Source organism: Dasypus novemcinctus, chromosome 1 (genome assembly GCF_030445035.2).
Source record: "Dasypus novemcinctus isolate mDasNov1 chromosome 1, mDasNov1.1.hap2, whole genome shotgun sequence".
Taxonomy (NCBI): Eukaryota; Metazoa; Chordata; class Mammalia; order Cingulata; family Dasypodidae; genus Dasypus; species Dasypus novemcinctus.
Window position 1 is genome coordinate 156987322 of NC_080673.1, and position 288358 is coordinate 157275679.

The 288358-nt window shown below is 38.6% G+C and overlaps 4 protein-coding genes and 1 non-coding gene across 7 annotated transcripts in view; 3 read left to right on the forward strand and 2 right to left on the reverse strand.

Moving 5' to 3' along the window:
• The first annotated feature begins 16558 nt into the window (after positions 1-16558).
• Positions 16559-134996, forward strand: TEC (tec protein tyrosine kinase). 2 transcript variants are annotated; one of them, XM_012529526.4, is made up of 19 exons: positions 16559-16632; positions 35005-35044; positions 61343-61528; positions 99220-99324; positions 104356-104437; positions 105085-105213; positions 106913-106953; positions 107754-107929; positions 113167-113232; positions 117036-117090; positions 119231-119310; positions 119956-120089; positions 123018-123092; positions 124197-124368; positions 124484-124700; positions 129478-129542; positions 132832-132950; positions 133033-133190; positions 134328-134996. In XM_012529526.4, the coding sequence occupies exons 2-19, from the start codon at positions 35036-35038 to the stop codon at positions 134409-134411; spliced, it is 1953 nt and encodes a 650-aa protein (XP_012384980.1). In that variant the 5' UTR covers positions 16559-16632; positions 35005-35035; the 3' UTR covers positions 134412-134996. The 2 variants fall into 2 exon arrangements, with proteins under 2 accessions (XP_012384980.1, XP_004469819.1); XM_004469762.3 differs by lacking the exon at positions 35005-35044 and having other exon boundaries at positions 16562-16632.
• LOC111766880 (U6 spliceosomal RNA) lies at positions 23408-23509 on the reverse strand. Its single transcript, XR_002798816.1, has one exon. It is a non-coding gene; the product is annotated as a U6 spliceosomal RNA (small nuclear RNA).
• A 2754-nt stretch (positions 134997-137750) lies between the features above and the next one.
• TXK (TXK tyrosine kinase) lies at positions 137751-210705 on the forward strand. 2 transcript variants are annotated; one of them, XM_004469761.3, is made up of 15 exons: positions 137751-137822; positions 152675-152729; positions 153859-153961; positions 154626-154831; positions 165172-165237; positions 169677-169731; positions 176949-177028; positions 177926-178053; positions 183923-183997; positions 186634-186805; positions 193582-193798; positions 195990-196054; positions 200985-201103; positions 203123-203280; positions 209367-210705. In XM_004469761.3, exons 1-15 carry the CDS (start codon positions 137807-137809, stop codon positions 209433-209435), a joined length of 1584 nt encoding a protein of 527 aa, XP_004469818.1. In that variant the 5' UTR covers positions 137751-137806; the 3' UTR covers positions 209436-210705. The 2 variants fall into 2 exon arrangements, with proteins under 2 accessions (XP_004469818.1, XP_004469817.1); XM_004469760.3 differs by having other exon boundaries at positions 137753-137822; positions 152585-152729.
• A 17665-nt stretch (positions 210706-228370) lies between these two features.
• NIPAL1 (NIPA like domain containing 1) lies at positions 228371-248602 on the reverse strand. Its single transcript, XM_004469759.5, has 6 exons — positions 248458-248602; positions 239190-239456; positions 236273-236329; positions 232050-232140; positions 230067-230227; positions 228371-229094 (listed from the first exon to the last, which is right to left on the reverse strand). Exons 1-6 carry the CDS (start codon positions 248501-248503, stop codon positions 228487-228489), a joined length of 1230 nt encoding a protein of 409 aa, XP_004469816.1. The 5' UTR covers positions 248504-248602; the 3' UTR covers positions 228371-228486.
• A 38012-nt stretch (positions 248603-286614) lies between these two features.
• CNGA1 (cyclic nucleotide gated channel subunit alpha 1) overlaps positions 286615-288358 on the forward strand; it is a 16572-nt gene continuing 14828 nt past the window's right edge. Inside the window, exon 1 of the mRNA XM_004469758.3 lies at positions 286615-286724. Within this exon, the coding sequence (XP_004469815.2) occupies positions 286618-286724 (107 nt within the window). The 5' untranslated portion in view covers positions 286615-286617. The remainder of the gene's footprint in view (positions 286725-288358) is intronic.

The window sequence follows — 288358 nt, forward strand, 5'->3', positions numbered from 1 at the left end:
GCTGGAAATCAATGGAACTTCCTAATGAGAAAGGAAAAGATGCTGCTGTACGTGTTGCCATGTGCTGGAAAAGCCAAGGACCCTCAAAGTTTGCCAGACAGTGGGAAAAAATCTCAGGAGGAGGCAAGCCTTCTAGCCTCTGAAACTGTGAGCCAATAGATCCCCATCATTAAGCCAACCCATCATATAGTATTTTTTTAGCAGCTGGGAAACTAAAACACCAGGTGTGTGGATGCTGAGCACTTAAAAGCGGCAAGTCCAAATTGAGATGACTGTAAGCATAAAATATACGCAGGATTTTGAAAGCTTACCACACACACAAAAAGAAGAAAAACGTAAAAGGTCTCAATAATAATTTCTTATATTGCTCACATGTTGAAAAGGTAATATTTTGGAAAAATTGGGTTAAATAAGAAAAATTATTAAAATTCATTTTGCCTGTTTCTTTTTACTTTTAAAATATGGCTACAAGAAAATTTAGGAAGTGGATGTGGCTTAACTGATAGAGCTTCCGCCTACCATATAGGAGGTCCAGGGTTCAAAACCCAGGGCCTCCTAGGCCATGTGGTAAGCTGGCCCACAAGCAGAGCTGCCACTCACAAGCAGTGCGTGCCATGCAGGGGTGCTCCCTGCATAGGGGTGCCCTATGTGAAAGGAGTGCGCCCTGAAAGGAAAGTTGCCCTGTGCGAAAAGTGCAGCCTGCCCAGGAGTGGTGTGACACACAGGGAGAGCTGACGCATCAAGATGATGCAACAAAAAGTGGCACGGATTCCTGGTGCTGCCTGACAAGAATACAAGTGGACACAGAAGAACACACAGTGAATCGATACAGACAGAGACAAGGGGGCGGGGAAGGGGGGAGAAATAAATCTTTGAAAAAAAAGGAAAAAATTTAAACTAGGTAGGTGCATTTGTGCCTGACATATTTCTATCGGACAATACTGCTCTACACAGGCACCAGTGGGAAGAGTTGCCTGTTCCTAGCAGCATGCTGGGAGATGTGACTGGGACCACTGGCAAAGGCTCTAGCATAAACAGCATATGGGGTACATATGTGATGGCCAAGGGCAGGGGGCTGGGTGTTGGGTGCTAGGTGCTAGGAGTTGGAGCTGAAGCTGATACTGAGAGCTGATGAGTAGAGGGAAGATAAAAGAGATTTTGGCCTTTTTTCCTGAATTTTAAGTGGGAAAAAAGTGAGTTAATTAAAAAGTATGTTAGTACAAGTAGATCTGTGGATCTATAAATAGGCCAACGGAAGTGTTACACATCAAGGAGACTTTGTTTACTTAAGATTTTTAAAACAAAACCATTGACATGTGCTTTACAATATTATGTGTTGGTTTTATTGTGAGTCCCTATCATTTCAATTTCATAATACAGGGCTTATCTTCTCCATCACTTCGGGTGATTGCTAGTTTGGGGCCATTGCAGGAAGGAGAGACGCTAACTCCTCGGTCCCACACTGTTCTTTTTCTGACTTTACCTATACGTGTGACCTCAGTCTCACACTACATTGGAATTGACAATCAGAGCACCTATACTTAGGAGAGGAGTTGGCAGTATGCCGAACTGTCCTTTTGAATGTTTTTTATCAGCCCCTGGGAATTCAAGGTGCATTATTATGGAAGGATGTTCAAGAATTTCTGTTTAAAAGGAATACAAGAATTGTTCTTGACTTTGACAAAGAGTTAACAATGTAAGGAGTTATACAGAATAGAAAAACAGCCTCATCCATCTAGGATAAAGGTGATCTTGGAAAAAGAACTGAGTTCATTAAGTCATCTACTTCCACAAAAAGATGTATACATTTATTCAGTCATTTAACAGTTTAATGAGAGTCAGCCATATGCAAGATGAAACTATATGGTAAGTGCTAATTTTATGAAATCTTGAAGCAAATAAAAAGATTTCTTATATCTAAAAACTTCAAAATAGAGAAATTAAAAATTGGTTAATCAATAATATCTGTGTTCCCTTCTCAGCCCAAAACAGTCAGATTGGACTGTCTTCAAGATTAAGGAATGTCTTTTCTGTCCTTTTGCGGTGTTCAAGATGCCGAAGCCAGCTCATGGTCGAACCTCTGGTGTAAAATTCTGGATTTCCCTGGGTCTTCCGGTAGGATTCGTGATCTACTGTGCTGACAACACAGGTTCCAAAAATCTATACATTATCTCTGTAAAGGGGATCAAGGGATGGCTGAATAGACTTCCTGCTGCTGGTGTGGATGACGGGATGACGGCCACAGAAAGAAGGTCCATCCCAGCTGTGGTCATTCGACATTAAAGTAATACCAGAGAAAAGACACTGTGCTCCTTTATTTTGAAGATAACGCAGGGATCCATAGTAAACAATAAAGAAGAAATGAAAGGTTCAGCTAACACAGGACCAGTAGGAAAGGAGTATGCAGACTTATGGCCCAGGATTGCAGTCAATGGATGGTAGCATTGCATGATTCTCCAAAATATTTGTGTAAAAAAACAAAACAAAACATTAAAAATTATTTGCTTCCAAAAAAACTATTAAGGAATGTAACTGCTGACTAAACTGGGTGATTAGGTCTAAAAAAATAATAAACAAACTGGCATATATAATTAACTGTAAGTCCAAAAATGCCACATATACAGTTGTACAATTTCATTTTACTCTCATGTCAGAATTATTGCTATAGCATTTAATCCCAAGGGTAGCATATGCTCTAAATTTTACTAATAAATTATGTGCATTAAAAATCTGAAAATATAACTTTTATCCTCCAAAACAAATTATTTTTGAATTATGAAAAAAATGCTTAATAAGAAAACATTCCTTTTAAAGGAGTAAGATGTTAATTTTTATCTCTTAAAAAAAATGGGAGGACTGCCACCAATTCTTCTAGTGGATTTCCTAATAACGTAATAACAATGTGTTCAGCAGTCTCAAAGGACTGGAGGCAGAAAATGTATGCTATATATACATCAGCTATTGATCCCCATTTGGTGACATTTGCTCTTGGGGGAGTTAACAAGAATCCCAGTGCAGAAAGCAAAGTCGTCTGTGAAAACTGACTGACAGTTCTAGACTCAGATAAATTCAAATTGAGAAGGACTGGATCTGAGCTGGGCATCAGTTGTTCCAGCTTTCACCTTCCCTCTTCTCCACTCAGAGTTGGACCTTTTGTCTTCCTATCTAGAAACACCCAGATTAATCCTTTCAAAGGTTAGAAACACAGCCAATGTTTACTTTCCTCCAGAGAGAGGGTGTATTTTTAGACACAGAGGCATGGACAGCAGCTGTTACTGTGGAAGTAGGGTGGGGAGAGAAGAGTTAACATCATTTGGACTGAAAAAGGAATGGACTAAGTAACAATAGGAGCATAACTCTTCCATAAGGAAAAAAATTATTTTACTTTAAAAAATAAACATGCTGCACCACTAGCATTATCTATTTGCATTTGCTTAATTATAGTTACTTTTAAAACATTCTACAATTCAGATTTTATGTTAATTCTATGATTCTTTCGTTTGTTAGGTTTAAGGAAATGTAGACTTAATGTTCTTTTTCTGTCTTTGGCTTTTTCATTTTGCAGACACAAGTTAATGTCAATGGTATACATTCTTGTATACATTTGTATACATTCTTGGAGAAATGCCTATTCATATCCTTTGCCTGTTTAATAAATTTGTCTTTTTTTTTTAAATTTTTTTTTAAGATTTATTTATTTATTTGAATTCCCCCACCCCCCGGCTGTCTGTTCTCTGTGTCTATTTGCTGCGTCTTGTTTCTTTTGTCTGCTTCTGTTGTCGTCAGCGGCATGGGAAGTGTGGGCGGCGCCATTCCTGGGCAGGCTGCACCCTCTTTTGCGCTGGGCAGCTCTCCCTACGGGTGCACTCCTTGCGCGTGGGGCTCCCCTACGCGGGGGACACCCCTGCATGGCAGGGCACTCCTTGCGCGCATCAGCACTGCGCATGGGCCAGCTCCACACGGGTCAAGGAGACCTGGGGTTTGAACCACGGACCTCCCATGTGGTAGACAGACGCCCTAACCACTGGGCCAAGTCCGCTTCCCAAATTTGTCTTTTTATTGTTGGGTTTTAAGGCTTCTTTTTTATTCTCAATTCTGGATAAATATACCTTTTACAGATAAATGATTTGCAATTTTTTTTTTTTAGCGTTTTATGGGTAGTCTTTTCATTTTCTTGATAGTATCTTTTAATGTAGAAAAGTGTTTAATTTTGATGAAGTTCAATTTATCAGTGTTTCTTCTTATGGATCATACTTTTGGTATCAAGTCTAAGAACGCTTTGACTAGCTTTAGAGCCAGCAGATTTTCTCTTATAAACTTTTTCTTAAAGTTTTGTAGCTTTATGTTATATTTATGATCCATTTTGCATTAATTTTTGTATAAGATATGAGACTTATGTCAAGCTTCATATTTTTGCCTATGGAAAACCAATTGCTCCAGCACCATTACTGAAAACGTTGTCTTTACTCCACTGAATTGCTTTTGGACTCTTGTCAAATATTGTTGGGCATGTCTGTGTGTGTCTATTTCTGATTCCTCTTTCCTATTCCATTCATCTGTGTGTCTGTCCTTTTGTCAATTTGACACAGTCTTGATACTCTAAAAAGTATTGATTAATAATTTTAGTTACACAAGCCATTTCAGTTTAAGTTGCCTTTTTGTATATTGCATTCTTCTTCTCAAGTCTGATCTTTGTCATGTGTGAATTTTTCTAACACTGAATCTTTGCTGTAAAAATATATGATGTGCTACAAACACATATCATAATAAATTGTTATTGCCTTATGCACACTATGAAACATTTATTGCAAATTGCCTAATTTATTTTTCACTTATGTACAGTTTCTTATGTACATTTTTAAGATACTTGTGGCCTGTTCTATAAACATTCCTATACTCTTCCTTAATACTTATTTGCATGAAAGAAGCTTGGATTTTATTTGCTTGTGTGTATAATATGGCCACTAAGTCAACTTCAGTATTTGGCTTTCTTTTCTGTAGTTCAGATTTTTCCTAGTTTTGTTTATATTCTAAAGCAATGTTAAAATCTTGCTTTTGTTTCCTACTTTCCAAATAAATTCTCTAAATTATTTTTTAAAAGTATCGCTATAAAGTCTTGAAACTAGATAGACATATTCCTTCTTTCATTCTTCTTTTTCAAAATTGTTTTAGTTATTCTAGTTCTTTAGCCTTTCCATATAAGTTTTAGAATAATCTTTATATGTACGAAACTCTTGCTAGGATTTTGATAGGAATTGTGTAAAACCTGTTTATCAATTTGGGGAGAACTGACATATTTAGTATGCTGAGTATTTCAATCTGTGAAAACAGTATGTCTTTTCATTTGTTTAAGTCTTTGATTTCTTTTATCAGCAGCCTGTAGTTTTCAGCATAAAATCCTGTACATATTTTGTTGGATATACACTTATTCAATTTTTAAAACAACGTGAAAGTATTTTCTTTGTATTATATTTTTAAATTTTGGTGTCCACATGGTCATTACTAGTATACAGATTTTCATATTTTTATCTTCAGTCCTGCAACCTTCCTGAACTCACTTATTAGTTCTAGGAGTTTTTGTATAACTTCTTGGGAATTTTTTTAATGTAGACAATGATGTCATCTGCAAATCATTTCTTCCTTTCTAGTCGTATTAGTCAGCCAAAGGGGTGCTGATGCAAAATACCAGAAATTGGTTAGTTTTTATAAAGGGTATTTATTTGGGATAGGAGTTTACAGATACCAGGCCATAGAGCATAAGTTACTTCCCTCACCAAAGTCTATTTTCACGTGTTGGAGCAAGATGGCTGCTGATAATCTGTGAGGGTTCAGGCTTCCTGGGTTCCTTGGGCTCAGCGCCTCTGTTTTCTCCACAAGGACCGTTGTAGACTATGAGGCACTCTAGACTTTGCCTCTCTCCACAAGGTCAGTAGTAGACTATCAGTTGAAAGGCTCTGTCTCTCTCCCTGGGGTTTCTGCCATGTCTAAGGAGCCATCTCTATTCCTCTGTGTTCTTCTCCTGGCTCAGGTCCTCTCTTCCCTCGGCTTGCTTCTGTTTCCTCTGCATGCTGACTTCCTGGGGCTCCAGCTTAAGACTTCAGCATCAAACTCCAACATCAAAACTCCAATACCAGAAAACCCTCAGCATCAAAAAGCTTCAACTCTGTCCTTTGCCACGCCTCTTATCTGTGGCCCAATCAAAGCCCTAATCATAATTTAATCATGCCCAGGTACAGACCAGATTACAAATATAATCCAATATCTATTTTTGGAATTCATAATTATATCAAACTGCTACACTAGTCTATATACCTTTTATTTCCTTCGCTTGCCTGATTATTCTGGCTACAACTTTCAGCATTATGTTGACTAAGAATGGTGAGAGCAGATACCTTGCCTCATTCTTGATCTTAGGGAGAAAGTATTCAGTGCTTCGTTATTAAGTATGTTAGTTGTAGATTGGTTGTAGATGCTTTTTAACAAGTTGAGGAAATTCTCCATTATTCTTATTTTTCTGAAAAATTTTATCACATGTTGAATTTTGTCAAATGCTTTATCTGCATTGATTGATATGATTGTGTGGCTTCTTTAGCCTGTTTAGACATGGATTATATTGATTACTTTTCAAATATTGAATCAGTCTTGTATCTTTGGAATAAACTCATTTGGTAATGGAGTATAATTCTTTATATGTATTGCTGAATTCTATTTACTAATTTTTGTTAAGGAATTTTTTTTTAATGTCATGCTATATTTCCCATCATCCATTATCAAAAATTTTTTCTTATCTCAAACAAACTCTTTCCTCTTTCCAACATATGCATTTTATGTTATAAATTTCTCTCTCAGTACTGTTCAACAGTTTCCCTCAAATTTTGATATATTTTCATTTTCATTTAGTTCAAGTATTTTTTTTTGTCCCTTAAAACTTCCCCTCTGACCCATGGATTATTTATAAATATATTGTTTAGTTTCCAAGTGTCGGGAGATTTTCCTACTATCTTTCTTTTATTGATTTCTAGTTTGAATCCATTGTGGTCAGAGAACATATCCTGTATATTTCAATTATTTTAAATTTGTTGAGGTTTGCTTTATGGCCAAGAATTTGGTCCATCTTGATATGTGTTCCATGGGCACTTGAAAAAAATATATACTTAACTTTGTTATTGGGTGGAGTATTCCATAAGTTCCTATTAGATTCTATTGTTTGATGGCATCGTTAAGCTCTTTAATATCCTTATTGAATTTTTGTCTACTTGCTTTATTAGTTGTTGAGAGGGGAATATTTTTAGAAATCTGTCTTGATTTCTCTATGGTGTTTTCAGGTGTTTTTCTTTGTATACAATTTTTCGTGGTTGTATTAGGTTTAATATTACATACATAACATATCAAGGGCTACTGGTGTCATCATTTTACCAGTTTGAGGTAAGTGGAGAAACTTTAGCTTCCTTTATGTCCCTTTACTCTCCCCAATTTATAATTGTCCTGAATATTTCCTTATGTAATTTTACAACTATGGCAGACTGCATTATAATTTTTGCTTTATCTGAGACTATCTTGATTTCCTCTTCATTCTTGAAGGATATTCTCACAGGATCTAGTATTCTGGGTTGATAGTTATTTTCTTTCAGCACTTGCAAAATATTCCTTCTCAATGGTTCCTGATGGGAAATCTGCTATTATTAAATTTGTTACCCTCCTAGGGTAAGGTGTCATTCTCTCTCATTGCTTTCAAATTTTCCTTTGTTTTTAGTTTTAAGAAGTTCAGCTATAATGTGTCTTGGTGGGGATTCATTTATACTTATCCTCTTAAGGTTTGTTCAATTTATTGATTTTCAGGTTTATGCCTTTTGCTAAAATTTCTGGGAAGTTTTCAGCCATTACTTCTTTGAGCACTTTTTCAGCCTTACCCTCTTTCTCCTTTCTTTCTCTGAGACCCCGATGACACAAATGTCAGTTCTTTTGTTAGAGTCCCATAGGCCTGTTTGTATTTTTTGTGGTTGTTGTTTTTGTTTTGTTTGTTTTTGTTTTTTGTCTTTTTGTCTCTGTTGTTGAGCTTGGGTAATTTTTTATTGTTCTGTCTTCAATAGCAATAATTCTTCCTTTGTCCGTTCCATTCATTTGTCGACCCCATCCATTGGGTTTTCACTTTTGGTTATTATGTTTTTTGGTTCTAAAATTTCCATTTGTTGCCTATTTTATATCTTCCTTTTCTTTTCTGAGATTTTCCTTCTTTTCACTTGTTTCAAGTGTGTTTGTAATTGCTCATTGAAACAGTTTTATGATGGCTATTTTAAACACTTTGCTAATTCTAACATCTCTGTCATCTCAGTGCTGGCATCTATTGATTGCCTTTTTTTCATTCAATTTGACATCTTCCTGGTTCTTGATATAACGAGTTAATTTATATTTATATATATTTAAGTGAATTGAAATTAAAATATGTCTAAATGGTTTTTATACTTTACTCAAGTTTGAGAAACATGACATGGGTGACCACATGGCTCAAGGCCTGTATCATGAATCCCTAAAGATATTCATGTTTCACTCCAGGTTGTCTCATGTATATGAAAAGATTAAGGAGCTGGGGCCTTGACTCTATGGAACAACATGCAAGACACAAACTCCTATTTAAGCCACTAATGAAGGGTGTATTTGTTTCCCATTGCTACTGTAACAAATTACCACAAACTTAGAGACTTAAAATAACATAAATTTATTATCTTACAGTTCTGGAGGTCAGAAGTCCAAAATCAGTCTCAGTAGGCTAAAATAAAGGTATTGACAGGGCTGCTTCCTTCTTAAGGCTCTAGGAGAGGATCCATTTTCTCACCTTTTCTAGCTTCTAGATGATGCCTGTATTTCTCAGCCTTGGTCCCTTACTCTATCTTCAAGGCCTTCAGTGTAGTATTTTCAAATCTTCCACTTTCTCTTTCTCTACCCTCTGCTTCTGTATGCACATCTCCTTTGTTGACTGACACTCTGGCCTACCTCTTATAAGAAACCTTGAGATTATGTTGGGCCCACCTGGATAATTTCCCCATCTGAAGATCCTTAATCCTATCTACAAAGTCCTTTTTTTCATGTAAGTTAAGATATTCAATTTCCAGGGATTTGGGCATCTTTGGAGGCTGGTATTAAGCCTACCACAAGGGTCTGTGGTACTTGCACCTAAATAATTGACCTTTTCACTAGAACATAAACTTCACCAAAACAGGGAGGTTTGTCTGGTTCATTCACCAATATTTTCTCAGAACCTAGAACAGTGTCTGGTACATGGGATCCACTTAATAAAATGTGTCCAATGAATGAATGCATATCTTTATGTATTAGTTAGGGTTCTCTAGGGAAACAGAACCTATAGGAAATATCTGTAAATAACATGAGATTTTATGAAGTTGTCTCACATGACTGTGGGGATACACAGGCCTAAATTCTGTAGGGCAGGCCACAAACCAGGGGTTCCGATGAAGGTCCTTGATGGGTTCCCCAGGAGATAATGGCTCTCTGAAGTAGAGATGGGAATTCTTTCTCTGAAATCACTTCTCCTTTTAAGGCCTTCATTTGATTGAATGAGAAGTCACTCATTGCTGATGGCAATCTCCTCAGTTGATTGTAGATATAACCAGCCATCAATCAACTCACTGATGATTAAAGTCCATGAAACGTCCTTGTATTACAATTAACCCAGTGCTTGCTTGACCAGATAACTGGGCACCATCACCTGGCTGAGTTGACACATTAGCCTAACCATCACACTCTAATTAGGGAATTTTAAATTTTGTTATAGAAATGAAATCTCTGACGTTAATATATGTATCCTGAGTTTAATTCATTGCCATTTTTTGAAGTTTTTGCTCAGTCTTATGAATGAACTCTACATTCATTCATTTTACTCAGCAGACACTTGTAGAGAGCCAATGTTTATTAAAAAGAGTATAGAGATGTGGCTTTTGCACTTCAGGGGCTTAAGACAAAGTATGGGAGGCATATGCAAGCAAATCACTATTCCAGTGTGAGAAGGACAAACACAAACAAAGTGAATGCTCAAAGGTAGTTGAGAGGTGATGGAATCCAATTCTGGGGATGCCAAGGAAGGCCTCATAATAGGAGATGGTTGAGATGAATCTTGAAGCATGGGAAGGAGTTAACCAGGTTTGAAAGAGAAATGGCATATACCACAAGTGTTATGGATTGGATTGCATCCCCCACAAAGACATGCTCAAGTCCTAAACCTGGGTCCTGTGGATGTGACCTCCTTTGTAAATAAGACCTTGAAGATGATATTATATTAGCTAAAATGAGGCAAAACTGAATCATGATGGGCCTTAATCCAACAAGACCTTATATGCAGAGGAAAATGAACACAGGAGTGAGTACAGCCATGTGACAGAGGCAGAGATTGAGATATGAACTGCCAGCAAACCATCACCAGAACTCTACAGACTTCAGAGAATGCATAACCTGTCCATATCTTCATTTTGGACTTTGATGCTCCCAAACTGTGAGACAATAAATTACTGTTGTTTAAGCCAATCTCTCTGTAGTGTTTATTACAGTAGCCCTGACAAACTAAGACCGTATGGATAGAGGGGTGAACTAAGTAAGGCATGTTTGAGAAACTGTGTTTATGGTGATTCAAGTAAATTATTGGGTATGCTGGGTGACTGAAAAAAATAAGGGAAAGTAAACAATTTTTAAGGTTGGGTCTTATATACCACATATTTTAAAAATACATTTATTACTTCTAAAAATTTTGCATGATCTTCTAAGTATACATAATCATGAGAGTTACAAAGAGTGATATTTTTCTTTCTTTCTGTAATATTTTATGCTTTTTAATTTATTTCTCTTCTCTAATATCTATTAGCTGTATATCTAAGGTAGTCAGAACTCGAAATATAATGTAAAGAGAGCTAAAGAGTTAGAGGAAATATCAGGAAAAAAATCACTATTTAAAATTGAAAATAACCAATTTCCTTTATTAACCATCTGCAGAAGAGACAGTTTGTGAAATTGTTGCTGAGATTTTGGAAAACATCATTTTTTGGGGGTCAAGGATATCAAAGTATCCATTGACCAGGAGGCGCAGTGGTGCTCAGAGATGTATTCACCAAATGCAATGAATGTCTCATGATGACTGAGGAGGTTATTGTTATGGGGGGAGGAGTGGGGTGAGGGGGGTAGGGGGTATATGGGGACCTCATATTTTTTGAATGTAACATTAAAAAAATAAAGACAAAAAAACCCTTAAAAAATAAAGAAATTAGCAAAAATGAACTACACTGCTGTCTAGAAAGGATTGTTAACAAAAATATTGTTTCATGGCTTCTAAAAGGACGTCTGTGAGTAAGAATTTGTCCATGTTGATCTGGTATAGTATGATCTACCAGCCCTTGTTTTAAGCTGATTCCATCAGGGAGGTCTCACCAAGAAGAGGGGAAGGTGGTTCCCCCAAAATTAAAATCAAAGTGCTATTTCCAGAAGTCGTGGGAAGAGATGATAATCAAACGAAAACAACAAACACCTGCTGAACTCTGGATCAGCAGGTGCAAGTAGATTCTAGAGCTGCAAAGTTGAGGACAATCCTCTCAACTGGTGTCTTCAGAAAGGAATTGTCACATCGAGTGTCCTTCACTAGTTAGTTAGATAACTTCTAGAACTTTAACCCTAACTTTAGATATAATTAGTACTATCTTAAACAGGAGTGATAATAAAGGAAATTGTTGTTTGTTCCTGTTTTTAAGGGAATATCACTGCTGTTTCTCAATTAAATATGACTTTGGCTCCTGTATCAAATATATTTTTTACTAAGATAAGGATAAAATCAATAATAAATTGAACTTAATCATATCAAATGCCTTTGTCTGGGGGTTTTGTCTGAATTTTCCTTTCCCTTTAATATTGCAATATTTTTTATTGCCTTCATTATTATTTTAGTTTCCTCTTTGTTTTTAAAACTTCTTACTGTGGGAAACAAAGGCATATTGTTTCCATTAAGCAAGTTACTTCCTTGACCACTGAGACGTGGCTTTACGTGCAGGTCACAAGGCCAGCAAGGAGATATGTGTGTTCAGGTGGAACAAGGCAAAGTGAGCAACAAGATTTATAGGCTTGTTTATAGAATAGTGTTAAAGAACACAGTGATTTTGTACCTAGAGGTGTAATCATGTAGGTTCTGTACATTAGATGTGTATCTACTTTTACTGGAATGGGTTGATGTAATGGTAATAACTAACTAGGAATAATTGCCTGCTTTCATGCTCTGAAGGGGTATAAAAGGAAGCCCCTGAAATTAATAAACTTGTCTGATGAGCTTGAGGATTCAATGCTCTCAGATCCCCTGATCCCAATCTCTCTTTGTTTTTCATTCCCGATACCCTTCGGGTCAATGATTCCAACATCTTACCAATTACTATTATTATTATTTTAGGAAGTACCAGGGATTGACCCTGGTACCTTGTACATGGGAAGCAGGTGCTCAAACCACTGAGCTACACCTGCTCCCTAATTATTTTTTTTTCTCATGATTCACAAGCCTTCCTATTGCTGTGAAATGTCACCCTACACTCTTGGTGTGTTGTTCATTTAGCAAATATTTATTGAGTACTCTTTGTGTGACTAACATGGTTCCAGGTCTGGGACTGAGCAGTAAATAAGACAGTCAAGTGCTCATGGAACTTCTGTAAAAAGGAAGCATATGGCTATTTAAAAAGTGCCACAAAGAGGTTGCCTGGGAGTGGGTGGGGTAGGAGAGCAGGCCACAAAAAATAGGGTAATCTGTGAAGGTCTCTCTAAGGAGGTAACATTTGAGCTGAGACCTGAATGTTGATATGCTAATCTGGGTCCTCCAAGATGCCCAGAAGGGATTACCCGTGCCAGAGATTTCTTAGGGAAATTAGGCAGGAAGCCCGAGGAGGTGGGGGAACCTTCGGATGGCAAGGCAAGTCTGATCCTAGGTGAGGGAGAGAGGGAAAGAAGGAAAGTTGGGAGGAAACCTCTTAAATTGTAGTGCAATTCCAAGAGAGTTTGTCTAGGTTGTCGGAGAATTCTGTAGCCTGTCAGAGAAGTCCCATTCCTCCCAGGGTAGGTCTACTTCAGTATCCTTGCCTGCTCAGTCTGTTGTGGAGAACCACCTGTGAGAAGTGTGGTCAATTGCCAATGCAGTGAAAGTCACATTTTCACGCCTGCCACAGTTGAGGAGCCAGCCTTGAAAAGATTTAAGGGGAGAGAATTCTAGGTAGAATAAACAGCAAGTACAACCAACACCTTAGGCCAGAATATGCTAAAAACAATTTGAGCTAAAATTCACATGACATAAAATTAACCATTTTAAAGTGTACAGCTCAGTGGCATTTAGTACATTCAAAATGTTGTGCAACCCAACGGTGTGGTGTGTTGGTGAAGGGTTGTTGTATGGAAATTCTACAAGTGGGCATGATTGTTTTGTAAGTTCACAACTTCTGTAATAAAAAAAATATTTTAAAAAAATGTTGTGTAATCATCATCTCTATCTACTTCCAGAACATTTGCGTCCCGCAAAAGGAAACCCCATATTCATTCATTCCCTATTTAGAGTGCACTTTTTATTCACACTAATAATACTGAAAATTATGTGACATCGTGGCTCATTTTAGCTAAACATCATACGCTATTAATTTGGCGATATAATGGACTCCCTTGAAGTTCTATTTAGATTCTAATCCAAAACATATACTGGCCAGACCAAGGCGGTTTCACACAACGTGTTTCTCATCTTTACCTCTGACTCTTCTTCTAGGCATATTTTGTCACTGCTTCTATAACTTCTCTTTTGGCTTCTGTACTTTAAAAAGTATGTACTTACTCTTAAATCAACATATAAATATTATAAAGGGAAATATTTTTCGAAAATACCACATGATCCACCATTCAAAGATTATTTTCTCTGGCAGCTTTGCTTGGCTAAAGTGCAAACTCCGGAGTCATACTGCTTATGTATGTTCAAATCCTGATGCTGCCACTCACTAGTTGTGTGACTTTGGGCAAATTACTCGAACTTTCTGTTTCTCAGCTTCCTTATCTGTAAAATGAAACTAATAAAAATACCTATTTCACACAGTGATGCTAGATGAATTAATCTAATACAGTTAGACCAGAGCCTGGTATCTAGGAACCCCCTCAATAACTGCTAACCATAGTTCTTATTTTCAATCCTAAAATGTTTTTAAGTTGCAATCATAGGGCACATAAAAGTTGTATTGTTTCTTTCATTTAATGTTTTTTTTATAAGCCTTCCTTTGCATTTCTTTATTAACTGACTATTTTTATTGACAGCCTGACAGCCAATACTATTTATATATTTTGCCTAAACATTTTCTCATTATTGGGCATTTAATTATTTTATTATTATAAATGATCTTATAAACATATTTTGTATAACTTTTTCTCTTTTTTTTGAATTATTTATTTAGCAGCTATTCCCAAGACTATGATTATTGATTTTGTGCCCTACATTTAAAAATCTTTCCTTCATTCTGTGTAGGTCCAAAGAAGTAACTAGTTTCAGTACTTCACGGAGAGGCAGACTTATCACACCATCAACAATGAAGTCATCTTCGTGTAGAAATGATTGATAGTGAGATGAATACCTCTTTCAGGAAACACTATAATGCTATGGAAATTACCCCAATTGTCACTGATGGGTTATGTTGATCTAGGTGTTTTGCTTACAGAGCAAGCCTCTCTGGTTTTCTTGAGAAGTAGAGGGACAATAAAGACATTTTCCTCTTTTAATTTTAAACGTTTAAAAGGGATTAAACAGGCATCTGAGTTTGCTGCCCTTTCATCAAACTTCTATTAAGTCAAGAATATGAGCCCACCAGAGTTACCCAGCTAGCACCGAGCTAGCACAGGCTAAGTGAATTGGAAATTAGTTCTTCTAATCACCTAATATCAGTTAACTCTTAATTCAGTGGTTTTTTCCTTTTTGGGATTAGTCAAATCTAATGAAAGCTCTAAATTCTCCCACATATACATATATGGATAAGAGCATTTTTTTGGAAGAAGATTTTTAAACTTTATTACTTTAATGATATAACTCTCTACATACACAAACACATGCTTGTTTTCTTTTTTTTGCATACAATTTCAGAAGGGTGTGCCTCCTGCCCCCTTCCTGCCAAAGAACTCTGCTCTGGGGAAATGGTGTTAACCAGTCAAAACAAGTGTCTAAATAGGACAGGAGGGCAGGGAAGGTTGGGGTAGGGACAGGAGATCATTAAAGCGAAATTTTAACCAATTCATTCTGAGTACAAATCGTGAGGCCCTCATGGGAGTGAAAGAGGAATCCGAAGGCCTTGTTTCAAGTCTGTGCTCCCTTCCCATCCCCCTTTTCTTAACTAATTCTGTGACTTCGGACAAGTCACTACACCTCTCTGACCCATGGAATTTTGTTAGACTTCTTTCTGGCATTATTGTACTCATTAGAGGAGATATAGTACCAACTCCCAAAGGAGCATGCAGTATAGTAATTATTACTTGCACTTACCATTCCCAGGTTCCCATGCATCTTCAAGTTGACTGGCCTCCACGTCCACCATATCTAAAGTGGCTGGGGGCTTTCAATTCCATCACCCTGCTTTATTTCGGTCAAGACACTTCTCATGTTTGAAATGATTTTTTTTTTCTTGTTTATTTCCTGTACTTCTCCCCACCGTATAATAAAAGTTCCTTGGTGGGCAGAGCCCTTGACCTCTATTTCCCAGACCTGTAACAGTTCTTCTTGGTGGACACTCAAAAGTTTTGGTGAGTCAAGTAGCAATGGTTAAAAGCGTAGACTGCAGAAGAGGACCACTGTGTTGAATTTCAGCTTCTCAAGTTACTGGTTGGGTGACCCTGGGCAAGTTATTTAACTTCTCTATGCCTTAGTTTCCTCACACGTACAATGAGAGATTCTAAATACCTCTTTCCTAGTATTATTAATACATGTGAAGAATTTAGAACAGTGCCTGTCTTCTGTAAGTGTTGGTTCCTACTCTTCAATGAGTGAATGAAGTGTTAACATGTTAATAATGAGTGCAACTGACCTTCTCCGAGGTCCTAAGTGTGACAGTAAAATGACTTGTTCTTTTTGTAAAACTCGTTGCTGCGCTCCACTGCACCGCGTCACGCGCCCAGCCCGCCACCCCATTGCGGAAGGGGAGGTGCGTTCTCCGACGACAGGGTCCCCAGTCCCCCACAGGTGTTCTCCGGGGCCGGGGCCGGGGACCTACGAGCCCTCGCGGACCGTTCCCCTGGGAGAGGAAGCCCGGACGTGGGGGGCTCCAGCGCCGCGCTCGGTAACACTAGGGACGCCCCCGTGGCTTCCCCGAGAACCCAGCCGGGACGCGGGATCCGTGACTAGCGCGTCCCACCCATTCAAGCCGCACTCGCCTTTCGGGATCCGACGGGGTGGCGTGGAGAGGGCAGTGGAGCTTGGAAACCGCCTGGGGGCGGTGGCCTCCCGACGCCACAGGCCGCAGCGAGCCGGGGCGGGGCGGGTGGCGCGACCGGGGCGGAGACGGCGAGCGCCGCTCGGCACTCTCAGCCGCGGCGGCGCTGGCGAGTCTTCACACCCCGCGGAGCTCGGCGCAGCCCGCGCGCTACAGCCAGGTAAGGGCGCCGCGGGCCGGCGGGGGCGGCCGGGGCCCGCGGGACTGCGGGCGGACAGGTCAGGACCGGGATGTGCGCAGCGAGAGTTCGTTCTCCCATCCCCAGAGGCGGACCCTGGCGGATTCGGGAGATTTTCACCCCTCCGGGCCCCTTTGAGCCCCCTCCCCCCTCGGTCCAGGAAAAAGGGACCGACAGGTGCGCGCCCTGGTGTGCCGCGCCTTCCCGACTCCCGGACTCCGAGGCGGGGCTCTCCCGAGGAGCAGCTGCCCCCTTTCCTCTCGGGTCTCTAGCCGAGGTCGTCCCACCGTCAAGTTCAGCGTTGGGTTCAGTGCCCAATTGCGCCCGCAGAGTTGATTCCTCCTCTTCTGGGCTGCAGTGTAGTCTTGATTGAAAGTCGGCAAATTCGACAGAGACTTTCCGCAATTGCGCGTGCCTGAGTGCCTCACCATACCAGACTCCTGTGTGTGTATATATATACATGTATGTATATGGAGAGAGACGAGAGAGCGCCAGCCCTTTGTGTTTGAGTCTTGAGAACAGATGTGTTGGAAAAAGGAGGGCCTTGACCCGGACGTGTGCACTTTTCCTCTGGTCCTGAATTCCCTTAGGATTTAATTTTTTCATGGAAGAATAACACGTTGCTGTGTACCAGTTTCGGACGCAGTCTGATCTGTTGCCATTCTTCGGAAACGTAGTATTTGATTAGAAGGGTTGATCTCAGTGTAAACTTGGAATAACAGGATAGCCGGTGGTTAAGTGGGTCTGAAGCTTGTCCAACATAAAGTGCTTTGTTCACGTGCTCTGTATTTTTCCAGTGAATGCCCATTTTCCTCTTAGGAAATTCTGAGAATTTACTCCCTCCTGGAAGTTTCTCCCCTAAAGATCTTGGGGGGGCGGGGGGGGGGGAAACCCCAGCAGATATCCCAAGTAAGCTTTGGGTTTTAACAGGTTAGTTTGTGACAACGGTAGCTCCTTAGTCCGCAAGAATCACACGTTGTATGGAATGCCGTGACTTATATGGGGAAAAGGAAGTGTGTGTCTAATTTTCTCATTTATTTTAAAGTATTTTAATATTTAGTTACAATTTCAGCTTTTAAGAAAGACCCATACTTTCCCTCAGACTCCAATTAATCTGTTGATCTATTTTACTACTCTTGTCAACTCAAGATGCTTATTACAGAGTGTGTTAATGATCTCGATTCTTCCCACAAGGGTGTGTACATTCTGGTTTGTGGGACTGTATAGAGCAAGTGTTGTAAACATATGCAAATCAGTGCTTTGCTCCAGTTGGCAATACCTTTGCCCCACATTGTCTTTATACTAAAATTTTCACATCTTTACAAGTAGGAGGGAATATTAATGTATATACTCCAGATTTTCAACCTGCTTACCTATGTATACTGTGTCTAGACAGTCATCATGTTTCCTTAGTAGCTAAACTCAAGGACAGGTCTGTGTTTTATCAAACCATAGTAAAGCCCAGAGAATGGCAATCTTTGCTCTGTGAAGCTGACCCTTGAGAGGGTAGCTGGAGGGGTTATGGGCAGTGTCTGGCTCACTTAAAAAAAATTTTTTTTTATAGAGGGTATTTATTTGGAGTAGAAGCTTACAATTACCAGGCCATAAAGCATAAGTTACTTCCCTTACCAAAGTCTTTTGCCATGTGTTGGAGCAAGATGGCTGCCCACATCTTCCAGGGTTCAGGCTTCTTTGGTTCCTCTTTTTCTGGGGCTTGCTTCTCTTTCCACACAACTAAGCTTTTCTTTGTGTTTACTTCCCGGGGCTCCAACTCAAGACTCCAACGTTAAAACTCCAAATCAAAACCCCTGCCTCACTTTTATGCTTGGAGAAGAATTGCCAGCCTCTCTGCTAACTACTACTTTTTCCCCAACATGTTTGGGTATCCAGAGTGCTGGGAGTCTCCAGCCACTCCTCTGCCACAGGTTCCTCCTGGTTGACCAGTGTGGTGCTTCCTCCCCACCCCTGCTCTTCCATCTCCCTGACTTCCATCTGACCCCACCTCTCTGATTCTCACCCACAAGGAGAATCACCTTATTGCCCAGGGCAATGAGACTTCTCCCACGGGTCAGCAGGAGTGCTGTTCTGGATGCTTGGTAAATGTCTGTTGAAGACAGTACCCATCATTTTAGAGAACTTTCAGTGCTTTCTTGCTCAGGTAACATGGAGTAACTGAAGTTGAACTCAGATCAGCCACCTTGGGGACCAACTGCCTTGGTTGGACTAGTGTCATAAATGGGGTAGTCTGTTAGGAAGGAGTGAAATTAGCCCATAGTCACTGGTAATTGTAAAAATTCTCTGTACTATGTGATTATGCCATGAGAATAGCTTTGTTGAAAAAATCAGAGGAAAGAGGCATAGCTGTTGCCTCTGCTTCTAATCCTCTCTTCCACCTGGGCTTGCCTTTTGTCTCTGTCAATCAACCAGTTCTTCCTTGGACTGGGTTATAACTACTGATTTCCTCACCAAGTTTGACTGCTCAGATGATCACATTCTTCCTAGCTATTGTGGTCTAGATGTAGAAAATTATATTTTCTTTTGTTTAGAGGAAACAAGATGAATTTTTCAAAATGAATTGTCATTAGGGAACCAAAGAAAAAGTAAAAAAATGTAAAAATACAAGAGCATAGAGCCAATGTCTTTTATTTTGTTTTGTCTTTTAAGCTTTGATTCAAGTTACATAGGCATGTAGTTTAAAGAATTAAATCATTCTATAAAGTTTGCTATGAAAAACAGCAAAGAAACAACTACTTACAACTCCTTGAGCTGGTCATTTTGGTATTTATCGCTTGTAGTTGATAATTTTTTATTTTTTTTCCAGCTTTCGGCATTATCCGTTGACTTCTCAATGTGAAAGATGATGACTTGGGTCTCTTTTTTCCTCCAACCCCCAACACAAACACAGGTCCCTGTCAATAAGCAATGATTTTGGTTAGATCAATATTTTTAGCTAAGCCAAGCACAACTTTGGTTTTCCCTGGAGTTAATCATTGCTTTCTTTGTTCATTTGCTTAGTTTTCTAAATATCTGTCAGTAATTCAACCCAAAGTTCTTGACGATTTTCTAAATCTTCCTTAAAATGCATCAGGTGTTCTATCAATTTCATTTTCCTGAAGAAGCCTCTCTTGATCCGTCTGGCTTGCTCTAATCTAGACTGGTTTCCTACTGTGCATGGGACACAGCTGTCACCCTGAGACTACATCTTCATAGTAGGGATCCTGCCATCTCTTTTCTATGTTGGGTCTCCTGTTATCTGTAACCCTCATCTTCCTCTGTCTCTGTAGACTTTCTTACGTGGTAGAGCACATCTTCCAGGGGCTTCCTGGAAAACGATGCGTGCGAGTTCTATTTTTTTTGAGACTGTGAATGTCTGAAATATAGAATTTTAGGACTGAAGTGCTCCATTGCCTTCTAACTTGTGGTGTTGCTGTTAGAATTTCAAAGCTCTTCTGACTTACTTGTCAACTCAATTTTTATTTGTAATCTGTCTAACCCCTCGTGTTCCCCCCGAAAGTTTATAGAATTTTTTCTTTACTTCCACAATCCTGAAATTTCATGATGCTCTGACTTGGAATGGGTCTGTTTTCATCCATTATGCTGGGCATTTGGTGGTCTCTTTGAATCTGGAACTGTATCTTTCAGTTTTGGAGATTTTATTGAATTATCTTGTTGGTAATTTTCTATTTTCTGTAATGTTTCTTTTACAACTTCTTATTGTTCAGATATTGAATATCTTGGACTGGGCCTCTAATTTACTTACCCTCCCCCCTCTCCCCTAATTTGCATCTATTTTTTGGTTCTTAAAGAAGATTTTTTCAGTATTACATTTAAATCTTACATTGAGTTTTTTCAAGACTATAATCTTTTTATTTTTATTTTTGGGAGGTAGCTGGGCTTGAACCTGGGGCCTCATACATGGGAAGCAGGCTTTCAACACTTGAGCTACATCTGCTCCCATGTAACCATATTTTTAATATTTTAAATTAAAAAGCTCTTTTTTGTTATTCTCTGAATATACATACACATATATTTGGGGGTATGTGTATTTCCTTCTTGTTTTTCTTTTGTGGATTAGTGTCTTCCATTTTTTCCCTGAAATGCTTACTGATAATTTTTTAGGAAATTTTCTCTTTTCTGTGCAAACTCAGTTTCCCCCAAGTTGCTTTTTTTTTCTCTTTCTTTATTTGTTTAGGTCTCTATATATCCTGTTAGAGACCTTCCTTATATTTCTGTTACCCCTGATTTTTTACTCACATTTTATGGGGCATCAAAGAGCTGAAGGTGTGGATGGACTAGTTAACAAGGAACTTCACTGTAGGGAGATCTAGCAGGGCTTTTTATCTGGGGGAACTTCTGATGTCATAAAGCTTAGTTGTTTCTTTTGGGTGGTGAGAGTTCTCAGAGAAGGTTCTTGCAATTATTTCCTGGAACAAAGGTTGGGGAAAACTGGAAATTTCAGCCTCCAATAAGCAGATATTCATATAACCCCTCCCTGCTGTTTTCAGTAAAATACTCCCACCCTACCCAATTGCTTAGGGTAGCTATAGGGATCTGAGGGATCCAGCTGCTTTTATTTATTTATTTATTTATTTATTTATTAGATTTATTTTTTATTTACTACCCCCCCACCCCATTGTCTGCTTTCTGTGTCCATTCACTGTGTGTGTTCTTCTGCATCCGCTTGGATTCTTATCAGTGGCACTGGGAATCTGTGTTTCTTTTTGTTGCGTCATCTTGCTATATCAGCTCTCTGTGTATGGCAACACTCCTGGGCAGGCTGTGCTTTTTTCACGTGGGGCGCCTCTCCTTTTGGGTGCACTCCTTGCACATGGGGTTCCCCTATGTGGGGGACACCTCTGCATGGTATCGCACTCCTTGTGCTCATCAGCACTGCACGTGGGCCAGCTCATCACATGGGTCAGGAGGCCCTGGGTTTTAACCTTGGACCTCCCATGTGGTAGGCGGATGATCAGGTAGGTACAGAGTCATTGAGCCAAATCTACTTCCCCCAGCTGCTTTTAAAAGAGACCTTCAGTCAATACTTTTGATGTTTTTCTGTGATATACATCTTGATTATCCCTCATCCCACTAAAATGGATCTATTGTTTATTCTCTCACTCTATCCGTCCTTGTGGATTTGTACTTTAAATAAAAACAATCTACTGTCATTTTAATGGGCTCTCAGGAGGGTGAAAAAGTAGAGGTTTTTGTTCAATCTGCCATTAATGCCTGGGATACAGATTTCCTAACCAACCTTTACCTAGACATGTGTGTGTTCGGCTGTGGCAGCGTGCTGCTCTTTTCCCTGCCTTTACCCACAGTAAACATTTTCTAATCATTCCTGGCAGTTTCTTTCATGGAGCCTGACTTGGACCTCAGATTCCTTGTAACATTCTAAGCATCCACTGCCAATTCATCATGGTTGTCAAGGGAGGCAAAACCTGTCTCTGTCCTAGCTTGGGTGGTACATAATTTATTGGTCACAGTCTTTGTTCCTATTTCTGTAATCCATTTTATCTGGGAGAACTCATTCTGCCACCTTGGCCTCTGAAATTCTTACCTTTTGGGGAAGCTCAGCATCCACAAGTCTAAAATTATTTTAATCTGAAAAATGGGCCAAGTGTTGTTGGTGACCATATGGCCTCAAAGGAAGTTGCCATTATTTCCTTCTGGAGGCCAGTTTAGCACGTGATTGCTTTACCAGCAGCAGCGTTCTCTCTTCCTGTTTCCAAGCTTGTACCATACTTGGAATGTGCACCAAGTTCCTGTTTCTGGCTGGGCTGAGCAGAGACACTGGCCTGCCTTCCTCCTCTCCATGATCACAACTTTCCCAGGCCCATTTACCTGTTGAGTCACTCCTCATGCTCCCTTACGGTAGTATGACCTTCTAGCTGTCTATCCTAATACTAACATTTATGATGCCAGCATTACTTTATGCTTATGCACAGAGCAATGGTAGAGTCAGCTCCCACTCAAGTAGGAAGAGCATTGTTTCAAATCATCTTCTATGTACAGAAGAAGCAAAGCTGTAAACTCCCATGAGAGTGACTATTCATTGGGAATACAGAAAGCACGAATGCTGGAAATTGCTACAGTGGTGCAGATGCAGTAGGGACTTGTTCTCCGGAGGTTGACATGGAAATATACGGCAGTTAGAAAAGGCTTATTCAGTGGACCCGACTAGGTAGCATGATGAACCAAAGCTTGGCCATGGCAGCACCTGCAGCATTCATTCCCCCTGCTGTGCTTCTGCAGACATCCTTCCCTTTTCTAAGTGGAACCTTTGAAGTCATTACAAGTACTTCAGGTTAGTTCTTTTTATCTTCCCAAGTGGATTGTAAACTCACCCTGGAGAACACATTATCTAATAAATACTTGATCACTGTACTAATTGAATTTTCCAGATAATTTTAGATACCTTGCAGTTAAGGAAAAAAAAAGTTATTTGATCTTAATTATCCAATTTGTTCCCAATAGCCTAAATTAATTTTTTTTTTTTTTAGGTACTGGGGGCTGGGGATTGAACCCTGGACCTCATATGTGGGAAGCTGGTGCTCAACCACTAAGCCACATTGACTTTCTTAAGTTGTTTTTTTCGCTTGTTTCGCATGTTGTTTGTTTTTGTTTTTTTCAGGAGGCGCTGGCAACCGAACCTGGGACCTCCCATGTGGGAGACAGGAGTTCAACCGCTTGAGCCACACCTCCTCCCAAACTTCATTAATCCTTTTTTTTTTTTTTTTTGCACCTAATTAAAAAAAAAACAACGGAATGCCTCACCAATTTGTGTGTCATCCTGCGCAGGGGCCATGCTAATCTTCCCTGTATTCTTCCAATTTTAGTATATGTGCTGCCAAAGCACAAATTGATTCTTGATTAGACTTTCAGTTCACTTTGGCAATATAGACTGAAGTTACAGCATTCAGTTTATTTTTTCCCAAGTGTTTTGTTTCTTATATTTTAAAGAAAATATTCTTTGCTGAAAACATTCTTGAAAGGACAACATATATTATTATTATTTCCCACCCAAATATTTCTTCTCAGTATAGCATGATTGTCTTGGTTTTTGTGGCTAAGAATGGCATTTGGAGGAGGGAGGTATGTGAGGATTAGGTCATCTAGTCTGGTGAGTTTTAAGTTTCTGAAGGAGGAAGCCCTCTGTTTGGATTTCAGCCATATATATATATTTTCCTTTTGTAACTGAATGACTCTTTTTCAAGGTGAAAAGCTTGTGAAACGCTTAGCTATGGAACATCGAAATGACAGACTTCAAATAGTTATATACTTTATGAATTATTTATACTGCAAAGCTCTGTTATTCTACTCTCCTTATCTTTCATTTTTGTGATGTTTTAACCTGATTTAATAGGAATAAGTTTTATTTTTTTGTCTTTGCCCTACAAAGAGTTCCTGCAATGTCTTTTCTGTTACTGTTTCCTTAGAGACTTTGATGTCCTTATGTAAACCCAATATTATATTTCAACCACAATTAGTGGGATCTCCACACTATCACCCAGAAAATAAAACTATGCCTTTTTTTTTCCCTACAAAAGAGTAATTTCAAGGTTTATTTTTCTGTAAGTAAGATTTAAGTATGTTGTAAAGTTAGTTTTTATTATTGGGCTTATTTTGTTTTATAGAAGGTGGTTGGCTTACTTGAAAATTTTTCTGCTTAGAGGGTGATAAAATGCTTCATTCATTAGTCGTGCAGAAAAAAATTGGATTTATGAATGCTGTCAGATATATACATTTAGATATAATGCATTTTAACTTTTAAAAAGGATTTTCAGTTTCTCTGTCACTAATATTTAAACCAGTTATAGAAGCATCACATTAAAGAACTGTTTTACACAGCATCTGAAGTCTAAACCAGAAGATGGCTTTGGGCTTAGAACTTAGAACTTAGACAAATCCTCCTGCCTCCCCTAGGCTAAGGATAAATTTCTGGGATATGACTAAAGGTTTTTAGACTCTTATACTCCTTGGACCCTTCCTGCCATCATTAGAAAAAAAATGTTTTGTAGAGTTTTATATATTGATTGTTAAAAAAAATTTAAACAATACTTACAAAGAAGAAACTAAAAATAGTCCTGAACCATTCCTGAGAGAATCTTTGTAGAAACCCTCTCAGTCATTTCTATCATGCTGTGATTTTTAAACAAACCTTTAGCAACTTCCTGGAAATAATTAACCTTAAGAGCATTTTGTGCAACTGCTTAAGTAATTCCAAATTCTATAATCTTAGTTTATATACATGCCATTATTTTATGAGGTTACCAGTTAGTTCATGCGTCATGTTTGGGTAACATTTTTTTCGAGGCATTTTCTTGTAGAAATGATTACTAATTTTAATAATTAGGATATTCTGTCATGTTAATATGTAATTGTGGTAACATACATATTCTATAAAATACTTTTTTCCCCTTTTGGAGATTATTTCCTTGGGGAATATGTCTCAAAACACTATTGTGGGATTAAGGATTTGTAGCATCTATTAATCATTGTCAGAGGGACTCAAACTGATAATTTTAAAAAGCTCAGCAGCTATATAAAGTTACATGCATCTTCTATTATCCTGTTTCTTGACCTTTGAGATCAACAGCATCTCCTTAGTGTGAGGACAGAAAGTGTAGTTCAGATAAAGGTGGGAAGAACCAAGCCCCGTTGCAGGGGCTGTTTACTTGTTGCTAATGCCTATAGCCTTATTTCTTTTCATTTGATGTCTGGTAAGAAAAGTTTCCAGGAATCAGTAACAAAAGTTGCAGAGGTTGTTATGGCTATCTGTGAAATTACATTTAACCGCTGTGCCTGGTCCAGGGTTCATCAACCATCCTGTAAGCCAGGAAGTCATCGTTCAGTCCTTTCGTTCTTAGGGAACGCCAACACACACCCATTTCCCCGTTCCTGGACTGCATGAGTAAGCAGGGTTTAGCAGGAGGGCAGGGCAACCAGCAATACTCCGTAATGGGTGAATTCCTAATTAGAGTTTTCCTTTGACTTCTTTCTGGATATTATGTTTTAATGTTTACAGTCTAGACTAAATTTCTAAGTCAACTATTAACTGGAATTATGCTCTCATGCTTCAGATTTCCTTCTATTAAACAAAGCATAATGACATAATTAACAGTCTACTTCAGAAAGATTCGTGGCCTAATGCTTGTAAAGGACTTCGAGCTTTTTTTCTCAGAGGGTTTTATACACGTTCGTGATTAATGAGATGGCTTGCTCTATTTGGCAAAAGGCATAACTATTATGCCTATTTTGTAGATGAGAAAAGTGAGCCTCATAGAGGACAATGGCTTGTTGAAAATCAGGGTAAATTTAACTTAGTGTTTATGGAGTTTTCCTTGAACTTTGTGGAACAAGTGGAATATAAAATAAATTCTGCATAATGTGTGTGTGTAGGGAAAGTGGATGTTACATTTTTAAGTAACCATTAACTTTTGCTGGGATTTAAGCAACCACAACCTTCTTTGTCAGGGCATTTAGGTAAAAATGAATCCATCTGAACTTGCAGAATATTGAGTTTCCAGTTTTTGACTCAAGAAAGGGATTCGGGTACTATTGTCAACTCTTGCCCAAAGATATGCAGTAAGTGTATGACTTGGAACAAAAGTGCTAACTAAATCTTGGCTGTTGTCATAAATAATTAAGAGATGCCATCTCACCTGTTTTTACAATACCTTAGCATCTAAGATAGTTTCTATGGTGTTCATTGTACCTTAAAGTCATAATGGTCATAAAGAAAAGCAAATAAATTTATCAATGGGATGGAAGGTTATGTATAACACCCCCAACAAACTCCTCAGTTTAGAAAGATAACTGCGATGGAAATATATGGACAGATTGCCCCATTTTTGCACCATGACATTCATTCTGAGCTATATAATACATGGAAAACTTTTCATTTCCACATTCTTTATTCTTAAATAATGAACCCTCCTCCCTCCCTCCCCAACCCCATTAGATGTGCTAGGCTCCATGCTCAGCACTTTCTGTGGATTTCCACATTTAATTCTCCTGACAGTCCTGTGAGGTGGACAAGATAATTTTTAGCTTTTTATAGCTGAAAAGACTGAAGCTCCAGAAGGTTCTCTACTGCTTGATAAGTGGTAAGTGGTAGAGCCAGAGTGTGGAACAATGCAGTCTGACTCCAGAGTTATACTCACTGAGCTCTGCTCTTCTCTTCTTCCTGTTTTATTTTCCCTTCTGGTAAACAGAGTTGGGCAACCAAGAAGGTCTGTTTCAAAGAAAAGCAAAGCAACCTGTTCCTCTGGGTATCACCCCAAACCCCTTAATTCTATAGATCTTAAAATGACTTTCATAGCAGATTTGTAGAACAGAAATTTTCTATGGGGCATGCATGTAATTTAAAATTTTCTAGCAGTCACATTAAAAAAGAAAAAAAAACAAGTGAAATTAATTTTAATAATACAGTTTATCTAAATATATAAAATATAATTGTAACATGTATAATCATAATCAACATAATGAAAATTATTTAGAGAAATTATGTATGTACTTGATAAGTGTGCTATAATATGATATCTTATGCAGTGCAATGAATAAAGTGAAATACATTCCTACCAAAACAATAAAGTTGTGGTTAACAGAAAAATATATTGCTTCAGTTAAAAATGAAATTAATTAAAATTAAATGAAATGAAAAATATAGTTCTTCAGTTGCAGTAGTCACATTTCAAGTGCTCAGTTGCAAATATATGGCAAGTGACTACCATTTTGGATAGTGCAGCTCTACTGTAAAAGATACTCTATGTCTCCAAAGATTCAGGGATTCCCAGATATTCCACTCCCTCACCCCTCTCAGCCAGCTTTATACAGTATACAACCTGTACCAGTTGTACAGGTTGTATACTGCAAAACTGGCTTGTCATTTACATTGTATTCATAGTAGATTTGTTTATTTAGTGCCACAGTTTGTTTTGGAAGATGAAAGTAAATTCTCTAAAGGCAGAAACACTTTTTCCTAATTCATGCAAAGATATTTTGGGTGAGGATGGTGGTGGTCCCCCTGTGCCTTGCTAACATTTTAATAGTTGGGCCTATTCATTATTCTCGTGTATGCTCATCACTGCCCACAGCCTGAAAATACCACAGCAGCCTCTATCAACCTTCCCTTTCCCCTAAACAGTGTCATTTGGCTGTAGTCACTCTTTGTTTTTCTTTTTTTAGATTTTTTTTGAGGTACCGGGAACTGGAGATTGAACCCGGGACCTTGTACGTGGGAAGCTGGTATTTCAACCATTCAGCTCCCCTGAGTTGGTTTTTTTCAATGGTTTCACTTGTTGTTGTTGTTGTTTTTAGGAGCTACCAGGAATCAAACCTGGGACCGCCCATGTGGGAAGCGGGTGCTCAACTGCTTGAGCCACATTGCTCCCCTGTAGTCACTCTTTATGGCAGTTTGCCTTGGAGCTGTTTGTGTCTCTTCATAACTTTATCCCATTGTCTGGCATACAGTAGATGCTCAGCACATTTATTGATTGGATTGCTTATCTCCGTGTTGACTTGCGGGCCCGTATATTGTGTCCTGAGTTGCTCTTAATGATACTTGACCCAGGACTGATTTATCCAAGTGCTGACAGGGCTCGTTCTTTCACTGAATTTTCATTCACCTTTCATGTTCTAATAATAACATTGCTATTATTCTAATAATATTAGAATATTCTAATTCTTATTCTAATAATAATAGCATTGCCATTATTGCTATTATTACTAGTAAGTAATAATAGTTATCATCGTTTGAGCACTCACTTTGTATCAGTCGCTGGGCTTAGCAATTTATATGCATTATTTCATTGAATCCTTGCAGTAGTCTTTTGAAGGTACATACTATTATTACCCTCATTTTACAATGAGGAAACTGAGGCGTTGAGAAATTAATTAATTTATCTGGGGTCACATTGCTGGTGAGTGTCTAAGCTGAAATTTAAAACCAGTTCTGTCTGACTTCAAAGCCCTTCTGTGCTTTAAATACCAGGACTGGGCTTCCCCTTTTGGTATCTGGGCCCTCGCTGTAGTGGACATTTATTATTTGCATGACCTCTTTCTTTTGGGGAACCACTGTGTACTAATTCATGTGGTTTGGGTGGGGTCGGCCTTAATGATAGGGGTGGCGGTGTGACTCAGGTTCGGCCGTTCTGAGAGGCCCCTCCACTTGGCCAAGTGATTGTCTCAGGGCTTAATACACGATACAGGCTGGCTCCGTCAGGACCCTTTTCTGCTGGAGTTGAGGGAAGGGGGTACCTTTTCCTCTGGGATAGTTTTGCTGGTAGGGTGATGTAACCTGGAGCTGCTGATGGCCACCTTGCCCTGCTATCTGGAGGAAGCTGTTTGCAACAGGAGAGAATGAGGCTGTCAGACAGAGAGAGAGAGCCCTGAGCTGTGACAGAGCATAGACAACATCATTTGAACTGCAGGATTTAGCTGTGCCTGAAGCGTCCTGAGACTTCTTGGGTATATGAGCCACCACATTCTTTTTGTTGTTTTTTCTCCTTAAATCTAGTTATTTGCATTTGCAAGAGCCCAACCTAACTAATATACAAATTTTCAGAAGTTGAACGTTTTTTTTGTCCTGAATTCCGCATTGCCATTTTCTGTCTACCCTTTGGATGAGCCCCCTACTTTTTCGGGCCTGCGCTGTGACTGGAGACCTTTGATGCCTGCAGACTCTGTTCAGCTTGAGCTTTTCCTTTCAGGTCTCCAAGCCCTGCCTTTGTGAAAGGAGGTACTGCACTCACCACCCCTCCCCAATAACTCCCTCCACCCCTATTGGCACAGCCCACACACATGGGTCTGGGTGGGATAAGGATTGTGCCATGAGTGGAGTAGTAGAGACATCAGAAAAACTACTCATCCACCTACTCTTTAAATGCTGATCAAAGACTGTTGAACACTTAACTTGTTGGGACTCTGACACCACCTGGGATCTCAGCCAGCTTAGGGCTCTAGGCCTTGCCTCTTATCCCCAGTTTCCTTGGCTCCCAGCCTTTCTGATCGGCTGTCTTCTAATATACTTTCAACCCCCCATGATTGTGAACTTCCATTTTTCTGCTCGCTTCCTTCCCACATCTTTCCGGTGGCCCTCTGAGAGTATTGTTCCATTGTGAATCAACTCTCCCCCACCCCAGCCTCCTCACAGAATGAGAAAACTCCTTTGCCTGCAGCTCTCTCTGCCAGAACCTTCTCTTGGCTTCCCTTGCTGCTTTCAGGGCATCACACTTCATGAGTGAGCCCTTTATCCTTTGAAGTTCAAGCCATTCATGCAAATACTCTCTCAGTCTCCTTTTGCCACCAACCTCTTGGCCTTTCTAATGGGTTCGCCTGGTTGAAAGCCTTTGTCCCTTCTCTCTGGTAGGTTCACACCTTGTCTTCCAACTCTGCCTTCTCTTCATTCATGTATACCGTCAACTTTTTATGTCTGACTTCAGTGAGTTGCGCAGTGGCCTTTGGGATGGTAAAAGGGACAAAATGGAAAACAAGGGAGACTTCATAAAGGAGAGAAGTTGTGATCAAGACCTTGAAAAATGAGTAGGATCTCAACAGGTAGTTAAAGAGGGAAGAGCCTTCTTAGCCAGCTCGAGCAGATGTGTGAAAAAAGACCTGGTGTGTTTCTGGGCTTGACCACTTGCAAAGAAGTAGCAAGAAATGAAGAGGGTGCCCAGATTGGATTAGGCATGAATATATTTGCTTAAGATTAAAAAATTGGGAGTGGGGAGCAGACGTGGCTCAAGCAGTGGAGTGCCTGCTTCCCACATGGGAGGACCTGGGTCTGGTTCCTTGTGTCTCCTAAAAACAAAAAAAACAAGCAAACAAACAAAAAAAAACCAAGTCAGGGATCTGATGTGGCTCAGTGGTTGAGCACTGGCTTCCCACATGTGAGGCCTCAGGTTCAATCCCTGGGCCCAGTACCTCAAAAAAAAAAAAAAAAAAAAAAAAAGGGAACTGCTTCTCACATGGGAGGCACTGGGTTCTGTTCCCAGTGTCTCCTAAAAAAAACCATAAATAAAACAAGAGTGGCAGTTTGATATTATTTATGAATCCCCAAAGAAGAGAAAAATTAAGTTTATAAACTGATCTGTACCTCTGAGTGTAATACCCTTTGATTGTTTTAAATTCGAGGGTTTTAAGTTTACTTGATAAAAGGGTAGGGCTTTGATTTGACCATGTCAATAGGGCATGACTCATGGTTGAGTCCCTGCCTCCTTGGTGGGCTGATATAAATGGACACTCACTCTAGAAAACTCAAGAGGGAGAGAGAGAGCTCCATAGACACTGAAGAAGAGAGAACTTTGATCCTGAGGCCCTGGGAAGAGAGATGAACCATTTACCTGATGGTTTGCAGCTGAGCAGCTGATAAAGCCTGGAAAGAATGAGCCCTTTGCCAGACTGATGTCGGATGCCTTGAGAGATGAGCCCTGTGCCAGCCTACAGCTGAGACCAGGAAGAAGCTGGACCCATGGAGCCTTAAGAGAAAGAGGAAGGAGAGACCAGGCAGTGGTCGCCTGCCCTCTTGCTTCAACACATGGCAACTGACTTGGGTGAGAAAACAATCTTGAGTTAGACTCTTTAGGGCCTTGTAATTGTAAGCTTTTACCCCAAATAAATACCCTTTTTAAAAGCCAACACATTACTTTGCATCAGCATCCCTTTAGCTGACTAATAAGTGAACAAACAAACAAACAAAAATCAACTCAGGGGAGTCGATGTGGCTCGGTGGTTGAGCACCGGCTTCCCACATACAAGATCCTGGGTTCAGTCCCGGGCACCATACCTCAAAAAAAAAAAAAAAAAAATTACAGGCATTGTGGCAATTTGATATTATTTATGAATTCCAAAAAGAGATATTGACTATGCTTGTAAACTCGTCGGTTCCCCTGGACATGATACTCGTTAATTGTATAAATTCAAAGGTTATGTTTACTTGATTAAATTAAGATTAGGGTGTTGAGTCCCAGCCCCCTTGCTTGGTGAAAAAGACATGGCAGAGGAAGAGAGACAGTTCGTTAGACACGGCAAAGGCCTGGGGAAGAGAGATGAGCCTGATAGCCTACTGCTAACCTTGTGCAGAGACCAGAGCAGCTGAGCCAGGAAGGAGGTGATCCCCAGGGAGAGAGACAAGCCTTATGCCAACCTACAGCTGAGAGCAGAAGAAGCTGGGACCATGGAGCCTTAAGAGGAAGAAGGAAGGCTGGACCCTCGCAGATATCACCCGCCACCTTGCTTCAACATGTGACCAATAACTGGGTGAGAAAGTACCTCTTACAGTACCTTGGGTTGGACTCTTTAGGGCCTTGTGACTGTAAGCTTCTACCCCAAATAAAGAGCCTTTATAAAAGCCAAAAGATTTCTGGTACTTTGCGTCAGCATCCCCTTGGGGGGCATACGTCATTTTATTGCACTTTGCAGATAATTTGATTTTTACAGGTTGAAGGCTTATGACAACCCTGCATCAAGGAAGTTTATTGGTGCCATTTTCCCAACAGTACATACCTACTTTGTGTCTCTGTGTCGTATTTTAATTCTAGCACACTATTTCAAACATTTTCGTTATAGTTATATCTGTCATGGTGATCTGTGATCTTTGATGTTACTCTTATATAATTGTTTTGGGGTGCCATGAACCACGCCCACCTAAGATGGTGAACGTAATTGAAAAATGTCGTGTGTTCTAACTGTTCCACTGCCCAGCCGTTCCCCTCTCTCTCCCCATTTCCTTCAGGCCTCCCTGTTCCCTGAGACACATCAATATTGAAGTGAGGCCAATTAATAACCCTTCAGTGGCCTCTAAGTATTCAAGTGAAAGAAGGAGTTGAACGTCTCATGTTTTAAATCAGATGATAGAAATGATTATGCTTAATGAAGAAGGCATGTATGCTGAAAGCTAGACCTCTTGCACCAAACAGATAGCCAAGTTGGGAATACAGAGGAAAAGTTCTTTTTTTTTTTAAGATTTATTTTTTATTTATTTCTCTCCCCTTCCCCCCACCCCCCTCCCAGTTGTCTGTTCTCTGTGTCCATTCGCTGTGTATTCTTCTGTGTCTGCTTGTATTCTTGTCAGTGGCACCGGAAATCTGCATCTCTTTTTGTTGCATTGTCTTGCTGCGTCAGCTCTCTGTGTGTGCGGTGCCACTCCTGGGTAGGCTGCACTTTTTCGCGCTGGGCAGCTCTCTTTGGGGCACACTCCTTGCGCATGGGGCTCCCCTACGTGGGGGGACACACCTGTGTGGCACAGCACTCCGTGCGTGCATCAGCACTGCGTGTGGGCCAGCTCACCACTTGGGTCAGGAGGCCCTGGGTTTGAACCCTGGACCTCCCGTATGGTAGGCAGACGCTCTATCAGTTGAACCAAATCTGCTTCCCCAGAGGGGAAAGTTCTTGAAGGAAATGAAAAGTCCTATTCCAGTGAACACATAAATGATTGAAAGAGAAACAGTGTTACTGCTGATGTGGAGAAAGTTTACTGGTTGAATAGAAGATCAAAGCAGCCACAGCATTCCTACACTCTGTGTGGTGGGTAAGGGTAATGGTGTGAAGAAATGCAGGACCCTCGCTCAGAGTATCTTAACTGCCATGAGGATTTCGGTCAAATTGCCTCAAATCTATTTCACAAATTTCAAATGTTAGCATCTACTTGTGTAATTCATGTCACACCTGTTGCCACTCTACCTCTTAAAGCTTTGTGACTTGGCAGAAATAATACTGAAAAGGACACCTACCAGAGTCATCTTAATTCTTATAGCTAGCAATCTGAGGAATGTTAGCGGAGTTTTAGCAGAAATATCATAAAGTCAAGACACAGGCCTTAAATAAGATGAATTTGGAGTCTCAAAATATAAATGCTTCCAGTATAAAGCTCTTGATCTTTGAGACCATTACAATACTTGCCCTATCAAGGAAGGTCCATATTGGCCTTTCTCTTATTTTTTAATAAACATGCCATTTTTTACATTACTTTATGTTATTATTAAAATAGTATTTACATTTCTGCCACATAATGGAGTGTTAAATCTTAAACTGAATTTCATTCAAGTTTTACCAAAAGTGAGCCTGACCTAATATTTAACAGATATAAACCAGGGATCATATAACCTGTCTAATCTTCTATATTTTATTCCTTTTTCCTCAGCTAATCAGAAATTAACCTTTTGAGCTCTGCTTCCATAGAAACCTAGGCTTTATTAATTAAACCATTATCAAATGTTAATATAAGAAATAACCAGCCAAGGAATATTTTTGTAATTTCTCTCTGAACTTTTATTGAAGGTATCATATAATATCTCTCATTTTTCCTTAGGATCCCATAAACTAGTTTCACTTTGGAATTTAATAATGGAAAGTTTTTCTTTTGGTTAATTGGTGTGTATCTTATTAAAAAATTAGAATTCTATGAGGCATTATGTTTATCCTGTGTTCCCTGGATTTTGAGAATATATTCTCAAAATATATTCTCAAAATATATTAAATTTAATACGCAATTACAATATATATTCTCTTTATCAATGGCTACTGGAATTGTAGCACGTTTAAATCTGACAGAAGGGAATTCAATTCTATGGGTCAGTTAGGGAAAGAGAAAGAGAGAAAAATAATTTAAGGCGTGTCAGTGATTCTGTGCACCATTCCACTTGGTGAGTATTTGCCTCAGAGGGTGTATGCACTGGAAGATGTGTGAACCTGCTTTTTGCTCAGTCTGCCCACGCAGTCTGTCATGGAAATGTTTTTCACGAGCAGCTCACTGTGCTGAATATAATTTTTGTGTTTAAATATTTTTTCTAACAAACTCATCTTGAAGCTCAAGCCAGTGACTTTAGGCAATGCTAACCCAAAAACCAAAAACCTGGTTTTCTCTGTGCATAATTTGCAAAATGGCCTCGTAATTCTCCTTCCCATATCCACACCTTGAGTTATCCCCTCCCGTACAGACTGGGCTTGACCATGTGTCTTGGCCAATGAGACGATAGCAAATGTGAAGCATTCAGAGATGTGAAATGTGTACTGGGACTTGCTCTGTAACTGCTCTTGGAACCCTGGGAACTCTATGACCAAGCCTAGGTTGTCTTGCTGCACAGGCAGCACATGGAAAGAAACTGAAGTACCCTGGCTGATAGCCTACAATACCAGAAGTGTGAGCAAGGCCATCTTAGGCCATTCAGCTCCATCTAGGCCCACACAGACCAGAACCAACCTGCAGAATAAGGAGACATAATATATTTTGAATATTTTAAGCTCCTAATTATGGACTGCCTTTTGTTTTGTTTTTAAGATTTATTTTATTTCTCCCCACCCCCTCATTTGCATTTGCTGTGTCTGTTCATTGTGTGCTCATCTTCTTTTTAGGAGGCACCAGGAACCAAACCCAGGAAGTCCCATGTGGGAGGTAGGCACCTAATTGTTTGAGCTACCTCCACTCTCTGGTTTGTTGTGTCTCACTATGTTTTCCTCCTTGTGTCTCTTGTTGCATCATCTTTTTGCGTAAGCTTGCTGCAGCCCATCACATCAACTCACTGACTTGCTTATCTTCTTTAGGAGGCACTGGGTATGGAACCTGTGACCTTCCATGTGGTAGGTGGGAGCTCAATTTCTTGAGCCACATCCACTTCCTGCCATTTATTTTTACTCTCATCAACACCTAGGTGATAAAAGCTCCAATACTGCTGGACATTTCCTCTGATGCTTTGTTGGACTTACCCAGAGTCAGTCTGTCAGTCTTCAGTGTGGCCTTTGTTTCCTGTGAGTTATTCAAGGCTAATTTGGACTATATTCAGTCTTTACCATATGTGTTGACTTTAGAACCATCCCCTACATAAGATTTGGCTCCACTCTGTCTTCTTCCTGCCTTTTGGTTCTTGATTTCTCCTTTTACTTTTTTTTTGGCTTTTATCTATATAATGTTTACATGTTTCATGTGTATTCTTCTAAAAATTTTATTTTATTGAGATATAGTTCACATAATATAAGATTCACCATTTTAACCATTTTAAAGAGTGTATACAAATCAATGGTTTTTAGTATATTTACAATGGTGTGCAATCACCACTGCTATCTAATTCCAGAATGTTTCTGTTACCCTGAAAAGAAATCCCATGCCTTTCAGTTTTCCCCTTACCCCATTCCTTGGCAACCTGTCCTAGAACCATTTGTTGAAAAGATGCTTTCCCCATTGAATGGATTTGGTTGGTACCTTGTTGAAAATCAATTGACCCTGGATATATGGGCTTAATTCTGGACTCTCATTTCTGTTTTCTGATCTATCCTTATTCAGTACCAGTTTTGATTACTTATTCAGTACAGTTTTGATTACTCTAGCTTTGTAGTTAGTCTTGAAATTGGGAAGCGTGTGTCCTCTAACTTTGTTCTTTTTTTTTTTTTCCCTCAAGATTGTTTTGGCTATTTGAAATCCTTCACATTTCTGTATGAATTTTAGCATCACTTTGTCCATTTCTGCAAAAAAGGCAATTGTAATTTGATAGGGATTGCATTGAATCTGTAGATCAATTTGGAAAGTATTACCATTTTTAATAATATTAAGTCTACCAATCCATGAACCTGGGATGTTATCTTAGTTTCCTAGCTCCTTAATCAAATACCATACAGTGGTTTGGTTTAAACAACAGGAACTCATTGCCCTTGGGTTTGAGGCCAGAAGTTCAAAATCAGGGAATCATTAAGGAGATACTTTCTCCCAGAAGACTGGGCCATTCTGGGAGTAGCTGCTCGTGATCCTTGGTCCTTGCCTTTTCTGTCAGTGGAATGCTCTTCTGGCTTATCTCTTTGCTTCTGAGTTCGCTTGGCATTTATCTTCTGGCTATTCCCTCTGTGGCTTCTGATCTCTCTTGTGATTTTCCCTATAAGATCTTCAGTAATAGGATTAAGACCCATCCTGATTCAGCTGAGCCACACCTTCACTGAAGTAACTTCATCAAAAGGTCCTATTGGCAAGGGTTCACATCCACGGGAATGAATTAAGTACTAGGACATGTTTTTCCAAGATATATAGCTCCAAGCCACAACAGATGTCTTTTCATTTATTTTGTCTTTTTTCATTTCTTTCTGTAATGTTTTGTCGTTTTTAGTGTATATTTCTTATACTTTCTTGGTTTAATTTTGTACATGTATTTTTATTGTAAGGTATCTCAGTTACTCTTTGGATGTAGACAGGGAATACATTATAAATCAATCAAAATAAATGTTTTTTTTTTTTTTTTTAAAGATTTATTATTTTATTTAATTCCCCCCCCCCCCCCCCCGGTTGTCTGTTCCCGGTGTCTATTTGCTGCGTCTTGTTTCTCCGTCCGCTTCTGTTGTCGCCAGCGGCACGGGAAGCGTGGGCAGCGCCATTCCTGGGCAGGCTGCTCTTTCCTTTCACGCTGGGCGGCTCTCCTCACGGGGCGCACTCCTTGCGCGTGGGGCTCTCACGCGGGGGACACCCCCGCGTGGCACGGCACTCCCTGCGCGCATCAGCACTGCGCATGGCCAGCTCCACACGGGTCAAGGAGGCCCGGGGTTTGAACCGCCGACCTCCCACATGGTAGACGGACGCCCCAACCACTGGGCCAAAGTCCGCCTCCCAAAATAAATGTTTCTGATATAGCTCTTCAGCTATTTAATGTAGCCAGATTTTTATTCTAGTAGTCTGGGAGTAAGGACACTAAATTTTTTGTGTCAAAGGTATTATTTTTGTTATTATGGTTATACTCTCTTTGCTTTTATTTATTCATTTATAAAATGGACCCTGACAAGGTGCCATCTACTCCTACACATCTTAATTTCTCAGTAATTAACTAATAGTAATGCTATGAAAATTGAATTAAAACAATAGTATTGATGGCAAAATCTTATATGGTACTATGTACCAGGTACTGGTCTTACTGTTTTACTTGTATTAAATTCTTTAATGAAATTAAATACTATATGGAGTGAAGCCATAAAAGTTGAAGGACTGCAAAGTGGGTGTAGCTCAATGATTGAGCACCTGTCTTGCATATATAAGGTCCTGGGTTCAATCCCTTGTACCTCCTAAGGAAAAAAATATGGTAAAGAACTGTCTCTGTGTGTAGGGTCAGGCTTACCTTTTGAGTGACATTTGAAAAAATACATCATTTTAACCTAGTGTTTAAAAAAAATAGTTTTGGTGAAGATGGCTAATTTTAAAAAATAAAGATTGATAGTATTGCTCAAGGAAGATAATATTTGTCAGCTTCCTTAGCTTTTTGGAATTTGATTTTTAATTTTTTTCATGTCTAAATTGAGAGACTTGGATCCAAAGATCTCTAATCCTTAGAGTACCTAGCTCTTATTGTCTGTAATCTAATGACCTGGTGTCTCTCTGTCCTATGTGTGGTAGCTGAGAAGAAGGATATTGCAGGGGGAGGCTCTTTAAGGCATTAGATCAAAATCCCACTGGACTGTAAGCTCCAAGAAGGCAGGGCCCATGTTTCCTGCGTGCTCTGTTGTGTCCCTACCATAGTGCCTGCCACACAGTAAGTGCTTAATAAACATTGTTTGACTGAAGCAGTGTTTGATTGGATGTTCAAATGAACAGATACAAGGCTGGAAATGAATCATTTTGGGTTTTGACTTTTTTTTTTTGAGTTACTAGGAATTGGACCTGGGGACCTTATGCCTGGGAAGCAGGTGCTCAATCACTGAGGTATACCCGCTCCCTTTGGCTTCTTTTTATTTATTTATTTATTTATTTATTTATTTATTTATTTATTTATTTAAAGGTTTATTTATTTATTTATTTCTCTACCCTTTCCCCCCCCACCCCGGTTGTCTGTTCTCTGTGTCTATTTGCTGCGTCTTCTTTGTCTGCTTCTGTTGTTGTCAGCGGGACGGGAATCTGTGTTTCTTTTTGTTGTGTCATCTTGTTGTGTCAGTTCTCTGTGTGGGCGGCGCCATTCCTGGGCAGGCTGTACTTTCTTTCGAGCTGGGCAGCTCTCCTTACGGAGCGCACTCCTTGCGCGTGGGGCTCCCCTACACGGGGGACACCCCTGCGTGGCAGGGCACTCCTTGCTGCGCATCAGCACTGTGCGTGGGTTTGGCTTCTTTTTAATAGTGAAAGTAGCACAATAAAGAGAGGACAAGCATGAGAGCTTGTTTGAAGGATGGTCATTTCACACATCAAAGACAAAGTAGACTTCTGTATGAGTAAACTTTGAGCTCCTATCCCTTAGAAAAAAGAAACTTCTACATAGGACAGAATTGATTGTCACGGCCCTCTCAGAAAAAAAAAAAAAAGGATCCTGTTAGCTTGTTAATTTATGATTCCAAGACCCTAATGATTCAAAATGCAGATGGATATACTTTTGAAGGAGGTGTCTGTCCAGTGACAAGAGAAACTAAAAATGATGAAGGGTCTGAAGTAGATGGTTCCATTATCTTTGCAATTTGGCTTCTAAAGTAAATACTTTGAAGGCTTAAATAAAGTGGAATCTTTAAGTCATGCAATAAATACTTTCTGAATACATATTATGTTTCAGACCGTGGCCTGGGTGCTGGATCATGCCAAACTGTGTACTTTCTTTTGCTTGATTTGAATAAGATACTACTCAGAAAAAAGACTTGAAAATATTTCTTTGAGAACAGAATCCTGTGTGGAACAGAATGTAGATTTATATGTATGTAGTATCTAGGTGTATTCATAACACACATGTCTCTATTAACTAATTTATTAGGGCTATCTAAATATCACTATCACTTTTTAAAATTTTATTTTAAGGTACTGGGGCTAGGAATTGAACCCAGGACCTTGTATGTGGGAAGCCGGCATTTAACCACTGAGCCACATCGGCTTCCCTGAGTTGTTTTTTTCATTTGTTTGTTTGCTTGTTGTTTGTTTTTTTGTTTTCTTTTGTTTTTAGGAGGTACCGGGAATTGAACCCTGGTACCACCCATGTGGGAAGCAGGTGCTCAACTGCTTGACCCACTCTGCTCCCTTATCACTTTTTAAATTAATGTGCAGTATTTCAAACTTACAGCACTAGAAAATATTGACACATTTATTTTATAGAACATGGTATTTCAAATAATAGAATTTTTAGGCTAAATTGGCAAAGCCTGGTAATGATATCTAGTGCTGAGATATCACCTGAAAAGGAAGAGCATTTAACTTGAAATCTTTATGTAATCCGGGGATGTATATGAATGAGAAAAATTGATTTGGCTTGGGGAAGGGAGTAAAGAGCAGTAGGGTAATGGCAAAGGTGATGGTTCTAGAATATACTGAATTTCTGTTCAAACCTTAAAAATTCCTGAAGTTCTGTGAAAACATTCTACAGTTCTCTAATATCCAGGATGACTCAGATCCCAACGTCTTTTACCTTGTTTCTTTCTAAAGCTTTGTGCCATGTGTACTAAACAGATTCCACCCGCACCCCCACCATGGGAATTTGTTTTTGATTCTTTAATTGAGTCTACATAGAAAAATTGTTCTAATTAAAATTTATTTTAATTTCTGCTAGGTACAAGGAATGTATCTGGTCTGTAAAGTGAGCAATTTACCTAAAAAGAAAGTCATTCTTCTTTATAACTATGGCTGTTGCCTATCTAATTTCTTTCCTAAGCTAATACAGTACTCAGAATTAAAACTTATGGTGGCAAACTGCTCTAAAACTTTTAAAAAGGAACATAGTGAACACATGGACATATTTTACTTTTATTTCCAGACTCCTTATCTACTTTTCTGAATACAATGAAATAACTTACAAAAATTTTTTCATATGCATTCTATGAGGAATGCTGATATGCATTCTATCAGCGTCTACTTTCATTCATGTATTGGTATATCTCTAATCGTCTTTTGAGATTCTGTTCAAATATCATTTCTGCATTGCAACTGTTGCCAGTACTTCAATGAGAGATAATTTTTTCCTCTTTAGAGATCATATATTTGATCAATGGGGGATATTACTTATTCCAAAAACACTTTTCTCTTACCACTTTCATAGCTCTTTATTATATTGTATTCTAACTCATTGTTTTTAAGTCACTCTTTTCCAATCTCTCTAGTGCTAGGATCATGTCTCGTTCATCTTTGTAATCATCTCAGGGGCTCATGCATAATACATCATGGTTATCCAGTAAATGTCAGAATGAATGATTACATGAATGCCTGAAATGATTCTTTTTGATAAAATGGCCTGTGAAACTGAAAGTGGTGAAAAGACAAGTGAAGAAGAGGAAGAATTTGAGGGTGTGAGGAAGATTGACAGGGATTGAGATGAACGAAATAAAAGTGGAAGTAGGGAAGGATAATATAGCATATGTTGCAATTATCTATTGCTATGTAACAAACCACCCTAAACAACCATTTTATCATGCTCATGGATGCTGTAGAACAAAAATTATAGACAGTGTGTGTGAGGATGTCTTGTCTTTGCTCCACAATATCTGAAGTCTTATCTGGGAACTTGAATGGTTGGGTGTGACTCGAATGAGTGGAGGCTAGAATCATCTGCATGTACTTTCCCTTACCTGGTTGGCTCCTGGGCTGGGATGACTGCAGGTGTAGATAGCTACACATGGCTTCTCTGTTTCACATGGATTTTTCTCACTATGGTGGCTGGTTTCCAAGAGGGAGTGCCACGAGTGAGCAAGCCAAAAGAATCAGGAGGAAGTAACATGGCCTTGAATCCCTAGCCTCAGAGGTCTCGTACTGTCCTTGACGCTGTACTTTCTTGGTCAAAGGAGTCAGAAGCCACTCAGATTCAAGGAGAGGGACAAAGACCCAAAGACTCTTGATGGGAGGAATACTGATGAATTTGCAGCTATTTTTTTAAACAGCAACATTATACTATAAATGTATCAGATAATGATAGTAGATCAAAGAACAGGCAAAGCCCATCAGAGATCCAAGATATGGAAATGTCACTGAAAGTTTTCCAAACAGTAGTTAGAATCAAGGCTTATATCCATGATACTTTCTGAGTATAGTTTATAATTTTTATTTATTGCAGTGATGTAGGAGACTAATTTTTGTGGAGGTAGTATTTGGATGTGATTTTTTTTTTCTTTTAGAGATTAGGATATAAGAATAGGTGTTTCAGTTTTAGAATTCTTCATGAACCGATCCCCACAAACCTTAGAAGTAAGAGTAAAGTTTTTTTTTTCTGGTCAAATTTTCCTTCTTGCTTAAAACTGTGCTCTGTAGCTTTAGTTATGGTATTGACCTTTGGTGATCTTTCTAATGATTATTTTATAAATAGGCTGCAATTTGGATATACCCACTTTGCCTGACTGTCCACTGTGTTTTTACACCTTGTTAGTCTATACAGAATTGTCCTTTTACCATGTTATAAAGTTGAAAAGCAAATTGCCATGCTTCTCTGAAATTTGAACAGGGGAAAGATAAGGAAAGGAAATAGAGGGAAGAGAGGAGTGACAACTAGGACAAATGTTACACTAGACTGGTTTTATCTTTGGCTGCTAGAAACCACATATTCTCATTTGTAGGAGAAGAGGAAGTGTCACATTACATTGTCATGAGCCTTGACTGATCCACAGGGACATTTGTGCATTGACAGAAGGTTAGAGATGAGGTAGGGTAATAACAATCCTCGAGGAAGGAGAGCCCGCAGAAATTTCTACCTGTGTTTGTCTGTCTTGAATTTTTTTCTCCTTCCTTTCCTTCTCTTTCTCTCATCTTTTTCTATTCTCTTTTTTACCAAATCCAAAGTGTTAGATGACTGGGAAATTGGTAAACCATACTATTCATTTAAATGTATTTTTAAAACTTTTATTAAGGAAAACTTCAAATAGATACAGAAATGTAATTGTGTAGTGAACCTCTTGTGTCCACATAGCTTCAAAAGTTATCAACTCGTGGACATCATTTTACTTGAAGATATTTCAGTATATATCTCTAGAAGATAAGTATAATCACAATACTATACACACGCAAAACCAAAACAACTCCCCAAAACCTTCCCAAACAACCTTACACTGTCTTAATAGCATCAACCCTTAATATCATCAAACAAGTCTTATTAATAAACTTAATATTATTAATATCCAGTTAATATTCAAATTGCCACAATTGTCTTATACATTTCAACTGGTTGAGATGTCTCTTAGGACTTTAAAAATCTGTAGGATCCTTTTCCATCTCTCTGGGTTTTTTTTTTGAAAGTTTTTGTTAAAGAAACTTTGTCCTTTCTGTTTAAAAAAAAACCAAATGCAATAATGATTTGGATTCTTCATTCCTATTTTAAAAATAATGAGAAAAGAATATGTAGACATAGATGATGTTTTTTACTAAAGGCTGTTTATACCCTGAATTGCACACTTAAAAATGGTTAAAATGGCAAATTTTATGTTTTATATATATTTACCACAATAATATTTTTTAAAAATTAGAATACTGTAGCCAAGGAACACAGAGTGGTATTAGATTATTTTATTTATAAATTTCAAATTACTTTTCTTTATTCTCAAAGGGGAAGCTTATTATTTGTTTGAGTAGTCCCCTCCCAGGTTGCATTTTTACTTCTGTACACATCCCTTTGGCTTTAGTTTGGTCACATGGCCATGCTTCACTGTAAAGGAAGCTGGGAAATAGAATCTCTAGCTAAGTGCCTTATGCCCAGGAAGAGAGAATGGATTCTTTTTGGCAGGAGGGAGGGATGAGGATAGGAGGGGAGGGCAAGGCCACAGTGTGTCTTAATACTTTAGTTGCCAATCATCCTGTTTGGAAGTCCGTATTGTGTTATCTCCCCCCTTTTTTTACTAGTTAACTAACTGCAAGATTCTCATTTGTTGGTGGCATTGAATGTGATGGGACAATTCTCCAGTATCACTCTCATACTCTTGAAAATCCTCATCTTTTGAAGTTTTGGCATTTCATTTGCAATGTATTATTGACTGTTGCATCTCTCATTCAGTGATAGCAAAATGACCTGCAAAGAAGCAGAGCCAAATAATGTGGGAGGCTATTTGTTTGGGGATGAAGTAGTCAGTTTGTCAGTAAGTATTTTTATGTTATGGTTGTTTTGCTGAGTGGAGATACTATGACTCTCCTGTGTAGTAAAATATTTGTGAGATTCCTGGAGGTACTGCAAATGGTTTCTTTTCTAGAACTTCTTTTTCCATCCATTATTCTCTTTATTGACTTTTCTTTCCCCTTGCTTTTTGTCAGAGGGGAGGCCCCTATGCCTAAACAAAGGCAAACACCACAGGGAGGACCCTCAAAGAGAGCACATTTTAAATAAATGCAGATACTGGTATTACATGGACAGTCAGCAACAGCCATTCTTAGTGCAGCACCACTCAGTCTTTTCAGGCTCACCTGCCTCCCTGCAGAATGCCATAACCACACATCATATAACAGTGGGCAGGGTGCCAAGTGTGTCATCAGGATAAAAGAGTAAGTCAGCCGGTTACTCTAACCTGTGCCTTTTTTTTTTTTAATATATTTTTAATTTTTTAAAAAAGATACTTAGATTACACAGAATGTTACACAAAAAAATATAAGGGATTCCCGTATGCCCCACTCCCCAACCTACCACCCTTCTCCACATTAACAACTTCTTTTGTGTGGAACATTCATTGCAAATGATGAACACATTTGGAGCATTGCTACTAAGTGTGGATTATAGTTTACATTGTAGTTTACACTCCCTCCCACTCGTTCTGTAGGTTATGGCCGGACATATAATGGCCTGTATCTGTCATTACAATGTCTTTCAGGACAATTCCCAAGTCCCGAAAATGCTCCCGATTATACCTGTTTTTCCCTCTCCCTACGTATAGAACCTCCAGTGACCACTCCACTGATGTAATTTCTTCCATTGTTAGAATCACAATAAGTCTATAGTAGAATACCAATAAGTCCACTCTAGTCCTTATTTTATTCTCCAATCCTGAGGATTCTGGGATGGTGATGCCCACTCCACCTCTAATTGAGAGGGGACCTTGATCCCATATGGCTGATGGATGGAACTCTCTTGCTTGCAGTTGTAGACTCTCTTGGTTCCTTGGTATGGTGGCTGTTCATCCTCACCTTCTTGTAGGTTGTCCTGGGTGAGTCCAGTCCAATGAACTGGAGAGTAGGTGTTCCAACTCTGCTCAGGCTCGGGGCCCAGATGGCACATGGACAGCCCAAAGATTCAAGTCTCTTGGACGTACACCTACCAACTCCAGCACCAATTATAGGTTCAAATGGAAGGGATGGAAGAGGCACGTGTAGAGAAGTCAAAATGAGTCCAACTCTGTCACACTCAGAAGCCCAAACTCCAAAGTAGGGTCCACTGGCAAGGCACCAAACTCCGAAGCCAACTGTCATGATGGTAGGACCTGGGGTTCTCCAAATCCCTCAGGAGCCCCACTATTTGGAGTATCTACTTTGGCAGTCTATGAGATCCTGCTGAGACGTGCTTAAGCATTACCTCTGGGCTGACCTCCTGACTCACTTTGAAGTATCTTAGCCATATAAACTCATTTATCTTTACCTTTTCCCCATTTTATTCAAGGTCTTTTTCCAGTTGCGCTGCTAGTTGGTGCTTGGTAGTAATCCCTCAGTGCCAGGGAGGCTCCTCCCCAGGAGTCATGTCCCACACTGGGGGGAAGGTAATGCATTTATATGCTGAGTTTGGCTTAGACAGAGGCCCCATTTGAGCAACATGGAGGCTCTCAGAAGGTAAGTCTTAGGTACCCTGAAACACTAGGCTAAGTTGCAATTTCAAGAGCAAAGGCTCCTAAACGTAGTCATCAGTAGGAAGGGCCCATCAATGGACCATCCTTCTTCACTAGTCATTGCCCCTGCACTTGAAAGATTGGTGCTGTTCAATTAGAGAATGTGGTAGAGCTCCCCAGGATGGGAATTCAATATTCTTTTGGTTATTGTGTGAATCTCCACCCACTGTTACAATGCCCCATGAGCATTTGAACACATTTGTATACCTTATATGTATGCCCAGGTGAACTTTCTTCTATGTATCCCTCATCTCTGACACCCCACACCAAGGATCCTCCCCTGCCACAGTTGTAATCCTTCTGTGATCCAAAATTTCTTAAAAAATGAAGGCAAGAATATTGCCAAATACAATTAATAAGAAAATGAAATAATAACAATAGGTTTAGACATAAGAAATAAAGTACATATTAATTTAGAAAAACCTTAAAATAAAAAATTGGGGTATTAAAAAATGAAAAATATTAAAATTTTTTGACATTTTTACCTTTCATCACTATAATATGTGTTGTTCTATGTGTACAGTGACGTTTTCTTCCATTTGTTCCCCAATGTCTTATTTTTTTTCATTTTGTCTTCAAAGAAGTTTTAGGCCTAACCTGTGCCTTTTGTGCCCAACTGGTCTTCTCTTCTCTTCTCCCTAAGAGCTGTTGGTACTGAATGATTAGATATGGTCCATGGATTCCTCACCATGTCCAGGTTTAGTAGGTCAGCAGACAAATACTTAAAACTTTGTAGTAGCACAATATTGTGAATGTTAACACCATGAAATTATGTATTTGAATGTGGTTAAGAAAGGAAATTTTAGGTTGTATATATATGTTGCTAGAATAAAAATTAAAAATAACTTTGTAGCTAACTACATATCAACTGGCAGAAAGGAGAAATATTTTAAGACATTAAAAAATACGTTTATCTCAGGCTGCCTTTGTTTAATACATAGGGAAGACAGAGGACTACAGTATTATTTTGTTCTGAGAGCTAATCCTGGAATACTTCCAATTCATGATGTTAAATGGGGAGCCTAGAATGTACTCTTTATTCTGACTGATGTCATCCCAGCTTTGTTCTTTTGCCTGTGTTTCTGTTATTTAATCCTCCTTTTACAAAAGGAAATAGGGGCTTAAAATGAAAATAGACATTGCCAAAGAAAGCATGATAAGATCTGTTCTTATATAATACTCATTTTAGGTACTTTTGAACCGAAATATAACCTGCAGATACTATTGGCAGGCATACAGATGTTTATTCATGTTTGAGTTCTTAAAATGGCAAACAAACACTACATTTGTCCTAAACCTATGATGGGGTGTGTAATAAGGCAACGTGTTGTAAATGTAGAAGTTCTTACACCGAGGGCTTTAACTAAATTCTACTGATCTTTGGGCATTATTAAGTATTAGATTAAATTATATATTATTTATTTTGTTGTTAAAATATTGCTATTGTTAAAAGAAAATCTTTTCATGCATTTTAGGATTGTGTAGCTTTATTGAGTGATTCATAAATTGGGCAGTAGCCCTTTCAGAAACTAGAAGGGAACTTACCCAAGGTGGGGGAAAGTGGAAACTGATAAAGGGCAAACTCAGAACTAAGTGAGGAAGTGCTCTCATTGGCTGACGTTAAGTTTCCATTTTATACAGAAGGTCTAACAAAGTGGGGAGCAGATATACATTGATCAGTATGGTATGCTTGTTCCTTCTGATAAGCTGTCTCTACTGGACAGGACCTTATCTGCACCCTGAACAGTATGTTCCATTTTCTCAGAAAGCCCTGGCAGATCTGTTGTTTTTGTCTTCTGGAAAATCCCTTCTTAGAAATGAGTCCCTCTGGGCAATGCCCTGTGCAGGCTGCCATTGTATTTTACTTAACTCTGGATCTTGGCAATTTCATATGGCTTAACCTAGTAAAATGAGAATTTCAGCACCTCACATCACTGTTTATTCCTCTAAGGAAATCATCCTTACCTGGCCCTCTGCTTGCTGTTTACTACATCCCTCTCCATCTTATCATTTGGTAACTCATGATCACCTTTGTTTTAATCTGCCCCTGACTACCTTTCCTGGTTAGCACCTCTGTTCTCTTGGTTGAAAATATATGGAAGGTCAGGCTGGGCTGCTCTAGGGAACTCCTATTAAATTTATTTTCCCTGGGAAACATGGCAAAAAAAGGACAAATTCTGAGATCTGTTAGATAAACTTTCTGGACCATGAAACTGAGAACCATTGTTCTGGTATCAGAGACTGACAACACTGGACAGCAGATATAACTTCTTGGTTGTTTGGGTTTCTCATTGGTACAATGGTGACCATTTTCATTATCCACTAGTTTCTGCCTCAGGCCTTTTCATGGCTTTCTCCTGCTTGGGGCTCTCCCCCCCTCCAGACTTTGTTCATCTCTGACTATAGCTGTAGAGATGGAGGAGTGATCAGATTTGGGATGCCCTGTGGACACTTCACTGTGCTAAGTGCTTTCTAGCATATCCAAATAACCTTAGCAAAAAGGTGAGATCATAACAGCCAATATTCAGGATGCTTACTATGTGTCAGGCGTGGTGTTAAGTCATGAGTTATTTCATTTAATTCTCTCAATAACTGCAAGGTAAGCATGAGTATCCCTGTTTTATAGATGAAGAAGCTGGGCCATAGAGAGGTTAGGTTACTTAATCAAGTTTTCACAGATCCGCTTATCGTAATTAGATCTGTCTTCCAAAATAGTAAGACACTGGAGACAGTTCTGCTTACACTATACTGTGCTTCCTGTATAAAAACCTTATTGATCTATTTTGACTTTCCCTCCACTCTAAAATGTCTTATATGGCGAAACTTCAAAATTCACCTTTGTTTTCTGTGTTCTAAAAGAAATTCTCAGTTGGCAAGCTAATAAGTGGATTGAGTAATCTTAAACTCTGTGATTGTTCTGATGATGTATAGAAATATATAACTATCATAGTAATGCTGTGTCAACGAGTACTGTCTGAGTGACCACTGACTGCTGCGATGCTGAAAATAAGACTGATTCTAATTTGGATGCCACTTGTGATAGATCCTTGGTATTACTAGTTCCACAGATCTGGAGGTTGTCATGCTTTTAGTAAGGACATTTTCACATTGGTTGGGGAAAATTAGGGAAAGGAGAGTGTATATTACATGAAAATGTGTCCTGGTGAACGTGTAACTGTAGATTGATTTTGTGGAAATCTCTTCATGCCTACTTGCAGGACTTCCTCCAAGAAAAGCTTACTATAATTGCTAATCCAGGACAAGCCAAGATTAAAGTTAGCCTCTTGTATGCATCATTTGACTATAAACTGCTCTACCAAACTGTAAATGCCTCAAGCCAGGCTCCCTGTCAGTTTCATATTTGTATATTCCCCAGCATCTAGCGTAGTGCCTGGTGCCTTAGTACATATCCAGTGAATGAATTAAATTATGGGGGGAGGGATATGGAGAGTTCCTTCAAGATTTTTCTTCCTTCCTTCCATCCATCTCCTTCCTAGTCTGAGATGAACCCACTCCCCCAGTTTGTGCCAAATTTTTTCCTGTTTTCGTGTGCCTATACTTCTTCAAGACAGTCTCTAGTCCTTGGAAACCAGTTTCCTGCTAAGTGTATTTTTCTTCCATATATGACCTCCTGGGCTTCTGTCTCCTTATGAGCCTTTGTATCCTACCTCATTTCTTGTGGGGTTCAGCCAGAGTAGCAGATAAAGTGATAGCCAACATCTGAATAACTGTGAATATTTTAAGGATTATATTTCTTAAGTTTTGACTATATTACAGAAAGAGACCAAAGTGACCCAGGGAAGTGGCATTGAAAATAGCTTTAAACCACCACCCCCTTTTTTTTTTTTGAGGTACTGGGCCAGGGATTGAACCTAGAACCTCATGTGTGAGAAGCTGGTGCTCAACCCCTGAGCTACCCCAGCTCCCTGCTTTTTAAACTCTTTACCTTTTTAAAAAAAGACTTTTGATTCTTATTATTCAAAAAAGCTTCATTTTTATATTTAGCTTTCTGACTCAGTGCTTGTGCCTCCGATACTTTTGCAGTGATTTTCTGCTCCTCAACTGGGAAAGCATGCACGTGTGATCCTGTTACAGACACAGACACATTTAGCACACAGGAACCACCATGGGCTCTGCTGGCATGTTTTTATTTATTTATTTTTAGTTACCTTCATATAAATTTTAGGCCTTATAGCACAAACCCCTCAAAGTTAGCCTGGGCACACACTACGTGTGGATTTTGGTGCTTTCCCAGCCTTCCTGGTACAGGTAAACGGTTTTGTTACCAGGGGTCTGGGGCAGCCCTGTTTTGTTCAAAGCTGCATTGTAGGATAGCCTACAATGGCATGTCAAATGCTGGACCATTTTGCATGTCTCTAGGCACTGTCCCTGGAAGAGGGAAAAAAGAAGTAACTCTACTTGTAAGTATTATTTAATCACAGTAGAACTTATTGTGTCTTTTTAAAAAATAGTATTTTGTTGTTTTTGTAAAAATTATGCCTAATCATTGTTTAAAAATTCAAACAATTCAAAAAAGTATGAAGAATAGAAAAAAAAACAACAAAATTCTAAACCCAGAAATAGCCATCTTTATCAAGTGATGAACATTATTTCTGACATCTTCATGTGTAAATATGTAGTTGTCAGGCTCTACAGAAATGCAAATCAAAAGGGGGTCATAGAAAAAGGAAGCTCGTAGTGTACACTATTTTAAAATAAAAATACTTAATTTTATTTAAATTTAACAGAATTTCTTGTCATATATTAAGATGGTGTTTAAAGAAACCTTAAATAACTTTCTCAATCACAGCAGTGTCTTAAAAAAAAACTCTGTAAAATGAAAAAAGAGCTTGTCAGACGTTAAAATGTTTGTCTTTTTTTTTTTTTTTTTTGAGGTACTGGGGCCAGGGATTGAACCCAGGACCTTGTATGTGGGAAGCTGGTGCTCAACCACTGAGCCACATTGACTTTCCTGAGTTGTTTTTTTTGTCATTTGTTTGCTTGTTGCTTGCTTTTTTTGTTTTTGGGAGGCTCCCAGGACCCAAACCTGGGACCTCCCATGTGGAAAGCAGGCATTCAACCTCTTGAGCCACATCCGCTCCCCTAGAGTCATTTTTAAAAGAATGTTTCAATCATAGACGATATTTATTGCTACTTTGAAGTGAGCGCTAAGGACACTAGTACAAATATTTCCTCCCAAATGTTTTTCTTTGTTCCTGGATTTTCTTTATATTATTATTGTTGGATTAATAATTTTTTTTTTCTGTAACAACAATTCTACCATTGTTTTGTTTTAATTATGTATTTAAATATATTCAGAGATCACCACTATTTGATTTACCATGGCTTCTGCATTTTTAAATTCTTCATATTAATTCATGTATGTGTTGGCTAGATTTCATCAAGAACATGAGTTTCTGAGTTTTAGGATGCTTAAGCATGTATGACTTTGTATAAGGATGGCTATTTCTGGGTTTAGAGGAAGTTATGGGAAGACACCAAAGGTCAGTAGAACCCAGAGAAGCCAGGAGAGGCCACCATGTGCATTGCTGTGTGATAGAGAAGCCAAGAACCAAGGTTCACCAGCAGCCAGCCCCAGAACACCTGTCTTTTGGAAGAAGGCATTGCTTTGATGACATCTCAGTTTTGTATTTCTCCTAGCCACAAACCATGAGCTAATAAATGCCCATTGTTTAAGCTAAGCCACTGTACGGTATTTGTGTTGACAGCCAGGAAACTAAAACAACCACCAATATACAATAACCAGCTCAAAGATACACAACATATTTGAAGGTGGAGGATAGCAGTCTCTAAAGTCCATTGGCCCAAAGATTGACACAGGGAGGTGGATACCTTTAATGAGGGGTCTCAGGAGTTGCTCCAGCATAGCATCAGCACAAGGTCTGAGGCTCTCAGTGGTAGACACTGGCTGTGGTGTGGCAAGCGGTGGTGTAGCACAGCCTGGGCATTTGACCTAGGATCTGAGCAACTGGGTGTCAGTCTGCCTGGACCTGCTGCTCACCAAAGTGGCACCTGCACTGGGCTTTCACATCTCAGAGGTCTTTTATGCCTTGATAAATGTGTTTATCAAGGGCATGTCTCCCTGACAGGCATCAAGTGAGTCCACATCATTCTTTGCTTGAAAGTCTAGTTTTCACTTGTTACACAAACATGGTTTTCTAAATTGGTTTACATTCTAATTGTGGTCAACATGCCTGCAATATTTTTGGGATTTTTGATCATTAATATCTTTTCAGTATACAACAGGTATCATCCAGAGGCTCCTCCTTCTCTTCTGTGGATCCCTTGTTTCCTGGATTCCAGTTATATCTTTGGTTACTAGTTTATTTTGGTAAATTATATCCTTAAATGGATTTTTAAGAAAGGATGTATAGGAGGTAAAATTTGAAAGCCTTCTGTAATTTAAAAATGTCTTTATTCTGCTCTATCACTTTGTCGATAATTTGGCTGACTGTAGAATTCTAGGGTAGTGTTTTAGTTTGCCAAAGGCTGCCAAACCAACATACCAGAAATGGGTTGGCTTTTAAAATGGGGATTTATTAACTTAAAACCTTACAGTACTGAGGCTATGAAAGTGTCCAAATCAAGGCATCATCAGGAGATGCTTTCTCCCTGGACTGTAGCTGTGGGCGATCAGACATATGGCAATGTCTGCTGGTCTCTGCCTTCTCCTCTGGGCTCTGTTGCTTTCAGCTTCTGGCTGCTTCTTCTGTAGTTTTCTGTCTCCCAGGTTCTGTTGATTTCAGCTTCTTGCTCTTGTGGCTTTCCCTCTCAGCTTCTTTGGGTTCTTCTCTGAGCTTCTGGGTCTTTTCCCTTGTCCCTGTGTCATTTTCTCTGCTCTTGTGGCTTTCTCTCACCTCAGTTCTATTGATTTCAGCTTCTGGCTTCCAGGACTTTCTCAGTTTCTGGGGGTTTCTCTTTTGTCTTTGTGTGTTTCTCCCATTTATATAGGACTCCAGTAAGAGGATTAAGACATACCCTGGACCATGCCTTACTGAAGTAACCTAATCAAATGGCTCTTAATTGAATCTAATCAAAATGTCCCACCTATAATAGGTTCACACCCAGAGGAATAGATTAGCCCTAAGGACATGATTTTCTAGGGTCCAGCCAGTTTCAGACTGTCACAGATAGAAATCAATTTCTTTTAGAATTTTTCTCCTTTGTTTTCTAGCTTTCAGTATTGCCATTGAGTCTGATGCCAAACTGATTTTTTTACATGCATAGTTCTGTTATCTCTTATTTTTTTTAATTAGAGAATTTCTGAGCTTATAAAACAATCTTGCATAATGCGCAGAATTCTCATACATCACTCCTCCACCAACACCTTACATTATTCTGGAACATTCGTTACAGATTATGAAAGAACATGATCAGACTATTACCAGTAACTATGGTCTGTAGTGTACCCTTGGTATATTTTCCCATATTCCTCCTATTGTTAAGACTATGTGTTAGTATTATACATTTGTTATAGTTCATAAGAGAACACCTTCATATTTATACTATTAACCACATTCCATCTGTCACTACATGGCTCACTGTGTTACACAGTCCCATGCCTTATACATTCTATCTAAAGTGCACACTAATTGGCTCTCACTTTCATCACAGGATTGTGCAGTCCTTGTCCTAGGAAACCCTTGAATGTTTTCCTTAGTCCAAATGAAAAAAAAAATCCCATACCCCCCTTTTATTGTCCCTTAGTGCTGACCTTCTTTGACATTCATGCAAGACTATTACAATATTGCTTTTAACTTTTTCCCACGCATCACTATATTCTTACCACCTTGCAATAGTGACATACATTTGTTTTAGTTCATAGAAAAACATTTTTGTATTTATAGTATTAAAAACAATCCTGGGAAGTGGACCTGGCCCAGTGGTTAGGGCGTCTGTCTACCACATGGGAGGTCCGTGGTTCAAACCCCAGGGCTCCTTGACCTGTGTGGAGCTGGCCCATGCGCAGTGGTTGATGGCGCGCAAGGGGTGCCGTGCCACGCAGGGGTGCCCCCCGTGTAGGGGAGCCCCATGTGCAAGGAGTGTGCCCCATAAAGAGAGCCACCCAGCGCGAAAGAAAGTGCAGCCTACCCAGGAATGGCGCCGCCCACACAGAGAGCTGATGCAGCAGGATGACGCAACAAAAAGAAACACAGATTTCCGTGCCGCTGACAACAACAGAAGTGGACAAAAAGAATATGCAGCAAATGGACACAGAGAACAGACTACTGGGGTGGGGAGTGGGGGGGGGATGGGGAGAGATAAATAAAATAAATCTTAAAAAAAAACAAACAAAAACCCCCCAACAATCCTCTGGGTTCACTATGTTATTCAGTCCCTAGATTATTCTCTAGCTTTCTTTTAATTGACATTTATATCCCTAGACTACTCTTATCAGTCATAATCGCATTTATAAACCAGCTGTGTTAGTTATACTCAGTGTAATGTATTACCATCTCTCTATCCATTTTCACACTTTTACAGTTAAGCTAATTAAAACATATATACATTAAACATCAGTACCCCTTCTCAGCCTTCATCCTATCTCCTGTACTCTAGGTTTTAACTCCGTGTCTTTATTCTTCATATTTAGTTCACATAAGTGGGACCATATAATATTTGTACTTTTGTGTCTGGTTTATTTCACTCAACATATGTCTTCAGGTTCATCTATATTAACATATGTGGCCCAATTTCATTTCTTCTTTCAGCAGCATAGTATTCGTTGTATATATATACCACATTTTGTTTATCCATTCATAAATAAACACATAAATGGACACTTGGGTGGTTTCCATCTTCTGACAATTGTGAGTAATGCTGCTGTGAATATCGGTGGCCAGATGTCTGTTCATGTCACTGTTTTCATTTCTTCTGGGTACATTCCTAGTTGAACATATAGGATTGCTGGATCATATGGCAGTTCTGTATATAGCTTCCTGAGGAACCACCAAAAGGTCTTCCACAGAGGCTGCATCATTCTACATTCCCACCAGCAGTGGAGGAGTGTTCCTATTTCTCCACATCCTCGCCAGCTCGTGTTGTTTTCTGGATTTTTTTTGAGGTACTGGGGCTGGGGATTGAACTGAAGCCTTGTATGTGGGAAGCTGGATTCCCTGAGTTGGTTTTTTCATTCATTTGCTTGTTTGTTTTTTTTGTTTTTAGGAGGCACTGGGGACCAAATCTGGGGCCTCCCATGTGGGAAGCAGGCACTCAGCCACTTAAGCCACATCCATTTCCCTATGTTTTTAGAAGAATGGCCATTCTATGAAGTGTGAGATGATATCTCATTGTAGTTTATTTTTATTTTATTTTTAAAAAATTTTTATAGTGAGTCAAATTAAACGTTATTTGTGCTTCACCACTGAAATCTAAGACACACTGACAACTTTGTAGATAATTCACTTGGTCAAAGGTTTTTCCAGGTGGAACATTTGTTCCCTCTTAGATGTCCCCCAAAAGTGCACAGGCATGTCACTCGATCTCAGTTTACAATCACTGCGGTCCTGCCTGAACCGGAGATTGCCCTCAGATCACCTAGTATGGGATTTTCTTAATTATACCCTTACAACTGCCAAAGATTTTCACAATCAATCCTTGGCTACTTCTGAAAATGAAGCACAAAGGAGCTCATAAATGATTCTCCATTTTTAAAAACTGTTATTAGCAATTGGCAGCAGAGGTAGAGCTGTGCCGGTCTTGTTTGGCATCACTGGGAGACGGTCTCAGGCAAAGCAGTTCACAGTTTTGTCTTGCACACTGCAGGCAAGGCACGTTTACAGACATTTCATCGTGAACATCCTTACACTCAACATAAGATGATGGTTTTCATGTGAAAAGTCCACAATCGGCACCTTTCATTTTAGGGCTCCAGCCCTTACTCTTTGCTTCAACCTGCAGCTCTTGTTTCTCCCAGTCTCTTCAGCTGCCAAAGAAAGGTCCCTGCGAAACGCCAGAGCCTGCTCGCCACACTCAGCACTGACACAGACCTCCATGACTTAGAGCCCCAGGGCTGACTTCCGAAAGCTCATTGTAGTTTTGATTTGCATTTTTACCTAAAAGCTAGTGATATTGAATGTTTTTTTCATGTGCTTTTTCGCTATTTGTATTTCCTTTTGGGAGAAATGTCTATTTAAATCTGTTGCCTATTTTTAAAAATTGGCTAGCTTATTTATTATTGTGTTTATGATCTCATTCTATAGTGTGGAAATCAAACCCTTATTGGATATGTGGTTTCCAAATATTTTTTTCCCATTGAGTGGGCTGCCTTTTCACATTCTTGACAGAGTCCTTTGAATCACAAAAGTGTTTAAGTTTAAGAAGGTCTTATTTATTCATTTTTTCTTTCATTGCTTGTGCTTTTGGTGTAAGGCTAAAGAATCTACAACCTAACACCAGGTCTTGAAGATGTTTCCCTACATTTTCTTCTAGGAGTTCTATGGCTCTCATTTTTATATTTAGGTCTTTGATCCATTTGGGGTAATTTTTTGTATAGGATGTGAGGTAGGGATCCTCTTTCTTTCTTTTGAATATTGTTGGCCAGTTCTCCCAGCACCCTTTGTTGAATAGACTATTCTGCCTCAGCTGGGTAGACTTGACAACCTTGTCAAAAATCACTTGACCATAAATATTTCTGAGCCATTAGTTTGGTTCCATTTGTCTTCATGTCTGTCTGATGCCAGTACCAGGATGTTTTTACCACTATAGCTAGGTATTATGATTTAAATTTGGAAGTAAGAGTCTTTCAACTTCGTTCTTCCTTTTTAAGATATTTCTGGCTATTTGGGGCCCCTTACTCTTTGAAATAAATTTGCTAATTGGGCTTTCCATTTCTTTAAAAAATGTTATTGGAATTTTAATAGGGATTGCATTGGATTTGTATATCAATTGGGTAGAATTGACATCTTAACAATATTTAGTCTTCCCATCTGTGAACATGGAATGTTTTTCCATTTATTTATATCTTCTTTGATTTCTTTTAACAATGCATTGTAGTTTTCTGAATACCATGCTTTACGTCCTTGGTTAAATTTATTCCTAAATGTTTGATTTTTTTTTTTTTTGTAAATGGAATATTCCCCCTAACTTCCTCCTCAAATTGTGCATTACCAGCGTATAGAAACACTACTGATTTCCAAACTGATTTTTGAAACTTTCTATGACACCTATTTTTTTTTCCTCTGGAAACTTGGCAGTCATCTGCTTGTCCCATAATTTTGAAATTTTATGAGAGATTTGATTTGATTTGTTTTTCTTTCCATTTGGAAAAAGCCTTCTGTTTAGGAAATTTTTTTTCAATTTTTCTTTGATTGTTTTTTCATTCTTTCTGCTTCTGGAACTCCAGGTTTTCAGATGCTGAACTTTATGGGTAAGTCTTCCAATTTTATTATATTTTCTGTGCTATATTTAAATTTTAAAATTTTTGATTTATATCTTGGAAGATTCCCTGAAATTTATATTTTAATTCTTCTATTTGTTTTTTTATTTCTGCTATTTTGTTTTTAATTTCCAATAGGTCTCTGTTTTGGTTCTCTGTTCTTTATTTTGGCTCTCTCTTGACCTTGTTTCATGTGTACAGTATCTTAACTCTGATTTTATTGATTTTTTTCTTTAATATTATCTTTTTTCTGCCCTGTCTTTGTTTCCTCCAAGTTTTTTTTTTTTTCCCTCATTTGTTTGTTTGATCTTGGAATCATATTAGAACATTTTCTCAATTGTCTGGTGATACTTGGCTTTCTTATTTATAAAAGTAGGACTCTAAAACATCAGTTGGAAGCTTTGTGCTTGTAGTGGGACTTGCTGACTGAGGACCTCACTGTAGAGTAATCTGGCTGGGCCATTTTTCTTGGGTAAAGGCATATGTCAATATCTTCAGGTCTTTGCTCTTATGCTGGTCCCTGTCCAGGGTTCTGGAGCCAAGTGGGAGAAGGGGCTGAGTTATCTCAATACTCAGTATGTAAACTTTGACTTAAGCTCCCCTTTTCAGTATGGTGCCCCTACTAAAACAGAGACCCTCTATTTTATCCTTTTTAGAAAATACTCCTCAAAATTTCTCCCAGAGTTGATGAGGGCTAGCCACCTGTCTGTATGGCATAGGAGAGGTGATGTGGGCAATCTCTTTCTTAAACAGACCTGCAGACTGTTTTTTTTCCCCCCCAGGCGTTCAACATGAAATGTCTTTTCTTGTCATTAATGTTGAGAGCTTCTTCTGTAAGAACTGCAAATGATTCATGCCCTGCTTATCCTACTGGAACTTTCAAACATCTGCCTTCCCTTTGATAACGGTATTATTGCTCACTGGGTTGGGAAGTACACTTCTTTATTTGGCCTGTTTGCCAGGGAATAGCTAGTCTTTCCCTGATAGGCATTTTTTGCAAATGGTCATTTTTACCCTGCACTGAAAATATTTTGCACAAAGATGAAAAGATAATTCCCCAATAAGTGGTTTCACACATTGGCAGTGTCTCAGAAAAATGAAATAGCATACCGGTTTTGTTTTTTTCCCCAAGAGTACCAAAATTTTAACATAGTATAAAAGGACTAATTCAGATACAAAAGATGACCTTTTCTCTGACTTCTCAGTTTAGGATGGTAAATGGGTTAATTGGATCCTTGATTCGGGTATTTATTGAGAGGCTACCATAAGCACCAAAAGTGGAGTAAAGAGACTAAGTTCTTTCTTTTTAGATAGTGGTTCTCTGTCCCACCAGTATATTAAATTGTGATGCCCATGGAATCAGAATATTTGGGGTGGTGCCTGGACATCTGCATTTAAAAAAACCAACTTCATAGATTATTCTAATGTTTGCTTGAGATTGAAACTGTTTCTTTGGGTGCTTAAAAATCTAGGTGAAAAGGCAAATTTTATACATTAATTGCTACAGAACATGAAAGAATATCATGAGTTCTGTGATGAGTGAGTGATGCAGAGATCATAGATACAAGAATTGAAAGTTTTTTTAATGATTATTTTAAATAACAATGTTACAAATTACTCAGTTAACACAAGATAATAACTACAATAATAATGAATTCACTTTAGTCAGTAGTTACACTCCCCTCTTATTTTTATTTTTGTTCATTCTTCAATCTTGAGAGGTTTGGGATGATGTCCACTCTGCTTCAGGCTGAGAAGGGACATAGATGTTATGGGGCAGAGAAATGGAATTGTTTTGTTTGCAGTTGAAGGTGCTCTTTGCTTTTGGGGTTAATTGGAATCATCAGGAAAGGCTTCAATTGGGAGGTGAGTTTTAAAGCTGGTAGAGTTTTCTAGGTGAGGAGAAGGAAGAGAGGACAGCTTTAGGTCAGAGAGTGAATGCTGTGAGGGGACATTCAGTAAGACTCAGTATACTGGGAAGTGAATGTGGCTCAACTGATAGAGCATCCGCCTCCCATATAGGAGGTCTAGGTTTCGAACCCAGGGCCTCCCGGCTTGTGTGGAGAGCTGGCCCACATGCAGTGCTGCTGCACGCAAGGAGTGCCATGCCACACAGGGTTGCTCCTGTGTAGGGAAGCCCCATGCACAAAGAGTGCACCCCACAAGGAGAACTGCCCCATGTGAAAAAAATGCAGCACGCCCAGGAGTGGCGCCGTACACATAGAGAGCTGATGCAGCAAGATGACACAACAAAAAGAGACAGATTCCCAGTGCCGCCGAGAATACAAACGGACACAGAAGAACACACAGTGAATGAACACAGAGAGCAGACAACTGGGGGGGAAGGAATAAATTAAAATAAATCTTTAAAAAAAGAGACTCAGTATGCTATTTTGAATGGAGTGTGGAGTGTTTGGGGAATAATGGAATTAAAGATATATTTTAGGTTATGGCAGATTGTGGACAGTTTCCAGTCTTTTGACTTGATTTTGCAGGTGTGGGGAGACATTGGGTTTTCTGATGAATGAAATGACATGATGAAAGTAGAATTTTTGAAGATTACTGTAGTGGGGGTGAGGACTGTTTCATTTGAATAAAACAAGGAAAGAGTCTGGGGAGAGGAACTCCACGTAGAAAGTCACTATCAGTCCAGATATGAGGTCTTTTTTTAAAAAGATTTATTTAATTTATTTCTCTCCCCTTCCCCCCTGCCCAGTTGTCTGTTCTCTGTGTCTATTTGCCGTGTGTTCTTCTTTGTCCACTTCTGTTGTTGTCAGTGGCATGGGAATCTGTGTTTCTTTTTGTTGCATCATCTTGTTGTGTCAGCTCTCCGTGTGTGCAGCGCCATTCCTGGGCAGGCTGCACTTTCTTTTGCACTGTGTAGCTCTCCTTACGGGGCACACTCCTTGGGTGTGGGGTTCCCCTACACGGGGGTACCCCTGCATGGCATGGCACTCCTTGCGCGCATCAGCACTGCGCATGGGCCAGCTCCACATGGGTCAAGGAGGCCCGGGGTTTGAACTGTGGACTCCCATGTGGTAGACAGACACCCTAACCACTGGGCCAAGTCCTCTTTCCAGATGCGAGGTCTTAATACTGGATACTAGGAAAACGGCAGGGGAATTAAAAATAATAATAGGAAAGTAGACATGGCTCAAGCGTTTGAGCTCCCGCCTACCACATGGGAGGTCCCAGGTTTGGTTCCCAGGGCCTCTTGGAGAAGACAGCAATGGTGTGATGGGCAGGCGTGGCAAGCTGGCACAACAAGATGATGCAACAAAGAGACACAAAGAGGAAAGACAATGAGAGACACAACAAACCAGGGAGCTGAGATGGCTCAAGTGATTAAGCGCCTCTCTCCCACATGTGAGATCCGAGGTTAGGTGCCCAGTGCCTCCTAAAGAATAGACGAGTAGACAGCAAGCTCAAACAGTGAAGGGGGAGGGGGAATAAATAAATAAAATAAATCTTTAATAATAATAATAAAAAACATTTGTGTAAGATTTTCGTAATTACCAAAGTCCTTTCCCGCGTCTCATTTAAGCCTCACAATGACCTTGTGGTATTTACCTTCATACTTTATAGATGAAGGAACTGATACTCAGAGGTTAAACTGTTATAAACTGACTTTACAAAAACAGAAGGGCCTGACTAGATGGCGACAGGTCAGAAATAGGGAATTACAAGGGCCCTTTGGAGGTATTAAGCTGGGTGCAAAGAGGATAGAATTCCTCTGTGTCTAAGTCAGGTCAAGTCCCTGGCTATACTGTCAGGTAACCACTCTTCATGTGACTCTTACTGCCCTATGATGATTTGATATGCAATTACTACTTATGAGGATCTGATGGAGGGAAAGGAAGAAAAGGTTGTTGTTAATTCAACTTGTCTCAAATAAGAATCTTCAGACCTTTTCTGAGTGTCTTCGAGTTTTCAGATTGTTAAATTTTGTTGAATTTTAAAAGTCTTAGTCTACATGCTTAGGAAGCTTGGGCCCCAAATATAGGGTCAGCTGTGTCTTTGTGGGTTTTCTTCTCTCTTGTGGTTGAGACAGGAACTGTAGGTAAGAGAACTGTGGAGTGTAGATATCAGAGTGTCCTCGTGGCTCTGGTGACTGGGATGTTTCATCAAGATGACATTTTTATCAGAGCTGTAGTTTGCATTATATCCACCACTGTGGTAATTAATTTTGTTCACAAGTCTACCACGTCTATATTATCTTCCATTTGGTATGAATGAGTCAATATCCTGATGTATTTTGAATACCAGCCTAAACCACCCATGCATGTGATGAAATTTACTTTTCCATCTAAGATATTTGTTTTTTCTGCAATTGAATAGTAGAAGCTGAAGGTGTCAGATAGAGAGGTACAAAGGCAGACATCATCATGGTAAATCTTGATTGGATTTTCTTATGAAATGATAATATATGGAGGAAAGGAAGTTGAGCTTCTGTGTCCTGGGCATACTCAGTAACATTCATCTGCTTCAGCAGATGAATAGGTAGATAGGTAAATCCTATTTTGGTAATTTGAAAATTTGGAAAATTAAAATGCTACATCTTACTTAAGTTTTTTATTTTCTCTTTAGAATACCAGGATTTTCAATGGCAGGAGAAGGAGTGACCAGAAGACCGAGATGAATCTTAACATTATTCTAGAAGAGATTCTTATTAAAAGGTCACAGCAGAAAAAGAAGACATCACCCTTAAACTACAAAGAGAGGCTTTTTGTACTTACAAATTCAATGTTAACCTACTACGAGGGTCGAGCAGAGGTAGGAAATAATCAAAATTTCCTTTGCTGCATCGTATGTTGACACTGTTTTATAATATGGTACCCGGACTCCCTGCCCCCCTCGCCTTCATCTTATGGAATAAACTTTGGGTTAATGAAGTTAAGGTAATGATTTGTTATCATTTGTACTTAGAATGAAGTTTAGGGTATTCACAGGTTTGTTGATTATAGGTTTAGTACATATAGGTATACATTTCATGTCAATCTACGAGTTAGTGTATTAAAGAAAAGAAATTCTTACATCCGTTTTAGATCCTTAAGGAATTCATTAAGATATTGTACATATAACTCTTATCCATAAACTACCATATTATGTATTAAATCTTCTTTAGGAAATATAAACTGTGCTTGTGTTCATCGCTTTATACAAATATTCTTCACTATTGAATTAAATTCACTTCAAACTGGTTAGTGAATGATGGACTCAACGCACTGTTGAAGTTGACTTAAAGAAGACTTCTTCACCTTTTTTTGTGATGAGCAGCTGCTGCAATGTTCCTTTGATGGGAGCAGGGAGAAGCTCACTAATAAACTTCGTCGGTGAGCGTGTGAAGTAGGGAGGGTGTGTCATCAGCTAACTCCTGGTGGAACCCTGTGGCTCTGGTTCCACCACAAGATGAGCTTTGTGAATGTGACTGTCTAGTCACCTCTGGCCCCAGGGCCCCACGGCCCCACCTTTGTTCTCTGACATATTGGGTGTGGTGCTTCTCGCACTGCAGGTTCCAGCCATGCTTCTCCTTGCTGGGAGAGAGCGTGGGGTTCCAGGACTCCTTGATGACTGGGTTGCCCTTGGCTGGCCATTGATTGTTGATATTTAAGGGGTTTGTATTGATCAGGAATGACATAGCCAGCTAGGAAAGTTATGTCGTCTCTCTGGAGGTTGGAGCCATCGTGTGACAGAGAGTGGGTGGTAAATGTGATCTAGGACAAGTTAGTGACTGGATGGGTTCCTTCACCAGGTAAAGGGAGCAGGGTAGCAGGGTTAAGGTTTGACAGAGGTGAATTGCAATGTGCTAGTGGGGGGAGGGGGTAACAATATTGCATAAGTGGTGAATTTAGAGGCTGAAAAGTGTTTTCAGTAACTAGTAAAATTTCAAAGAATGGTGGGTGTAGACCTTGAGTGTGTGACCTAGAACTAAGTAAGAGGTGGTTTGAGCCAACTTGGCAGTAGCAGCTACTGGTCACAGGCAAGGAGGACAGTTTCTTAGATGCCTGATTCCGGGTTAAGCTCTCATATCCCGGTGGCATCTGGTGTCCATTTTGCTTGTAGGACCCAGGGCATGTCCTTCTTGTTCATGTCCATCAGAGAGTAGGTAGATTGTCATTTGGAAGTCCAAGGGTGGGGGTGATAAAGGTGAGCCCCAAATTAAAGGTTCAGGAACCAATGCTTTAGTCATTGCATAGCAGGGGAAGCAATCATTGAAAAATTGAGTATCCACTTCTTGGAATCCTGTGAGGCCTAAGACAGCTCTTAGCTGCTGTTTTCTTTTGGGAGGGGAAAAAGTAAATGGCAGCTCTTCAATGTGAGGAGAGTCTGCCCTTAAGCTGAAACATCATGGCCTTAACAGACATGCAAATCACATTGGAATTGTTCCTTAGCTACCTTATGACCCTTTGGAGCCAGTACCTTGAGGAGGTACTGTGTTTCTAGAAGAGAGGATCTTAGGAAGGGGCATGGATAAGTCTATTTCTACCCATCCATGTCCAATTTTAGTGGGATTTTTGCCCACAAAGAAGTGGGAATCCTGCATAATGGGCTGTTTAGTTCTCACTTAAGTGATTTGTAGGCTGGTGAGGCCCAAAAGAACAGAGGAATTCTGGGAAATCAGATAAAGTTGTTGAAGAGAACATGTGTGATGGAGATGAGATGGGGACTTGTAAAATGAGTCTTTTGGGGGCACAGTTGATCTTGATAGCCCAAGTCACGACAAGGGTGTCCCTAATAAATGTTCCCATGTAGTAGGACTGGGAAGGAAGGTAATGTTGGCCTAAGAGGACCCAGGGAAATGTCAAGCAGTTTAGACAGTAAATAATGGGGTAAATCATCAAAGGTATGGTTTGATGACTCCCAGGAAGCTGGTCAGGAATGGACTGGTATTCAGCATGGAACAAGTTGTCCCAAGGTCCATGTGAAATGTAGAGGATGCTCTTACACTTGTAATTTCTCTCTAGGCTTTGAGCAGTAACTGAGGGCACTGGATAACATCTTCCTCAGGTGGGACTCAAAACTCTTCTCTAGAGAGGGATGAGTCCTTTTTTTTCCTTTTGGCTGTGCAGTCTTGGGCCCAGTGGCCTCTTTGTAAACGGACATGTGCCCCAACTGATGAGGGCCTCCTGTCAGGGGCTTGTCTTATTTAAAATATTCAGCCTTTCCTATGTAAGGCCATGGGTTTTGTTGTGTATTTCTTAGTTTTTTGGAGATGCTATCTTCATAATTTTTTCCTTCAGTTTGAAGTTATATTTGAATAGAGAAATTTACTTGCCTTCCAACATGAATTCCTTTTTTCTTGCCTAATGGCTGTGGCTTCAACTTCCACTACAATGTTGAAGAGGAGGGTGAAAGTTTTGTTTCTGATCTTAGGGAAAAATCCTATCAGTCTCTCACCATTGAGTCTAATTTTAGCTGTGGGTTTCTCATAAACACCCTTTATTATTTGAGAAAGTTCCCTTGTATAGCTAACTTTGTGAATGTTTTGTTATGAAACCATGTTGGAATTTTTCAAATGCTTTTTCCATGTCAGTTGAGATGATCACATCATCTCTTCCCTACATTCTATTAATATGTTTATTGATTGATTATTGTAATCTCTTCCCTTGAAGGGTATCCTGTATTGAGCTGAGTAGTTTACCAGATTGTTTCCATTATGTAGATACTTGGGAGTTGAGTCTTTCATGTTGTCAGGCGGTGAGTCCCTAGAGGATGTGGTGGGGTCATACATGACTTATCATATTGCCTAAATGCTGTTACCTGCCATGCTGGAGGTACTTTCTGGGGGAGGATATCCCAGACCCCTTTCAGGGTCATTTTGTGACTTGAGGGCATATGCTGCATTGCAAAATACTTTAATGTTCACTTTGGCTGATGGAAACCACTGTAATCTGATTTGGAGGCCTAGCAAAGGCATCATGGGTCTGGCCTGGGTACTGACTGGTGCTCCTTGGTTGTATGAACATCCTGAAAAATTTTCAAGTCTCGCTCTAGTGAGGAATCAGGTACTTTTTTTTTTTTTTTTTAAAGATTAATTTTTTTTATTTATTTAATTCCCCTCCCCTCCCCCGGTTGTCTGTTTTCTGTGTCTTTTTGCTGCGTGTTGTTTCTTTGTCCGCTTCTGTTGTCGTCAGCGGCACGGGAAGTGTGGGCGGCGCCATTCCTCGGCAGGCTGCTCCCTCCTTTGCGCTGGGCGGCTCTCCTTACGGGGTGCACTCCTTGCGCGTGGGACTCCCCTACGCGGGGGACACCCCTGTGTGGCAGGGCACTCCTTGCGCGCATCAGCACTGCTGCTTGGGCCAGCTCCATACGGGTCAAGGAGGCCCGGGGCTTGAACCGCGGACCTCCCATGTGGTAGACGGACGCCCTAACCACTGGGCCAAAGTCCGTTTCCCCAGGTACTTTTGATGACTGGACTGTGGTAATACCAGTTTGGTTGGTTTGTTGTCTGTAATACTGTCTCAGTATGGAAACTGGCAAACAGGTTGGTCACAAAGTCAAAGAAGTAGAAGACTAGTTCAAAGCCACCTCCAGGTTCAGTGGCTCATTAGGAGGATTCACGCAACTCAGTGCACTTTATTCCAGCAAAAAGGATATAAAACCAACAAAGGGAAAAGGCACATATAGTCTGGAGGAAACTAGATGCAAGCTTCCTAGTGTCCTGTCCTAGTGGAGTCACAAAAGAGACACCTAATTCCTGCAGTGTAGAATTGTGACAATTGTGAAATGTCTACCAGGGAACCCAGAAACTCTGTGCCCAAGATTTTTACTGGGAGCTGGTCACATAGGCACCCTCTGCATAACAACTACCAAAGTTCCAGGTCCCAGAAAGAAAGCAGGTGTGTAGCATAAACAATATTGTTTGTACAAACAGTTTAGGCACAGTAAGCCTCTTTTATCAGAGAGTGATGGAAACCTTCCTGAAATCCAGCCTTGCTAGCAGGCATTTCTGAGCATGTCATCTACTTACAGCTGCTCTTTTACGTTGTGCCTTTGATAACATTGTCCCCTCTCTCTGGAATCATGCTTCTCTGCCTGCCTGCCAGGAGTCATCCATCCATCCACCTTCTATTTTATTATCAATTTGTCCAGTGCTTGGTAAACACATGCTTTTTTTTTCTGACTCAACTTAAGTCCCACTTTTTCTCTGAAGCCTTTACAGAGGTAGAGTCTGTCTTCCATTTTATGTTTACATTGATCATAAATTCATATAAGCATATTTTATCATGGTGTCTGGTTTTACCTGACTTTATTTGCATATCTGTATCTCCCATTAGGCTTTCAGCTCCTTGAGGGCAGGGTTCGTTGTTTATCCATCTTTGTATTCCTGAGGGCCTAGTGCAGAGTGGGTACTTAGTATGAATTAGAGGATTGAACAGATGGCAGGACAGATGGGGAGACCTCATCCTTTAAAATCAGGCAGGGCAGCCTTATTGTAAATGTATAACATGAACCATGCCAACCAGAAAGATTGTCACATTGCTAACTTCTGTATTCAGTGCTTTTCCCATCATGGGTGCCTCCCTTAAAAGTTTTATTTTGGTTGTACTGAAACTGAACCCTCATTCTTGAAATGCTTGAAATTTCAATACTTCACACAGGTTTACGATGGTGGAGGCAATCAGTTACAAGTTTGATGACACAAGTCTCTTAAACCCTCTGGGCAACCTTTTATATTGTTATAGAGTCTCTGGGTCATATAGGGTCATCTTCCTTTCCAGCCTTGGGAACCTGGGGGCTTGTAGTGATGCAGAAATAAAAGCTTATAAAAGTTCTGAGATGCTGTGATACTTCTCCCTCAGGTGTACATTGAGATTAGGTTTGACTCTTCTAAGCAACAACTGAAGGTTTGTGCCTTCTGGCACTTTCTCGGATCCTGGGGAGTGGGTGTGGAGTGGGAAAAATGGTTCTTTTCACCACAGGGCAACTGGAAGCATTTACATTAGGCTTTTTCAGCTGGTGAAAAGTTAGAAGGCCCTAAATACTTAGAGACAGTTCAGTGGTTAGTGTATGGGGAGTGGTGGGGGGATTTTTCTGGGTCAGAATATTCTCAACTTTATTATTCAGTGAAAATTCACTTTCTTATTGGCAATTAAGTTTCCTTGTTCTTGAAATAAGGCAGTATCAGTTTCCTTTCTTGTGTCTCAATTTCCTTTCTTGTTTCTCTTCAACTTCTGGTTCATATCTGTCTTCGTATTTTACTGTCCTGGGCCTCTTCCTCTTCAGTGAAGTCCTAGAGTCTGATTCACCCTCTTAATTTACCAAATTATCCATCCTCATTCAATAATATTTACTGTTTTTTTCTCTAGAAAGCTCAAAACTATTTAAGATAGACTAGCAAGAGAATACCATTCCCTTCACTTGTATCCCTAAAATTATTAAAAAACTGTTTATTTTGCTCTAATTTCAAACTTACAGGAAAGTTGTAACAACAGTACAAAGAACTCTTAAATACTGTTTACCCAGATTCACAAATTGCTTATGGTTTTGCTCATTTGTTCTATCATTTTCTTGGTCTCCCATCTTTCCATGCATGTTTTTCTCTCACCATTTAAGAGTTAGTTGTAGGCATCAGTCCCTTTAGTACCTCCTAGGTCATTGTATATTGTCTAGGACAAGGATGTTCTATTATTTTTTAAAAAATGTTACTGAAATCTATTAATAAACTATACAGTTAATCTGAAGTGTACAATCAGTGGCATTTGGTATAATCACAGAGTTGTGTATTCATCCCTTCAAAGGATGTTCTCTTTTATAACCACAGTACAGTCATCAAAATCAAGATATTTAATATTGATACTCTATTATTATCAAATCAGTCCATATGCAAATTTCATCCCTCATTCCACTAATGTCTTTATAGCTATTTTCCTACTCCCCCCCAAGTCCAGGATCCAATCCAGAATCACACATTGCATTTTGTTGATCAAGACATAAAGTTTATAAATGTCCTTAGAGAGAGGAATAGAATTGTACAGGAAACAGGTTCTCCTTTGTATATGCTGTAAAACACCAACTATATCATGAATACTCAGTGATGGCATACAGAAGTCCACAAACATGAAGTCAGATTTAAAAGTCATTATAATCTGTTCTACCTCTCTTTCATTCTTATAGTCTTCATTAGGAGCTGAATACACCCATCCCCAATTATGTCAGCATGGTCACTAGGATGAGTGAAAATCACTTATTATTGTTTTTTATATCTGCTCCCCAATAATTAACTTTTTGTTCTGTGTTAAAGAGTTGTTAGGTGTGTAGGGCTTTTTATGAAGAATAGTGCAGTATCAGTAACTGAAGAGAGAGTTAAATAAAATATTTGGTTCCCTCCTCCCTTACTTAAAAGTAGAAATAATAAAAAGATCCTAGATCCCAAAAACCTCTCTTGGATCTGGCTGTGATAGTTTTGCTTTATTCATTAATTATTGTGATGTGAGAGACAAAGTCTATAAGAAAAACCAGTGCTTTTGTTCAGAAATGATATTGCCTAGTTTAATTATTTTATTATACTTCATAAGACTTCGCTTTCCACATGTTTTGGTGGTATTAAGAAGTTAAAATTTCTATCGGTTTTATTTAGCTATTAATATATCTCCGTTGAATATGTTCAAAGGATTGTGCCATTGGCACTGAAGGCAGTCATGAATACAAGTCCCAAAATGTTTTGGGAAATGGCATTATAGTTGAAATAAATGTATGTTATTTCTCCCCAACCCTTTTTTCCCATTTGCATACCTTGAAAGAACATTGTCTTAATCAAAAGGGTATGTAACTTCTTGTAAATTCTTCTTCTTTTCTAAACAACTATATTCATCACAATTTATGTAACCCGAGCATTATTTCTCTCTGTTGTATCTGAACTGCGGGGCTGGAGATTCTTAGAAATCTCCGAAGCTACTTCCTTGTCATTAGTAGTTTCCAATAAGTATTTGTTGATGAGGATAGGTATGCTAGAACTTAGCCTGGGAGACAGTTAAAAAAGAGACCAAATTATATAAGAGGAGGAAGATTCAGTGGCCAAAATCATAGACCTGTATCGATTTATGTAACTGATAATTACCCACACATGGGAATAATTTCTTTTGTTGGTAATAAGGAAGAATCATATACTTTTAGAGACAGAAGGAACTTTCAAGAATGACCTCCAGATTTTTCAGTTGTGGAAACTGAGGATAATGAGATAATTTACTCAAGGTTACCCAGTAAACCGGTTGTTAAGTCTGTATCAGAATTCAAATCTGAATGTTTCTGGGGCATCCTCTCTGATGCATGCCTTAGTTCTAGAAGGGGGTGTATGTCTTTGCCAAGTGAGTGTCTGGCTTGCCCCAGTAGGTAGGGGTACATATACAACTTAAAAGAGTATGGTTGTTCACAGTTATAATGGTTACTGTCTAGTGACTGTTCAAACACCTTAAAATCCTTGTCATTTTCTGCCTCTGACACTTTGTTACTGCTGTGCCTGATCTCCTTTCCCCGCTCTTGATCCAAGTCCCATCTCAGGTGCTTCCAAGTATAAGGCCTTGTCTACCCCCCATTTGTGAATACCTTGCCCTTTATGAATGACTGTTAAATTTATGTTATTATTATTACCCTTTTTCTCATCAACTACATAATAACCTCCTTGAGGGCAGAGCTTGTTGCTTCATACCTTAAGCATATAACATGGTACCTTCTACCTAATAGGCTCTCGAAAGTTTTTGTCGGTTAATAGTTACAATGGTGGTGATCATTTAATATTTAAAGTGAGCAAAATGATCATTGGGGATATTGTGATAGTTATTTCCGATGAGATTTTGTTTCATTTTATTTTTTGAGGTTGTATGTTATTTAAATTTAGAAATGAAAGTATGCTTTTATTTAGTATTTATTGATATTAATGTGGACGTTGTTATAAACAACCAAAGTATTAAATATCGGGGAGAAACATGGAAATTTGAGAAAATAAAACTACATTTTGAGTTGTTTCTAAAACCATTTAGGATATATTATGTCTTAGCTACTGGTAGATGCTGGTTAGGCACATATAGAGAATTATATGCAAAAGGCAGCTTAGAATCAGTGACCCTCAAAAAGTAATTATTTTCCCCTTTTAGGAGAACTGAAATAGCCTCTGGATTTTTTGAATTTACTTTTTTGCTTTATTATTTATTTATTTATTTATCTCCCCTTCCCCCCTCCCCCCCACCCCAGTTATCTGTTCTATGTCTGTTTTGCTGCGTCTTCTTTGTCTGCTTCTGTTGTTGTCAGCAGCATGGGAATCTGTGTTTCTTTTTGTTGCTTCATCTTGTTGTGTCAGCTCTCCGTGTAGGCAGCGCCATTCTTGGAGAGGCTGCACTTTCTTTTGTGCTGGGTGGCTCTCCTTACAGGGCGCACTCCTTGCGCGTGGGGCTCCCCTATGTGGGGGACACCCCTGCGTGGCAGGGCACTCCTTGTGTGCATCAGCACTGCGCATGGGCCAGTTCCACACGGGTCAAGGAGGCCCGGGGTTTGAACTGCGGACCTCCCATGTGGTAGACGGACGCCCTAACCACTGGGCCAAGTCCGCCACCTCAGTGTACTTTTGAGATAAGTTTGATTACTATGGATAATTAAAAACATTGTTATATGCTTATCACAGATTTTAATTTACCATTTTTTTTTGCATTTAATCTTAATATTTGCATGATTTTGCCTGAATAGAAAAGTTTCACAAAATATGTTTGTTAAATGAAATTATATGGGTAAGAGATTCAAATGAAATCTCTAGTGATTTTTACTAGACCATAATCCTAGTATATATGAAAGAACTTTTTCCCATTCTGTCTTTATTTCAAGTAATCACACTATTTCAAGTAATCACACTATTTGCCACTGTGAAAGTAACATGGTTCGGCATAATTCCTTGCTCATGAGATATGACATGTAAATTTTGTACTTTTTAGAGGGCCCTATAACTGTATTTATATTTCCTGGCAGAAGAGAGTCATATGCTTTTATTTGTTACATGGGACGCAGCTCATTTATTTTAGTTTATTCATCATTTGTACAACAGAGATTTATTGAGCATGTGTAGTGTGTTAGGGATGGAGGAATTAAAAGATGAATGATCCTGCCTTTTGTTAGGCTTACAGTCTGAGTAGGCTACAGTTCTGCCTTTATGGGTTCATCATGACATAATTTTTTTATGCTACATCTACTCTGTTGTGAAGGGACCTTTTAAGACCTGGAATTCTTACCCTTGTGTGCCACTGTTGTTTATACTTGCCCATACATTTCTGGATTACCTGGGACTCTCTATTTCATTGTGTTTGGGTTTCTAAGTAAAAATGAGATGGTTGGACCTAAGGGACTTCAAGGCTTCCTTCTTTTTTTTAAAATATATATATTTGAAGGCGAGTGCCGGAGGGCCTCGCAGCAGGTAGGACCGACGCGAGGGATACTCATGGAGACTGGCTGATGGCGCAGGTCTGCTTTGTTGCGGAAGCGCACGCACTTTTATAGGGTACCGGGTGACGTGTAAGCCGCTCATTGGCCCAGCCACCGGAGGCCTCTGATTGGCTACCCTGGACGGTTGCTAGGGAAAGGTTTGAATTAGGGGGACGGTTTTTATCAATGGGCGGCTAGCAGGGTTGGCGGGCTGCGGAGAAAAGGCAGAAAAAGGCTTGAGGGGAGGCGTTGGCCACCTCGACCCTGATGCCTTCCAAGGGAGACGGTTTCCGATCTCAAACCTTGGATTCTGCCAGGCTTGCCAGCCACACCTGTGCCTGCCGGGGGGTAAATACTCCCTCATATATTTTTCTTTTATTAGAGAAGTTATAGGTTTACAAAAATCCTGCTATTCTTAAATTGTACCTAGAATGGATTCCATAAAAGTACAGGAGTTTTCAATACAAACTTGCATTATTTTGTTCTACTCAGCATCCTTAAAAGCTTTTCTGTAAATAACTGACAAATTTTTGCACCATCTCTTTCACAAGTGAAGAGACTGGGGGGCAACCAAGTCACTTGTCTTCTCTCTAGTGATACCTGTTTTGACTTGGTGAACCAAGATGTGTTATCTTTCTGGCTAGTCTGTTAAACCACATTGTGCTACTCCCCACAAAGGGCAACTTTTAACATTGACTTCACTGACTTCTTCTTGGTATGAACTGTTTCCTTCCTCCCTCCTTTCTTTGACTTTATATAGCAGACCATGAAAAGGGTATTTTTAAAACCTTTTTATTTTGTAATACTTTGCAGCTTACAGGACAGCTGCAAAAGTAATAAAATCCCCTTATGGAGAACTCCAACATACCTGCACCCTCGCCCCAGATACCCAGATCCACCAATTTTAACATTTTTCCACCTTTGCTGTATCATTCTATCAGTCATTTATCTATTTATTCTATGTGTCTGTTTTCTGAATATTAGAGGGCAAGTTGCACATATCATAATCCTTGAATATGTAATACTTCCATGTACATTTCCTATGAATAAGGCTCTTCACTGGTGTAACCACCTTAATGCAGTTACCAGATTCAAGAAATTTAACACTGATAGAAAACTTACATTCTGTATTCCGTATTTTTCTTATATTCCAATAAAGTCCTTTCGAGCCTTTTCTCCTGCATTCTTAGATCCCATCCAGTATCATGTATTGTATTTAATTGTCATTCTTTAGTTTATTGTTTTTTTTTAATTACGGAAGCATTTATACAACATAAATCATCCCATTACATCCCCTCTTAAGCATACCATTCAGTGGGATTAATCACATTCATAATGTTGCAGCACCCTCAACATTATTAGAACTTTCCCTTGACCCCCAAAAGAAACTTTACACTCATTTTGAATTAACTCCCCATTGCCCCTTTCCCTACCCCTGCAGAGTAACCTGTACTCTACTTTCTGTCTCTATGCATTTGCACATTTTCTAATATTTTCTTTGTTGTTACCATGTGGCAATTATTTAACATCCTAAATCTATAATGGTCTCGTTTGCTTTTATACCATCTTAACAACTCCAATATCTACGTAAACTATGTTCCTATACCCTTCCATCCCCCACCTTTATGTAGTTTTTCTCAAAAACTACATATTTTGGGAACGGATGTGGCTCAGTGGTTGAGCACCAGCTTCCCACATACGAGGTCCTGGGTTCAATCGCCAGCCCCTGGTACCTCAAAAAAAAAAAAATTACATATTTTTACATTATTAGTCTAAAACCATTAATTTCTCATTACATATTATGTATTTGCTTTTTTATCCTCTAGGGAGAAAAAATTGGAGTTACAAATAAAAAATACTGGTACTTAAAAATGCTGGTATTTATATTTATCCATGTCATTATCTCTACTGTAGATTTTTATTTCTTCATGTCAATGGTCTAGTGTCCTTTCCATTCAACCTGCAGAACTCCCCTCAGCATTTCTTATAGGGCTGATCCAGTGGTGACAAAGTCTCTCAGCTTTAATTTATCTGGGAGTGTCTTAATCCTCCCTAATCTTTGAAAGATAGTTTAGCCAAATATAGAATTCTTGCTTGGCAACTTTTTGCTTCTAGCACTTTAAATGTTTTCCAGCCGCTTTCTTGCCTCTGTGGTTTCCAATGAGAAATTGGCATTTAATCTTGTTGAGGCTCCCTTGCATGTGACACATTGCTTCTCTTGTGTGGCTTTCAGATTTTGTCTTTATCTTTGGCATTTGACAATTTGATTATAACATGGCTCAGTGTGGGTCTGTTTGTGTTTATCCTGTTTGGAGTTCATTGAGTATCTTTGATGTGCATATTCCTGTCTTTCTTTAAATTTTGGGAAGTTTTCCACCATTATTTCTTTGAATATTCCCTCTGTCCCTTTCTCTTCTTCTTCTCTTTCTGGGACAGTGTGTATATTGGTATGCTTGATGTACCACAGACTCTGCACACTCTGTTCACTTTCTTCATCATTTCCTCTTTCTGCTTCTCAGACTATATGATTTCCATTGTCTTATCTTCAGGTTCACTGATTTTTTCTTCTGCCAGCTTCAATCTGCTGTTGAACTCCTCTAGGGAATTTTCGATTTCTGTTACTGTGGTCTTCATCTCTGCTTAGTTTCTTTTCGTAATTTCCATCTCTCTTTTTATATTCTCTTTGTGTTCATCTGTTGTTTTCCTGATTTCCTTTTACTTCTTTACCAGATTTCCTTTTACTTCTTTTCCATATTTCTTTTAGCTCTTTGAGCATATTTACGACCATTTTTTAAAGACCTTGTCCCAGATAGCTGATTCTTCTTGTTGATGGTTTGTAATACCTTTGCCTGAGTCATTACTTCATATATATATATATATATATATATATATCTTTTTTTTTTTTTTTTAAATTACTGGAGCTGGGGATTAAATCTGGGACCTTGTGCAAAGCTGGCTCTCTACCACTGAGCCATATTGACTCCCCTGAATTGTTATTTTTCATTTGTTTGCTTGTTGTTTTTTGTTTTTTGTTTACTCCTAGAAGGCACCGGAGACCAAACCTGGGACCTCCCATGTGGGAAGCAGGCACTCAACAGCTTGAGCCACATCTGCTCCCCTATATACATTTTATAATCTTTTATTGATGTTTGAACATTTTGATATTTTAAGGTGTTATCACTGGAAGTTAGGCTTTTGTTCCTTAAGCTAGTATCCTGCTAATGTTATAAGAATGTTTTCCTTTAAATACCAGGAGCCAACAGAAAATAAAAAATAAATAAAAGGAGAAAAAGAAACATCTTTCCCAGTTTTTGCAGATTGACTTGTGTGAGACAGTGAGTGTTCTCCTTTGGATCTTATTCATATAATGAGTTTAGGGATTCTTCAGGTCAAGTGTAAGGGCCTCCCTAGCCTTTTCTATGCATGCATCTTGTCTTGGGCATGAATGTTTGGTTCTAGGAATTCCCCCATTTACACAGATAGGACTGTCCCTTCTGCCCTAGAAAATCATTTTCTAACCATCCCTGTCACTGCTGTGTGTGTCCCACAGCCAACAGTCCCTTACCCCGGGCAACATGACTTGACTGTTCACACACAGTGTTTGGTAGGAGAGTTCTGTGACCTGCCTTTTACAAACAGGGTAAGTTCAGGGGTGGTGAGTCCTCCAGGCCACCACTGGACAGCCAGAGCCAGACATATTCCCAGGATATGCATGAGGTTTACTCTGCTCCCTTTGGACTGGAACCAGGGACCTGTACTGGGCCATAGGCCAGTTCCACACTGAGCATTGAGGGGCGGGGAATGGACCAGGTATGGTGCCACGAGATCCCACCACCTTTAATTTTTTAAAAATGAAGTTGGCAATATTGTGCTAGTAAATGTTTCACAGCTGATTCATGTGGGGGAGGAAGCCCTGATTGTTAGCATTTGCCAGTTTCCATGGTAGGCTTCCAGCCACCATCATGACATCATTGAACAGGGAATTATAGAATAGTATACACGTTTGACCTTTCACAAGCTGGTGTGAGCTTGCTCCAGCCCACCAGTGGAAGAGAGGACTGGGTGAAGTGAACCTTGTCAACACTGCCAGGTATCATGCAGGCTGGGCACTGCGTACCTGTAGGGTATGCCACACACATTCTAGTCTAAAGAGAAAAGGATGTAATACTTATTGAGCTTGTACCCCATATTTAATCTTTACAACAGACTTCTGAGGCAGGCTATATGATCTTAGTTTCAAAGAAATTCAAGGCTTATGGATCCACAGCTAATAAGTGGCAAAATTTGAAGGTCTTCTTACTCCAAAGATCTTTACAGTTCACTTACTGTGTTAAAAGTGGGGTCCCTAGGATTCGTCCCTGGATTCAGTGATTCATTTGGAGGACTCACAGCACTCAGCATACAGTCATACTCACAGCTATGATTTATTACAGAGAAAGGATATAAAGCAAAATCAGCAAAGGGTAAATGTGCAAGGGGCAAAGTCTGGAGGAGACCAGGCACAAGCTCCAAGAGTCCTCTCAGTGGAGTCACACAAGATGTGCTTCCTGCCTCCGGCACTGAGTTGTGACAGTACATGTGCAATGTTGTCTACCAGGGAAACTCATTAGAGACTTAGTGCCCAGAGTTTATATTGGAAGCTGGTCATATATGCCCCCTCTGCCTAGCAAGTACCAAAATTCCAGACTCCTGGAAGGAAAGCAAGTGTGTGGCATAAACAATATTGTTTGTACAATTTAGGCACAGTGAACTACTCTTTTTAGTGAGTTGTTCCAAGTTCCCAATTTCCCAGATTCCAGCCAAGGGCCTTCCTGTAAGTAGGCCTTTATAAGAATAACAGTCTCAGGCCTGCTGTGTTAACTCTTCTCTGCACACTGACCAAACACAAAAATAGGAAAGCAAATTGGGAAAGAGCGGGGAACTTGTCTGCTTATCTTTGTACCCCTCCACCCCCCAGTGCCTGCATAGAACTTGATACGTGGTGGGTTTCTAATATTGGCTCACTGAGTTGTACAGATCCTTTTTGATACTTAGTGTGTCTTGCCCTCTGTAAAGTGGTGTCTCCGAGCTGGAAAAGTTCTCTGGGTTAACCCACAACTGCTGGTCCTTCAAATTGTGATTACTTATGACTGCGTATCCCAGTCATCTCAGTGTAGCTTTGTAACTCCCATTCTGAACTCTGTTTGCTTTTTTGAAAGGCCTTCATTTGAAACACTGAAGTCTGCTATTTGTGTCTCCAGTGGAAATATTCTTTTGTTCCAGAGCCCCAGAAACACTACCTTAGACTCACTGTTAACATCGGTGAACCTTGACTGAAAGTGGAACGGTGTCCCCTGCCTGACCTCCTCCGTGTCTGGGCCACAGGCCGGGGTCACATCCTCTGTTGTTCTCATGGGCAGAGACTGATTTGTCTCTGCCAGACCCAGTGGTCACAAGCACATCCAAGGGGGGCTCTTCTGTAAAAGAAATGGCTCTGGGAATGAGTAGATCCAGCATTATGGCACGCTGACTAAAACCCAGATTCCTTTAATTCCAAGTTACCATGACAGCCTGAGGGAAAAGAAGACAAAAGCAACTCACCTTCCTTCGGTCTGGCCAGTTCCCTCAGTTCTCAAGGGAAATAAAAACTATTTTCCTACCTGTGGCTTTGCATAATTATTTTTCCATTAATTACTTTAACACAGTGACTGGAAACCTTTACTTTTAGAGTTAACTAAAGCAAATTTTCTGACTAAAACAAGAAGCACTGGTTCTGATGCTAGGTGGCCAGAGTTCAAATCCTGGCTCTTGTCGTCCACTAGCTTACATGATGCTGGCCGTGTCTCAATTCCCTCATCTGTAGAATGGGGAAAATAATAGTTCCTAACTCATAAAGTTGTTGTAGGGATCAATTCCATCTAAAATTATGCACTAAATGAATTTAAAGCAAAATCTGGTGTAAGCGAATCTTGAGGAAAAGTTAGTTATTGCTGTTGTGGCTAACGCTTGTGATATAAAAATGGATTCATTTCGACTGCCCCTGCTTATTTGCATAAAATAACATTCCTTACCCTTTACCCTGTGCTCCTTTAAAATTTTATTTGACAATGAAAATTTAAGATAATTATTTGGAAGATGTTTCTGGGGGGATGGATGAAAATTTGTCCACCTTAAAACAAACCACCATTTGTGATGGGGTGATGTCTGGGAGCCCTTTATGATGTTATGTATGTTTGTTTTGCAAGTTCACTATACACTTATTGTTTATGTATGTCCCTGTACGAATGATAGACTTCAATATATTGTTTCTAAAATGAAAACAAAACAAAACAAAACAAAAAGGACAGTACAGTGAAAAAACACACACAAAATAATCACAGTACAGGACTTCTGCTCAAGTCATCTCCCTTTAACAGCCTTTCAGCATGTTCCATGTAAGAATTCTGCTTGTATTGACCAGAACTTGGCCACATGGCCATGACTAACTGTATAGGGAGCTGAGAAAAATCTTTTATTCTGGGTGTCAGTATGTCTAACGGGAAGCAGACTTGGCCCAGTGGTTAGGGCGTCCGTCTACCACATGGGAGGTCCGCGGTTCAAATCCCGGGCCTCCTTGACCCGTGTGGAGCTGGCCCATACGCAGTGCTGATACACGCAAGGAGGGCCGTGCCACTCAGGGTGTCCCCGCATAGGGGAGCCCCACGCGCAAGGAGTGCGCCCCATAGGGAGAGCTGTCCAGAGCGAACGAAAGCACAGCCTGCCTAAGAATGGTGCCGCCCACATGGAGAGCTGACACAACAGGATGACGCAACAAAAAGAAACACAGATTCACGGTGCCGCTGATAACAACAGAGGCAGACAAAGAAGACGACGCAGCAAATAGACACAGAGAACAGACAACTGGGGCGGGGAAAGGGGGGAGAAATAAATAAACAAATAAATCTTAAAAAAAAAAAAAGTCAAGACCCATTACTAGTGAGAAATTGAAGTTCCAGGTGGACAATAGACGTGTCTGCTACGTCCTCCTAACGGTCTCCTTTTTCCATTTGTGCCCCTTTCCAGTCACTATAACCACAGTACACAAATATGATCATGTCCCTCCCCTGCTCAGGTCCTTCACGAACTTCTCGTTATCCCCGATTTAAGCGTCAAAGTCTGGGAGGTGGTACAGCTCAGTGGTTGAGTGCCTGCTACCCATGTATGAGGTCCTGGGTTCAATGATCAGTAACTCCTGAAAAAAGTCCTCAGCAGGTTTATGGGGCCTCATAGGTACCCACATTTATTTGTATTCATTCTCCTCCTCACTCCCCACCCTTCTCCAGCTCACCAGTAAATCACCAGGCTTCTCCCCAACTTAGTTATGTATGGAATATACATATCCTCTCTCTTGCCTGGGTAACTTCCTCAGGTTTAAGCTAAATATCACTTCTTCAGTGCATCCTCTCTCATCTTCCAAGCGGGATTAGATTTGCCTGTATATCATCCTGTGCTTTCACTTTGAATAAATAAGTTAATAAGTTATTTAGTTCAACTGTGCTTTTACTTTGAATAAATAAATTATTTAGTTCAGTTATTTTTTTTCAATGTCTCTAATCTATAAGCTTCACAAGACTGGTGCCATATTTCTCACTTAAGTTCTATCCCCATTGTTTAACCTAGAACTTGGCCTATGGTAAATGTTTAATAAATGGTTGCTGAATGATTGTATGGGATCCAGGTTCATGGGGCAAGACAATAAATTTATTTTGCAGCATGTTAAAGAGATGTAAATGAAAGAGCTGAGGAAAGATGTCGTGGTGGTCAGAAATACAGAATCAGGGCACAAGCAAGAAGTTGGGGTTTGAGAAATAAATTTGGAATCATCATATCTGGTTTGTTTAATGCTATTTATCCTAAAAGGAGGTAGCTTGCTGAGGATAAGTGCAGGGAGCCTGACAGATTTGCTCTGAATCCTGGATCTGTCATTTACCAGCTGTGACCTTGGGCTGTTGATAAAACATTGTGAGTCTCAGTTTTTTCATCAGCAAATGGAGATAATACCTACCCGGCAAGGCCATTTACATGTGATCCATCGGGCAGGTAGAATATTAGCTTATGGAACCTCTTCAGTCTGGTTGGTTCAGAAGACAATTTAAGAAAAGATGTTTCTGCTTTTAAAAATGGACAATTGAAAAATACCCAATGAAATTTAAGATTAGCTTCTGGGCCCCAAAATAGAAGGCCTTTAAGGACATTTTTAGGATTTTTTTTCGAAACAAGTACTTCCATAGTGCTTACTATTTACCAAGCGTGATTTTATGTACTTTTGTGTGTGTTAACTTTAATCCTCATGATAACTGTGTGAGGTAGATGCAGTTATTATTACCATTTCACAGATGAGGAAAATGAAGAACAGAGAGGTTGAGTACTTTGCCCAAAGTCACAGAACCAGCATATGGCAGAGCCTGGAACCCAATGACTGATTCTAGAGGTCTTAATCATTACGCTATGGTGCTTCTGGATCATTCTTTGATTCAGTTTTGGCTGAACAAATTGTGTATTTATGTAAAGATCAGACATATATTAATCTTTATATTTATCAGAATATGGGTTATCCATCAAGAAGACCTAACAAACTGGTAAGTGTATGCCTTTTAATGCTACTATTATATTTTGAAGGAAGAGAATTCTTGACTGAAAGCTCTCTCTGTTATATGTTAAAGGCTGTAAATTATCAGAGATCAACTGTTCTTAATGTAAAAAGGAAGTGCTATAGTCTGCTGATTCAGTATTGGTTTCAATATTGTAAAACCAAACTAAAATAACAGCCTCAAAGGCTAAAAATAGTACAGTCACATGAGGCATCAACCGACCTTTTAAAAAATAGAACTGTAAAACACATGAAATAAAGGTTAATTTCCTTTTCTGGTTGAAAGAAGTAGAGGATGGTAGACACTGGTCATTTCTATTATGTCCTATAATTTTAGGGAACTGCTATTTGTCATGACTTGAGGAAGAATCTCATTCATGGCTTTTTTTTTTTTTAAAGATTTATTTTATTTATTTATTCCTCCCGCCCCTTGCGACTTGCTTGCTGCCTGCTCTCTGTGTCCATTCACTGCGCGTTCTTCTGTGTCTGCTTGTGTCCTTTTTGTTGCGTCATCTTGCTGTGTCAGCTCTCTGCGGGCACGGGCCAGCTTGCCTTCACAAGGAGGCCCTGGGACGCTAACTCAGGGCCTCCCATTTGGTAGACGGGAGCCCATTCAGTTGAGCCACATCTGCTTCCCTGGTTCATAGCTTTTTGTTTTATAAAACAGTCAAATTTAACATCAATTCTTGGACGATCTTTCTTGGAGTCTAAAAGGTAGATGTAAGGGTCTTTCCTTAAACAGAATTAGTGGCTTTTGCTTTTATTTTCCCTAAGGACTAAAGTGATTTTTAAAATAATATTAACAGCTAAATTTATCAAGCACTTATCATTTGTCCTCTTTGGTCCAAGAGCTTTACATGAATTGACTCTTTTAATTCTTGGAACAAACTTAGGAAGTTATGATGTCACTATTCATCCCACTTTGTAGCTAGTGAAACTGAAGTACAGAGAGGCTAAATAACTTGTCCAAGGCTACACAGCCAGTAAGTGACAGAGCTAGGATTCAAACTGAGGCACTCTGGCTCCAGAGTCTTTGCTCTTAAGCAATAAGCTCTATTGTTCTGGAGTTCCACTGCTTCTTAGGCTAATGAAATATAAGATATACAGAACAAAGTAAAAGGGATTATCCTTTTTACTTATTTAAAAAAAAATATTCCCAATTTTTCTTGTCATATGAATAATAGTGCGCTAAGTAACAGCCAGCTCAGTTTTATATTTTTAGCAGGCTGGGCCCTTGTACGCCAAAATATAACCACTTAAACAATGGTTCCTCATTGCCTTGAAGATTAAGTGCAACCCCTTAGCATTACATACTACAATCTTTATAATCTTGTCCTATCCTACCTTCCAGTATTCTCTCCTGCCTCTCCTACCTGTCCATCCGAATGCATCTATCACAGCAGTCACTGTGCTGTGCAATCCCCAGATCCATCATGCTCTTTTGTAAAGGAGCATGCTTTCGCACACACTGTTCTCTTTGTCTGTAATTCTCTTTTCTCCTTTCAGGAAAACTCTTTATTCACACTACATAAAACTTCCCTTGCTCCTTTCTGGAAGAATTAACTTCTTTCTTTTTTGTCCCACTGTACTTTGTTCAGAAAACAACTCCCCATACTGCCTTATGAATAATCGTTGCTTCCCAGTCAACTGGAAGTTCCTTGAGGACAAGGGCTCTGCCTTATTTACTCAAAAGCCATATGAATGTTGAATAAATAAACTGAAAGAATGAGGGGTCTGAGGGAGATAAGGGCAAGGCATGAAGATATTTATGGAATTAGTTCCTGACTTTGTTTATTATCCTTTCCATGGAAATAGGCTTTTCAATTCTGGGACATAAAGTATTCAGTGTAATCCTTTTGTCTTTCATAACCAGGAATGGAAAATTTACAGCTCTCACGATATCCATGGACCATTATATCAGTGAAACAACTGTAAATTTGGTAATCAAAATAGTATATAACATATAGTAGTGATTGCTATTAAGCTATTGTTCTAGGTTCACTGACATATATTTTAATTTATAAAATTAAATTATGATGTTTAATTTGGCTCAGTTAAACCTAGTTCAAAGTCCAGCTTGTCCCGGGTCATCAGCACCAATTATTAACTGAGTTTTGATTGTGCCGAGCACTGGTGGTAACTGTTACCCGAGCACTGCACCCGTGAGATATTCAGCCTCGATTGTGTAGCAGGCATCCAACAGTCGCACAAACAGCATTATATGTAGCTTAGTATTTTCAAGGTATTTAGAAAATATGCTGCAGTGTCATCTATTCAACACTGGTGAGGACCAGAGGAATATGTAGGGTCCATTTGAAGCTTATTTAAAAACCAGGTGATTGCTTTCCTTTTGCAATACCTTGCTTGGTGCACTTTTAAATCATTCATATTTCCAATTCATAGTTGTCACGTTAATGCATCTTTGCCCTCCACTAAGGTCAGATAACCAGAGAGAGGGGTTTTTCTATTGGAGGAACTGGTCTGGAATGGGTAGGGTGGAGGCAGTGTGAGCTCCCAACTTGGCCAGAAACCCAGCCCTCCCTGTAAGTCACAGTTCGGCCCCCCAGGTAAGGCTGTGGGGAGTTGCCATAGGGTTTCCTACTTCTAGGGCAGTCATTGCCCTGGATTGTCACCTCATCAGTCCTCTCAGGTGGAAACTGTGTCCCACTTGTACTGCAGTTGCACGCTTCATATACATGCAAAAGCCACTGATTTTGCCTCTGTGTATTTGTGTTACTAGTTGCTCCTGCCACCCACCACCTCTCCCGGAAATTGCATTTTCTATCTTTCCTTGTTTGCTGTCTGTAACTCTCACCCATCAGAAACTCACAATGCATTTTGCCCCCAAGTTCCTCTTGATAAGAGATCATGTTTGTGTGATTCTAGTTATTTCCACTTTGATAAAGTTATAAAGTGCCTTTTAAGAGAAAAAACCTGAACATGTGAAATAGCTACTGGAGAGCCTCAGAAAATACACACACAGTCGTATAAACAGTCTCTCGCACACACCCACACACACGTTCATACACACTCACACACACACAGACTCACAGAATCCCTTGTACAGAAGCAAAGTGGTTCTAGGCAGTGTTAGCCATAGAAGCCCCCAAATTAAGACCTATATTAAAGAACATTTCTTTGTTTTCCTGTACTGCTTTAAAGAAAGAAAAAAAGCAAAAGGAGGCAGGGATTTGCAGTGACAGGTATTACCATCTCCTGTGCTTGAGGAAAGTCCCCTTGACAGTAGTTACTTCTCTGAGGAATGTAAGTGACAGTTATTCTATTAATTGGGTTTTCACACCACCAACAGTGTGCTTTATTGAAATGGAGGACACAAGAGGCAGGGCTCCTTAGACCCTTGAGGCTGTGCAAGCCTGTGTCCCTGGTGTGGGGAACATCTCAGGGAAAAACAGCAAAAATAAGAGCAGTTGAAACTCTTTCCTGAAATGTCAAGAAAAAGCGGTGGCTATGCCCGGGTTTTGTGAAGTAAGACCCGATCAGTCCTCTTCTCCACTCAGCCGCGCTCCCTCCTAGTCACTTCACTGACCTTACAGCGCGTGCTGTGCCTGCCTGGGGGCAGGGGGTGCTGGGAGAGCAAGAAAGAGGAAAGATGGACCAGGCACCAGCTTTGGGGAAAGGTGTTAAAATGATTTTATTTCATAAATACTGGATGAACCAATGAATGGATGAACGAATTCCCTCTAAACTGGAATACATACTAAAGCAGAACCTTCATTTAAATGACAGCTGATTGTCAACTTCCTGCCCTTTATAAACAGAAGTTATCTTGCTTGATTGTACCATTTTCCACTTTTCTTTTTTTGTTTTTAAGTCTATAATTAAAACACTAATTTATTAAAACAGACTTTTGTCGTTTCCAAGTGTTCTCAGACTTCAAGGTCCCTGAGAGCAGGGGATATATGTTTTTCCAGTTCTACTGAGGTTTATAGTCAATGTACAATAAACTGCATATAATTAAAATGTACTATTTGACGAGTTTAACATATATATTATATCTCCATGAACCTGCTACAGTGAAAATAGTAAACTTTCCCATCACCCTCAAAAGTTTCTTCATGCCCCTTTGTAATTTATCCTTCTTCTGTTCATTTCAATCATCCTTAGGTAATCTCTGATCTGCTTTCAAACATTATAGGTGATTAGTTTACGTTTTCTAGAATTCTGTATAAACAAATTCATGCAGTATGTACTCTCTTTAGACTAGTAGCTTCTTTTGCCCAGCATATTATTTTAAGATCTGTTTTGTTGTATCAATATTTTGCTTTTTTATAACTGCAATATTATCTTGTATTGATATGCCACAATTCGTTTACCCATTTACCTGTTGATGGACAGTTGGGTTGTTTCTAGCTGTTGACAATTATTTAAAAAAAAACTAAGTAAATTCTTGTACAAGTCTTTATGTGGACATATGCCTTCACTTCTCTTGGGTAAATACAGTGGCTATATTTTTTAATCTCCATATCTCTTGTACCTAAAGCATTACGTAGGGTATAATAGATGCTCAGCAAATATTTTTCTAAGTAGTTGCTGAGTTTTTTTCTGTATTTCTATGGCAATTGGTGGAAAAGACTAAATTAGTTTTTCTTAACTTCTAATTTTGAAATACTTTCAAACTTTACAAGACAGTTCAAAAATAATACAGACCCATTCAGAGAACCCCAAATACCCCCACTTACCCACCCTCAGATGCCCAGATCCACCAATTTTAACATTTTGCCATCTTTGCTTTATCATTCTATTGTATATCTTATCTAATCTACATTCTATTGTATATCTATCTAATCTAGTCCAATCTAATCTACCTACCTACCTACCTTTATCTTCTGAACCTTTAAGAGCTGGTTTCACACATCATAATCCTTGAGTATGTAACACTTCCATATACATTTCCATGAACAAAGATACTCACTTATGTAATCACCTTAAGTGCAGTGATCAAATTCAAGATATTTAACATTGATATAAAATTTGTTTTATATAAAGCTAATGTTCTATATTCCAATTTTTTTCCTTATATTCCAATAATAAGCCCAATTTTGAGCCTTTTCTCCCCTATTCTTAAATCCTATTCAGTGTCATGTAATCAAGTATTGTATATAATTGTCATTATCTCTTTCTGTTTTATTCAATTGTGGGAAACATACATACAACATAAATCTTCCCATTCCAACCCCCTCCAACCATACTTTTAGTGGGATTAATCACGTTCACAATGCTGCAGTACCCTCACCACCATCTTTACTATAACCTTCCTTCACTGCAAATAGAAACCTTACATCCATTTGCATCAACACCCATCGCATTTGTTCCCCACTCCTTGTAACCTATAATCTATTTTCTGTCTCTATTAATTTGCACACTTTCTGATATTTTCTTTGTAGTTACCATGGGCCTTAAATTTAACATCCTAAAACTCTAACAATCTCGTTTGCCTGGTGTGACAGTTTGAGATTATTTTATGAATCCCCAAAAGATAAAGATTATGTTCCTAAACTAACCTGTTCTTCTGGGTATGATCCCTTTGATTGCATTAGATTTAGCTGAGATGTCTTTAATTAGATTACCTAAGATGAAGCTTTTAGATTTGTCAGAGGGTGTGACTCAGGTTGAGTCCCCACCCCCTTGCTGCATCTGATATAAAACAGACACTCATACAAGATGATCTACAGAGAGTGCTTTGTCATTTTTTATCCTGCCATGTGACAGAAAGGAGAAGGCTCAACAGCTATAGCCCCAGGGAGAGATGGACCACTTTCCTGATAGTTTTCAGCTGACCTTGGGAAGAGCGTGTAGACTGATACAGGAAGCCCTGTGTCAGCTGCAGCTGAGATCAGGAAGAAAAGGAAGCCCAGAGGGGAAGGCTGAAACTGGGCAGAGATTGCCCGCCATCTTGCCTTAACACACTGCAGCTGACTTTGGTGAGAAAGTACCTCTTATGGTACCTTAAGTTGGACTTTCCATGGCCTTGGGACTATTTATTTATAAATTAAAAACCCCTTAACCGATTTCTGGCAGCTTGCGTTAGCACCCCTTTGGCAGACTGTTATCCCTTGATACCAACTTAACAACTTCCATAGCATACATAAACGATGTTCCTAAACCTTCCATCACCCATCTTTATGTAGTTCTTGTCACAGATTACATATTTGTACATTAGTAGTCCAAAACCATTCATTTCTCAATATATTTTGTGCATTTGCTTTTTAGAAAATCTAGGAAGTGAGAAGTGGAGTTACAAATAAAAAATACATTAGTACTGGTATTTATATTATTCATGTCATTATCTTTATTGGAGATCTTATTTCTTCCTGTGGCTTCTGTCAGTAATAGTCTAGTGTCCTGTCCTTTCAACCTGCAGAACTCCCCTCAGCATTTTGTTGTAGGGTTGATCCAGTGGTGACAAAATCCCTCAGTTTTTGTGTATCTGGGAGTGTCTTAATTTCTCCCTTATCTTTGAAAGACAGTTTTGTCTGATATAAAATTCTCGGTTGGTAATATTGTGTTTTCAGCACTTTAACTAGGTGTTCCCATTGTCTTCTTGCCTCCATGGTTTCCAATAAGAAATTCACATTTAATTCTTTTGAGTCTCCCTTGTACGCGACACATTGTTTCTCTCGCTGCTTTCTGAATTCTCTCTTTACCTTTGCCTTCTGCAGTGTGATTATAATGTGGCACAGTATGGGTCTATTTGGGTTTATCCTGTTTGGAGATTTTTGAGCATCTTGAATATGTATTTTTATGTCTTTCTTTAAATTTGAGACTTTTCAGCTACTCTTTTCTTGACTATTCTCTCTGCCCCTCTCTCTCTTTCTTCCTTCTGCGACTCCCACAATGCATATGTTGTCATGGTTGGTGGTGTACCACAGGTTTTTCAGGTTCTGTTCAGTTTTCTTCCATCTTTACTCTTTCTGCTCCTCAGACAAAATGATTCCAACTGTTTTATCAAGTTCTCTGAGTCTTTCTTCTGCTGGCTCCAATCTGCTGTTGAACCCCTCTAGGGAATTTTTCATTTTTGTTATGGTGCTTTTCAGTTCTGTTTGGTTCCTTTTCATAATTTGTGTCTGTCTTTTGATATTCTCTTAGTGTTCACCTATAGTTTTCCTGATTTCCTTTAGTTCTTTGTCCATGTTTTCCTTAAGCTCTTTGTGCATATTTAGGACTATTTTTTTTTTCTTTGTCCGGAATGTCCCAGGTCTGATCCTCCTCAGTGATGGTTTTTAATGTTTTAATCTTCTCCTTTGCCTGAGCCTTCATTTCCTGTTCCTTTGCATGTTTTGTAATCTTTTGTTGAAACCTGGGTATTTTGATGTTTTAGGGTGTTACTGATGGAATTTAGACTCTGGGCCATTTGTATCTTAAGCTTGTATCTAGCTAGTGTTATGATAGATCTTTCCTTGAATTCCAGGAGCTAAAAAAATTAAATAAAAAAAGAAAGCCCCTTCCCCAGTCTTTGTGGCTATATCTTTGCTAGTGCTCTCCTTTAGGACTTATCTGTGCAATGAGTTTGGAGACTAGATCCATGCTAAAGTGTCGAGTCCTCCCTCATCCTTTTTGTGCATGCTTCTTGTCTTACAGATATGACCTATGACTTCCCTCTTTTTCACAGGAAGGAATGTCCTCTCTTCCTTGGGAATAGTTTCCTAGAGGCCCACACGCTGCACTGTACGCCCTACAGCCAGCCATCCCTTGCCCTAAGTAGCATGACTTGACTCCTCTCCTGCACCATTTGGTAGGAGAGCTGCTTTCTACATGTGGGGGAGTTTCTTGGACAGCAAGTCCATCAGGTCACCACCAGACATCCATGCTCCCAATATGTGCACAAGTGTTACTGTGCTCCCTGTGGAGCCAGGACAGGGACCTGCACTGGGTGTGCAGCTGGCTCCACACTCAGCCAGTGAGAGGTCGGGAGGAGCCAGCCTGGGCACCAGAAGGTCCTTCTTCTAAAGTGACTTTTTTCTTTTTATTCTTTTGTATATTTTTTCATATTTTTATTTTTTATTTTTAAAGAAGTTTTAGATTACATGTATTCTACAACAAAAATATTACACCAAATACCACTGATTGTATACTTTGGATGAATTGTATGATTTATTAATATGTATCAATAAAATTGATTTGTTAAAAAAAATATAGGGGATTCTCATATATCTCACCCCCTCCCCCTCCCACACTTTCCCACATTAACAACATCTTTCATTGGTTGGTACGTTTGTTAAAATTGATGAGCACATCATACTGAAGCATTGCTACTAACCATGGACTATAGTTTACCTTATAGTTTACACTTAGCCCTGGGCATTTTTATAGGTTTTGACAAAATGTATAATGGCCTGTATCTGTCATTGCAGTGTCATGCAGGACAATTCCAATGTCCCCAAAATGCCCCCATGTCACCTATTCATCCTTTTCCTTCCCCTCAAAACCTCTGGTGGCCACTCCCTTTATTTCAATGATACAGATTCTTCCATTGCTAGAATAAGAATAAGTCTATAATAGAATAATATTAGAATAATAATCTACTTTAGTCCATTGTTTATTCTTCAATCTTGAGGATCTGGGCCATTGATGGTGATGTCTACTCTGTTAGAGCCCATGAGACAGATGGATGGAACTGTCTTGCTTGGAGTTGTAGATACTGTTTGTTTTTGGGGATGGGTGTTGTCCATCATCATCCTTTCATTAGTTGTCCTGGGTGAGTCCCATGAAGTGGGAAGTAAATGTTCACTGCAACTCTGCTTAGATTCAGGGCTTAACCGGCATATGAACAGACCAAAGACTTATCTGGGACATCCATTTAACAAGTATAGTGCTAATTATAGGTTCAAATAAAAGGGGCAGAAGAGCCATGTTTAGAGAATCTATAAATGAGTCTAACTCTGTTACACTGAGGTTCCACTTATGCAAGTCTCAGCAGCATCTCACTGACTGTAAATAGTGCCTCAAATAGCAGGGCTCCTTAGGGCTCTAAAGACATCCAGAAATTATAAGCAGGGCAGACAGCTCAGGAATTCAGCACCCTGTCAGTGGGCCTTACTTTGGAATAAAGTTTTAAATGCAGAAAAATTTTAGAAATCTCATATTTAAAGGCAAAAGCAATCATAACAAAATAACTTAAATGAGTGATTACATTGGGCCAGATCTGGGCTGAGTGCTTTACAAGAATATCACTTTTAATCCTCACTGTGGCCTAGGATAAGTTATTTTAATATCCTCATTTTATATATGAGGAAATAGAGACTCTAGGAAGTTAATTAATTTGTCAGGGTCCACGGAACTGGCATTTAAACATAAGTCTGCCTGATACTGATGCTGTGCTCTTATCCGTTAACGGCGTATTGATTTACTATGTTAAAACATTAAAGCAATATTCAAAATATTGTAACATGTTTTATAAGTTTAAAGAAATCTACATAGGCAAAGAAGTGCTAGCAATCACAATCACATTTTACGTATTATGTACATAAATATCCCTAAGAGTTAAGCAGCTTGGCAAGTTTTGCATCAGTTTTAAACTTTTAAACAACATCTGATATTTTAAAAGTAATTTTTAATACTTTTCCTACCACTTACATTTGCCAGTCTGTTTCTAGTTACTATTAGTCAGAGTTCTTAGGTATACAGAAATAGTCCTTTTTTCTTGAACATTGGAACCTCCCCCATTGTCCCTTTTGAACACCTGTTTGTGTAGCACTCTGCCTCCAACTGTGATCTGCAAATAGTGCTTTCGCTGTGATTCCCCTTCTATTTCTAGTCTGAAATTTTAAATAATTCTTGTCTGGGAACCCTTCCTAGGTCCTGTAAGGGCATCAGTATGGTGCACATATTTTATTTCTTACGTATCTTATAAGCTCTTTGCAGGTAGGAGGTATATCTCCTATTTCTTTATTTCTTGCTGAAGGAGTTTCTGTCATTATGCTGGCCTGAAATCCTGGAGTCACAGAAGAATTTGTGTCCCAGTAAGATTCCAAATGAATCTGGAAAGAACATTTTAGCAGATATGTGGGAGTAAAAGGTCTTTGTTCATAAGGAGGTGACAACATAATCAGACTTGAGTGTAGCAGGAGCCTTTGTGCATCTATTTTTTTTAAATGTTGGCTCCATGAGGACTTCTTGTTTAGGCATAGCAATTAGTAGAGATATTTTTTTTTAAAAAAACTGGAAAATGCATAGTTAATATTTGATAAACACTTCTTTTATTTCAGACCATGATTAAACAAGTCTCTCACTATCAGATACACACTCGAGTTGGAAGAAACAAACTATTTCTGTGGTTTTGCACTTGCACACTTAAATAGAATATAGTGGTGGTTAATTCCCATGATATCTTTTTCTGAGCACTAAGTATATGGTAGGCATTTCATACTCTAGATACTGGCCAGGGGCTCTCCTCTCTCATAGGTAGGAGTCTGTTGGGGATTGAATCATGTCCCACACAAAAGGATATTGGTCCCAACTGGTCCTGTGGGTATGAACCCATTTGTAAATAAGATCTTTGAAAGTATTAAGCTGTGTCCACCCTGAGTGAAGGTAGGTCTTAATCCAATATGGCTGAAGGCCTTATAGCAAAGGAAATTGGATACAGAAAGAAAAGCCACAGGGAGCAGCCAGAAGCTGGAAGCCAATGGGAGAAAAAAAGAAGATGCTTTCATGTGCACTGTTGTTTGACAGAAAAGCGGGCTAAACAGGAGATACTGACCCTGGGAGGAAGCAAACCTTTTAGCTTCTGAAAATGTAAGCCAATAAATTCCTCTTGTTTTAGCAGCCAGAAACTGAAACAGAGTCCCTTCTGCCACTGTTACCCAGTTCCATGTTCCCATAGGTATTTCTGTTCTTGACATTTTTGGAAAGGTGGGTTAGTATAGTGGTTCCTGGAAGTCTTAGGTGTGTCAATATATGTAAAACCATGGGACAGTAGCTGCCATGTGGTGTGTGTGTTACCTATTATTAGGTTTATTATTTGAATATGGGTTACATCAGATGCTCTTTTGTTGTTTTGTCCCTATGCTATTGGATTCAGACCTCAAATCCCTACACTGAGTGTTATATAATTTCTTATTCCCAGGAAAGATATTGCCTTTATGCCTCATTCTAGGCTGTAATTGTATCCAGATGGAAGGTCTGTCGTGAGAAGCCAAATAGCGCCATAGAAATCCTCTCTATTTCCGTATTTCCTGTATGTTATTGGTAAGGAAATTGAAACTTGGTAAAGTGGGAACAAATAGGTATTTGGGATTTGTGCAAGAATGCATTGTCTCTAAAGAAGGATACCCGAGAGTCATCATATGTAACACTCATGGGGGTTTTAGCCCAACATGTACCTGTGGGTCATCTCATTATGCATTAGTCACTCTTAACACATGTAGTGGGAGGTATATCAGGTAGGCCAGTTTGGTAGAGTTATATAATGACAGGTAAAAAATAACCCAATCGAGTAATATTAGAAGAGGAAATGAACAGATATAATTTAATCCATTGCTTCAACCATAATGTATACTACTTACATGATTTTGCCATATATATGTGCCATCTGTAAAATACTGTTAATTACTTAAAGTTTTCTTTAAATTTCCTTTTTTTTCCTTAAATACATTTATTTGAAAAAAAATGTTATCACTCAGTAAATGGAAAAGCATTAATAATAATAAAAGGTAACCATAAGATTAAAGACAATAAAAAACAAATGGTCATCCAAGTTCCATCTAAAACAATCTCACCACCAGAACACAGTGGGAAACACTGATTTAGTTCAGTTCATACTTATCCCTTTATGGATAAATAATCTGAGTCACTGGGTAGCTGAGGTCTGGGATCCTCTCATTCTAGAATGTGTTACTCAGAATGGCTAACTGCTATAATGTGCAATTCCCAAACTCAATGGCTTAACATAGTAGAAAGTTAATTTTTGCTTACATTACAAATACCTGCCTTTCACACTGTGATCCAGGGATCCAGGATCCTTCTGTATAGTGGCTCTATCTGTATCTGTCTGATAAGACAAGGGAGGAAATGGCACATGAGGGAGGTTGTGAAAAGTTTTAGAGGCCAGGAAGTGATGTTATATCACTTATCCTACATACAGTTGTCTAGAGCTCAGCCAGATGGCTTTACCCAACTGCTTGGGAGATAAATACAGTCTAGCTGGGCACCCAGAAAGAGGAAGAATAACGTGGCAGTTGGAGATAACTAGCATAGTCTTTGCTCCAATAGATTTGTAATTTTCAAATTGTATTGATTACTTAATTCTGGAATTTCTTATATTCAGGAATCTGTTACATGAAATTTATGAAATAAGGGATCCATATACATTTATTTATACATAATTCATTCCAATTTGGACTAATGTTAAGAATTAACATTAATTTACATTGATCTCTTTTAAACTTATTTCAAAATGTGTATGTTAGTAAGTTTTGCTTTCACCTGTAATAAGTTGTACTTAGTGATAGTTTTAGAAGTGCCCCAGGGCTGGACAGACAGGAGTTAGGAAAAGGGTTGCCAGGCAGTATAGAAAAATCATAAGTGGAAATGACCAATTGGGGGAAAAAACACGTTAAATACAGTGAAAAGATATTTCCATAATCTTATAATTTCCTACTTCAGTGTGTTCTTTTATGAAAGATTCTTCCATGTTTTCAGAAATAGAATTTTCACCTTCAAATTTCTTTTGGCTTATAAGATTTTTCAATATCCTATTTTTATTCTGGACATTACTTTAAAATCATAAGCATCATGATTAAACCATGCTCATAACTATTGACTTAATATAAAATTTTTAAAAAATGTAAATATACTTTATAAAATGAATAGCACCTCTGTAAACTACTACTATGAGCAGGTTACAATAGAGGAAAAGATAATGGGATACCAGGTGTTTTGTTTTTGCTTTCATTTTTAGTTAGAATTTATTGTTTGGCAAAGAGATGGGTAGTTTTATCACAGCATCACCAAAATCGAAGTGACTTTAGATTTTATTTTGTCTACTTCTCCTGATCCTATAACATGTCCTCATCAAAATTATTCCCAGGGGTGAGTGGATGTGGCTCAAGTGGTTGAGCACCTGCTTTCCGCATGGGAGCTTCCTAAAAAGCAAACAACAAGCACACAAACAAAAACGTGAACTCAGGGGAGCCGATATGGCTCAGTGGTTGAGCAGTGGTTTCCCCCCATAAGTCCCCAGGTTTAATCCCTGGACCAAGTACCTAAAAAATAAAATAAAATAAAAATTATTCCCAGGATCCACAGGAAATACCATTTGTCCTGAGATTTCTTTGTTTCTCCCAGCTAATGAATCCTGTTGTTCTTGAGGCCTATTCCTTGAACTCTGTTCTGAGTGGGATGAGAAAAGTTCTACTTTCTCTCTATAGCTTCTCTCTGTAGTTAGGTCTTAGCACATTTGAGGTTTTTAGTTGAATGTGTCATTTTCTCTTCTTTTAATGAGTTGACTAGAATTTTTTAGCTTTTCAGTATTGTCCCATCTGAACATTGTTTAACGAACATTATCATTCCTCTCCTTAACCTTAGCAAAATGTCTAGTTTCTTAAGGGCAAGGAATTCTGTATTTAAAAAAAATCTCCTTCTTGGTGGCTTGAATATAGTATATATATATATAAATAATAGTGTATACATATATAGTATGTGGCTTGAATACAGTAAAAGGGAGCTGAGAATCATTATTTGATGAATATAGCTGAATGGAATTGGAATGATGGAGTACAAGGAATATTAGTAAGTTTTGATTCTACCCATCTGCTGAAGACTGCAGGTTCTCCAGAAATTTTTACATTTTGTGTTCTTAATTTGATGGCAATATTTTATATACAGGCACAGAGCAATCCTAAATAAGTCTATGTGTGTGTATGATGTGTTACTTTCCTCTGCATTCTCTGGATGATCACTTGTCACAGACCACTGCCATGCTATGCCCATCCTGGGGTTTGTAGTTTGAACCATTTTGTATTTTGAACTATTTTAATTGTTGTGGCCTGTCGAGAAAGAACAGAGAATGACTGAACACTACACAATTTAGTGGTGCTGAATGAAGGCCTAATGGTAGGAGGGCAGTGTGTGTACAAACAGAGGTTTCTCCATAGTTGGAACAGAAAGAAGGGGTGGGAGATTGTGCCACATAGCACACAGTAGTGCAAGCATGTGGCCACCCAAGAACCGCCTTTGGAAGAGGGATTCAATTCCAGCAGAACACCACATCCATCACATTCAAATAACGTTCTTTTAACATCTGATTTGTTCCATAGATTTGTTTGTATTTAATTTGTGAGTTTGCTTTGGTCTTAGAGTTGTATAGTAGCTATGAGCATAAGACATTTCCATCCACTTTATGTTTGTACATATTTATGTGATACCAAGTTATTTGAGGATTCAGGATGTGGCCACTTGAGAATTCAGGATTGCAATTAGAAATAGTTTGTTGTGTGGATTGTTGTGTGACTTTTGGCAAGTTAATTGTATTCTATAAGTCTTGATTCTCCATCCATAAAGTAGCGGTGGCAACAATTTCCATGTTATGTTGTGAGGATTCACTGAGATTACCTACATGAAGGAATTAACAGAATACTGGCTCATCACTAAGACTTGCTTTTGACATTATAATTAAAATAAACTGAGTCAACACAGAAACTAAGATACTTTTCTATAATGAGTCCATATATATTCAAGCTTAAGAGACCTGGGAGTCAGGCAAAAGTACTAGCGGGCAAAAGTACTAACGAGGTCTTGGTTCAATTCTGGCTCAATCTTTTACAATCCTTAACCAGTTTTGTAACTTCTCAGATGCTCAGTTTCCTAACAATTTCCCAGGGCTATTTTGAAAACTTAGTAATAATAAATGCTACCATTTAGGGAGTAACTTCCTTGTGCCAAACACTGTACTAAGCACCTATGTCCATTGATCTTTTTTAATCCTGCTAACAGCTCAGCAAAGTGAGTAGTAGTATCCTTTTTCTACAGACAAAAGGCACTGAGGTGCAGAGAGGAGCTGGGGCTTGCCCTAAGCCTTATGGCTTACAAGTGGCAAAGCAGAGGTTGCAATTAGGATCTGCTGGTCTCCAAGGCTTATGCTCTGTGCCAGAAGTCCCATTGCAATTCATGGTATTAATTTCAACTGTCATTCAAACTTAAAATCTGTGAGTCTCCCTAATTCCCTCTCCACTCTTAATCCTTACATCTAATTGGTCACAAAGTTATATTGACTCTTTCCCCTAAATACTCCAGAGTCTCTCTCTCCTCACCTTACTTACTGCCATGGATTTGGTTCATAACCTCATTATCTCTCACCTGAACCATTGCAGCTGGCTTCTAGCTAGTCTCCCTGTCTCTAACCATGTGTTGGGGACTGAATCATGCCCCCTACAGAAGGCATGTTCTGGTCCCAAACCTTGGTCCGGTGGGCATGAACCCATTTGCAAAGATGTTGTTAGTTAAGGTGTGCCTACACTGAATAAGGGTGGGCCTTAATCCATTGTAGCTCAAGTCCTTAGAAGCAAAGGAAATTAGACATGGAAGAAGAAGCCATAGGAACGCTCAGAAGCTGAAAGGCAATGAAACCCAGAAGAGAAAGGAGATGCTTTTCAAAAACATACCTCGATGCAGCTTTCCTCTCTTCCCACTTAGAAACCTCAGGATAAATCCAAACTCCTAAGGCTGGCATATACGCATCTTCCTAATTTGACCTCAAACAACCTTTTTGGTGTCATGTTATCCCCTTCTTCCGAACCACCCTGAGCTTCAGCCACAGTGAATTTCTTTTCCTTCCCTAAATACTCGCTGCTTTGTTGTTTTTGTTGCCTTGAACTTTCTTCATTTTCTCTGCAGGAAACTCCTACTTATCCTTTAAAAACCAAATCAAAAGGTCACGTCCTTTCTGAAACTTCCCCACTCTGTAGTACACCCCAGGAGCACATTATTTTATCATGATTCGGTCCCAAATCACTTCCCTCTGCCCCTTCCACTGGACGTGTTATTGTGTGCTGCTCCTCCTGCTGAGATTCTCCTCCCTATCATCTCTCTTCTGAAATCCTCTTTGCCATTTAAGCCTCTGTGCTCTCTTAGCATCATTTTTTATATATAGCACTTACTACTAGAGCTATATATAAGAGCTACCATATCATTCTCTCCAAGGTAAGCTTTGGCAAATTACTTAATTTTAGTCTCTTCATCTTTAGAATGGGTATAGTAATGCTTACTTCATAGGTAGGCCCCTGACACAATACTTGCACTACACACTCAGGAAATGAGCATCTCCTATATTGTCTTTTTGAATTCCTTGCACACTATGATACAAGATGAGAAACTGAGGGAAAGAGAAAGAAGGAAAAAGAGGATGACCCAAAGTTCAAGCAAAGAAGGGAGAAGAGTGTGTCAGCACTTGCAAATGCCCCATAAGGATTTGAGCAGATGGCGACTGAGAAAGACTGTTGGATTTGGCCATTGGTGACTTTTTTGGAAATGGCTTTAGCAGACTTTGAGGTGGAAGGTGGATTGCATGTGGTTAAGCGGGGAGTGGGTAGGAAGGAAATGAAGGCTGCAGGTGTGTTTTAGTTTGCCAAAGGGCTGCTGATGCAAAATACCAGAAATGGGTTGGCTTTTATAAAGGGGATTTTTAAAAAAAGGTTTATTTAGTTATTTATTTCTCTCCCCTTCCCCCACCCCCGCCCCAGTTGTCTGTTCTCTGTGTCTATTTGCTGCGTGTTTTTCTTTGTCCGCTTCTGTTGTTGTCAGCGGCATGGAAGTTTGTGTTTGTTTTTGCTGCGTCATCTTGTTGTGTCAGCTCTCCGTGTGTGCGGCACCATTCCTGGACAGGCTGCACTTTCTTTCGCGCTGGGCGGCTCTCCTTACGGGGCGGACTCCTTGCGCGTGGGGCTCCCCTATGTGGCATGGCACTCCTTGGGCGCAACAGGACGGCGTGTGGGCCAGCTGCACACGGGTCAAGGAGGTCCGAGGTTTGAACCGCGGACCTCCCGTGTGGTAGACAGACCTAACCACAGGGCCAAGGCCACTTCCCCTATAAAGGGGATTTAATTGGGATAACAGCTTACAGTTCCAAAGCCATGAAAAGTTCAAATAGAGGCACATTTTCTCAACAAAGTCAGCTTTGTTGATGGGCACATGGCAAAGCAAGACGGCTGCTGATCTCTGCCAAGGTCTCTGCCCTCCTCTCCAGGCTCACTGCCTCTTGGAGCCCAGGTCTGGAGCTCAGCTGTGAGCAACCAGGCTTAGCGCTTGTCTCTTTCTGGGCCTTTTCCATCAGTCTCAGCCGCTCCACTTTCTTTCCAAGTTCAGCTGTAAACTATCAAGACATACAGCAGGGCTGTCTCCTCTTGAGCTGCTCCGTGGGCCCAGCCTCTTGGGGCTTTGTGCTTTAAGTGATCCTCTCATCCTCTCTCACATGGCAGGATCAAAAATGGCAGAGCTCTCTTTTCCTGCATGTCTGTGTTTCCATTTTTATCAGACCCAGCAAAAGGGTGGAGACTCAACCTGAGTCACAGCTCACTGACATAGTCCATTTGAAAGGGTCTCACACCCACAGGAATGGATTAGTTCACAAATGTAATCTTTCCCTTTTGGGGATTCATAAAATAATTTCAAACTGACATGGGTATATAATCATCTCTTTCAGGAAGGAAAGAAAAGAGTGAGGGCAGTGGCAGGGCTGGGGAGCAAGATCTCAGTATGGATGGGAGAGGCCTGAATGTATCTATGGTTAGAGGGAATAAAGCTCCTAGAAGGGAATGACTGGAGAGAATGCCATTCTCCCTGCCCTGGCTGAGGCCCAGTCCATGTTCAGAATCCCTTAGCCTGTTCTCACTTCTGTGACTTGACACCATTAATTCTCTCACCTCCTTGCAGCTGGGTCATCCCATGGCCTTGTGGGCTTTGTGATTGGTTGGGGTTCTTAGGTAATATATTTAACCTGTCTGAGCTGCAGTTTCCTCATCTGTAAGATGAGAAGAATAGTACTACTTCACGAGGATATTGTGAGCAAAGATGGAAATAGCACCTGTTAAGTGCCAGCTACATCGTCTCAATTCTTGTTTCCTTCCCTTAGAGACAGGGTGAAAGTGAAGGAAAAGTTAAAATTTTAGAGTACTTTAGGTTTTGAACTGCGGGGGAAACACATTGGGGTGCGCCCATGGGCTGCTGCCTTCTCCATAGAGAGGGGAGATTGTCTCCTGAGGCGAGGGGAGTGGAAGGATTTATGGTTCTGCTAAGACTGGTGGTCACTGTTCTCTCCACTATGGATACACTTGAAAGGACTGAAGGGCATCAGTGAAGACCTGCTAAGGGTAGAGAAGCTAATAAGTATTGTTTCGTATTTGAAAAATAGAGAAAGGTGTGGGTAGAGCTGGGGACTAACAAAAATGTGTGGGATTCTAGAGAGAGAACAGAGCAATGTGGCTGAAATGAGGGCCAGAGCAGCCTAGCCAGGTGGGGCTGATGGCCTGGAGAGGGGGGCAGGTCTGACGGTGACAGGGAGCCTGCAGAGCTGGTGCCTAGGAGCAGCGCAGGGACTTGAAAGGCCAGAGGGAGGATTTCAGGGGGTGAGATGAAGCAGTTTTGAATGATCAGGATCAGGGGATGGTCATCCCAAACACAACAGTGTTTTTTTCTAGTCTTCATCATATGAATACCTTGAAAAAGTAAACTTAACCTTCCTACAACAGGTTTTTCTTTTTTTTAATATATCCATTAATAATATTTAGTAAACATTTTTATATTTCTACATTGTGTTTAATAGTTTTTAACAGATGCTTTTTATCAAGTTATCTTTGCACATACTGCTTTATATTCTTAGGGATTTTTTTTCCTTGGGTGTGGATGACTTGTGGGATCTCGAGATGCCCTCAGTTCATTGCAGCAGGCAGACAGGCAGTGATGGGGAGAATATTCCATTCCAGAGGCTGAATGGAGACTGTGCGAAAGCCCTCAGCCCATCTTACACGCCCCTGAGTTTCGTGAGCTGCCTCTGCTGTAGTCCTCTGCATTGCTGGCTGGAGTTTGCAGTTTTAATTCAGTAAATTAAATTGTGCTTCATTTGGTCTTTGATACTTTCTTTCGGGGTCCTGTCATCAAGAAGTCAAAGAAGAAATTGAAAACAGGGTGTCTGTGAGGAGAAGACTACACTGAAGAGGGAGGAGTCCGTTTCTCTATTCTAGAGCCTTTTTGGGGGGAAAGGACAAATTTTTATTCAGCTTGAGAAGTTAAAATTTTTAACTATTTTGATTACGGTTCTTATAGTGTTAGTATTTTGAACAATTTTAACAATCGAAGGGAGACATGATTTAGGTGATTTTAAGGGAAATTGTAATATTTTGAATCAGTGAATTCATTAGCAATTATAATTAACATTTTCTTCTTACTCTTACATCTCATTATTGTTTTTAATGGATCTCCCATTTCTTTCTTTCAACAGAAAAAATACAGAAAGGGATTTATTGATGTTTCAAAAATCAAGTGTGTGGAAATAGTGAAGAATGATGATGTTGTCATTCCCTGTCAAAATAAATATCCATTTCAGGTGAGCTGGTGTATTTTTGCAACAGTGCAATGCTGGGCTTTCATCATGCTTATTTGACAGTAGTTTCCTGACATTTCTGCTATTGATTTTTAAGTTCATTTGTTATTTTAATCATTAAACTGCTTTTCTTCATAAATGGCTTAAGTCTGGGTTAATATATTCTCTTATTCTTGTTTTGGTCTGGTAGATTCTACTAATGATCCTGAATTTCTAAACCCAAGGATCTAGTTTACCATTTATTATTAGATACATCACACAGCAGTTAGGACAAGGAGTGGGGGCAGGACTGAAAAAATGTGGGAAGAACTTTTCTCTGTGTAGTTTAAAAGCTGAGAAGGGGCAGGAGTGAGCTACCTAAGCAAAAATGAGATTAAAAGACTGCTTATAATGAAGAATATAACATTAGCATCATATATTAAATTTTATACTTGAAAAAAGTTATGTTATTTCGTTTTTTTCCTCACAAAGATCCTATTTTATAAGGGGGGCAAATGTACTGCTCTCATTCATGATTGAGGAAGTTGAGGCTCACAAAGGTTAAATGACTTGTCTAAGGTCACTTTGTGAATTAAAAGTCTGCCTAGAACAGGAATCTCCTTGTTCCAAAGGCTGATGGGCTTGGCATCCTGAGCCACTCCTTGCTGCACACATGCATTTATAATTCAGGAGTGCAGAGTTGGACCCTGATATTCTAAAGCTTGCAACAGACAGTGTAGGGCCCCTCTTCAGCACCTAACCACCACTTTCTCTGTTTGAGGACATTTTTCATGCTTTCCCTTGAGCAATGAACCTCTCTAGTGAAATTCCTTTACCAATGGCTGTGGTGTTACCATGTCCTGAATGGAAAGTTCGAAAAATCATTTTTAACATAGTATTTAAGTGGAATTTTTGGTTATTTTTAGTTGCTACTATGAAATTATCAATTACATTTAGAATAAACAGTTACTAGTTTGGGTAGTAAGAGGACTTGAAGGAATGAGTACAAATGCTCAGGCTTTAAAGCCACATCTGGATTATTTTCTCCAAAGAGGACAAAAACACGACAGAAGGAAGGACTCTGTTTAATTTTCCCTCTTATATTACTTACTTTATATCTGCCATTTCCCTGATTGAACAGGAGGATAGGAAAGTACTTCAAGGGGCCACTCCAAGGATAAACTGCCTGATGTGCCACTGACTGGCTTGGTGACCTTGGCAAGTCACTTAGCCTGTCTGTGTCTCTCTTCTGAAAAATGGAAATAAAACCAACAACAGTACTCAACTTGTAGGGTTGTTGTGAGGATCAACTGAAGTCTATGTAAGGAGCTTAGACACAAAGGACAAACAAGATAAATGTTAGTTGCTATTATTATTATTGTTACTTCTGCTATTACTGCTACTTTAAGGCTCCACCAACCTTCTCCCCCCGGCCCCTGATCTAGAAGCCAGCCTAATTTATATCTTCTCCTTGATGAAGAATGTTGAGTGCATATATAGCTTGGTGTGGGTGTATGTAATTTCTTTTGAAGTTTAGCAAAGAACTACTCCTACCATACTTTTGATGGCTGATGGTGGTTGTGGGAGTTATGGGTCTCAAGATTGTGGACCCATAATTTGGATTTTTGCTGTTCAAGAGAAAAGAGATCTACTCTATATCTTTGAGATGGCTTGAGAAGGATGATGAAAATAGAACAGAAAACATTCTATCCTTGCTGAACCTATTTTTTTTCCTTAGAGAAGTTGTGGGTTTATAGGGAAAAAAATCATGCATAAAATATAGGGTTCCCATATTATTTACATCTTTCATTGGGGTGGTACATTTCTTACAATTGATGTAAGCACGTTTTTATAATTGTACTAACTATAGTCCATGGTTTAACTTAGGGATCACGGGGATATATAGTTCCATGAGTTAAAAAAAGATTTTTGTTCTAGTAATATATGTATGCAACCTAAAATTTCCCCTTTTAACCACATTCACTGAGTCATTCTTAATTGTTGAGATAATTAAGTATAAAAAATTAAAAAAAACAGTTAAAAATTAATCAAGAAGAGATAAACTTGAGTTTTAACAGTGTATTTTATATTAGCAGGATTTGAAAGGTGAAAAGTCTCCTATTTAACTTAAGAAGGTATTAATCCTAATTTCACAACTTTGCAGTGGAAATTTGCATCAAGTTCAGATCCAAAAAAGCAGCAAAGCTTAAAAAAAAAATAGGCTATTTCAAAAGACACCAAGAGTAGGTTGCTTCCTCGAACAGTATATTCTAGTCCCTAGGAAGCCATAGAGAGAATAGGAAGGAACTAACAAGTAGCTACCTTGTTGCTCCTTAGATGAGTCATTTCTAATGGCAGCTCAGGATTCCCCAGCAGGTGGAGTTTTTTCCCCTTGGATTCGAGCCCAGATCTGTCTGTCTATATAACATCTGTGCTGTTTCTCCTACCCTATACTGCCATTAAAAGTCTGCTGAATAAATGGATGAGTGAATAAAGATGTGAACAGGGCAGGTTGCTACTGAGTTAAAGTTAGTAAGGGAGACATTATTCCTGTTTGTTAAACCGCTTGTGTGCGTGAAGGTTTGTAAACCCTTCTCTCCCCTGAGAACTGCTGTGCTGGGATGATTCATCAGAAGATGTAAGGCACACGAAAAATGTGACTCCCCGGATTCACTCTGTCACAGACAGCTGTACGCGTGACTGACGTAGAAGGTGGCCTATGTGGTGTGATCTGCAGTTTGCTGAGGGAAGTTCTGGCCTCCACTAGCTCTCCCACCAGCCTGCTAAGCTGCCTGAGACGCCAAAAATTAAATGTTTCTTCTCTGAGTGCGTAGGAGTGGTATTTCTAGAAATTTCTCGTAGAAATACAAATGCCCCAAGGTAGCTAGGTAATACATCAAGCTAGTCTTAGTTATCAAAACTCTGAATTTGGGCTCATTTTTTTTTCAGATTATCTAGCCTTTAACAAAAGCTCTTAACAAAGTTATGGGTTCATGGGACTGTGACATGGTAAGTTCTAAGGAAATGTTAGACTATTTGGAGTCTGGAAAGGCAGAGTCTAGGAGGGAAGCAGAAGGGGCTTCCCAAAGGTGTTGGGAAGAAAACATGAATAAAAAGAACCTTTGGGGTCAAATAGATCCTACTTAGATTATTTAACCTCCTTCTCTGTGGTGTTTTCCTATGGAAAATGAGGGCATTAACTGATATATCTATGGATTAAATGAGGCAATGTATGTAAAGTGCTTAGCATAATGTAAGGATTCAGTAAAGTACTCCTGAAATACACCACCAGTTTCAAAGGTTCAAAGCCCTAGCAGTCCTTTCTGGACACCTCCATGTCAATTTAAAGCAGGGGTTCTTGACCAGGGGTCTATGGACTCCCAAGGGTCCATGGATAGAATTCAGTGGGTCCACGAGCTTGAACTGAAAAAAATCAACTTATTATCTTTATTTTCTCTGACCTCTAACTGAAATCTAGCATTTTCTTCACTTACGAATGTATGCATTAATTTGTTGCATATCTCAAAAAATCACTTGTGGTCATTCATACTTTGAAATTATGGTAGTTATTAGACCCAATGCTAGTTGAGGGTCTTAAAATTACCTGCTGTTACATTCTGCGAAGGGGTCCATGGTTTTCATCTGACTGGCAAAGGAGTCTGTGGAACAAAAGGTTAAGAACCCTGATTTAAAGTGACTGTTTTCATGGTGCATTTTAACTTAATCCTTCTGTACGAGCCTGGGCATGCATAAAAATCATGGAGCAAATGAGGCAGCAAATCTCCTCACATCTTCCTTCATGCTTTATCTTCACCTGATGTCATATCTCTCTCTCTGTCTTGTAATAAGGTATTCCTCTATGTGTCTTAGAAATAAGTTTAGTGTTTGATTCAATTTTTTTTTTCAGGAGGTACCAGGAATTGAACCCAGGACCTCATACATGTGAAGCAGGTGCTCAACCACTGAGCTACACCCACTTCCCTTGATTCAATTTTATATCATACATAGTCCCAGCAAAGTGCTAGTTGTATGGACGAGTCACTGAATGGAGTATAGTATTATTATTCTATGGGGGTACATACTGCTGTTAGTCTGCATTTGTTTGCATAAAGCCCGTGATAAGGAATTATCTGTTGAATATGGCCAAGAACAGCCATTTTTCAATAAAAGAGCCATTTGTTTATAAATCCAGTGGGTGTTTACATGGTGAAGGCAGGTTTCTAGCCATGTATTACTTCTTAGCCCATTAAATTGCTTCTGCTTTGTGATCAAGGGTAAAATGACAAACCAAGGGCTATGTTTGATTGTCCCCTTGGTAACTTTAAAAGAGGCACTTGGGCCCTGGAGTCATAAAAATTCTGGCTTTCTGGTTACCAGACAAGTGATGATGGGCATGTTAGATAGTCCACTTGGGCTACCATTTGCAGTGTATTCTACATGAATGGTGACCCTAGAGTTATACAAGAGTAGGAGGGAGAAGGGAGCCTGTGGATAGGCCTTAGTTTCCTCATCTGTAAAATTGAAATACTGTGCCTTGATGGTGGGATTAACTGAGCCAAGACGTGTAAAACATATAGCTGAAAGCTGGGATAGTCAGTGCTTAAAGCTACTGCAATTCTTTATGATGGCAAAAGGAAGCTATAGGAGTGCTACTGAAATTAGTACTTTAGATGAAATTATTCATCTAAAATATTATTTTGAAAAATCTCTGGATTGGAATAATACCTGTCACACCGAGTTTATCTGAGGACTTTTAGTTAATTAGATTGAAAGAAATATTGAGATTAATGAAGCATCCTGGCCTATGTTTATATTTTTTCTTTAATAAAACATAGCCCTTTGTAAAATGTGATCCCACTAGATGTGGAAATGAAGAAATAGATGTGCTTTTTAAGTAAGGAGTCTAGGTTCTTTTCACTGAAGTAATTGACTTTTATTCAGTCATTTGAGAAACATTTATTGAGTCCCTGTGATGCGACTCTGTGCAAGACAGACATGCTGTGTCTAAGTTTTCTCATGAATTTCTCACCAGTTTCATCTTTTGTTTTATTCTAGGTTGTCCATGATGCTAACACACTCTACATTTTTGCACCCAGTGCACAAAGCAGGGACCAGTGGGTGAAAAAGTTAAAAGAAGGTAAATCGCCATATAAAGAAATATCAATTAATATGTATATAATTTTCAGATATAGCATTTTATAATCAAAACAAAAAAATAGCCAATGTATTGATTGCATCTATAATCTTTTCATCTTCAATGAGTGTTTCTCAAAGGACTTTCTCTTACTGTAAATGATATCAAACATCTTAAAGATAAGTTCACTTTTAAAATTGTAGTTCCTTCAAGTGATTATATAGTTGCTATGAAAAGCATGCTTCTGTTTAATGCATATGTTTGAAGGTGATAAAGCACGGGACTTTTATATTGACAGGGTTTGATATTTTCTAAGAAATTGCCTTGTAGCCAACACTTGAGCAAGAAGTCAGTGGTAAGGATGGATCGACTCGTACATAGTGTTTAAGTAATTGATTCTTCTTGCATCATCCTCAGCACTTCTGTAAAGCAAACGGTTGTGGGCTGACATCTGCACTTATCCATCAATGGTGTAGCAGTAGTTACATCTGCTAACAAGGACGGGTCACTGAGAAATAAGCTGTTTTTGAGGGTGTCCTTATAATAGACATGATATGTGAGGAATAACTAATGATTAACAGTGTTCCCTAAACAACGTTCTATCATCTCTGTTTCACTTCAATAATCATTAATGTGTCTGTGAATTACAGAAATAAAGAACAACAATAATATTATGATTAAATATCATCCTAAGTTCTGGGCAGATGGAAGTTATCAATGTTGTAGACAAACTGAAAAACTAGCACCTGGATGTGAAAAATATAATCTTTTCGAAAGTAGTAAGTATTCCTTTTATTCTGTAATCATATTGTGCGCCAACTGTACATATCAGTATGATAAGAAAGTGATGTAATTGACTTGTCAAGGAATTAGCAATTAAGAAGTGGACTGACACGTGTTTCATTTTAATTAAGTATGGCCTACATGCTTTCTAGCAGAGTGTAAATGTAGGGTTGGTGTGTTTTCTAAGAATAATTACATTTAGTTAGCTGTGGAGACATCTCATGGAATCAAAAACTCTATTTTGTGGAACTCTTATCACAACATTTAAGCCTGCTAAAAATGAATCTATTAAAAGTGTGAGCCTATTGTGGCTCCTCTTTACATTGTTTATCTATTCTTCAACAATTAAACTATTCCCAGATGTGTAGGTAGAAACCTCAAAGCAATATATCCACAATCTGAGTAGGATTCGTTTTCATTTTGGTGGGGCTTAGTGGTATAGATTCAGCAGGGACTTCATAGTCTGTCAGAGTGAGGTGTCCTAATGATACCCGTACATGGATGTTTAGAAGAATAAGAATTTCCAGGGTTAATGTTGACACCCAAGACCCTTACAGATCCTAGAAATAAAGATTGACCCTTAGCCATAAGTTAAATTGCACAGAGGTTCTAAATCGTTAATGCTAATCCAATACCCATATTAATGATTGGCTATCCTGTGCTTCCCCTTACCTGTAATTTCCCAGGGCCTGCAGGCACCATGTAGATTGCTCACCATGTCCATCAGAACTTTGTGATGAATGTTCTGGGTCAGAGCAGAATGGTTGTTCAGCAGGGATGCTGCATTGTGCAGGAGGTGGACCAGATGACTTTCTTACTCCACCCACCCTAAAATCTATGAGTCCCAGCACCCTAATTCTCTTGGAATGCCTTGATATTAATTTTTCACATGAAAGAGGAAGGTCTAAGTTTGCACGGCTGTTGTTTGTTGCCTAAGTTTTCAATTTCTTAAGGCTTAGGTAGTATTTGAGGACAGGCTAGCCTGCTATAAAAAGGGACTCCAAAAATACAATGATTTAAACTAGAGATAAATTTATTTCAGTCTCATGTAATAATCCAGTGGTGAACGGATAGTCCAGGGCTGATACAGGTAGCTCTGCAAATGGGTCTGGAGGCTGCTCCCTGCTCTGAAGGCAGCAGGAAAGGGAAGAGTTACCCCTGTGAAGTCCTTTCAAGGGTAAGATCTAAAAATAGCCCACCCCATTTATACGCAAATCTCTTTGATTAGAATTTGATCACATGGCCACACCTGTTGGGAAATATAGTCTTTGGCCTGGTGGCCATGTGCCCAGCCAAAACTCTAGCACTATAGATTATAGGGGAAGGGACCGGATGCCAAAGCTTGCCCATCTCTCTCGGTATTGTTACCCATTTCTTTCTATTTATAGTCTGACTCAACAGGCATTGTTGAGTGCCCATTTTACATGGTGGTGGAGGCTTCAAAGAATAAGAGATGGCCCCTATCCTTAGGCATTTATATTATAGTCTGTTTAGGAAGGCAGAAATATAAACTAGCTCTAATAGCATGTTTTAATTCTGTTCTAGAATAGTGATAATAAGCAACATGCACCAGAGTGAGAGAGCGAACTTGTTGTCTTATATTAAGTCTAAACTTGCCTTAAAACTACTATCTTATTTTTACCCTTTATTGGTAGATAGCATTTTTTTTAAACCTGTTTCTGTTGGTATTTTCAGGTATAAAGAAAGCACTACCTCCAGCACCAGAAACAAAGAAGGTAAGAGGACTTTAGCTCTGGAAGCATTTGTGTTTATTGAGTATGTTTATGTTCATTCATGTAATCACTGTGTTTTCTCCCAAGAGCATGTTTAATATCAGGAATAGATGTGCTATGGCCTATTTGATTTTTTCTTGGTGTCAAATATTAATTTAATTGTAGCAGATATTATCATGGGGGTTCTGTTATCATCTGGCATTTTGCCTGTATTTTTGACTTAAAGAGTCATAAAGAGATTTGAGGCTTTACAGTTATGTTTTAGGCTTAAGGCACCAGTCATTTGACAAAGGATTAACTGATATGCCTTCGAAGGGTGGAGTATGGCAGAAACAGATACTTTGGACTCAGAGAGTACCTGATCTGGTATGAATGACTTCGGGTGGCTTACTTAAACCATGATTTCCTCAACTTAAATGGAAATTATAATATTCTACTTCATGGGGTCAATATGAAGAATAAAGGAGAAATGTGGTAGGTAGCTAAATGAGAGTCTTGCATAGAGGAGGCACAAAGGTGCAGATTCTTTTGAACAGGGAGAAGATCTGGTTACAGACTCCACATTGGGCTTTGCTCCATTTGCAGGCATTGAATGTTCAAAGACAACTTTTGCACAACTCCTATTTTCTCAAATCCCTAAGAGGTCTAGTAGCATCAACATCTTCAAACTCATGGGAGGGAATGCCAGATTATATGTGAGGTTTCTGCTTTATTCTGGGGTGATATGGAATCATCTAGTATTTTGCTTCATACCCAGTTTCAAACAGTACACTGAACTTTCAAACGTTATCTTCTTGTCTTAGCGAAGGCCCCCCCCACCCATTCCTCCTGAAGAAGAAGATAATAGTGAAGAAATCGTTGTAGCAATGTATGATTTCCAGGCAACAGAAGCACATGATCTCAGATTAGAGAGAGGCCAAGAGTATATCATATTAGAAAAGAATGATGTTCATTGGTGGAGAGCAAGAGATAAATATGGGTAAGTATTTCCTCCTTCTTTGTGTAAGACATGTGGTGGGGAAGTGAGAAGATGGGTTGTAACTCTCATGTAATGAGACTAGTTCAGCTGGCCACAAATGAAAGCTTGTATTATTACTTGCAGTAACACAATGTATTCTAGTTGACATGTAATTAATAGAAATTGTCAGTCATTTTTCCTCCAAAATTAGAATATATTACACTGGGTTCTTCCTCATCCATTATATGTTCAATTTGATTATTTGGACCTTGAGGAAAAGTCTTAGGATTTCCCCCCTTGAGCTAAGTAATTAATCTTAGATTTTTCTAAGAAATACTTTTTTCTTGATTTTCATATATATGTGTGTGTGTATATATATAAAATCCATATATATATATATATAATATACATACATGTAAGGAATTACATTGTGAACAAGATCATTTAGGATTTAAGGAAACACTGAGTGAGTTCATTCAAACATATTATAGGTAAATATATGGGAGAGGGTGAGTATCTTCTAAAAGACTTCATTAAGAAAACAAAACTCTGTTTCTTGCACTTAATTCTAAAATGCAATCCTATTTGTATTCTGAGTTCCTGTGAGAAAGGGGAGGTTTTTGTCCTGGCCAGAGTTCACCCTCCCTCCTATCCTGCTCTCAGCTCCCTGTACCCATTCCCAATTATAGTTCTCTAGTACTCATTTCGCTTCTTGAGAAGCAGTGGGAGCCTCTGGGTTAGCCAGGATCCCTTTTCTTCAGATCATGTCCTGAGTTCTGGTTTGCTATGCATTACTACCTTCTTGAGAATTCCTAATCCATTATTCTAGTCTCTTAAGTTCATCCTTGCTCTCCTTGCCAAACTCCTTATAAAACTGATTTTAATTTTTAAAAATTTTTAAAATTTCTTTCCTAAATTTTTTTATTTCAGTTTTTTAAAGAACAACCATGCTTACCTATGGGATTCCCATACATCACCCCACCACCAACATCTTACATTGTTGTGACAGGTCTGTTATAGAGGATGAAAGAACCCTATCACAGCATTACTAGCTGTAGTCCATAGCTTATATTTGGTGTAATTTTTCCCACAAGTCATCCTATTATTAACACCATGTATTAGTATTGTATATTTGTTATAGTTCATGAGAGAACTCGTATTTGTAATTTCTTTATATCCCCCCTCTTGTGGCTTTTTGCATGCTGTCTGCTCCCTGTGTCCATTCGCTGTGTGTTCTTCTGTGTCTGTATTTTTATTTATTTAATTTCCCCTCCCCCCTTGTGGCTTGCTTGCTGTCTGCGCTCTGTGTCCATTCGCTGCGTGCTCTTCTGTTTTTTTGCTTGTGTCGCTTTTTCGTTGCGTTGCCTTGCTGAGTCGGCTCTCTGCAGTGCCTGCGGGCTGGGTGGCGCTCTGTGGTGCTTGCGGGTGAGCCTGCCTTCACAAGGAGGCCCTGGGACGTGAACCTCCCATATGGTAGACAGGGGCCCAACTGACTGAGCCACAGCCGCTTCCCTCATATTTGTACTTTTAAACACGTCATTCACCACAGGGTTCACTGTGTTATATGGTCCCCTGCTCTGTACGGTTCATCCAAAGTGTATACTCAGTGGCTCTGTTTTATCACAGAGTTGTGCTGTCATCAGCTAAGTCCATTTCAGAATTTCATTACTCCAAAAGGAAAAATCCCATATCTGCTTACATCCCACCATTATTGACCCTTAGCATTTATATAGATATAGTACCTATGTTGCCATTGTTGTAAAAATATTATAATATTACTGTTAACTATAGTCTGTGCACTAATTAGTATTTTTTCCCATGTATCTCCATATTTTTAACACCGTGTAATAAAGGAACATTCTTGTATTTGTACTATTAACCACAGTCATCATCCACCACTGAAATCATTAAGTTATACAGTCTCTCGCTTATTGATTATCCTCTAGCTTTCTTTCAATTGACATTAACCTCCCTAGACTACCCCCTTTCAACCACGTTCACATTTTATTTTTATTTTTTATTATTCAAGTTTTCAAACATACACCGAATTTGTTAATATTATAGTGAAGCCTCTTGTACCAATCCCTTGACTTAAAAAATAACGAACACTTTGCCAATCTTGATTTATCAATTTCTCCCATTTTTTCCCCTAGCATATTTAAAAATATATCCCAATCATCATGTCATTTCACCCCTAAGTCTAATCGTTGTTGTTTTTAACTGCCATGGCATTATCATACCTAATTTTTAATCAATTATATTGAAATGTATTCATAAACCGTACAATCAAGCTAAAGTATACAATCAGTGGCATTTAATAATATTACAGCCTAATTTTTAAAAATGTCTCATTTGTAGACTTTCCTGTAACATTTTTCAGGCCTGGGGAAGGAGTTTAAGTAAAAATCCACATATCATATATGTAAATATTTTAAAATTATAAACTATAAATCATGCCTACAGACTGGTAAATAAATACATATTTTACTCTCCAGCCTGACAGATATGCCTCCCTAATGATGGGGCAGGCAGGGTTTGAATTTTGAGTTGCACGCCAGAATGGGGGAGTACATGGAGAGTTGGCTCACTAGGGCTTCCTGCCTTCTCACTTCCCGGCCGCCCTGGGCTCCAGCTCGTATTCACCACTTGGGCCTCCCAACTTGTACATATTCACGCTCTGGGGACAAAAGCGAACCCTCATGTTGACTACCCGTTGGACTTGGGGTGGAAAGGGGTATACATGGGAAGCACAATTTGCTCTCCAGAGAGTGGATTCCAGAGAAGAGCACATGTAGGCTTTTCTGGAACTGGACAAGGAATTCTGGGATCCCAGTTACCCAGATAGTGGTCTAGATGGGGAAGCAGGGAACATTGGCTCTGGATGAGCTCATCTCCTTACCTTAGCAGAACTCTCTAAAGTACAGGGCCAGTGCAGGGGCCCTTCTAGCCCAGGTTTAAGATGTACTCAGTATTTGATTCCAGTTTCCCTCATTAGCTCTAATATGTTTATTTACAGTTGTTTTGTTTGGCTCGTGATCTAACTAAGATTCACACATTGCATTTTGGCTTAGGTCTTTTGTGGTTATGACAGTCCTTCTCCTCTCCCCACCACACCATTTATTTCATACCATTGATTTCTTGATGAAACCAGACCATTTACTTTATGGAACTAGCCACAATCTAAATTAAACTGATTGCTTCCTCAGGGTTTCATTTAATACACCTCTATTTCCTACAAACTGGCACCTAGATCAAGAGGTTTGAGCACATCAGAAGGTGATCTCTGGTTGTCCCACTTTTAAGGATGCTAAGACTTAGTTGTCAGCCTTATTCCTTATTCCTCCATCATAAAGTTTACCTCTTCAGTGTTTACCCTAATTGTTTTACCATTTGTTAATGATTGTAGTTGAGATCCATTATTTCATTATAGGTTGCAGAATGGTGATTTTGTAATTCTGTCATTCTAATCACATTTATTAACTCCTCTAACAAAGAACTGCCTCATCAAAACCAGATTGTACAGGAAGGGCAAGATAGATGTTAGATGTTTGATTCTTTCCTTTCACCAATTTATAGAATCATTCGTTGGCAGCTGAACTTCCTTTAGTGATAAAAATGGTATTTAATAATTTATTTTAGTGTTATTATGGGTGTTTATATATTTGCTTTGTTTCAATGCATTGCAGTCATTATTCTTTTTGCTTGAAAATGGTAGGTTTGGGAACCCATTAGTTTTTCTTAGCTTTTCTGCTTTATGGCTTAATAAACTGTTTCAGGTTCATCTTGTATTTCTCCTGGATAAACCTGCAATCTGTTATTTCTCCAAGGAATGCTAGCTCCTTTTAGGCAGAAATGGTTTTTAGAGACAACAGTTGGGGTGCTGGGATTCTGCTACTGGATCATCATTGCTTCTAGGCCTTTCTTAGTGCAAGAAAGCTACATATATGCATGTATTTTTATATATAGTGTGTGTATATATATATATAGATGGGTATGTATATATATATATCCACGTCTGTCTATCTCATATGTAGGCACACACACATAGCAAGTTCATATTAATAGTTAAAAGTCATATTTAATATTACAAGATTTTCTCCTATCCTTGCATTTTATACATGTATCTCCTTTCTTCTGTGCTGAAAATCTTGACTCCTACCCATGTGAGAGTGATTTTTAAATTTCAGGTGCAGAAGAGTCACCTTGGGTAAAATTGCAGATTCTTTGACCCCACTGTGGCCCCTCTCAATTCACATCTCATGGGGTGTGACCCAAGAATTTGCCTTTTTAACAAGCTGCCCCAGATGATACTGATATAGGGGTCAGGAACTATGCTTTGTGAAATCAACTGTACAAAGACTATAGACAGGATAGAGTAAAGGATGTTCTTAGAAGACACCTTAAGTTTTACAAAGTAATATTATCTTTAAAACATCCCAAGAAATTTTAACTTCTGGGCAAGCTTCATGGACTGTGAGGAACAGTATTGGTCCAGAGTTCAAGTTTCGCCTCTGTTGCTTGATCGCTTTGGGGCCTTGGGAAAGTCCCTTAATCTTTCTAAGCCTTTGTTTTCCCACCAGAAAATGGGTACAATAGTGCCTGCCTGCCTGCCTGCCTTAACATTTTTGTGAGGATCAAATATAGATGTCTTTTTGTAAACTGTCAAATACTATATGTATATAAAATTATTGGGAGGGAAATGGACTTGGCCCAGTGGTTAGGGCATCCGTCTACCACATGGGAGGTTCAAACCCCGGGCCTCCTTGACCCGTGTGGAGCTGGCCCACGTGCAGTGCTGATGCGCTCAAGGAGTGCCCTGCCATGCAGGGGTGTCCCCCGCGTAGGGGAGCCCCATGCGCAAGGAGTGCACCCCGTAAGGAGAGCCGCCCAGCGCGAAAGAAAGTTCAGCCTGCCCAGGAGTGACGCCGCACACACGGAGAGCTGACAGCAAGATGACCCAACAAAGAAAGACACAGATTCCCATGCCACTGACAACAACAGAAACGGACAAAGAAGAACATGCAGAAAATAGACACAGAGAACAGACAACTGGAGGGAGGGAAGGGTAGAGAAATAAAATAAATAAATAAAATAAAATAAAATAAAATAAAATTATTGGGAGGCAGCTAGTCTTTCTGAAAAGCTTTAGGTAAGATGATGCTTTAATTATTCCAGAAAGGCAATAATCTTTCTTTATTTTAACAACGTTTCAGTAAAGTAACTTCAGAGTTTACCTAAAATATTTTTCTTATTTTTAGGAGTGAAGGCTATATCCCAAGTAATTATGTAACAGGAAAGAAATCAAACAACCTAGATCAATATGAGTAAGTAAATGTTTATTTTGTGAACATGGAAAACCAAAATATGTTTTTATTTTCCTAATTACATAGGTATTTTGAAGATTAATAGGTATTTTTTGTTATCTTTAGAAGGTGCCACCAACATATTTTTAACTCAGCTACCTAGTGTGGTGAAAGACTTTTGAGAATTAGTTTCTATAACACACTTTACCTGAAGGTACTCTCTATGAATGGAGTTACACAAGCAGGTACAACTGAATAGATTTTAAACAATAGTTTTAGGGAAAAGTTAACATTCAGAGCTTAGCTGATTTTTTGAAATACAGATCATGTATTCATTCATTTAAGAAATAGGAATACATTTTCCCAGAGTGACCTTTACAAAACATTCTTTTTCTGAATATGATAGCAATATATAATAGCATTGTAATAGCAATATATACTTATTTTTTTAAAACCTTGAAAATATTAATTTATGTAAATAATAAAAATGTAAATAAGAAAAAACACTCATAATTTAACCAGAGATATCCATTGTCAGTATATTTCCTTTCAGTCTTTTTACTAGCTTATTTTAAAAGATGGAATCATGCTGTATCTACTGTTTTATATCCTGCTTCTCTCATGAGTGTGAATATGTTCTCATGCCTCTAAATACACTTGGAGAACATTTTCTTATTTGCATTATATTTCATTCAGTCCTGTGTTTATTGGGCTTTTAGCATGTATTAGACACAGTACTAGCCCTTAGGGGGTATCAGAGCAGGTATATGGACATGGATGTCCAATAATTTATCAAATCGTTTCCTCATTTGGGTGGCGTTGCTTGTTTTAGGTATCTTTACTTATATATAAATGATTGAGACAACTTCCTGCTGCTTATTTTCTTAAACTAGATTTCTAAAATCTACGTACTGTGCTAAAGGCTATGTGTGAACTTTGTTAAGACTCCTAATGCATTCTGCCAAATTGCTTTCCACAGAGGGCGTCCTCTTTATATGCCCACTCACAGTGTGTGGCCAGCTTTCGATATGAGGCTCATATGTACCAGACACTTTTTTGTGGTCCTTCTGAGGTGGTGTTTTGATGCTTCACTCCTTTAAAAAAGAACAGAAATTACTTTCTTTGCCCTTCTCAACTCACTATAGCAAAGTGTACCTTAAAATCTAGAAAAGGATTAGTAGTCTAAAAAAAAATCACAGCATTCAGTGTTGTTTTAGACATTGGTGTGCATATAAACAATATTTCTGCTCTTTTATAAGTTTTAAGAAAATATAGCAAAATCCTTAGAATTAGGGAACTTGCTGTAAGATGAAAACTTGGACCTGATTTTCAAGTGATATGCCTGAGTACTTAGTGATAATTTGGTGAGCGGGGTTTTGGAAACCAGATAATCTTTATCTGAATGTGAGAACTTCCCTTTTGACTCATGATTTCAGATAAGGATTTTGGAGAACAAAGTTCATGATTCATCGCCATGAGTTTTTGGATGTATCTTAATTGGGGCATTTTCTGTCTTTTGAGGGCCTCTCCTCCTCTGCAGACTGGGCTTACTGAGTGTGGTCCCTGCGGTGGGAGTGCCCACAGCATTCTGTTCGGGAGGTCAGGGGTTTTGCACGCTAGTGTGCTCAGCCTTGGTAGATGAAGAAGGGGAGATCTTCTCAATTTGGGCAGTCAGGAAGTTTCTCTCTTCTCTTGCCCACTTCATGCTTTTTTGTTTGTTTGTTTTCTTCTGTTTTTGCCATAGCCCATCCTGTAACAAATCTTTTATTTTATTTTTTTGTTAATAAGTTTTATTTATTTATTTTTATTTTTTCATCTTCTTCTTTATTTTCTTTTAAATTTTACATTAAAAAAATATAAGGTCCCCGTATTCCCCCCACCCTATCCACATCACCCCTCCCGCATCAACAAACTTCATGCTTTTTTGTTTGTTTGTTTTCTTCTATTTTTGCCATAGCCCATCCTGTAACAAATCTTAAATGACCCTAGGGTTCAAAAGGCTTTCTGCCAGCTGTCGGGTCAGTAGTTCTTCTCTTGTTTGCTTGAGTCTAGGAAGAGGCCAAGGCAGCAGACTGTCCACTGAGCTGTACTCACCATTGCCAGGCCCAGCGTTCCCAGAGCTATTGGTAATCTAGTTCTGACCCCTGCACACAGTTACCATCTTGGGGAGAAGAGAATCCGAGGAACTGTTGCAGAAAAGAGTGGATGTATTGGGATGGTCCATAAGAGGTTCTTGATTGAAAGACATAAAGGATGAAGGTGACAGAATGAAAGGTCCCTTTGAAAAGGAAAAAGTCTAGGATAAACAGTTTTGGGGGTTGTGGAAGGGCAAAATTAGAGAACAGGCAACGATTTATAGTTGGTTGGCTTGTTGTTTTATATTTTTCATTCAGCTATACCTATTGTCTTCTTTTCACTTTATCCTCATCTGTCCTCCCCAGGAATTTGGGCAGGACCTGGCATTTGCACCCGAAACCTTTTCTTTCCCTTAAGTAAGACACCCCTATGATGTACTCTTCCCCTGGAATGTTTTGCAGGTATTAGTCAACCTGAGAAACTAATTCACATTAGGGTTTTTAAAAAATCTAGGAAGGGTTTGACCTACATATTCCTGGGCAGTTGTACTTTTACAGATATTTCTAGATGTATGGTTCCTTCATCCAAAAGAGTTAACCTTTATCAGAGGCATTTCTGTGGCGGGCTTGTGAGAGACACGTATGTAGGCCGGCCTCCTGCAGCAACATTCCTCCATTCATATCACATGGACTCCTTCACGTTTTTCTGATGCGGCAGGAGATTTCATCTGAAGCCATTGCTAAGGGCCACCACTGAGTCTCATGAAGGTCCCCAGTGCCAAAAGGAACAGGATAAATCATAAGAGCAGGCTTCCTGGGTCTTCCAGACTTGCTGCTTTCCTTCTCTCCCCAAGCTCTCGTGTTTGCCCAAGGCTCTGCTCTAGGAATGTCTGCCATGGCCAAGCAAGTGGTTTCTCCTTCCCTTCCACCAGGTCCTGCATATCTGTGTCCCTTCTTAGCTTTTGGGAAAGCTGTCTTTGCTCCGGCCTGTCTCCTACCCTCACCTCAGAGGAATTCCTCTTTCCCTGATTTCCCCAGCACTAGCTCTCCTGAATCTGTGAGGATATAGACCAACAGAACATGCCCTCAGACCACTTTTGTTTTTTTGGTCTTCAGTCTTAAACTTTGTTATTTTTTTCAGATGCCCTTTAGTGGGCAAGGAGCTCTTCACCATAGTCATATACCCTGAGAGGCTTCAGATGTTAGGTAACCAGCTCGGCCCTGTAGACATTTGAGTTTCCCACCACTGATGGGATGGGGACTTGAAATAAGAATTTCTTTGAATTAAAACCAATGATGTAAAGTGACATTTCCTGCAAGTTTGCATCTGTAGAGGAAAATTGATTTTTGCTACAATTATAGTGAAAAATTATTTTGATATTGAACAGTAAAGAAGAGCTTAAATAAATTATGCACATCCATGCAATGACATAATAGAACTTTTATTCATTTGCAAAGGTGTCTATCATATACTGTTAGATGAAAAATTCACGTTTTATAATATAGCAAGTGTGTAGTTTTGATTTCACTTTAATAAAAAATAAGTTTGTATATATGTATTTTTTTCATAAAAATCTAGTTAGAAAAAGTCTGGTGGTACATACTCAAACTGTTACCAGTAAGATTATAAGTGATGTCTTGTTCTTGTTTATTGTATTTGTTATTGATGAACAATACTTTATCAATCCTGAAAAGAATAAAAAACAATTTTTAAATTCTAAGGCCTTAAATGTATCTCTTTATATTCAGATGGTATTGCAGAAATATGAATAGAAGCAAGGCAGAACAACTCCTCAGAAGTGAAGTAAGTGTTAATACTTGTTCATGGATTTGATGTCAGGACAAATTAATTTTAGTGAATTCCTAGAGAGTAGTTCCACATACTTCTGTTTCTAAAGCCTAAAATATATTATGATATCACTATAGGTTTTTGATTTTTTTAAAAACAAAAATAGGCATCAGCTATATAATGGGTGACTTTTTCTTTACTCTGTTTTCTTTCTTACTGATGACTTGATTTTTGTACTTAACTAGATTTTTCATTTTGCTTGAAGTATTCATTTTTAAATAACATTTATTAATATGTATAGTCTTTTTATAAATTAAGTTTTAATAAAATATTTACTTGCCTTTAGAAATAAATGTACTGAAATTCTTATACTTTAAGAAGAAATAAAATGGAAAGATAAAATGTAGCATGGAAGAAGCAATACTGGATTTAGTAAGGAGACCTAAGTGTAGCTGTGACTTTAACTAGTCTAGTTTTTACATCCGTGAGATAAGGAGGTTGGATTAGAAGATGACCTGTAAAAATTCTCTGCATTTTTTACCTCATTATTCTATTTAGTTATAGTTTCCAATCTTTTATTTATTTGTTTAAAAAAGTTTTATGTTTATTTATTTCTCTCCTCGTTCCCCCCATTGACTGCTCTCTGTGTCCATTCACTGTGTTTCTTCTGCGTCCACTTGTATTGTCAGGCGGCACCAGGAAACTGCATCTCTTTTTTGTTGCATCATCTTGCTGCATCAGCTCTCCATGTGTGCGGTGCACTCCCAGGCGGGCTGCACTTTTTTTCACGTGGGGCGACTCTCCTTGTGTGCTCGTGGTACAGAGCACTCCTTGCATGCAGCAGCACTGCACGTGGGCCAGCTGACTACACAGGTCAGGAGGCCCTGGGTATCAAACCCTGGACCCACCATATGGTAGGCAGATGCTCTATCAGTTGAGCCACGCCCGCTTCTCAGTTCCCAATCTTTTAAACTCATTCTCATCTTAACTCCTGTTTATTGTCACCAACCAAGATTTTGTTGAACTTTTCTTTGTATAGTTTATCTAAGAAATAAAGAGCAGGTGGACTTTGCTTGGTTTAAATTATTGGTCACTACGTCCACTCCTCCACAGGATTTGTACGTGCTTCCCTCGTGGAGCCCACAATGAGAGGCAGCTAGAAGGGACATATGGCCTGAGTCCAAATACTGCCTCTGCTACTTACAGTTTGAACTGGGGCAAGCTATCTGTCCTTTTTGTGATGATTATCTCACCTTATCTGAGAAGTAAAGTAGGATAACAGTAGTACTTACCTCCTTTTAACTGATTAACTCTTGTAACTATTGTCTCTAATTGTTCTTATCAGATTTATTTGTGGGGCCTTATTTAATTCCATTGTGTTTCTTATGAATAAAAATAGAATTTGTTTACTTTTAAACTGTTACACTTTTCATCTTAAAGCAATTTAAATGTTAGCCTTTAATTATGGTGTTATCGCAGAGAGAGATTCCAGGTTTATGGCTTTTATTTCTTGCTCTTTGGCACGTAATCTGATGGGGATTTATACTTTAGTCATGCAGCCTTATTTCTGCCTTCTGACTTTCTCTGCTTACTTGTACCTCCATATCTCCTTTTGTAAAGAGTGATATTCAACATTGACTTCCAGGGGAATTAAGGATTTTAAAATATGTTTTAATAAAGACCACTGAGATATTTACAGAGAAAAATGTCAAGTGGATAGAAAATCATATGGAGTCAGGATTCAAAGCTTATAGCAAATATGAAAAATGTATAAAATGAAACACTTTTTAGTAACTGTCTTCTCATATGTCCATGACCTAAGGGAATTGTAAAACCCTGCCTGTTAGTTCTTTGAGGACCCCTAGAGATTATTTTGTTGAAATATCTCATACTAGTGTGTATAAGAATTGGTGATAGTGTGAAATTGTGAGTCTGCTTTCTTAACTTGTTTGATGGCCCAGTAGTATGACGACTAGTAGACAGTCATGCAGATGGGAGAAACCGAGGAGGCTTAAGAGTAAGTTGCATTGCTCTTAAGCAGATTTTCTAGGCGAGGAGAATAGCCATAAAACCGTAAGACTGGGTTCTTGGTTCTTCTCTGTGGTATTGATATTTGTTACTAGAATGAAAACATTTTCTTATGCTTGGATCTTAGGATAAAGAAGGTGGTTTTATGGTAAGAGACTCCAGTCAGCCCGGCATGTACACAGTCTCCCTTTATACAAAGTTTGGAGGGTAAGTTATCCTGCTCTAGTTTTTAAATTTAGAGTTTTTATATGAACTTCCTATTTAGTTTGGTGAGTTTTAGGAACTGAAAGAAGTGTATTGTAGTTGCTGTGTAGAATGGGAGAGTCAGAGTAAAGAGAGGAGGGAAAAACTAAAGCAGAAACCAGATCATATCCATTGCAAGGAGTTCGAACTTTATCTGAAGATCAATGGGGGAGTTATCTTGAAAGAATTTTTAGCAAAAAGTGCCTGGAGAAGGTCTGTGTTCTACAAGGACATCAAAATGTAATTTGTACATTTGCAGTTTAATTTGTTCACTTTTAGAGGTATGAGTGCTCTAGACATTTCCTTGTTTACAATTGCAGGAACAAAAAGCAGTAGCTGTTAATAACTATTTTAAGATTTCCAACTGCTGTTAAAAAGAGCTGGTAAAGATTCTCTTTTCCATTCTCATGCAAAGGACCAAGTACGTTATTAGTGGCCACTTTAGAAACTTACACCTGTTAAGAACACGGGGAAAAAGAAAATCTGTTCAAGGAATAGAAGGGGCCATATGTAGGGTAGGGAGACTTTGGTTACCCTGTAGAAAACATCTTATGAGTGAAGTTACCTTATTCTCATTTGGTTCTGACACATTTTTGATTTTTATTATAGAGAAGGTTCATCAGGCTTCAGGCATTATCATATAAAGGAAACAACAACATCTCCAAAGAAGTATTACTTAGCAGAAAAGCATGCTTTTGCTTCAATTCCTGAGATTATTGAATATCATAAGCACAACGCAGCCGGTAAGTGAGCTGTTGTAGCCTAGTTCAGATATGGAGGTTTGATTTAAATGACTAGACTTTGTGAAGACTTCTTCCTGGAGCAGTTTTATTTTGTAGTCAATTACTGAATGGATTGATTTAAAATAATTCCATGTCAAGGAAGCGATACATACAAAGAAAAGTCAGAAATAATACCAAGTCTCAGAAAAGTTCCATCTTGATCCTAGGGTAATGAGTTATTCTCCTGGCATATGATAGAATGTTCATGTTTCTATGGCTTATATCCTTGATACAAATTAAAATCCAGGATATTTTCTTTGTCATGGCAGTCACAGTGGCTGTCAGGCCAGCCTAGGATTTAGGCCATGATATGAACTGCCAAAGGCTAGAGTAGTCTTGTCCCAGATATATTTTCCATCTTCTTGAATCTCTGCTGTACTTACCACCAGAGTGGGAAGAAAAACCAAACATGAAAAATAAAAATAGAAACCACGTTTCTGACTATTGCGTTTCCACAAGATGTAATATTTCTGGTGTTGTCCTCAAAGATGCAACTGATTAGGGAATAGCCAAGTTCCTAACCTAAGTTATGGAAAATTAACTTGGAATTTTATCAAAGGCACACCTTGGCAAAGCCTATTGCTCTTTGTGACTCACTTTTTCTTAGCTAATGATAGGAATATAATCGCATATTAATTTTTTTATAGTTTTATTGAAACAATTTATATGCCATAAAGTTCATCCAGTTAAAGCATACAACTCATTGATTTTTGGTATATTTATATCACTGTAATATAATTTAAGAACATGATCATCATCCGCAAAAGAAATCTTGTACCCTTTAGCAGTCACATCCCCATTCACACCCCTCCCCTCATCAGTTCAACCCTACACACCAGTTACTAATCTACTTTCTGCTCTATAGATTTGCCTATTTCGAACATTTATATAAACAATCATGCATTATGTGGTCTTTTGTGACTGTTTTTTTGCTTTTTTTTTTACTTAAAATGTTTTTGCAATTCATCCATGTTGTAGCATATATCAGTATTTAATTCCTTTTTATTGTTGAATGATACTTACATGATTTTGTTTATCCATTTTGTTTAACCATTCATTTGTTGATGGACATTTGGGTTGTTTCTACCTTTTGGTTATTGTGGATGGTGCCACCCTGAACTTCCATGTACAGGGTTTTGTGTGGACATATGTTTTCATTTTTCTTGGGAGTAGAGTTGGTGGATAATAGGGTAACTCTTTGTTTAATATTTGAAGAATTAATCTCATATTAATTTATCCCCAAAGAACTTTTTCATATCTTTTAGTCTGTTATTTCTTTTGTTATTTTCACATTCCCCTAGTTTCTTCTTTTGTGTTCTACATTTCATTGTTTACCACTATCTTAATTAATTAATTTACAAACATGTATTAAGTACCTGCTCCATACCAGGAACTGTGCCAGGCTCTGGAGAGGCTGCTGTGGGCTACCTAGTCATTGCCTTAGTTTGCCAGGCTGCTATAACAAAAACCACAAACTGGTTTTGGTTTAACAATAGGAATTTACTGACTCATGGTTTTGAGGCTAGAAATTCAAAATCGAGATATCTGCAAGACTTGTCTTCTCCCGGAGTCTGTAGCGTTCTGGAGCTGGCTGCCAGCAGTCCTTGGGGTTTCTTCTGCTTCCCCTCACCTGGTGATGTCCTCTCCTTTCAGGCTTCTGTGACTTCTGGGGTATCCTTATAAGTCCTCCAGTAATCCAGATTAAGGCCCACCCTGCTTCCAGTTGGCCACACCTAAATGGAATCTTGAAAGATCCTGTTCACAGGGGAGCAGATGTGGCTCAAGCAGTTGAGCACCTGCTTCCCACGTGGGAGGTCCCAGATTCAGTTCCCAGTACCTCCTGAAAACAAAAGAACAACCAACCAGCAAACAAACGAGAAAACCGAACCAGGAGAGCCGATGTAGCCAGTGGTTGAGTGCTGGCTTCCCATATTTGAAGTCTAGGGTTCAATCCCTGGCCCCCATAACACAAAAAAACAAAACAAAACAAACCCTATTCACCAAATGAGTCCATACCCTTTCTCCCCTTAACATATTCAGAGATACTATTTACAATGGTTTTACATGCCCAGGAATGTGGATTAAGATTAAGAACATGTCTTTTTTCAGGGACATTATTCAGTGTATTGCAGTCATTGATCCTGACTCTCCCAGATCTCCCTCCTTATGGGAGAGACAGAGAATAATAACAATTTTAAATTACTCTGAGATATTCTCCAATAGAACAAATACAGCGTACGTCATGGCTGTTTATAGGAGAGGCACCTGCCTTTTCATCTTAGATAGCACTGTAAGTGACTAATGTTAAAGGACTTAATTAATCTCACCTCTATCCGGTAGTTGATATTCCATTTGCTGATATTGTAAAGCCTGATTTTTATGCTAAGGTTCCTAATACTGTTACGTCAAGGGAATTTCTCTTATTTTTATCAGACTAGTATGATTCTCTTTCATTGTTCGTATCTCATACAGGAAAAGAATATGAAATAATGACTGATAACTGTTAGAAACATTGTAACATCTTATTATGAACAGGCAGAATTAGCAGGATAAACACTGTAGTAGATAAAAGAAAATGTATTTGTAAGTTAAGGAAAACATAGATGGGTTTTACTTTTTTATGTTCAATAAAAATGTGAGATTGTCATCTCAGAGAATAGGATCATCATCTTTCTTCTTGCCTTCCTCCCTTCCTGCCTCCCCACCTGCCTTCCTGTCTTCTCTCTTTTGATTTCTTGCTGGTGTGTAGCACAGTGCTGAATGTGCATACAGAGGATGACCAGTGCATGTATAAATGAATGACTTTCATAAGCAGGTTTCCAGTTTAGCACTTAACTCTGCAGGATGATTAAGAATGTGTATGACTGCAATATCCATTTCCATTTCCAGGGCTTGTCACAAGGTTGCGGTACCCAGTTACTGTAAAGGGAAAGAGCGCACCAACCACTGCAGGATTCAGCTACGGTAACTCTTAGTTTAGAGTGGCATTGTCTAAGTTTCCATCAAAAGAATCCATTGCCAAAGACAATTTTGGGTGTTTAGAATTTCACATAGTGGAACTGTTTTTTGAAAGTTTAAAGTATGGGTTTTGTTAGATGATTTTACTTATGGCTTTAGTGACCCTAGGTTTTTAATTTTTACCATTATTCATGAGTCAATGGAAACTTTTCTGCCAGTGAAAAATAAGCATTTATTATGTGATATCTAAAATAAATCAAACTCATTCCTGGTTCTCATGTCTTTGTTAGTTACTCACAGGAATATAAGGCTGAAGGTAATAAAGAAGGCATCAAACTTAATTGTCTCTGTTGCTTTGGACAAAAGCAAGTTGAATTCTTTCTAACTTGCTAGAATTGAAAGAGAAAAAAAAACCTGAGAGGAAGAGTGGTAAAGGGGAAAATGTTTGTTTAGAGAAAAAAAAAGTGCCTTTAACTTGCAAACTATATCATTATTGGATCATTATTGGCTCATTTTGCAGCCTCTTCTTGCCTTCCTCTGTTCACTCTGGTTGTACTGCACAACTTAGGAGGGCACCATTCTCCCCAGAGGGTGGAAAGCCACCCTTTGCAGCTTAGATATAAGTCAAGTTTTTTCCCTGTGCTTCAATAATGATTGTATTATCTAGTAACTTGAGGTTGATCTTGGTTATAGTTCTTTTCCTTTTTTTTAAAAAAAAATTTATTTTATTTATTTATTCTCCTCCCCCTTGTTGTTGGTGCTTGTTGCCTGCTCTCTGTTCATCTTCTTTTTAGGAGGCACTGGGAACCGAACCCCGGACCTCCCAGATGTGAGGGAGCCACCTCCACTCCCTTCTCATTGTGTCTCTTCATTATGTCATCTTGCTGCGACATCTTGTTGCGTCAGCTTGCCATGCCAGCCTGTTGCATCAGCTCGCTGTCTTGCTCATCTTCTCTAGGAGGCACCAGGAACCAAACCTGGGACCTCCTGTGTGGTAGGCAGGTGCCCAGCTGCTTGAGCCACACCTTCCCAGTTATAGTTCTTTTTTCCCACTGATTCATGCTATGTACTCTTTATTAAGTCTTATCACTTTTCCCATCTGTCTTACAGAAAAATGGGAGATTAATCCTTCTGAGCTGACCTTTATGAGGGAATTGGGGAGTGGACTCTTTGGAGTTGTGAGGCTTGGCAAATGGCGAGCCCAGTACAAAGTAGCAATCAAAGCTATTAGGGAAGGTGCGATGTGTGAGGAGGACTTTATAGAAGAAGCTAAAGTGATGATGTAAGTTTCTGTCTTCTTTCTGGTTCCCCTTTTTAAAAGTGGCCCCTGACTAGCTAATGCCTATGTTGGTTTATTTTCCTGTAGTCACCATGTGCATACATGTCTTTCATTCCAGGAAACTGACACACCCGAAGTTAGTACAGCTTTATGGTGTGTGCACTCAGCAGAAACCAATTTACATCGTTACTGAGTTCATGGAGAGGGGCTGCCTTCTGAATTTTCTCCGACAGAGACAAGGGGATTTTAGTAGAGACGTGCTGCTGAGCATGTGCCAGGATGTGTGTGAAGGGATGGAATACCTAGAGAGAAACAGCTTCATCCACAGAGATCTGGTAATTTAAAATCCCCTGTATTCCCACTCATTGGCTGCAGTCCTTTGTAACACTGGGTCAGCAAAGGTTTTGAAGCTATTGGAAATGAATATAAACACTGAGAAGCAATGATGTAGTAATACCCCTTTTTTTCCTTCAGCAGTGTTTCATCATTACTTTTAAATTTTGTAAGTTTTATTTGCCCTGTAAATTTAAAGAGGTGATCTTTACTAATCTAACATCTACTCAGTATCTCCAAGCAAGTTCTCATGCATTAGTCATTTCATCTCCACAAAAATCACATGACATAGCTAATCACAGCAGATATTATTACCATCACTGTTTTATTATTGATAAGAAATGTACAGTTACAAGGAAGTGAAGTGACTTGCATGAGGTGATAAATGGGGAAGTTAGGATTTACCCTGACTCTCTGACTAAATTCCAAGCTCTTTTCTGCCTCCCACACCATAAGCAGAAACTGTAAGAGAGATCCTTTGTTTCATTTTATCTTCTCTTTCAAATCACTAAGAAAAAAATGGAGGTGGATGGTAACTCCTGAAAATTTCAGAAAAAAGGTATCTTCTATTACTGTTTCTAAATTATTTTGATGGAAACACTTATTTTTCCTCTCTCTCACTCTGTCTTGCTCTCTCCCCTTTCGCCTCCATTCCTCTTTCCTTCTGTCTTCTCCACCTGTTTTTCCCAAATATGAATGTCTTCAGCATATCTGTGGCACCATGAGTCCCTGTTAAACCTTGAAGATAATTCTTCTACAAAAAAGAATGTGCTTCTTACCTGGGAGTTTTTTCATATTTCAGGTCTAACTTTCTTGTCATCAAGTATGGACCCATTTTTTCTGCAGTAGCAACAAAGCATTTCTTTGTTTAACAATTGTGTTAAACTGGCATTGTTCTAAGGTTACCAACATAAACTCATTTAACCATCATAACAACCCTAGGAAGTGGGTACTATTAATATCTCAATTTATAGATGATGAAACTGAGATAGAAATAAGCTAAAATAACTTATGAGTGGATGAGTAAATTGTGGAGTCAGGAGTTTGGCTCTAGAGTTGACATTATAACTGCTATGCTATGCTATCTCTAGATTTAAAGTATAATGGAAAGTTGAGGACTTGGGAATGGAAGACTTGATTTCCTTGGTATATTTTGGAATAGTTACCTAATCTCTCTTAAACTCCTTGTCTGTATATTGTGAGTTATAATATTGCTTTGCCCACAAGACTGTTTTAAAGATCAAGTTAAATGATTGGGGCAAAGGGCTTTGTAAAACAAAAGACACTATATATATATATATAGCATTAGTTATTAACACGTTTTAGTGATGACAGAGAACATTTCTTTGTCATTTTGAAACTTGTGAACAAAGTACCTTCCTCTTTTTTGTACTTTCAAACTGATGAAAAACGAAGGTCTGAGTGAGTGTGGCAGACCACTGCTCCTCTCCACTAAGACCATTTTTGGTGAAAGCAATTTTTGGTATTTCTGTGCCAGTGATATTGACCTAACTATGGTAGGTTTGTGTTAGGTGTCAAATTAACAGTGGTTTAAGCCAGGTAAAAGATTTCCCTCTAACATTGAAAATAATTTTCTTGCGTTAGTTAACCTGGGACTAATGTGCCATGAAGTAGACCATTCATTCCTAGGATATGTGCCTTTGCAGTCAAAAGTGGCTTTAGCCATCACAGTCAAGTTCCTGCAGTAGATGGAAGAAAAGAAAGATGGGCATGCCCCTTTCCCTTATGAAGACTTCCTGGAAGTCCCACATGACACTACCCTTACATCACATTGGCTAGAACTTGGTCACATGGCTATTCCTTGCCTAAAGGGTGATTGGCAATGTGCCCAGCTCAAAATCCAGGTTCTTTTACAACATAAAGAGAAAATGGATGTCAGAGTAGGCAGTCAGCAGTCCATGCCACCGTCTTTAGAGACTTAAGTAAACTCATTAGTCCCAAATTTGACATTGAATGTGGCTTTCTTTTACTATTGTGCCTCAGGTTCTTAATCTATAAAATATGAATAATCATGATACCTATGCTTCAAAGGGACATCCTGAGGAGCCAGTGGGATGATGAATGTGAAGACCCTTAGTAAATATATATAAGGTGTCTTTTTTTTAAAAAAAAATATTTATCCCCCTTCCCCTGCTGTCTGTGTCCACTTGCTATGTGTTCTTCTGTATCTGCTGGTATTCTCATTAGGTGGCTCTGGGAATCGATCCTGGGACCTTCCGGAGTGGGAGAGAGGCAATCATTCTCTTGTGCCACCTCAGCTACCTGTTCTGCTGTGTCTCTTATTATCTCTCCTCTGAGTCTCTTTTTGTTGCGTCATCTTGCTGCGCCAGCTCTCCACATGGGCCAGCTTTCCTGCACAGGGCAATCAGTACTTCTGCATGGGGCAGTACTCCACGCATGCCAGCACTCCATGTGAGCCAGCTCGCTACATGAGCCAGCTTGCCTTCACCAGGAGGCCCTGGGCATCAAATCCTGGACCTCCTATATGGTAGATAGGAACCCAATTGCTTGAGCCACGTCTTCTTCTCTGTAAGTGTCTTAAAGCAAATAATTCTTACTCATTGTTGAATAGTAGGAAGCAGATAATGCAAGGCCATGCAAGACTGCAGATGCCTTGCTTGAGTGGGACTCCATTGATTAGGAATAATAATTTATTCCTAATTTATGTGAATTAATGTGAGAACATGCCTGGTTTCTGATAAATGCTCCATATACTGTTATCACCTAGCACAGCACTTAGAATAAAGTAGATTCTCAGAAAATACTTGCTGTTTAGTTCAGTGAATGGTGGGTGCATGGATAAATGAACGTACATAAAAATGAACAAATTTTATGATCAGAATTTCCATTTTGAACACATTTGATGTTTTACTATAGTTTCTTCTAGTATTTGAATGTCATTAACTATTTTCATAAACATAGATTGTACATTCAGTACATATCATTGTGAACTGAGTGCACTTAGATACTAAAAAATCTCAGTCATTATTATTAACTGCCTTTGAAGTACATTTGATGATCCCCATTTACAGGTGAAGAGATTGACAGCTCAGGCTGGTCGAGCAGGTTCTTTAGAGTTATACTACTAGTTAGTGGGAGAACTGGTATTCCAAGTCAACCTTTTTTTTTTTTTTTTTAACATCCATAGGCTCCAAAATTCCAGCTGCCATTTCCTAGCACTTACTTTGCCAACATTCCTTAATCATTGCTAAAGTTTTTAGAGAGGTGCCAGTGTGTCACAGCATCTGTGGCTATTTAGTGCACTTAAAGTAGGTTTTTAGATTTTCTGTAGAAATAGACTGAATCCAAAACAAAGGGACATAGGGAAAATGGCCTTGGCAATGATGATTTATTTTTCTTTCCAATAACACACAGAATAATTATGAGTCTGGAGGATTTTGTGTTTTTTCATTGGCTCCATATACCTGCTGTAATTACTGCAGCTTCTTCTCCCTCTCCGTCTCTCTTTTTTAGGAGGTACCAGGGATTGATCCCAGGACCTTGTATATGGGAATCAAGTGCTCAGTCACTGAGCTACGTCTGCCCAGTGACAGTTGGGTTTTTGGTTTGTTTGTTTGCCTCTTTGTTTTTAGGAGGTACTGGGGATTGAACCTGGGACCTCGTACATGGGAAGCAGGCACTCAACCACTACCTCCGCTCCCCAGTTTCTTCTCTCTTGAGTACTAGTGAGGCTGGGCTAGGGGCATAGGACTTGGACCTCATTTGTGTGGAAAAGAGCTAAAGGATATGTAATGGGGAACTATTTCTGGCCCACACTTCAACTTCATCACCTGCTTCTGATAAGATTCAAAATCTTCACTGGAATCAATTTTTCATTATGTTAAATGGAGCTGATTTATAGGCCAGACTTTTCTGAGCCAATTTTGGGTCTCAAACATACTTTTGAGAATAAAGCTGTAATGCAACAGCTTTATTCAGATATTTTAGAAGAAGTTAGCTTTTTCCAGGGGTCTTTTCTTTCATTTAAGGATTTCTACTTTTAATTACAATCTCAGGGTGTACAAATTTAAGGGCGTCATGTAGTCTCTTTCCCTTAAAGAATGACTCTGAAGGTCCTGTCTTTTAAAATACTGGGTGAAGAATCATGTTGATGATTCAAGTGACGGCATTATGGGAAATCTTCATAATGCCCTCACTTGAATTTTTTTGAACCTTGTAACCTCAAGGAATGAGCAAGAAAACATAGATTAAATAATCCAGTATTATATTTGACCAGTTTAGTGTTTCATGTCATGATATACTAGAAGCACCCTAAATGGCAAAGCAAACTATGTTTGCACAAGGCTGTTCTTTTGACTACTTGGTATTGAAATGTCCAATCACTGACCAAAATCATTGGGTAAAAATTTTGTCACCCATCACCTTAGAACCTGCATTTAGGATTTTGAGAAATGCTGCCTCTATCAATATGAAAATTGGATAATTTAATAAGAAGAGGATGGGAGGGAAAAAAAGTGGGATGACTCTTGTTTTAGTCCTTGGTCAAGTTATGACAATTAGTTAAAGATTATGTAATAATGCCTTACCACAAGTAAGATTTTCTGATCTATGTTTTTACCTGTTCTTTCAAATGTACATTGGAGACATTTATATAGGGGTAAAATAATTTATAAAGATGCCATTCCACCTTCTGCAAATGTTACCTGGATTACACTAAATTCAATATAAGCAGAACTTATATTTTCTTCCTTTTGTGGAACTTTATAACAAATATACCATTATAATGTTGTCTTCCAGGCTGCCAGGAATTGTCTAGTAAATGATGCAGGAGTTGTTAAAGTATCCGATTTTGGAATGGCCAGGTATGGTTGAATATATGTGAATGTTTTCTATAAATTTGGGATAAAATTGATATGAAGGTGTGACCTTTCCCTCGAAAGTACAGGATGTGTGGCTATTTCTTTGCCATTTGACTGTGTTATCTTCCTCTGATGCCTACTTAAGAGCCGTTTTGGAACTATATCTCTTGTTCCATTAGCAAAATATTGATAGTAAATATCATTTTTGTATAGGGGAATGAATTGGTTTTCCTGCTTCTAATGTGTTTTTGATATATTAAAACTAATTAGAATATCCATATTTTGAAAGCTTTTTTTGCTAAGTTCATTTTAACTGTTAGTTTTGATCTTTTCTCAAACAACTGGTTTGAGAAATTATGGGTTTATGCTTCATTATGTGGTTTTTGGTGATTTCCTATGTCTTGTAGAATTAATAAATGTGGTCATAATGTGCATTGATGAAGTGCATTACCCAAGCAGGAAGGAAATCTTCCTAACTGTTCTGAGAAAAATTATTGAAGTAACAAAAGTATATATTGCAGTGTTAATAATTCTCTCCACTAGGTGGTGGTATAGCCTGTTAAATAACACTACTTTCTGACTTCTCCCTGGTGTGGGTTAGATTTTTAGAATCTACTGTTTTCACAGAAATGTGTTTAGGGATAAAGGTCTTAGCCTATTCACATCTGCAATGTTTTTAGTCCTGAATTTTTGTAATGTTATTACAAAGAGCGATAGGAAAGACCTCTAAAAAGTATTTAGTTTGTCCTTTCTTTCCTTCCCTCCCTCCTTCTGTCCATTCATCTATTCGTCCATCTATCCATAAATAATTAGGTGCCTACTATGTGCCAGGCAATATTTTAGGCTGAGCCATTACAGAGGACAAAACATACAAGTGATTGCCAACATGTAGCTTACACTCAGGAGGAAGGAGAAACATAAGGCCTGAAAAATTTTTTTTTACTCAGGTAGCATACTAAAAGTGGCAAAAAATGATGATATGAAAGAGCAGGGGTCAGAAAACATGACCTATGGGCCAAATCTGGTCCATCAACTCTTTTTGTATAGCCTGTGACCCAAGAATGGTTTTTACGCTTTTAAATGGGTGGAAAAAATCAAACGAAAGGTTTTATGACTCATGAAAATGATCTGAAATGCAAATCTCCATAAAGTTCCACTCGGATACAGCCTCCCTTATTTAAGTGTTTGTCGCTGCTTTCACACTGTGAAGATAGAGCTGAATAATTGTAACAGAGATTGTAGAGCCCAAAATATTTACTCTCTGTCCCTTTGTAGAAAGTTTGTCGACTTCTTTATAGAGATGACTTGGTGGAGGCGGATGAGGATAGGGGGCTGCTGAGTGATGGGCATGGGCAGGGGTGATGGTGGCTACCTTAAGTCTAGGCAGCCAAGAATTTCTCTTTGAGATGGGGATTTTGAATGGAGACCAAAAGGCAGAAAGTAGTCAATTAGGTGAAAATATGATGGGGATAAGGTGTATATCAGACAGCCAAAGGAGTGCTGATGCAAAATACCAGAAATCTGTTGGCTTTTATAAAGGATATTTATTTGCGGTAAAAGCTCACAGTTACAAGGCCCTGAAGAGTCCAACTCAAGGCTACTTTCTCACCAAAGTTTGTTGCCACATGTTGAAGCAAGATGGCAGACAATGTCTTCGAGGGTTCAGCCTTCCTCTCTCTCAGCTACAGGCTGGCTCATCTCTCTTCCCAGGGCCATAGGATTAAAGTTCTCTCCTCTGCTATGTCTGTGGAACTCTCTCTCCTTCTCTGTCTTTGTCTGTGAATGTCTGTTTTTCAGCCCACCAAGAGGGCGGGGACTCAGCCCTGAGTCACACCCTACTGATGTGGTCGAATCAAAGGCCCTAAATTGATTTAATCAAGTAATTAAAACCTTTGAATTTAATACAGTCACAGGGTATCATACCCAGAGGAACAGACCAGTTCACAAACATGATTTTTCTCTTTTTGGGGGAGTCATAAGTAATATCAGACTGCCACAAGGTGTTTCGGGTAGAAGGAACAACAATTGCAAGACTGTGAAATCTAGGACAGCCTTCGCCCATCAAGGAACAAAGAAGGCCAGGGTGGCTGGCCCATCCGTAGCCAGCTCAAGATGTGGGGAATGAGATGAGTGGTAAACGCAGGCAGGAATGGGGTCATGCAGGGCCAAGTTTAGCTCCAAAGGAAATTCAGGCCTGGGAGGTTAGAAAACTGTTACTGTCAGAAATAGGACCAGAACTTTGACTCTCAGGACTTCGCAACCCAGGGCTCTTCATTTGTTTTGTATAAAGATGTTCTCTACCTGACAGGCAGTCTTGACTTTGACCTGTTCAATTTTCCTATGTTGGGCTTTTCGCACCAACCCCTCCAAAACGCATTTCATACACTAAATAGATTTCTCTGGCTGACAAACAATTTGATCCAGCCCGTAGTGGCACTGCCTGCCAGCCAACAGCTCGCTTTTATGCTGAGTCAGCATCTATTCTAATCAGCAAAGGTGACTTGGGAAATTTATTATAATATTTTCTCATGATAACGTTTAGCAATTAACTTTAAATGCGCCTACAACTCATGAACACATTACCCTTGTAAATACATGCTGAAAACTTTACAGAAAGAACTGGAGGCCCCATATCCATGACTCCTAGTCAAAGATTCTCCCCCAGAATAACCACTGTTACCACCTTATGTCCTTCTAGAAGGACATAAGTATATTTACATAGAAAAATTACATAGTATAGTCATATGTGTATGTGGAATTGTCATGATACAAAAGTATATATATATAGCTGCCGTTTACATACTTTGTTTTGCAATTTGCTTTTTTCACATGTAGTTTTCTAATTGTGCTCTTGGAATCGTAGGGGTAAAGCACAGTGGGTCTCCAGAATATCTCCGCCACTTCCTTTAGGCCAGCACTGCTATAGATGTTTTACATATTGGACTTCAGGGTAAAATTTTGATGAAAAACAAGTTTGCTTAAAGAACAAAATTTGCCTACAGAAAAACTGCAAACTATTTTTATTATAGTCCGCCTCTATTGCCTTAAAAAAAGAATAACAGAAAAATGAAAGTGCAGATACTAATGTTGTGATGCATCCATCTCACGCACTTAAATAAAGCTGAGAGGAAGATGGAAAGCACCAGGCGTGGCCACAGAAGCTTCAACCGGATGCTTGTTGGACCTGAGCCAAGTCACTGTGTTTTGAGTTGGGGAAAAAAAAAATTAAAGAAGATGTACACAGTGCAGATCATACCTCCGAGGTGTAACCCCACGGTGTGTCTTACTTTAGGTATGTTCTGGATGATCAATACACCAGCTCTTCTGGTGCTAAATTTCCTGTGAAGTGGTGTCCACCTGAAGTGTTTAATTACAGCCGCTTTAGCAGCAAGTCAGATGTCTGGTCATTTGGTAAGACCCATTTCACTGTTTCCTCAAGACTGCCCTGAGGAGGAAGTGGCCATGTCATTTGGTAGTCCTTTTCCTTTTTCAGGAGTTTTAATGTGGGAAATATTCACTGAAGGCAGAATGCCCTTTGAAAAGAACACCAACTATGAGGTGGTAACCATGGTTACTCGTGGCCACCGACTCTACCGGCCGAACTTGGCGTCCAAATACGTATATGAGGTGATGCTGAGATGTTGGCAGGAGGTATGAATATTTTTGTACTTTCATTTGGTTGTTTTTATTTTTGTTGTTATATTTTAAATTTATATGCTTTCATTTTGAATCTCTAAAATATTTAGGGACCTGGGCTTAGTGAGATGGTGCCATGTTTCATAGTGGTTTCAAATTCTAGGTAGAAAGTCAGTCTTTTCACCTCTTTTCTGGATGATGGGAAGAAGAATGTGAAGAAGTGGAAAATGCTGATGATTAACTCAGTAAATTCAGGTTCCTTCCTACACTCAATTGGGAATCCTGCCACAGTCACCGGAGTTATGGACTCAGGGAATAAGCCTGGAGAAGTAGCTCTTTTCCTTTCAGTGAATCTCTTGTAGGGTTGAAGTACAGTCTTTCTTTTTCACCTGAGAGGGTTTCTTTCTCTTAACCCCAATTTCCCCAAGTTCTTTTTCTCATAGGGTTTTCCTTCCCCACATATTGAAATGCCACCTCAGAAGAGATTGGACATGGAAATGACTCTTGAAAGATAATAATGACATGAGCTCACATGTACTGTGTGCTAGGCACTGGAGTCAGTGCTTTACATTTTTAAAAAATCAGATTTAATTTGCAAAATAACCCCTAGAAGATGATGATTGCCCAAGGCCAGTTAGCTGCAGAACAGCAGAGCCCTGACTCCAAAGCCTGTGCCTCTCCATCACTTGCTAGAATGTTTCCCAAGAGCACAGGGGTGGGCAGTGACCTTCTAAGCAGGAAGTGGTACTAGGGAAGAGAAACAGTGTGAGCAAAGGTAAGGAGGCAGGTGGAGATGGTTTGACTTAGAGTAAAGGGTCCATGTGAGGGTTTTTGTGGGAAATGACATTGGTAAGTAGGGGTTGGGGGGGGGGGTGGGTTATGGAGGGCATTGCAATTTAGCAGGCAACCAGGAGCCCTATTAGGTTCCTGGAGAGGGACATGAAAGCAGTGTTTTAGGAAGACTAGTCTAGCAGCAGTACCTGACGGATCGATTAGGGTAGAGACAGATTCACTTGGAGATGACTATATATTCCGGTTTCAAGGCAATGAGTGTCTCACTTTAGCATGCTATGTTATGTGAGTTTGAGCAGTGAGAAATCACTTTGAAATGGAGTCTGGATCCCACAGCTTCTCTTTGATTTGTAATTGTAGAAGGCAGAAGGAAGGCCTTCCTTTGAAGATTTGCTGCGCACAATAGATGAACTGGTCGAATGTGAAGAAACTTTTGGAAGATAAGTGGTGACGTGAGTGGTGGCTCCCAGATTCCAGAGCACCAAGAAGAAATGGCACTCTGTGGCCAACTTTTAATTTATTTGGTTGTGGATTATTTTACTTCTAAAATGGAAACACCTAAAGCCTTTGCTTCTAGAACGATCTTAACCCTAAGTCGATGACTGAATCTTCCAGATTGTGGAAATGCTGCCTTAGAGATTGTGATTAAAGGCACTCACTTTTATTTACTCAAGGGCACCACAGTGCCCACTATGTACTGGGCTCCACGCTCTGCTCTTTTTGGGGTGCCCACAGGGCCTTGTTCGCTGGTGCCCCTGGATGACCAGAATGTTTGCGAAGGGGAAGGACATGTGAACTGTGTTCCAGTGACTCCTCTCTTCCCTTTGACTTCTGCAGTGACCTGGCCCTAGGACTTATCTAGAACATGGGCGCTGGGTGAATCAGGAGCCCACCTTGGATAAGTATCCATGTTTTGTTTTGAAAGCATCTGTGTTTTCAAGACTGCTGTTAGTATTACATTGAAACCTATTTGTATGCTGTATATCTTGTAAATATATATAATATATAAAGTTATATATTTATAAGAAACATGAGTTGTCTTTTAATTGAAACTTTCACTTCTGTAATCTATTCAACTGATCTTCTTTGGAGTAGAAACTGTGTGTACCTTACTGCGGTCATTTCCTTTTGCCTTGGGGATCAAATATTCCCTGTCAAAGAGAAAGACATCTGGCCCCTTCTTTTGCTAATGCTCCCTCTTCACTCTGATGATGTACTGGGGATGCCTGTCCAGATTGAAACCCCAAGAGAGCAGTGGGCTAGCGTTTCTGTCCACGATGTCCACTGCTAATTGGAATTGGGTGGAAAATCTAAGTAGGGGAAAACAATGAGATTCTGAGTCTCAAGAATCTACCTCAGGGCTCAGATGCTGTCTATAGTTGGAGGGCGGGGACCTGGAGCAGAAGGATCTAGTGATGTTTGCAACAAAGGCTGCCCCACCTCAAGGAAGATCCAGGTGCAAGCTCAAGTTATGGCAGAGTACAAGCTATGATTATACAAAGGAAGTTGCTGGACAAAGAGGAGAAGGGAGCAGATGCTCAGGTAAAGTAGAGACCAGAATCCAGGCAGCTGTCGAGAGAAGTGGAAAGAGAGGCATAGAAAGCAGCCTCCCAGCTGTTTTTCAGGAGGCCTGGACTTTGGACCTTGGATCCATGAGATTGTCTATTACAGCCTCACAATGGACCCCACTATGAGTTTGTGGGTTTCTGACTCCCTCGTGAGTTCCAGAGAAAAGAGGTGCAGTCTTCATCATCAACAGTAGAGACCACTTATTGTCCAACATACTATTCTCCATTTTGTGGGAGTAGAAAGTCAGGGAAGACGCAAAGCCTTCCTTCAGGGAGTTCTCAGCTCCCCTGGGCACTGCCCTGGTCTCTCCTGTGCGCTCACTCCTGAGTGTGGTGTGAGCATGCAAGGTGTGTCCTCATTGTGACTCAGGAGGGCCACCTCTTTTATCCTGGCTGGTCTCCCCATCTGCTGAAGGCTATATGACAATGGAAAAACAGTAAAGTATCTGCCCCACATCTTGCCACAATCCGTTTGCTACATTTCTCTTCATCTTTATGTTTGTACCCCCATCATAAAAACATACACAACCTTTTAACTCAGGTATAGCTCACTCAAGAAGTTTGCCATAAACACACTATGTTGTATGGCATTGACATCCTTTTCTCTGCTTCCTCACCTCTACCCCTCTGCTGTCCCACCCTATTCTTTCCTTTTTACCTTGAGGAGCTGTGCTGAAGACAGTGAAGAGAAGGTATAACTCCTGCTCTAACAATCATACATAATTTTTCTGGGGAAACAAGACAGTTTGGAAACATTTTCTTCAAAAATATTTAAATGAATTATAAAAACTTTTGTTAAAGAAGTGTTTATATGAAAGCATAGGGAAGCAGGTGTGGCTCAAGCAATTGGGCTCATGTCTACCATACAGGAGGTCCAGGGTTCTGTTACTGGGGCCTCCTGGTGAAGGCAAGCTGGCCTGTGTGGTGTGCTGGCCCGTGCGGCGAGCTGGGCCAAGTGGTGAGCTGGCTCACACAGAGTGCTGGCCTGAGTGGAGAGCTTGCCTGCGCAGAGTGCTGGCCCATGCAGGAGTGCTGGCCCTTGCAGGAGTGCTAGCCTGCGTGGAGTGCTGGTCAGTGCAGAGAGCTGGCACAGCAAGATGACACAAAAAAAGAGACACAGAAGAGAGACAATAAGAGATGCAGCAGACCAGGGAGCTGAGGTGGCACAAGAGATTGAGCACCTCTCCTCCACTCCAGAAGGTCCCAAAATTGGTTCCCCGTGCCACCTAAGGAGAAGACAAGCGGGCACAGAAGAACACACAGTGAATGGACACAGAGAGTAGAGAGTGAATGCGAAACAATGGGGAGGCAGGGAGAATAAATAAATCTTTTGAACAAAGCATAGCTAAGGCAAAAAGTGAAATAAAAATATAAGAACCCAGAAAGCTAAAAAGATCTTAATTTATAAGGCAGGAAATTGGAAGGGCAATGTGAATATTCTGTCTTTATTAAAGTTATTCCCTTACGTCGTTGCTTTTTAGTTCCATTCTCCAATGGAATGAAGAGAAATGTTCAAGCAGACTTTTTACTGTTGATGTTTGTTTTTGTATTTTTGGCCATGCCTCAGTCACCTTTTTTTTTTCTATCTGGTTGCATCATCGTCTTTTTGATGTGTTGTGTGGGGGCCTGCGCCTCATTGCAAAGGTCCAGGACACCTTTTTTTTTTTTTACCAGGAGGTCCTGGGGATTGAACCCGGGTCCTCCAAATGGTAAACGGGAGCGCAATTGCTTGAGCCACAGCCGCTTCCCATCAATCACCTTTTAGTTCTTTTATTAGATTGGTCTTTCTTCCCCTCAAAATTAAGTTTCCTAATAAGGTCCCAGAAAAGATAGAGCATTCTAGACTCTGTACTCAAAAACCTAGAATCTAATTCTGCTTCTGAACTGTGAACTTGGGCAAGTCCCTAATCCTATCTGTGCCTCCATTTCCTCCTCTGTTGAAAAAGGGCAGTTTGCCTTGATGATTTTTAAGGTCTCTTTCACCATAAAATTTTGTGCTTTTTAAACCAGAGTCACCTAGGGTCGTTTAATGGGAATGAGGAAATAATGGCAACCATCCTCAGAGCTGAGTACATATTATTGAGGCCATTAATTAGGTTGTCATTCACACACTTCTCTGAGGTTTCAGAACAGGAAAATAGGTGGGGTTAACTTTGCCCATGAGAAACGTTTTGGGTGAGCTATGATTTCGGTTGAGAGACGCGTGTGTTTTTGTGACTTGAGCACCGCAGGAAGGACTGAAGACTGTGTACTCTGTGCCGAAATGCAGCCATGATTCTGTCCACCTGTAAGTAAGATGGGTTTTGCCATTTTTTTTCAACTGGGTGTGACACTTATTCTTGAACACTAGAGGAAGTTTTTCTAAGGCACAGGGTTTATGAAATTTGGAAGATAATTTCCCCAGAGGTTGTGGCATGGTTATACAAATAACCTTTTGCGGTAATGTAGTTGCTTTTTAGTAAGTGTTCAGCATGGAGAACTCAAAAGAAAACAAACAGAAAGTGTCCTTAAATCTGTGTGTAGAGACACAATCAGTTTGAAAAGTGTTTGATTTTAGAATGATATTTTATGGTGTTACATCAGGTTACCATATGTAAAATAGGGACTCCCTTTTTTGCTCATATCCCAACAATATATTGTAAAGAAACAATAGGTTCAGAATTACAGCTGCCACATGAAGTTAATTTTTCAGATACTTTGGAAGACTATTCAGTCCCATATGCAGTTTTAGTTCTTGAAAGTAAGGGCCTTATCATGCAGATAATTAAAAAACAAGGATGGAAAATACTGTCTTAATTTGAATTTTGGATAACTATGGAACCAAGTTTCAACAGAGCTATCAGATCAGATCAAAGCAATCAAAGGTCAGCTAACAAAGTCAACTTTTTCCATTTATTATTTTTAGGTGGCTTTAGGAAAAATTGATTGTAACTTTTTGTTATATGTTTAAGCTGCCTCGTAGAACCCAACACTTGGGAGAATTTGTGAAAAATGAACAAGGCTATTCCAGTTGTTTTGATCTGGATATAATTTACAGCCTTGATCTATTCATAGATAAAAACAAGTTTGCCTGTTATTAAAAATAGACACTGAGCAAAGCAGAAAAAAACTAAAAAGCAGCAACCTGTGTCCTTTCTCCCCCCGCCCAGCTCCACCCCATGGCAGGACAAGCCTGAGCAGTGCCTTAAATAGAACTTTTAAATATTAAAAGCTATGTTCAGCATCTGCTCTTCATTTCTTATGAGGTCAAAACTAGAGAAAAGGTTATAAATTATGACAAGAAGGATTCGGGTATGTATAAAATAAAAAATTGTGAGGGTTCAGATATGGAGTAGATTACCCAAAGGATTAAATAGAAGGCCATCTATTGGTGGAAAAATTTTGAGGATCATTCTGTCTGGCATTGAAAAGGGATAAAGTTGATGAAATGTCACTGTCTCTTCCAGCTTCTCATAATTTGATTTGATGGCAAGAACCGCCTGTTATCTTTTGCTATAATCTGCAGCTAGACATGGCTCCATTTTTTTCTGAGTTAAACAGCGAGTATTTACTGTTGACAGGTAGTAGGGCAAGCAGTGCTACCAAGGTGAATTACTGCTAATAAAAAATGTTTATATATGTTTGCCAGAAATGTTTACCAAACACATCTGTTGTTTTATGAGCTGGTGAGATGAAACTATGAATCCAGGAATGTTTAAAAAATGAATTTATATGTTACTGGTCACAAGAGTGTATGTATACACTTGATAAATAACAAAACAGATATATTAGATATATTTGAAGTCTGTCAGGCTATTGAGAGCCTATAGATTCAGGAACCTCTTGCAATAGCTGCTTGCTAGCCCCCTCCTCCCCTGCCATGCCATAGAAGTCTAGGCTCTTAAGCTATTGTAGGCAGGAAGGTGGAATATTGATCATTTTGGATGGTGAGGAAAGTCTGAGTGGAATATAAGGGCACTACCCCATTGAGGGTTAATAATAATAATTATTATTAAAATTAATAATAATTTTCACAATTAACTGTTGCCCCGAGAACAGGCCCAGCCCAGGGTAGATATTTAGAGGACAAAGCCTAGGTAGGGCAGCTGAGGGCTAGAAATGTTCACCTTTCCCCCTTTACCCCATATTCACCTAATTTTTCCAACTTTTTATTCTCTTCCCATTTGTAAAGTAGAAGGAAAAAAATAATTTATATGGGTGGTTCTTAAGCCTCAGTGTGCATAAAGTGCAGCTTTGCTACTGGCAAAATGCTGATTTTTTGCTCATCTCCATAATTTGATCTGGGATGAGGTACAAAATTCTGCCATTTTACTATGGATCACTGCTGTTTTCAGGTCTCTCTGTTTTCAAAACCCTTTCTTATTCCTTGTATTTGATTCCTACACCAACACTGCTGATGGGTTAATTGGACAATATCTTCTATTACTGCTGATATGAAGGGAAGGAAGGTAACTTTTAAGATGACCCTGTGGTGCAATTCATGCCTTTGTACAATTCACACCTTCGTGCACTCTTTCTTCCTGAGTGTGAACTGGACCTAGTAACTCACTTCTCACAATAGGACATGCCAAAAGTGTTGGAATGTCATCTCCGAGATTAGGTTACAAGAAAGAGGCACATTCTCTCTTGCATCACCGGGTGCCATGTCCTGACGACACTCAGGCAGTCTATAGAGCACCCGTGTGCTGAGGAACCAGCCTGCCGGCAGCCACAGGAATGAGTTTGGAAATGGATTTTCCAGCCCCAGGTGAACCTGGAGATGCATGCAGCCCAGCTTGACAGCAGCTTCATGGAGACCTTGAGCCAGAGACACTCAGCTCTGCTATGCCTGGGCTCCTGACCGGCAGAAACTGTGAGACAATAAATGTCTTAAACTGCTCAGTGTTGGGGTAATTTGTTACACAACAATCGATGACCGATTCGATGGCAAAAGCAGGGAGGACCGTGAACCAAAAGCAAACGTGGCCACTTTCACCACCATTTTGCCTGAGACTGGAGTTGATCCCCTTTCCCAAAATTGCACTCAGTCTTAATATGGACATGAACATACATGCCTTTCCTTTTGTCTTTCTATCATTCCACGCTCCCCCCGGCCATCCTGCAATTGCCCAAAGTCCGTAAAAATAGTGATGGCTGCAGCTGCCATTTGTCACAGTGCTAAGCGGCGTCCATGCCTTCTGAGGGCCTATCTGCTGACTCTCCAGTGGGCGCTGTGGAGGCCCACCTGCCTCTGCATCATCTGGCCACCCAGTGAGCACAGCTTCCGGCACGGCACCCACGGCACCCAGCACGTACTGCTGCCGAGCACTTCTTTGAATCGCAGGGTGGGCTGTTCGTGACCAGATGCCTTAGGTGTGACATCTGTGAGTTTGTCATGAACTCTGAGGTGACAGAGAACAGTGTTCTGGGAAATACTTGAGATCTGGGGGAGGGGAGAATTGTGTGCAAGAAGACTGCGAAGTCTAGCTCACCTCAGCTCATTGAGGGGAAGAAATTAAATGCTGACCTAAAGCAAACAGAGGCTTCAGGGCGCTGGAAATAGATTTGGTACCTTTCTTTTCAGCATCCCCTTACACTTGGGAACACTGTCTCCTCTGGTGTCTAGTGCCCCATCCAGCCTCCGAGGCTTCTAGAATCTTCTCACCCCTTCCCTACACATTGTGCCCCTTCAGGACCCAGCCAACCCAAGCACCAGTCTCACCTTCCACCCAAATTTATCAGTTTACTGTCCCATTATCTCAGTGCCTGTTTTCTGTTATTTACAAATGAATCCTCTAATGAAATTATTCCCCCTACTTTAAGGTTTCGCAGGCAGTAGTAAAATGTCAAAAATAAAAATAAAAATAAAACCATTCTGGGGTCTAACACAGGGTTGCTAACTTATTTTGATGGTATATTTAAAAAGACTAACATCTCTGGTGACCATCATTTCCTTAGAAGAATGGACATTGAACTATAAAAAGGAGAAAGGCATACATACAAAAAGGATAATTTAACACTCCAAATGGGTGAAGGGCATAATCTCAAAATAATTTTCCAAATGGAATAAAACTGTATGAAAAAGCCAACGTATCGTCTTTTTCTTTTTTTCCTTTTTTCCTGTTTGGTGTCTGGAAAATCTTTTCTAAAGTCCTATCAGAGAAATCTATGTGAAGGAAAAGCTGGCTAATGTGTCACTCCTTCCAGATCATTTGGTTTAACTTGTGCCTGTCTTGAAAAGACCCTTAAGAAATGGATCTCGTGATGGGAATGAGGGAGTTTGGCCTTTCTATAAATTTCTAAAAAGAAGCCATTTGTAGCCAACCTATATGATCGGCTCTATCATCCAGTCATTTTTCCAAAGCCACAAAATGTAAATGCAATGCAGCCCACCCCAGAGAGCCCTTGTTTTAAAACCAGCCTGCAGCGTTTGGGTTGGGAGACAATCCCCGTCTTTGACTAAAGGTGTATTTTCATGCTTTCAAATAAAAATCCCTAGCCACCTGCCAGTTATTATGACCCCGTTCATTAGGAATGCATTTCATTTGGTGCATTGATTCTAAACAAAACTCAGAATAGGACTGGCAAAGGATGAATGCGAGATTGCACTCATGTAAACCTCAAAACATTAGAGATGGGACACGACACCAGCTTTGCTTCCCAGATACCTGTGGCTTGACGGCTTTTCACCTAGTTCCTTTATTCCCTATTATGCAAGGTGGCCTTAGGAACTGTCCTGGGGAATGGCGCCTACTTTTCCTAACGTTTGCTCCCTTCTGGCGCACCCTGGTGGAAGCAGAGCCCTGTTGTAGCCATGTACAAGCTCTGCAGGTGGCAGGAATGCTAACAGCAGCCTTGCTCAGATTAGAGGAGAGGAGAGCCTTCCCAGGACAGAACACACACACCAGCCAAAACCAGGGGTCCACTGCCTAACCCATGGGAGACGTGCCCGTTCCTAAAGGGCACAGAGATTATGTCTGGATGCAATGCCCTTTCCTTGATTTACTAGCCCATGGCATATAATTAAAGATATTTGCTGGAGGGTAAGGAGCAGATGACAAGAGCAGCACAGATTTAGACCTTGGGAGGGGGTGCTCCAACTCCTTCCTACGAAAATCCTCAACCCCTGGAGATCACCACACACTTTCTGGCATGCAAATGGTCATTGTCCATCTCTGGGGCATTTTAGTTTTTCTGGTAGAGGCTCTTAATATACGTAAGTTTCTGCCTAAATCGGAGATTTTTCAAAGGAGCAAATGAGCTTCCTGTGAAGGTTAATCAGCAAAAATGATTCAGGAATAGCTTCTGTAATCACAGTATATGTTGGACAGCAGCTGTCTATTCAGTCACACACATGGGAGACCTGTGATGCTGTGCATTCAGAATGACCAAGAATCCAGTAATCTTTGATACCTGCTTCGGAATGACTTTTGATCCAGTCCTTCAATCTATAAATAAAGATTTCTAGTGTCTTGGAAAGTCATGCCAAACAAGGGAGCACCAGGGAGCTGTTAAGCATTCACTGTTGTCTTTTATTTACTCAACAATTATTTATTGGGCATTAACCATTAGCTAGCAACTGTGCTGGGCAGAAGGAATGCACCCGTAAATAAACGCAGATGCTGGCCTCCTTCACAACTGCTTCTTTTTCTTTAGGGGAGGTAGAATAAAACTTTAAAGTACTGGCAGGGTAGGTCTGTACCATTGTATGTGGAGGCAGTTTTCTTTAGTAGTGAGTCAAGAAGAATAAAAAGTATTTTTGAAAAGGCTCCCTCCTAAGTTTCAGCCTACAAAAGAGAGCCAAGCTTGTCAAGGGGAATGTCAATGAGTTTATAATCCACTCTGCTTACATATGCCGGGTGTGTGGCCATGCATGGTTGTGTGTGAGTTGGAAAAGCCTTTTCCTCGTCCCCAGATAACGTTCCTGCCTGTGACTGACACTAGCAATTTCACTTTCAAAATTCTATGTATTTTTGTTCCTTGTTCTTAGGAAATATACATGAACATATCAAGTGTTCAACATGATATATACAACGTACTTTAAATGTTTAGAAAATGATGGATAGATAGATAATAGCACAATATGGCGAATGTGGCAAAATGTTAAGTTGGTGGATCTGGGTGTCTTGGTGGGGTGTTTTGGAGTTCTGTGCATTGGGTTTGTATTATTTTTGCAACTGTCCTGTAAGTTTGAAATTTTTTCGAAATAAAAAGTCAAATTTTTTGAAGTTCTGTATATTTAAATTCAAAGTGGCATCCTTACAAACATATAAATACCTTTAGAAGAAGCACTGTGGTCCAACATGTGTACTTCTAACATTGGTCATTTACACCTTAACGAGAATGAGTTTTAGAGCCTCTCCTGAGCTGTTTTGATGGGGAGAGAAAGCCCAGTAGAGCCCCAAATGGAGGGAACATCTGTCTGTCTATCTTTAAGTCAAGAAGTAGAGACTGGAATCAGAACAGAGCAGGGATAAAGGTCAGCTTTGGCTCACTTTGCCTCCTTTCGCTGTTGTATCTTTAGAGAGAGAACCTTCTATCTATATCCTGTGAGTGCCCAGTAAATATTTGCTGAATGAATGAGGGAAAAGGTTGAAAAGGAGCTGAGTTACTAGGTGTTTTGCCTCTGCTATCTTATTTCATCTCGTCGACAAGGATAGTGTCATGGTTATGCTGGTGTCACTCTCAGTCAAACTCCCCAGGCTTGAATTCTGGCTCGGCTGCTTTTCCATTAAGTGACTTTGAACAAATTACTGAACTTCTCTATTACTCAGTTTCTTCATATGCAAAGTGGGGATAATAATACGATCTCCTCAATGTTGACACCTATAGGATGTTAGTTTAGTGCCTACGTAGAGTAAGCACTCTGTTGGTGGAGGTGGGAACTGCCTTTCCTAGGACATAGGTATTATTACCTGCATTTTACAGAAGAGAAATCCAGAGAAAATATCCAGGATCACATTTTGCTAGAAGATGATGGAGCAGTGATTTGATTCCACGTCACTTAACACTAAAGTCTGTTCAACCCCATATGTTGCCCGAAGAAGAAAAGGAAAACATTTTGAATATCAGGAAGTTTTTATCGATTTCATTTAGCATTTGATGGTTTGATTCTTGATTTCATATAGTCGTTTTTGAAAAACATACCTAGAACAAAAGGTTAGATTTATGACCTACCACAAGTGCTAGCTAAAGCCCCGGAAGCTTGGCTTTCTTCAGTTTCACAGTCCCGTCTCCTTAAAAGGTCGTGGTCAACCGGGCTTTCTCTGTGGCTAGCACAGAGCTGTGAGATACCACATAGTAGAAGGAGTAACTGGAAAGTAAAACAGATACACTGCGACAGTGTAGATATTGATGAGCTCTTAGTTAACAGCTATCTATTGAGTTCTTGCTGTGTGCCAGACACAAATGCTTTATGCCATGGAGAAGGCAAAAAAGTATAAGATGTAATACCTGAAATCAAAGAGTTTATTTACAATCTATCTCAGTGGTTCTCAACTGGGGCAATTTTGCCTGGCAATGCCTGGAAATAGTTTTGAATTTCACAACTGGGAGTAGAGTTGATACTAGAATTAAGTGGATAAAGGCCAGGGATGCTGCTAATAGACAATACACAGCATAGGCCCTACTCAATAAAGAATTATCCAGTCCAAAATGTCAATAAGGCTACTTTTATGAAAACTTATAAGAGATGAAGTCTATAAAAAGAAACTTAAATAACCCTCTCAAGTGGTCATTTAATTAAATGTCACGGGGTAGGACAGATCACAAGTGCTTGGGGAGCCAAAAAGAAGATGAGATGGAAGTGGTTCACAAAGGGTGTGGAACTTCTTTTCAAGCCAGAGACAGAAATGTGCAAGGTGTCTAAGACTAAAGCAAGAGGAACAAGTGGGCGCAATAGGAATTGGTGAACATTAAGAGTGGGGTGAGATAAGCCAGATTATGGAAGGCCTTGAAAATAAGGGACCTTATGCCATGTTTCAGGGAGTTTTCTTAGATGCGGAATATGAAGAGCAGTGGGCTGAAACAGACTTAGAGAAGTGAGTACATAGAAGGAGTTGAAGGGGAGAGACGTCACAGGGAATTGGGCCAGCTCATTCAGTCACAGAGCTAACTACATGAGGCTAAGAGCAGAGAACAGGGCTATGGGTGTAATTTTGGGACTAAGGTATTCTTATAGTTTCTAAGTCACAAAAGGGAATGGGATAAACAAGGGAGTGAGTGAGGCAGAGAAAAGAAGAGAAGAGATGCAAAGCCCTGGGGGCAGTCTGACAATATGCCTTCAGGGAGGAGAAGAAGGAAGAAAAGAAACTGATAAGGAACAATCACTGCAGTAGGAGGAAGGAGCACAACAAACTCCCAACAGAATAAATCCTAATAGACCTACTCAGGACCCGTACTAATCAGAATGTCAAATGTCAAAGATAAAAAAAATCCAAAAGTTGGAGGAGAAAAATGATTTGTTACATACAATGGAACTGCAATGTCTAAGTGCCTATTTCTCATTAGAAATCATGGAGGCAAGAAGGCAATGTTATGCTATATTTAAGGTACTGAAAAAGAAACACAGGCAGGCAAAAATTCTTTATTTGGCAAAACTGTCCTTCAAAAATGAGAGAGAATTTAAAATATTCACATATAAACAGAAACTGAAACAATATGTCAACAAGAGACCTGCTTTATATAAATGCTAAAGGGAATTCTGCAGGCTGAAAGGAAAATATGAGAGAGGTATGGAATAGAGCATAAAAATGAAGATAATCAGGGTAACTAAAAGAATAAGAGAGAGAAAAGATATGACATAAAAACAAAGGATAGGGAAGCAGACTTGGCCCAATGCATAGGGCATCTGCCTACCACATGGGAGGTCCATGGTTCAAACCCCGGGCCTCCTTTACCCGTGTTGAGCTGACCCATGCGCAGTGCTGATGGATGCAAGGAGTGCCATGCCACGCAGGGGTGTCCCCTGCATAGGGGAGCCCCATGCACAAGGAGTGCACTCCGTAAGGAGAGCCACCCAGTGCAAAAGAAAGTGCAGCCTGCCCAAGAATGGCGCCGCCCACACGGAGAGCTGACACAACAAGATGACGCAACTGGAAAAAAGAAACACAGATTCCTGGTGCTGCTGATAAGGACAGAAGCGGTCACAGAAGAACACGCAGTGAACAGACAGAAAACAGACAATGGGGGGCGGAGGGGAGAGAAAAAAAAACAACAAAGGATAAAATGGCTAAAGTAAGTCTGGATTCACAGTAATAACATTAAATGTTAATACATTAAATTATGGTATATTAACATTGGACAAAATAGACTTTAAACACAAAACTGTTATGAGACAAAGGACACTATTTGAAAGGGGCAATCCACCAAGAATAAATAACAATCAAAAATATTTATGCACCTAACTAGAGTGCCCCAAAGCATGAGGCAAACACTGGCAAAACTGAAGGGAGAAATAGACATCTGACAATAGTAGTTGGAGATTTCAATACACCACTTTCATCATTAGAACATCTAGAGAGAAGATCAATAGGGAAACAACTTGAATAATATGATAAATGAACTAGACCTAACAGACGTATGAAGAACATTGCACCCTAAAGCAGCAGGATTTCCATTCTCCTCAAGTGCACATGGACCATTCTCTAGGCTAGAACACATGTTGGGTCACAAGGTAGTTACCAATAAGTTTAGAAAGATTGAAATTACACAAAGCACTTTCTCTGACCATAATGAAGTAAGAAATCAATAATAGATGGAGAACTGGAAAATTCACAAATATATGGATATTAAACAGCATAAACAATCAGAGGTTAAAGAGGAAATCACAAGAGAAACCAGTAAATAGCTTGAAAAAATGAAACCAAAAACACAACATATCAAAACTTATGGGATACAGCTAAGGCAGTGCTGAGACCTGGAATAATTAGGAAAAGAACAGCAAACTAATCCTAAAACAAGCAGAAGAAAGGAAATAATAAAGATTAGAGCAGAAATAAATGAAATTGGGAGTAAAAAAAAACAGTAGAGAGAATCAACAAAACCATAATTTGGTTCTTTGAGGTCAATAAAATTGACAGGGAAACGGACTTGGCCCAGTGGTTAGGGCGTCCGTCTACCACATGGGAGGTCCGCGGTTCAAACCCTGGGCCTCCTTGACCCGTGTGGAGCTGGCCCATGCGCAGTGCTGATGCGCAAGGAGTGCCGTGCCACACAGGAGTGTCCCCCGCGTGGGGAAGCCCCACGCGCAAGGAGTGCACCCCGTAAGGAGAGCCGCCCAGCGTGAAAGAAAGTGCAGCCTGCCCAGGAATGGCGCCGCACACACTTCCCATGCCACTGATGACAAAGAAGTGGACAAAGAAACAAGACGCAGCAAATAGACACAGAGAACAGACAACTGGGGGGTGGGGGGGAGGAATTAAATAAATAAAAATCTTAAAAAAAAATAAAATCGAATAAAATTGACAAACCTTTAATAGACTGACAAGGAAAAAGAGAGAAAAAATGCAAATAAATAAAATCAGAAATGAGAAGGGGGCATTACTACTGACCCCACAGAAATAAAAAGGACTTTTTGCCTAATAAATTCCCATTGTAAAAGCCAACCCATTTCTGATATATTGCTCCCAGCACCTTCTACCAAACTAAACTAAAACAGCTGCCAAATCTACTCAACTGGGAAAGGATAGTCTCTTCAACAACTGGTGCTGGGAGAACTGGATGTACATATGCAAAAGAATGAAAGAGAACTCTTATCTCTTACCATTTACTAAAATTAACTCAAATTGGATCAAAGATCTAAGTATAAGAACCAGGGCTATAAAACTCCTAGAAGAAAATGTAGGGAAGCATCATCATGATCTTGTGGTAATGGTTTCTTAGAATTTACACCCAAAGCACAAGCAATGAAAGGAAAAACAGGTAATTGGGAATTCCTTTAAATTAAAACCTTTTGTGCATTAAAGGATTTTGTTAAGAAGGTGAAGAGACAACCTACATAATGAGAAAAAATATTTGGAAACTATGTATCAGATAAAGGTTTAAAATCCAAAATGTATAAAGAAATCCTACAGTTCAACAGTTAAAAGGTAAACAGGGAAACGGACTTTGGCCCAGTGGTTAGGGCATCCGTCTACCATATGGGAGGTCCGCGGTCCAAACCCCGGGCCTCCTTGACCCGTGTGGAGCTGGCCATGCGCAGTGCTGATGCGCGCAAGGAGTGCCATGCCACGCAAGGGTGTCTCCCGCGTGGGGGAGCCCCACGCGCAAGGAGTGCGCCCGTGAGGAAAGCCGCCCAGTGTGAAAAGAAAGAGCAGCCTGCCCAGGAATGGCGCCGCCCACACTTCCGTGCCACTGACGACAACAGAAGCGGACAAAGAAACAAGACGCAGCAAATAGACACCAAGAACAGACAACCAGGGGAGGGGGGGAAATTAAATAAATAAATAAATCTTTTTTAAAAAAAAAAAAAAGGTAAACAACTCAAAATGGGCTTGAATAGAGATTTTTCCAAAGAGGAAATATAAATGACTAAAAAGCACATGAAAAGATGTTCAACATCACTAGCTACTAGGGAAAAGCAAATCAAGACCAAATCGAGTATCATTTCACACCACTATTAAAAGGACAGGAAGCTATATGGGTTGAAGAGGATGTGTAGAAATAGGAACACTCATTCACTGCTGGTGAGAATATTAAATGGTGCATCTTCTGTGGAAGACAGCATGGCAGTTCCGTAGGAAGCTAAATATAGAGTTACCATGTGATCCAGTAATCCCATTACTAGGTATATATACAGAAGAACTGAAAGCAGGGACTCAAACAGATATTTGTTTTTTTTTTTTTTTTTTTAAAGATTTATTTTTATTTTATTTAATTCCCCTCCCCTCCCCCGGTTGTCTGTTTTCTGTGTCTTTTTGCTGCGTCTTGTTTCTTTGTCCGCTTCTGTTGTCATCAGCGGCACGGGAAGTGTGGGCGGCACCATTCCTCAGCAGGCTGCTCCCTCCTTCGCGCTGGGTGGCTCTCCTTATGGGTGCACTCCTTGCGCGTGGGGCTCCCCTACGCGGGGGACACCCCTGTGTGGCACTGCACTCCCTGCGCGCATCAGCACTGCGCATGGGCCAGCGCCACACGGGTCAAGGAGGCCCGGGGCTTGAACCGCGGACCTCCCATGTGGTAGACGGACGCCCTAACCACTGGGCCAAAGTCCGTGTACACCAATGTTCAAAGAGTCGTTATTCAGTCTTGCCAAAAGATGGAAGCAACCCAAGTATCTATCAATGGATGAATGGATAAACAAAATGTGGTATATACTTATGATTGAAAACTGTTCAGGTATCAGAAAAGTGAGGTTGGGATGCATATGACAACATGGATGAACCTTGAGAACATTATATTGAGTGAAATAAGCCAGACACAAAATGACATATTTTATGATCTCACTGTTTTGAACTAATTATAATAAGCAAACTCATCTAGAATATAGTTTATCAGGCTATGGATTGGGGGTTAGAGAATGGAAAGTTGATGCTTAACTTGTATGGAATTTCTATTTAGGCTAATGGTAAAGGTTTAAAAATGGATGGTGGTAATGGTATCACATTATTGTGAGTGTAATCAACAACAGTGATTAGCTGAATATGTGAATAGCTGAATATGGTTAGAAGGGGAAAGTTTAATACATATATATTGCTAGAATAAAAATTAAAAGATAAAACATAGGCTTGTACAACACAGTGAACTCTGTTGTATACAGTGGACTATAGTTAATAGTATAAGAGTGTTCTTTCATGAATTGTAACCAATGAACATACTAATAACAGATGTTAATAATAGGGTGGTATATGGGAAAAATACTCCTATATGGTAGATGATAGATAGAACTATTTTAATAATATTTCATCAATTGTAACAAAAGTACCTACTGCTTAAAAAAAAGTACAATTATTTTAAAAAGTGGTATCATCAATTTCAACAAATGTTCTACACCAATGCAAGGTATTGGTAGTGGGGTAGTTTATGAGAATCCTGTTTATTGTGTATGATTGTTCAGTAAACTCACACTTCTCAAATTTAAAAAAAGAGTAGTTTGTTTTAATATGTATGGATTGCTGTGCTGGGTATCTTCCTTCAGCTCTTTACACTTTCTACCCGACTCTATCCAGGAAGGATGACTTACAGGGGTTATATATGTTAGCCAGCCTCCAGGATGGCCCAGTGATCCCCATCTCTTGGTACTCATTCTTCTCTGCCCTGATTTCTGTCCTGGAAAGATAATCTTTAGGGATTAGTTCAACATGCTCCCAAGCCCTCTGACTTCTGGTTGGATTAAGCCCATGTAGAACCCCAGAAGGAAATCATAGTGAGGTTCCTTGAGCTGGATGTGTTCCTCAACAGATGATTTCTTTCAAAATGGCTTATGCTTTACTGGACTCTCTCTCCCTATTGGCCATTTTTCACCCCAGGGTGGTGACAGTTGCACTTTTGCTGGCTCCAGTTTCTTGCACATTCTTTGGGGTTTCCTTACAATACATACACAGATTTATAATTAGCCCCTTACTAAATAAGCCCCTTTTAAATTATTCAAGTTTGAGGATGTTTCCACTGGGACTCTGACTGATACAGTAACTGGTATTGGAAGTGGTTTTAGGAAACAAATTCAAAATTGGATCTGAAGGGGGATAGAAATAACACAACTATCAGTTACTCAAATTATCATTGGTGGTAGCCTGTGATGAAGTACAAAGGGAGGGCAAGATGCTGGGTATATGGAGTCTCTGACAAGAACCAACATGACAATTTCCCCAGGAATTTATAGTAATGCCTTGACACCATGCTGGTAACTATTTTCCATTTGAAAAGCAGCTCCTGGCTTGCTACTGGTAGAGGATGAATACTTGATCATGGATCATGAAATATCCATGTGACTCAAACTGCCTCTCATGAGCTGAGTGTTATTTGATTCACTGAACCAAAGAAATTGGACATGCATAGCAGTAATCCATCATTCAGGAGAAATGGTATATTCAAAAATGGGCTCCAGAAGATCCAGAAGGCATAAGAAAGTTTCATGAGAAGGTGACATATTCACATAGAAACTCTTTCTGCTCCTCCTTCAACCCACTCCACTTGTTGTATGGGGGTTTCCCATCAGCTAATGGAGGAGGAAGAAGCTCAGACATGGTCCTTAAAGTGTATCTTCTGAATCCAGCTGGGATCCTGACGGATGGTATCCTTTCGTATGATCCGTGATTCATTAAAGATGGTATTGCATCTTTACAACAGTCCTATAATAATAATAGGTATTATTAATTGCCCTCTTAGTGTATACCTGGCATTTTTCTAGGTGCTTTACATGAATTGATTCAATTAATCCTTACAACAATCTTACATTGTAAGTATCCTATTATTCCCATTTTGCACTGAAACTGAAGCACAATTAAATTACTTTCCCAATGTTACAAGTTAGAGATTAACCTCTACTCTATAAGATCAAAGGTGTAGATTTTAATACCTAATTTTTTCATATGGAAAACCTAAGACTTAGAGAACTTGAAGGACTTATCTGAAATATAGTCAACCACACAGTTAAGTCATCTCCTTTAAATCAAGTAAGGCTCAAGCTTGACAATAAAAACGTAAGCATGACCCAGATTTACTAGTTTGTTCTCTAGATGTTCAGGTTGTATTTGGATGTAAGTTATAGAAAAGCAGGGAGCCAAAAAATTATATCATTTTATTTTTAAAAGAAATGTGATGGACCTAATTCAATATCCCCACCAACAGATTTCCTAGGAGAATATTATTTTTGGAAACTATATTCTTTTGCATATATGTTAGCTGACATTAGCCCTGATCAAGGTAAAGAAGAATGAAGTGGTCATTTACCTTCACAGACTGAGGAAATGCTTAAACCAGATCCGGGGAGAAGAGCCTGAGAAGGGAAACCACATTGGCCAGGGTGCCAATAACTCATTTTTTTTGGTGACAGTTCATCTTCCACCAGTGAAGAAGGATATGGTCAAGATTTTGCACATGCTTTATAATAATTCATATCACGCCTGCCCTTAGGGACTTCTTTTGGAATAACTCCATCAGCCTCATCTATCCAATGTTATGGACTCGTGGCTTTCTAACAGTTGAGAATGATCTGCTTTTCAGATAATACCATTCAGTCGATTTTCTGTTGCTGCTGTTGCTGTTCAGTGCAGAAACGGTAAGTCCATTTTCAAGGGTTATCTATTGAGTCTCTATGCCTCTTGATATATGCTATTTCCTTTGCTTGAAAAATTCTTCTCCCATTTCCTTTCTGCTGACTGTCCATTGATTTAAAGGCATAGGTCAAATGCCAGGTCTTCTGTGATTCTTCAGTGATCCTCTTGGAATTAATCCCTTCTTTCATTGTGTTTCCAAAGCACATGACTTCAATTCTGTATTCAGTAGTTATTTTATGTATGCTGTTTATATCAGTGTTCCACTCTAATATTTACCCTTTAAAGGCAAAGATCCTGTCTTATTCATCTGAGTATCTCCCCCAAACTATCAGTGTGTCTTACACTTTGGTGCCCAATAAATCATGATCATGTAAGAATTAAATCCATGGCACCATGATTATAGTAACAGGTAACACTTAAGAACTCTTACGTGCCAGACACTGTGCTAAGAAATTTATGCTTATCAACTCATGGAACTCTCAAAACGACCTATGGTGCTAATGTGGGAAAGTGTGGGAGGGGGAGGAGGGGAGCATAAGGGGATCCCCTATATTTTTTATGTAACATTTATGTAATCTAAAACTTCTTTAAAAATAAAAATAAATAAATAAAAAGTAACCAATTTTTTTTTTAACAATCTCTGTTTTGCAAATGTGGAAACTGAGGTTTAAAGCGTTTACATTGCTTACCCAAGGCCACACTATGAAATGGTAGACCTGGGATTCAAAGTCATGTTCTTAATTGCTACATCATTTCAACCTATAATGATAGCTACCATTAAATGAGGTGATGCATGTAAAATAATGATGATGATGCTGGACACAGAGTAAATAAGTAATTAAGTATGTTCATCATTGTTTTTATATTATGCCCCTAAAATGCACCAGACTCTGTACTGGGTTTGTGATACATGTTTTCTAATTTTATTTCATGACAACCTTATGTAGGCTTAATAGCTCTAGTTCCCAGATGAGGAAAATTACATTCTTAGAAATAGTAACTTGCCAAAGGAGATTTACTTAGCCTTCTAAATAAAAACGAAGTTGCAAAGAGACATGGATTTTTCTAGTGGATTTATAGAAAGCCTTTATATAAATATTCATTTGTGACATGATTCGTTTTCACTATCAGACAAGTAAGAACACAAATAAACCTGAGCAAAGATGAAGAATTTTCCGAAAAATACCCTCAGCGCCCCAGGCCATGGTTCAGAGAATTGCCAAGAAAGAAGCAAGTAAGTATCACTTTGATGGGGGAGAAGGAGCAGGGAAAGGTTGTCTTTTTAGGGTCTGTGCTCCATTAAGTACCTTTTGCGGCTTTGCTCAGAACCTGGTTCCATGCTTAGTAAGTGCTCAGTAACTGTTCAGTGAATACATGTTCTAGAAGAAAGTGCAAGGGAAAAAACCACCAGTTAAAGGAGCCTCCTCTGCTGTATTTAAAGGCATAATCTGAAACTGAGAAGTGAATGGGACAAAAATGTATTCTGACTACTGCCATTTTGAGGAGAGAGTTCGTAGGAAGTGACGTAAACCCAAACACAAGCTTACAGCAGATAAAATGGAAGGGCTGTTTTTTCCTTTCAAGAGAAAAATCCTTAAAACAAGGCAAAACTATTGAGGAGTAATTTATCTTTTAAGAATTGTGAATTTAAAAAAACAACACAATGCGGTGCTTCCATGACCACTTATGATACTAAAAATTTACAAATGGTGAATGTGTTGCTTGATCCAAAAGCTGTTTTATAGTTAAGCATTTCCTACATTTATCTCACCCTAGCTTTAGCCTTGGTGCAGCTGGATGAGAGACATGAGGCAGCAGGCAAATGTACTACATCCAGTTCTTTTTTAAAATATAAATTACTAAACTAGTAAAACAACTTACCTGTTGGCTTTTTACAGCACAACAGGACCTATGTGCAGCCATCGAAACGCAAGCCACTGCCTCCGCTCCCACCTTCTGAGTTTGCTGAAGAGAAGATCCGAGTCAAGGCACTGTATGATTTTCTGCCCAGAGAACCCTGTAACTTAGCATTAAAGAGAGCAGAAGAATATCTGATATTGGAGAAGTATAATCCTCACTGGTGGAAGGCAAGAGACCGTCTTGGGTAAGACTAGTGTCTCACTCCTTATCAAATTCCTACTCTTTTTTTTTTTTCCTTTTCATATTTTTTACGCAATTTTGAAAACTGGATGAAACGTGTCTTTTACTTACTTCTATATACTTTTTTTTCACTTTTTATTTTAGTAACAACTCAAAATTTCCCATTTTACCCACTCATGAGTGTACAGTTCAGCATATTAATTACGTTCATTCACAATATTTTGCTACCATCACCAATAGCCATTATCTCAACTTTTTCAGCACCTCAAACGGAAACTCTGCACCCATTAAGTAATAACTTCCTTTTGTTCCCCCTCTTCCAGCCCTGGCCCCTAGTGACCTGTAATCTATTATCTGCCTCTTTGAAATTTGCTTCTTCTAGGTATTTCATTTAAGTGAGATCTTGTAATATTTGTCTCTTTTTTTTGGTCTGGTTTATTTCACTCAGCATGTCTCAGTGTTTGTCCATGCAGTAGCATGCATCAGAACTTCATTCCTTTTTATGGCTGAATTATATTCCACTCCGTATATATCACAATTTGTTTATCCTTTCACTTCTTGATGGACATTTGCTTCTGCTTTTTGGCTAATGTGAATAATGCTGCTATAAATATTGGTGTATAAATATCTGTTCTTGTCCCTGCCTTCAGTTCTTTTGGGTATATATTAAGAAGTGAAATTGCTGGGTCATATGGTAATTCTAATTTCAACTTTCTGAGAAATTGCCAAACAGTTTTCCACAGTGGCTAAAGCGTTTTATGATGCAACCAGCAGTGTATAAGGTGTTCCTATTTCTCTCTATCTTTGCCAACCCTTATTATATATATTTCTTTTTTGATTATTATTTATAGCCATCCTAGTAGGTGTGAAGTGGTACCTTATTGTAATTTTAATTTGCATTTCCCTGATAACCAAAGGTTTTGGGTATTTTTTCATGTGCCTATTAGTCATTTGTATATCTTCTTTGGAGAAATGTCTTTTCAAGTCCCCTGGCCCATTCCTCCCTCCCCAGCCTATTTTTTAATTGGATTGTCTTTTTGTTGTTGAGTTACAGCAGTTCTTTATATATTCTGGATATTAAATCCTTATCAGATATTTGGTTATCATTATTTTCTCCCATTCTGTAGGTTGCATTTTCATTTTCTTGATAGGGTCCTTTGAGTACAAAAGTTTTCAATTTTGATGAAGTCCATTGAATCTATTTTTCCTTTTGTTGCTTGTGCTTTTGGTGTCATATCTAGTAAATCACTACCAAATTTAAGGTTATGGAGGTTCCCCCCTTTCTTTTCCTGTAGAAGATTTATGGGTTTAGCTCTTGTGCTTAAGTCCTTAATTCATTTAGAGATTTTTGTTTTGTTTTGTTTTGTGTATGCTGTGAGGTAGTAGTCCAACTTCATTCTTTTGCAAGTAGGTTTCTAGTTTTCCCAACGCTATTTGTTGAAGAGTTCTTTCTCCGACTAATGTACTTGATACTGTTGTCCAAAATCAGTTGGCCGTAAATGTGTGGGTTTATTTCGAGAATGCTCAGTTCTTTTCCTTTGGCCTATCTGTTTATCTTTATGCTAAGAACCGCACTGTTTTGATTGCTGGGGGTTTATAGTAAGTTTTGAAATCAAGAAGTATGAGACCTCCAATTTTGTTTTTCCTTTGCAATATTGATTTGGCTATTTGTGACCCCTTTGAATTCAAGGATTGGCTTTTCCATTTTGCAAAATAGACTCCATTTTGATAGGTGTTGTTTTGAATCTGTAAGACAATATTATTAAGGTATCAATACTGCCCAAAGCAAATTTCAAGGCAAGACCTACCAAAATTCCTACTCTTTCATCCTCTAAAGACTTAAAAGAATAATGCAGACTCTGTTTAGTGGCTAATATTCTCCTGGTTTCTAGCTCTTCCATCTGCATGAAATAGGACCTCTCCTCACACACTCCCATAAGTATGAGAGCACACTACAACACAGGGATTTTAGGCAGAGAGTCTCAGATCTGGCACTGCTGCTTACCACTGTGGTCTTTGGGCAAGTCACGTATTCTCCTGAGATTTTGTTTCTTTATTTTCAAAATGGAATAATTCCTACTATTTCTACTCTTACTCTGTTTTGTAATTTCTTTCTGTCCAAACTTTTCTTACTGCTCTCCTTAGGCTCTAAGGCAGGGGTTACCTTAGGGTCTGTGAGTTTGAATTGAAATTCAACATAACATTATTCTTGTGAGGACATTTTGGTGTGAATGCGATATATTTATATCAATATGTTTATTAAATAATTTTAACTATTTTATTAATTGCCTCTGCATATGTACATTGAGATAAAAGAAAAATATTGCATGGGACATACTTAGAAGACTAATCTGAAATAAAGTATAAGTACCTAAATTCACAACTAGTTTTTAAGTTATATTTCCTTGATAATTTGGCTGTCCTTAAGTATTTTTAATTTAAGCTCAACACATAATGGTGACTTTTCAGTGGGAAAAGAGGCCTTGCTAGATTCAGGATTGTGTAATTAACCACTTCTGTCAGTGCCCTATAGGCATGATACATGCTTTTTAAAAATACCATATTAGTTTTTAGAGATTGTCGGAAGATGGCATCAGATTAGGCAGACAAGGCTCAGCTCTCTCACAAAAACAATGGAGAAAGAGTCAAAATCTGTCTGAAGGATCTGCTTTGGGCGTCAGCAGACCAGGACAGTGCTTCACAACTCCTAGGAGGGTGAGGGACAGAGAGCCAAAGAATCCTTTTACAGTAATAACATTAAATGTTAATGGCTTGAACTCCCCAATCAAAAGACATAAACTGATAGAATGGATGAAAAAATGTGTGCCATCTATTTGTTATCTACCAAAGATTCCCTTCAGATGTAAGGAGACCACCAGGTTAAAAGTGAAAAGTTGGAAAAAGATATTCCATGCAAAAAGCAAAACAAAAAAAGAGCTGGAGTAGTGATACTAATATCAGACAAAATAGATTTTAAATGCAAAACTGTTATAAGGGATGAAGAAGGTCATCAAGCAATTCAACAAGAAGAAATAACTACACTAAATATTTATGCACCTAACTTCAGTGCCCCAAGATACATAAGGCTAGCAAAGCTTAAGGAGAAATAGATATCTCTACAATAATAATTGGAGACTTCAATATACCACTCTCAGTATTGGATAGAATATCTTGACAGAGGCTAAATAAAGAAACAGAGAACTTGAATAATATGATAAATGAACTAGACCTAACAGACATCTATAGAGCATTGCACCCCAAAACAGCAGGATATACATTCTTTTCAAGTGCTCATGGCTCCTTCTCTGAAGTAGACCATATGTTGGGTCACAAGACAAGTCTTAATAAATTTTAAAAGGTCAAAATTATATAGAACACTTTCTCTGATCTTAACAAAATGAAGCTGGAAATCAATAATGGAAAGAAAAGGGAAAATTCATAAATATATGGAGATTAAATGACAAACTCTTAAATAATCAATGGGTTAAAGAAAAAAATGTAAGAGAATTCAGCAAATATCTTGAGATGAATGAAAATGAGGATACAACATATCAAATCTATGGGACACTGCAAAGGTAGTGCTGAGAGGGAAATTTATAGACCTCAATGCTTAAATTAAAAAAGAAGAAAGAGCTAAAAGTAAAGACGTAATTGTACACCTAGAAGAAACTGGGGAAAAAAAGAACAGCAAACTAATCCCAAACCAAACTGAAGAAAAGAAATAGTAAAGATCAGACCAGAAATAAATGAAATCAAGAACAAGAAAACAATAGAGAGAATAAACAAAACCAAAATTTGGTTCTTTGAGAAGATCAACAACATCTACAAACCCTTAGCTAGGCTGACAAAGAAAAAAATATGTTCATCAATTGCAGCAAATAAATAAAATCAGAAATGAGAAGGGGGACATTAGCATTGACCCATAGAATAATAGAGATCATAAGAGGTTACTGTGAACAACTGCATGCTAAAAAACTAGAAAATGTAGACAAGATGGATAAATTCCTAGAAACACAAGAGCCACCTACACTGACCCTAGCAGTAACAGAAGACCTCAACAAGCCAATCACAAGTGAAGAGATCGAAACAGTCACCAAAAATCTCCTAAAGAGCCTCCTTGTTACTCAAATGTGGCCTCTTTCTAAGCCAAACTCAGCATACAAATACATTACCTTCTCCCCAGTTTGGGACATGACTCCCAGGGATGAGCCTCCCTGGCACTGAGGGATTACTACCAAAACCAACTAGCAATACAACTGGAAAAAGACCTTAGCCAAAAGGGGGGAAAGATAAAGATAAGTGAGTTTATATGGTTAAGAGACTTCAAAGTGAGTCGGGAGGTCATTTCAGAGGTTATGCTTATGCACATCAACAGAATCTCTTTGACTGCCAAAGTGGTACTACCCCAAATAGCTGGACTCCTGAGGGTCTGGAGACATCCAGACACTATAGTCAGGGCAGGGAGCTCAGGAGTTTGGTGCCACGCCAGTGGGCCCTGCCTTGGAATTTATACTCCCCAGAGTGACAGAGTTGGACTCATTTGTGGTTTCCCTACACATGGCTCTTCTGTTCTTCTGTTGGAACCTATAATTAGTACTAGAGTATAGTAATAGGTGCATGTCTAAGAGACTTAAATCTTTGGGCTTTCCATGTGCCAGCTGGGCCTGAATCTCAATGGAGTTGCAACACCTACTTTCCATTTCACTAGTCTCACCCAGGACAAAATAACATGGAGGTGATTATGGACAACTACCATACCAAGGAACCAAGAAAATCTACAACTGCAAGCAAGAGAGGCCATCCATCAGCCCTATGGGTTCACAGGCCCCCTTTCAATTAGAGGTGGAGTGGACATCACCATTCCAGAATCCTCAAGATTGGAGAATGAACTATGGACTAAAGTAGACTTAATGGTATTCTACTATAGACTTATTGTGATTCTAGAAATAGAAGAAATTATATCATTGTTGTGGAGGCAGTGGCCACTGTAGGTTCTGAGGGCAGAGAGAGGGAAAAATAGGTGTAATAACAGGGGGCATTGGGACTTGGGAATTGTCCTGAATGACATTGCAATGACAGATTCAGGCCATTATAAATCTTGCCATAAACTACAGAATTGGGTGAGAAAGTGTAAACTGTACTGTAAACTTTAATCCATATTTAGTGGCAGTGCTCCAAAATATGTTCATCAATTGCAGTGAATGTACCTCACTAATGAAGGATGTTGTCAATGTGGGAAAATGTGGGAGGTGTGGGGAGCAGGGTATATGGGAATCCTCTGTATTTTTAATGTGAAATTGTATAATCTAAGTACTTAAAAAAAAAAAAAATCTCCCAAAGATGAAAAACCCAGGACCAGATGGTTTCACAGGTGAATTCTACAAATCATTCAAAGATAACCTAATACCAATCTTGCTCAAGCTCTTCCAAAAAATTGAACAGGAAAGAATGCTACCAAACTCATTCTATGAAGTCAACATCACCCTAATACCAAAACTAGGAAAAGATATGATGAAAAAAGAAAATTACAAACCAGTATCTCCAGTGAATATAGATGCAAAAATCCTCAACAAAATACTTGCAAATGGAATCTAAAAGCTCATTTAAAGAATTATACACATGATCAAGTGGGTTTTGTTTCAGTTATGCAAGGATGGATCAACATAAGAAAGTCAATTAGTTTAATAAACCACATTGATAAACTGAAGAAGAAAAATCACTCAATCCTCTCTACTGGTACATAAAAGACATCTGACAAAATACAGCATCCTTTCTTAATAAAATCACTCCAAAAGATGGGACTAGAAGGAAGCTTTCTTAATATGGTAAAGTGCATATATGGAAAACCTACAGCAGGCATTATACTCAATGATGAAAGTCTGAAAGCTTTCCTGTTGAGATCAGAAACAAGACAAGGGTGCCCACTGTCACCATTATTATTCAGTATTGTGCTAGAAGTTCTACCTAGAGCAATTAGGCTAGATAAAGAAATAAAAGACACCCAAATAGGAAAGGAGGATGTAAAACTTAATTCACTGATGACATGATCCAGGTAGAAAATCCTGAAAAATCCACAACAAAGCTACTACAACTAATATACAAACTTAGCAAAGTGGTGGAATCAAGATTAACATGCAGTGGTGGACTTGGCCCAGGGGTTAGGGCGTCCGTCTGTCTACCACATGGGAGGTCTGTGGTTCAAACCCTGGGCCTCCTTGACCCATGTGCAGCTGGCCCAAGCCCAGTGCTGATGCGCACAAGGAGTGCCCTGCCACACAGGGGTGTCCCCCGCATAGGGGAGCCCCATGCGCAAGGAGTGCGCCCCGTAAGGAGAGCTGCCCAGAGCAAAAGAAAGTGCAGCCTGCCCAGGAATGGTGCCGCACACATGGAGAGCTGACACAACAAGATGACGCAACAAAAAGAAACACAGATTCCTGTGCTGCTGACAACAACAGAAGTGGACAAAGAAGAAGACACAGCAAATAGACACAGAGAACAGACAACCGGGGTGGGGGGGAGTGGGGAGGAAAGGGTAGAGAAATAAATAAATAAATAAATAATTTAAAAAAAAGAGATTAACATGCAAAAATCAATAGCATTGCTACATACTATTGATGTGTAATCTGAGGAGGAAATCAGAAAAAAATTCCATTTATAATAGCTACTAAAACAATCAAATATTTAGGAATAAACTTAACCAAGGAGGTGAAAGACCTGTATTCAGAAAACTACAAAACATTGCTAAAGGAAACTGAAGAAGTCTTAAATAAATGGAAGGACATTCCATGTTCATGGATTGGAAGACTAAATATTGTTAAAATCTCAATTCTACCCAAACTGGTTTACAGATTCAGTGCAATTCCAATAAAAATACCAACAGTCTTTTTGCAAATCAAAAAGCCAATAATCAAATTTATTTGGAAGGGAAAGGGGTCCTGAATACCCAAAACATCTTTAAAAAGAATGAATTTGGGGGACTCTCACTTCCAGACTTTAAAGCATGTTACTTTGCTACAGTGATTAAAAAGCAGCAATGGTACTGGCATAAAGGCAGAAACATTGACCAATGGAACTGAATCGAGAACTCAGAAATTGACCCTCACATCTACAGCCAAGTGATTTTTGACAAGGCTATTAAGCCCACCCTGCTGAGCCAGAATGGTCTATTCAACAAATGGTGCTGGGAGAACTGAATAGCCATATCCAAAAGAAAGAAAGAAGAACCCTATCTCACAACTTATGCAAAAATTAACTCAAAATGGATCAAGGACCTAAATATAAAAGCAACAACTATAAAACTCCTAGAAGAAAATGTAGGAAGACATCTTCAAGATCTTGTGGTAGATGGCAGTTTCTTAAACCTTACATCCGAAGCACAAGCAACAAAAGAAAAAATAGATAAATGGGACCTCCTCAAAATTCAACACTTTTGCACCTCAATGAAATTTGTCAAGAGGGTGAAAAGACAGCTGACTCATTGAGAGAACATATTTGGCAATCATATATAGGATAAGGGTTTAATATCCATGTTATATAAGGAGATCAAACATCTCAACAATAGAAAGACTATCTGGTTAAAAAATGGGCAAAAGACTTGAAAAGGCAACTGTCCAAAAGAGAAACACAAATGGCAAACAAACACATGAAAAAATGTTCAATGTCACTAGTGATTAGGGAAATGTAAATTAAAACTACAGTGAGATACCGTTTCACAACTATTAGACTGGCTGCTATTAAATAGTTGGAAAACTGTAAATGTTGGAGAGGATGGGAGAGATAACTAAGCTTCTTCACAGTTGGTGGGAATGTAGAATACTATAGTTACTGTGGAGGACTGTCTGGCAGTTCCTAAGGAAGTTGAGTATAGACTTGTGATGGGATCGCACAATACCGTGAAGAACTGGGCGTAATGACATGAATAGACATCTGTGCATGGATGTTCATAGCAGTGTTATTCATGATAGCCTAAAGCTGGAAACAGCTCAGGTGTCCATCAACTGATGAATGGATACACAAATTGTGGAGTATACATACGATGAAATATTATGCAGCAATTAGAAGAAATGAAGTCATAAAGCATATGACAACATGGGTGAACTTGAGGACATTATGCTTAATGAAGCAAGCCAAATACAAAAGGACAAATTATGAACTAAATATATTATATGAAATATAAATACATTATGTGAAATATGAATATGGGTAGAAGATAAATTTGAAGCTGAACAAATGTAAGTTAATGCTACAAAATGTTGATATCAGACAAAAATAAAAAATCACAACATGTCATACTAAGTGAAGGAGACCAGACACAGAGTAGAACATAGTGTATGATTCCATTTATATGGAATGTAAATATAAATCAATTTATAAAGATGAAAGGAGATTAGTGGTTATATAAGGCTAAGGAAGGAATGCTAAAGGGTGTGGAGTCTTTCTTAATGGAGTAATGAAATTGTTCTAAAATTTTTGAGATGATGAAAGAACAACCTTGTGATTATACTAAAATCCCTTGATTATAGACTCTGGATAGATTGTATGGTATTTGAATATATCTCAATAAAACTGCTTAACAGACAAATAAGTATTTGTTGAGGAATAGCCAGAAACAGCAGCTATGTACAACAGGGAAAACAGAGAGATTGAGAGGTGAGGAATTTTCTTGTTTGTCTGTTTTTTGTTTATTATTATTATTATTGAAAAAATGAAAATGCTCGAATAATGATCGAAATGATGAACTCACAACTTTGTGATTATACCAAATACCATTGATTGTACACTTTGAATGCATTGTATGTTTATTAATATGTATCAATAAAATTGATTTGCTTAAAATATATTAAAATTCATAAAAGAAGTTTCAAAAGAAATTCAAATTCAAAATTATGGCATCATTAACTAATAATTACAAGGCAAACAAATTCTGGAAGGATTTTCTGTCTTACTGTTCCTTCAGTATACTTTAATTTTATATCATTTTTGTTTTATGAAATTGTACATTTTTTACAAGCAGGATTTTCTTGATTTTTCTTACCCTATTGTTGAAGTGGTATTCAAAGCATATACACAAAATGGTAGGTTTTAATTCAATGATTCATTCTTTTATATTCACATCTTAAAACTAATAGCAATTTCAGAATGTTGCTCTCTATAGCATGTTGCAAAGGATTGAATTTTTTGTCCTCCTATACAAAATAAGTGCTCATGACTACTTCTTTGTTCAAATAAGGTAACATTTGGAGAAAAAAGCCTCAAAGAACAATGGGTAGAAAGAGACCCACCACTTTTTGAAAAATTAATCAAAACATATAACAGATTCCATCTACTAGCACAGAGAGCAGAAACAGTGTGCGCTCATAGTTATATTTCATAATTGTCTGGTAAAACAAATATGCCCTCTATAACTGCCCTGAAATCTCTTCAGATATCAATAAACACTTAAATTAAGAAGAGAAAAAACCCATATTAGTTTTTAATTTCACAGTTAATAAGTGACTCTTTTTAAAAAATAATACGCAACATAATAACTAATGCTAAAGTTCTGATTTGCTGCTACTCCCAAAACCCAATCCAATCTCTTTCCCCCAAGTAAGCACCATTATCAATATACTTACATATACATATAGAAATATATGGTATTGTTTGTAGATTTCATTTATTTAAATCTTATCATACTTTAGGCATTGGTTTGCATTGTTTTTATTTCTCAACCATATATCTTGGTGATCTTTTCGTAATTTCAAATGTTGTTGAAGGTGCAGAGACAGAGAAATCCCTACTCTGCTGATGGGTGTGCAAACTGGTATATCCTCCTTTCAGGGTGATTTGGTAAATCTACTGAAAGATGCCCATATTTGGGGACTCGGTAATTCCACCACATGATTCTACCTTAGAGAAATAGTCTTCCTTGTCCATAAAAAGTCCTGTTTATAGTATTGCTTGTAATAGGGGGTGGCTAAACAAAGTGGAATGTCTATACTATGCAATATTACTGTGCAGCAATGCGTATTGAATGAAGTCGATACATTTGTAATAGCTGTGTTTTTAACCCAGGTACTATGATGTCCCTATGATCATTTAAGTGCCCCCTTCCCTCTTTGAAAAGATTTTGGGGGCATAAAACATCTTAATCTACTCACCTTACAAATCAGGATCTTAGCGTTAGTGTACAGAGATTTTAGATGAATGTTGAAATGAAAACCCTTTTTTTCTTCTTTTAACAATTTATTCAGTAAAAATGAATTTGATTTCTCCCAACATCCTCAAGGTTTTAAAAGGATTGTTGCCCCAATAATGCCACAAATATATCATGCATTTTAATTTTTGCTTTGTCTTTTATTGTAGGAATGAAGGCTTAATCCCAAGCAACTACGTGACCGAAAACAAACTAACCAATTTAGAAATATATGAGTAAGTCTCCTCCAAAATATGCCCCATATCAGGTACATTTTGGCAGCTCACAAGTATTGATACTGTTTTGGGGTCACAAAAGGAAAAGAAAGTAACACATATGTTGGCTTTAGCAATAAAGAGATCTTTGATCCTTATCATGGTTGATTGAGAAACTTCTTTTTCTTAAACTTACTTTTGTTTTGCTTTGTAAGGACACTTAAAAAAAAAAATGGACAGAGTGAAAACAAACACTTAATTGATACCTTGTTTTGCTATATGTCCTAAAGAGAAAAGTATTTAAAGAATGAATGATATATTCAGTAAGTAGTAATTTCAGCTTAATATGTACATGCATTACTGTATTTTGGTCCACGTTTTTGACATGTTTTCAAAATAGCTCAAGATAAGAACCAGGCTGTTGCTGTAGTTTGGAAGACCCAATGCATGGTCATTGGAGTTCTGCTCAGAAATCTGTTTTTGTTATAATTATAGATTTAGAAGATGGAGGAGCTCTTAGCAATCACTTATTTAGCCCTGCGTGCTGCAGATAAGAAACTAAGGCTGAGGGATGAATCTATAGGTAAAAAGTGACAAAGCTGTTAGTAGTCCTATGTATTTTACAAATTTAGGTTTGCAGTATGAGTCTGTGGTGAGGGGTTTCCCCCGCCACCCTCCCATTTAGATACCTGTTTTGCAATCAGGGTATGCTTCTGTGGGTTGCCACTGACTGTGGCTCTGGGGCAAAGTTACTTAATGTTTCTAAAATGCTGAATTAGATGAAAAATGAGGACAATCATACCTATCTCACTTACTACCTAGTAAAGGCTCAAAACATTCTAGCAATTATTTTTTCCTTGAACCATGGAACTGATAGGAAAGACATTTACAGTGCGGTTCACCTTGCCTAGCGGTACAGGTTTACCACATCCCATAGTTATTTCAGCCCCCAAATCACTTCATTTGTTCATCTATTTTTATAATAACACTGATGATGTACCAGGCATTAACTGTGTAAGGTGCTGAAGATATAACATGGAATGACTAGAAGTAAACACTCTAGGCCTTCCCGGACCTTGGAAAATTTCATGGGGAAACAAATGTTAAATGACTGCAAAATCACAAATGAATATATAACTCTAGATTGTGGTTCTGTGAAGGAACAGTATACAATACTTGGAGAAGATGACAGGGGAGAGGAGGTAATTTAGATGGGGGAAGGCCTTTCTGCCGAAGTGAGTTGAGCCCCGAAGCTGGCAGGAAGTACGGGATCAATGGCAGAAGGAGCGCTGTAGCAATGTCAGCTTTTTATGACTCAGGCAGACCTTTGCATATAGAAATATTTATGGCTTCTTTGGTTTTAAATGAATACCCAAGCCATAAAAATTACAATGTAAAAACCTGGTTTTCATTAAGTCTTCCAACTCAAGATGTAAACCTTGATGTGCTATTTATAAATCTATTAAAGTAAGGACAATCATCTTAATTCAAACTCAACATACTAAACATTCTTAAACAATAAGTCCTCTTTGTAAGCTCAGTTAATTAAATTTCCTGAATTATTTCATTTGCATTAATAAATTGAATAATTCGATTTCTTATTAAGTAGTTCAAATGCCTGACAGCAAATTTACAATTTTTGTAACAAGCCGTTCTTAAGTCCTTAACTAGACCTGAAAATCTAATAAATTAAACTTATAAATGTGGTAAATAGTTTTATTAAATATTCTAATATTATTTTAAAGATTAGCCAAATCTCTTCAAATAAGAAGTTTAAAATCAATGGTGCATTTAAAGTCAATAAAAGTCTAACATGCCAATTTCTCTTAAATTACAGATATTTTAAATACCAAACACTTTGATTATTCTCAACTTTGCAGAAATATTAAGGCTCTGAGTTTCATTGATCTCAGCATTGCTACACTAATTCTGAGCCTTTCCAGGGTTCAAAAATCACCTGCTAAGGGAAACAGATTTACCTTCTCAGACATAATGCAATTTCTCGGTCAAAAATTCAAGACACAATACTGTTACTAATTTATCAGAAATCTAAGATTGGTACATGGGACCTGGACCTGAGACTTACATATACAGAGGACATTTCTATTCAACCACAGCTGGACATGTTGCTTTTTTTTTTCCGTTTTTTTTTCATGTCAATAGGATTCCCTCCCAACTCCTATGTCTACATTCTTTATTTGGTATTAGTTTTGCAGTCACAGTTGTCTAGGCATAAGAGTAAAGTAGCATCACCTTTTTTTTTTTTTAACTTTTCTAACTTTTACCATCAGATTTAAATAGATTAAATTCTGGAATACCACTTCCCCAACCTCTGCTAAGTTGCATTCACCCAGTCTCTTTCCTATAATGGAATTATGCATTATTTTAAAGGTCATTCCATGGATCTTGAATTCATCCATCACAAACGCTTTATCTCTCTCTTTGGTTACTAATCTTTGAAGTCATTCTAATGACATCCCATTGAATGGATTTTTAATATATATTGAAATAAAATTAACTTATTTACTTATTTATCACTATAATAAATGATTACAAAACAACAAATTTAACATTAACCTGAAAACAGATGAAAAATGATATTTTAAAAATATATAATTTATGTTAACGTTTTGCTTTTTGACTATCATTATGGACTCCTGACGTTCACCAATTCAATTTACTTTAGTGAGCTATAATCATTATTCTCCTTTTAATATCCAGTTTTTCACAACTTAGGGACTGGGAGCCCCATTAAACTGGTTCCTTGTGTCTTTAACACTGCTCCATTTATTCTGAAAGAATTTTTCCTTTCTCCGAGAGATCTCCGACTCATCTTGAAATTCCCTCCCCAGTATGAATACTCATTAAGAAAGACTAAATGTTGGTTCACAGTTTCATAGCAGAATTGCTCTTGTTCCCACTGGTGATAAATGGTCCAATTACTTTGTCTAAACCATCTATTATCATTCCTTATTGGTTCAGATTTTTTTAAAGTTCATTTGCAACTTGAGGATATTTGTGTTTTAATACCTGACCAGTCTACTCTAGTGGCAGCTTTCTGCTACTGAAGGTTAGGAGAAGCCGATATGGTAAATGGAATAAGTTGTTCCACCCTCAAATACAGGTGTAAGAACGCCGTTAAGCCACCAGCTGCCCCACCAATTGTTGTTCAGTGCATGGTTACATTTGCATTCTTCCTTCCACTGTCCACAAAAACAGTATGTGGGTATTTGATCAACTCCTTTCTAAAAAAGCTTGTTATTAAATGCAAGATTTTCAGTTTTTTTTCTTTTGTCCTATCAGTTTTTCCTCTCTCTATCATGTGCATGTGCTTACTGACTAGGTATTATCATATCAAACTATATGGTTTAATTATTGTTTGATTATGTTTGTGTGTATAGCTAGAGTCATTTAATGGCATATTTCATGCAGAGGAACCAGCATGATCTGAAGCATGGTGAATATGAGGGAAGAAAAACTCCTGGTGTGGTTGGAATTTAATGAATGAGGTAGAAATGATTAGAGAAAGGCAAGAGAGGGTACTGGGGGACAAGATCATGAATTGGTTGTTACATTTGCTCTACTCAACTACAAACTCTACTATGAGTTAATGTACTTAGGAGAGTCAGATAAGTTAGAGTGACTTGTTTAATATAGCACATATAAAAGCAAACTAATATGAAGTCCTTGAGATGGAAAAAAGAGAGACATGGGTATTTTTTTTTTTTTAAAGATTTATTTATTTTATTTAATTTCCCCCCCTCCCCTGGTTGTCTGTTCTTGGTGTCTATTTGCTGCGTCTTGTTTCTTTGTCCGCTTCTGTTGTCGTCAGCGGCACGGGAAGTGTGGGCGGCGCCATTCCTGGGCAGGCTGCTCTTTCTTTTCACGCTGGGCGTCTCTCCTTACGGGTGCACTCCTTGCGCGTGGGGCTCCCCTACGCGGGGGACACCCTTGCGTGGCACAGCACTCCTTGCGCGCATCAGCACTGCACATGGCCAGCTCCACACAGGTCAAGGAGGCCCGGGGTTTGAACCGCGGACCTCCCATGTGGTAGACGGACGCCCTAACCACTGGGCCAAAGTCCGTTTCCCAGACATGGATATTTTTAAATATTAATCTGTCATAGCTCTGTAAAGCAGTTGCTGAAGATGATGGCTTCTTAACCACATACCTTTCATGGAAATTTGCAAGAGATTAAGTCACTCAAAATTATTTACCAAGTGCATTTCAGAAAGTTGAACTGAAATGTAAAAGAACAAACTAGATAATGGTCTGAAATGAATAAAACTGTTAAACTACTTTATACATGATAATATATTAGTGTTTATATGAATTTTAAAAAGTCACTTTCTGTAGTCAGTTCTGGAATACACTCTGAAAAATGAAAGAAATGGAATGTGTTCTTTTTCTAAAAAAGAAATGAACTATAAAATTTTAAAATCATTTTCATTGATTTACAGGTGGTACCACAGAAGCATTACCAGAAATCAGGCAGAACGTCTACTGAAGCAAGAGGTAATATTTTCAAAATTTCTGTGAGAGGTATTATACATTATAAAATTTTAACCAAACATAAAGGTTTATTACTTCCTGTTCTTTTTAGTTTTAAAATATTATTACAACTTCATCTCTATTACACATTTCCCAAAAGTTGTAAATAAGCTATCTTTGTATCAACTATATAAAGTTCCCCAAAAAGGTGGTCAAATAAACAGTCTATACTCGTGAACTTAGTTAAGACTCATTGAAAACAGAAACAAAATAATGCCGTGCTTCCTTTCCTTTGTTCTTTGGGAACAAAAGGAAGAGTAAGGTAGTTAAAATATAAACCTCAGATCAAAACTGCTCATTTAGGTCAAAACAAAACAAACTACATATGGTTTAAATTTCCAAGTGACGGTAAATTTTAACTGTGGGCTAATGTAGAGTCAAAACTAGAAACCAGCAAAGAGGTGTATGTGTCATTAGACCGAACTGTCAGATGTTGAGGAAATCTAAAAATGTGAATGAGAGCAAGTTAGTTCTGTAACTAAAAACTCAATACCCTTAATGGCTCAGGATCTAGGAAGGCTCGGTTCAAGGCAGAGTATGAGGGACATAGCCCCACACTCATATGGGGGGAGGGGATGGAGTCCTGTCCCAAGGACAGGACTGGCTTCACTTGCTAGGAGGAAATTGAGCATGGCAGGCAAGCTGGTATTTGCCTAGCAGGTGGGCTTGACACCTCCTACCTCCTGTCCCCTGAGATGGCTATCTTGTCTGTTTGCTGTTTGTTTTTGCTTGTGTCTGTCCTCTTTGGGAGGTACCGGGAACTGAACCTGGGACCTCCCATGTGGGAAGCAGGTGCTTGAGCCACATCTGCTCCCACAGGTGGGCTTTTGTGAAATATTAGTTGGTCCAACATGACAGTAAGGCCAAACCAGAGACTCCAGAAGTATGTCCACAGTAAGCAAGTTGGTCATGGGCAGTAACCCCAAAGTCACTGGGCTGAGCAGGCTTAGCATCAGGGTTTCTGCATTTAAAAGGAAGCCAGATATAAGATGAGGGCCTGATCTCCTTCCAGAGCCAAGGGAAATGGACTTACATTACAAACTCCCACATGGGTAAGTCCTCCTCACTTTATTAACGTCAAAATTGTTCTGGGTTTTTACGGCTCTTTAATCTTCCATATGTATTTTAGAATTAGTACGTGAAAATCCACAAAAACTCTGTTGGCATTTTGATAGAAATTTCATTGATTTTATACTTTAATCTGGAGAGAAATTATGTTATGATTGAAATTTTCCATCTACGTGGTATATCTCTCAATTTCTTTAAACCTTTTGTGTCTATCAGTAAAATTTATTAGTTTTTTCATGAATGTCCTTTGTTAGATTTATCTCCAGAAGTGTGTATATTGTGTGTGTATACGTGTATGTAAGGACTGGGTGATTTACAATATATACATATTTTCTCTTTAAGTCTCAAAAATATTTTTTCCTAATTTGTAACTTTTTTAATTTTAATTTTTAAAAATATGTCTGGGTTAAACCCTACTTGGTCATGAGTCAGTTGAAAAATACATGGTTGGATTTGATTTCCTAATATTTTATTTAGAATTCATGCTATTATGTTACAAGTCTGGCTTGTAATTTTCTACTCTCTTTGTCTGGTTTTGATATAAAGGTTATAATAAAGTTATAAAATGAGTGAATATTTTCTTTTTTTCTATCCTGTGGACTAGTTTATATTGGATAGAAGTTATTAGTTCCTTGAAGGTGAGGTATATCTCTCTTGTAAAATATCTGGACCTGCTGCTTTTTGAAATAGGCAGATGTTTGGCTACTGATTTAATTTGCTTTTCTTCTAGAAATAAGTTCAATAACATATATAGGGTAGAGAATTTCCTATTTCATATTTGCTTTCAAATTTATTGCATAAATTACTCATAGAAGCATCATAATTTTTATTTAACTCATATTGAAAAGTCAGTATGTTCATAAGGTTCAAAAGTCAAAAGATTTTTGAAATTTCTTCCATCTTTGTCCCCAAATAACCCAATTTTCCTTCCCATAGACAAACTGCTATGAGTAGTTTATTTTCTGTCCTTTCAGAAATATTTAATATATACACAAGCAAACACAAATACTTTTTCTTTTGTTTTTTTCACACAATAGGTGGTCTATTATGTAGACTCTTCCACACATTACTTCGTTTTACCTAATATATATTGGGAATCTTTCCATATCAGTATCCTCACTCATTTTACAACTGCATAGTGTTCCTTAGTTTGGATGTATGACAATTTATTGAAATTATTAAAATTTAAGTAGGGCACACTTTTTTACTAAAAACACTCGTATTCTCTTTGCTGCCATAAATAACCTGTACACACACTTTTTCCCATTTATGTGAATATATTTGTAAGATAAATCCCCGAATGTGGGAATGCTGGGTCAAAGGGAATATACATTTCTACTTTTGATAGATGTGAAAATGCTCCATACAGGAGCTGTATCAATTTATATGCTTACCAGAAATGTAAAAGAGTACCTGTTTTCCCATAACCACTCCAGCACAAAGTTTTATGAAACATTTGGATCTTTCCTCTCTGGAATCTTATCTCAGTGTGCATTTAATTTGCATTTCTCTTATTCTGTGAAGGTTCAGCATCCTTTTATATCTATCTCCTCTTCCATGAACTATCTGTTCATATTCTTTGCACAAAATTCTATTGGATTTTGTCATTTTTCTCATAGTTTGCAGGATCAATTTAAGTATATTAAGGAAATTAACATTTTGTGAAATGTGGCAATGTATTTTGCCAATTTTTCAATTGTCTTATGGCTACTTTTGGTTTTATGCCATGAGTAATATTTGAGTCTTACATTTGAATTTCTCAGACAAATTTTTGAGAGGTTTTAGGGTTTGTCTCAGGTTAGAATTTCCTTCCTCACTCTAAGATTATTACAAAACATGTTCCTTGAGTAATGGTTTTAATTTTTATATGTATTTTTTTTCACATTTTAATCTTTGATCCCTTTGTAATTTTTCCTGATGTAAGAAAGGTGGTATGGATATGACTTCATTTTTTTTCTAGATGATTACCAAATATCCATCTTCGATGCTTTGATTTGGAATGCCACTTTCATCATTAAAAATTTCCCCTATATATTTTGGACTATATGTGGACTTTTCACTCAGTTTCATCGATCAGCCTGTACAATCATATCCTACTACTTTACTGTTTCAAATACCGAGGTCTTTCTCTGATGTGCCTAGCCTCCCTCATTACTCTTCATTTTGAGAAACATGGAAATTGGGTTTGTTTTTTTGGAGGTGGGGGGTGGTCCATATGAACTTCAGAATCACCTTTTCCAGTTAAAAAAAATATTCCTGTTGGTTGAATTAAATTTAGTTATTAATTTAAGGAATATTGTTCAGATATTAAAAATCAGTGCAGGGGAGTGGATGTAGCTCAGTGGTTGAGTGCCTACTTTGCATGTACAAGGTCCTGGGTTCAATCTCTGGCACTTCCTTAAAAAAAAAAGTCAGTGCAGTTTGGGGAACAAGTTTTTCTGGGTTCCATATATTGATTGCTTATATAGAAAAAACTAAAATTAGATCCCTACTTCATGCAAAAACAAGTATTATTAGTTAGTTTGAATATCTAAAAAAATATACAAAGATTGAACATGGGAGCTCGCATGTGGGAAGCCAGTGCTCAACCACTGAGTCATATCAACTCCCCTGAGTTGGTTTTTCCTCGTTTGTTTGCTTGTTGTTTGTTTTTGTTTTTAGGAGGCACTGGGGGAAAGCAGGCACTCAACCACTTGAGCCACATCCACTCCCTAAAATTTTCTTCATATAGTTCTTGCACATTTAGGTTTCTTTATAGATATTTTTTGTCTTTTGTGTGGCTATTATAAATGGGGACATCCTGTTTTTACTTATGAATGCTATTAATTTCTATGCATTAATTTTGTAAATGTCAACTTTGTTGAATTCTAACAATTTTTGGTAGTAGTTTTTCCATTGCTTCTCTTACCTTTCAGGTATGTAATAGTCCTAGTGACTGACAGTGTTGACTTCAACTCCTCCTTTACAATTTTAATTATAGCACTTCTAACTTTTTGCCTCTATTTAATTGCATTGGCTATTATCTCCAGAACACTATTAAATACTTAAGCTGAGAAAGGGTGTTTCTTTTTTCTTCACTTTAGTAAGAATGATTTTCACATGGACTTGGGATTGAAGTAAATAAATGCTATTATGTGAGGGAAATACACATCTATTCTTATTTTACTGAGAATTTTAAAAAATTATTGCTAGAAGTTGAATGTTGTCAAATGCTTTTGAGCATCTATGGAGATCTATTAATATGGTATTATTAAATTATAAAATTAATATGATCTTTTATTATTAAAATACTTAATATTGAACTACTTTCGCATTCCTGTATTCAGTCTCTCTCGGTCATGGCGTATTGTACCTTTAGAGTGCTGTTGGATTTGTTTGCTAACATTTTATTTAGATATAAATATCTATTTAGATTGTATTGATATAAGAGACTGGTCAGCAGTTTTCTCTATGTGAACAGTCTTTGTTGTGTTACTGGTATTGATAAGCTCATTTTGTATAAAAATTTAGAAATTTCTCGAGTTTCCATTTGCTCTGTAATAGATTAATTTGAATGTCAAGTTTTTTTCTTTAATATTTGGTAGAATCACAGCATGTATTTGTGAGGAAACAGTACCTTTTGATACTGTAGGTCTTTTAAAATCTTATCCATTTTTCTAATCAATATGTCCACTAAGAGTTCTAGCTGTTCTGGAATCTATTTTGATAAATTTTATGTTTTCCTAGTCAAGTATCCATTTTTTTCACATTTTCAAATTTATTTGTATAGATTCAAGAAAATTCTCTTAATTTTTTCTGAATCTTTGATTATTTTCTCCATATGGTTTATTTGTTTTTTTTTCTTGTTTTCTTTTTCCCTTATATTTATTTATTTTTTAAAGATTTATCTATTTATTTATTTCTCTCCCCTTCTCCCCTCACCCCGGTTGTCTGTTCTCTGTGTCTATTTGCGTCTTCTTTATCTGCTTCTGTTGTCAGCGGTGCAGGAATCTGTGTTTCTTTTTGTTGCATCATCTTGTTGTGCCAGTTCTCTGTGTGTGAGGCACCATTCCTGGGCAGGCTGCACTTCCTTTCGTGCTGGGCAACTCTCCTTACGGGGTGCACTCCTTGCGCATGGGGCTCCCCTACACGAGGGCACCCCTGCGTGGCACGGCACTCCTTGCGCATCAGCACTGCGCATGGGCCAGCTCCACATGGGTCAAGGAGGCCCGGGGTTTGAGTTGCAGACCTCCCATGTGGTAGACGGACCCCCTAACCGCTGGGCCAATATAATTACTTTTGATAGATTTTCTCCTTTATTTCTTGATTAGGTTGGTTCATAATTTAGCTGTTTTAATGTTTTTCTCTCAAGCAACCAGATTTTGAATTTACTTATTAGTTGTATTATATTTTCATTTTTGTAATTTATTCTTTTCTGCTTTTATCCTTATTAATTTCTTTCTTCCTCTTTAGTAGGGCTTATTTTGTAGTTCTTATCCTAACTTCTTGAGTTGGTACCACTTATTTTATTCCTTTTTGTGTATTTACATAAGTAAGAAGTCTACACATTTATTTCTGAGTGCTAGTTGAATTGTATAGCAGAGGATATGATAGGTTGTGTTTCCTTATTATTTTCTAGATATTTTGCATTTTTACTTGTATTTTTCAAGTTATATAGAAAATAATTTAAAATTTTACCAATGGTAGGGTCTTCTAATTTGGAGCTTGTTATTAATTTCTAGTGTTATTACTTTGTGCTCAGAAAATGTTTGTACTCTTTCTACTTTGGAGCTGTATTAGAAGAGATCACTTTATATACAGCTTTATTCTATGCACATTATATATTATATGTTATACATTACATATATTTTAATTATAAATATATATTTAATACATATATATATACGCCACAGACAACTTTGTTAAAAGTGCTTTGTCATCTTGTGCCCCCTATAGTGAGTAGCACAATGATTTAGATACTGTCAAAATTCAAGAAAATTTTGATTTTTGTCATTTCAAATGGCTATAAGAGATCCTTCGGTTAAAAAAATTTTTGACCAGGAAATGATGCTTATATCTTAGTAACTTTCTAGGAGCTAGAGAAGTAGAAGACTATGATTAATGTATTATGTTCACTTTGATGTTCAGATCATGCTGTTTTGTTTGTGCAGCACTCAGGCAACTTACCAGCACTTCAGAAATGTAAACTTCAGTGGGCTTGACAAGATTCTGAGACTTCTTAAAAGTTGTAAACAAACTTAGTAAAGCAGAAACTTTTGCAATATCAAACAAACCAAACAGTTCAATGTTCAAGACTACTTGAAAAACAATTCAAAAGCTTGAAGATGATGAAAATAGTCTGGAATTGGATAGGGGTGAAAGTTACACAAGTTTTCAATGGGTTTAACGTATTTAGAATTGTCGAAGAATTGTCCACTTAAAATGGTTAAAATGATTTTTATATTACGTATATTTTATCACAATTAAAAATATATATATTTTAAAAATCTTTATTGGAGTCTCCCAAAGAATGTCATTGGGGACCCAATTCATAACACAAAATAAACTTGATATAATGTTTTTTCTCCTGCCAGTTCTCTTTTCACATCTCCCATATTCCCAGAGCAACTAAACTGGTTCCCCTTACTCTTCTCTCCAGATTCTCCCAACCTATCCTCTCTCCCTATTTCTCATGTCTCTTGTCTCTTTTCCCACTTTCTGCCTTTCCAGGTATTTTCTCTCTCCTCCCACCTACCTTGTTTCCTTTCTTCCAAAATACAATCCTGCCAATCTGTTCTGGAAGTTCTTTCTGCTCATTAGCCATTAATATTTTAATCTAGTCCTGATCAATATTAAAAAAAAAAATAACCAATGATGTAGTACAAGATTTTCAAATGCAGAAATTTTCTTAAAAAATTAGGAACAGGGTCTTTAAATATCCTTGTCCCAATTACATTTTATTTTACAGGTATGACTTTTAAACCCATAAGGGAGATAAGATTGTGCATACTTATAAAAACCATCTCATTATTTTATACCAAGTAAATACAGCTTTGTTTTTTATTACTGAGATGTAGCTGTATTTTTCTTTCTAAGAAGAAATAAACTTGTACAATGATTGAACTGTTTTGCAGTCCAAGGAAGGTGCATTTATTGTCAGAGATTCAAGACATTTGGGAGTCTATACAATTTCTGTGTTTATAAGAGCTAGAAGGTAAGCAATTATGTTTTTGGTTACTTTAGAAATAACAATTACTGGACAGTCGTTACTATGGGGATGCCATCACATAGAGAACATAAGTGAAAGATTAGCATAAGAAAAAGATTTCCTGGTCTGGAAGTCAGAGCAACTAATCAGCTCAACTTCTATCCCGAAGAAGTTCTTGACATTGGATAAGTTACTTACCCTCTCTTTGCCTCCCTTTTCTCATCCATCAAGTGAGGAGGTTAGATTGGTTGTAGCAGACACTGTTGGTGATTTCCCCAGATTTCTCAGTGTACCCCCAGGGTGCAGAGAGTTCTCCTGTACTCAGAAAGCTTCCTACCTGAGGATGTTGTCTAGCTCAGGAGCTTGTAGGTCCCAATGCTAGGCTGTAAGTGCCTGAGAGTTAACATCCCAGGAGCAATCAATGAGGAATTGGGAGTTTTCGCACTCCAGCTTCCTTATGCTGGAGTGGGAAAATTCTGAGTTATGTTCCACACAGTCCCTCAAAGGTTCCTAGAGCGACTGAGCTCCAGTTGCCCACAGCAGTAACTTGCTCATTAATGCACCCTGTATTGGTTTTCCTCATGTGCTTTGTTCATTCATTTAACCAACTTTTGTTGGCCAATAAATATTTATAAGTGTCCATTATGAGCTCTATATTTTTGGACATTGGACTTATCACCTGGACAACTCCGACTGAGGTTATGTTTGAAGTTGAGGCCCCAATCAGATAGATGAGGAATGTTCCTGGGATGGTGAATCACATGCCTAATTTAACCATTCCATTCTTCAGTGTGTAGCATTGCAAGGCTAAGAGTTCTGGAGGTGGAGTTGTGTTGCTTAATGTTGACTTAATTCCACAGTGATCTTTTGCTTCTGTACTAATTCACATTTTGTTGATTGTAGAAGTACTCAGGCTACCATCAAACATTATCAGATTAAAAGTAATGACTCAGGACAGTATTATGTGGCTGAAAAACACCTCTTTCAATCAATTCCTGAACTGATCTGGTATCACCAGCACAATGCTGCCGGTAAGTCAGAAACTTCAGGCAGGGAGAGACAAGGAGAAGCCCCTTGCTAGGCAATGTATCTTTGGTCTCAGATGCTCAACAGAAGCAAATCTCCCTGTGGAAATGTCTTAAGAGCTTGAAATACAACTTGTCTTCTGTTCAGTTCTCCTCCTCTTTGATGCTTCTCTGTTGTTCTAGTCAGGAGGTAAGAGGAAGATCTTTTTCTTACACATTTCTTCCTTGTTTAAAAAAATGATAGAGGGCAGAGAAGCAAAAGGCCATTTGTTCATTATACATTTGTTCTTGAAATTTACATAAGACTAAGTATAATATGATTTTGAACACCGTAAGTAAAGGGACTTCCTTCCCTTTGCCCAATAAATTTCTTCTCCAGTTTAGATAATTACAATAGAAAATTATTCAGATCTCTTTCTCTATTCTTCCTTGTTTGAAGAACAGAAAGAGCTACATAGGACACAGCTTTTCATAGTGATAGTTTGGCCTAAATATACCCAAAGTCTATTTAACCCCCTTCTCCAGCTGTTGGCAATAATTGCTATTTGTGCAAAACTGTTGCTTTTGGATTCCGGAAACTTCCACCACAAATACAATCACATCACTGGCTATCAGTCCTCACCCTGGACCACTTTGGGCCCATCGGGCATCTTCTTACCTCAGCTTTGCAGAATTCGGTACCCATTATAACTTTCAAGTTGTTTTGATTTCTCGTCATGCAGTGTGTATGTTTTGTTTTGTTTTTTTAGATTTCTTTCATGAAGAGTTGTGTTGACAGAGAAACAAATACAAAAACAAAAAAACACAACTCCTTTGAAAGTGATCACTTTTCATTACATTGGTTCTAAATATCAGGAATAAATCCAAGGAACTTTTTATCTCCTCCTGGGACAAGTCCATTCTAGATAGACACAGAGAGTTTGGTTAGAAAGTGAATGGGTGAGGACGGGGAGGACATGGAGTGGCTACAGATAGAAGCCCTCCGAATCAGAGACCAGTTCTCAGTTTTCCTCTTCACACTGCTCTTTTTTTCTTTCATCAAAGAAAAATTTCAAGAAACAGTGTAAACATTCTGGTGAGTGAGGTTTTTAAAAAAATGAGGTAGATCAGGATGTGCTGACATGAAAAGATGTTAGTGATAAGTTGTTAAGCGAAAAAAAAAGTTCAAAGCAGTATATTTAGAGTATCATCCCATTTTTGTGAAAAAAACCTGCATATATATTTGAAGTAAGAATGTTTACACAGATCAGATTATAACAGACTATGAACTGTTAATGTTTACCTTGGGGATTGAGACTAGGGGTAAGGAAGGCTTTCATTTCCTTCTTGATAGTTTGCTTTAGAGTTTTTTTTTTTTATTACGATGAAGGTAGACTCTTCTTGTAAGATATAAAATACCATGAAAATAATTTTTAAAATAAAAAACTGGACCAAACAGAATATTCAAAAAGAATAAGTGAAAAATAGGGTTGAAAATTTATAATGATGATAACTGTTTATTAGAAGAAAAAAGAATGTAGAAAAGAAATAAAACAAGAAAGAAAGATGATAAAAGGAAAGACAAAACCCAGAAATAGCTGATATTTAGTGAAGACTTACTTTTGCCAAACCCTGTTGTGGGTGCTTTTATGTATATGTATTTATTTAATCTTCGGATCAATGAGGTAGGTGCTGTTGATATCTCCATTTTGCAGATGAAGGAATGTAGCTCCAGGCCACACAGGTAACAAAGAGGCTATACTGGGATTTGATCCACCGGCTATCTGGCTCCAGAGTCTACTCAATTACCTTTTCTTGCCAGAAAGAGGCAAATCATGTCAGTGGGGTTATTTTGGAGGGCCCAGTTTTAGAAGAGGCTGTAAATTGGAACCTCCAACTATTCTTTCTACTCTTTGGCATCTGGTCAATTTGGCCTTTGGTAATTCAGGTGCCAGAAGTAAGGACAGTGCAATTTCTTTGTCACTTTCTGTGACAGACCTCTGTCAGAGAGCAATAGAAAATTGCTAAGCCTTTGGTAATAATTCACAGAACAAGACTTTGAAGTTAGAGGAAAGTGTTTGGGTCTAAAGGAAATTTCTTTTTATGTTCTTCATGTGGATCAGGTAGAGGAGGGCTCCCACCATAACTTGGTCTTCAGAGTCACAGGTAAGCTTCCTTTCCTACTCTCTGTAAAGACTGGTGCAAACTTTCACCATTCTCTTCAGGATCCCTTTTCCATTAATATCCACTTCCTGTCAGTGCAACCGCCTGCTTGATTAAGAAAATGGAAGCCACTGGGCAGGAGCTACCCCATTCTCCTCCTCCTGCTTCCTTTAACTCTTAACCTTACCGTGTTCCCTCCAAGCTTTTGATCCCACCCACTCCACCCACCATTCCTTTCTCTTCTGTGTCTTCAACCTTTCCATTTCCTCTAAACCTCTCCCTTCAGCCTGTAAAACCACTTAAGATTTTCTTATCCTAAAAACAAAACCAAACACCTCTTTGATCCCCTCTTCCTGTAGACATTGTTCTAAGTCACTCTCTGGGAAAAATGTGTCCACATCCACTGTCTCCACTTCTGTTTGCTTCTTAAACTCTGTAGTCTGCTTCTGCCTCCACCACTCCATACTTTACCAATGACTCTTTTATTGACACATTCAGTGTCTTTTATTGACACATTTTACTCCACATATTTCCAGGTTCTCTGTGCTACCTTTGACATTTCACTCCTTGAACTTCCCTGTTCCCTAGATGTGTTGACATCACCCTTTCTTGGTTCTTCTCTCTTAGCTCATTTCTTATGAGTCTTCCCAATGGGTCTTACTTCTACTCATCTTTTAATCACTGGTGTTCGTCAGGAATCATTCTTGATCACTGTTTTTCTCACCCTAGGCATTTCCCCTTTTAAAATTCTTCTGCCTGGTAGACACAGCAGGCACTTGAAGTTCCATGGGCCCTGAAGACCAGTGATAAAATGGAACTCTTCATATTGCACCACTGCTCTCCCACCAAACCTACTCCTCTTCCTGTCATCTATCCCAAGTAATGGTGGCATCATGCAGCCAATTATGGGTGCTGGAAACAAGAGTTACAATGGATGCTCCCATTCTCCTTAATGCCTAACTTCTGATTAATTACCAAGTGTAATGAATTTCATATCCTAATTATGTTTCCTCTCCTTTCCTGATAGTGCTGCTCTAATCAATCCTCACCTGGAAAACTGTAGTAGTCTCTTAACTGGTCTTGTCTCCAGTGTTACCTTTCTCTCAATCCATCCTCTATGCCAGTGCTGGTGTGATCTATCAGAAATCTAAATCTGACCATTTACTCTCTTACTTAGAACCTTTCAATGGCTACCTCTTCCCTGCAGGAAGAGGTAATGCATGGCTTACAAGCCCCATCAAGCCAGAATTCTACCTACCATTCAAGTGGAATTTCTTGCCCTTACCCACTTCTCATTTTTTGCTCAAGTACCTATCATCCTTTTTCAAACCTCTAAGTATCAGCTCATCTTGTTACCTCTTCCTAGAATTTCTTTAATCATTTTTTCTCATGGGTTAACTTCATTTTTTAGATTTAGCTCTTGTCATTTCCTCTCAGAAGATACCTTTGAATCCAATGATGTGTTAAGTGTTTTTTCTCTGTGTCCCATAGCACCCTGGGTATTTCCCCAGCCCAGCACTTATTCCTTTTATATGGGGATTGCCTCTCTCAGCCTGGCTTCCCCACTGAGCTGGAAGTCCCCATGGACAGTCTGTTGCTTATTTGTCTTTGGATTCTAGAATGGTGCATTGTAACTAACAGGCACTTAACAGATGCTTCTTTCTGTTTTTACATGGGTCAAGCTTGTTTCTGTTTTCAGCATTTGCACAGGCTGTTCCATCTGCCTGAATTACTTCTTCCTGGTCTCTGTAAGATGGCTTCTGGTGTCCATGTCAGCATAGCTGTCATCATACCAGAAGGGCCTTCCCTGAGCCACCCTGAAGTCACCACTTGCTAACGCTTCACCACATTTTAATACTCTGCCTTACACTTACCATCATTTAATTTTTCTTGTTTGAGTATGTAATAGTTTATTTTCTCTTTCCCTTCACTAGAATGTAAACTCCATGAGAGCAGGAACCATCTCTGTCCCTTTTATTCCAGGCTGACAGTGATTTTGTTCATATAGCTCTCGCAAAAAGCTTGTTGATTTAGCATGCAGGAAGCAGGGTCCAAGCCATCAGACAGTAAGACTTTCCACAAGTCTTTCCTAGATAACTGCATTTTTCAACCCTGATTTACAAGTTCCAAGTTTAGTTAAGTCCTTCAATGGGGCATTGTCGTCTGGGGGCTTGATTTCCAGAGGCTTGGAATTTCTGGAATCAGTTTCCAGTTTCATTGTGCCAAAAAGTCAGTTCTCAGCTTATCTTTCTCATCTAGCATTTTACGATAAGCTGCAAGGAGAAGCCAAGCCACATTCTCTGAGTTTACTTTGGAAAGCTCTTCAGCTAACAGTCCTGGCTCGCCATTTTCAAATTCTGCCTTCCATAAAACATCAGGAGTTAATCTTGCTAAGTTCTCTGCAACTTTAAAATACAGATTGCCTTTCCTCCAGTTTCCAATAATAGTTTCATCATTTACTTCTAAGGCCTCAGAAAAAGCTTGTTAACATCCATACTACTACCAACAGTCTCTTCAAAGCACTCTAGGCCTTTTCATCAAGCATTTCACAATTCATCCAAAAAATACCCCTTACCCATTTATAAAACCGTTCCAGCATTTTGGTAATTGCAAAATCATCACCCCGTTTCTAGGTACCAAATTCTGTATTATTCTGCCAAAGGGGTGCTGATGCAAAGTACCAGAAATCTGTTGGCATTTATTTGGGGTAGAAGCTTACAGTCACAAGGTCATAAAGTCTAAGTTACTTCCCTCACCAAAGTCTGTTGCCACATGTTGGAGCAAGATGGCTGCTGGTCTCTGTGAGGGTTCAGCCTTCCTCTTCCTACTAAGGCTCCGTGGCCCCAACTCCTTCCATTCTCAGCTGTAGGTTAACATAAGGATTGCCTCTCTCTCCCCAGGGCTCCAGCACCCAAAACTAAACTCTTTGTGTTCTCCTTCCCCATGTTTTCACTTTCCTGTCTTTGATTGAGCATCCATTTACACACCCCACAAAGGGCAGGGGCAGGGACTCAAACCAAGTCACCCTAATAACATGGTCCAGTAAAAGCCCTAATCTTGATTTAGTAAAGTAAAAATGAAACCTCTGAATCTAAAACAATCTAATACACCCAGAGGAACAGAGCATTTATAAACACAATCCAATATATATTTTTGGAATTCATAAACAATACCAAACTGCCACAATGTGCATACAAATATATGTTCAAGAACATTGGTTGTAGCATTTTACAGTAGTGAAATCTTGAAACTGACTTTAAGGTCTATTTATAGTCATTGGCATATGTCAGTTACATATTGAATGTTAAAAGCTTGTAGCAAAACATTTCCATTTAGGTAAAATGTAATGGAGAATATATATGCTTGCAAATGTACATATGGATATTTTACAAAGATGTTCACCAAAATGATCACATTATATCTCTAAAGTTTTGTGAGTGATCTTATTTCATCTTTATACTTCCTTGGATTCTGTAAATTGTATATAATGAGCATGTACTATTTTATGAAAAATGTTTTTCAAATGGGAAAATCAAGCAAACAGACTAACCTGTAGACTGCATCTTTAACCTAATTTATTTATTTATTTATTTAAAGATTTATTTATTTTTTTAAAGATTTATTTATTCTTAATTTATTTTTTTAAAATGATGGTATCTTCTGGTATATTTCTTTTTTATTTTATTTTAAATGAGTAATTAAGTTTGAAATGCCTATTTCTCTTTCTTCCTAGGCCTCATGACGCGTCTCCGCTATCCAGTCGGGCTGATGGGGAGTTGTTTGCCAGCCACAGCTGGTTTTAGCTATGGTAAAGTATACATACTTGCTAAAGTAAAATATTAAATCCCATAAATAATTTATCCCAAGTTCCCTATAGATTTCTTTAAATTCTCAATTTTTGTATGATGTCTACCTAGATACATTTCTTCTAAAGTTTTAAAACCCTCTTGATATTTCTGAGATTTTTAACATAAGTACCTCATACAGGCAATTTAAATTTTACAAATAATTTAAGTATACTTCAGTATTACTTCAAATTTCATTGTAAATCACCACCAGCCTTAACCTTCACTCTTTTGACAAGTGACGCTTCCTTCTATTTGAATGTTTGGGCTGTTGCTTTCTGTAGGGGTGACTGGGAAATGATTGCTCCCCAAGACAACCTGGGGCTGCCACAAGTGGACTCTTCACTCTTTTCAAATAGTATTTGCACAAAGTTTGATTGGCGCAGTTTCCTAGCGAATGTGGGATTTGCAGATATGTAAGAATAAGAGCCAGCAAATCCTGTTTTCTAATTTGGTGACACTTTCTTCCTTTAAATTTCTTTTGTTAGTGGAAGTCAGAATATACTGAGAAAAATAACGTAATTATATTGTGTAGCAGGTTACTTGGACTTGGGGTCTCATTATGTTTATGTTTATGGGATAGAAGGGCAGTGACTTGAGACTGTTATGGATACCTGGATTATTCCTCTGCCCCATAAATAAAATAGGTAGTTTAAAGAATTCCACCATTAAAAACTTAATTGTTACATATGGCTCACTTTAATTTTTAAAGAATAAATTTTTCTATTTCTTTTACTGAACTTATACATACAGTACAGTGCACAATTCATTAGTATATAACTCAATTAGTTTTGCCTGGCTTTGAATACTTTACATGAATGGAGTCACACTCTGCACTCTTTTGTGTCTGGCTTATTTCTCTCATCATTGTGTCTGTGCATTTCATTCATGGTGTCAGGTATAGTTTTCATTGTGGTATACTGCTAAATGGTATGACTATATCACAGTTGACTTACCCATGCTTCTGTATATGTCCATTTGGGTTGTTGCCAATTTTTGACTCTTACAAATGTTATAAGCATTTTGTATATATCTTTTGGTAAAGTTAAGTGCACATTTTTTGCTCCAACATATGTTAGGTATATTCGTGAGTAGAATTGCTGGGTCATATAGTATTTGCATTTCATACATACAGTCAGTTTTCCAAAAAAGCATTACCAAATTACATTCTGTTCAATCCTGTATCAGAGTTCCAGTTGCTCCACAGCCTTAACAGTATTTGCTGGGGAGTGAGTGTGGCTCAGTGATTTGAGCATCTGCCTCCTACAGACAAGGTCCTGGATCAGTCCCTGGTATTTCCTAAACAACAACAACAACGGTATTTGGTATTCTTAGTTTGTTTCCCTTCCCTCCCGCTGTCTCTTCCTTCCACATTTTAGCAAATCTGGTGAGCTTTTAGTGGTCTCTCATTATAGCTTAAATTTGCATTTCTCTATTATGCCACATTTTCTTGGTTTAGTTTCTTTTGTGAGATAATAATACTCAATTCCAGTTTTTTACCCTTAAAGAAACAGGGCTTTTTCTAATTGATTCATTCATATTCTGAATTGGAATTATTTGTTGGTTACATATTTTAGAAATATCTTCTCCCAGTTTGTGACTTACCTTTTCACTCTCTTAATGGTATTTTTTTCCCAATCAACAGGATTTTTATGAGATGTATTTATCAATATTTTCCTTTATGGTTATATTCTCTTTAATAAATCTATGCCAACCCTCAAGGTCATGAATATATTCTCCCATATTATCCTCTTGAAGCTGCTTTTAAATCTTACATATTCTTGGGAGGGCCAGTACTTTGCAAAACTGTTACAAGATGCTATTGGCCTTTACAATTCTTTTAAATGTATTATTCTAAAGTTCCAGCAGATAGCAGTATTGCTATATAAAAGGAAATGCTAAGCCCTAAATCTTTCCTGCTTCTCAGTTTCCGTAAGAGGATTATTTTAAAACAGTTCATTTTCCTTGATTTGCTTTTATTGAATGAGAAAATATACAGTGTCATAAATCTCATTCCAGACATACCTTTAGGTATATGTAAGCTAGAAAGATAACATTGAACATGTTTATTAGATAATTGCTTAGATTTTCCCTAAGGATGTGACACCAAAGCAGAAAAACAGGAGTGGGAGGAGGAACAGAAGATAGAACTGAAATGGGGGGCCATCACAAATTTTATCTGCCTCACAATTCTACTCACTAGTAAAATAGAGTAGAGACATAAATATTTTAGGTCCCAGGACTACTTTTGACAGTTTTAGTTTAGAAAGACACAGAAAAGTGCCTGGGTCCCCTGAAAGAGAAACCATTTTGATATCCGTAATCTGTTGTACATTCTTCTTCAAGTAAAAAGTTTGTATTAATACTTCTAAACTTGAAAGCATTCTTTCTTGAATTACACATTTAAATAAAAATCAGAGTACTAAATATGGTTACAGATCTTAAATATGGTTACAGGTCTTTTCCATTCTCATTTATAAAAATTTTAACCTCTCTGTAAAATAAGGGAATGGGCCTAGAAAATTCCTAATTATTTTCTAGCTCTAAAACGTTAACGTTCTTTTTTTCTACTTGTAACATGGAGGTTTTACTTTTCCAGAAAAATGGGAAATAGATCGGTCTGAGCTGTCTTTTGTGAGGGAGATCGGAAGCGGCCAGTTTGGAGTGGTGTATTTAGGCGAATGGCGAGCTCACGTCCAGGTAGCTATCAAGGCCGTCAACGAAGGCTCCATGTCTGAAGAGGATTTCATTGAAGAGGCTAAAGTGATGATGTAAGTATGAAAATATCCAGATAAAAACTGCAGAACATCTTGGTGTCCTAGAAAGTAGATGCACTTTGGAGGTATGGATTTATGTCACAACCCTGCCCGAGCTAACTGAGTGACCTGGGCAAATTCTTTAAGCACTGTGTGACCTGTGAATTACTTCACATTTCCAAGCCTCAACTTCCTTGTCTGTAAAATGGGGACTACAATGCCTGCTTCCCTGGCTCAATGTGAGAACTAAATGAGATAATCTATAAAAGTGAGAAACATGCTCTCCCCCATCCCCTCTCAATATCAGGCCATCACTGAATGCTCTTTTTTGTTGTCTTTTGCCCGAAGCAAAAATATTGGTGGTGTCTAGGGGGTAATACGCTATGCATGTCTTGAACGAGCGCTCCCAGTGGAAAAAAGAGTTAATGGTTTTGTAAGCATAAAGTATTTGCTGGGAAGTGGACTTGGCCCAGTGGTTAGGGCGTCCGCCTACCACATGGGAGGTCCGAGGTTCAAATCCCGGGCCTCCTTGACCCCTGTGGACCTGGCCCATGCGCAGTGCTGATGCACACAAGGAGTGCCATGCCACGCAAGGGTGTCCCCCTTGTAGGGGAGCCCCACACACAAGGAGTGCACCCTGTAAGGAGAGTCACCCAGCGCGAAGGAAAGTGCAGCCTGCCTAAGAATGGTGCTGCCCACACGGAGAGCTGATACAACAAGATGACGCAACAAAAAGAAACACAGATTCCTGTGCTGCTGACAAGCGGACAAAGAAGAAGACACAGCAAATAGACACAGAGAACAGACAACCAGGGCAGGGGGGTGGGGAGGATGGGGAGAGAAGTAAATAAATAAATAAATCTTAAAAAAAAAAAAGTATTTGCTTTCAGAGAGTTTAAGAATGCAGATACTTAAGAGAATGACTCTTGTAGACGCTAGGGTGCTGTCTTAACTTCTGTAATTATCAAGGATGGCATTCTGACTCATTTGAACCTGTGGATTCTGACTCATTTGAACCTGTGGCAGTGGCTTATGTCTCTAACCTGGGCTGGACCAAGACATGTTGGCAGCCTAAGACAGGCCAATAATTTGCCACATTTGAAATGAACATTCTTTAAATATTTCCTCAACATTTATTTAGAGAGGCAGCTATGTAGTAGTAAAGAGGGAAAATCTCAGGTGGAATTACCATGAGTCTCCCTTATTGTCCAGAGCAAGTTACTTCTGTCCCAAATTTGTAGACCCCCAACTGGAAAAATAAACAGAGACAATGGACTTCTTTGAAGGCAGAGCAATGATTTCTCTAGGGGTTCTGAACACATTCTCCAAATGTCTGCCCACTTACAATAGAAGGAATTCTGAGGGAACTTATGATAAACGCAATTTTCCAGTGATGTTAGCTTCCCGATGATGTTTCTTGTCCCTAGGTGTCCCAGGTATGTATCTGTCTAGCCCCCGTTCCCTAATACTATCTGCATCTGTCTGGGGTTTTCCTACAGTTAAAAGGCAGGCAAAAATTGTATTCCAGGATGCTGAAATAAATAGACATAAAAAGAATGAATAGAAGGCATGTGGTTCAGGGAGTTGAGGTCATATTGAAGTTTTCTAGCAAACAAATGAGCATTAGAGATGTTTAGATTCATGATGAGAGAATTTTTGAAAGGTTCAAGCCCTAATTGGCTTTTGAGGTCAGATTCTCTGAGGATGACATTTTGAGGGTAATAGAAGATGCATGGAGTGTGGAAAATGGCACCAGCTTTGGCAGAAGCTGGAATGAACCTAAGGGCTTACTAATAAGTCAGTTCAGATAGACATAATGTGTTCTTGAGTTGGAACATAGTTAATTTTTGTCTGATTCTATAAAGCAAGACAGAAAGAGTTCCATTCTAACATCCTGTTGCAAATATAGTCATCATTAGAAAATAAATAGCTCTGTCTGCCAAACGTATATGTTCTTTGCACATGCTCCCTCCTTATTGCAAGTTTATAGTTAAATGTCACCTTTGAGAAGTCATCCTGACTGCCCTGTTTAAGTTGGAATACATTTTGCCAAATGCTTTCTCATATGCTCCCTTATGTTAGTTCCATCAAAGTACTTGTCATTACTTCACAATTCATGCATATTTGCTTTGTTTTTCCCTAGAACATAAGCTCCATATGACTAGGACCTTATTTACCCCTCTTTGTTCAACCTGGTGCCTAAAATGACAACCAGCATATAGTTGGCGCTCAAAAATATTTGTGAATTATTGAATGAGTTAATGAATTTTCACCACAGTTCTATGAGGTAGATTCTATTACTATCCCAATTTTATAGATGAAAAGGTGGAAAATTAGAAAGTTTATACATTTTGCCTGCAGTCACAGAAACAAATCGTTGATAGAACTTCTAATTGAAATCAGAACTGAGAACTGTCTGGGCATAAAAACCTGTGATCTTAACTGATACAACAACAAACATTTATTGAGAATCTACTGTGTACTGTACCTTAGAGTTGGTGCCATAACTGTTAACCAAAATTTTCAACCAGTATAGATTTTTCAGTGCAGTAAAGAAAAATTTCAAATATACACTGCACTCTTACTAAACTGATGAAGTCAGACTAAACGGGGAACCTGTACTCATGGGGTTTCCAGAGCATCTGCTAAAGCTTATTTAGCAAAATGAAAGAAAATGAGTCCGTTCTCTCTGAGGCAACTTCAGCCCATAAATTAAACTTTCAAATTTTATATTTACGTCTTTATCTTGGTTCATGTACATTATTTCATTTAATGTTCATTGGAAGAAGAAGGACAGGTTTTATTATCTCCATTTCACACATGGAAAAAAACTGAGGGAGAGAAAGTTTAAAGAAGTTGCCCCTGGTCACACAGCCAATAGGAGATAAAACACTGACTTGATCTCAGGTCTTTTGACTTGGAGCTACTATGTTTTCTGTAACTTATTCCATTCTGCATCACTTTAAAGGATCTTTTGTTTTAGTTGTTGAACTATAGGCTTGTGTCTCTGGATGTAACTTATGAATAGCAGTACATTACATAGAGATAAGGAAACTATGTTTATAATAATAAACAGCATAGGTCTAAGTATTTTAAATTTATCTAAATACTTTTTCACTGAATATCACATTTAATTTCATTCTATTTTATTTCTACATCCTCATGTCCTAACAGTTAACTGTTTTAGTTTTTTAAAGAAAAGCTTTACATATTTAAATACATGGAACACAGAATTGAATAAAGTGAAAGTGAAACACTCTTTTTTGCTTCCCCCTCCTTAAGTCTTTTACTCCAAAATTAATTAGTTTTTAGTTAGATTCCTAGCCCTTATTATTTAAACTGTCTTTAGAAAATCAGAATGTTCGGAAAACAGAGAAAGTGAAAAAAATTTACCTGCTCTCCTAACCCAGTCATTTTCCTTTCAGCTTTTAGTCTTTCTATCAGATCTTTTACATAACTGTATTGAGCCTTCATTTGTACCTTAAAATCAAAATTTAAAAACGGTAAATGAATAAAGAGTTATTAAACATATAGTAGATCAAGTAAAGAAGAACCATTCAGGAGGTAAATTTGTGAAATGAGAGAAGAACCAAAAAGAAATGAGAGCGTTCCACTTTTAGAAGTCTTGAGGGTAAGTTATTGAGAGATACCTCTACTGATATGAGAATTTAGGAATGAATGGTCGGAAGACCTAAGGTGCAGGTACCTGGGAATTAGAGACCTGGCTTTAATTTCCTGGGCTATGTTAAAGCATGCTAAGAGCAAAGAACATGGCACACCCTTGATGAAATATCCATGAGTAAGCTCTTGAATTAGAAATAATTTATTTCTCAAAGGTTTCATGTTATTTGTTAGAATTAGCTTTGCTGAGGAAAATTTGGAACCAATATCATCATTCAGTTTTCTTATATTCATTCACTCATTCATTCAACAAATATCTGTTCCTAACTATGTATTCTAAGTATTGGAAATATAATGGTAAAGAAGACAGGTAAGATTCCTGCTCTTAAGGAGCTTACATTATGTATAAGTTCTAGTAGATGGATGGTGAGGGAGGAGGCAGCAAACCAATCCATGAGCAATATGATTTCAAAGAGAGGTAAACGTTAAAACTGTAAAACAGTGATGTAATAGAGAGACCAGGGATGGGGTTAGGAATTCTTTTGGACTGGATGGTCAAGGAAGATTTGGAGTATTATAAGCAGATGAATGTTCTAATTTATATTTCATGTAGGTCACTCTGGCTGCTCAGTGGAGAATGATTGTTGGGAATCAAAAGTGGGAGTGGGAAAGTTGGTTGGAAGCTATTGTTATAGTCCAAGTGGAAGATGACGGTAGGTGGCATTAGGGCAGAGATGGAAATAGTTGAATAGATTCAGGATATATTGTGGAGATAGAGTTATAAGGACTTGCTGATAAAGTGGCAGATAGTGGAAGGAAACTGGGGGAACAAAGGTGATTCCAAAAAAAATTTTTTTTTTTAAGATTTATTTTTATTTATTTCTCTCCCCTTCCCCCCCACCCCGGTTGTCTGTTCTCTGTGTCTGTTTGCTGCGTGTTCTTATTTGTCCGCTTCTGTTGTTGTCAGAGGCACGGGAATCTGTGTTTCTTTTTGTTGCGTCATCTTGTTGTGTCAGCTCTCCGTGTGGGCAGCGCTATTCCTGGGCAGGCTGCACTTTCTTTCGCACTGGGCGGCTCTCCTTACGGGTAGCACTCCTTGCGTGTGGGGATCCCCTATGCGGGGACACCCCAGCGTGGCAGGGCACTCCATGCGTGTATCAGCACTGCGCATGGGCCAGCTCCACACGGGTCAAGGAGGCCCGGGGTTTGAACCGTGGACCTCCCATGTGGTAGACGCACCCTATCCACTGGGCCAAGTCCCCTTCACTCCAAATATGTACTATGTGGCAGAGGATGGTATTGAGATGGGGGAAGATTGGCTGAGGAACAGGTTTGGGGGAAATAATGGAGTTCTGATTTGGACATGCTGAATTTGAAGGCCTATGAGATAGTTAAGTGTGGTCAAGTGGTCAGGTAAATATGAGTTTGGGAAAAACAAAACGTAAATCTGGAATACAGGAGAGATGGGTGGAAGATATTAAATTGAGAATAACCAACGGAAGTATTTAAAACCTTGAAACATGAAAAGGTTGCCTAGGAAAGAGAAGAGTCAGAAAAGAAGTCTGCAAAGTCTGAAAATATTTAAGTAACAAATATAAATGAATGTGATATGTTGCCCCACGATGAATCATATAAACTTTTCTAAAGTGTGGGGAAAAACGTGCATTGATACATAATAAAGTTATAGCCAGAAAGAATGTCCTTTTTTTCTTTCTATGCCTATGAAGAATATTTGTCTTGTTTGTGAGACTGGACCACATATATGAGGGTTTCTTTATTTGTTTTTTGTCACACTTCAGATAGATTTTTGCCAGTGGTTTTTATGATGCCAATGAGGTATAAAGTGCCAATTCTTACTTGCTTACATGTGGGTGGATCTCTTATGGTGAATTAATATTCCATTTCAAGACTTGCTTTCCTGCCATTGTAAATTGCATCTCTTAGCTGAAAGTACATTTTGTGAAATTAGAAAGGTAAACCAGACAAAATCATGTGAGATTACATATAGACATGGATATAGAGATATAGTACACACAAACACATATTCAAATTAAAATCATATTTAGATTCTCTGATGCCTCTCTTCCCTTTAAATGGAGTGTTCTAATATGCTAATCCTATGGTAATGTGTCAATAATTACTCAGACCCATTGTTTTAAGGTAAATTCTCTCTGAGTCATTGATATTATTTTACCTTCATGAATGAAAAGAAGAGGTAACATTTCAAGATACTTTGGACTAACAGAGAATTGGCTTATTATATAACTTGTAAAATTACAAACATCAATTTGAAAATTGTTTTCTATGATTAGTTGGCATGAAAATCTGTTAGAGATTAAGTGTTATATTCCACAGAAGAAACAATAAACTTTTTAAGTCTAGATGACAAAAAAATTCTGCATTGTGCGTTACAGGCAACATTCGAGAACTCTGATTGTTGGTAATCACTAAATACAGAACAAGGCTTTATTTTGGTAAATGTTTTTCAAGTCTCCAACTTTATCTTGGAATTTCCTCTTAAATAGCTTTATTCTTTAGAGTTTAATTTTCTATTTATCTGCATCAATCACTCTTTCCTCCCTCTTGTCTGTTGAGAATTTTTGTCTGAGCAGCTGCTGCTAGGAAGATTGAAACTCAAGGCCCAGGGACTGTTCATGAGCCCTGGACAAGGAGAAGCAGTGATGAGGAAACAAAAAACTTACAAATTGAAAAGGAGCAAAAACAGAATGCTAATAAGTGAAATATGGGCATGTACTATTATGTATCTACAATGAATTTGGAAATGCTGCTTAAACTCAAGACCTCACTTTCTTTGCAGTTGGATTATGATTTTATGATCTTGATGATGAAAAATGATATATAGGTGGTAAATTTTTAAAATTTTTTGAGTTCTTTTAATAACCTTAAACTCATTAAAAACAAATAGACTGAGCTGAGAATTGTGCACAGTAAAAAATGTACTTCACATGTTTAGCTATCATGCTGTGGAATAATATCACCTTGTAAAGTGTTATACAATTAGTAAAACTGTAGCGTGAGGAAAAGAAGTTTTTAGGTCCTGAAGAATTTTGATCTTAATAAGATATAGGCTGTATATATTACTACTTGAGTCCAAACACTTGACAACGTGAAAACTTTTCTGCTCACTGGTAGATGTTTTTCTTCAACAGGCAATTATCTCATTCAAGGCTGGTTCAGCTTTATGGAGTATGTATACAGCGGAAGCCACTTTATATTGTGACGGAGTTTATGGAAAATGGCAGCCTGCTTAACTACCTCAAGCAAAGAAAAGGAAAACTTAGAAAGGAAATGTTACTGAGCGTATGCCAGGATATATGTGAGGGAATGGAATATCTGGAGAAAAACTGCTTTATTCATAGGGATTTAGTAAGTATGGTACAAATCCACTTATTATTTTATGCATTGTACGTACATGCAGAAGGAAATGAAAATTACATTCCATACTTTGAATAATGTGCCCTTTGGCTTAATTTTTAAACACTTTCCTATCCATGCAATTTCTTGTGTAATAAGATGTAAAAATTGCCCACTGGTGGTGTAGCCAAGTAGCAAGTTTTCCACCTGACTAATCAATTAACTAAAACTAATTTTCTTCTCTCCCTCTCTCCCTTCTTTGTGCTCTCCCTTCCTCATTCCTGCCTTCCATCTTTCTTCCTTTCAACCAATAATCAAACATATACTGAGTGCCTGGTATAAGCCAAGCACTATGCTGGACGCAGCAGTGACGAACAAGCTTCCCCACCATACCAAGACCCCTGACTACCTGCTGCCATCATGCCTTGAGAAAGCCCAGGCCACACGGAGAGGCCACTACCAGGTTTCCTGGTTAACATTCCTGGCTGAGCCGGGTCTTCGAATCTGCCCAGGGCAGGTGCCAGGCATGCAAGTGAATAAAGCTCCATGAAATTCCAGTTCCCAGATGTGCAGGAGAGACAACCATCTCCTCTGGGCACTGCCCATAAATTCCTTACCCAGAGAATCCACAAGCATAGCAAAATGGCTGTAGCTTTAGGCCATTAACTTTGCTCCCCAGCCATGAAGGACTGGAGCATTTACTGTTTGATGCGTGTATCCTGTATCTGTCTCAGCCCCTGAATTGTGAGCTCCTTGAGGGTGAAAAAACATTCTTACTCACCTTTGTAGTCCAGCGCTGGTACTGGCAAGTAAGGGCTCTCAATTATTTTGGTGTGTGAATATCCTGCTTTAGTGGATTAGAAAGAAAAAAATTGTGAACTGGGAGAAAAAAATAAACTCCAGAGGTTTTGGAGTGAAGAACAAGCTCTTTATCTTACTAGCTTTGTGACCTTGGGTACACTAGTAAAGTGGCATTAATCATACAGTTCCTCCCTCAAATAGGTCTGTTGGGAGGCTTACATGAATTAATATGCTTAAACACTTAAAACAGTGCCTGGTAAGTAGAAGAGCCCAGCGATGCTGACTCTTGCTTACATGTAATTATATCATGAACCATTGTTTTTCATCCCTCATGGTACCTTCCTCGGATTCCAGCACACTGCAGTTATTGAGAGGATATTATATTAATCACTCCTAGCTAACCTTCCTAGTCTCTGCAGGTTTGCCCCTCTGGAAAAGAATTAGAATTTCAAAATTCAACTGGGAGGCGGTTCTGGCTTTTTGCAGACTCTTCTACTCTTCATGGTTTCTTCCTTGATTGCTTTCTTTTGTGCTCTATTTTATTCACCTACTTGCCACTTAAATTATGTCAGCTAACGATGATTCTTGCCCACAGCTTACCTTGTGGTTTGACTTTTAGATCATTGCCAGCTCTTGGTGGGTATCTTCCGAACTGGCTTGCCTTGGCCTACCATTTCTTGTTTTGTTGCTGGCCTAATTGAACCACACATTAGCTGAAGAAAGAAAGTTCTATCAAATAGCCTACCTGGAACTAAATTACCAAATCAGTGATATTTTTGCCTAAAGTCGACGGAAAATGGATTGTTTGGGCATCAAATAGATTGTCTTTGCATTCTATTGTACCATATTTTGTTCATGGTGGTAATTAAGAAATGTGAAATTACCATATAAATAATTATATTTATAAAAGTATATGCTTTTTAATGTAATTCCTTAAATATATTAGCAATTATAGGTCCCACAGATATGACATGACTATCCCTTATCTGTAATGTTTATGGGTTATTTTCTTTATTTATAAAGATAAGCTTTAAAAATTGTTTTATATCTAGATTAATATTTAATCATCTCTTAACCTAGATTGAGCTAATCTTCATATTTATCAAGAATATTTATTGAAAAAGTTAAAAAAATTTAAAAACATTAAAGCTGTTAACATTTCTTTTCTGTTTTTGGTTATTTCTTGAAAGAATCATTAAAATCAATCCGTGAGGACAGACCATTGAATCATATATAGCATTTACGGGTATCAAGTTTTGACAGGTTTCAACAGGTATAAACATAACTTGACTGCTCACAAAGGAAGGAGGTGCTGGACCCAAATTTATTAAGGAAAAGGAGAGTAGAAAATTTTGACAGAAAAACGTGTTCTCAAACTTGCATTTTTTTCTTCTTTCTGTAGGCAGCAAGGAACTGTTTGGTCAGTTCTACGTTTCTGGTAAAAATTTCAGACTTTGGAATGACGAGGTACATGAAATATATTTATTTTGTTTAGTCATAGAAAGGAATTTTATATTTGTCTCCTGACTAACTGAAGATGCTACTGGCTTCACTTTATTTTTCTTTGAGGAAAGTGTTAGTGTGGTTGTACGACCTACTGACCCATTTTGAATTTTAGGACTTGAACCAATTTTAGCTATGAAGTAAATGTTTATGGTGGGGTCTTCTTATCTTCTTTCAGATCTTTATGAGAAAATTAGCACTTTCGTATATCTTAAAAGTTAACAAGAAATGTTTTCAGTCTGCTCTTCATATATGTGAAGTTAAGAAAAAAGTTTTTCTGATACATACATATATCTGGGGAAAAAAAGGAATATATTTGTTTGCTCATCTCTGATTTTTCTGTGTCATTAAAACACATTTATCAAGTGCACTGGTTATGAATTCTCGTCTACAACTTGGGAATGTGAAAAAAATAACCTCATTTTTCTACAACTCATCGTAGTTTATATTTTGATCCCCCATTCCTTCAGAGTGCTAGAAATTTAATCATAGTGAACTCACTGTTTCTCCCTCACTCTCCTCCGGGTCCAAGCCCCAAGTGCTCTGTCTCATGGGGTCACTGTACTGGAAGGGAGATAGATGGCTGCTTGGTAGTTGTTACGCAGTCACCATCATCAAGCCTTGTCTCTGGCCAGCCATCTATAGAGATAGCTGCTGCCCTATCCCGAGTTTCTCTGAGATCCCTTCAGATCTGGCATTCTCTGAGATTAGAAAATTCCATAGGGCTATTTAAGGCCCTGTTTATCTGTGCACAGCCAGCTATTTGTTCTCTGGGATCTTTCTGCATGTCCTGGGCTCTAACAGGTAAAGTGAGCACATACTCTATTCCTTTTCTTTTCTTTTCTTTCTTTCTTTTTTTTTAAGGTAACCACTTTTAAAATTTTATTGTAGTAACATAACAATCATTTTTTACAACTTTTTATTTTGAAATATTTCAAACTGATAGGACAGTTGCAAAAATAATACAAACCCATACCCCCCACCAGATACCCAGATCTACCAATATTTTTTATTTAAAAAATTTTGTTGAAGTATTATCATTCATACATGAAAATACGTAAACAATAAGTGTATAGTAAAAGGTGCGAACTTACAAAACAAACATGCATAGCATTATGCAGGGCTCCTATACATCACCCCACTCTTAACATCTTGCATTGTTGTGAAACCTTTGTTACAAATTATAAAAGAATATTGACAAATATTACTACTAATTGTAGTCCATATCTCACATTTGGTATATTTTTCCTGCAATCCACCCAGTTATTAATATTCTGTACAGATATACCAATTTTAACATTTTGCCACCTTTGCCATATCTTTCTCTTTTTATCTATCGTTTTCTGAATATTTGGAAATAGGTTGCACACATCATACTCCTTGAACACATAATACTTCTATGCATATTGCCTGGGAACAAGGATATTTATTTATCTAATCATCCTAAATGCAGTTACCAAGTTCAAGAAATTTGCCATGATATAAAGTTTCATTCTACATTCCAATTTTTTCTGTCTCAATACTACCCTTTTGAGCCTCTACGCCTCCTTTCTTGGATCCCATCCCATATCATGTTTTGCATTTAATTGCCATTATCTCTAATTTTCCTTTCCTTTTTTAAGTTGTGGGAATGTATATAAAACATAAATTTCCCCATCCCAACTGCTCCCAAGCATACCACTTACTGAGATTAATCACATTCACAATGTTGCAGGACCCTTACCACCACCGGTTGCTATCACTTTCCCTCCACCCCAAACAGAAACCCTGCACCCCTCCCTGGTAAACTGCACTCTACTTTCTGTCTCTATGAGCTTGCATCTTCTCTGATATTTTCTTTGTGGTTACCATGGGGCTTAAATTTAATATCCTAAATCTATACTTCTAAATCTCGTTTGCTTTGATACCAATTGAACAACTTCAGTAGCATACATAAACCATGTTCCTATACCTCTCCATTCTCTCCCACCTTTGTGTAGTTCTTGTCACAAATTACATGTTTATAATTTATGAGTCCAAAATGATTACATTTTATGCATTTGCCTTTTAGGTTCTGTAGGAAGTAAAAAGTGGAGTTACAAATAAAAAATATGATAGTGCTGGAACTTATATTTACCCATGTCATTATCTTTACTGGAGACCTTTATTTTTTTTCATGTGGCTATAGTCAGTTGTCTGGTGTCCTTCCTTTCCTTTCAACCCGCAGAACTTTCTTTAGCGTTTCTTGTAGGGCTCTTCTAGCAGTGATGAAGTCCCTCAGCTTTTGTTTATCTAGGAATGTCTTAATCCCTTCCACATTTGAAAGATAGTTTTGCCTGATACAGAATATTTTTTGTTTTCAGCACTTTAAGTATACCTTCCCATTGCCTTTTTGTCTCCATAGCTTCTGATGAAAAATTGGCATTTAATGTTATTGAGGTTCCCTTGTATGTGACACATTGCTTTTCTCTTGTGGCTTTCAGAATATTCTTTATCTTTGGCATTTGACAGGTTGATTATAGCATGGTGAAGTGTGGGGTCTATTTAGGTTGGATGTGTATATTAATGCATTTCATTAAATTTGGGAAACTTTTAGCTATTATTTCTTTGACTATTCTCTCTTCCCCTTTCTCTTTCTTCTCCTTCTGGGATTTCCACAATGCACGTATTGGTGTACTTGATGGTGTCCCACAGGCTTTGTTCATGTTTCTTCAATTCTTTCCTCTTTCAGCTCCTCAGACAGATGATTTCAATTGTCTTGTTTTTTAGGTTCACAGATTCTTTGTTCTGCCAGTTCCAATCTGCTGCTGAACCCCTGTAGGGAAGTTTCAATTTCTGTTACTGTGGTCTTCTGTTTTGTTTGGTTCTTCTTCATAATTTCCATTTCTTTTTTAGATTCTCTTTGTATTCATCTATCATTTTCCTGATTTCCTTTTGTTCTTTGTCTATGTCGTCCTTTAGCTCTCTGAGCATATTTAGGACCATTTTTAAAAAGTCTTTGGAATGTCACAGGTCTGATCCTCTTCACTGATAATTTCTAATGCTTTATTTAATCTTTTCCTTTGCCTAGGCCATCACTTCCTGTTTCTTTGTGTATTTTGTGATCTTTTGTTGAAACCTGAACATTTTGCTATTTTAATGTGTTATCACTGGGATTTAGACTCTGAGGCTTCTGCTCCTTAACCTTATATCTAGCTAGTGTTATGATGAAACTTTCCTTGAATACAAAGAACTTACCAAAAAAAAAAAAAAAGGAGGAGGAGGAGTTAAAAAGAAAACACCTTTCCCCAGGAAACAGTTTCCTCAAGTATCAGCACTGCACTTACTGTATGTTCTACAGTCAGTAATCCCTTGCTTTAGACAGTATGACTTGGCTACTCTCCCACAGCTTTTTCTTTGAGTCCTCAGTAAGCTGCGTTCTACACGAAGGGCAAGTTCTGGGACATTGAGTCCTTCAGGCCACCACCAGGTAGTTTGGGCCAGACATACATGCTCCCAGTATATGCATAAATGTTACTCTGCTCCCTCCAGGACGGAGACCAGGGAGCTACAGTGGGAGTGCTGGCCAGCTCTTCTCTGAGCCGGCGAGGGGTGCGGGAGAGAATGGCCAGGACTCCAGAAGATCCTGCTGCTTTTAAGAAGCCTTTTCCTTGATCTGGTCCTTGCTCTGATACTGCAATCCTTTGTTTTCTGGAGCTTTTAGAAAGATGTTTCTGTCAGTTCTTGCTGGTTGATCAAAGCTTCCGTGGGAGAATGGAGCTCTGTGGCATATCACTCTGTCATCTTGATCAAGATGATTCTGCTCTGCTCTTGAATCCCACCAACCTATTGTAGGGAGTGGGAACTTCTTTCTCTGTTGTATGATCTGGGCAGCCTCTGTTGGGTACAGGGTGCAGGACCCTAACTCAGTGCCCCATCAATTTCCAATACTTTCCCTTTATCCTCTATTCTCCTCCTCCTTCCAGCTCAGGGAATCTTTTTCTAGATGGATGGTGGTGGTGGTGGTGGTGATTTCACTCTTTATGATCCATTCTTCCAAATATTTTGTTAATACCTCAGTCCTCCTTTCTTGAATGGCCTAGACTTTTGAAGCTCAAAATCTAGGGAAAATGAGCTTTTGCTCCCCTTTTCTTGACTCAGTATAAAATTCAAAGGTATGATAAGGTAGGGATTGGGGGGAAAAAAGGCAGGAGTGTAGGGAACCATTAAAATAAATAATTCAAATATATATTATATCCTCAGGGACAACATAGCAGACGTTAATTATGGACTCTTTCTTCAAATGCCCACACATGGAATTTCTTACATACAATTATCATGAAAGAAAGAGGGCTAAAATTTTGCTGCAGTTATTCTTAAAAGAAGATGGTAATGAGCCCCAATTTCTTTCCATATAGGGCAATTCTAATGCATTGGAGATTTTCACATAAAAAGTAACATGTTCAAATATGGCTTTTATTCTTCCCTCCTTCTATATGCCCCACAAAAAAAATACATGCATAAGGAAAGAAGATATGGCATTCAACTTTAAATTCATTCTTTTCCATTATAAGAAGAGGGCTCTTTTATTTATCTAAGCATGGTGGTTAGAACATTCAGCATGCTTCTTTTAAGAATAAAGAAACTATCATAACTAACATAATATGTGGGGTATGTTTTAGATTAAAGTATTCCAGTAGTTTTCCAAGAGTCAAATGAAATAAACACAATCAAGGCTTGGTTTGGGGAGGAAACACTATAAAGGATACTTTTCCATTTTGCTAAAAAAAAGGGGGGGGGGGAAGGGCACGTATACCAGAAACTTTCTGGGTTAAGATACGTTATCTCTTAGCAACTCAGAGTTAACGAAAGGAATTTGAAGTAAACAGAACTTGGAGGTCATTAACTCAATGTGCTTTGAATCTGATGACCTTAGGCATGTTTTGGATGATGAATATATCAGTTCTTCTGGAGCCAAGTTCCCAATCAAGTGGTCCCCTCCTGAAGTTTTTCACTTTAACAAATACAGCAGCAAATCTGATGTCTGGTCATTTGGTGAGTATATCTGTTGTTCATTTGATGGAGTTTGCTTTAATAAAATGGGCCAATCCTTTTTTTAAACTTTGATTTCTTAATATGATGTAGCTTTTTAAAGAGGTCTTAAAACTGTGCCACTGTATTAGATGCTCTAGTTACACCCAGGTTGCCTTTGGCAGCTACAGTCACACATATGACTTTGGATCTTCTCCTTATCCAATGAGTACTTGCCATAAAATCATAATGAAGTTTCTATTGCTCTAGAAAATATACCCATTCAACTTCTTCACACCACAAAGACTAGCTAGAAAAACTAACCTTACAGCAACATTGACTCTTGAGTGTAATTAATAAACATTATTGTCTAACTACTAAGCAGCTTGATTATTCCCAAACTGTTCAGTTGACAACCTGAAGTTAAAAACTGAATTAAATAATGATACCACCTCATTTTACTTCATTATCTTCAAATTTTGTGGAATTTATTTAGGCCTCTTAGATATTTGATAATTCTCCGCATTGAGAAAGAGACACTAAAGACCCGTGTCCAATGGAGTTTGCATTTTGAGTTGATTTCCAAAAAGTAGCAATGAATGTATAATAATACGTCACTTTTGTATTTGGAGAGACATCTGGGCCTTGAGAAGAGTATGAATTTTATTGTCCACAATAAGGTTAGACTTGTATCAGTGGTCTCATTAGGTTTCCACTGATATGTGGTATCTCAGAGGTGACATGTTAAGCTGTACTGGAGAATAGTTAAGTTGTGAGCCCACATCTTAGAAACCAATGTAGAACAACACAAGATCCTTATCAAGTGATTGCAGAACAATTGGAGCCTTCTGAGTTTTACTTTTACCTGGCCACATGTCCCTCTTCCTTACTGGACAATAAACTTCTTGAGGCCATGAATTGGTCCTGTTCTTGTGGAATTCTCGGACCCTAACACAGACCTTACCTTTAATCAGTCAACGCTCAATAAATATTTGAAGAATAAGTGAGTGATTAAATGGAATTCTTGAGTTTCATTAATCAAACAAACAGTTGATGATTACTGAATACCTGCTACGTATAGAGCTCCTGCTAGATAGTCTGGGGCTCCATCTAGCAGTCTAATCTCTCATTAGGAATGAATGTTAGCAGAACCCTCTGGGTTTCTGGGCTTCGAGGTTCTTGGCTATGTCGCCTTTTAAGGCCATGCCATAGGGTAGGCAAGGGAGTAAAGAGTTTACTAAGAAAGGAGAAAAGAGATAGGACACAACCAAAACACAGGTGCAGGCGTGCTACAGGGTGAGACGTGTGCGTGGGGCCCCGAGTAGACCTTTCTAAGGCCTTTCTTCCTCCCCCTTGCCATGTCCCAATTGGCTGCTTTTCTACCTTCACCTGTCAGCTTTCAAGGAGCCAATTGGGGGCCTTTCTGTTTGGAATTTTCTGGGGCTTCTTTTGAGCCCAGGAGTTTCAAACGGGACCTGGTGACCAGGGTCTTGGCGCGCTTTTCCACTAATGGTTACAGCTGTGTTCTCAAGCAGCGGCCTTCCCTGGGGGGGTTTTGGATGGGGTCTCATGGCTACATTCTGACCAGGGGGGTCCCAGCTGTTATGGCTTTATTCCGACCAGACGGACCAGACGCCTTACACTTACCTGCCTCAGGAAGGGGGAACACATGCCATCTACTGTGGTTGGGAAGCTGTTAGTCTTAGCAGGAAGCTGAGGCTCACACAATTCTTGTTATTTCCTCTGGAATGGCAGAAAGTTTCATTGATTTCAGGGAGGAGGAGCATGAGCAGTACTTAGAAATGGAAATATTGCCAGCATCTTCTTCAGTCAGGGAGTCAGTAAAGCCCGATGTTTTCCCTTGGAGTATACTCAACTTACAGGCTTCTTCAGAAACTGAGATGTACATGGTCTGCTTTCATTCTGCATGTTTATAACTCAAAGGCTGGAGGAGGATAATAATACCTTGTAGTTTGAAAGCGCTCTTTCAGTTCCAAGTAACCATGTTTCTCTATCCCTTGTTTTTGTGCATTTTATTTGCAGGAGTTTTGATGTGGGAAGTTTTTACGGAAGGCAAAATGCCTTTTGAAAATAAGTCAAATTTACAAGTTGTGGAAGCCATTTCTAAAGGCTTCAGGCTGTACCGTCCTTACCTGGCACCAATGTCCATATACGAAGTCATGTACAGCTGCTGGCATGAGGTAAGTGGCCATCCCAATATCCGATAGCAGACCTGATTATTGCAAACATCACTCCATTATGGTAGAAAAAGATATCTGTTTCACAGTAATGATCCCAGAGATCCTGACGTACTATTTCTTTCTGACACTCCCACTACAGACTCATTATTCCATCCCCCTGCACCCCCACGCCAGATGGCTTCCTTTTCTGTTTGTTCATCTGTGCTCATTGTCTGCTTGTTGTCTCCTTGCTTTACCTTTAGGAGGCACCAGGAACCAAACCCAGGAACTCTCGTGTAGGAGGTGGGCACTCAACTGCTTTAAGCCACATCCATTCCCTTCCATTTTGTATTTTAGCAATGGCCATTCATCTGAGGAATTTGGTGCATTTTCCAGGTCTTATCTTTCTGAGATCAGTTCTTGCAGAAACTCTTGATGCCTCTAAAACCTCAGAGATTGTATGTTTTACCCCCAACAGAATAGGTTGATGGAAACTAAGGGTAGTACTAGATTTGTTAAACTTCCATATTAAGAAAGGATGGCATTTTTTTTTTTAAGATTTTATTTTTATTTATTTAATTCCCCTCCCCTCCCCCAGTTGTCTGTTTTCTGTGTCTTTTTGCTGCGTCTTGTTTCTTTGTCCGCTTCTGTTGTCGTCAGCGGCACGGGGAGTGTGGGCGGCGCCATTCCTGGGCAGGCTGCTCCCTCCTTCGCGCTGGGTGGCTTTCCTCACGGGCGCACTCCTTGCGTGTGGGGCTCCCCTACGCGGGGGACACCCCTGTGTGGCAGGGCACTCCTTGCACGCATCAGTACTGCGCATGGGCCAGCTCCACACGGGTCAAGGAGGCCCGGGGTTTGAACCGCGGGCCTCCCATGTGGTAGACGGACGCCCTAACCACTGGGCCAAAGTCCGTTTCCCGGCATTTTTATTTTTTGTACTCTACTTTTATTATTTTCTGAGACTATAGAGAGATTAAACCAGAATAGGAATGAGGATACAAAGTATTCCAGGAACTATCACTCAGGAAGTTCTCTCTTAAAAGCGCCTGGTTTCTCTTCTTCTTGAAATGCCAGCCTTAAAAATAAAGCCAGAGGAACTTATGTCCCACCTATGCCTTTCTGGATGTGACTCAACATACCTCTCCCCTTATCAGCCTCCCTGTGATTTTGACAGCTTCTTTCTCTCTTCAGCTGACAGTTTCAGCCCAGAAAAAAGTCACAGCTTGATGAGTAGTCCTCCTGGCTGAAAAAGAAATTACTGTTTCCCAATCCACAAAATCTAAAAATTCAGTATTTCAAGAGTGATGTGGTTATTCACATTCCAGAAAACTATTAATTTTACAAAGACCCCTTCTACAGTGTGAAAATAAAATAGTAAACAAGGTATCATTTGTGGGAGTTTATTTAAGCAGTTTATGATTTACTCAGGCAGCATTCAAGGTACACATGGGAAACAGCTCCACGGAGAGTGTGGAAAGGGGAAGCTTGTGCAGGGCAAGCGCCAGAAGCGAGCGAGGAAACGTTGTGATTGGCTGACGTTGTTTCTGTTTTACATGGGAGTCAGGAACTTACAAAGTGGGGAGCAGATGTATATTGATTACTATAGTGTGCTTGTTCATTCTGATACACTATCTCTACTGGACCCAACTGGGTTTACCAGCAGGTGAAGCTATCTTCCGTTCTGAAGAATGCTTTCCATTGTTCCATTTTCTCTGAAAGCCACGAAGATCAATTGCTTGTCTTCTGGACAATCCTTGGAAAAGAGTCCCTCTAGACAACACCCAGTGCAGGCAGCCATTTTATTTTATGTAACAACACTAAACTCACTTGATTTGTGGAAATATTTTCCGCAAGGAATCTTGAAAGACCTAGTATAATGATAAGTAAGCTGTTAGTAGCAAACAGATGTCTTAAAAGTGTAGACTTTGCAAGGACAAAGTAAATAGCTGGCAATATATATTGTATATGCAACAACACACATGTACATATACATAAAGTATTTACTGAGGTTCTATTGTAACTGTAAAGAGGAGGCAGAAAAGGGAAGTGGATTAATAGAATGCTGGGCTGATAGGAAGGCCAAGTATACGTCAGTTTCAGACTGTAGTCAGAACTCGATTAAAACATTTTTGGTAATGTTGATTTAATTGTATGCAAAAGTTGATTTTACTGACAAATTTTTAATGTAATCAGAAGCTTCAAGTTCTTAGCTACCTCCAAGTTAAAATGTGATTATTTTATAGGCTTTGCCTATATGTTTCATAGGCTTTGCCTGCTGTACCCCAGCCTCCTAAAAAATCTCCAGAAGTTACTCTTTTTTAAATTACGGTAACACATACAACATAACACTGCCCATTTAATCACCTTCAAGTGTACAATTCAGTAGTATTACTTACACTGATAATGATGTGCTACTATCACTATCTTCCTTGACCAAAAATATTCCATAATCCCTAGCAGAAACTCTGCACCCATTAAGAATTAACTCCCCATTTCTCATCCATCTCACCACACCCTTGGTAACTTTTACTCTGCTTTTTGTCACTATGAATTTGTGTATTTTAGTTATTTCATGTAGGCTTATTTCACTCATGTTGTTTTTAAGATCCATCCATGTTGTAGAATGCATTAGAACTTTATTTCTTTTTATGGCTGAATAATATTCCATTGTGTGTATATACCACATTTTGTTTATCCATTCATCTGCTGATAGACACTGGGGTTACTTCCAACTTTTAGCTGTTATGAACATTGGTATACAAATACCTGTTTGAAGTCCTTGCTTTCAATTCTTTTGGGTATATACCAAGTGGGATTACTGGGTCAACTTTCTGAGGAACCACTAAACTATTTTCCACAGTGGCTATGCCATTGTATATTCCCATAAAAATGCACAAAAGTTCCTATTTTCTCCACATCCTCCTCAACACTTATTTTCTAATTTGTTTTTAAGCAATAGCTATTCATGTAGGTGTGAAGTGGTATCTCATTGTGGATTTGATTTGCATTTCCCTAATGGCTAATGAAGATGATCATCTTTTCATGTGTTTATTGGCTGTCTGTATATCTTCTTTGGAGAAATTTCTTTTCAAGTCTTTGGCTCATTTTTTAATTGAGTTGTCTTTTTTTTGGTTGAGGTGTAGGAGTTTTTTATATATTCTGGATATCAAGCCCTCTCAGATAACAGAGAACAACTATTTTCTCCCATTCTGTAGGTTGTCTTTTTACTTTCTTAATGACCTTTGATACATGAATTATTTTAAATTTTGATAAAGTCTCATAATCTGCCAAAAGCTTATGCTTTTGTTGTAAAGTCTGAGAATCCATTGCCTAAAAGATATTGAAGATTTTCCCCTCTGTATTCTTCTAAGAGTTTTATAGTTTTAGCTGTTATATTCAGGATGTTGATCCATTTTGAGTTAAGTATTGTAATGATGTGAGGTAGGTATGGTAGTTTGGCGTTGTTTACGAATTCCAAAAATAGATACTGGATTATGTTTGTAAATTGGTCTATTTCTCTGCATGTATTAGATTGCATTAAATTTAGAGGTTTTACTTGTACTTGATTAAATTATGATTAAGGCTTTGGGCCATGTCAGTAGGATGTTGGGGTGGGGACTCACAGAGAAATGAGATGGCAGAGGAGAGAGCTGGAATTTTGATGCTGGAGCCCCTGAAAGTAAACATACAGGAGAAGAACACAGAGGAATAGAAATGGCTCCATAGACATGGCAGAAGGCCTGGGAAGAGAGAAAGCCTGACAGTCTACAGAACAGAGCAGCTGAGCCTGGGAAGGGACAAGCCCTGGGAGAGAGATGAGACTTATCCAAGCCTACACCTAATATTGGAAGAAACTGGGCCCACAGAGCCTTAAGAGGAAGAGGAAGGCTGAAGTTTTGCAGAGACTGGCAGCCATCTTGCTCCAACATGTGGCAACAGACTTTGGTGAGGGAAGTAACTTATGCTTGTAGCTGTAAGCTACTAACCCAAATAAATATTCTTTATAAAACCCAACAGATTTTCGGTATTCTGCATCAGCACCCCTTTGACTGGCTAATACAATAGGGGTCCTCCTTCATTCTTTTGCTTATGGATATTCAGTTTTTCCAGTACCATCTGTTGAAGAGACTACTGAGTCCCCACTGGGTGGCCTTGACATGCTTGTCAAAAATCAGTTGACTATTATATATGGGTTTATTTCTGAACTCTCAGTTCTAGTCCATTGGTCTATATGCCTGCCCTTTTGCCAGTTCCACACTATTTTGATTACTATAGCTTTGTAATAAGTTTTATCTTTTTTATTAACACTTTTAAAATTAAAGTTAATAGATCACAATCACAAAGAATGTCACATTAAAAAACATATGAGGTTCCCATATAACTCACTTCCCATCCCCCACCCCCATCATTTTTGTAAATTGCACTTTTAAAAAGATATCTACATCTAAAAAAATGTTACATTAAAAAACATAAGAGGTTCCCATATACCCCCCTCCTCCCCACCTCACTCATCAGCTTTGTAATAGGTTTTAAAGTCAAGAATTGTGAATCCTCCAATTTTGTTCTTCTTTTTCAAGATGTTTTTGGATATCCAGGGTACCTTGTCTTTCCATATGAGTTTGATAATTGTCTTTTCCATTTCTGCAAAGAAGACTTTTGGAGTTTTGATGGGGATTGTGTTGAATCTATACATAGCTTTGGGTATTATGGACATCGTAACAATATTAAGTCTTCTAATCCATGAACATGGGATATCTTTCCATTTATTTATGTCTTCTTTCAGCAATGATTTGTAGTTTTCCATGTATAGGTCCTTTATACCCTTGGTTAAATTTATACCTAGGTATTCAATTCTTTTAGATGCTATTGTAAATGGAATTGTTTTCTCGATTTCTTTGGATTGTTTATTGCCGGTGAAAGAAACACCACTGAATTTTGTGTCTTGTGCCCCACCAATTTGCTGAATTCATTTATTTGCTCTAGTAGCTTTCTTGTAGATTATTTGGAATTTTCTATATATAGGATCATGTCATCAGCAAATAAGGATAGTTTTATATCTTCCTGTCCAATTTGGATGCCTTTCATTTCTTTTTCTTTTCTAATTGCTCTGGCCAGAACTTCCAGTACAATACTGAATAAGATCCTTGCTTGTTCTTGATTCTTGAGGGAAAGATTTCGGTCTTTCACTGCTGAGTAGCCACAATTTATCCTTGTAAACTCAAAGAAGACTCTCATGTGTGCTTACATATTCTTCTGCTCTTTCCTCCTTAATGTTATCCTCTGTTTATTAGCCACTAAGAGGGGTATCTCCCCACTGATGTTGCTGAAGGTGACCTTTGTGAGAATGTGGCTACCATGCCTAGTTCTATTTCCCATGTATTCCAAGATGCTAACAGGGCCATCTCTTCTTCATTCCTCATATGTCAAGGCCAAACCACATTCCATGGTAAAATAGGAAAAAATACATAATCCTGGCTTTGTGGCCAGGAATTTTTTTGACTGGGGTCCAAGAAAACACAACCTGTGCTCTAGAACCTACAAAGTCCCATAAGAAAACATTTGTTTTCTAACTGAAATCCTTTTCTCTTTAGGAGATCAGGCATAGTAAATAATAACTGGGACTGATACTGGGAGCATGGTACTTGAGATCACCACCTCTTTCCCAGCTCCTTTTTTTACTCCAACTACATCTGTAGGGCAGTGGCTATCCAATAGAAACTCCCTCCTGATGGAAATGTTCTGTATGTATACTGTTAAATATGGTAGACCCTAGCCACACCTGGCTATTGAGCACTTGAAATGTGGCTATTGTGAATGAAGAAATGAATTTTTACATTTATTTAATTGTAATTAATTTAAATTTAAATAACCACATGTTGCTAGTGTTTGCAGCTGTCACCACTTTAAGTTTGCAATGCTTTCTACTCTTCCATTTTTATACTCTTGTCTTGTTCAACTGCCCATCAAGCTGTTATATGTCAGCCAAGAAATATTTCTCTTCATTTTGTGGAGAACTAGCTTGGATTCAGGTCCCTGCTGACAAATTCCAGAGCTGGTATCTGAGTGAGTCTTAAACTGACCTGATCACCCCATTTTCCTTTTTCCAGAAACCAAAAAGCCGCCCTACATTTGCTGAGCTGCTGAGAGTCCTCACAGAGATTGCAGAAACCTGGTGATCAGACACAGAAAGCCAACCCAGAGGGTCATCTTGCAAAATTGTCACAAAAGGAAATTCTATATGGGGTTACTGATGGGGAATATCTTGCTTTAGAGTTGTTGACTTTTGGATCCAGTACAAAGATCGCAGGCTTTTCAATTTTTTTTTAAAATTGAAGAATACTCTGACAATTTTTCTGTAAATGTGTTTGAGAGAGACTTCTAAACTATTATTTTTTTGGTAATATCCTTCATGTCTTCTATGTGAACAAGGGAAGACCCCACAGTAGCCTTCACTGTAGCTGTTCTTCACAATAATCGTCCTAGACCCCTGGAAGATATAAGAAAACCTCATTCTTTACAGGGTGAGGAAATTCTTTCCTGAAGAAGAATGACATTACACCTAAGTGATCCATGTATAGAAGATGAAAACTAATTCTGCCAAGTCATGGAAGAAAGGAAACTCGACAACAAAATTTTGTGCTCTTGAGCTGTACAGATTTTTATAGAACATACACCTTTACAAACCACATGAACATAAGAATTCTGGAACTGTCTTTTATATACTTCCCATGTGTTCCTTGACAAATACTTTGTTTTTGTGTATATATGCTTATTTTGGAAATGGTTTCTTGCATTCCAGTTCTAACCACTGTTAAATGAGATAACCTGACTTCCATTTGGACAGATCCTGGTGACAATTCTACTTCCAGTGATACCCATTGTCAGGAGCTGAATTTCAATTCTGAGACTGAATTGTTTTAGAATTGTTATGTGGGACAGGGTGATTTAAAAAGCCTTATTTTGTCATAGAAAGTACCTCCTGCACCTTTCTGGAAGATGACTTGTTCTTTCCACAAGAAGAAACAAAAACAAAATGTCCAAATGCTAAATGTACTACATCAGACTCCATTATTTCTGAAGTCAAGGGTTTTCAATTCAAGTTGAAACAACCAGCAATGGTGATTAAATCTTAATTTCTCATGCTCAGTTTGTATAAATGATTGGGAAGTGAGCTTTATCATGCTGAGTACTTCAAAAAGATAATATTAAGAAAGCTTCTGTAGAAAACACAAATGTAATGACCATGAGGTATAAAAATGGAAGCCTATTAATTTTATCTTGTTCCACCTTGCAACCTGGCTCTGGGGAATGTGTTTTATGATTCCCATTGGATTATAAATTCTTAGCTGTTAAAAGCTGTAACTTCTAGATCGTATTTCACCACTCCAAGAATGATACCTTTGAATATTAATGGTACTCAATAATTGTGCAATAAAAAAAATGAACATCAGGTAGAAGTGTCCTGATAATTCCAGTGCTGGTCTCAGAAATGTTTGTATGCCATATGGTCATGTTTCTGAGACTGTCACAACTCTCTTCTTTATAACCCCAGCTACGGTGAGGTGAGAAAGAGAGTTGGTACTGCTGAGAGGTTAGTTTAAATAAGACACATGATAGTCTAGCTCCAGAGGGCATGCAATTATTAAATAACAAATGCTGAGGGAAGAACAGTTGATATTATAATAAGAAATCATATAATATCAATATATACAGGAGGGTACCTTTATCAGATTGCACTCACCTTTGAATCCTGCTCCCTCAGAAACAAAATAAAACAAAACAAAACAGAACAAAAACCACTGAAAAGTTAGGACTGACTGTAGAGCACCCACTGTCCCATTGATGTAGTTCAGGGAGATGGTGCAGAGCAGAATGAAATCTTAAGATAAGACGTCCCCAAGGGTCACATGGCAGCAGTAGGCACTTCTGAGAGCATATATTGGTGGTGATAGGGAACTCTATTCCTGTTGTTTTAACACTTTGAGAGAATTTGAGATAGCAGATTAGGAACAGAAATAACTGGGGCTATCAATTAGGTAAATAAGACTCCATATAATGTGTGAACTTTGAACATCTACAGAGTTTGAGCATTTTCTGCTTAGCAAGAAAAAAAAAATAGTTTTTTAAAGAGTAGGCATAAAACTTTTCCAGAAAAAGAATTCTGTTTTTGCAACCAGGCTTAATATTTATTGACAAGAGGTCTCTGGGGATAGCTTGACTAGTGTGAGGTGAGACAGAAAAATACCTAAACAGCATAATAGGTGCTGCATAATAGACCAACAGGAGATTTAGCGGTTGTAGGTGAGAGCCCTAAAAAGGAAAAGACAGGAAGCCAAAGGAAAAAGAGGAGGCTTAGAAAAATGGCAAGAATTTGGAGGCCAAGAAGAAGATAAAACCAACGAAAATAACCTTTTGGCAAGCATAGCCAAAGAAATTTTTTTCGCTAGTAAGCTTTTTATTGAAGTGCAATACACAGTCCCACCTGCAGCAGTGATGACATGTTTGAACTGCAGTCAGTCTCACAAAACATGATAGAATTTAATCTAGCACTAGCATTAAGTCTACCTAACTTTATAGGAAATAGAAAAGGCCAGAACTTCAATTTCAATGGGAGTCCACCAACTGCCCATGTACATAGATGTTTGGGTGCCTTCTTACCTGCTTGGGAGGTGTGTACGATTGCTGGCTATAAGGCCGTGTGTGTAGTTCTCTTTGATGCCAGTAACTTGGTTTCCCACCAGTCATATAGGCCTACATTTTACTGCATTCCAAGCCCACGTGCCATCTCACTGATGAAAGATTTCAAAGTGTACAAAACAACTGTCCAGCTCTGGAACCTAAATTTCAAATTTATTTTAACTTGTTATGTTTCCAAAGGAATAGTGCTGGGTGAAGGCACACCTAAGGTTATCTTCCCAGGTAGGCCTAGGTCTTAAAGAAGAGGGCAGACCTGCTGCTCACCCTTTGTTCACGCATACATAAGGAAAATTCATATATCAGAATAATTTTCACAGAGTGAAAATAACAAGCACCCAGATCAAGAAATAGTGCATTTCAGAACCATAGAAGCCATCCACATTCCCCATACAAGTCCCAAATCTACAAGTAATCAATATCCTGATTTTCCTCATCATGGATTAGTATGGGCTCTTTTTTAATGGAATCCTAAGGTATGTACTTTTTTGTACCTGGCTTTTGTTTGATCATCCATGCTCTTGTACATAGTTGTATTCATTTATTCCCAATGCTGCATAGTCTTCCTTTGTATAATTATACCACAGATTTTTTATTCTACTTTTGATGGACATGTAGGTTGTTTCCAGTTTTTTGCTATTAAGACCAGTGCTGCTGTGCACATTTTTCTCCACATTTTGGTGAAAATATGATGTATTTCTGTTAATATACCTAGGAGTGGCTCTGCAGGGCTAAGGAGTATGTATATATTCAGGTTTTGTAAATAGTGCCAGTGGTCCAAAGTGGATGTAATCAAGAACATGCCCAGTAGTAGTATATGAAAGTTCCAGTGGAATTGTCTCTCTTTGGCCATGAAAATGACCAAAGGACTCTTTTTTTAAATTTATCCTGCCCCCACCACCCCCTGCACTCACTTTCTACTCTCCAAGTCCATTCGCTCTGCCTTTGCTCATCTTCTCTTTAGGAGGCACTGGGAACCGATCCTGGGACCTCCAACATGGAAGAGAGGCACCCAATTGCTTGAGCCACCTCAGCTCCCTGGTTGTTGTGTCTCTCATTGTCTTTCCTCTATGTCTCTTTTTGTTGTTGTTGCATCATCTTTTTTTTTTCCATTATCTTATCTCATCAGTTCATGGTGAAGGCCAGCTCTCCACAGTGCAGACCAACTTTGCCTTCACCTGGTGTCCCTGGGAACCAAACCCAGGACCCCCATATGGTAGATGGGAGCCCAATCACTTGAGCCACATCTGCTTCCCCAGAAGGACTTTAAATGACAAGGATGTCTCATATTCATTGTTAGGTTGTTTTTTGGGCTGTGCTACAATATAATCTTTGTCTTTTGCTCTTGGTTGTCAGAATTGCAGCATGCTATATGCACAATATAAAATAAATAGTATTTGGGGAATTGAAGCAATTTATGGTGATACAAAAGGAAAAATTAGAGGTCTATTGCAGAGTTGCTAAGGAGAATTTGATAGAACTAAGAACTTGAAACTGGAGATGACAAAGGAAATAAAAGTTCCCAAAGAATCCTTGCAACTATTATGACAAATGCAAATTTCCCATTATACATGAGATGGACACATACTCAACATATACGCACACACTTGCCTACTTATAACTCTAATTGCCTTCTAAGGAGTGTGGATCTTGTTAAGTGGATTATTTGATGAGAAACTTGATAGATTTGGCTGAACAAGTTTGGGGGTTGGTGTTGGAGATGTATTGCTTTAGCCATGGAGAAATGAGATATGGGGGCAACAAGGAAGGAAGGGATAGGAGCAGAATAGGGCAGGGGGAGAAGAGAAGCAAATAAAATAGCTGGAGGTAGGACATTGTTGGAATAAAGGACTGTCTGTCCTCTTAGATTGCACATAAAGTGGCCATCCCTTACCCATTACCCTGGCTATTCTTTAAAGGCTACTGGGATCATGAATCCTGTGTGTGAGTGGCTTTTATTGTGTGTAGGTGTGTGGGAGTACCTAGGGTGTGTTTAATGTCTGGTTTTACTCAGAGCAGGGTAGAGACCATATGAAATAGCAGAAGCCCAGGAGACAGAAGCTATAGGCACATAAACCCTTAAGAACTTGTCTAAATCTTGGAGAAGGCTTTGAATATATAGCAGTTGTGCAAACTTCTACACAGATGAAAGGAGTGGAGGTTGTTCTCATCAATTTAACTCCTTTTTTTTTTTTTTTTTGAGGTATCGGGGCTAGGAATTGAACTCAGGACCTTGTATGTAGGAAGCTGGTGCTCAACCCCTGAGCCACATTGGTTCCCCAATTTTTAACTCCATTTTGAGGCTAGAAATAACCTCTGCTAACACCTGGATTACAGTTACTTCTCAGAATCCTGGATAACTGGGAGAATGGAAAGTTTCACGTCTGGGTGGCAGCTGTATTTTTTGAAGAATCCAAACACAGACAGTATGAGGTGCAGAAGAGACGTATTAACAAAAGAGAATCAGCCAACGAGGCAGTGAAATAAGCAAAGCATCAATCAGGACCAGTTAAAGCAACACCTGGGGATGAGTTTCTCCAGGTTTTTGTTGTTGTTGTTGTTGTTTTAATTGAGAGGGATTGAGCACTAACCAGAGAACAACACAGCACACATTTCCACACACATAGCCGAAGTGGATTCGCTCTCAACCATCAGGGTGGGAAGTACAACATTATTTTTCTGAATCAAATTAAATGAGATTCTGAGTCTCTCCCTTGCTAGGACTGGTGAGAAAGGCCTTTTGCAGGGAGAGGGTGTGCTTGACTCCCCAGGGGTGGAGGAGGGCTGCCCTGTGGTTTGCTCTGTGGCTCCTTCTCCTTCAGTCCTTGGCGTCTGTCAGCAGAGATCCGCCCTGCGGGAGCCGTCCCTCCTCACTGTGGGCTCAGCCGCAGCCCGCCACTGCTTACCACCCCGATCACTCAGTGCTCACGTCCTGCGGCCACTTGCCCACCTTCAGCCCTGCAGAGCTTGAGCCTCCACCCCTCACGTGAGCCGCCAGCCTCTCCTGCCCGGATCAGCCATTTCTCTCCTTCATCCCTAAGCAGCAGCGCCACCTCCTTTCCTTCTGTGACATCCAGGTGCTCCCCCTTATGGGCTCTAAACCTCAAACGACTTCCCTCCTGGGGAGTGTGGGTGTTCTAAGGAGAATCACAATCCTTCCTCTTTCTCCTGGGAGGAGAGTGGGAAAGGAGAAACCTCCTATTCCTGATGACGTTACTGTGGAAAACAAAACGAAGTAAAAACACAAAAGCCCAAGCTATTTTGACCAGCTCCTGGCTTTTCCTCTAAAAACGCATCCAGTTTCCTTGCCAGGATTGCTCCTCTACCCCTACCTTGTTCTGCCGTGAGTTTTGTTCCCTGGGGAGCTGTTCCCAAACACAAGCTGCTTTCAGGTTGGTGGTGGGGTGATGGTATGCTTTTCAGGCTTCTTAAGGACTGGACGTGTGGTTTGCGGCAAGGTGAAATTCCCCCGGTTCCCCTTGAAGGGTATTCTTCATCCTGATTCAGAGTCTCTCAACCTCAGCACTATTGACATTTTTTTCTTTATTTTGGGAGGTACTGGGGATCGAACCTGGGACCTCGTACATCGGAAGCAGGTGCTCAACCACTGAGCTACATCTGCTACATCTGATCCCCAGTATTGACATTTTGGGCCAGATAATACTTGGTTCTGAAGGACTGTCCTATGCACTGTAGGATGTGTGGCAGCATCCGGGACTCTGCCTACTAGATGCCAGAAGCAAATCCCTTTTCCCCAATCCATTGGTGACAACCAAAAATGTCTCCAGATGTTGCCAAAATATTCCCAGCATGGACAAAATTACCCTGATTCAGGGAGAAGATGTAGCTCTGTGGTTGAGCGTCTGTTCCCACATGTGAGGTCCTGGGTTCAATCCCTGGTACTTCCTAAAAAAGAAAAAAGAAAGAAAACCACTCATATAGTTATAAAGGTTTTTGACCTGGGATTAAGGAGTTCCATGAGTTTAGATAGGAAAAAGTATATCTTTATTTTTACTAACATCTAGCTAAAAGTTAGCATATCCTGCTTAATGGAGGCAATAAACCACAGCACTTAATATTCGCAGTTTCTGTGACTGTCATAATACGAAAAACTTACTTTTACATCATGTGGGCGTCGTTTCAGTTTCTTGAGATAGAATTTACATTCATCACTACTTCAACATCAAAACAGTTTTTAGAACTGTCTCTAGAGTTTGCTGTTTAGTGCAAAAGAAAGACATATTACACATTTGCTTTTAAATATGTTGATAACCTTATCTCAATATAATTGGTTTCCTTTTCCTTTTTGTGTATTTATTTTATGCACATAAAACATTATTCTAAGACGGGTTATAAAGGCTTCACCAGACTTCCAAAGGGATCTGTGGTATTAAAAAATCAAGAACTCCGGTGTCAAATGGGATTTCTGCATCTTGAGGGTTCTCTGCTGGGCCACACAAAACCAGCCAGCTGCTTATCGTTGTTTTCAAAGAAGCACCTTGAGGATTTAATTTTGGCCAGTCTGCTGGGCTGATTCCCCAACCTGCACAGCCAGCCAAGCCTTTTTCACTCTCCTGCCATCACCCTCCCCTCTCCCCGTGTACCAGCAAGGCTTGTCCTTGGTTCTGCTTTGCCTGTCCTCTTTTCCATCTATCTTGTGTTCCCTATAGTGGGACCCAGGGTGTGTTGAATAGAGCCTCAAGCTACCTCATGTTTAGCAGCAGAGAGGAGGCTGGATGTCAGGCCGCCCTGCCCCCAACATGGGGCCCATCTCCAATTGGGCATTTCTCTTATTCTCCTCCAGACCCCCAAACCTGGCTATTTGGAGGGAGAGAAAATGTGTAAATCAAATCTTTCTGGAGGCTAGGGTGGCTCCACGCTACTTTCAACACAAGAAGCCCCAAACCTAATTTGGACTGGCTCAAACAGAAAAGGGTATTTCGGACCATAGGACTGCAAATTCCAGGAGTAAGGAAATTCAGCCCATAATCATATTCCAGCTCCCTTTCTCAATTCTCAGGTTGCCTCTCTTTCCTAATTCCTGCCCATATCAAAAGTGGCTTGTTGTTGCATATCTCACTTGACATATCATACCATCCAGAGAGAGAGAACATCTTTGTCCCAGCATTTCCTCCAAGAGTCCTGAGATTCCCTGACTCTTATCAGGTCCACACCTTGAACGAATTTATCTAGCCTGGAGCATGGCATGCTTTGATTGGCTTGCCTTGGACACATGTTCCAGAAGGAGCCCGGGATAATCCATTTACCTGGAACCATTAGGAAATGGAAATTGCTGTTGGCGGGCAGGGGGGGTGGGGGGTGGGGGGTGGGATACGGGGATGGTATCAACAAATGCTCACCCCACGTCACTTTCCAAAGGCTTTTCCCCTGACCGGTAGTCTTCCATCTCCTCCGATGATCCGTGTTTCTTTAATGCAAATTAGTTCAAATATAATTGATAAATTGGGGAACGGGGTCAGTATTATGTACCAGTTGACTAGGTTCAGTTTTCTCCAGCGCTGTAATGTTTTGAGTTGAGCTGGGGTAAAACATTCTCACAATTATGGGCCAGCAATACGTGAAGAGCATTTTAAAAAGCTGAAACACTCAAGTGCCTTCTGTCAGTGTAAGTAGTATTTGGCGACTTCCAACGCTGTCTGGGAAAGGCGATGGTGCAGATGACAGAGCTGTGAAGATTTCTCCACTTGGATGGGAGCAGCGTGCCGTCTGTGTCCTTCCCTCACCTGGACGTGTTCATTCCCGACCTCACCTACTACTCGCCCACTCACCCACTCTGCTCCCCGCCTCCTGGTTGTCCCTTGAGCATCCTGGGCACCTTCTCATCTCTGGGCCTCTGCACCTGCTCTTCCCTTTCCTGGGAGCACTTCTGTATATCTACGTGGATTGCCTCCTCATCTGCTTTGGGTTGTGGCTCACGTGTCACTTTCTCATGATGCTTTCTCTGACCAGTCTATTTAAGACTGCAACCCCACCACCACAGACGTCCTCTGTCTCCCACTTCTGTATAATTTTTCTCTTTAGTACTTGACAGTGTATAACAAATGATAGATTTTTTTTCATATTTATTTGGTCTGTTGTTTATCATTCGCTTTCCTCCCAATTGTGATATTTGCGAGGGCAGATGTTGTCTCCAGGTTCTAGAACAGGACCTGGCACAGAGTTGAGCCAAATAAATATTCATGGCATGACCCAATGAAATATAATGAATAGGATCATCCAGAAGCTTCATCTCCGAGAGAAGGGGGATATGGTCTTATATGGTCTCTTCTTGAGATTCTCTGCTAATCCACTGCTTTTCTACCCAACATTGGGCCAGTTTTACTTCTGATTATTGTGTGTAACCTCTGTGGTCAGCATTTCTCCTTCTTTTTGGTATAGGTCTTACTTTTCCCAGAACAATTTGGTTTATACCTAATTTTGTCTGTTTCCTTTTCCGTATTTGCACAGGTAGATAAAAATACGTATTTATGTGTTAGGGACTGACATCAGATTAACAGAAAAAAAACCTAAATAAACCTATAGAAAAATATAAATCCACCTTTTGTAGACTGTTGAATACTTAGAGGAAGTTGATTATCTTTTTATCTGTAGCAAGGATGGAAATTCCCTCATGCTACTCTCTGATTTACAGATAACCTGCAGTTTCTTTATTTTGTCTAATTTTCCTCATGTGCTTCTAGTGGTTGGGAAGTGCTGGAAAAAATCAATTTAGTTTAATCTTGCAGCTTTAGTCCAGAGCAATAATGAAAATATTCTCAGGTGATGTGGGTAACTGTTCAGATTTTCCTTCTCTTTCCCTCTGTTTCTGTCCAAGGGAACATCTGTGTATAGAAGGGATGGGGTGGGGAGAATAAAAATAAATAAATCTTTAAAAAAAGTTTATTAAAAAAAAGGGGAAAAAAAGGGATGGGGTGGCTTTATCCAAAGTCGATATTCAAAATATTTAGCCACAGATTTGGCACAGGCACCACCCAATCCGAATGGATGCTGACGGCCAACGACTGGTCCAGCCATCCGATATGGACGGTGACTGTCAGACCTGGCAAGGTGACCTCACAGTGGTGAAGTGAAGGGGACTGGCTGCTTGGATTGAAACAGCGTCCCCTGGCTCCTCTAATCTCCACAACATTTCTTACCAGCCTGGTTGCTGCTTGCTCTGCTGCCATTTGCTGATGAAGGTGGTGGCTGGTGTGCTTAGGGCACAGGAGCCCTTCTTGGGTGACTCCACCTCATCCCAGGTCTCGCTGGCTTCCGTATGCCCTTTGTCCCAGACTGTCCACGTTGTAGCAGAGGCTGCAGGTCCCCTTGCCTCTTGAATGGCTGGCACCACGACAGCTCTCAACTCCTGAATCCCCTCGTGAGCACCTGTAGGAATTTCTGGGTCCCATTCATATCCCATGAGAACTGAGAATAGCTCAGAAAGCCAAAACTCCACAACTCTGTGCTCCCACCCCCTGCCCCCCAGCCTCCTGTTTAATCAAGCTGTGCTGAGAACCTTATGGTGGCTGCTTTGCTGTGGGGCAGGCACTGTTTGTGAGGTAACCCTTTCCACAAGTCACAAATATGAATCAGAGCCCCAACCCCCTTCTACACTGTGCATTTGGTGGTACTCTCAACCTGGCCCCCTGCCTCAGCCATACTTTCACCCATCTAACACCTTTCTCTCCTTTCCCAAAAACCACTAGGGCAGAGGATGTGAATATTTTACTTCCTCTTCTTGGGGTCGTTCTCACATTTTAGAATGATCTGAGAGCATTTAAAATACTATTGCCCAAGTTACACCGACTGCCTGACCATCCCCATTATGATTTAACTGCTCTGCTGGGGGACCCAGGCACTGCTGGTTTTAAAACAAGCACCCAAGTGATTCTAATGGGCAGTCAGGGTTGAAAGCCACTCTTCTAGACCCGTGGTTCTCGAACTTCAATGCTTATTAAAACCATCCAGGGATTTTCTAAAATACCATTGCCCAGTATTTCTAAAATACTGCATGCTAGACCAATTAAATCAGACTCTCTAGGGCAGGCATCAGTATTTCTTAAAGCCTCCCTTGGTTATTACAATGACAGCTAAATTTGGAAATCAGTGTTCTTCTAGGCTGGTTCTTCTCAAACTTCAATGTATATACAAATCAATTGGGACCTCGTTAAAATGCAGATTCTGATTCAGTAGGTCTGAGGTGGGTCTCAGAGCCTGCATCTCTAACAAGCTCCCAAGTGATGCTAGAAGTCCTTGGACCAAATACTTCTTCCCCAGGCTATATTTGCCCTCCCCCTTTCCCTGACGTTATAATGGCTAACAGAATTCAAGGAGAGGAAAACTGGCTTATGGGTAAGTATTAGTATTTTTCAATATTACACTCATTACATTTGGCAACAGACAGCTAGATTATCTTCCAGAAGTCAGCTACAACCTTTCTGCCCTGCCTTCCCCTTATGGAAAGCTAACATATTCAATTTTGCAGCTTCTCTTCCACTAAGCATAGTCACATGAGAAAGTTTTGCACAATGAGAAGCAGCCAGAATGCCCGGGGAAGACTTCCTTTCCCTAATAAATAGCCCAAGTCTCACTAGCAGGAAAATTTTTTCACTTTTTTCATCTCTCCTGCCTTTTCCTGCTTGGAGCATGACTATGAGACCTGGAGACAGAATACCCATTTTGTGGCTCTGAGGCAACAGGCATGAGGATGAACGTTATAGGTAGGGTTGCCATGTAAAGTGTAGGATGCTCAATTAAATCTGAATTTCAGATAAGCAATGACTAATGTTTTAATGTAAGTTTTCTGGTCACCCAACAGAGATAGGATGGAAATCTACCCCAAATTTGGTTCAAATTTGAGACTGATGACACCACACATGCACCAAGAGGGTATGAAAATGATTTTTGACTCACATAATGAGCCTTTTTGGGGAGAGCAGGGCAGGCTCCCAAGCAGGTCTGAAAATGGCTTGAGAGAACAGCTAGAAGTGACTGCTGTGGGGTTTTATGGTGGATGGGGGTGAGCCTGGGGATAGGGTTCCCAGGAGTAATTGGGGCTTTTGTGCTTTGAACTTCTTGCTGACATCATAAGGGGGAACATCTTGGGCTTTTTTTTTTTTTTTTTTTTCCCCATCTCACAACTTACCCAGATGTGGGGCAGAAAGGGAAGGGAGAATGGTGGGCCTGGAAAGCTGTCAGCAGTCAGACATCAAAAATAGAGTCATGTTCTTCATTATAGTATGTTCCAAATATCACAAGGGACAAAGTTATACTAAAATTTATTTATTTATCTGATTTTCAGATTTAACTGGGCATCCTGTAATTTTACTTGCTAAATCTGGCAACCCTACCTATAGAGCAGAAAGATAAAAAGAGACTGGGTCCCTTTTGGCTTTGTTGAGCCACTGCACCAACTCTGAATTGCTTACTTCTAGGCTTTTCATTATATGAGACAAATGAACCCCTATTTCTTTAAATCACCATTAGTCGGAGGTGAAATTATCGAGGTCACAGCAATTCCTAAATAATACATCTCTGCCAATTCTTGATAGCAGCTCTTGTACTGTATACTTCTAGTTAGAAATCAAACACTGAATTATACTGGTAATGCTAATAATAATGTCTATAATTGATGCCAAGGACTACCAACACTGAAATCCAGCTTGCTATTTCCTAGCTTTCTATGAACTCAACCAATTTATGCCTCCTTCGCTGAAAATGGGGATAGTCTATATCCCAGAGATTTGTTGTTAGAATTAAATAAGTTTGGGCATAAGAAGTACTTAAAACTGTGTCATAACAAGTACTCGATACAAGTTAGCTGATATTTACTTATTTATTAGGATTAGTTAAATTGCTACAGTATTCTATTTCAATGGTCATATAAACATTTCAGATGTGTTGATAGCATTGTTAAATCACCTGTGTTTACAAGAAAAGATACAAAGTGTAAGGATCATTGTTGGAAGAAGAAGCAGGTTATGTACCTTATTTCAAAAATTGTTAAACAGTAAGAAATTGGAAACAACCACAAACAGAATATGTGAGTATCATATTTCAGTACCTCTTTTTCTTTTACAGCTTTAAAATTGTAATGTGCCTTACAAGAGGTGGAGTTTTAGATTAGATCTGTATTTCTCAATCTTGCTGCATATTAAAATCATCTGGGGAGCTTTTAACAAATATTGGCCACCCTCAGATGTTATATTTAATTAGCCCAGGGTCGGAACCAGAATCATAGTTTTTAAAAAACCTCCTCAGGTGAAGGCAATGCTCAACTAAAGCTGAAAATCATTGGCCAATATATATATATTTTACCCTGGGTTGAAGCTTCTTGTGAAGTTATTGAAAGATGGAACAAAGGGAGAAAGACAGATTGCCTGATCACGAACAGTGGTTCAACAGGTTATCCCTCACTAACTTGCCCTGTGTTTTGGCTAGTATCACTGCTGTTTCACCAAGGGACAAGGGTTAAAAGCAGTTATCAGCCACCAGCATAGCTATGGAATCGAAGCTAAGGAAGCAGAGAAAATGTAATGCCTTATTACAAAGAGCCAGAAACTAAGGGGAAGACAGGGAGTAGTTTCTCCTCACTTTATTTCATCAGTATCAGGTCTTTGGAGACTATTGAAGGTGCCCAGAAACTGGTAGAATTGTACTCTGTACTTCTTATCAGGGGGCCATGAGGCACGCAAAATTCTGAAAAAAACCTTATAAGGAAAGAGCCAGAGATTCAACTATTTTAAAAGGGGTTTATTGTTTTTTGTGGAGTTGCCCAGTTGATTGGGGGAATGAGAGTCATGTAACTTTCTGACTTTGTCATGAGCTTTATTTTGCTGTTGCTTGGCAACAAAATTTAATGGGTTTCTGCTTAGCTGCCTAGTGTGGCTCTCATCCTTTCTGATCCCATTCATGGTCCAGAGACACTGGACTTGCTAACATTTTTGGAGCTTTGCTTTCAAGACTGTAAATTGTTCAGGTGAAAGTAGATCGTGGGCACCTATTGTGAGTTCCTGCTTCCTCCAGCCCTAGCAACTCCACATTGTACAGCAAAACAAATAGTATAACACTTGATCCTGTCGGACCAGTTCCTCCACACTCTGTTTTCCTTTTTGCTGCTGGCTAATCCTCAACCAGCAGGCCCCTCCCCATAAGAAGTGCACTGCTGTGCTTTGTAATCTGAATTCTGGAAGTATGTCTGGTTCTAAACCAGCCTCTCCTCCCAGTGAAGGCAGCAGCATCCGGAATGCCACTGACATCTGTTCTCTTTTTTTTTTTGTCCAGGTAAACTCAAACTAGGAGCCTCTCTTTGCTGAGTGTCTGTCTGTTCGTCTGTCTCAGTACACGCAGCAAAGACTGAGTCACTGCCTTAAGTAAGTTTCCATCCTCCCAACCCGAATGCAGACTCAGAATGTGGGAAAGCTGGCGCCCTTTCCTGTGACTCAGAAGGAACTAAGTTCAAGTAAGTTAATGACGGCAGGTAACACCTGTCTATATCCTTCAAGTCTTGTCCATTTTAACCCAGCTTTATGGTTCCATGGGAGAAGAAGATGAGAGATCTATTTTATTCAAATGCATCTTTATTTAAAACTCTTCTAAATAATATGAAATGATGATAGTGAAAACAAAGACAAGAGTGAATGAAAAGACAGGGAGGCCTTCTGAACTGGAGGGCTGTTTTACCCATTCCTGGTCTATGAAACCTCTGTTTTATTGGGCATAAGATATGGGGCATCCTTGAGTTTCTTTTCTGGTTGTTTGGTAGGCACAATAACTCAGGGAGGAGCCACATGTCATCACTCAGAGTCATTCTAGGAGAGACCTAAAGGTTCTCTCCACAGAGACCAAACAATCTAGGCTCTTTATTTGGTTTCTGTGGTTGGTGAGCCCCTGTAGAAGACATTCACAATGCAATGACCATAAGCTTTGGACCAGGTTATTTCTGTGGCACGCTTGTTTACTATCCCCCAGGAGTTATGGGCTAGATCAAAGAAGGCAGGAAGTGGTGGAGATTCTGGAAACATGGTGACAGAGGATGGCTCCCTCCTCCCCTCTACTGAGCCTGTCTATCTGCCTTGCCTGAGTTTGCTGGTACTTGACGGGGCTGGGTGTGAAGAGGTCTTATTCTGCTATTGTGACTGTCACGTTGGAGAAAACTAATGTGAGGCCTTGTGTCCTGTGGACTGGACAGACACCCGCGTCTGGTAGGGACAGAGACCCGGGACAAAAATTGTGAGGTGGCAGCTCCTGGGATAAGCTCAACTTCCAGAGATTTGGGGACTGTTTCTCCAACTCCCTCTTTTCCTGGGGGAGTTCTACCTATAAAAAGCTAAAATACCTTCTAAGTCAAACAATTTCTCCTATACTAATGACATTTATAGAGATTCCGTTTTCCCTAGGGAAGAAAGGTTTTTCATGCTTTTAACTTTAGGGGAAAGGTGTTGCTTGGATACTCTTCTCTCAGACACCCTCCCACAAAAGATTTCATTTTGGGAAAATATGTTGCTTGTTATAGTTAAAGTAAAATTTAAGAGCCTTTGGAACCTAAGCTTACCTCTTAGAGGCTTCCTTTAAGCAGGAGCTGTGCCAAAATGTATTCTATACACAAATACATCTTGCTGGGAAAAACTAGTTTGTTTTCAGTCTGCTGAGGATATACCCAACAGAGTCTACCCAGCCCCCCTTAAATAAGCCTGCATCCAGTGGATTGAGAAGTTTTGTGTGTTGGGAGGCTAGGATTTTTGTCCTCCTTCTGGCCCTAAGTAGCTATGTGATTTAGGGAATATCATACTATTTCTGTTTCCTCATTTATAAAATGGTAGGGGGAGTGCCACACAAGTAAGAATGAGGCCTTTCATAACTTAGAAAACACATTTCCATATGAACAGCTGAGGGAGTTGTTCTCAAGCATGAGTTCAACCACACAGGAAAAATTGATAGAGACATGGTGACATGACTAATACTTGGAGCGAAGCTTTATTTCCTTCGGAGCTAGAAGGAAATTCTCTGAGGGTTTGTAAAGCATGCTATCAAATATTTTTATAATGTTTTATTCTTTTAATCTAAACCAAATGGGGATATTTTTGACTTTCATATACTTAAGTTTGCTTATGAACTACAAATTGAACTCCAAAACATGGAATTAAACCAAAATTATTTTATTACAAGTGATTATATATGGAAACATTAAATCAAAATTTGTAAACATTCTAAAATGAGCAGTAGTTATAAACAATTGAAAAATATAAAATTTTTATGAACATATTTAAAATGTTTGCAAACACTTCATATATATTCACATGTACAAATTTTCCACAAAGCTTAGTTGAAAGATGAAAGCAGAATTTACTTTAGTTTTACTGGTTAAGAAAAATAAAATATTTTTGTTGGAATCTTTTTTTTTTTTTTTTGGTGTTGAAATAGTATAATAATGGAATTTAGTTTCATTTGGATTATTTAAAATGAGCTAATGTGATTCAAATTGAGAAAAGATGAAGAATGAAGTTAGCAGCCAATGGTTCTTTCCTCTCTGGTAATGACTTACCAAACAAGGAAAAGCTTTTGACCAGTGTGAGTACAACTTTGAAATCCTTAATGATACATATGCAGGTAAACATATAAATATTAAGAATATATCTACACTGATGATATATATATATTTATCCATCAATCATCTATTTATCTATATGAAACCATCAGTTAAGACTAACATAGTCTGAATACCAGAATCCAGCAATTTTTTCTTCCTTAAGACAATATCTTCCTTTTTGGGAAAATTCTTAATTTTAGATTGGCAATATCATTTTGGTATTTTAATGCATATGCCTACCAATGACTTTATAGAGAGAGTTTTTCAAACGTTCCATCATTTCTCAACATATATCACCTTGTTAAATCTTAGTCTTCCTCCTGGGCAAAATGTGTCAACACCAGTTCATTTTCCAATCCAGGATACAAAGGGGTCCTTCTGTTCCAGGAATCTTTGACTTGGGCACAAGGTACCAAGGGCAAAGCTTTGTAACAAGTGATATTAAAGAAATATCTGAAACTAAAATTCAGTAGAGTAAAGAACCACCATGGCCTCAAGTTGGATGTCAAGAAAAATGCCATTAATTTCATCACCAAGCAGGTGTCCTGTCCTGAGATAACTAATGGAGTTCTTAATAGAAAAAAGAAACTTTAAAAGAATTTCTACAATATTCAGACACTACCTTTTCCTGCAAACTTGAGTTCATAGCTTATAGAGCTGATATACAATTTAAGTGAAATACAGCCATCAATAGAGAAAACATGGATTTGACCTGAAATACCTACCCACGTATCTTCTATTGATTAGTAATTTTCAAAAATTTCAAATGCCCAGAATTGAGCTCAACACTAAAATATGCTGAAGAGACTTTAAAATCTCTTTAGGACTCTGCAGTCTTTTCAGATCATTACTGTGAGCATCTGTCCTTTAAATAGAACTGGAGAAATGCTGGTCAGTTTATAAAATTCTGAAGAACAGTTTACCATTACTACTCTAGGTAGGCTTGAGTTAGCTTAAAAACACAATACAAAACCAAAAAATACCAACCAACCAAACAAAAAACCTTATAACATTTCATGTGAGAGGTGAGAAAATCCAGGCAACATGAAAGTTAAAAAATATATATGGGGAAGCGGACTTGGCCCAATGGATAGGGCATCTGCCTACTACATAGGTCCACAGTTCAAACCCTGGACCTCCTTGACCCGTGTGGAGCTGGCCCATGTGCAGTGCTGATGCACGCAAGGAGTACACTGCCACGCAGGGGTGTCCCCCGCGTAGGGGAGCCTCACGCGCAAGGAGTGTGTCTAGTAAGGAGAGCCGCCCAGCGCAAAAGAAAAGTGCAGGCTGCCCAAGAATGGTATAGCACACACGGAGAGCTGACACAACAAGATGACACAACAAAAAGAAACACAGATTCCCAGTGCCGCTGATAAGGATAGAAGTGGTCACAGAAGAACACACAGTGAATGGACACAGAGAGCAGACAACTGGGGGGGTGGGGGGCAGAAAGGGAGAGAAATAAATAAAAATAAAAATAATAAAAAATAAAAATATATATGATCTAACACTTTGGTTTAGAATTTTTATTTTGTTTTGAGAGAAATATATTTAGTCTAGAAATATATTTTTTCTATTATTATTCCTATATTATTTATGAGTAATGGGAAATCTGTCTATAAATATTTAAAAACCACCTGAAAATGTTATTTTTGCCATACAGTTGAATGAGATGGGAAAATTTTATGAATGTGTTAATGTGCAAAAGAATTTTCCTGCATTAGCTCCTGAGGTGTTTTATATTTTGTTTTCCAGGATAAAACCCATATCTTCCTAAACATTTTCAACAAAATATATGTAAAACATGGTCAGGATAATATATAAAGGAAAAAGATAACCTATTACTTATTTTGGTAGGATACATATTTAACATTAGTAACTAATTATAATTTCCTCAATGAGTGTAAAAGAGCTGAGTTTCAAGAGAATCATTAGGATAATTCACTCATTTTTCATAAAGATTTTTCTGGTTGTTTCAAAACAGTCTGTGGGAAACATCCTTTCGCAATCAAACATTTCAGCAAGATTAAAGTATACAGTATAATCCTGAAATAATTTAGCTATTTTATAAAGTCTCTCCCTCAACAATAAAAATAACTTTGGGGATAAAAGTAAAAGAAAGGAATATATGTAAATAAATAAATATATATATATATATATTTCCAAAGCTGAATTCACTTGGACTTCTGCAGAAACTCAGTTTTGTCTTAATGCCACCAAGATCCAAGAACCAGTGAACACAATAATACAATCATTTTATGTTTGCTTGTGGTTTCAGGAAAAGAAAAAGTATTTGTGTTCTGTTTATTGAAGGTCAAAGTTTCCTCCCTCCACCCCTATACCTCTCCTTTTTAATAGGTAATACCTCCTACAACATGTAAATAAGTCACAATTCATAATGCATTATGTAGTCATTCAGTAGTTTCAGAAGCCCTGCTGGGTTGGGCATATCCTGTAAATTCTAGCCCACAAAGGAATAGATTTCCAAAGCAGGCCTATTTTATCCTTTAACAATTTACCCACAGCTATCTAGTTTAAAAGGAAGTTGTGGAAGCTGAGGGCAAAGCCATCAGTGAATCTGTTTTAGTAATTCAAAACTATGACTCATCAGAGAATGATAATCGATACTCTACTTATTAGAACACAGTTAACTTTACCCATGAATTACCACCAGGCTAGGAACAGCAGCTAAATAACAAAGAGCCATCTGGCAGAGTTAAATATATTGTGACCAGAAGAAAGAGATTATTCTGAGCCTCATGCTACTTTCCCACCTCTTCATGCTCAGGGAATATTTCAATTTTACAGAAATACAAAGAAGCAGGAGTCTTCTGGAGGAAGATGTAGGCATTTATTAGTTAATGTTAACTTTCCTCACAGTTCTTCTGAGAAGCAGCTATTCCTTCTCCTCTCCAAATATCTCATATTGGCTAAATTCAGGGTTTCTAGAGACTTTGATCATCAGTCCTGCTGAACAAGGTGATGTCATCATCATCATATGTTACATTCTCTAGTAGAACATATTTGTCTTCATGGCCATTCAGTGTGATCATGTCTTTCTTAGCAGTGGATGTCAGCTGACTCCAGGTAATATCAGTGTTTTTAAAAGCATGTAGAAGGAAGATGCCACTGATAATGGTAAAGAACCCACTTAGAGTCCCAATGATATCTTCAGCTTTCATGCCATACCACTCTTGGAATAAGATGGCGGAGCAAGTCACTACCATGGACGTGAAGAAGACATAATAAATAGGGGTCACAAGGGATGTATTAAAGGTGTCCAGTGCCTTGTTGAGATAGTTAATCTGTGTACTCACCGAAAGCACAAGTACAGCTAGTAAAACAAAGACCAGAGGATGCTTGTAAACTGGCTTCCATTCTAATAGTTCCTTAATGGCAATTCCCAGGCCCTTGACAGAAGAAACTGAAAATGCTCCAATCAACGAACAGATTGAAATGTAGACCAATATATTGGTCTGTCCTTTCTTGGGAGCCACAACCAAAATCAGCACCAAGGAGATCACAATGATGATCACAGCAAAGGAAATAAATTCTGTTAGGACGAGAAAAGAAATAGATTTCAGAAAATCTTAATAGGAACATGCCTTTCCAAAAATCTTGTTAGTCATGAGTTTAAAAGCATAGGAGTTTTAGAAAGAGAAGTGAGGTAAAATTGAACAAAAAACAAAAAACAAAACCCCCAACTCTATTGCATAGCTCTCAATATTTTAAAAAGAAATTTCACAAACATATCATTTGAATCTCTCAAATTTGTGTGGTAAGGCAGGTATTATCTAATTGCCTTTTCATTTTCAGAGGGACAATGTGGCAAAAGTTTGGGTTTGAATATGACTTTTGCCTACACCACCCCCTCTCTCCCTTGCATTGTGTAGAGTGGAAGCATGAACATAAGTTGTTACCTTTTCAGAAGACTTTTAATACTCAATGAACCCTTAGTGTGTGATAGATGGAATTATGTACCCCAAGAAAAGACATGCTCCTAATCTTAATCTGCATTCCTCTAGGTGTGAACCCATTTGTAAAGAGGATACTTTAAGAGGTGTTTTTAGTAAAGATGTGGTCAAATCGCATCAAGGTTGGCCTTAATCTGTATTACTGGAGGTCTTTATATGCAGAAGGGATTTGGATGCAGTCTATCAGAGAGGGCCACACAGGAAGAAGCTGGAAGTCAGTGGCAATGGGAAGAGTAGACACAAGGAGATGCAAACCAAGAAACTCTAAGGATTATAGCAAAAGAACTCCAGAACACCACAGACTTTGGGGAGAAAGGATGGTTTTGTCTATGTCTTGACTGTGGACTTCTAGTCTCAAAAAAGGTGAGACAATTTGTTTAAGCCAATCCAATGTGTGGTATTTGTCATAGCAACTCTGGCAAACTAAGACACTGGGTCTCACAACACATATATAGGCCTGTAGGAAGCCTAGTACCATCTTATGACAAGTATAATTTCATGAGGAGAAGGAGGAGAAGAATTTGAGTGAGTCTTTATGTTGAACCACAGACCTGGATCTCTCAATTTCATTTCCATTTCATGCAAAGAAGTGACTTCCTCTTCTCGTGGGGCATGGATAGCCATCACAGTTGACCCCAATATACTTAATATGCAGCCTATTTTCCCATGAATGTTCAAGTGCTCATTTAAAAAGTAGGAAGACAATATTGCACTGCAGGGGAAGAAAAAAAGAAACAATCACTTTGGTTCAATTACCATTTGATTCCATAGAAGCTTGGAAGTCACACCATGGTACATGCCATTCTATATCCCAGTCAACTGATATGAATGTACCACGTGACACTGAAACACCTGGATCAGTATTAAAATCCAGAAATGAAAGTCAATCAAATCTGTTTCATTGCTTTTATAAAGGCTTTATATCTGAAAAGTATACAGTAGACTTTTTTTTTTTAGGAGGTACAGGGACTGAACCCAGGACCTCGTACATGGGAAGCCAGTGCTCAGCCACTGAGCTACATCTGCTCCTTAACATAGACATTCAATATCCCTTTAATCTTCCTGTAACCTTCCGAGAGATCCCACTCAATTCATTTTCAATTTTCCTATTTTCTCCTGCAAAGCCAAGCAAAATTGAAGCTCTTTTATAGTTTATTGGAACGATATATATAAAATATATCTGTTTAAGAATGTTTCAAAGACATGCTTACATCTAAAAGAATTCTTCTACTCAGGGCTGATATTTAGCTGTTATTGATCAGAATGGATTGTCAAAATACTGAAATGCTACTATCCTGATACTCCGACCCATCCAAAGCTCTCACAACTTAGGTTGCTTTGGCTCAAGGAAGCTCCAGATTGGCCCTACCAGGGACACCAGAGTATGCCATTCTGCTGTTCCGCCAGTAGGCCTGCTGTGGCTCCTGCATACTAGCCTTCTTCCCTTAATGTACATGGTCAGTGTCCATTTGCCCCGCAAGACTAAGGTCAGCTTTGTGATGCCTTCCCAGATTTGCTCTTGTGCGGTCACTGTGAGGACTTCAATCTCAGTGAAATTACTGCTACTAATTACTATTGTTCATTGTATAGTCAATGCTAGGCAGTGTTCTAAGTGCTTCATGTATATTATTAACTCATTTAATTGTCACAAAAATTCTACACAGAGGGAGAAAAGAAATGGGTAGGCCCAGTCATAAGCTTTTTTCACAGGTTGATAATGCATGAAGATAAACGGAAAGGAAAGACAACAAATAACAGTAGCTTAGTTACAAAATGAGTTCCTGAACTCACTGAACACATTCATAGGACCTACCACATGGGAGGTCCCCGGTTCAAACCCCGGGCCTCCTTGACCTGTGTGGAGCTGGCCATGTGCAGTGCTGATGTGCACAAGGAGTGCCCTGCTACACAGGATTGTCCCCTGTGTAGGCGAGCCCCACGCACAAGGAGTGTGCCCCATAAGGAGAGCTGCCCAGCACGAAAGAAAGTGCAGCCTGCCCAAGAATGGTGCTGCACACACGGAGAGCTGACACAGCAAGATGGTGCAACAAAAAGAAACACAGATTCCCATGCTGCTGCTAAGGATAGAGGCGGTCACAGAAGAACACACAGCCAAAGGACACAGAGAGTAGACAACTGGGGGGAGGGGAAGGGGAGAGAAATAAATAAATAAATCTTAAAAAAAAAAAGCCCCTGATTGCGGCCATCAGCTACTATAACAACAAATAATTAAAAGGACTGTGGCAATTTTTCCAGATGAGAGACAAAACAATCTGTTGGGCTTTGCTGAATTGTCACAAATATAACACACGATTATTTTACTGAAGCAGGAAACCAGCCCTACTCTCTGATGGGTTTTCTAAGTAACAAAAATAAGAAATAAAATATTTATTTCTATTGCTATTCATTTTGGTCTTTTCAAATTATTTTTTGTGATTTTTTTTTTGAGATATACTTAGCAATATATTTCTTATGGTTTGTTTATGATGGTATTAAAATAGCTTCAGCCGCTGAGGCCCTTATTGTTCACATACCTTATGAGAACACTCAGGGCGCCCAGTGGGGTGACCAATGTGGCAGGTGCAAAAGCATAAGCTGCAAAATTCACAGCTTCTCCTGCTCCCACTAGAAAGCAAGCAGAAGTATTAATATGAAAGATGGACTTATTTATAAGAAGAGAAAAATAAATGGCATACGCAAAGCAATAGACTTTATACTGAGGGTACCGACAGATTCTTTTTAGAAGGGTTTAACTTTTTAATGAGGTGTAGGCGAGGGATGTAGCTGGTGACACAAATTCAGCTAATACAAAAATGATAGTTACACTAAGTAAGGTGACAAATGAACACACATTTTAAATGACTTTCAATAGAGATTTTAGTTACTTTAATAATAAAGATATTTTTGTTCATCCTGATAAAATCTATAAGAGGTACCTTTAAATAAACAGACAATCATTCTATTTGCTCAAGAATCCTGATTGTTTTGCAAATAATGATAATAAAAGAACGCTGTAAAATTAGAATGCTTTGTGGAGATCTAGTTTCTTGATAGACAAAGATACCTTCCACCCTATAGTCAGATTATCTGCAATCACATAATTATCTTAATAGCTCAAGGGGACCCAAGCAACAGTTTTAAAGTCATCAAGATGTACTAGTGACTGTAACCTTTTTCTTGAGGGAAAATTCCTTGAAAGCGGGGCTCTTGTATTGGGGCCAAATTGTCCTCACGGGTCATAACTGGACACTTGCCCAGAGAATACATACTTCACCTGGCAAACTAGGTCAAGCAAACACTTCTTGAACAGACAAGAGATACCAACACGTTATTTCTTTTTCCCTCTGGCTCCTGGAGGCTCCAGGAGGCCTCTGCTTTGGGAAATCATCATATAATAAATCTAAACTTACAGAATGGAATAATTAGGGATTAAGGTACTGTATTTCTTTTACTAAATAAAATCTCTAATGTTGCAAACATTAAATCAAAATTTTTTGCATGAAAATAAAATTGTAAATATAGCCATACAATATTCTCTTTATACTTTCATTCTGAAGTGCAGGTAGAGGGTGGGGAGATACAAGTAAAAAAGAGAAAGAGAATCTTCTCAGTTCAGCTCTTATCAATTTTTGTTAAAATAATGTAAGAAAATGGATGTGAAAGTACCTTGAAAACCAAAAGGACTAAAGAAATTTAAATTATTTTTTTTCACTATCCTTGTAGATGCTACCTTTTATAAAAGAAAAGTTATCCATTTTTTTTCCTATAGTGAAATCTCACAAATGCTAAAAAGAGATACTTGATTTGGGAAACGATGCGGAAGTATAAGATTTGAAGAGGGAGATGATTTGTAACAGGCATAAAAGAATAATTTATGATGAACTTTCTTTTGAAATTTCAGGTTTAGTATTAAAGTTGACTGGTGTTGGGAGGGAGAGAGGAATCAGAGATCATGGCTGAGGGACAAAACACCATCTTCCATTTGTATATCATGTTAAATTTAGAAAGAGCTTCACATTCTACAACTTCTCATTTAATCTTCAGGACACATTGGGGAGAAAAGACAGTGCTGATAAACTTCAAATTCTCTTTATCTTTTCAGTTCCAAGCATCCAGTAGTCCTTTAATTTACCCATGTTTTGATCCAAACAAGGAAAATGTGCCCATTCCTTAGAAAATATACAGCTAGGATAGTCACAGATGCAATTTAGGAACTGGGGAAAAATGGGAGGAAAGAATTATTCTCAATTGATGTGGGGGAGAAAACATAAACAAGAAATTTGAGTTACAATATAATGTTTTAAATGTCAATCCTCAATTTCTTCCCTTGTACTCCAAGACAGTATTGATAGCACTGGGTAGGGGATGAGAAAAGTAAAAAAAAAAACCCAAAAAACCCAAAACTCTGATGTATATAAGACAGTTGTTTGTTTTTGAGGCACAAGAAGTTGTATTGTCTTCGATGAGTCACCCTAAGTGAGTTCCAGAGGCTAGAATAGAACCTAGATCTACTGAATTCCAGTTTGCTGTATTTTTCACCCTGCCATACTCTTCAGGTGTTCTTATCTAAACAATGTCTTTCCTTTGCCAACAGCATCCTTGGCCATTTTTTTTCGTAGCTCCTGTCTGCTTATCTTTGAGTTCAGCCTTTTGCCAGCTGATTATTGGAGACAGAGATTTAGCTGCCACCTTAACCCACAGTCAATTCTACTTTGGAGGGTAGGCTAGGCAGGGTTCTCAGTTCCTCCGTGCTGTCAGATGTCATGAGCTCTCTTCCTCAAAGAATCTCCAATTCAAAATCAAGCTCTTAAATTATAAATTTTTGTTTCTTTAAACTCAATCACCTTAGACATTTAAACGCCATTTGGATAAGGACAGAAAACATGAAGAAAGGGAAGTGGATGTGGCTCAAGTGATTGGGCTTTTGCCTACCATATGGAAGGACCAGGGTTAAATCCCTGGGGCCCCTTGGTGTTTTTTTTTTAAAAAAAGGCGTGCCTCCATGGCAAGCCGAGTTCCCGTGCGAGTGCCTGCGCTGCAAGCAGGGTGCCCACATGGTGAGCCGGTGCCTGTGCAAGTGAGTCATGCAGCAAGATGATGACACAACAAAAGAGAGATGAAGGGGAGAGTCAAGGTGAGGCTCAACAGGAACTGAGGTGGCACAAGTGACAGGGAACCTCTCTCCACATCAGAGGTCCCCAGGATTGAATACCGGTGAATCCTAGAGGAGAAAAACAAGAAGACAAGACAAAAAGAGAAATAGATAGAGAAGATCACAGAGCAAATGGACACAGACAGCAAAAACAGCAGGGTGGGGGTGGGGGAGGGGAAGGAAAAAACAAACATGAAGAAGGCTTTGCTCACAGATTCTCTCATACACGACTGATATGATCGATGCTTGGTAGGAGCTACATGACTTAAGACGTGGGAGGGAGCATGGCATGTGTAGAGAACATAAACTTTTGGAGTCAAGTAGAGGTAGATTCAAATCCCAGGTTGACCACTTCAGATAGGCTCTGTACTACAGTGATAGCAGTAACCCTGGGAAACACTTTTCCCTGTAGCAAGATAACCTGATAGAGTAATTGTGTATTATTTTTCTGTGGGTGCATAAGGATAGAATGAGAGGAGGGGAAGGAGTGTTGGACAAAAAACCAATAACCAACAGGAGCTGTACCTGTGTGTTCCTTCTTTCGTTTGTTTGTTTTCTTGGAGGTAACAGGGAATGAACCCAGGACTTCATACATGGGAAGAAGGTGTTCAACCACTGAGCTACATTATCTCCTCAATGAGAGTTTGTTTTTTGTTTTTAGGAGGTACCAAGGATTGAATATGGGGCCTCATACTTGGAAGCAGGCACTCCACCACTTGAGCTACATCTGCTCACCCCAAGTTTTGTTCTTTCTTGCCATTCCTGGGGTCATTAAAATAGCAGAAAGCATCCAAGCAGGTACCTTCTGGTTGCCTAGAAGTATCATGAAGATATCCTCTTCATCCAATGATTTATATAAAAAGTCCACTCAAAAGCCTTGGGAGGGAAGTGGACTTGGCCCCGTGTTAGGGCGTCCGTCTACCACATGGGAGGTCTGCGATTCAAACCCCGGGCCTCCTTGAGCTGTGTGCAGCTGGCCCAAGTGCAGTGCTGATGTGCGCAAGGAGTGCCGTGCCACGCAGGGGTGTCCCCGCATAGGGGAGCCCCACGCGCAAGGAATGTGCCCCGTAAGGAGAGCTGCCCAGCGCGAAAGAAAGTGCAGCCTGCCCAGGAATGGTGCTGCACACACGGAGAGCTGACACAACAAGATGACACAACAAAAAGAAACACAGATTCCCGTGCCACTGACAACAACAGAAGCAGACAAAGAAGAACACACAGCAAATAGATGGAGAGAACATACAACTGGGGTGGGGGGAAAGGGAGAGAAATAAATAAAAATAAAATAAATCTTAAAAAAAAAAAGCCTTGGGAGCCTGAGGATGGTCCTGGTTCTCTTCCAAAAATAGATACCCTACTTGCCCCTTCCAGTGCTGAAAGCAGAGGGATGCTCTCCTAAGGGGACCAAGATGATACTCCAGTGGCCTTCAGAATCCTATACTATCCTTTTTGGAGATTCACCACATTCTTTAAGACAATTTTATCCCCACACATATTCCTACACTTAAATTCCATCCTTCCCAGAAAGATAAATGAATCAATCTTGCAAATTCCATATCATTTATTTATCACTTACAAGCAAATATTCTCAGCATAAGAACTTACTTAAGAGTAATCCTGCCCACCAGAGCCATTCCTTGAGGTAAGAATGTCCACCTTCTCCTAGGAAAATAAAAATAAGAATTAATTTCTACACTGGAGAAAGAAGGGTTGAAGAACTGACTTCTAGGAAGGACTATGGATGACAGTGGAAAAGGCAAAAGGGCAAGTCAGCAATACTAGCATCTTTGAACTTATTTTTACTTGTCCATTTCCAAAGACCTTCTAAAGCCTTCCATTATCTAAGCTGTGCTTACTACAGAAAGCACTTTTTTTTTATTTGTAGGAAAATTTTATTTAATCACCAGGTTTATTTATGTCAGTCAAAGGCATACACATAGAAGATGAAAGGCCCCCAAAACTTTGTTTCAGCCACTGTTAAAATTAAAGACATGACACTCTAAGTTGTCAATTACAATGGTACTATGGCATCTCCTTAAAGGGAAGAAGATGGTTGACATAAAATATTTTGGATTAGTCAATCAGAATAATGAGCATTAGTCATTTTGGACTCTATGTATTCTCCACCTTGGCATCATGAAATTGAGTTTCTGTCTAGTCTGCTAAAAAGAATAAAGAGCTCTCCTAAGCTTTTCAAAAAGTTGTCATCCTACTTGGGCAATCTCTGACCTTAAAGTCATTGTATATTTGCAATAGAAATGTAATTTTCTCACCAAATCCGATACACTTAACCCCCTGAATGTCACCTAGCTGATTCTGTTATAATTAAACTAGACACTATATATAAACTATGTAGCTTACTTTGCAAGGTAGTTAACTATGTTTATTTAGGATTTTCTCCTTGTAAATTTGCAAATGATTAAATTAAGGTCATATTGCAATATTATTTCATAATCTGCCTTTAAAATACTTAATACATCATGAATACTTTTTTTTTAAAGGATTTATTTTCTCTCCCCTCCCCCCACCCCCAGTCCCATTGTCTGCTCTCTTATGTCCATTCACTGTGTGTTCTTCTGTGTCTGCTTGCATTCTCGGTGGCACTGGGAACCTGTGTCTCTTTTTTTGTTGCATCATCTTGCTGCATTAGCTTTCCGTGTGTGCGGTGCAACTCTTGGGTGGGCCATGCTTTTTTTTTCCCCGCATGGGGCGGCTCTCCTTGTGGGGTGAACTCCTTGTGCGTGGGGCTCCCCTACATGGGGGACACCTCTGCGTAACATGGCACTCCTTGCACATGGCAGCACTGTGCATGGGCCAGCTCACTGCACAGGCCAGGAGGCCCTGGGTTTGAACCCTGGACTTCCCTATATGGTAGGTGGACACTCTTATCAGTTGAGCCACATCTGCTTCCCTGAATACTTTCTTATGGCCTTAAATTTTAACTGTTAGATACGATTTCAAAATCTAGTAGATCATCTTTTACTTAACCTATATGAGACCTTATATATATGCTGTTTCCCGGGTCTGTTTTCATTAAACTCTTACATTAATATCCTGATATATAAATCTGGGTATGCATTCTTATGTATTTGTATAAGATAATTTTCTGGAAGTGGAATCCTTATAATTATGTAGAATAGACTCTCCTTTTATTTTTATGTTTAGAAAGACTTTCTTTGAGCTTTAAAAAATTATTTCCTTTTAAATTTAACTCTAAATTACCTGGAACTTATTTTGTTGACTCATGCCTCTTTTTTCCCTCTAATTTTAGTCAATTGTCTCAATAATTTTTATTGAATAATTCATCCTCTTGGCACTTATTTGAAATGCCACTTTTGATCATATATTAAATTGATATATATATATTTGGGTCTCTTATGAGTTTTGAATTATCTTTTATAATTTTGTTTATCTGTTTAAAGCCATTACCAAACTATTTTAATTAATACAGCATTAGGTATGTTTTATTTTCTGATAGTGAAAATCTCCCCTCAGTAGGACTCTTTTATAAACTTGTGTGTGCAACTCATAGTCATTTATTTTTCCATATGAACCTAAGAACAAAATTTTGCTATTTCATGATGTTATATTTGATTGAAATGAATAGAAAATTCAGTTAATGAAGGATATTCAGGGAGAACCATTCAGCACCGGAGATGTCATGATAAATGGCTAACATGACTCTATTGATTTAACAAATGTTTTTTAACAAGGAAACATTGATTTTTTGATTTAACAATAAAATAATTTATTGATTTAACAAATATTTATTGGGTTCTAAACACTATGCTGTGCAAAGCTCCTGCTCTTCTGACTTTACTATCAATAAGTAATAAATGTTCAATTACAAATTATTCTAAGTGCAATGAAGGAAACCATTAATGCAATGATAGAGAATAATGAGTGGGTATGTGAGGGGTCTGCCAGAGAGGTTGGCCAAGGAAGGCCTTTCTGAGGTGATCGACCTTAAGCTGAAGTCTGAAGGATGAGAAGGACTGGGCCACATGAGGGACAGGGAGAAGAGAATTCCAGGTAAGGGGAAAAGACCTTGAGGTAGGAAAGAACTTGATATATTCCAGGAACTAGAGAAAAGTAGGCGACTAGGAGGTAACATAAGATGAAGCTGAAGAATACCAGGGAACAGATCATGCAGGAGGTCAGAACGTGTGGTAAGGTGTCTGGATTTTATTCTGCAAAGAAAAGGTACTGATGTGTTTTAAGCAGGGGTGTAGCATGATCTTACTTTGACTACTGAAATTGCAGAACTAAAACTGTGAAAGAAGAACCTATGCCACTTACTAAACCTCTTGAAGCAAAGTATCACTCTCATTTTAGTCTCGCCCTAATGGAGACACAGCTGCTTCACTCCCAGGAACTGCTAATTAGAGAACTGCTAAGAAAGGAGAGAGACACTAAGATAAAAAAAGACACAGTAAAATATTATTAGTAGCAGGGTGACTTTACAACGGGATTTTTTTCTGCAGTTAGAAACTTGAATGCATTAGTTGCATCTGTTTCTTACCAGCTCTAGTAACTCCCCTTTGGGCCAGTTGTAAGAGGCCCTTCTTTTTCAGTATGAAGCTGGAGCCAATAAAAACACTGGAACTTACTGCCAGTACCAAGCCCACATAGAGATTGTATTTGTTTTCTGCATTTGCAGAAATGCTCAAGTTGGTTGTGCTGGAATTCAGGTCTGGGTAGAGGTCAGAAAAGGCCTGCAGCTGTGACACATTCGTGATCTCACACCAAGCCTGGGAGGAGTTCGGACAGACCAGAGACAGCACATAGCCTGGAAGAAAGGAAAGTGTGAAGAAATGTTAATAAAACTAAAGGGAGATGTTATTAATGCTTTCTTCATTTCTGTAAGCACCAGACACTTGAGTGGCCAGTACTGAAACACTGCTTTTTACTGCACGAGGGGAAGTCACCAACAGACCTGCATTGGGTTTAAAAAATGTGTGCGTATTTTTAATAGTTGAGTTGTCTGCATTTAAAAATGAGAGAGTTCATGTGAAAACCTGGATTCCTCTTATAAACTGGAAGATCTTGCAATATTTAGTTTTTTGTACCAGCAAAGCAGCAACTTGCTGGAGCAGCAAGTAGCTGTTTAGACCTGGCTTGTGCTCAACAATTCATTGCAGCCCCCACGTCCACGTCACTCTTTCCCATTCTCAGTCTGGTCTCCTGGAAAGCTTGTGTTTGTGAAGCTGGAAGGTAGGGGAAGGGCTCGGCACCAGTCTAGAAATCAACACACTCAGGAAATGTAGCTAACCTGTTACCCCCGTGGCGTAAGACTTACGCATTTCAGAAAACACGTTTTAAAAGTGGGGTTAATGTTCAGTACCGCTTTCCCCATACAGAATGGTTTTTCAGGTCTACTACAATGGTTTTCTAAATAAAATTGAATCTAATAGACAAAAGGAGTTGAAAATCAGTAGGCTTTTTAAAGAATAAGATTCAAATAAGCATGTGAATACACTGAACTAGTCCTATTATTACAAGTGCCTTGGAATCGTGAACATTGAAAACTAAAACTTTTACACTATATAAATAAACTATTTATAATGTGTTCTCCATTGGAAAAGCTACCAACAAAGTGACAGTGTGACTAGATTGTCATCTCAACTATTTTTCTTTTTTAAAAAGGCATAATTTTCCATTATGAATTACCCAAAACAAAATGGGGCAAAGGAAAATCAATCAACTTAATTACTTTTTCTCCAACCACAATTTTAGAAATCAATGGGGGAAAAATCAGTTTTATATTCCCCAAATCTCAAGAAGGCATATGAACAATAACCCAAGGTAGTTTGGCCAAAAGATGTCTTAGCAACAAAACTTCAGTAAGTGGATCTATCCCTCCCTGGCAAAGCAGTGTGAGGTCATTTGAATCTTACCACATGGAAAGTTAAGAAACAGCCATAAAGTTCAAGTCTGGGAAAATGATAAAATAATTGAATTCAAGGTTTTCACGACTATTTCGCTTACCTCTGTCATTTGAAAAAATGACCTAACTTTGTTTTAGAGATGCAGAATAAATTCTGAGTCAAAAAATCTAAATATTTCATGAAAGCATTATATTACTTCAGGGGTATTCTATAATACTGAAGAATTTTCAGTCAGCTTGTTTTAGTAAGAACTGCCACAAATCTTCAAGCAAGCTTGTTCCAGGCATGTTTCATCTAATCTAAACCTCAAAAATAGAATCGAGCTGTGTCTATTTCTGTTAGTAAGAAGTTGAATTACATTCCTTCCTGTAGGAAGTCACTTGACTTTCTAGTGCATTCCATGGCTGCATTCGTGTCACTTAATACGTAATTAACACAGCCATTCCAAAACTTCATCTCTGAAATCAATGTGGGTGGCTCTCATTCCAGTGAAACAATATTCTTTCTAAACTGTTGTCAGAGCAAAATGTTTCCGACATTTATGGGGGATGTGGGAGTGGAGGGTGACAAGGGAGATCAAATAATCTTTGTTGTAATTTGCAAGTTCTCTTTAAGCAGCAGACATGTACAGGTTTTATGGCAGAAAAATAATAAAAATCTTGGCTGGTTACTGACCTTAGAACTTAAATTGTTTTATGTTTTGGGAACATATTATTTGGGAGAGAGCCTACATCAGCTATGAGTGAAGGAGTGAAGGTGCTGGAGTGCCAAGGTGCTAGAGTGCCAGGGCACTGGAGGCAGTGACGGTGAAGCTGGGTGTGTGGGCAGAGACTCTGGAGTGTTTCAGGAGAATCAGAGATATCTAAAAACCAGAGCTGGCTTTTAAGGATCCGAGGATACGAAGTAATTATTCATGGAGTTTAATTCAGGCATTACTGACCACAGAAACAGAAAATCTAGTACATTCATCACTTTTCATTTTAATAGACACTGTCAGTAACTCTCTAAACTGCACTAATTTATATGCCTGCTAGCAGAGTGCATGTATTACTTCTTTGATATTGTCATCATTTATTTTACTAAATATTGAGTAATGAAGATTTAGAAAATATGTGGCAGCCATAAAAATAATTCAATATATACCAGTGTATCAATCACCCAATTTAAAAAATAAAGCATTATCCTCAGAAGTAACAATGATCTTGATTTAATGATGTGACATCCTTTTGTTTTTTTAAAAAAATTTTCGTCCCCTATATGATCATATTGTTAGGAAATAAAATATTTAGTTTTACTTCTTTTTGCACTTTTAAAAATATAAGCATACAGTATGTATTATCTGACGGCAATGTTGATGTATGTGACTGAAGGGTTCATTTTTCTACTACCATTTTACCATGATTAGTTTTTCTGTTTCGTAGTTGATGGACATCTGGGTAATTTACAGTGTTTTTGCTCTTATAAACACTACAACTAAAATTCATATATTATGCTGAACCACATAATTAAATGATACTTGGTAATTTTTGACCCCACAAAAACAGTGCTTCATATGGTTCAACTCAATACATATTTCCCAGTGTATATGTACGAAAGTACACACATATATTACTCATTATTTTAAAATGTAAAAGCAAAGTCAAATTTCCTATGAGATTATATGTCTTTTCCTACCTTTAGCTTTACTACTAACTAGATGTAATCATGGGTAGGTTGCTCAATAAGTCTTGGCTTCAAGTTCCTCATCTCTAAAATGAGGGAATTTGACTTGATGACTCTGAAGATGTCTTTAGAGTTCAGCCTTCTATAATTTTGTGGTCTGATCATAAGCTTTCTTTGTTCTCAGAGTAATCTGCTTACAATCCTGGTAATTCATACATGCTGCCAATGAATGGACCAATTCTAAAATCAAATATGTAAAGAAATTCACACCAAGATAAGAAGTGACTTGCCAAAATCATGTAACTGCCAAAACTTGGGCTAAGATTCCCTATTCCCAGGCTGGCATTGTTTCTATTTTAGAAAAAAATAGCAAATAAAGCCAATTAAAACATATTAATATTTATACAAAGAAGAAATGCTTTGAATAATTTTTCAAATACTTTTATATTTGTTTATGGAGAAAAATAATTTAAATTATTCAATTTATTATATGGTATAGAATATCTGGTCTTAGAAGTCAGTTATTTTTAATCCCTGCAGGATATTTGCAGTTTGAAGAAATCATTGTCAGGGGCAGAGTATTCTTTCCTTGATGTTGGACCGGAAGCTACTTGGTGCTTAACAAGATGTCACCAGAGACGAGAAAAGGAGAGGCTTCAAGTGTGCTATCTGGTTGGGTTTGTTCTCTTGCACTTCTGTTATTTGCATGATTAGAAGTTCCCTAGGACTTGCTGCCTCCTCAGCCTGGATTCCAGAATGAATACACATGGAGAAGAGCTGAGCTATCCTGTATCAAAGTGAACCCAAACTAGATCAGCCAAACCTCAGCTGACTCACAGACACATGAGCAAGAATATAGGATTGTTGTTTAAAGTCAGAGTTTGGGATTGTTTATTATGCAATAATATCTGACTGATACACCTGCCTATTCCTATTAGCATAGGAAGGACTGAAATCTTTTATCTCCCCTACAATTCATTCTCTAAATATCAAGCAATGTGAATCAGATTATATCCCTCCCCTGCTTTAAACCACTTCATGGCTTTTCATTACAATTACTAAACAAAACTTTTAAAAAAAAATCTAAATGCTTAACCCTGAACTTTAAAACTTTACATATTCTACTCCTTGCTTACCTCCAATATGATATTGCATTACTCTCGTTACCCACATTTCTGCAGTGACACTATTCTTTCCATTCACTCATTCAACAAGTATTTATTGAGTGCCTACTATCTGCCAGGCATTTTCTAGAAGCTGGCGATATAGCAGTGAATAAAACAAAATCCCTGGTCTCCTATATTCTAATGGGGAGAGTTAGATAATCAACATTTAAGCACATAATATATTAGGAGTAGTAAGTGCTACGGAAAGCAATGTAAGCAGCATAAATGAATAATTTTTAAAATAGGATGAATGGAAAGGCCTCTCTACTAAGTGTAAATGTCAAAGACCTGAAGTGGGAATGTGCTTGAAGAATTGAAGGAACTGAAATAGGACAGCCTGGTGGGAAGATGGGGGGTGGAGAGCCTGGGGAGATGTAGCTGGGGACAAGGGTGAGTAAGATGAGGTTGAAGAGGAGTCCGGAGTAGCATCAGGTGGAGTGAGCCTTTAGAAAAGTAAGTTCTACCTTACCATTCCTCTTTCCAAAACTCTACAATGGCCCCCCTTCTCATTCAAGAAATATCCAAAATTCCCACCATGGTCTACCCAGAAGACCCTATAGAATCCTGCCTCTGCCTGCCTATCTCTCTAACCTCATTTCCTTCCTTCCTTTCCTTCCTTTCATCTCAAGGGCTAACCTTCTTCCTACTTTAGAGCTTTTAATTAGTCATTATTTAGCTCCTTACAGACTGCTGGCTAGGGGAGCTGGCTGCTTCTTATCACTGAGCTCACACTTTAAATGTCACCTCATTAGAGAGCATGGTCCAATCTAAAGAAGCCTCTTAGATTACTTTTCATTACTATCACTCAATACAAGCTTCCTCTAACAGTTTAATTAACAACATACAACATACATCTACTTAATTTATGCACTCAACAAAAGAGCATGCAAGGCACTAGTTAGGTATTCATTCTTTCAATATTGAGTATTTCCTGTATGCCAGACCCTGTTCTAAAAACTTGGGAGATAGTGGTCAGGTAGTTAGGCCAACAGGTGTCTATTCTCACAGAGCTGAGAATGAACAACGGGAATAAAAGAAGCAGAATAAGAATGAGAAATAATGTAGAGCAAATGTGTAAATCAAGCCATAGTAGGCATATATACATACAAACTTGGATATGATTTGGTAAGAAAAAATCCATTATTTCAGTTAACCAAAATAACATTGAGAAGACACTGTTGACTAAACAAAAAGTTTTAAATCTACATTTCTAAACAAGATCTTCCCACTGACATTGTGTTTGGAAGCCAAGTACTCTAAGAGGATTGTTGACCACCATATTTTCTATATAAATTGCTGTTTTCACACTTTACAATCTATATTTTACTAAAGTTACTAAATTGTTGAAGATAAAAAGAAAATCTCTTGAAATGTAAAAAAAAGTTTTAAAGAATGAAGATGCAGGAAAGGGACCCAAAGAATAATATTACAATAAGCTTCCATTTCTATCAAGATTTTTTAAAAAATCATGTGCAGTTCACATTAAATATTAGATTCAACAATTAATATCATTTGTTTTCTGAACATTTAATAGAGAATTTTAATTACCTCTAAGCACTTTTGAATTTCAGCTTTTAGGAAGTAAATCTACAGAAGGCTATAAAAACAACTTGTACTTTTAATCTTCTTGTGAGGATCTAGAGGAAATTTTATTTTTTCAGTGCAACATATAAGAAGCTACATTTTACAAAGAAAATGCAACTTGTCCTTATCATAAAAACTGTGTTTTATCCAGTAGAATTTTGAAAAATATTTATGATGTGAGTTATACTTAAAACTTAAATCTTAGAATCAATAAAATGTATACCACTGTATTCAAGAGGCCAGAGAATGGGGATGGGAAGTTGCAGGGAACGCAAAGGCCCAAATAATTTGTTATTAGTTTGATTATTTAATTATGAAAACTTATACAGTTCTCTGTGCCTCAGTTTCTGCATACATCAATTGGAATAATGACTAATAAACTTCACAGAATTAAAGTATGTGTGAGGATAAAATGATAAAGTTTATGTGAACCTTGCATGAAATTTAAAAAATATTATATACATGTGTGGTAGATTAGATTATGTGCCCCAATATAGACATGCTCTTAATCTTAATCCACATCCCTGTGGGTGTGAACCCATTTTAAATAGGACCTTTTGAAGATGTATGGCCCAGCTGCATGAGGGCAGCCCTTAATCTAGATTATTAAAACTCTTTATAAAATGAAGAAATTCAGACAAAGTAAGTGAAAGCAGGAAGGAGCAGAAAGCCGGAAGCCAGATGAGAAAAGAGGACATCACCATGTGATGTGAAAGAGGGATACAAGCCAAGGATCCCCAAGGATCGCCAGCGGCCAGCACCAGGATGTTAACAGACTTGGGGAGATAATGCCTCAACTTTGCACTTGTTTTAGACTCAAAACTGTAAGCCAATAAGTTCCTGTTGTTCTAAGGAGACCCACTATGTAGAATTTGTCACATCAGCCTGGCAAACTAAGACAACATGAATATGAGTCATATACTAGTCAATACAAAAGTTTTGCAGGTCCTTAATTTTGTTCTCTCAATACGAAGGATGCTCTGGTCATGGAAGAGAGATGGACTCAGCTCTAAATACCATCTAGAGCCATTTTTCTCTCTCCTGGACGCAGCACGGAGGAGCGGTCCAGAGAACAAAAACCTCCAGAACCACTGGATTTCTCTTACGTCCAGCCTATTCCATTTTACCTCATATCCACAGGCCAGCTCAGAACTCTCAAGAAGGTACATCAGAATACATATGTTTGTCCTCCTTGCAGCCCAGTCTTTCTGTCCTTTGTTTCCTTGGTAACCCTCTAAATTCTTGGCACATAATCTGCATGCAGTTGGTACTTGGTAGGTGGTGGCTGAATTTCTTACATTATATTTTCATGGTGTCATGATTTCATTTTAATAAAGCTCTATTGGCTGTCGGGCCCAAATTGAGATCTGTAATCATAACATCAAAAACCTAAATGGAAAAAAATCTAACAGCTTTTCTTTTCTGTTTAAATTTGTTTACTGAGATAATTTTGGATTAAAAAATCTTTTGAAGCATCCATGGTACTAAAAATAAAAACCAAAGTATGGAATTAAATTTTCCTTCATGTAAGTCCATTTGGAATGTTCTATCCTCAGGTTGTATAACAGATTCTTTGTCACTTGGGTCTCAGCTCAAATATCTCTCTCTGAGGGAACCCTTTTTGACCACCCACTCTAAATATCTCCGACTGTCTTAATGCATCACCCATGACACCACTATCTGTAATGACCTTTCTTAGTCATTTGTTTTTTGCATATTATCAGGCATGCAGACTTTAGGCTGAGGGCAGGGATCTAGTCCTACAGTCTAGGATGAGAATGTCCTGCAAATCCCTGTATCTTGCACCTGAGCCAGTGACTGGCAGATGGGACTCTCTTATTTCAGTAAATGAATGAAAAAGAGAGCCTTTACTCCATGCCGGGCTCTTAACTATGTACTTCATATGTAATTCCTAATGCACATATGCAACTGTAAACCGTTGTATTATTATTCTTATTTTACAGTCCAAGAAGGACTCAAGGAGGAAAGGCACATCTGAGAAGAATGATGTCAAGTCCACTACTGACAGTAACTCTTCCCATTACTGATAATGGGGATTCTAATTTCTCTCAAGTCTTTCCCACTAGCCTGCCACACAATTAATTACCACAATTAACCACAAGTATTGGGCACAGTTTGAATAATTTTTGTTGGAACTAAATGTGTGAGAGAAGAATGAAAGAAAAAATCCGGAAGTTCAAAGAAGCAGGTATAATTCACACACTTTCCTTATTTGCAATCCTTGGGTAAACAAGGAGGGATATATTAGTAACAGTCTGACTTACTGGTTTAAGAATTATTTAGAAAAAGTGCACGCAACCTGATTATCTAGGAAATAATTCTAGATCTAGCTGCCCAGCAACCACCCGTCAAATTTCAGTCTTCGAATAGTTTCTGAATTGTTCAGTCATTTTTCTCTTTCTTTGTGCCCCTTCTCTCTTATCGGCAAAAGTTTTGACTAATTCATTGCATTTCTTACCTTCCCATCAAGGAATAAGCTAGAAAAGCCAAGCGGAAAGGAAAGTTGCCAGTAACTTTGTAAAGTTCTTATCAAGCCCTTCACTGTCTCTTCCCTCTTCACACATTAGCTCTTACTACTTTACCAGGTAAATTAGAAGCTGAGTTTCCCCTCGATACTGTAAAATCCATCATTCTAATGGTATACAACCCCGGGGTTGCGGGCCCCTCCCGCTATGTGCCCTGCTTTTAACTGGGCTCTCACACTTCGGTGTGAGACTGTAGAAAGTGTGCCAGCACTACCAAGATCTGGCAAGGGGCCATGCCCAGAGACCTTTCCAGGGCTTGGGAAGGGGTGAAACCCCAGGCCAGCCAGCAGTGAGAAGAACCCACAAATGACTGAGCCCAATTCCCGGTCTCCTTTCCGGTCTGGCTTCCGTCCCAAGAAGGGAAGTGACTGCCCAGAGTCAGACGCGAGGGCAGTGGGTTTGGCGACGCATTCATCTCGAAAGAATCGGAGAGACGTGGGGCGGCCCAGGCCGACCCAGCGCCCTTCTTAGGGCGCTCGACCTCCCACAGTGTCCTGCCCGCGCGGCTCCAGCTCAGGACCTCGGGTCTCCCGGCGCACCCCCTGCCCACCGAGTGACGTCGACGGGGGACTCTGGAAGTGCGTCTAAGTCCGAGGATCCTTATCCGATGGGACGTGGGAACATTCCCGCAGCACCCTGAATTTCCCGGGCACGACACTCAGCACCTGTAATTTACACCCGTCTGCCTTCCGGACCAGACGGGTTCCACCCAGGTTTCCCCACAGAGCACGGCATTTCCAAGGCACTCAATAAACAGGTGCGACTGGCTGACTGGGTGGCCGGCCGGCTGGCTACCTAACTGGATGAATGAATACATGAACGAATACACGAGTGAACGCGTGCAGAGTCGGTACGTCCTTTCGCCACTCCAAAGCACCCGGGAATCGCGCGCCCGCCTCTCTGCCTCCCAGATGCCGGGGCCCCGCCTCGGGGCAGACACTCACCTTCTCGGCAGGGCTCTCCGGGTGGCAGCCTCACCTGGCCACCCATGACCCGGAGACCGAGCTTCTGCGGCGCAGCTGCAGGTTCCCCGGCCACCCGCGCCTCGCCAGCGCCGCAGGGACCCACGTTGCGGCGCAGCGGCGGGTCGGGGACTAGCGCGCGGACCCCGCCCCCGGGCCGGGCTCAGCCAGTGGGTGGGGCCTCCTCGCGAGCCGCCGCCCAGAGGTCTGGGGGGCTGGGTGCTCTTGCCGAGAGCTCGGGGCAGCCGGGGCCCCCATCCACCAGGGTGACTGACTCGGGGGCCAGCTGCCGGTCGTTGCGGAGCTAAAGCCGCGGAGTCGAGAGAACGCAAACACCTTCTTACCCCGCAACGGCGTCTCTGGCGGCGGGGAAACCGCCCAGGAAACTGCCGGGGTGTTTGGTGGAGTAAGGGCTGTGCTGAGGCTCTCTCCCGGCTCCTCGGGGACGGAAGTGTCTGCTGCGCGGGGCTCTGAGGGCGCTGCTGGTCTTTGAAACCTTGCGGCCGCAGCGTGCCCAAGTTGCCTGGCCACCGGAGCTACGCGCCGGTTAGCCTGCAAAGGCTTATTCTGCGTGCTTTAAAACAGATTTTGCCCTTCGGTGCTGCTCAACCGCTGGCCCTCCACTCCCCTTCCATCTTTTCCAACCAGCAAACTTTTCACTCCCATTTTCTGATTGAAATAGTTACTTGAAATAAACCCTTAGGGGAAAAGCAATGCCCCAAATCGAAACAACCTATTCTCACAAAATAACAATGTCTAACGTTTATGGTATCCTTGCTATATCATAAACATGCAGGTAATTTATATGTATTAACTCTCTTACTCTCACAGCATAGTTTATTACCCCCCAGTTTAGAGATAAGGATCAGAGGCAAAAGAGAGAGCTTAAGTAAATCGTTATTCATCTAGTCAATGGAAGGCTTGGTGGCAGGCAGTAGCAGTACCCAGCACTATGTCTCCAGAAAAATGTTCTTAACCATTATGCGCTAGGAAATGAGCGGGCACAACTGCTGTTAAAACTCTTACCACAGAGCGGGGTTTGGAGGCAGGACCTCACACATGGGAAGCAGGCGTTGTTAAATCACTCGAACTACATGCGCTCCCCAAAAGGCATACTTTTGTGCCCTGGCATTTCAGTACTGAGAAAATAGTCTTCTCTCCTTACTTATACTCCAGGTAGTCATGAGCAGTGCTATTAACTTTATTACCGTAGAGTTTCATAGCAGAGGCCTCAATCTGGCTTTTCTTGTTCTTAAACTGATGGGAGAAGAGCTAAGAGTAATTCAAGGCACTCACCTCTTTTACATATGAATGGCTTTGTGAAGAATGAATGGCATGGGAGAAGGGGAATTAATGAAATATGAAAGGCAGGGAGATTTATAACCAACTTGGTATGAGAAGGGTAAAACTTGATATTTCTGTTTTAAATGTTTGTTTTGGACATCACACTAGAAAATTTTGCCTTTACTAAGGTTTGATGAAGACTGTAAACATAATCTAAGAGAGTGTTTATTTATTTTATTTAGTGTCGTGTCCTAAGAAATACTGGCCTCCTAAAACGTTGCAAAGATAGTTTTCTGTTTTCTTCCAGAAGCTTTTATCTTTTGCTTTCAATGTTCCAACTTAAATAGATTTTTGTTCATGTGAGACAGGGCTTGAAGCTTGGGTACTTCAAGGAATTTGTGAATTTCATCTAAGTTGTCAAATTGCCATAAAGTTGCTCATAACTTTCCATAATTATCATTTTAACATCTGTAGCATCCACAGTGGTGCCCCCTCTTTCTTTCCAGCCATTGATAATTTATGATTCCTTCTTTTTCTCTTGATCAGTCTAGCTAAGTTTTATTGATTTTATTCATCTTTCCAAGAACTAACCCTTAGTGAAGCCGGCTAGGAAGACAGGGAATCAGTAGATGGATCTGGAAGCTGGCAAAGAGTACACGTGGTCATCAATATCCCCGAGAAGATCCCTCCCCGCCCCCCGCAAAGATTCTGCCATTCAGAACAAGATTCCCTCCAGAAGCCAGGAGAAGCCCCAGATGTTCCCCAAGGAATTTATAATTGGGCCCTCCTGGGGAACTGATGGGTGGGATAATCAATCAAAACAACAAACTGCTGAAACTCCTCCCCTGCCATTAGCAAAGGGGTGGAATAATTAATGGTTTGAAAAGCAAGCGGAAGACCTCTTGCTCTCTTGCCTTCACCCTGTCCTGGTGCCAATCCCGGTGCCGGTCCTGCTCTGTTCCTGCCTTCTGTGCCCTGCTCTTATAGTGTCCCCCTGCATGGATCAACATGCAAGTAAAACCAGGTCATTTATAATCTATAATGGGGAATTGTATTTTATACGTCAGCCCACTTTATCACTTTTCAGCCCCTTCCTCTCTACCTGGGACCCATGATCTGTTATTTTCTCCCATTTCTTTTCCCTCCCTACCTTAATAAATTACTGGCCAACTCATCCAATGTGCTCTTGAAATTCATTTCTGCAGCATAGTCAAGAAGCTAGACAAAATCTGGTTACATTAGCTTTATTGATTTTCTTCACTGGTTTTTAAATTTTTATTAATTTTTACTAATTCCTTCCTTCTCCTACTTTGAGTGTAATTTGCTCTTCTTTTTCTAGTTTCTAATATGGAAGCTTAAATCATTGATTTTAAGCTTTTCTTCTTTTCTAATACAAGCATGTAAAGCTAGCATTTCCCTACAAAATACTACTTTAGCTGCATCTCACACATTTCGCTATATTGTGGGGTTTTATTTTATCATTTAGTTCAAAATATTTTCTAATTTTTCTTGTATTTCTTCTTTGACCCATGGTTTATTTAGAAATGTATTGCTTGATTTCAATATTTGGAGATTTTCTGGATTTCCTTCTGTTATGGATTTCTAATTTAATTATTTTAGACACAGAATATATTCTGTATAATTATGGTCCTCGAAATGTAATGAGACTTGCTTTATGGTCCAGCGTTTGGTCATTTGTGGTAAATGTTCAAAGTGAAATTGAAATGAATTTGGTTTATAAATGTCATTTAGATTAAATTGGTTGTTGAAAATAGTGTCTTACTATTTTTAAAATTTTATTCTATCAATTGCTAAGAAAGGATTGTTAAAATCTCTAACTGTATTGTAGGTTTGTCTCTAAATGCTGTCAGATTTTGCTTCATGACTTTTTGAAGTGTATCATTAGGTACATACACATGTAGGATTGTTACATCTTCTTGGTGAATTAACCCTTTTATCATTAAGTGTCCCTGTTTTAGATCTGGTAATATCTCTTGATTTGAAATCTCCCTTGCCTGATAGTAATATAGTTAAATCAACTGTCTTAGATTGGAGTTTACATGTTAGGCCTTTTCTGTCCCCTTCTGTTGAACCTTCTGTATCATTATATTTAAATTTTGTTTCTTATAACTGACGTATAGTTGCATTTTCCTTTTTAATCAATGTTACAACCCAACTCCTAAAGGGCACCAGTTGGTGAGGTTGTGAGACCAAAGAATGCACCTCGCATTTAGTCAAGCATAAGCTTTATTGGGACTTAAAGGACAGGAAAGGCTCTCTAATGACAGCAGTTCAGAGAATGAAGACAGCACTCCACAAAGAGACTTGGAAAATGAGGGCTGATCTATAAGGGGTTTCAGAACAAGGACATTCCACAGGGTATGAGAACAGAGTTTGTGAGGCATACACACAGGGTGTGGTGATGTTTTCACTATGCTCTTAGGAAGGACTTTTACCAAGGATGTTTACTGCTTCGGGAAGATTATAATTTATGATACTATCTATGCACTCTTTCCCCTTTAACTTATGTCTAGGTCACACAAGTGGTTACGTGCTGAGGACTTGGGAGGGGGGTTCTGGGTCCCCACAATCCACCCCCACATAGCATCCTATGCTGACCATAGGACAAGCATTGCATCCACATTCCATAGAATATTATGGGAGTGATCCGGACTATATACACAACATTGAACATTAATGAGGGCACAGCTCCCACCCTGTGACTCAGGAAGAATATCTAAAGCCATCCTATTTTGTAAAACAACCTTTTATAGTTGGGTAGTTTTCTTTCTTCAGTAAGGAAAGTGCTACTTTGGAGTCATTCAGGGCTTTTGAATTCCAGTGAGTCATTAAAATCAGTTGAAGATGGACTGGGTGTGGAAAGATAGGGGAGATGTGAGTTTAGCCTAGAATTCTGTCAACTAGGCCTGGAAATTAAAATGATAGGGACAGAGGGGATATTACAGAATAAACCTTGTTTTGTATAGTCTGTCCTGTAATTCTCCAATTAAATTTTAATAGCTTTTGAGATGACAGTAATAATCCAATGGCCAAATAACAGTAAGTAAAGAAAACGTCCTTGAAAGCAATATAAAGATTTTTTCTAAATTATGATTAAACAAATTAAAGAAATATAATATATTCTAGAACTTGACTGTCAGTATGCTTTTGACGTTATTCACAATTTTATTAAGGAAAAAAAGGTTTTAGCCTCCTGTGAAGGAAGGAAAAAAAATATCTCTTGCATAAACTATAGTTGTCCTAATTTTATTTAACTTGGGAATAATCTCCCTAGGTTTATAGGATACTAATGAAATAAATTAGCACTATATGTATTATATCTTTAAAATGATGAAAGTTGTAAGTTTCTGTTTAGTGAAATTATCACAAACCTCTTTTTTAAATCGGTTTTTGCCTAAATTGAAATGAATAGTTTTTTTTCCTTCACTGAACAGAATGAGGGATATGAGACTTAAATGGATATAGAAAGAAGGCAAAGGTTTATGGAAGATAATTCATAGTCAATGCTGACTAAAATTTGTTAAGTTTGTTTAAGGGAATGTGTTTTGTCCTAAGATAGGATGGCTAGTTTTTAAAATAAACTCAGGATCGAAATATGTAAGACAAGGCTTTAATGAATATAGAAAGTTGTAGAAGGTATTGTGGAAGGTAGCACTAAGTAAGAAATGTGTCTTGTAAAGGTGAAAATTATCTTGAGATGAAGTAACTATAGTCTATGTGATATTAGATAGTTATAGCAAGTTTACAAAAGCATTTTCTAAACTGAAATATTTAATTGGCTAATTCCAGGAAGCTGTTATTAAATAGAAACTTGAACTGATATCAATAACATAACGTATCTTATGATTAATTATAAAAAGTTTGTAAAAGCATTGTCTAAACCAGGGGTTATTAACCTTTTTTGTTCTGCGAACCCTTTTGTCGGTCAGGTAAAAAAAACCATGAACTCCTTACTAAGTCCACACTATACTGTATATTATTTAATTAATATATCATACCTGCACCAACACATCCCCACAATAAAAATGTTTTTAAAAAATTTCAATTCAAGCTCATGGACCCCTTGTTAAGAACCCTTGGTCTAAACTGAAGTATTTAAATAGCTAATTCCAGGAAGCCATTTTTAAATAGAAACCTGAACTGATATTAATAAAAAAAGTAACGTCATGACAGGGAAACCTGTCAGAGGTCACCTCGAACTGCATATTAAAGTGGTGGTGAGGGAAGATAAACTTAATTCCATTGGGAATTTTAGGTTTTCATAAAATAAGAAGAAAGTAGTTTTTTCTGTACTGCTAAAATAGTTGATAGTTAACATAATCATGGTAAAGCTGTAGAGTTAAAAAGTTATGTACTAAAAATAGGTAAGTTAATTCAATATGTTCTAAACTGCATTGGAAGTATTTAGAAAGTTCATAAAAATTAAGCGATAGACTTCATTGCATTAAAATCAGGCCTCCAGCACCTTGCATGGTACCTCTCCATTTGAGTTATTGGCATGGTTGCTCACTGCAACCCCTAAAATAATAAAAGGATTTGCTACTTTTCTGGACATGGCTCCTGAGTGGATGGAAAGTATATTGCAGTTTCAGACTCCTGCAGCAGCCAGTGATGGCTCAATATGGCCAGATTAACATTGCCTTCTCTAATAGTTTGACATTATTTATGAATTCTGAAAAGGAATATTGGGTTCTGTTTCTAAACTGGTCTGTTCCTTGGGGCATATTAGATTATATTGGATTCAGAGGTTTCACTTTTACTGTTTAAAATAATGTTTAAAGTTTTGATTGAGCCATGTTAGTAGGACTAACAGAGAAAACTACATGGCAGAGCAGAGGAGTTAGTTGGAGTTTTGATGCTGGAGTTTTGAGCTACAGCCCAGGAAGTAGGCACACAGAGTAGCAGAGCAACTGAGCCTGGAGAGAAATAAGCCCTGGGAAGAGAGAAACCCAGGAAACCTGAACTCTTGGCAGACATCAGCAGCCCTCATGCTCCAGCACGTGGTGACAGACTTCGGTGAGGGAAGTAACTTATGCTTTATGGCCTGGCAACTGTAAGTTTCTGTCCCAAATAAATACCCTTTATAAAAGCCAACAGATTTCTGGTATTTTGCATCAGCATAATACCTGACTAATACACCTCCAAACTGGCTTTGTTTCATAATGCCAAAGGGCACTATGCACCAGGTCGGTGAAACACTGGAGCTTCCCTCCAAGGGCCAGTGGTGCTGCAGCATGCTGACTATATGAAGGATATACCAAGTGGAGCAGTTCCAGAGTAATGTGAGTAGAACCTAAACCGACACAGTTGGCATTATGGCCTCCTCCCATGGGGAGACAACATGTATAGTATTGTAAACCTGGAGCTTAGATCTATTAACTATAGCTCACAGAGGAACTTATGCATTGATCAATGCATTGATTAGCATTAAAGGCTATACCTGATGAATATGATAATATCTCTTCTATTCTAGATCATATATAGAGGATTATTGAACATGTTAAAAGTCTTGGTAAACTTAATTCATTTTCTAAGTAATTAATGAATGTGCCTATAAGATAAAAGAATGACTAAGTATTGTCTTTATTTTGCTTGACATATGCTTATCTTATTGTTGCTTGTATTGTCTTTGTGAGTTTATGTCTAGAACAGTGCCTCTCCTCATACCTCTCCTAGGTGTCCTAGGCATAACCACCACAGATGGGGGTGGCAGCTTATACCAAACCCAAGAGGTCTACCACAATCTCCCCCGAGAGTTAACTGTATCTTCAAAATTCTAATAAGTTTATTTCTTCCAGAATCAACACTTTCCAGATAAGATATTTATTAGTCATGTGGGATTTCATCCAGTTCCAACCAAGGTGCTGGGCCAACCTTCCCTCAACCTCAATAGAGTAACAAGAGAGTTTCATATTCCATGAGGCAGGGAACTATTGCCCCTAACCAGCAGGAAGCAGCTACAGAAGAATTACCATTGCCCTTTAGATCCTTAAGAATAAGGGTGTAAACTCCTTGAGGGGGAAGTTCAGGCAGGTTAGTGTAGAAAACAGGGAAGGTGTCTGGTCAGAATAAAGCCCACCAAAGACCCTGATCACTAGGTCTAGTTTACAAGTCCTGGAATCAAAAGAAGTCCTGGATAACTCCAAACAGAATGTCTTCCTCATTGGTTCCTTGAAAGCTGACAGGTGAAGGTAGAAAGGAAACCAGTCAGGACAGCAGATAGTGTGTTCCTCTGTGTGTCTTTGTGGACTCTTCTTATGCCTAAACTAGTTTTTGAGGTTGCCATAGAAAACTCAGAGAATCTAGTTGGGAAAAATGTATGGTATTGGAAGCCTCCTCATAGGACTCCCCTACCTGGTACTTGCTGTCTACTAATGGAAATGTTGCTTGTATACTGTTAGACCAGAATGATCTGACCCTTATTGTTTCCTATAAACATCTTTATTTTTGCCCATAGTGCCCTAGGCAATACCTTTCTACAGTGGGCTTAGCAATAACACATGCCCACAATCGAACCCAATGTGTTAGGTGTTACTGGCTTTCCTAGGGTCATAACTCCTGCAAATTGGACAGTGTGGGACACCTTGCTGGCATGGCAGAATATGACCCATTGGCAAGTTTGGACCAAGACCTTCTCATTAAAGGTGAGATTAGGCTGCCATCTTTCAATGAGACTCATAATTATATTTTTTCCTTTATAAGGGAATAGATGAATAAGCCCAGGCCTTTATTAGAGGATGTGCTGTTTATAAAGCTTAGGATGGTTAACAAGCTGTGTCTGTTACACTAGATCATATCACCCCTGTCTGCATGGAACGGGACAAGAGGAAATCCATGATGTCGGGTGATTACCCAGTGAGTTGTGTAATTTTACTATCAAGGCTAGATGTAGAGTAAAGCACACCCCCTGGTGGTTCTATTCATTGGCTGTTTTTGTGCCAGGTAGAATAGCAAGTGTCACTGAAAGACACATAATGGCTTTAGCTGTTGTCTTTTATACCATTGCTGTGGAATGTGGGTGCAATGTTTGTCCTATGGTCAACATAGGATGCTATATGGGGGTGGATTGTGGGGACCCAGGTCCCTCTAAGTCCTCAGCATGCAGCCACGTGTGTGACTTAGGCATAAGTTCAAGGTTAACAACCCTCCCCAGAGGGGAGAGAATGCACAGATGGTATCATAAATTATAATCTTTCAAAGAGGTAAATGTCCTTGGCAAATGTCCTTCCTCAATGCATAGTGAAAATATGTGCTCCATCATGGGACCCTAGAAGGAACTCTGTTCTCATACCCTGTGGAATGTCCTTGTTATCCCTTACATTACCCCTCATTTTCCCATTTCTTTATGGAGCATTATCTTCATTCTGGATTCTTTAAATTTTTCTTTCTGACACCTATTTTCATACAATTTTGTTTTTATTTGCTGTGGTCTTGTTTTCTTGGTGTTTATTCCATGGGATTTTTAGGATTCTTGGATGGGCTGAGGCAGGGAAAATGTCAAAATCAGCACATCATCAAGGCCATGCTTTCTCTCTTAAGACTGTGGCTTTCTGGGACTCGCTGTTGGTTATCCTTTGTCATGAAGCAGGGCACATGGCAGCCCTCCTGGGCTTCTCTGTTCTCTTCCAGGTTCTATTTCAGTTACTTGCTTCCTGTGGTTTTGTCTTTCCCTGTCTGAATTTCAGTCATTTATAAAGGACTCCAGTAATAGGATTAAGACCCATCCTGACTGAGGTGGGACACACCTTAATTGAAGTGCTCTCATCAAAAGGTCCAATTTACAATGGGTTCACACCCACATGAATGGATTAAAATTAAGAACATGCTTTTCTAGGGTACATAGTTTCAAACCACCACACATCCAAATTAGACAGCATATCTTACTGTCTCTACCTTAAAAATATGTCCAGAATCCAAGCCCTTCTCATCACCTACACTTCTACCTGTCTTCTCTCACTGAATTTTTATAGTAGTCTCCTAACTGGCCTCCTTGCTTTCTCACTTGCCCCACCCAACAATAGTCTATTTTCCAGTGCCACAGCTGGAGTGAGTCTTTTATCATATGTTGGTGACACCTTTCCTTTGCTTCATCAATGGCTTCCATCTACTTCAAGATAATGCCCAAAGTTCTTATCTTGGCCTATAAGACCCTACATGATTTGTCTTCTCAAACCTTAACTCCTACTATTCTTCCCCTTGCTTCCTCTCTCTTAACCATGTAGGCCTCCTTGCTAGTCCTTAAACATTCCAAGTGCAATCCTGTCTTTGGGCTTGGCACATGGTGTTTTCTTACCAGACAGTCTCTCCCCTGTTGGTGAGCGTAGCAGTTTGATATTATTGATGAATTCTAAAAGTAGATATTGGATTATGTTTGTAGTCTGATCTATACCTGGGCATGATTGAGTTATGATTAGGGCATTAAGTCCCCACCCTTTGGTGGGTAGGGACTCACAGATAAAAGGCACGGCAAACAACAGAGTTGAGGGTTTCTAATGTTGGAGTTTTGATGTTGGAGTTTTATGCTGAAGACTTAAGCTGGAGCCCTGGGTAGTAAGCATGCAGAAGAAAGAGAAGCCAACCCCAGGAAAAAGGGAACCTGGAACCCAGAGGAAAGCAAGTGCCAGGAATGTAGGAACCCAGGAAGCCTGAACCCTCGCAGACGTCGGCAGCCATCTTGCTCCAAATAGACTTTGGTGAGGGAAGTAACTTATGCTTTATGGCCTGGTATCTGTAAGCTCCTACCCCAAATAAATACCCTTTATAAAAACCAACCAATTCCTGGTATTATGCATCCGCACTCCTTTGGCTGACTAAAACAGTGAGCATGGCTAGCTTGTTCATTATATTCAGGCCTCTGCTGAATGAAGCCTTTCCTGACTACCCCATCAAAAAGAGTCCCTCCTTAAACGTACATCTCTATTCCCTTACCCTGCTTTCTTTTTTGTTATCATATCACTAATTATCCACCTGACTTATTAAATGTTTACTACCATGTTTATTGTCTTTCACACCCCATTAGAATATATACTCCCTGAGGATGGGGGTATAATTTCCCTTATAGGTGCATCCCCAATACTTAGAGGAGAGTGCACTTAATAAATATTTGATAAATGAATGACCATATGCATGGCATTGGATTAGACATTAGAGATTCAATAATAAACAATGTAGACACAGTTCCTACCCTCATGGAGTTTATAATTCTTATAGCCGAATTAGATATTAATAATAAATTGCATCAAAAGTAATTATTATGGTTATAAAGTTTCAGGAGATATCATTGACTCTCTGGCTAAAGGCCTTGGAGTATAGTAAGACAGAGTATCAAAAATTTAATAATTTGAGAGCCAGCACCCCTCAAATTACACAAGTTTCTAAATGAAAACACAAATCAATGTCATGCACATAAGCATCTATAATTAGAGGTGGTTCTAATAGGATTATGAAGATTTAGAGGCAGCTGACAAAGCAAGACAGGGAACCAGATTAAAAATAGCCTACTAAACAGATAATCCAATGTAGTTATGTTCTTCCTATCAGTCAAGGTTACTGCCGGGTGGAGGAAAAGAAGTCCAGTGCTAGGTAGACTGTGCCAAGCTTACCACACTTTAGAGGGGAAAACAAAATAATGGCAATCGCTGTTACCCTTTTTAATTTGGGTAAATAGGAAAAACGTCCTAGCAGGTATGTTCTAGATATGACAATAAAATCCCTACTTACCTTCAATTTCAGCAAAAGACAGTTTTTCCCTTAAAGGCTTCCAGTCCCTTTCCTCCCAAAATCTTGGTTAGGGAGCCTTTGAATGTACTCCCTTGTCTTAATCCCACTGTACTGTAAACATCTCTTTTCTGGCCTGTTTCCCCTCCTCTCTAGGTGTCTGAGGAAAGGGCTTTTGCTCCCATGTATCTCTAGTGCTTAGAATAGTGTCCAGCACATCATAGATTCTCAGTAATTATACATTGAATGAATGAACAAATACTTGGACTAGTTTTATGCCTTAATGAAAGATTATTATTTAACATTGTTAAGCACTCTGCAGACATAAAACACAGATTTTTTTATCATTTCATTTGGTCACATTTTGCTAGAATTACATAATAAATTATTTAGAAACAAGTTGATAATACTGGCTCTGCATTGTCACATATGGATAGCTGCTTAATAGCCACAGGTACCTGGTTATAAATAGGCTCATTACAACATATTGGGTACAGGTGAGATCTAAGCAATAGGCTGCAAAGTTCCAGTTCAGGTGCTGTTCAAGAATTTAGAGAAATGAGAAAGGAAGAGAAAGGATATTTGTTAAGTGTCTTTTTTTATACATATGTGATCTAGTATAATCTTGCTGCATTCGTTTTCACAAAAACCTTATGAGGTAGGTTTTGTATTTCCATTTTATAGATAAGGAATTGAAGCTCAGAAAGATTAAGTAATTTTCTCAAGAGCACAGAACTAATAAGCATTATCCCAAGAAACAATAATATTCAATTCAACATTATAGTTTTGGAGGGAGAAATGTGTATGATTGGAAGTGTGAAAGCTAGGATAGGAAGTTGTGTACACCATACAACAAATGAGTCATCTGAACATGTAAGATTTTTTGTGTGTCTGTATCATTCATTGGAGAAAATCTGTTTTATAATAAATTCAATGGAGTTCCATGATGCCAACCAAGAATTTAGTTGACAGGAGGAAGAAAAGTTTCCTAGAATTATTGCTTCTACTGTTTCATATAACTCATTAAAATCATTGAAAGAAGTTTAAAATGACAAGCAAACCATGAGCAAATGAAGATCCCATGCCTACATACAGAAGCAAATTCCCAATCTTGTCATCTTGTTTTATTTCTCAGGTATATATATTTTTTGTTTACATCATCAGTGTATGAGCTACAACCAGAGGAAAATTGTTCTCAGTGAGCCTAGCACGTTTCTTAACCGGAAAAAAATATTTTTTCAACTTTTAAAAGAAACCAGGCAGGGAAAGGGACTTGGCCCAGTGGTTAGGGCGTCCGTCTACCACATGGGAGGTCTGCGGTTCAAACCCTGGGCCTCCTTGACCCGTGTGGAGCTGCCCATGCGCAGTGCTGATGCGCGCAAGGAGTGCCCTGCCATGCAGGGTCCCCGCGTAAGGGAGCCCCACGCGCAAGGAGTGCGCCCGTAAGGAGAGCTGCCCAGCGCGAAAGAAAGTGCAGCCTGTCCAGGAATGGCATCGCCCACACTTCCCGTGCTGCTGACGACAACAGAAGCGGACAAAGAAACAAGACGCAACAAATAGACACAGAGAACAGACAACCAGGGGAGGGGGGGGGAGTTAAATAAATAAATAAATCTTTAAAAATAAATAAATAAATAAAAGAAACCAGGCAAATTTAAGACAATGCAACTAGTTATTGTAGAATAAAGTTGAACTTTAAAAAATTATAATAACTATAATATCCACTTATTAAGTGTTCAGTATGCTCTAGGAAATGCAATAAATTCTTCACATTACTTTATCTCAATTAATTCTCACAAAAAACCTGCAGGTATTATACCCATTCCTTGGGAAGTGAAACAGAAACCCAGAAATTTCACTACCATGCTTCAAATCCCAAGCTAATGGATGGTGGAACTGAGATTCAAGCTCAGTCATGTTATTACAAAGCCTGGTATTCTTTTGTGTCACCGTGAGAGGCACATCACTCAATTTGGGTGACCTAAACTGGTTTTCACATTCTTACCTTCCAGATAGCAAAGGCAGTGTTTTGTTCTGGACTCAGATAGGCCGAGGTTTAGGATTCCACATAAAATACCCATCACCCAATTAAATCTCAATTTCAGATAAACAAATACTTTTTTTAGTACAAGTTTGTCTCATGAAATATTTGGGATATACCTATGCTATGTTTTTACTTGCAAAAGCTGGCAACCCTACCTGGGTGTGTGGCTCAGCTCTGCCACATTTTGACCCTGGGCAACTTACTTAATCTTCCATCCTTTTCCTCCTGTGTAAAATGTATAAAATGAAGTAAAATATCTATTTTGGAAGATTGTTTTAGGATTTAAGACAGTTATTTAGCACTAAGAAAAGTCAAGTTCCTTCCCCTCTTGAGATTTTTTTCTTTTGTCTATTCATTATTTTACTTTATACCTGAGATTTTAATACTTATTTCTGCTTCCTGCTTTTCAGAATGTTTAAAATGAACAATTTCATAGAGGTAGGTTTAAGATACTGTCAGGTTATTCAAGGCAAGGGACGGTCTTTTCCTAAGTAGATTATATGACTCTGTTTAAAGAGGAACATTAATATAAAGAGATTGACAAAATAACACTTTAGTATAAAACTAAATTTTGACATAAATGACTATATTGATTAGTTTGGGGGAAGTTAATTGAGAGAATGGGTTTATCAAAAACTTGCATACTAGGAGCACAGAGTGTGTGTTTAAGTACAAAAATTCAAAAAATTAAATCAAAATGGTATATTTGGTAAAATATTGATCAAGTTATGAAAAATTGAAAAAGGTGCCATAGGACAGGTGTTTTATACTTCTCTAATTTCCTTTGCCAAGCATCATGGGGTATATCTTCTTTTGAGAGCCTCCCAGCCCCACCGGCTGCTGCAGCCATTTAGCTGAGGCAGGTAATGTTTATCTAAGCTGTTCAATGGTTAATCTTTCAGCAAGACAAGTATGGCCAATACTGGGAAAAATCATGTATTTTGGGGATAGATAGATTGAAATGAAGGCAATTTTACTAAATGGAGACAGAAGTTTTTACATTCCATTCTTATTTTTAGCCATAAATATAAGTTTTATAAGCATGTAGACTGTCATATTTTGCATAAAAATTCCTAGAGAACTTTGCTTTTAGGTCATTAGAGTAACATTTAGACGCTAACTGGCTACCTTGATGTTTTTTGCACTTTTAAAGAATGAATTTCTCTTCCAGGCAAGCTCAACTACATCCTATTTTATTTGTTGACCAGATATATTACAAATATATACATTTTTCCACAAAAGAACAGTAAAAAGGAATAAGTGCACCTTGTTTATATTTTAATCGTTTTTAAATATGGGTGCACTGTACTGAAAACTTAATCATAATTTGAAAAAAACCCAGACAATTCTTTCAAGATTGTACCCCTAGGTAAAGTTTGACCATATAACTTGAAGAAAATGCATCAGGCAATATTTCTTTTGGCTAACTACTTTCAAATGTTTTCAGAGGTATAGCTTTGGAAAACTGTCTTTTATCCCTAGCTTTCATGCCGAGGCTCAAGCAGAGGATAATGGTTATTTCGTTACTGTTATTTTCATCTGTAGATAAATCCGCAAATCCAATACTGAGTCATGACAATCCTCCTTTGTCAATGCCACAGAACTGTTTCTTTCCCTGGGAATGATTGAAAAAACTAGCCAATTATGCATGTTTAAGGAAATGAGGAGGGGAGAAGATAAGCACATTTATTACTTTAAAAAAATAGGACTTGGATTTTGATAATGCCAAGATTTACAGTATATCTCTGTTTGTTTATGGTATGCCACTGACTTCCATTTCCAGAAGACACAGAAATATTACTTAAACAACCAAAGGTAAGAACCCAGTGGTAATTAGAGTTATATTTTTTTCACATATGCTTCTACCTCTACTTTATTAAAGTATCAGGTTTTCCTTTGTCTTTCATGTTACATTTTTTTCTAGATACAACTGATTGTATTTTTATTGATTCTAAGTTTTGATAGATAAATGAATATTCTACTAATGTATGATTTTACTTAAAAATAACAATAAACACAGGACTGGTATAATTCTGCTCATCTGAATATCACAAGATACTTAATACTACCATATACATGTTGCAAAATTACATTTCATTTTAACAAGTCAAAAACAATAACTTCGGTAGTAGGTCTTTCCCCAAAGGAAGTGTCATATGCTGATTTTTTCTTTTTAAAATATTTGAAGATAGAATATCATTAATTTCATATATATCTTAATAAAGGATTAACTTTGAATAATATGAGCTCCAACTCATTAGGAGCCTCTTAGGTGTTAGGTACTTCATTAATGTTATCATAACAACCTGCACACCCTCTTTTAGAGATGAATAAACAATCTGGAGAGATTTATTGGCTCATCCAAAGCCACACATGACTAGTATGTGATGGAGCGAGAATTTAAATCACATTGCCTTTTTTTAACGTTCCATAACAGGTATGTGTATTTTAACTTGATTTTAAAAACTGTTATTAATTGCTGTCATGTTTTATTTTTATAAATTTAAAAGCTACCATTTATCATATTTATTGTGGCAGAGTTACATGTTTTAATATTAGTGATTTCATTCTATATTAGAAAGTTAAATTATTAAACATAACCTTTAAAATGTTCCAATAAACATTTGTTTCCAATTGTATTTCTATACCTTGATTTTTTTTGTTTATATATATATTAGTCAGTTCCATCTATTACATTCATTCTTTCACTCAGCTAACATCCATAATCTACCTACTTACTCATGTCATGATTATAACAGACAGGCAAAAGAAAAACTGAGAAGGTGAAGTATCAGTCTGCAAATATAATTAAATGGCCTAATAGTTACCAATTGTACCTTATATCCCACTAGAGAATATACCCTCTTTATTCTACTTTCGGAACATTTATAAATATTGATCATGAAAATAATCTCAGTAAAGCAAAAAACATATAGGCCAAGTACTCTGGTCATAGTTAAACAGAACTAGAAATTAATAAGAAAAGTTTAAATTAAGGATCTTACTTCTTAGAAATGAAGAAAAAGGAGAAGGAGGAAAACCTCAAACAGTTCTTTAATCAAAGACAACAGCAAAACAGGTATTGCTGACCTCCATTTTTTCAATGGAAATTAGTTTTCAATTATGAAGTTAATATATGCTAAACATGAAAAAGTCTAGATGAAATATGTTATTTTCTATAAAAAGAGAAGTATCTAAATTTAAATTGAGAATAAAAATTAAATCAACTAATTATTTTGGACAAAATTGGAAAAAAGTGCCCAAGAATTACTTCAAAAAAGGTCACTGCACCCTCAATATTGTTCACTTTTAAATTTATTTAACAAATATTTATTTAGTACGCATTATGTGTCAGGCATTCCTAGGCAGAAACCTTGCTTTGTTCCCTACTCTTTCCCCATCAATGGGTCAAAGAAGTAAATCCACATAATGCCAGTGTTTTTCATCTAGGGTAATAAATACTCTGAGATAATTGGGTGGTCATGTTATACTAGCCAAGCTTTCCACAGCTGGTACTTTCCTAACTCTCCTTATAGGAGAAGCATAAAGAGCTAAGCATTGTGCCAATATTTTCAACTATGATAAAATAGATACTCTGCAATTTGGGACAAGGGTTTACATTGTCCCAATGATTCTCAAATGTCACCATTCCAAAGTACAAATCAATTTGAGCTTTAACAGTTTGTATAGCTCTAGTTGATGAAAAGGTAACTGATAAAAATCCAGCAACTATTCTTGATAAAATAGGAAACTACCAACAAAAGAAAAGTCCCTTAACACAATAAAGAAAATCTATCTGAAATCAATGAATATCACACCATGAAGTTCTAGAGACAGAAAAAACATAATATCTATTATTTAATAATGTTTTATAACTTTTGCCCAACACAATGAAACAAGAAAGAAATAAATAGATTCTGTGGAAGATGGAAACTTGAGCTAGACTTTGCAAAAACACGTAACATCAGCATACATATCTTGAGAAATTCCATTGTGAACAGATATTGGGGATAAAGCTCTTTAACAAAAAAGGCAGAGAAAACTTCAGTTAACCAGCATTTATTGCTTTTTATGGTAAATTATTCAAGATTCTTAATACTTTCTTATTCCCTGGAGATGCAAAAGTGGGAATGGTAACACAGCCAGGCTTCCAACCATCATGGAAAGTCTTTGTTCTTACTCTTGATTAATATAACATATTGATTTTAAAGAAAACTTTCTCTGATGATGTAGGCTCTTGCAAATCCTCAGGGTCATCAGTAATATATATAATTGTATAGTCATTGTTTTAGTTTCCCAGGCTGCTCAAGCAAATGCCATTAAATGGGTCAGGTTAAACAATGGGAATTTATTCACTCACTGTTTGAGGCTGGGAAAAAGCCCAAATCAAGGGGTCATTAAGGTGATGCTTTCTTCCTGAAGACTGTGGCACTCTGGGGCTGACTGCTGGTGATCCTTGGTCCTTTGCTTGCTACATGGCAAGGCACATGGCTGTCTCCAAGTCTTTCTCTTCTCTTCCAGGTTTGGTGATTGTTCACTTTCTTGCTTTTCTGTGGGTGTCTCTCCCTCTGTCTGAATTTCATTCCACTTACAAAGGACTCTAGTAATGGGATGGAGACCCATCCTGGTTAGTTGGGTCACTCTTTAACTGAAGTAATGTTATCAAAGGTCCTACTTAAAATGGGTTCACACCCACAGGAATGGATTAAATTTAAGTACATGTTTTTCTGGAATATATACAGATACAAACCACCATAGACATATACAATCTTTCATACTAATTAACAAATATTTATTGACATATAGTCCCTGTTATAGTCACTGGAAATGTATTAATGAACAAAAGAGAAAAAATGTAAGCTCTCACGATGCTTACATTTTCTGGAGTCTAAAGACAATCTGTTATACGACCTTGTTTTGTTGTAAAATGTTTTGGTTAAAAAGAAGTATTGGAAAATACATGTGATTATTTGATGGTTTTTGTTACTTAGCTACTTAATAATCAAAATTTTATTTTATGATGGATGCTCTGGAAATTTTCTTTGCGTGTTATACATGATGATGATTATTATGATAATAATGAACTCTCTGGTGAAATTGTTTCTTCTGTAAGTATTGAGATTTCCTCATAAATTGATAACAATCAACTTAACAAGCTTGACAGGTCCCTGTGTTTTCTTTGGGCATATATTGCAACAGTATTGTGTTGGCTTTGTTTTAGTTTTTCATGGGAATTACAGCTTGTTTCTGATCCTATAGAGATAATTATTATTTTCTTTCATAGTTTCTGTGACAATTTTGACTTCTTGAAGTGATAGTTTGAGGGGAGGGATTAAAGAAAAAATATTATTTTAATAATTTTAGTGTTCTTCGTCTCCAGAAAAAACTTGGTTTCTCTCTCTCTCTGGGCTTGGGGATTATATAATAATGTTATCAATATGCATATATATATATAACTCTTTACAGCCTTCAAAATTGCTTTAGAAATATTTTTCATTAGCTCCTAATAGAAACTCATAGTAGGCAGGGTAGATATTAGTATCTCTTCTTTATAGAGGAGGAAACTGAAGCTCAGGAGGATCTCTGCCAAGGTCTCATAGATAATTTAGTGATGAGCTGCATCTAGAATCCAAGTGTTTGATGAGAAAGTGATTGCTGTTTTTAGGCAGTGGCTGCCTATCTGCTGCAGAGCAGGCAGATCCTGTTTTGGATGGTTATATAACTCCATGAGTGCTATATATTAAGAACAACCTTAGCTCTGCAATTAAATACCAACATTGGGCAAGGACTGGAAAATATTTTAGAGCAAAAGTGCTAACACAAATTAATTTTTCTATTAAACAGAATCGCATTTTAAAAATACTACTTTTTTCTTCATTAAATTATAAAAATACATGTTTATTTAGAGAAAATAGATGAACACAAAGAAGAAAGCAAAAATACTGATGATGATACAACTACTAAGAAACATACTTAATATCAAAGTATTTATCCTTTCTATGCAATACATATCAACATAATTTTTTGATAAAATGATAACTATTAATATTGTTTCACAATCTGCTTTTTCTACTGAACAATATATCATGAACTGTTCTTCAATTGTTAAATACCCTTCTGAAGAAAGTATTGAAATAGGTCCTTTTATTATAAAATGAATACATGCCCAGTGTATAAAATTCCAACAATGCAGAGGAATATAATCCTACTCTCCAGAGATAACTGTTTTTTACAGTTTAGTGCATACTGTTCTGACTTAAAGAAAAAGTAAGTCCTGATTTTTCTTGGCTGCATTGGCAGATTCAAATGCCTTCTTTCCAAAATCTTTGAATCAATGGAGGAGAAAGCATCATTTATTTAAAATATATACATATTTTATTTATTAATTTCAATGTAACAGATAGTGTATAAATAACAAATATATCATTTGTAACAATCTTTATGGACATTAACACAGAATTTCACTCAGGAAGGGCACTAACATTCAGGATACTTATACCTGTTGAATAATATTTTGCCGTCTTTAAATAATACTTAAGAAGTTTGTGTGGGTGTTCTGAATTGTACTTGGTCAATGTTTTAAGATATGGGCTTTAAATTTATGTCACTGCGTTATTAATAACTGGTCAAATCTTAATGCGTGGTCCCTGCTTTCATGGAGATCACAAAGTTTAAATTGGAAAACCACATAGATTATTCACATAAGGTGAAACAGGATAAACAAGTGTCACTTGTGGTAATTGTTGCTTGAGTTCCCGTATCATACCTGATTTTCATGAAAATATCTTGGGCTTTACATACAAGCTCTACAATAAATATCGTGTGAATTTAAGCAAAAAATGTAACTTTTCTGAGCTTCATATCTTCCTCTGTGAATGAAATGGAGAACATAAATCCTATGTCTCACATTCTTATGTGGATTAATTGTATTAATATGTATGTAGCATATACATACATAGCAGGCACTCAGTAAACATTTCTTTCCTTTCTCTTTATCCCTACTGTCTGAAAGTACTCATAAAAGGCACTCAATAAACATTTCTTTCCTTTCACTTTATCCCTATTGTCTGAAAGTACTAAGAGTCTGAAGAGAGGGCCCCTGATGCAGAGAATGGCAGGTATAGAAGTCCTTTCTCATTTGCCTGTCCTCATACACCAGGATATAAAAGAGTCATTAGCACATCCCAGAGGTTTTCTCACTGAAGCAATAAGAAATGTTTTTACTTAAAGTCTGAAAAATTATTTAGCATTTGGAGAGAGCCTGATGGTGCCCAAACTGCAAGTACCTAATACACTTAGAAAGAAGCTGATATTTTCCTAATTCCCAGCTGCCTCTTTTAAATCCTTCATTACACCCCAAAGTTTTTCCACTGAGACTCGTCTTTCCATTCTTTGACTTAGCCAACCTCTGACTTCCTTGTTGCTACTCTATATTTATCAAATAATTTGGCACCTGCTGAACAGATGGCCCTACCCTACTAAATCTTGCCATCATTAGGGGTAATCCCACCAAAGTATGACAGAGTCAAGACATCTAGGTCCCTAGTCTTTCTGAGTCTTGTCTTCCTTAACTCCAGTGATTTTTCTCTTCCTTCTCACTATGGTCACTTGTGCCCTTGACACTACTCAGAGCTCTGTCACCTTTACATTTGTAACCTTCAGTAGAGCATTTTTTCCCTATCCACAGTTTCTTCTGTTTCGGGTTGACCAAGACAGCAGTGGAAGATGTTCCATGGTTTTGTTCCCCGAGAAAATCTTTGAACAACTAGCAAAATCTGGCAAAGCAATATTCCTAGAATTCCAGAAAACAGTTAAAGGGTTGCAGTATCTGTGCAAATGCCGAATCAAGAAACAGAGCTTTAAAAGCAGAAGGGGATGAACAACTGTACGCCAACAAACTAGACAATGTAGATAAAATGGACAAATTCCTAGGAACACACAAACAACCTACACTGACTCTAGAAGAAACAGAAGACCTCAAAAAACCAATCACAAGTAATGGGATTGAAACAATCTTCAAAAAATCTCCCCAAAATGAAAAGCCCAGGACCAGATGGCTTCAACAGGTGAATTGTACCAATGATTCAAAGAAGACCTAATACTAACCTTGCTCAAATTCTTCCAAAAAATTAAGGAGGAGGGAATGCTACCAAACTCATTCTATGAAGCCTACATCATCTTAATACCAAAGCCAAAGATACTATGAAAAAAGAAAATTACAGAGCAATTTCTCTCACAAATATAGATGCAAAAATCCTCAACAAAATACTTGCAAGCTGAATCCAAAAGCACATTAGAAGAATTATATACCACAATCAAGTGGGTTTTATCCCAGGTATGAAAAGGTGGTTCAACACAAGAAAATCAATTACTGTAATAAACCACATTAATAAATTGAAGAAGAAAAACCACATGATCTCAATTGATGCAGAAAAGGCATTTGACAAAATACAGCACCCCTTCTTGATAAAAACCCTCCAAAAGATAGGAATAGAGGAAAGCGGACTTGGACCAGTGGTTAGGGCATCTGCCTACCACATGGCAGGTCCCCAGTTCAAACCCTGGACCTCCTTGACCCATGTGGAGCTGGGCCATGCGCAGTGCTGATGTGTGCAAGGAGTGCCCTGCCACGCAGGCGTGTCCCCCGCATAAGGGAACCCCACGCTCAAGGAGTGTGCCCTGTAAGGAGAGCTGCCCAGCACGAAAGAAAGTGCAGCCTGCCTAAGAATGGCGCCACCCACACTGAGAGCTGACACAACAAGATGACACAACAAAAGAGACACATATTCCCGTGCCACTGACAACAACAGAAGCAGACAAAGAAGACACAGCAAATAAACACAGAACAGACAATGGAGGGGGAGGGGAGAGAGAAATAAATAAAAAAGATAGGACTAGAGGAAGCTTTCTCAATATGGTAAAATACTTAGATGAAAAACCTACAGCTAGAATCATACACAACAGTGAAAGGCTGAAAACTTTCTTGCTGAGATCATAAACAAGACAAGAATGCCCACTGTCACCACTGTTATTCAATATTGTACTCAATGTTCTAGCAAGAGGGCAATTAGGCTAGATAAGGAAATAAAAGGCAGAAGAAATATCCAAAGAAATAAAGACAGAAAACTCCTCAGATTTAGCAAAAGACATGACTATGCGCATTCAATAAGTTCAATGGATCCCAAACAGATTAAATTCAAAGAGAATCATGCCCAAACGCGTAATGGTCAAACTGTAGATGCCAAGAACAAAGAGAGATTACTGAAAGCTGCAAAAGAAAAGCAATGCCGCATATAAAAGCAATGCCCTTCTTATGGCCGAATAATTTTCCATGATATGTATATACCACATTTTGTTTATCCATTCATAGCTTGATGGATACTTGGGTTGCTTCCATCTTTTGGCAATTGTGAATAATATTGCTATGAACATCAGTGTGCAAATGTCTGTTCGAGTCCCTGCCTTCAATTCCTCTGGGTATACGCCTAGTAGTAGAATTGCCAGATCTCATGGCAATTCTATATTTAGCTTCCTGAGGAACTGCCAAAATGTATTCCACAGTGGGTACATCATTTTACACTTCCACCAGCAATAAATGAGTGTTCCTATTTCTTCACATCCTCTCCAAAAGGAAAAAAAAAATTTGTTTTCATTTTTTTGCAGACCTACCTGATAATTCTTGGAATGCATTTATACTTTGCAAGATAAATCATTTTAAATAGTAATGGAATGTAAACAAATCTGCCAACTTTTTAGGAACACAGCTGCTCAGGAATATGCAGCATAAGTAAATATACAATGTGACTGTTAACAATCTTCAGTTTGAAACCTCAATAGCCATGACTCCATTTCAATTTATAACTTATCTGCTAATATCACACTGAAGAAACTTTCCATGTACTGTTTTTTTTTTAATTTTAGAAGTTTATTTATTTATTTTCCCCCATCCCCTCTTCCTGCCCTGCTGTTTTTGCTGTCTGTGTTGTCTTCTTTTCTCATTTTCTCTCCTCTAGGATTCACCAGGATTTGATCCTAGAGACCTCTGATGGGAAGAGAGGTTTCCTGTCAATTGCACCACCTCAGTTCCTGGTATCTGCTGCACTTCACCTTGACTCTCTCCTTGTCTCTCTTTTTTTTTTTTTTTTAATTTTTTTATTGACTTTGTAATAATATTACATAAAAAATATATATATATTCCTTGTCTCTCTTTTGATGTGTCATTATCTTGCTCGTGACTCACTTGTGTGGGGCCCTGGTTCACCACATGGGCACTCATGTGGGCACTGTCTCACCATGTGGGCACTTGTGTGGGCATGCTCTCTCTTCTTTTCAGGGATTGAACTCAGGTCCTCCCGTATGGTAGAGAAGCTCTATCACTTGAGTCACATCCATTTCCCCTGTGTACTATTTTTAAGTAATAGCCATTCTAGTGGGTATGAAATGATATCTCATTGAGGTTTTGATTTGCATTTACCTAATTGCTAGTGATGTTGAGCATCTTTTCATCTGCTTTTTAGCCATTTGTATATCCTCTTAGAAGAAATGTCTTTTCAAGATGTTTCCCCTTTTTAAGTTGGGTTGTTTGTCTTTTTATTGTTGAGTTGTAGGGTTTCTTCATGTATTCTGGATATAAAACCCTTACCAGATATGTGGTTTCCAAATATTTTATACCATTGATTAGGTTGTCTTTTTACTTTTGTAACAATGTCCTTTGATGCATATAAGTTTTTAATTTTGAGGAGGGCTCAATTATCTATCTTTTCTTTCATTTTTCGTGCTTTGGATGTAAAGTCTAAGAAACCATTGCCTAACATAATAACCTGCAGATGCCTCCCTGCAGTTTTTTTATAGGAGTTTTATAGACCTCATTCTTTTATTTAGGTGTCTAACCAATTTTGGGTTAATTTTTTATATATGGTGTGTGATAGAGGTCCTTTTTGTCCTCTTACATATGGTTGTCCAGTTCTCCCAGTACCATTTGTTGAAGAGACTAATCTATCCCACTTCAGTGAACTTGGGAGCCTTGTCAAAAATCAATTGACCATAGATGTAAAGGTCTATTTCTCAACTCTCAATTCAATCCCATTGGTCAATATAGCTTTCCTTATCTCAATACCATGCTCTTTTGACCAATGTAGTTTTGTAATATGCTTTAAAGTCAGGAAATGTGAGTCCTCCAACTTCCTTCTCTTTTTCAAGATGTTTCTGGCTATTCAGGGACCCTGACCCTTCCAAATAAAATTTTTTTAACGATTTATTTATTTATTTATTACTCTCCTCTTCCCCCCTCCCTCACCCTGGTTGTCTGTTCTCTGTGTCCATTTGCTGTGTCTTCTTTGTCCACTTCTGTTGTCAGCGGCACGGGAATCTGTGTTTTTTTTCATTGCGTCATCTTGTTGTGTCAGCTCTCTGCGTGGGTGGAGCTATTCCTGGTCAGGCTGCACTTTCTTTCGCCCTGGGCAGCTCTCCTTACGGGGTGTACTCCTTGCGCGTGAGGCTCCCCTACGCGGGGGACACCCCTGCATGGCAGAGCATTCCTTGCACGCATCAGCACTGCACATGGGCCAGCTCCACATGGGTCAAGGAGGCCCTGGGTTTGAACCGCGGACCTCCCATGTGGTAGACGGATGCCCTAACCACTGGGCCAAGTCTGCTGCCCCAAATAAATTTGATAACTGGCTTTTTCATTTCTGTAAAGTAGGTTGTTGGAATTTTGATTGGGAATGAATTGAATCTGTCAATCATTAGAGGGAGAATAGACATCTTAATGACATTTAGTTTTCCAATCCATGAACATGGAATGTCTTTCCAGTTATTTAGTTCTTCTCTCGTTTTTTAGCAGTGTTTTGCAGTCTCCTGAATACATCTTTACATCCTTGATTAAATTTATTCCTAGATATTTGATTCTTTTAGCTGCTGTTGTAAATGGATTTCCCCTTGAGTTCCTCCTCAGTTTGTTTATTACTAGTGTGTAGAAACACTGCTGATTTTTGTGTGTTGATGTTACTTTATTGAATTAGTTTATTAGCTCTAGTAGCTTTGCTGTTAATTTTTCAGGACTTTATATATATAGGATCATGCCATATGCAAGGATGTCTTTTATTTCTTTTTCTTGCCTAATTTCTCAGTTTGGAATTTCAGTACAATATTAAACAACAGTGGAACAGTGGGCATCTGTTTTAGTTTGTCAACGGGGTGCCAATGCAAAGGACCAGAAATGTGTTGGCTTTCAGAAAGGGTACATTTTTGGGATAAAATCTTACAGTTCTAAAGCTGTGAAAAGTTCAACTCAATACATCATAAAAGGTGCTTTCTCAATCAAGTTAGCTACCACTTGTTGAAGCAAAAATGGCAGGTGATCTTTACCTGGTCTCTGCTTTCCTCTCTGGGCTTCCCCTCTCAGGGTCAGCTGCTCCACCTTCTCCCTGATTTCAGCTGCAAGCTCTTAGGCATAAGGCTCATGTCCTCTTTACCTGCTTAGGGGCCCATCCTCTTGGGGTCTTCATGCTTAAACAATCCTCTTACTTGGCATAGGGCTAGTCTGTTAGGGCTTTTCTCCTTGCAGCTCAGCTGTGGGCAAAACTGGAGTCTTTCCTCTCACATGGCAGAATCAAGCTTGGCAGTTCCTTATTTCCCTGTGTCTGTCCATGTGAATTCATTTATTTCAGACCCTGTAAGGGGGCAGAGACTCAACTGAGTCATGCCTCACTCATGGCATCCAATCAAAAGCCCTAAATAGATCTTATCAAGTAATCTAATCAAAGGCTCTTCAACTGAATTTAATACAATCAAAGGGTATCATGCCCAGAAGAATAGATTAGCTTATAAACATAATATTTCTCCTTTTCATATTCAGAAAATAATTTCAAACTACCACAGCATACTTATCCAGAACTTAGAGGAAAAGCTTCCAATCTTCCATCGTTCAGTATGATTTAGCTGTGGGCTTTTCATATATTCTCTTTGTTATGTTTAGGAAGTTTCCTTCTATTCCTATTTCTCTAGGTGTTGTTATCAACAAAGGATGCTCAATTTTTTCAGTCATGTTTTCTTCATCATTAAGATCATCATGTGGTTTTTCTCCATTTTGTTGATATGATGTAATACCTGAGATTTTCTTATGTTGACCAACCAGGGATAAAACCCACTTGATCATGGTGTATAATTCTTCTAATGTACTGGATTAGATTTCAAGTAATTTGTTGAGGAATTTTGCATCTATGTTAATGAGAGAAATTAGTCTTAAAGTTTCTTTTCTTATTATATCTTTACCTTGTTTTTGGTATTAGAGTGATGTTTATCTCCTGAGTTTGTTACTATTTTCACCTCTTTAATTTTTTGGAAGTGTTTGAGCAGGATTGGTATTAATTCTTCTTGGAATGATTGGTAGAATTCACCTATAAGTCATCTGGTCCTGGGTTTTTCTTTGTTCATAGATTTTTAATGACTGATTCAATCTCTTTGCTTGTAATTGGTCTGTTGAGGTTTTCTATTTCTTCTAAAGTCTGTGTAGACTGTTCATATCTCTATGAATTTGTGCATTTCATCTAGGTTGTCTAATTTGTTGGCAGATAGTTGCAAATCATATGCTTTTATTGTCCTTTTATATTTCTGTGGGGTCTGTAGTACTATCCTCCCCTCTCATTTCTGATTTTCTTTATCAGTGTCTTCTCTCTTTTTTCCTTTGTCTGTCAAGATAAGGGTTTCTCAATTTTATTGACCATCTCAAAGAACCAACTTTTAGTTTTGTTGATTATTTTTATTGTTTTTTTAAAAAATTCTCAATTTCACTTATTTCTGCTCTAATCTTTGTTATTTCCTTATGCTTGCCTTGGAATTAGTTTGATGTTCTTTTCCTAGTTCCTCCAAGTGTGCAGTTAGGTCTTTGATTTTAGCTCTTTCTTCTTTTTTAACATTGGTGTTTAGAGCTGTAAATTTCCCTCCCAGCACTGCTTCACTGCATCCCATGAGTTTTTATATATTGTTTTCATTCATCTCAAGATATTACTGATTTCCTTGGCAATTTCTTATTTGAATCATTGATTGTTTAAGAGTGTTGTCTTCCATATATTTGTGAACTTTCCAGTTCTCTGCTCATTATTGATTTCCAGCTTCATCCCATTATGATCAGAGAAGGTGCTTTGTATGATTTTAATCTTTCTAAATTTATTGAGACTTGTTTTGTGACCCAACATGTGGTCTATCCTGGAGAATTATCCATGTGCACTTGAGAGGATGTATATCCTGCTGTTCTGGGGTGCAATGTTCTATATATGTCTGTTTGATCTAGTTCATTTATCATATTATTCAACTTCTCTCTTTCTGGATTGATCTTCTGTCTATATGTTCTATCTATCGATGGCATTGGTAGAGTGAAGTCTCAAACTATTATTGTAGAGGTGTCGTTTTCTCACTTCAATTTTGCCAGTGTTAACTTCATGTATTTTGGGGCACCCTGATTAGGTGCATGAATATTTATGGTTATTTCTTCAGGGTGGATTGCCCCTTTAATTAATACATAGTGTCCTTCTTTGTCTCTTATAGCAACTATTGACTTAACTCCATTTTGTCTAAAATTAGTATACGTACCCCAGCTCTTTTGTGGTTACTTTTCACCTTGAACCTATTTGTGTCTAAGATGAGTCTCTTATAAACAACTAATGGTTTGACCATGCTTTTTATTAAAAGTCCATTTTGCCAGTTTGTGTCTTTTGATTGGGAAGTTTAAACCATTAACATTCAGTTTATTACTAAAAAAGCAGTACTTACTTCAGCCAGTTTGTCTTTTGCTTTTTATGTCATATTTTTCTTGCCGCTTTTTTTACCCTTTTAGTTACTGTAGCAGTTTAACATAGTTATGAATTCCAAAAATAGATATTGGATTATGTTTGTGAACTGGGCTGTACTTGGGCATGATTAAATTATGATTAGGGCTTTGATTGGGCCATGTCACTAGGGTGTTTTGTTTTTGTTTTTGTTTTTTTAAAGATTTATTTATTTCTCTCCCCTCCCCTGCTCCACCCTGGTTGTCTGTTCTCTGTGTCTATTTGCTGCATCTTCTTTGTCCGCTTCTGTTGTTGTCAGTGGCAAGGGAATCTGTCTTTCTTTTTCAGTTGAGTCATCTTGTTGTGTCAGCTCTCTGTGTGGGTGGCGCCATTCTTAGGCAGGCTGCACTTTCTTTCGTGCTGGGCAGCTCTCCTTCCGGGGTGCACTCCTTGTGCGTGGGGCTCCCCTACATGGGGGACACCCCTGCATGGCAGGGCACTCCTTGCCACATCAGCACTGTGCATGGGCCAGTTCCACACGGGTCAAGGAGGCCCTGGGTTTGAACCATGGACCTCCCATGTGGTAGACAGACACCCTAACCCCTGGGCCAAGTCCATTTCCTGCTAGAGTGTTGATAAAAGGCATGGCAAAGGACAAGAGTTGGAGCTTTTTGAAGATTTAGATGTTGGAGTTTTGATTTGGAGTTTGATGCTGGAGTCTTGAGCTGGAACCCTGAGAAGTAAGCACACAGAGGAAAGAGAAGCAAGCCCCAGGAAGAGAGGACCTGAGCCAGGAGAAGAACACATAGGAATAGAGATGGCTGCTTAGACACAGCAGAAACTCCAGGGAGAGAGACAGAGCCATTCACTTGATACTCTACAGCTGACCTTGTGGAGAAAACAGAGGACCTGAGCCTGGAGAGAAGCAAGACCTGGGAAGAGAGGAACCCAGGAAGCCTGAACCCTGGCAGATATCAGCAGCCCTCTTGCTCCAAATCGTGGAATCAGACTTTGGTAAGGGAAGTAACTTACTCTTTATAGCCTGGTAATGGTAATCTTGTACCCCAAATAAATACTCTTTATAGAAACCAACAAATTTCTGGTATTTTGCATCAGCACCCCTTTGGCTGATGGATACAGTTACCCTTTCCGATAAGTTCATTCTTCACACTACTCCAAGCCCACTCTCTCCTATCATTTCCTGTCAACCTGCAGAACAACTCCCTTTATTATTCTTGCGGGGTAGGTATCTTATTGAGGAACTCAGTTTCTGTTTATCTGTGGATATTTTAAACTCTTCCTATTTTTGACAGTAAGTTTCACCAGATAAAGAATTTGGGACTGGCAGTCTTTTTCAGTACCTTAGATATATCATACCACTGCCTTTTAGCTTCCATGGTTTTTGATGAGAAATTGGCACTCTGTCTTATTGAAGACCTGGTTGTCTGTGACAAGTTACTTTTATCTTGCTGCTTTCAGAATTCTCTATCTTTGGGAATTGGCATTCTGATTACTATGTGTCTAACAGTAGGTGGATTCAGATTTATTCTGTTAGGAGTATGCTGCACTTCTGGGACATGTGTATTTATGTCTTTCATAAGAGTTGGGAAAATTTAACTATTATTTACTCAAATATTCTCTGCTGCTTTTCCTTCTCTTCTCCTTTTGGGATACCCCAGCATGTGCATGTTTATGCACACCATGCTGTCACTCAAATCCCTGAGACATTGTTCAGTTTTTTTTCTATTCTTTATCTGTTTTTCTGACACTATGATTTTGATTGTCTTGTCTTTTAGTTCAGTGATTCTTCTACTTGTTCAAATCTGGTGTTGTATACCTCTAGTGTTTTTTTACCAGATTTTTAAAATTATCTTTCTTTTAAAAGATAGATAGATCATACACAATGTTACACTAAAAAATATAAGAGTTTCCCATATACCCCATTCCCCACACCCCCCACTACTCCCATATCAATAACTTCTTTCATTAGTGTGGTACATTCATTGCATTTGATGGATATATTTTGAAGCACTGCTACACAGCATGGATTATAGTTTACATTGTAGTTTACACACTCTCCCAGTCCATTCAGTGGGTTATGGCAGGATATATAATGTACTGCATCTGTCCCTGCAATATCATTCAGGACAACTCCAAGTCCTGAGTATGCCCCCATATCATAACTCTTTTTCCCTCTCCCTGCCTTCAGCAACTCCCATGGCCACTGTCTCTACATCAATAATTTCTTCCATTGCTAGAGTCACAGTAATTCTATAGTAGAATGCCAGTAAGTCCACTCTAATCCATATTTCATTCCTCCATTCTGAGGACCCTGGGATGGTGATGTCCACTCTACCTCTAAACTGAGAGGGGGCTTAGATCACACTTGGTTGATGGATGGGATCCTCCTGCTTGCAGCTTCCTTGTGTGGTGGTTGGCCATCCTCACCTCCTTGTTAGCTGACCCGGGTAAGTCCAACGAACTGGAGAGTTCTAATGTGTGTTTGGTTTTTTTCAAAATCTCTATTATTGTGCCTTTCATCCTCATAATTTCTGTTATGTTTCTTTTTATGCCTTCAAATTCTTATTTATGCTTACACCTTGCCTTCTTAATATCCTCTATCTCTTTATGCATACTTTCCTTCATCTCCTTGAATTGATTTAGGAAATTTGTTTAAACATCTTTGATTAGTTGTTCCAACTTTTGAGTCTCCTCTGAAGTGTTAATATGCTCTTTTGTTGTTGTTTCTTTAAAGATTTATTTTTATTTATTTATCCCCCCCCCCACTTCCCTTGTTCTTTGCAGTCACTGTCTGCTCTCTGTGTCTGCTCATCTCCTTAGGAGGCACCAGGAACCAAACCCAGTACTGCCCATGTGGGAGAGAGGCATTCAATCGCTTAAGCCACCTCAGCTCCCTGGTTTGTTATATCTCTCATTGTCCTTCCTCTCTGTGCCTCCCTGTTGCATCATCTTGTTGTGTCAGCTCACTGTGCCTGCCCATCATGCTGGTTCACCTTCTCCAGGTGGCCCCAGGAGTTGAACCTGGGACCTCCCATGAGGTAGGCAGAAGCCCAATTGATTGAGCCACATCTGCTTCCCTAATATGCTCCCTTGACTGAGCTATATCTTCATGTTTCTTAATATGGCTTATAATTTTTCACTGATGTCTAGGCATCTGATTGTCTTGATGAGTTAACTCTGAAGGTCCATTTCACCCTCTTGTCTAGGGTTTTATTTTTTATTGGCTTTGTGTTAAGGCTATTCTTTGATGCTTGGTCTAACTCATTCTAAGACTTTAGACTATCCTGTGTTTAACTGATCAGATCTTCTCAGTTCTTCATCTGATTCTTGCCCCAGGTAAGCTGTGCAGTATTTAAAATTGCACTTTTTTTGGCGGCAGACTTGGTCCAGTGGTTAGGGTGTCCGTCTACCACATGGGAGGTCCGCGGTTCAAACCCCAGGCCTCCTTGACCCCTGTGGAGTTGGCTCATGCGCAGTGCTGATGCGCGCAAGGAGTACCGTGCCACGCAGGGGTCTCCCCTGCATAGGGGAACCCCACATGCAAGTAGAGTGTCCCAGAAGGAGAGCCACCCAGCATGAAAGAAAGTGCAGGCTGCCCAAGAATGGCACCATACACACGGAGAGCTGACACAGCAAGATGACGCAATAAAAAGAAACACAGATTCCCGTGCCGCTGACAACAACAGAAGTGAACAAAAAGACGCAGCAAATAGACACAGAGAACAGACAACTGGGGTTGGGGGGAAGGGGTGAGAAATCAATCAATCAATCAATCGATCTTTTTTTAAAAATTGCACTTTTTGTGAGTGAATGCAGAACAGTTCTTACCAACCTTTTTATCACAGTCTCTTTTTTTTTCCTTCCCCCACCCCTGTGGCCCTTTTGTCCACAGCACTCCTCCGTGACTTGTGTTCCCCCCTAGGTTTCTATGGACTTAGGTCCCATGTGTGCAAGTCTAACTTGCTACTGTGAGTTGCTCTATAGTCTCTGTCCATTGTGGCAGGGATTCAGGTCATGCTGCCTCTGTCTGATTCTCAAGCTGTTGGGGAACCAATGAATGGGAGGGGAAAGGGAACTGCCTGGCAGTCTAGGAGGAAATTTTCCTACCTGAGATTTTTTTGTTTCTTCAATTCAGCATTTGTGGAGTCCTTCTCAATTCTCTTCCATGTTCCAGAGTTCTAAGCAAGTGGTTGTCCTTTAATTCACTAAATCTCTGGGGAGGCTTTCTCAGAGGATGTACTATGTTGCCCTATTGATGATGTCACTCCACCAATTGATTTTGACAAGAGTATCACGTCCACTTGTTTGGGAAATAATCATTTTTTCGACAAATGGTGCTGAGAAAACTGTTTATCCATATGCAAAAGAATGAAGGTGGAGCCCTACCTAACATATACAAAAATTCACCCAAAATGAATCAAAATCCACCGATATGAAAGAAAGCCAATAGAGTCAGAAACCAGAATACAGATTACCAGAGGCTGGGATGAGGGTAGAGAATGGGAAGGTAATGCTTAATTTTTACATAATTTCTAGTTGGGGTGACAGAAATTTTCAGAAACGATGGTAGTCATTAACGTTGGCACAACATTGTGAATGTAATTCACACCATCAAATTATATATTTAGTTGTGGTTAAAAGGGGAAATTTTAGGTTGTATATATATCTATATTGTATCTATATACTTTTTTTAAGGAAGTATTGGAGATTGAACCCAGGACCTTGTACATGGGAAGCAGGAGCTCAACTGCTGAACTACATTCGCTCCCCAATGAGAGTTGTTTTTTTCATTTGTTTGTTTGTTTGTTTGTTTTTAGTAGGTACTGGGGAACGAACCTGGGACCTCATATATGGGAAGCAAGCATTCAACCACTCCCCTGTATATATTTTAATATAATAAAACTTTTTAAAGACCATGTGCATGTACAACACAAACAGTTAACCGTAATATTATCTATGGAATACAGTTAATAGCATAATAATAATAATCATATTTTTTCACAAATTGTAACAAAGACATCACACTAATGTGAAGTGTTAAATATAGGGAAAACGGAGAATATGAGGGGAGTATATGGGAACGCTGTATTTTCTGCCTAGTTTTTCTGTAAAACTACAACTTTATCAATTAACAAAAAATGACTAAAATAGAAAGTTTTGTGCTATATTTGTATAACCACAATAAAATTTTTAAAAGAAATCTAGGGATTAACAATAAAAGCATAGGACCTATATGAAGAAACTTTTTAATAAGCCATAAAGGAAATAATTTCCCAGGATAGTCTAAAATGATATGTAAATTCCATCAAAGTCTCTATAGTTGATTAGGCATAGACAGGAGGATTGCATTTCAAATCAGTAGGGAAAAGATTAATTATTGTTTAGTGTATTGGCTAACCATATTAAAAATATAAAGTTAAATCCCTATCTCATACTTTATACAAAAAAATGAGGTAGTTTAAAATATAAATGTGAAAAGGAATTTATAAAAGCAATAGGAAAATACAATCATAAATAATTATCAAATCTGGAGTGGAATTTCAAGGATTTTTTTTCTATTTTTTTCTAGATTGATCATGTATTAGAAAATGAATTCTACAAACAAACAAGCAAATGAACTTGCCTAAGTGGAAAACTTGAGCCACCAAGAAATACTAGGACATGGGAAATGATTCTTTTTTCTTCAGATTTGGGTAATGCCCAGGTTTGTTTTGATATGACCATAGGGATAATATTGCCTGTCCTTGTTTAGTTTTTTAACTCACGTAATTTTTTCCTATGCATTATGATGGGTGAAATAATCATATGTTCTTCCTTTTCTATTCATAAGTCATGAGATCTCTTAGAGGGAGATTGATAACTATAAGTTGGCATGCAGGTATATATAACCAGTATGGTCACATCTCCACAATGATGATGAAAAGGAGACAGTGACGCTATTCTCTTCTTAAAAAGTGATGGTTTCTTGTTAAAAATTACTTTAGTCTCACTTTAAATTGAGCATTATTAAGGGAGCATAGTATTTGTAATTCTGCCAGTATGTATAGAGGCCTGTTGCTATTTTTGTCCCCAAGAAAGGAATACATTTTTTTCCCCCTGAGATGGTGTCATATATTCTTGGTCATCACAATATCTCATGGCTTTGGGGCAGTGAATTGGTAAATATTCATGATGTGTAAAAAAGCATGATACATTCTGTGAGATCTTGACTAGATAAAAATGTATGCTCCATTGTGTCTATACACACACAGGACCTAAAGGTTATGTCAAACTAAACTGCTTGTGATTCTGGATGACTTTTGTGGTTCTTTGCTTCTTGTGTTTTTCAGTTTCTATATTGCACAATTAAAGGTTTGAAAAAAAAATGTTACTTTAAAAACAAAAAAAAATTAGTTATATTTTTTAATATAATTATGTTTTCATTGAAAAACATCACAAAATTATCTATAAATTATTAACAACTTGCTGCTAGTTTTTCTTTTGTCAGTATTGTTTGAATACTAGGGTAAGATAAAGAACATTATTTATTTTTAGCTTCACTTGATATTTTAGCATTTTATAAAATGTAGGCCATGTTTTATATTACTGTGAAGAATGAAGTGTGTTTTATACACTTCCTTGCATCAAGTGATTTCTCCTTGATTTTCATTTTAGAAGTCCAGTGACTGGACAAGAAATTCCTGCCTTGAGAAATCAGTCAAGGCAGACTAATGTAAAAGGGTGGAAATGATGGGAAGTTCATTGTAACTCAAAAGTATATGCTATTCTGAGAATTATATTCTTTAAACCAATAATAGAAGATTACATTTACATAATACTAGACAATTTACCCATTTAATTCTCACAACAAACTGTGAAGTAAATATATTAAGAAAAAATTCCTAAAAAACAGAGCTGCTCTATCATGGAAATGGCTACACTTAAAAGAGTAAGATCCCCATACTCAGACGGGTTCAAAGAAAGACCAGGTGATCATTTATCAAAAATACTTCAGAGGCTTTCCAAAATTGGGTGGGAGTTGGCTCAAAGGACTTTTGAGGCTGTAACTGCTGCTATGTTTCTATGATTCCATACTGCAGAGTCCATCCCATACCTTACTACATGAACCAACAACACACACACACACACACAAGTCACTCATTTTAAAATCCATGTATTATCTTTTAACCATATTAATTTTTCTATCAGTCAAGAAGTGAAGACATTTAGTTCTGATGATTTAGACAGGTATTTTGTGTGGCCTTTGGTTTACTTTTTCCTCCTGAGAGTCAGTGGTTCTCAAATTTATATGTGGGTTATTGAAGTGGTACTTTAAACTCATGAAGACTTTAATATTCCAGTTCAAATGCATTTTTTTTTATTTGTCAAGTCTGGCATAAAAGATGTTAGGGAAATTCAGAGTCAATGTTAACAAAATAGTTAAAGGTGTATATTTTGACATAATCCATACTTTTGTTCATATATCCACTACATTTGGTACTTTCTGTCTATATGATACTGGTTAACTTAAGTACATTTTCTGATCCTTAGATTTCTTATCTGTAGGAACCTGAAAATAATTCTTAACTTCATAGTTTGGAGTCAGAATTAAAGAAACAAACTGGTTTATGCCTGGCACATAGTAACAGCCAAGGTTTTGTGTTTTTTTTTGAGATTTATTCATGTTGTTCCAAGTATCAATAGTTCATTCCTTTTTATTGCTGAGAAGTATTTCATTTTTTTATATAAGCCAATTTGTTTAACCACTCTCCTATTGATGAAAAATGTGGGTTGCTCCCAATTTGGGGGTTCTATGAATATAGCTACTGCAGACATTTGTTCAAGTAATTTTGGGTATATATGTTTTCATTTCTATTGAGTAAATTCTTATAGCAGAATTACCAGGTAACAGAGTAGGTGTATGTTTTTTTTTTAAGACATTGCCAAAATGACTGTACCATCCTCTCTTCCACCATCAATGGGAGTTACTTCACTTGCCAACACTTGGTGTTGTCAGTCTTTCTAAATTTTAGCCATTGTAATGAAATGGTATTTCATTGTGGTTTTAAGTTTTACTAACCTGATGACTAATTTTAGCTTGATGTTAAGCACATTTCATGTATTTATTGGCAATTATTATTTTTTCTTTATTAGAGAAGTTGTGAGTTTACAGAATAATCATGCAAAAATACAGAACCTTCATATACCATCTACTTATTAACTCCTTGCATTGGTGTGGAACATTTGTTACAGTTGATAAATGGTACATTTTAATAATTGTACTATTAACTATAATATTGGGCTATTTTTGTATCTTTTTTTATGAAGAATTTTTTCAAGTCTTTTCCCCATATTTTTATTGGGTTGTTTTTCTTTTAATTGTTGATTTGTATAAATTTTTTCTATGTTCTGGGCACAAGTCTTTTGAAACATAGATGCACTGTGAATATTTTCCTCTGTGGCTTACCTTTTCATTTTCTCAACGTCTTTTGATGACCAAAATTTTAAATTTTGATGACATACAATTCATCAATTTTTTAAAGTTTGGTGCCATTTTTTGTGTCCTCTTTCAGAAATCTTTGCCTACACCAAGGTCATGAAGATATGTTTTCTTCTGGAAGCTTTATAATTTTAGCTTTTATGTCTAGGTATAGAATCCATCTCAAATTAACTTTTATGCATGGAGTGAGATAAGGGTCATGTTTTTTTTTTTTCCTTGCCTCCATGTAAACATATAATTTAATTTATTTGCACACTAAGGACAAAATATTTTCAAGTTCCCAAAATTAAATATGATAGTAATTGAATCTGACATTTTCTTGATGGGACAAAGACCCCTAGAAGAATGCATATCATTGGTTGTGGTTATTGATTTCCAGTTTCCATAGATTTTCAATATTTCTTTGGGATTCTGACCAAGCAAGGTAATTTTTGTGAGGAGTCAACTTGGGCTGTCAGATTTCGGCCCTTGCAATGGCCCTGACTCTCTTCCTAGTGATTTCCCCTGCCCTACCCTTTGACTAACTTCAAGATCTCTGTGCTTCATGTCTTTGTTGATTTACCACACAGGATTTTCTTTAAAAGCATTTTATTCTTACATTTTTAATTTCTTCACATACATGAGAATTTTTCTGTTATAAAGCAATTTTATTTTTGTAATATAAATACATTTTTTTAGCTCCTACTTTATTATTTATGTTTTCACTGAAAAGGTAAAACGATCATAATGAGTTATGTTTAAGATGTACAGTTAGTGCTTAGTGCAGGAGTGATTCCAGTTTTATATTGCAAAATTTTATTATATTTCAAGTATTGTGCTTAAGAGCTCCAGATTGAACTTTCCCAAAGAACTATCTATGTCAGCACCTGAATATGTAAAGAGGTGGATGTGGAGAATCATGGGTATGTGTTAGTATCTGTGGCAATTTGAAGCTGGGTGGATCCCAGAAGATCATGTACTTAAAGCTAATCCATTTTTGTGCATGTAAACCTATTGTAGATGGGACCTTTCGATTACATTACTTTGGTAGGGCATGAACCAGGGTGGGTCTTAATCCTTTTACTGGAGTCCTTTGTAAATGGAGGAATAAAAGCCTCAGACATAGAAATAAAGCGGCAGAAACAGATACCCTGAGAAGCTAAGAGAGAGGTCCTTAAGGCTGGAGGCTGGAATCAGCAGAGCACAGAGGCCTGGAAAGAGACCTCTGAGGGGCTGAAAGAGATGAGGCCTGGAGAAGAGTGGGGAGATGAGCCATAGGCTTGGTTGCCCACAGCTGAACTGGGGGAGAAAGTCAGACTGGAGGAGAAGGCAGAGCCGTCATTATGCCCTGCAAAATGTGTGCCTGATGGTCACAGCTGCAACTTGGTGAGACAGCATCTCTTGAGGATTTTTGTTTTGGACAATTTCATGGCCTCAGAAATGTAAGCTTGTAACATAAAAAATTCCCATTATAAAAGCCAACCCATGTCCAGTGCATTGCTGCTAGCAGCCTTTAGCAAAATAAACTGGCCTCCAAGGGCCCTGATTTATAGTGAATATGGTTGTACCTCTAGCATAGCTCAGAGGAATTATTCAAGGTTGTTCATTCTGATATATGTGTGTATCTACTTCCAGAATATATGGCCACCCTGTATAGATTATATATGCACATATGCACACTTTGTTTTGAAGATAGTAATATATGGCTTTGTGATAGTCTGTTATTATAGCCTTCGAAATATGATAGAATGAAACTTTTGATTATATATGTTAATATGTCAAAAAATTCTTTCCCACTAATAAGACTTCTTAATCCCCAGACCAAGTTAATCATGAAGACAAATGTTATCAATACACAGCACTCCTTTGTATATATTCCCAATGTAATTGTACTAGATACTGAAAAGGAAATAAGAAGGATGGAAAATGGAGCATGCAGGTGAATCCATGCATTTTTCCTTACATTTTTAATACTAGCAATGGTTCTTTAGTAGGTTTAATTTCAATTTAACTTTGTAATTTGCAACCTTAAACTCTGTAACTTATCTAATTGAGGGAAATTTGTAATTTAGAATAGCATAACTTGTCTACTAAATGAACATAGACAGTATTGTGGTCAGTTTTTACAAGTATCAGCTAAGCACCTATGTTAAATATTTCCTTAGTTACCGCTATAACTTTTCTTCTTGAGAGATTTCAAATCTAAAAGGATATCATTTCTGTAAATAAATATGAAAAAGTACATTGAGTAATAAGTGCTAAAAATACATGTTAAAATAAAATATTAGAAGAGATATTATTTATGGAAGTTTGACCAGTTTACAAACCATGAATCAAAAAGCATCCAAACCACATGTGGAAAGGATCTCCATTGGGGGTCCCTATAAGGGGCTCCTTATTTAGGGCAAACTTGGAACCATGTGAGGAAATGTTCTGATTGGCTGATTCTGTTTCCATTTTATATAATGATTCTTACAAAGTGGGGAGCAGATAGACATTGATTAGTATGGTATGGTTGTTTATTGTAATAAGCTAGCTCTCCTGGACTGAAACTGTTCAATCACAAGATGATGTCTATCTTCAGTCCTGTAGGGTAAATTCCATTGTTCCGTTTTCTTGGAAAGTCCCTGCAGTCAATTGCTTTTGTCTTCTTGAAAGTCCTTTCTTGGAAAGGGACTCCTCCAGAAAATGCACAATGCAAGTGTCCATTTTATTTTACTTGAAAGTATGTTTTAGGAAGTGGATGTGGCTCAAGTGATAAGGCCTCTGCCTACCACTGTGCCTACCACAGAAACTGGGTTTGATCCCTGGGGCCTCCTAGTGAAAAAAGAAGGGGAAGTGTGCCTGTATGGTGAGCCAGTGACAGTGTGCAAGCCGAGTGCCCATGTGGTGAACCGAGTTCCCATGTGAAGCCTGCATGGCAAGCCAGGTGCCTGTATGGCAAGCCGAGTGCCCGCACAGTGAGCTGAGTGTCCATGTGGTGAGTCAGTGCCTGTGTGGAAAGTCAGTGCCTGTGCAAGTGAGTCACACAGCAAGATGATGGTGCAACAAAAGAGACACAAGGGGAGAGTCAAATGAAGTGCAACAGAGACCAGAAACTGAGGTGGTGCAATTTGACAGAGAACCTCTCTCCATATCAGGGGTCTCCAGGATAAAGTTCTGGCGAATCCTAGAGGAGAAAAACAAGATGACAAAAAGAGAAATAGATAGAGAAGACCAAACAGTAAATAGACACAGACAGTAAAGACAGCAGGATGGGGGAGAGGGAGGGGGAGGGGGAGGTGAAGGAAAAAAGTGTATTTTAAAGTTGTTATCCTATATATGAATAGAATATGTGATTGGGTTTTTTTTTGGTGAAAGAAAACATTATTAGTAGGTAACTCATACAATTGCATAACAATATCTAAAGCACGGATACCAAATTTTTTATCTGTTAAACACTAATATTAACATCAGTCAATATATCAAACAATAGGAATGCAGAGGACCTGGAAAATAGTTTCTTAATTGAATGCATTTTACTGAATTATGTAAAATTCTTGACATAATTTCATGTATTCTGTACAGTTATTA

Excerpts from the sequence above, each read along its gene's own strand:
- NIPAL1 (XM_004469759.5), bottom strand. The coding sequence starts at position 248,503 with ATGGGTGGCCAGGTGAGGCTGCCACCCGGAGAGCCCTGCCGAGAAG. Across the intron at positions 239,457-248,457 it reads CGGAGAGCCCTGCCGAGAAG|GCTATGTGCTGTCTCTGGTC; the intron begins GTGAGTGTCTGC and ends CCTTTCTTCCAG. Across the intron at positions 229,095-230,066 it reads AATGAAATTGAGAGATCCAG|AATTTATTTCCTTTGCTGTG; the intron begins GTCTGTGGTTCA and ends TCGTCCTAACAG.
- TEC (XM_012529526.4), top strand. Across the intron at positions 104,438-105,084 it reads GGTGAAAAAGTTAAAAGAAG|AAATAAAGAACAACAATAAT; the intron begins GTAAATCGCCAT and ends TGTGAATTACAG. Across the intron at positions 105,214-106,912 it reads ATATAATCTTTTCGAAAGTA|GTATAAAGAAAGCACTACCT; the intron begins GTAAGTATTCCT and ends TGGTATTTTCAG.
- TXK (XM_004469761.3), top strand. Across the intron at positions 177,029-177,925 it reads GTGTTTATAAGAGCTAGAAG|AAGTACTCAGGCTACCATCA; the intron begins GTAAGCAATTAT and ends TGTTGATTGTAG. Across the intron at positions 201,104-203,122 it reads ATCTGATGTCTGGTCATTTG|GAGTTTTGATGTGGGAAGTT; the intron begins GTGAGTATATCT and ends TTTTATTTGCAG.